The sequence below is a fragment of the Labeo rohita genome, chromosome 2 (genome assembly GCF_022985175.1).
Source record: "Labeo rohita strain BAU-BD-2019 chromosome 2, IGBB_LRoh.1.0, whole genome shotgun sequence".
NCBI lineage: Eukaryota > Metazoa > Chordata > Actinopteri > Cypriniformes > Cyprinidae > Labeo > Labeo rohita.
In genome coordinates this window covers 33,421,290-33,709,647 of record NC_066870.1, presented here as the reverse complement: position 1 = coordinate 33,709,647, position 288,358 = coordinate 33,421,290, and the positions used below count along the sequence as shown (strand labels likewise).

Genomic DNA, 288,358 nt, shown 5'->3' with positions numbered 1-288,358 from the left:
TTTTTTTTTCAACTGGGATGACCTTATTTTCACTCGTGTGGATTGATATTAATGTCTGTTCATTTCTATGATAGAAAAGAAGTTTCTGAACCAAATGTAATGAGAACCTCAATTTTTTTTTTGTTGCACAAAATAATAAAACATAATGTCAATAAAATCATTAATTTTTTTGAAAATTATAGAACTGTATCTCAAATCCATTGATATTATCTATCATTTACAGCAATAAACACAAATTTCAGAATTAGATTATGACACTTCAGCTGGGTTTTCACAGACGGGAATCACATATATTCACTCTACTGTATATTTTGTCTGTTACCTTTACATAGTTTCCTCTATACGATATGTTTTTGTTTTACATTTTAAAATGTAATGATATTTACAATCTTGTCATTTCTCTTCTAAAGGTCCCAGGCCTTTAGTACCAGTGTATCACTTTGTGAACCAAAGCATGACTTGGCAGGATGGTCTGAGCTGCTGCAGAAAGAGATTTACTGAAATGGCCACTGTTATGAACATGAGTGATGTAAGAAGGCTGGTAAGTACAGTGGATCCTGGATACAGTGGTTCAGTATGGATAGGTCTCTCTTTTGTGGGAGCAAAACGCTGGACCTGGTCTATGGGAGACAGCGCAATCTCCCAGGACGGCATGTGGAGTCCAGGAGAACCAAATGGTGATGGCGAGTGTGTGAAGAGTTTTAATGGAAGCTGGTATGATGAGAGCTGCAGCAGCGTTCTTCCATTTGTGTGTTTCAATGGTAAGTCCTTTAAGTTTGATTTAGTTTTTTTTTTTTACTTTAGCTGATCCTTGACTGGGGGCTAGTCCTTATCTTGTGTTTCTGAACAGACAGCACTGGTTTTATAGTTACTGAGACTGCTATGACGTGGAGAGATGCTCAGAGTTACTGCAGACAACACCACACCGATTTGGCGAGTATCAGCAGCCCAGAGCAGCTGAATCTGATTCCTAATGAATCATCACTCTGGATTGGTCTGTTTCTGGACTCTTTTGGATGGTCTAATCAATGGAACCACTTCTTTAGATACTGGGCAGCAGATCAACCATCCATGATTTCAGGATCTGGTAACTGTGTTGGCATGTCAACAACCGATTCTGGGAAATGGGCTCAACACAGCTGTGATGTTCGGCAGCCTTTTATCTGCTATGGAGGTGAGTTTCCCCCATTCGTACAAGATATTTGTGCAGTAGGTCACTCTCGGAACAGACTGCGAAATCTTTATTTGCTTCTGTGTATGTGTGTGTTGAGGGTGACTTTAACTCTGCATTTCTGTAGATGACAAGTTATATACAAAACAGATTGTCAGAGTGAAATTGTCCTGTGATGAAAAATGCACATTGAATAATCCTGCACTACAGACGACCATTCTGAATGAGGTTTGTATCTGCCAGAGTTCAGTTTCATTGTCAAATTCTAAATGAATAACTGTGCCATGACAAACATTCATAACACCATATAGCTTTGTCTGATTTCTCTCATTTCATATTGCTGCTGTTATTAGGTTTTATTTGATTCTTTCTTGCTGATCCTCCAGATAAGTAAAAAGCTAAAGAGAATGGGGCTGGGAAATGACAGAAAATTAAGTTGGAGAAGGGAGGAAGGTGGAGAGGTGTTTCATCAGGAGAGAAAACCTAGAGCAACTTCAACTTTTAGTGCATGCAAAAAGCAGTACTCTTTGGACTATTAGTTAAAGTAGATTGTTTTAATGAACTGTTAGTTCAGTAGTAGTTGTAGTAGCATTATTCATTATATGAACAACATCGGTTGTGATAGTATATAATATGTTTATTGGAAATGATTGTCAAATTATTTTTCTTATGATTTTTTCTTTTCTAAACTTACCATTTAATATAATTTTGAAAGTAAATGTTTTCACTAAAATCATCATGATGACAATTCTCATAATGTTCATATTCAGGTGATGCATAGACATGTCAAAATTTGAAATTAGTTTTTGTGTTTTTCTTTTCAAATTGATGACTGATTTAATATAGTAACTTTAATCCTCGATATGTTGAAAATAGCATTTGCTTTGCAAAACTGAAGTGTGGACATTCAACTTTTATGAATTATTTCGCTTTGTAGCAGCCCTTCAAAAAAGTTTACTCTCTCATGAAAATAACTCCTTCTCTGTGTGTTCAGGAGATTCTGAAACAGTAATTTAGATAATAAAGTAGATAAAACTTTATGCATTTAGCCTATTATTTATTACTTTTGGTGTAAACTTGGATATTTACTAATTCTTGAAATGCACAATGCTTATCCTGTTTCATACATCAAAACATGCCATACTGGTTATGTTTGTCTGGAGTGTGGCACTAGCCATGGAAATGTATTTGCTAAAGTAATTGCTAATGAATCACGTGACAAGACTGTTTCAGTGTTTTGTTAAAAAAAAAGAAGCGAACCTGGCGCAGTTTATCATATGACCACCAGACGGCCACAAAATACAGTGCTTTGAAAAGCGCCATCTAATAAGCATAGGCTTATTTTAAAGATGCGTAGATGGCATGAAGACGCCAGGTTAGCTGCATTAAAAACAGATAGGGTGCACACATACAGCTCCTGATTGGGACGAAGTTCGCGGGATTTTGTCCACAAAAATGGTTGGAGCACACATTATTTTAACAAATTATTTTATTATTTTACACAAGGTATTTTAACTCAAGCCATGTTCATTTTCCTTTGTCATCATTTATGCAAGGCATATAGCGCCGAACTCTGGCAGCCAATAGCAGCATAGCTTAACCCTGCGCACATTTTATATTTGGATATATTGAAAAAGTTTCAGTTTAATTAATTCAGTCGATCTTTTTTACTCGTTTTAACATGGATTTCTCTGGAGATGGAACACGAGAACACCAGGGTTGCCAGGTTTTCACAACCAAACCCGCACAATTGGTTACTCAAAATTAGCCCAATCGCGTTTTGAGAGGCTAAATATCACATTATTGGGGTTGCTTCAACCCGCTAACATGAAAAACAACCCGCCTCAACAGTGGTAAAGTAGCCCAATTTCTGCGGAAAAACTGTGGACTTGGCAACACTGGAAATGCCCAAACGGAAGTCCATCATGAGGGTGCTCATGGTTACTCATAAATAATAGTAGTAAATAATAACTAAGGATGGGCTGTTGAATTATTAGAAAATAATGCACACTCAAGGTGGTGATGTGGCTATATATATGTGTGTATATATATATATATATATATATATATCGCTTTTTTAATTAGATTAGATGTACCAATAGTCGGCGTAAAAAAGAAAAGAATACATGTATTAATGAAGCAAACACAGAAGAAGAAGAACAACAACAACAACTAAAAAAAACCCTCTGAAACCCAAGTGGATTTACATAAACTGTACAGCTGTACAGAGAGCCATAAAGTGCCGGCCTTCTCCTACAGTACCTGTTTCAGCCGGCAGGTGGAAGTATTATCAGTCGGACCGGAGTCTTCTGCTTCTGCTGTCAGGTTGGTGTGGCCATTTGTAATCAGTATTTATGATGTGTTCACATAAGGCTCCATTAACATGCTGATTTTAACAGGGCTCTTTTGGAGCTGTTCTGGTTATTCTCGTCAGTACCAATATGTAAATGTATAATTGTTACTGCAGTTACTGCAGAGAGAGAGATTCACTGATCTACAAAATTAGATTCTGTAACATATGCATGTTAGCAAAAGCATGTAATGCAGCAGTGTTCTTTAGGTAACGAAGTAGGCTAGATGTAAATGTTAACAATGTGTTGTTGTGTTTAGGAGAGTCAGATTCTGTGTCACACGTTTCTGTAATTGTTCACTTTCTGTTCCAGGCTGATTTGAAGGAATCTGAAATAAATATGTCTTGTTTTAATGTGTGAGAGCTGGAAGCATCTAATAAACACACAGGAGAGGGGCAGGGGATTTGCTTGAAACAGCTAAAGGTCTGGTCCACTTTTCAGTTTATTCTGCTGTAGCCTAGAACTCAAGAAGAACATGTAAAGTGACTTGTTTTGTTTTACTTGCCATTTAGGGGCAGGGTTACCTGAAATAACCAGAGAGTGTTGTGATGTCATTTTTCTAGATGTATATGACCATGTATATGAGTTACAGAAGCAGTTGTACATTTTTACCCATTAAGCCTCTGGGTAAAAATGTAAAGGATTTACAAAAAAAAACTGAGGTAAGAAATGACAATTTCACATCTACCATAATTTAATGGGTGTTAAATGACAGAATTGGTAGCATCTGAATCAGCATAATTTGCAATCTTAAAAATAAAGGTTATTTAAAAGGTTCTTCATAGCGATGCCATAAAAGAACCATTTGTGGTTCCACAAAGAACCATGCAGTCACAGGTTCTTTAAAGAACCATCTCTTTCTTACCTTTTTATAATCTGAAGAACCTTCTTTCACCACAAAGAACCTTTTGTGAAACAGAAAGGTTCTTCAGATGTTAAAGGTTCTTTATCAAACCATTTAGACAAAAAGGGTTCTTCTATGGCATTGTGAAGCACCTTTATTTTTAAGAGTGTACTATGAGTCAAAGGTTTGGAATAATTATGATTTTTTTAATGTTCTGGAAAAAAGTCTCTTATGCTCACCAAGACTGCATTTATTCAATAAAAAAAGCAATAAAAACAGTAATATTGTGAAATATTATTACAAATGAAAATAACTAATTTCTATTTTAATACATTTTAAAATGCAATTTATTCCTGAGATGCAAAGTTTAATTTTCAGTAGCTTTTACTTGAGTCTTCAGTGTCACATGATCCTTCAGAAATTATTTTTACATGCTGCTCACTTAATTCTTTTTTTAAATAAATTGTTAAAGCTGAAATAGGTGTTGGGGTGGTGATAGGGAAGTAAAATTGATTTCCAGAGTATATTCATACACAATATCTAAAATGTTAATGATTTTTCTTTGTTACAGACATTTGAAACAAACTGTGTTTCAACACTTAATCGTCTCCTTAACTGTTACAGTTGTTAGTATTTTGTGTTTGACTCTAGTGGCAAGATATCTTCAAGATTATCTTTTTTGCCCAAGATGCTTTGTCCAGTGATGAGATAAGACATGCAAAAATGAAAATGAGCTGTTTGAATATGAAAATTACTAACATCTTGTCATCACAAAAATCAGCATGTAGTTTGTGTGTGTGCGTGTTTAGACCTCAAACCGAAAACCATATTACGGTGAAGACCCATCTTATTCTGATGCTCATTCTGAAATTTAAATGATAATAGTGCAATTTGGTTTGATTCTTAGGTTGCAATTTGACAATGAATTACTAAGAAACAAGTAACACACTGAATTAAACATTTAATAGTATACAAGTATATAATATAACAAGAACCAATAATATTCACAGTACATTGGCTCTTTGTTCCTGTAGATTAAACAGTAGATCATGTCACTAACAACACCAAAGTCATGGGTTTAATTTCCCAGGGAATGCATAAACTGGTTAAATGCACTGTATGATGTAGCTTGAATAACACCTAAGCCACTTTGAAAAAAAGTCTCTGCCTTTAATCCTGTGTGTTCTTGTGATTAGATCTCACTAGACCAAGAAACTTCCAGACTGTGTGATGTCTAAGGACGGTACTTTATGTATTTGCTTCCTGCAGACCTATGACAGTGAAAACGTGTTTAATCATCCCTTATTATAGCAGAGAGGATCTGTATCAGCAGTCATGGATGCGAGTCTGTTTGTGCTGCTTCTGCTGTCAGGTTGGTGTGGTCATTTGTAATCTGTATTTATGATGATGTGTTCACAGATGGTTTAACACTTGATGTTAACAGGGCTCTTCTGGAGTTCTGCTCTTTGTCGTCCATACTACTATATAAATGCGAGAATGTCGTGGCCAGAGGCTCAGAGTTACTGCAGATCGAAGTACACTGATCTGGCTACTTTAGACAACATGGGTGATGTGAACAGGCTAATAAGTATAGTGGATGCTGGATACAGTGGATCAGTGTGGATTGGACTGAAGAAGGCAACACAGAAACGCTGGGGTTGGTCTAATGGAGAAAACACAACTTCTGAGTACTATAACTGGGCTTCAGGACAGCCAAATGAGGGTGAATATTGTGTATCAACCTATTCCGGATTATGGCATGATATGCCATGCTACAATTTACGATATTTTACATGTTACACTGGTGAGTTTTTGTAAGATGATAAATGCATATTTGAAGCTGAGAAAGAAGAGCTGCAAAACTGATTTTTTTTTCTTTGCATCTCTCAATAGGAAATAATACATACCTAATAAAATCTGCTAAAACCTGGAGTGATGCTCAGAGCTACTGCAGACAGTATTACACAGATCTGCCCACCATCCACAACTCTGTGGAAAATGACAAGATAACTAAGATTATTCTATCTGGATGGTACATCTGGATTGGTCTGTTCCTGGACTCTTGGGAATGGTCTGATAAATTTATCAACTTCTTCAGACACTGGGCACCAGGTCAACCATCTGAGAGTGGTCAACCATCAGAATCTGGTGACTGTGTTGGCATGTCAAGAACCAATTCTGGCAGATGGGCTCAATACAGATGTGATCTACAGAGTCCTTTTATCTGCCATGGATGTGAGCATCTAACAAATTAGATCGTGTTAGACAGAACGACTCATGTATCCATGTTAAGTTCTGTTTAGTTTGTGCATTACTATATTTAACATTGATTGTGATTACCAGCACAACAATATGCTGATAACTATCAAAAATATAGACTTAAAATTAGAACGCTACCTTTATAATCAGTTCTGAACAACACAATGTCATAAGAAAGCTTAACTATTTTCCAAGTTCATTATTACACAAAAATATACGGAAAGCACGAATACAAAAAGTGAAATAGTTACTAATTGCCATGAGAGTGTGTTGGTCAGTTGACTGTATATTCAGTCTGTTACCTTTACGTATTTTCCTCTATAATTTCATTGGCTTTCATGCATTGCTCGTGAAAACACAATTTGTTTCAGGGCAATTATGATTTTTTGACACATAGACTTTAATCATGATTATATCTCTGTGATATTTATATCTCTAAGTATCTATGATTTTTACAAAATACTTTCATTTTCCTCATAAAGGGCCTAGGGCTTCTGTACCTGTGTACCACTTTGTGAACCAAAGTATGACACGGGCAGATGCTGTGAGATACTGCAGAGCAAGATTCACTGAAATGGCTGCTGTTATAACCATGTATGATGTGAGAAGGCTGGTAAACACAGTGGATTCTGGATACAGTGGTTCAGTATGGATAGGTCTCAATGCAGTGGGAGTGAAACGCTGGATCTGGTCTATAGGAGACAGCGCAATCTCCCAGGACGGTATGTGGGGTCCAGGAGAACCAAATGGTGATGGCGAGTGTGTGAGGAGTTTTAATGGCAGCTGGTATGATGAGAGCTGCAGCAGCGTTCTCCCATTTGTGTGTTTCAATGGTAAGTCCTCTGAGTTTGAGTTTGTTTTTTTAACTTTAGCTATTCCTTGACTGAGGGCTGGTCCCTATCTTGTGTTTCTGAACAGACAGCGCTGGTTTTGTAGTTACTGAGACTGCTATGACGTGGAGAGATGCTCAGAGTTACTGCAGACAACACCACACCGATTTGGCGAGTATCAGCAGCCCAGAGCAGCTGAATCTGATCCGTAATGAATCATCACTCTGGATTGGTCTGTTTCTGGACTCTTTTGGATGGTCTAATCAATGGAACCACTTCTTTAGATACTGGGCAGCGAATCAACCATCCATGATTTCAGGATCTGCTGCCTGTGTTGGCATGTCAACAACCGATTCTGGGAAATGGGCTCAATACAGCTGTGATGTACGGCAGCCTTTTATCTGCTATGGAGGTGAGTTTTCCCCATTTAAACAATTTGTAGGTCACTCTTGAAACAGAGATTACAAACAACTGTGATATGTTCTCATATCATTCTGTGTTGAGGAAATCTTTAACCCAACAGTTCACCCAAAAATAAAAGTTTGCTGTTAATTTACTCAACCTGGTCCTGGTCCTTGTTGACTTAAACACTTGAACGAAGGGGCGAGATTAAGGTTTTTATGGTTTCTCATTGTTTATGCAAAAAGTTGGGCTGATGAAGACTAGTTTATTCACTTTATATGCTTTAGACATGTAAAACATCTACATTTTACATCATTATTGGGTGCTTAGTAATATAAACATACGTATAATTATACGTTGCATCATTGTGTGATCAAATAAACTAGTGAAGTGAAAAGATTCTAACCAGTTTGCAGAAAAGATTTGAATTTCCCCATTTGCCTAAGGCTTTGGATTACAGGTAATTATGTTGTAAATAATGTTCAGTTTCTTGCACAGACCGATCATTTCATGTCATAAGACCTCAATATCTCATTAGGAGCAACAGGTATTAATTTTGTTCCTTGATGTGCGTTTTTTTTATTCTTAAAAATGGACAGCCGCTGACTTTTTTTTTGAATCACCAAGGATCACGGTTTTAAGTAAGCAAAGGGCGAATTTTCATTTTTGGGTAAACTATTTCTCTTATTCTGTACTTCTCTAGATGACAAATTGATTAAAAAGCAGGTCGTCAGAGTGAAATTGTCATGTAATGGAAAATGCGCACTGAATGATCCTGCACTACAGGCGGCCATTCTGAATGGGGTTTGTATCTGCCTCAAACATAATTCAGTTTCATTCCCAAATTGTAAATAAATAACTGTGCCCTCAACCTATAGCCTTGTGTGTTTTCTCTTATTTCACATTGCTGCTATTATTAGGATTTATCTGATTCTTTCTTGCTGCTCTTCCAGATAAGTAAAAAACTGCAGAGCATGGGGCTGGAAAGTGACAAAAAAATTTTCTGGAGAAAGGGGGAAGGTGGAGAGGTGTTTCATCAGGAGAAAAAACCTAGACCGAGTTCAAATAATGCATGTCGTAAGCAGTAATTGTTTATTTACCTCTTTAAAGTAATCTTTAAAACAGACTCAAATAATATAAAAGTAACTTATTAGTAAAAGTAGATTGTTTTAAGGAACTGTAAGTAGTTGTACTAGTATTATACATTATTTAAATATAATTAATGGTGATAGTATGGTGATAGTTGTTGTTTGTCTTTTAAAACTGATGACTGATTTAATATAGTAGGCTAACTGTAATATGCTATGTGTTGAAAATAAAATTTGCTGTGTGAACCTGTAGTTTGGAAATTTATGAATTCATTAATTCATTGGAGATGTTTATTTTTACTTATGGTATATAGGAACACAGCAATTTGTTAGGTGCTATTCATCCTTTGGCCACAAAATACACTGTTTTGAAAGGCGCCGGCTAAAAAGCTCCACCTGTCCTGAGATGCGTTCCATTCTGCCAAGTGGACTTCACAGGGTATTCACAGAAATCTTAAGTGAGATTCCATTCCAAAGGAAGAGAACGTATTCAGTTCGAAGAGCACTGCGAACAGCTTAGCGAATAAAGGGAACATCAGTGAATAATTGCACACAGGAGTAGGCCCAGTAATGCTAATATTATTCACTAAAAATGTAATTTATTTGTTTACATCTGGAAGCCATAGCAATAATTACTTTTTTATTTATAAAAATGTTTATTTTTTAGCTTTATTTATTAAAAAGCGTTTAGCTATGGTCTATTTACTGAAACTTGGAAGCCATAACATATTTTATTTTCATTAAACAACATACAGTATAATACAGTAATTTAAATAATTCATGTCCTTTATTTATTAAAATGCATTCTTTCAACATAACTCTTATGGTCACATTATAGTCATTATAATTCTAGTCTAATTTCAGGTCAAATTTGAAAACCAAAGAAAAAAAAACAGACGTTTTTAGGCAATACACAATATCACATTTTACTAAATAATAAAGCGACACAAATTTGCTGGTAAAGAAGTCGTAAATGAGTCCTACCTGTCGCGACATGCCCTACTCTGCCTTGTCTTTAAAAATAACATTTTCATCAGGGAAAAATGTACATATGGTTCCCAACGAAAATACAGTTTGGTGTAAAACATGTTGAAGAGTACATGAGGTACGTACGTTGTGTATTTGTTTATGTTTTAAATAGGGCTGTCAAGCCATTACGTTTTTTAAAAATCTGATTAATTACATAATGTGCCGATTAATAATCTAATTATTTAGATTAAGAAATGTAGATTTAGAAATTAATTAGAATAATTAATTGACACATAATTTGCGATTAATTACCAATAAATTAAAGGCATTATTAAAAACAATTTAAAGTCATTATTGTGATAAATTAGAAAATCACTGAAAAGTCATTACAAATAAGTAGGTTCAGAAAAATATATTTTGATTCAATATACAAAAATAAAAAATATACAAAAAAAAATAATAATTTTCGAAAAATAAAAAAATGATACTGTCTTGAGCGAGTCATTCAATCTTCAGTGGCTTCCTGAATCATTGTCTCAATCTTCAGTTCAAACACGTGCATTCATTCAGTATTACATTTCTAGCTATTTTTTGGCAAAATTGCACAAAAACAGACAATACTGACAGCTTTGTGTCTAAAAGGTCACACAATATTAACGTAATTGTTATTGAACTGTTGAAGGCTCTAAAATTAATATCACATTTGCAATTGTGCAGATATTAGAGAAAAATATTGCTAAACTATATAATATGATATAAATATTAATTAAATCCATCCAGGGGCAGTTTTTGCCCTCATATCTTGAATTTTAGGTTAATATAACTGCATTAGGCTTCATTATGCATCCTGTTGTCCTGCATCACATTTGTCAACAACTGCATCATTATTTGATGACATACAGATGTGGGCTGGGGTGCGTTGAATTTGAATTTCCCCCATAAATAATCGCACCTTTACCTTATCTTCATTTTAAAGTAAAAAGCTTCTCTGTAATCTGTATTTGTTTATACCAGCCAATGAGGATTCTGAAATAAAACACGTAGAGTTTGTTATAGTAACACGTGCAACTTTCACATGCAACTGACTGACAGATAAATCACGTGGTAATGTTGTGGTTACTTTAGCAAATAGTTTGCTTTGTAAATTCAGTTCAACAGCATTAAGTTAAAGAGGGTAAACTTTATCACACAACTGCAGATTCATTAAGGACACTTTAAGCATTGTTGTTCTGTCCAAGCACGTCCTTAAATGAGCGCTATAGCATTTACTTTAACTGCTCGGGCAATGTTAGTATGACTCATTTCAGTGGCTGCCAAAATCACAATTTAAAACTACAGACATGCATCTTATTATGCGCAGGCTACTACATCTAGTATTGATGTCCATCAGGGGGATCTTAAATATGTTTTAGAGATTTTGGAATCAAGGCATGGTTTTCTTGAGAGGGCCAGACCCAGGGCTTTGTGTGCCTTTTAAAGGGCATGTTACCTGTGTGACCCACACTTCCAATCTCATCTCAAGTGACTTCATTGAGCTTTTGTAGGACACTTCAGTAAAATTTAAAAAGTACTGTTTGTGTGTCAATCAGATTGTGTTTGTTTATAATTGTGACTTAAATGAAGATCAGACCACATTTTACAAGTAGTGCAGTGCAGAAATCTACAATATTCTTGCCGCTGTGTGTTATTTTGAAGAGCAGGAGATGTAAGGAAAAACTAGAGGGACTTGCATACAGTATGAATAGATTTTAGTTGTGAAAATCACTGTGACACAGTTTTAGGAAAGTATTTTCAGCATATTTTAGATTAGTACATAACTTGGTGTCAGAAATCCTTCAAATCTGCTTTTTGACGGTTGAGTCAAATGAGTTATTTGAATGTGAAAAAGACATATCTTGCGACAAAAATCAGCATATGATTTTATTTTGTTACATATTTGTTACATTTAAGCAAAAGCATTTCATGCAGCAGTGTTATTAAGTCAAACATCTGAAAAACAAACATGCCAGGGGCAAGAGATTTGCTAGACTAAATGGCTAATGGTCTGGTCCACATTGCAGTTTATTCTGTTGTAGCCAAGAACTGAGATGAACATGTAAAATGATGTAAAAGATCATTTGTTTTGTTTTACTTGCCCTTTAGGGGCAGGGTTACCTGAAATGACCTGAGAGTGTAGCTACGTCACTTTTCTAGATATATATGACCCTGCTGAGGTGACAGTTGCAGTTATTTAAGGATTTGCAAACAAAAAGGTAAGAAATTACAATTGGAGTAATTATGATGTTTATGTTTTTGAAAGAAATCCCTTATGCTTATCATGCTGCATTTATTCAATCAGTGTTACAGTTGTGAAATAGTATTACAGCTTAAAATAACTGCATTCAATTTTAACATATTTTAAAATGTGATTTATAATTCAGCCGTCGTTACTTCAGTCTTCAGTGTCACATGATCCCTCAAATCATTAATATTCTGCTCAGTTATAATCTCTAACGTGTACTATTGTGAATAAAACTGAAATAGGAGTGGTGGTGTTGATGGGGAGGTAAAATTGATTTCCAGAGTACATTCATGTTTTCTGTCTATGTATTACAGACATTTGAAATTAAGTGTTGCAACATTTCTACCCTAAACTACAATGTTAATAATATTAATAATAATATAATATTATTAATAATAATGGCATGCTCTTGATTTTGCCAAGGAATTGACTGGCATGGAGAATTAAATGGTTGTTAAAATTTAAGTTTTGTATATGTTAGTATTTGGTGTTAAGACTGTAGCTAGTGTCAAGATATCTTCAAGATGATCTTTTTTTACCCTTTTTTTTTTCTTGTTTTGTCTTTTTTTTTTAAGTTGTTTTGTCTGGTAATCAGATGAGACATCCAGACATGAAAATGAGCTATTTAAATATGAAAATTATTTACATCTTATTATTCACATCTTGTCATTGCAAAAGTCAGCATTTGTGTGTGTGTGTGTGTGTGTGTGTGTGTGTGTGTGTGTGTGGAAGGGGTGGAGCGTTGTTACACTTGCCTGAAGCCAAAAGCCAAATTACGGTGCTGTCTGAACCTCCCCATTTCATTCTGAAGCTTATTCTGAAGTTTGAATGATAATGATCATTTCTTGATCTGAAGTATGTGAAGTCACAATAAATTTGCAGTGTACCATGTGTATTAATTTCCTACAGATCTGTAACAGAAAATGTACGTTTGATCATCTCTTATTAGAATCCAGCAAAGAGGATCTGTGTGAGCATCGTGGTCGGGAGTCTGTTTGTGCTGATTCTGCTGTCAGGTTGGTGTGGTCATTTATAATCTGTATTTATGATGGTTTAACATGTTGATTTTAACAGGGCTGTTCTGGAGCAGTTCTGCTCTTTTTCGTCAGTACCACTATATAAATACAGCAATGTCGTGGTCAGAGGCTCAGAGTTACTGCAGAGAGAGATTCACTGATCTGGCTACTGTAGACAGCATGGATGATGTGAACAGGCTGGTGAATTTAGTGGATGCTGGATACAGTGGATCAGTGTGGATTGGACTGAAGAGGGGGACAAAGAAACGCTGGGGTTGGTCTAATGGAGAAAACACAACTTCTCAGTACTATAACTGGGGTCCATTACAGCCAAATGGGAATGAAGATTGTGTAAATTATTATTCAAGGGCTTGGCATGATACGAATTGTGTCGATTTGCTATATTTTGTATGCTACGATGGTGAGTTCTCTGTTTGTGAATAAGTAAGTTAAGTGGGAACAAGCTGAAAACTGATTTTTATTTTTTTAATTTTAAATTTTTTTGCATTTCTTAATAGAACATACTGGATACATCATGGTAGAGAGCTCAAAAAATTGGACTGATGCTCAGAGCTACTGCAGACAGCATTACACAGACCTGCCCACTATTCACAACTCTGAGGAAAACAACCAGATAATTCAAATAATTATGTCCCATGCACGGTACGTCTGGATTGGTCTGTTCCAGGACTCTTGGGAGTGGTCTGATAAATCAAGCCGCTTCTTCAGACACTGGGCAGCAGGTCAGACATCCCAGAGTTCAGGATCTGGTAACTGTGTTGGCATGACAAGAAATAATTCTGGAAAATGGGCTCAATACAGATGTGATCTACGGCAGCCTTTTATCTGCCATGAAGGTGAGTTGAGCTCAAAGAAACAAACGACTCAGATAAAAGGATGGTTGATCACTGTGATATGTTTTCATGTATTTATGTATGTTCTATGTTGATTTCTGTAGACAAGTTGATCAGAAAACAGATTGTGAGACTGAAATTGTCCTGTAATGGTAATTGCACAATGAATGATCCTTCAGTACAGACAGCCATTCTGAATGAGGTTTGTATCTGCCTTAAACACTAGATCAGATTCATTGTCAAATTCTGGTGTAAAACTTTAAAAAAACAGCATTTTATAATACATTTCATGACAGGTAACCAACACAGCTTATATCATTAATATTGTTGATGTTGATGTTATTTAGGGCTACATAACATGTAGCCTGTAAGTGTGATGTTTTTTTCTTGCTGTCTTCCAGATAAGTGAAAAGCTGAAGAACATGAGGGCTGGAAAGTGAGAGCAAAATGAGCTGGATAAAGAGGGAAGGTGAAGAGGTGTTTCATGAAGAGAAGAACTGGATGGCTAATTCTAATAATGCCAGTAATAATGAATGTGCTTCATTAAAGAAATCTTTAAAATAGACCCAAATAACATCCAGTAAATGTCTAAACTATATTATTGGGAGGAAGTACTAGTAGTAGTAGTATACATTATTTGAAAATCTTGAATGATCATATTATAGTTTTAGGTCATTGTATTGCATTGTAAACCAGGACTAAAGGATGGGCTTTAAAATAATTGTCCTATGAAATCGGTGCAGGAGTAGCCCTATTCTATTTACATTTAGACTGGCTATGCAAAAGTTGCTTCTTTTTTTTTAAATAAGTTACTCTTTTATGCAAAATGTGTAGCTTCATGTGTAATCTGAAGTAATTTTCTTGTAGCCTATTGTAATGTTTAAAAAAAAAGTTTTCACACACATCTGAAGAGTATTTTTGAAAAGAAAAGAATTTGCAATACAAATCTGAATGTAAAGGTAAAACTATTTTACATATGATTCTAACCAGTGTTGGGGAAAGTTACTTTTAAAAGTAATGCATTACAATTTTGCATTACTCCCTGAAAAAGTAAATAGTTACATTACTTAGTTACTTTTTACGTAAAGTAATGAGTTACGTTACTTTTGCGTTACTTTAAATCTGGGCTGGGCCTGCTTCTTTGTTTTTGATATAAAACAATTCTAATTTAAAAGCCCTTTTACACCAAAAGTGAAATGAATTCAACTCAGGTTGAAAGAAAAGTACATTTATGCAGGAGATCACTCTTCATCTATTAAAAAATGAAGCACAAATGTTAGTTTATCTAAAGTAATTTTTGCTTATTAGTATGGTTGAATTGCATCATCGCAGGTCGGCAGCAAAGACACTGGTTAATAATGGGATTAAATACATAAAGGATATTTGTTTTATTTAACATATTTAATTATTGCAGGGTTGCGTCATATTTTGAGTTTGTATTTAACTGTTTTTATTCATTTTGAGAAATACTGAATCTGTTTTTTGTGAGTGAGACGAATTAATGCATGTTCACATTTAGTCTAGAATACAGTAACATCATGTTTACTCCTTGTCAATCAATAAATGGGGGAAAAGTAACTGGCTTTACTTATTTGAAAAAGTATTTATGTATTTTTTTAGAAATTCAAAAGTAATGCATTACTTTACTAGTTAATTGAAAAAGTAGTATTATTACGTAACTCGCGTTCCCCTTCAGTCGTTCTCTACGACGTTACGTCATAACTGACGTATTTGGGGTCTCCCTTGGGAGGCCAATCACCTCTGAGTTAACTGGAAAAGGCCAATGAAAATTGGCGAGTGGATTTTGCATGCTAAGCCACTCCCCCGTACATACAGGTATATAAGATGGCGGCGTGCATCCACTCATTCAGATTTCTGCTTCGGAGCTTCACCCGCAAGCTGACTGGAAACTCATCGTTGGAGTCTCTCTACGCTGTGTAGCCGGCTGTATCTCTGTTCGGTAACTTTGCATTTCAGCGAAGAACCCCTCTTGAGTGCACGCTCGTGCCGCGGTCCTTCCCTGGGCAAACCAGCGCTAAAAGAGCAATTTTCCAACGAAGCACGCTCATTGAGAGTGTCTTTTTCAAGACGCATCTCCGATCGTGTGCTTTTAGTACGTTGCATGTTGAGATAGCGTTTGTGGTTGGGTTATGCCCGCTCTTGTGGGCGGACCCATTATTACGCTTGGTCATTGCTTACATTTGTTTTGTAGGCTACCTTTGCGCTCTACCCTTTCCGGTCTCGCGGGTCGCTGACTCCCGAGGCTGCATTGGCTAGAAGCATGGGGGACCTGAGGGTTACAGTCCGGGTTTTTCTGTCGGGTGAGTCCCCGCGGAGGACCGGCTCCTCTTAGCGTATTACCATCGAGTTTCTGAATGCTGCACGTGGTGGAGGTGGCGTGGAGCACGTTGACGCCCTCTGGTGGAGTGTGCGGTTGTGGTGCACTCATGCACGCAATACGCCGCCACCTGGTGGGCTGCCCATGTTCCCTCCTGGCTTGTAAGCACTGCCAGCCTTGGCTGTAAGCGAGGCTCACAGTGCTGCAGGCCATGCCACCTCCGCCCTGCACGCCTTGGCCCTCCTGCATCATATAGGCCATGATTTTGTTGTGCACGAGGAGAGTTCTGACTTGAGGTTGAGGCAGGAACTGCATACGGTGATCGCAAGGTCTCGGTGCACTCCCTCGGTCAGGTGATGTCCATCTTGGTGGCCTAAGAGAAAATAATAATAACATTGGCTGAATCTGGTGGGATGTACAACACTGACAAAGCTCGCTTTCTTGGTGTTTCATCCTTCAGACCAGCCTCTTCGGCGACACTGTTCAGGACCTTGCCCAGCAGTCCTGGGCAGTTCTTATGCAGACAGGAGTGCTCTTGGTAGGGCCGCGTTTTTTTTTCTGCCTTCGCCGAAGGTCCGCCCCGGTGCTCCGCTCTGCTCCCCTTCGGGGGCATTGAGCTGACCACTCCTAGGGGTGGCGGTCTGCCATCTGGGTTGCCTTGTGGAAATAAATGGAAATGGGGCTTCCTGGAAGCAGGCTACTCTTTGTTTGCTTGGAGGTTAGCAGAAGGGGAATGCTGCCTCTAAGCAGAGGTTGGCTCATTGGGTGGTTGATGCCATCACCCTGGCTTACCAGTGTCAGGGTGAGCTGTGCCCCCTGGGAGTTTGAGCCCACTCCACTGGAGTGTCGCCTCCTCCTGGGCATTGGCTGCAGGCTGGGCGACACCAAACACCTTGCGAGACTTTTCAGTCTCCGCGTGGAGCCTGTCTCCTCCCGTGTGTTAAGGTAACATCAGGTAAATTGCGGGAGGACGGCTCGGTGTTGGCTTGCTGCGCCATTCCTTTGGATCCGTGCGCTTTCTCCCAGTTGTTCCTTAGGTGAACTCTGGGTCCTCCTTGCCCCCACAGTTCAGATTAGGACAGAGTTTTCTGACTGTGTCCGGTAGGGGGTTCCTTCACCCCTCCCGGTCGTGGCATCTCCTCGGTCCATGGATTCTTCCATGTTCCCCTACCATTTTTCCAGTCTTCCACGTGACCTCCTGATCATCGTCTCCGCCCCCCCAACGGTTGCTTCAGATACCTGGCATCCCTGGTGGGCCCGTTATCTGGCTTACAGGATGTTTGGAATTGTGGCGTTTTCCAAAGGGGACCCCAAATACGTCAGTTATGATGTAACGTCGTAGAGAACGACTGAAGGGGAACGTCTCGGTTACATCTGTAACCCTCGTTCCCTGAAGGAGGGAACGGAGATGTTACGTCCTCCTGCCACAATTCTGCACTGCGCTGGGGGCTCGAGTTCGGTTCAGCTCCTCAGCTTAAATCTGAATGAGTGGATGCCACCATCTTATATACCCGTATGTACGGGGGAGTGGCTTGGCATGCAAAATCCACTCGCCAATTTTCATTGGCCTTTTCCAGTTAACTCAGAGGTGATTGGCCTCCCAAGGGAGACCCCAAATACGTCAGTTATGACATAACGTCTCCGTTCCCTCCTTCAGGGAACGAGGGTTACAGATGTAACCGAGACGTTACTTGTAATGCGTTACCCCCAACACTGCTTCTAACATTTGAAGTTTATGTTATCAGAAGCTATCTGATAAAACATTCAAACATTCAAATGTATTGTTCACATTTTAAAATCTAAATGTGTTGTCTTTGTGATCTTGTGATTCTGATCCCTATCAGTAAATCCAACAATGTAACTTAAATATAGCCTACTTTCCAGCGCACTAACAATGGTGTCACAAAATGACATGCCTTACTTACATGCTGTTAGTGCTACAGTATGCTCAAGTGTACTTGGTTTTAGACTTGCAGTTTATGGAGAACAAGCCAGCAGCCTTTCAGTTACCAGCTCTACGCTTGGACAGTTCACCCTGTCTGAGGTTTAATTAAGAACATTTGTAATCCACATCCTAAAACGTACAGTTCTGCATGCATTCACCACTCCCCTTCTCTGTCATTTGTTTAATCACCTTTCGGTTTCATTTCCATATTTTATTTGATTCTTTCTTGCTGGTCTTCCAGGTGAAGGTGAAAGTAAAATAAGCTGGAGAAAGAGTGAAGGTGGAGAGGTGCTTCATCAGGAAAGGAACAGTACAGCCAATTTACAGTTTTTCTCAGTCGCTTTGGTGCATTTCTCACAACACTATTTACATTTGCACAACATTTACTTCAACCTCCACAACATTTAGTCATTTGTGCACATCATAGTAGCAGTTTCTCATTCCTTCCAACAAATTGCAAATGCTTTTGGACATGCATCAACTGCTTTCATACAACTCTCTGCTGTTTTATAACATTATCATTTGTCATGTCAGTCAAAATTAACTAAACTTGTGAATGCTGAATAGTCATTCCATATAAAACTAATAGTCCTCATTTCATTGCTTGAGTCATTACATACAAAAATGTTGAACTAGTTGTCAAAATCTGTCAAGCAAATTTTATAAAAAATCTTTTTTTTTTTTTCCTGAAAATGTCTTCTAAATTGAACAATTTCTGCAAATGTGCATGAATGATTTACAGACCTATGTATGTTGTAGGTTCAGTTCCAATATGTACTGCAATATTGTTTACAGTTGTGCACAGCTCTACCCAAAGGGAGTTTATGTTTGTTGTAAATAAGGGTGTATTTATTCGTTTGCACAATGCTTTGAATAAATTAGAACTGCAAAGAGCATATGCAGTAAAAATGTGAAACATACATATTCAGTGTCTTGTACTCAGATACCTCACTAAATACAGTAATGTCTAACTTTACTGTAGTTTTCAAATGGCTGTGCAAATAGTATAGTGCTGTCTTGAGCATTTTCAGGAAGCGTCACCAAGATCTGACTTTTTTGCATTGGAAAAAATTTACAGAGTAAACTGTCATAATGAAAACATGACAAAGCCATTTGACTATCTTGTTCATAAACAATGGTGTCAGGACTTTTCATCTTGATGACACTGACATTTCATTGACATGAATACTTGCTTTTGAGGAATGAGCTATCCATTTTGAGCAAGTGACACGCTTTTGCTGGTTATCAGCTAGGTTTTGCAGTTTGTACTAATTGTTTTGAGAAATGCATTAACTGTTGTGCAAATGTAAATAGTGTTGTGAGAAATGCACCAAAGCGACTGAGAAAAACTGTAAGTTAAAGATGTGATAGATGGTAATCTCTTTAAACATCTTTAAGTGTAGGCTATTAAAGATGTTTCAGAATTGTCTGCGTATTTTAAAAACAGCACATCCTGTAAATAAGCAGAAATGACGTAGGAAACATGGAATTTTAAAGCTTCATGAAGAATCACTTTGCAGATCCAGATATGAAACCAGCTGCTGTATTGAAATGCAGTAGTTTGTTCGGTGCTATTCACACTTTGACCACCAGATGGTAGACTTTCTGCTGTGTACTGTTAAAACGGACACAGGATATTTAGTAAAAACATGAATTATATCGTTTAGACCCTAATCAAAAACACCAACACACCCCTTCATTAGTTAAGAACCCAATGAACTGCAATGGCCATGCCAGATAAGAAAAACATCTACGATGTGAACTGTTAAGTGTTTTTATCGTATTTGCATTGTAAGGAAAGGAATAGAAATTGAACCTCTGAATTCAGTCTGGAAGTATCATTTTTCTATTTACATTTAGACTAGCATATATGCAAAAGCTGTCCTGTGTCTTTAACATAAGGCATGCTTTCATTGAAACTTTCTTTTTGTGTGTTCTGAAACAACATTAAAATAAATGCTTAAAGGGGAAGTCCACATCCAAAACAAAGATTTACATATAATGTCTCACCTCGTTGTCATCCAAGATGTTCATGTCTTTCTTTCTTCAGTCGTAAAGAAATTGTTTTTGAGGAAAACTTTTCAGCATTTTTCTCCATATAATGTACTGATATGGTACCCCGATTTACCGACCCAGTCTTTTGCAAAGTGAACATGCAAAGAAGATCAAACACCCTCAAAGTGGTCATCATCTTTTTCATGTTGTTTGAACATTAATGTGTGTTGGTAGTGTATGTACAAATCTACCCTATAATGATAAAAATCCATGCAGTGGTTTTTAATTAATCTGTAAAAATATTATCCCCTTTTCCAAATAGAGCCATTCTCAGATGCCTGTCGGTGCGCTCAAAATTATTTACAAGATTACTTAACAAAAATCAGCATGCAGGCAAAAGTATTTAAAACATGCAATGATCTCTAGGTAAAAAGGTAAACATTTCAGTCAGGCAGTTAGTTTAAGCATCTCATTCTGAAGCTCAAATATGAAGTTTAAATGTAAGAATGTAATCTAAACAAGAAGGAAATCTTTGAAATCAGCTTATTATATAAAACTTTAAAACACTCAATATCATGAACAATCAAAAAAGTAATCTTTTTCATGCTTGCGTTTTATAGATCTGAGTTTTATTAGTTGAAATAATGCTGTTACTTAAATGTAAATAAAACAATAATTAAAGAAATGCATATACTGTAAGAGCATAAATAAAGGCAGAAATGGTTTTTCCTTTTAAGTGTGCTGACTTACTCCAACTTTTGACTTGTAAAAAAGCAGCAACTACAATTTTGTTTACAAAACATCTGTGAAGGACTTTGTGACCTATTCAAAACCATCTGTTCCACTCCTGAACTCCCTGGTCTCACACAACAATCATTTTAGCATGTTTTAAAGCAGCAAAACAAGTCAGCAAATCAAGGAATTTCAGTTAAACTGGGTTTAAGCTCAGACAGACCACAAACATAAGCTCCGCTTGTTTTGATGTTCCTGATGCTATGCTTTGTTAATAGTAATATAAAAAGTACAACTAAAGGGTAAAGTCACAGAATATAAAAATAGACAGACAGACAGACAGATAGATAGATATAGATAGATAGATAGATAGATAGATAGATAGATAGACAGACAGACAGACATATAGATAGACAGACAGACAGATGTGCTAACATATTTGTGAAGTGTAACCAAATAATCCATTCAGCATATTTGCATTTTCTTATTTCTGCATTGTGTTTCACTTTACACGGATACAGTATATCAGATAGCACCATTACAAACAGTAGCATGTAGTACCAAGAATACTAACAATAATAATTAATGAAAATGTTTGTATTTTAATATCAAAATTACAGAACAAAACTGAATCACGATTAATATTAAGAATTTATGTTGGGGAAAAAAACATTTGCATGCCTGCTCTGCTCAGATTAATCTACAGATTAATGTTAAATATATTCACTCAGGTTGTTATTTGCATTTTCTTTGCTTTAACAAAATAATTGTATCTTAAGATTTAGTTGCAATGCATAGTAAAATAAAATCCATTTATTTAAAAAATTCATGTACATAGAGTGTCTGAAATAGGACCAGGCAATATTTTACAGTCCATACACAATTTGTCCTTACACAAATAGTATAAATGAAGAGTTCAGATGCAAAAGCCTCTAAATGCCATCTGAAATTTTCATCTAAAATGAGCATTTTTATCAGGCTCCTATATTTATGTTTAGTTATTTCACTCTAATTGCATAGAAAATGGCCTATACATTATCATTAGAGTGAAATTACTGAACCTAAACATTGGAGCCTGATAAAAATGCTCATTTTAAATGTAAATTTCAGATGGCACTTAGAGGATTTTGCATCTGAACTCTTCAAATAGTATTAGTATTAAGCTTTATACAGTTTGCTTTGTACAGTTTGCGATGAATGAATGTTTTAAAGTGACATTGCTGTGATTTCTGTTTTTTTCTTCCATATCAGTCAAGTTTACAAGATTTTAAGTACAGTTTATGGTCATTATATTACATACACTTTCTCATTTTAATGGCACTGATAATATTGTGAATAAGTGATTTGAACTAACTTTGGAAATTGGATAATGTTTTGTCAGATTTCGATAATTAAAATTAAAATTTCACTCTTTGAAGTGTTTCTAAATGTCAGACTGGCAACCTTTGTTTGTTTCTAATTATTAAATCACATTAAATCACACCAGTCCAAACTCGGATCATCAGCATGTAAGTGCACATTTTTGTCATATTCATCAGGTCATCCTAGTCTAAATTTAGACAGAAATATACTTCTGAACATATGTAGCCTGATGTGGAAGAAGAAACAAATTTTTTGTTTGGTTGGTTTTTTTTTGCAAGATATCTGCAAGGTCACTGTGTCCTATGCAAACGAACACATGTGATGCTGATGTCAACCAATCACTGCAATATACAACACATATAAACAAAACACATGCACGCTTGCTTCAGATGCCGTTTTACTACAAACACAAGCTTTGAGACGCTGCAGACATGAATGTGACAACTGCACTGCTGTTTTTTCTCTCAGGTAACACATCTTGTGTTATTGTGTAAAGGGTTGCACCAGATGTGCATAATTTTTTTTTACTTAAATTGGAACTTAAAGTCATTAGTAAAGGCTTAGTAACTATTGCAAGTTTGTAACTCGGCTGCATCATTAGTTCTTAAGACAGGACGTAGACCTAGCTAGTAGGTCATAAGCACTCTGTTAATGAATAGTCGCATATGATGTTTATCTTCAATGATCCAATAGCAGAATTCGAATACATGAGTGGAAGTTGTGTTAAAATTCCGTAAATTTCAGTTTATCCTTGATTTTAACTTCTTTTTGCCGCACTCAAAATTGGTTAATCATGAATAAAATTGGTCATTTTGGTGGAAATAGCATTCTGAAAGTGTATTTTAAATGAATAAGGATCAATAAATAAATACTAAAGCAAAATAAAGAAATAACATTTATTTATTATGACATGCACAACGCAATAAACATTGAAGTGCTGTTTAGATCACGTTGAAAAGCCAATGAAGTTATAAAACAACAGAGCATTTAACCTGAAAATGTAACAACTAATTTCTATATATATGTTTTTAATGTAACTTTCTTCCTTCAAATACTTTGATCAGTTCAAGAATAATTTATGTAATTTTATATTATTTATTTAAAAGATTAAAAGAGCATTTCATTTTTCATTTTTATATTGTTCAACTGGTCGAGGTTGATATAAGTAATTAGTAATAAGTAATGCAATACTTTTTTTAGAAAGAGTAATTAGTACAGTAATTTAATTAAACTGTTGAAGATGTAATTAGTAGCTATTACTTTTTTTGAGTAACTGATTCAATATGTATCTAAATGTCTACTTTAATGTATAAATTACCCAACTATGTATCTTAATGTCTAGACTTCTGTAAATATTTAGTTATACATATTTTACGTTTCAGATAAGTTTAATAGTACAATGCAAAAAATTAATTAGTAATGCCTAAATTGTAACTTAGTGCCCCTTCACATCAAAACCAGAGTAAGAAATAACTAGTGCTGGGTAGATTACTTAATTATTTGTAGTTAGTAATGTAATCAAGATTACTCATTTTAGGCAATGTATTCTGACTATGAAGAATAAACTATATGATCATTAACCAACATCAAAGAACACATGAATATGTTGTAAAATTATGGAAATATTAACTTTAAATCTCATGGTGACTTCAAGTAAATATTTCAGGTCAAAGGGGTTTGACTGACAAAAAAGTTTGTGAATCCCTGCATCACAAATTACAAAGAATTTACTGTCATTGTGGGATTAATTTGTAATCAAAAAAGTAACCTGATAATCAGTAATAAGTAATCTGATTATGAGCTTTTTAAAATATAATATACTCTAATTACAAGTAATTAATTTTTGGGATCTGATTACGTAATCCAGATTACATGCAAACTTTGCCAATACTGGAAATAACTTGCAATGGCCCATCTGATGTCTTTTTGACAGTTTATCTACAATGGATTTAAGCATGTTAAAGTGTTTTTATAAGGTGCATAAGTTTATCTGTTAGTCTGTGATTGCGTGTATTCTTTCTTACAGGTCTTTTTGGGGGTTACTCTCTTCTTCCTAAGCAGTACTATTATGTATATGATCTAATGAGCTGGTCACAGGCTCAGAGCTACTGCAAAGAGAAATACACAGATTTGGTTTTTGTCTACAGTGAAGAGGATATAGACAAACTGAAAGCTTCTCGTCCTCTTTTATCTTTTGGTTATGCATGGATAGGGGGGTATGATATGAAGTCTGACAATTCGGACTCACAAAACATTACGGAAAGTGACAATACGACGACTCTGAGCACGAGCACGAGCACGAGCTGTCTGGCATTAGATGTTTTGACCTGGAAACGTGTCAAAAGGGATTGCAAAATGATATTTTCGTTTTACTGCAGCAGAAGTGAGTAACATGAAAAGCCATATTTTACAAATTAAATCTAAACATTTTGTTTTCTTATGCATGTTTACTTGTACCTGTCTGTGGATGTGTCCTTAGGTGAAGGCAAAAGGGTGGTCTTGCGATTGCAGGTGAAGCCTGATGGACAAGTGGACATCAAGGATCCTGTAATTAGGGCGAACATGTTAGCTAAGGTAATATCTTCGAAGTTAATGTCTGCATGCTGTGAAATGCTTCAAGCCAACTATTTTAATCTAATCAATACATAACATGGAAAATATTATAATATAGGCTATTTGTCAAAAGGGACTTTGTTATTCCATGTCCTTTTTTCTTTCAGATCAACAAAGAATTTAACAAACTTGGATTTGGCAATGCTGTCAAAGTACAGTGGCTCACAAGGCGGGAAAGACCTGTCAAAAAAAGTGAAAATAACACTTGCACTTTGGATACTCTGTAGTTTGTATGTTTTTGTTGTTTTTCCTATTTTGAATGAATTTGTAACTGCAACAGTTTCTTATAATGCCGAGTTATTACATACGCTGCAAACTTAATGTAGGCATTTTAGATTTATAAATATATTATAAAGAATTTTTTTTTTGAAAATGTCTCTATATATATACAGTGGGTACAGAAAGTATTCAGACCCCCTTAAATTTTTCACTCTTTGTTATATTGCAGCCATTTGCTAAAATCATTTAAGTTCATTTTTTTTCCTCATTAATGTACACACAGCACCCCATATTGACAGAAAAACACAGAATTGTTGACATTTTTGCAGATTTATTAAAAAACAAAAACTGAAATATCACATGGTCCTAAGTATTCAGACCCTTTGCTGTGACACTCATATATTTAACTCAGGTGCTGTCCATTTCTTCTGATCATCCTTGAGATGGTTCTACACCTTCATTTGAGTCCAGCTGTGTTTGATTATACTAATTGGACTTGATTAAGAAAGCCACACACCTGTCTATATAAGACCTTACAGCTCACAGTGCATGTCAGAGCAAATGAGAATCATGAGGTCAAAGGAACTGCCTGAAGAGCTCAGAGACAGAATTGTGGCAAGGCACAGATCTGGCCAAGGTTACAAAAAAATTTCTGCTGCACTTAAGGTTCCTAAGAGCACAGTGGCCTCCATAATCCTTAAATGGAAGACGTTTGGGACGACCAGAACCCTTCCTAGAGCTGGCTGTCCAGCCAAACTGAGCTATCGGGGGAGAAGAGCCTTGGTGAGAGAGGTAAAGAAGAACCCAAAGATCACTGTGGCTGAGCTCCAGAGATGCAGTCGGGAGATGGGAGAAAGTTGTAGAAAGTCAACCATCGCTGCAGCCCTCCACCAGTCGGGGCTTTATGGCAGAGTGGCCCGACGGAAGCCTCTCCTCAGTGCAAGACACATGAAAGCCTGCATGGAGTTTGCTAAAAAACATCTGAAGGACTCCAAGATGGTGAGAAATAAGATTCTCTGGTCTGATGAGACCAAGATAGAACTTTTTGGCCTTAATTCTAAGCGGTATGTGTGGAGAAAACCAGGCACTGCTCATCACCTGTCCAATACAGTCCCAACAGTGAAGCATGGTGGTGGCAGCATCATGTTGTGGGGGTGTTTTTCAGCTGCAGGGACAGGACGACTGGTTGCAATCAAGGGAAAGATGAATGCGGCCAAGTACAGGGATATCCTGGACGAAAACCTTCTCCAGAGTGCTCAGGACCTCAGACTGGGCTGAAGGTTTACCTTCCAACAAGACAATGACCCTAAGCACACAGCTAAAATAACGAAGGAGTGGCTTCACAACAACTCTTATTTGTGACTGTTCTTGAATGGCCCAGCCAGAGCCCTGACTTAAACCCAATTGAGCATCTCTGGAGAGACCTAAAAATGGCTGTCCACCAACGTTTACCATCCAACCTGACAGAACTGGAGAGGATCTGCAAGGAGGAATGGCAGAGGATCCCCAAATCCAGGTATGAAAAACTTGTTGCATCTTTCCCAAAAAGACTCATGGCTGTATTAAAACAAAAGGGTGCTTCTACTAAATACTGAGCAAAGGGTCTGAATACTTAGGACCATGTGATATTTCAGTTTTTCTTTTTTAATAAATCTGCAAAAATGTCAACAATTCTGTGTTTTTCTGTCAATATGCGGTGCTGTATGTGCATTAATGAGGAAAAAAATGAACTTAAATGATTTTAGCAAATGGCTGCAATATAACAAAGAGTGAAAAATTTAAGGGGGTCTGAATACTTTCCGTACCCACTGTATATTAAATAAACAGTAGTTAAACTTTTCTCTATATTTATCTGTTTAAAATAATAATAATAATAATAATAATAATAAATATTAGTACACAACGTTTTAGCTCTTTAAAGTACTTGATTTTGATTGGCCAAAAACAGCATCGGAAGTAACTAAAATTAATTTTTAAATTTTGCATCCTTTGTCATGTTATGTATGTCCATGTAATGATTTCTTTCTTTTCAAGTTAGCTGTGTGAAAGGGGTGGGTCGTCTTCAATTGGAGTGGCAAATGAGAGGCAGAATTGACCAAAATACTTGTTATTTTTTAATCATAAAATGTGTTGCTATATTTGCCATGCACTATGCGTCATAAAATATATTTTAAAACAAAATTGACGCTCGTCAAAAGTACACAAGTTGTTTTTCTTTTACAGCACATAAATAGGCTATGCAATAATTTATATGATTTATTGGTAGCCTATATTTAAAGTTTATTTCAACTGTTTAATGTATTTCACTAGTGCAAATAAAGAATGACTTGGGATAATGTACCAGTAGTCGGTCGTTATTTCAAAATAAATGATGTAAAATGTAAATTTAGAAAGGATTTACTAAGTCATTATGAGTTAGTTTAGTCATATATGACCCTTGACCACAAAGTAGCAATAGCCAAAAAACGCTGTATGGGTCAAAATTATCTATTTTTCTTTTAGGCCAAAAATCATCAGGATATTATGTGAAGATCATGTTCCATAAAAATATTTTGTAACTTTTTCTACCTTAAATGTATCAAAACTTATGCACTTATGCATTGATAAGAATTTCATTTGGACAACTTTAAAGGCGATTTTCTCAATATTTTGATTTTTTTTCACTTTCAGATTTTCAAATAGTTGTATATCAGCCAAATATTGCCCATACATACATGTAAAGTTTATTTATTTAGCTTTCAGGTGATGTATACATACTGGTTTTGTGGTCCAGGGTCACACATGTTTTCTTAGTTGTAGTTATCGGTCAGTAGAGGGCGCCATCACACAGATTTTGCGCATTCACGGGCATATTTGCTACTCTTTGCATAAGGTTGCAGCTGATCTATAAAGTTTACGGATAAGCACGTGTAAAGTTGTTTTATTATAAAACAACCCAAAAAAGAAAGTAAAACTGATTCATTTAAAAAGTAGGATGTGAGCAGAGCAGGCCAATATTTTTCACCGTTTTTTTTGTAAACATCTTCCAAATCCTATTAAACGTCATTACCACTAGAGAGCAGCACAGCCCGAGAATCGGTTTCATTCAACGTTACAACAAACCTGCACACACATACACACACCTGATATTACGAACCTCATGACATACAATAGGGATGAACATAATAATGGTAATAATATGCTATTAAGGTACATTGAAGACGTTATAAAACAAGTCTTTTGTGCCTTTTAGTGCTTATGCTGGACTCACCCTGCACTGACTTCTTTGCCACACAAAGTTTAGTTTTTTGGCTGGTTAGCATGTCCCCGTTTGCCCCTGCTGTACAGCTGGTTTTCTCCACTGACAAGCATTTCAAAATGTCTCTGTATTCAGACAAGTTAAAATTTCTTATAAGCAATCTTAAAATTGAAAATCATTATTTACCGATACAAGGCTCTTTTTTGAGCATTCAGCATGAAATGGACATGTATTTTTCTCCAACTTCCTGAATCAGCAGAAAATACTTGAGAAATGCACTTATGAAATCTTCAACAGCTGCTGATTGCAGCGTTATTGATTTTACTTTGATGTCATATTGTTTGGATAGATATAGATTTGACCTTCAATAACTCTAGAATCATAGGTTCTTACCTAAATACTAAAATTGAGTGCTAATACAGGATCAAATGCACTGTGTGTTATCTAGGAATCAATTACATCTGGAATTACCAATGCCCATAGTCACTCTGTATTAGTGATCTGTTTTAACAATAATATGCCTCATTCCAAAATACTTTAGGACTAAATGTCAAACTAAGTAATATCAAATGCATGTTTGTAATAGTTTGTCGTGTGTATAACCTGAAAGCTATGCCATGCAATTTTAAAACATATCAGCTGTGGGCCTAATCGAAAATATATGTGTCTGTGACGCACGTAATACGGCATTCTGAGTTAAAAAAACAAACCCTGCCCACCATCTGCGTCAAGTCGCACCGTGTGTGGTTACCAAGCGTGTTCACAAATGTGGGAATCTGAAGTTCCCACCTCCTCCATGACAGTGCAGTAGATTTAATTCTACCATGGTGGCATCTGATTGATGCTTTCACTTAACTTATTTGTTTCTTTGACTTTCAGGCCACACTGGGTCTTTTTTATTCAATTAAACCAGCAAATAAACTGTGTTTTAGGATTTGCAAAAATGTTAAAACAAATTAAGGTCTTGACGTCAATATTAAATGATTATTCTGTACATGCCAACTTGGGTGCATGGTGTTAATAAGGCAAAGGGGGACAGAGCAAATAATATGTATATATATATATATATAATAAAATAAAATAAAATAAATATGTAATTAATTTATTTAACTTTTTTAAAAAAATTGGTATGTTGGTAATATAATTTATAATAAAAAAAAATAATATTTTATTAACCTTTTAAAATGTATTTATTAAAAGCATAGTCACTAGAAGTGACTATTACATACTGATATATGTATAATATTTAAATATGCTTTAATTATACTGCTATATATCAGCATAGATTATATGTTTTGTAATGTTAAATTTATATCAGTGAATATCAGGTTGTTTTTTGTACCTTCAACAATCTGAATAAAGCACTTGAGTTTCGACTTACATGAAAACTACAAAACGTGTCATGATTCAGTGGGCAAAATAAAGGCTGCCAGTGCCGTGGGTGTGTGTCTGTAGGAGTGTGGTGGCGCGTGAGCATGTGTGTGTCTGTGCGCAGGGGAGGTGAGAAGATATGCATTTATAAGTGGGTGAAATTGTGATGCATTTCCGCCGGCTCATCAGGTGTGGGAGGCAGGAACACCTCTCTGTGTTTGGACTCTAATGACTTTATATGAGCATGAATTTTCCGAAGGGGAACTCTTTGTTGTGCATCAGTTCAGATCCATGATGCACCCGAATGAGATCATTCATCGCAGAAAAGCACTGCATTTATTCTGGATAGTTAGTCATGGACTGTTTTTACTCACGTTTTAACGGAAGTGGCGACAGATCTTTTCCTCCATGTTGTGACGTACAGCCAAGTGGAAATGTTTATTTAAAAAGATAAAAATGTAGGATGGGAACTTATTGGTTTTTTAATTGGATTTTGAGATGTGGGCAAAAGTGGAGGCAGATGAGCGTGAGCTTGCAAGGGCGGGTTTAAAGGAATAGTTCACATAAAAACACCCTCAGGCCATCCAAGAGTTTCTTGATGGGAACAGACTGGAAAAGTGTACAGTTGAGGTCAACAGTTTGCATCCCACTTTCAGAATCATTAAAAAGGTTAATTATTTTACCAAAATAAGAAGGATCATACAAAATGTTTTATTTTGTTTATTTAGTACTGACCTGAATAAGATATTTCACATAAGAGATGTTTACATATAGTCCACAAGAGAAAATAAGTGTTGCATTTATAAAAAACTTTGTTTGTTTTTTTTTTAGTAATAGTTGTTCTTAAGTACCTTGTTTGTCCCGAACAGTTAAACTGCCTGCTGTTCTTCAGAGAAATCCTTCAGGTCCCACAAATTCTTTGGCTTTTCCAGCTTTTTTGTGTATTTGAACCCTTTCCAACAATGACTATACGATTTTGAGGTCCAACTTTTCACACTGATGACAACTGAGGGACTCATATGCAACTATTACAGAAGGTTTAAACACTCACTGATGCTCCAGAAGGAAAAACGATGCATTAAGAGCCGGGGTGAAAACTTTTGAACAGAATGGAGATGTGTAAATTTTTTCTTATTTTGCCTAAATATCATATTTTTTCATTTAGTACTGCCCTTCAGAGGCTACAGAAAATACTAAGATGTTTCCAAGAAGACAAAATAAGTTAAATATACCTTGATCTTCAAATTCAAAAAGTTTTCACCCCCCAGCTCTTAATGCATTGTGTTTCCTTATGGAGCATCAGTGAGCGTTTGGACCTTCTGTGATAGTTGCATATTGTCCTCAGTGTAATTTTAACAGTAAAAAACTATTAAAAAATGCTATAGTAAAAACGAGTTATTGGTGAGTTCCTTTACTCTGTATTTTGAAAAGCTGTAATACATCTAGACATTACATGTGATTTTACAGTGAAATACTGTTAAATGTACAATTGTAATTAAATTAATGTTCATAGCAATGTTTTAGTTTTGTGTGTGTTACAATTTTTGTATATATGCACATTGTATATATTAGTATTTACATCAGTTTGTGAAAAAGCTATTTGTGATCATTCAGATTTTTGCTTTTTTTTTTTGCCACCTGGCAAACTGTTTGTTTGTTTTGTTACAGTGATGGTTATAAAGAAATAGTTTTTGTTGTCGACAATAACCACAGCTAGACGTTCCAAGCAGTCTGAAGCAAATGTTTCCCTGCTACTGTAGTTCATAGATTAGAAAGTGGAAAGATTTTCATTTTGTGCTCCTGCTCACCCATCGACAGGGCCCCATTCACTGACTCATAATGGCTGTGTTCCTAAGCAACATCAGCAGGAGTCATTCGGCAAGAAGTCAACACAACATAACTGGGATTCTTCTGAGGTCATAACTTCTTTGCCTAGAGTAACATGTTTTCATTTGGAATAAAACAGTCCCTTGAGCTCTACAAGTGCTTTCAGGCTAGGTGAGTGTAAGCTAGGCTAAGCAGAAGCTCTGTTAAACGAGAAAACAAAAATGCAAGAACCTTTTGTACTGGTGCACCACAGACACAAACAGATCTGCATTAGAGTAAGGATGCAAAAGCACTGCACAACAGCACCTAAAGTTCAGCGGAGCGTGAGCCAATCATGTTTCATTAGCTCGAAAGAAGTTACATGGCAACATCTTAAGCTACTTAAAGATCTAGTTGCCATGACAACAAGAACGCCACAAAGACTTCATCTACCCTAAAGTACCAAAATCCTATTAAAGCTATTTTTCAGCGATGATTCAATAAAGCAGCATTAGGATGCTTTTTTAGCACTAGCCAATAGATTTGGTGCATGCAGCCCTGAGACAAGAATATAGGACTTTGTATAGAAATTCAAGTTATTATTTGGATATATTACATAATAAGGAAGCATCTTGATGATTAAATAGTAAATTCTGGTGGTTGTGTGGTTGTCAGTTTTTATTTTAAACTTTAAGTGTGTCGTCTCCCTGAAGCACTTTACAAACCTCCACACCGTCTGATAAGCCATGAGCAAACCCACGCTTCTATCCTTAAGGATTTACGTCATGGAGAGAGGTGGGCATTTAAAGTTAATTCTTGTTTATGCTTCTCTGCCTAGTGTCCTTCATTAACACTTTCATCAATGGAATCAGTTTTCTATATCTACAGGAGAATGATGTCATATTCTGATCCTCTGACATATTGTTTTAGAAATAGTGTAGCTTAAACCCTGCAAAATGCTTGTGAATGTATTATTTATTTATTTATTTATTTATATTTAACTTCAATAAACTTGAACAATAAACAACTGAACAAACTTTTCTGAAGCGTTGCTAATGACTTTATAATGTGAAACACAATATAAAACTTTTGATTTGTAGCCATTTATTTATTTATTTATTTATTTAACTTCAATAACTTAAATTTGAACAATGAATTTTTATGAAGCATTGTTAATGACTTTATAAAGTGAAACACAATATAAAAGTTTATATTTATTTATTTATTTATTTAACTTCAACAAACTTGAACTTGAACAATGAATTTTTATGAAGCATTGTTAATGACTTTATAAAGTAGAACACAATATAAAACTTTATATTTATTTATTTAACTTCAACAAATTTAAATTTGAACAATGAATTTTTATGAAGCATTGTTAATGACTTTATAAAGTGAAATACAATATAAAAGTTTATATTTATTTATTTATTTAACTTCAACAAGCTTGAACAATTAACTTTTATGAAGCGTTGCTAATGAATTTATAATGTGAAACAAAATATAAAACTTTTGATTTGTAGCAATTTATTTATTTATTTATTTATTTAACTTCAATAACTTAAATTTGAACAATGAATTTTTATGAAGCATTGTTAATGATTTTATAAAGTGAAACACAATATAAACCGTTTTATTTATTTATTTATTTAACTTCAATAAACTTGAACAATGAACTTTTATGAAGCATTGTTAATGACTTTATAAAGTAAAACACAATATGAAACTTTATTTATTTATTTAACTTCAACAAACTTGAACTTGAACAATTAACTTTTATGAAGCATTGTTAATGACTTTATAAAATGAAACACAATATAAAACTTTATATTTATTTATTTAACTTCAATAAACTTGAAACTGAACAATGTACATTTATGAAGCATTGTTAATGATTTTATAAAGTGAAACATGATTTATTAATTTATTTATTTATTTATTCATTTATTTATATTTAACTTCAATAAACTGAAGCGATGTAAATGACTTTATAAAGCAAAAACAGAATATAAGACATTTGATTTAGCCATTTATTTATTTATTTAACTTCAATAAACTTGAACTTGAACATTTTTTTTAAAGCATTGGTAATGACTTCATAATGTGAAACACAATATAAAATGTTTGATTCATAGCCATTTTTATTTATTTATTTATTTATTTACATGTAACCTCAATAAACTTGACCCTGAACAATGAACTTTTATGAAGCATTGTTAATGTGAAACATAATATAAAACTATAATATATATGGCTAAAAAGTAAACATTTTATATTGTTTTTCACATTATAAAGTCACTGATAGTCACACTGATAATCCTTCCACAAAAATAAATAAATAAATAAGATGACTTTATTATTTTGCTTGTTTGTTTGTTTAAAACCTTTTTACAATTTTGACTTTTAGTCATTTAGACATTTGTTTGCAATTGCAATTGACTTTTGATACATATATGATGTGGTATATGTGCTTTTTATATCTAATTCTTAATTAAGTAATTTTTAAGTCATAGCTAATTAAATAATTAACTGAAGATGATTTTTATTCCTGGGTTATTCTGTCGCACTCTGCTGGTTAAAAAAAAAAAAAAAACACTGGCAGAATAAAAACGTCTTTTGTTAAGTAACCCAATACATAAAATGCTGGACATATGCAAACAAAATACTTTTCCCCTTACAATACAGTTGGCTCATGTATGGCAGGTACTGCTGTCTGCTTAACTCATTCTAAATTCCACACTACAGGGAAAAGAGAGGGGAGGGGTGAAAGTTTGAGGGAAGAGGCTGTGGTCTGAGACAGCACGCTTTCACCGGGCATCACGCCAAAACCTTTTCCGTCCGGCTCATGTCTGCTGCTGGTTTATATATATGTGGTAGTTGATGTAATGCTCAGGACCGGATCCAAAAGACAACTCCCTCTTTTCATTTCCAGACAGATGTAGCAGACAGTGGAAAAATCCGGTGAAGACGGCAAGCAATATTAGAAGCTTACTACAGGAAACTTTGAAATGTGATTAATGTGCAATGAAACGTTTTAACAGCTTTTTAAAGTGTTCTCAGACAGTGCCGGAGAATAAATAAAAATCTAAGATGTGATTTCAGTTTCCCCATTGAAATTACATCCTTGGAACAAAGTGTTCTTTTAAATAAGAGATTAGCTTCTGTATTTTAAGGCTTAAGAAATTGAAAGCTCTGTAGCACATGAAATTGGTATATTGTTAGCTTTAATGAACCTCACCGTTACTTCCATCCATCTATTTACAGTAGACAAACAAAGCATGTCTTATCTGATTTCTGATCTGCATGTGAGTATAAAATGTTCCAGCATTATGTATATAGTGCTATTAATTAATGAGGAAGAGATGAGATTTTAGAGTTTGTGTCTTGAGAATAGAACTCAATATGGCAGTTTACACTTTGATGAAATTAGACCAAACAGATGGCATTTTACAAATATAGCAAGCAGTTGGTTATGAAAAAGAGAAAAGTTATTGAGTTTGAGTTTGAGTGCAAAGTAGGACATCAAAGCAGAATAAATCACATGTAATGGACAATTTAATATAGGTTATAAAATTTTATTAGGAAAACCAAAGAATTCACAGACAGTTTAAAGGAGCTGCAGAATATTTTACACCCAGAATGTGTTTGAATAATTATAAGCATTTGAATAAATCAGGCGTTAAAAATACTGGACTATAAAACATCCATTGAAATGCCATTCTCTCGTGTATGCGCATAAGTTAGCGAAAGCTAGGTTTATAAAGTTTTATGTATGCGTATTTTTCTTACACAAATGCATCGATTTGCTTCAGAAAGTCTTTATTAACCCCCTGGAGCCGTGTGGACTACTTTTTATGATGGATGGATGCACTTTATTGGACTTTAAAATCTCAACACCCATTCACTACTATTATAAAGCTTGAAAGAGCCAGGACATTTTTAAATATAACTCTGATTGTATTCGTCTAAAAGAAAGAAAGTCATATACACCTAGGATGGTTTGAGAGTGAGTAAATCATGGGGAAATTTTCGTTTTAAGTGAACTATCCCTTTAAAACTGCATATTACCTAAAATGTAAATATGTGACCCTGGACCACAAAACCAGTCATAAGTGTAAATTTCTCAAAATTGAGACTTTTACATAATCTGAAAGCTGAATAAATAAGCTTTCCGTTGATGTATGGTTTGTTAGGACAATATTTAGCTGAGATACAACTATTTGAAAATCTAGAATCTGAGGGTGCAAAAAAATCTAAAATACTGAGAAAATCGCCTTTAAAGTTGTCTAAATGAAGTTCATAGCAATGCATATTACTAATCAAAAATTAAGTTTTGATATATTTACAGTGGAAAATTTACAAAATATTGTCATGGAACATGATCTTTACTTAATATCCAAATGATTTCTGGCATAAAAGAAAAAATGATAAATTTGACCCATCCAATGTATTTTTGGCTATTGCTACAAATATACCCATCCAAGACTGGTTTTGTGGTCCAGGGTCATATATTAGTACCTAAATGTGACCCTGGACCACAAAACCAGTCATGTGAGTCATTTTTTTTAAATTGAGATTTATATGTCTCAGCTGAATAAATAAGCTTTCCATTGATGTATGGTTTAATAAGGCAATATTTGGCTGAGATACAACTATTTGAAAATTTTGAATCTGAAGGTGCAAAAAAAAAATCAAAATATTGAGAATCGCCTTTAAAGTTGTCCAAATGAAGTTCTTAGCAATGCATATTACTAAGCAAAAATTAAGTTTTACGTTTAAGTTTAAATATTTATGTTAGGAAATGTACAAAATATCTTCATAGAACATGATCTTTATGTAATATCCTAATGATTTTTAGCATAAAAGAAAAATTGATCATTTTTCCAATTGCTACAAATATACCCATTCTACTTAAAACTCATTTTGTGGTCCAGGGTTACAAATGTTACCATCCCAGTGACCGCTTTTTTTCTGAGAGTGACAGAAATATTTCATTTGACTTCATTGTCCTTAGCCTGTTCAAACGAAGAATGATAGCTATAAATAATAATGATAACAGATAATGTTCTGTTTTTTAAAACGTGCATGTGCAGTTTTGTCATCTGCTGCTTTAATAAGTCAGGTGGATTTTGATTGTATTTCAATGCTTTTATCACTCATCAGTCGGAAAAAATTGTTCTGAAAGTGATTTAAATGATATTGTTCCTGTGACGTTATTATTGTAGTTGTACATTCTATTCTCATCTTCACTGCTATTGTTATAGTTCTAGCTTTTGGTCTGAATGCAACTGAAATGCCATATAAAATGCCAAATAAAAGTACCCCTTAATAAAACAATAAGTGCACTTTTTGCTGCAAATCAGTCGAATGCGTCATTCAATAGCCTTGTTATGGGATTGTTTTGCCCTTCGGTTATGTTTTACGTGCGTCACTTTCACATCATCTCACAAAATCCAAAAGAACCAATGACAAACACACTCAAACAGAGCATAAACAGCCTTTATCTGATGAGTATATGATAAAAGTGGAACTATTAGAGTGGGTCCCACTCAATTCACTGAGTCATGGCTTTTTCAATCATAAAGTGCTTCCGGCGGGACAACAAGCACCCACATGTCTCTAAATCAACTGTTGTACAGAGTCAGTTTGTTGGTTTCCATCCTTATTCAGCCTGTTTCTGTCATTTCATACTCACTATCAGGCCACATTGTAGACTTACACGCTTCATTTTTCAATATTTTAATTACACGGAGAACACAATGTTCTCTTAGTGCTAACTGGATCAAATTTTTTCAAATATTAATGCAGTGGTCTTTGGGCTTTCAAGATTCATTAGTGCTCAGAAACTGCTGGCAGTATGTAGACATCACACTAATGATCAGCTGTTAATAATTCACATGAATTTGCCTGTATAAATAAATACCTGCCTTGTACATAGCAGAGAGCAACTGACGATTTATAATGCCTGTGTTTTTGCTTAACAGTCTCAAAAATGAGTGACAGACAGGAAGAAAGTGTTTTTGTATCTGTGAGAGTTCTTCGAATTAGTCTGGTATGATTTGACATCCAGTCTTGTGGATCCACATTGGAGGAGATACACGCCATCTGGGCCATCTGGTGTTATTGATATGCTTCTAAAGAGCTCTGTGTGAGAAGGAAATCATAGAAAACATCTCATCCATCTTCTTTTATTAAATTTCGATCACCTCAAGGTATCAAAATGCATATTGTGGCCATTGTGCTCGCTGATTTCATTCACCCTTGTGCCACATTCAGTATAATAGCACTCGTGCGATATTGCTTAAATGGTAGCTGGAACTAATATAACAAGCTATGCAAACACAAATGATTGGAAATCATTATCACAATTAGCACAATTCGCTAGAGAATAAAATGTGTTTACCCATCACGCAAATGCCTGTTTTAGCAGGTCGAACTAGAACATTGCCTGTGTGCTTTCTTGAAATAAAAATAAACGCATTCAAAAAAAAAAAGGAGAAAGCACAATTATACTATTGGCAAAAGGTAGGGTGATGCATCTCCTAACAGATGGAGATGGAGAGAGTCTTTCCCACTCACACTGGTTTATTATTTTGTGCTTTCTGAAACACATACAGCCTACAGGGTATCATATAACCTACTGTACAAGGATAAAACCTTGTAATGAAAATGTGAACCCGAACCACAAAACCAGTCATAAGAAGCATGGATTTGAAGCAATTGCCAAAAATACACTGTACGGGTCAACATTATCGATCATAAAGATCATGTTCAATTAAGATATCTTGCAAATTTCCTACTGTAAGTGTATCAAAACGTATTTTTATTAGTAATATGCACTGCTAAAAACTTAATTTGGACAACTTTAAAGGTGATTTTCTCAATATTTTGATTTGCACCTTCAGATTCCAGATTTTCAGATTATATCTTAGCCAGATATTGTCCTATCCTAACAATAAAGCTTATTCATTCAGCTTTCAGCTGATGTATAAATCTCAATTTCAAAAAATTGACCCTTACCACTGGTTTTGTGGTCCAGGGTCACAAATGGATTTGTTGCAAAGAAGGGGCAAAGTGACTGCACTGACACTGCAGCTCCACACTATGCAGTTTGATAACTAAAGGCAAAAATGTTTTATGAAATACACGAGATGTTGTGCAATAGCACCTGTATGAGATGTTATGTATTAGGTAATGTGAGATGTTACGTTATGAAATGGCAAATGTGCCTGAATTAAACAGGAAAGTGTTACACTTTGTTATAAATACATGTATACATGCATTACTCTAACATAGTGCTGCTTACTGGAAAATATCCTTAATGTTTCTATAATACCTGCTGGATGGTTTCGAGCAATCACGCACGTCTATATAAGCTATTCTAATAGCATCACATGCCGTGTTTCGCGCATACAGGGCGAGACCACATTGACTGTACACACACTTGTATAACCGTTTGTATAACAGTTCAGCGTACTCGGCTTCCCCGGACCAACCACACTCTTTTCCCTCGTCAGCGTCCCATTCACCAGCTTTCTCTTACTACTGATTTGCCCATACGCAGCGCACGCCGTCACTGGCCATGGGTGTCCACGTGAGACGTATGACATACTTATGTAAAGAGACTGGCGGTCCCTTCAGCCAATCACAGCGCGCTTCTGGTATTTCCGCATTTTCCTCACGCGAATAAGCGGGGATTGACCAATGGGAGCGCTCAGTGGGAGGTGTTTGAATTCAGGTCATGCTGCGAGCTCCGGAGATCCAGGGCAGCGGTGTGAGAGAGCTCTCGGAGCTGAAGTGTGTCAAAGTGACGCTGCGGCTTGACTGGAATTTTAGGAATATATTTTATTTAGCCGGAATTTTAGCAGGACAGGACGGGGACCTGCTTTGAGACGTCCATCCTGTACGAAAAGGAAGGTTGTTTAAGTTGTCAGGTAGGATACATTTATGTTTTAAAGAGCTGGCGGTTGATCTGTTGTATAACACTTTCCATTGACTGCAATGTGACCAGTGTTTCATAAACAAGTCGTGTACACAAAGTGATGTTAATATAGATGCACGGTCACATATGTCAAATACATCATACGCTCAAAAATATGTCAAAGATAAGTGTTTTAAATGTTTTTAACTTTCACGTTGCATAACTGTGTCAGCGATTAGGTCATCTCCGGTCAGTGCTCCAGAGTAAAGCCCTATATATCACTATCTTTTTGTTCTCCGTGTTTTTCTTAACTGAAAAAAAAAAATATATATATATATAACTTTTAAAATTTAAATGCACCCTATTTGCTAAGACAGCTGTCGTTATATATTTTGCTAGAAGTATGAGGCAAGAACTCAGTTATGTGCCAGCCTACTAGCCTCATTGTCATGGCAAGCCATTTTAACATTTATTCCTTAAAACTAGTATGTTTTCCCCTTTACTAGTACTTATTTTTACATGTCTAGTAATAAATGCAATACTTATAACTTTTTAAAATTTACTCATATTTATTCATTCATTATGAATGAATAGTTTGAATTCAGTTAGTAACTTATTTAAAAATGTTCTTAATAGCAGCAGGGTTAAATTCTGGCAATTAACAAATAAATATTATTCACTTTGTTATAGTATAACTGGAATGTATGCTAGTAGGCATTCACGTAACTAAGAAATATTTGTATGCTAATGTAAGAAATAGATAATAGTTTCTAGTGAATAAGTATCAGTACAAATAAGTAGGAAAATGTAAGTGTTACTCTACTTACTAGTACTTAAAAAAACAACTTGTAGTGATATAAAAGTAGATACTGATAATAAAAGACTAAATGTTTAAATGGCTTGCCACACATGTCCCTCGCAAAAATGAATGAATCTCAACCTCATCTACAGTATGGGTCTGGATGCGGTCATTATACGTCATTGCAGGCTGTATATATAATTGTCACGAGTAAAGTCATGTATGTTAGATAATGTCTTGCTGGAACACATGCCTCTGATGCACAGTTTTAGATTTAGAGACAATGAAGCACTTATTGCATATGGTTTTTTACTAATCACATAAAATTAAAATCAATATCACTGCTAGTATGTGGTCATTTTAACTAAGGAATACAGGAAACCTATATTGATTTCTTTAGGAAATGTTAGGCTGAATGATCACAGTCACCATTCACTTTCATTGAATTTTCTTATTACACAATGAAAGTGAATGGTGACTGAAACTATCCTTCTGCTTCACATCTCCTTCTGTGTTCCACAAAAGCAAATACGACTTTGGTACAACATGAAAATCAGTAAATGCTGACTGAATTGTTATTTCTGGCTGTGCTTGGCTGTTAAATTGATTTTAAAAGAGTAAATATAGCCTGAAGTTGGCAGTTGTCCAGTTATGTTGCGGCGTATGCCGGGTAGCCAGGCTTGAAGTCAGATGTGCAGAGGTGGGGAGGCTATTAAAACTGACCTACTCCTACAAGAGGTGCTCCAAATACCTTAATCCGCCTCTAATGTATCAAGCACGTAAACTTGCATGTGCATTGAAATAAATAAACTGTTTAGTTGAGTCACAATGTATTTTAATAGCACTTTTCACAATATATTTCGAAAGAGCTTAACAGAAAATCATGATGTTCATGTTCATATCATCTCAATATGCTCATGTTTGTCACGTTAAGCAGATTAAAATGTAAAATTTCTAAACTGAAAGAAGAGCTGAACATATATATAGTATATATAGGCCTATGCAATTAAACTAGTGTCAGCAACTTTATGTAAAGAGCTGGGCAATAATATTGGTACATTTTGTGATTAAATAAAAAGTTAGCCAGCTGAGGTGTCTCTTTTTCAGCATATTTGTTTCCCTTGTCTTTTTCTGGAAGCTGATTCATACTTTGTTTGCAGTCATTTCCCAAAATTTCTGTTTTCATTCAACATCTGCTTTGATTTCCCAGATGCTGCATTTTTTAAATTGGAAGTAGATTATCAATTTTCTTGCTGTTCTGCCTTGTGTTTAATCTATTTTCTTGCCCATGACAGTGAATGTTGCACAGCTTGATCCAAATGAGAAACTAGAGATGTGTAATTGCTAGATCTATTTTTGTACATAGACATGCTGGAATAATGGGTAGCATGCAGCACTGACGTAATCAGGAACTGACCATCATTTGCTCCTAACAGTAGTTGGGCATACAAGTAATCTCAGCTGCTAATACTAGATAAGATAGAGATTCCACTTTAGCATTTACTATTAAGGGTAAATGTGTAGATAGCAGCTGTCATTGATTCTATAAAATGCCGGCTTTATCTATGTAAGTGTGAGTGGAAACAATGGCTTTCTTCAAACAAAGCTGTTTCAGATACATGCTGTAGTGCCAAATGTCTCATTGTTGAACTTTGTACTCAGGCTGTAATAGAGATAGTGTGGGTGAGCAGTTTTTGGTGAGGTGTCTGATATCAATACTCACTCAACAAGATAGGCTAAAAGCGTTGGCCGTTGAAATGGGATTGGCTGCAGCGGCAGAGGCAGTAGGAGGGAAGGAAGTGGTGACGCACAAAGACTGTCCTCGGGTGCATTTTTATGTATTTACGGACTGTTGCTGGCTGAATGCCACACGCATAGTTCGTCAAGCCAAAGCAAGATATTATCTTTCCAAGTTTAAACTTCAGTCTGTTGAGTGGTAGACGAGAAACAGGGCAGTGATGGAATGTGGATCATGGATGTGATCATGTTCAAAGCTATATATATACTTTTAAAGCTATATATATACTTATTGCAAGTTTTTTTTTTTCTTTTTTCTACATTGATTTTTTTTTTTCTTTAAATGAATTAATTTTTTGTGTGTTAAGTTATAAGTTATAAAACAGCCTGCAATGTGGTTTGTGTTTTATATCATTAGTTTTTCTTTTTTTGTTGTTTATCTTTACTGGGTTAACATAATTTTGTTTTCATTTAAGTCGTTTTGGAGTGCATTGAAAGATCAGTTGTACTTTGCAGTAAGTGATTTGCTGCAGATATTTTATAGTGTTATTTTTTTTAATTGTGAACATGCACATGTAAAGAATGCTGTCATATTTGAAGCCTAATACAAGTAATTGTGTTCTGTATGGAGCAGGAATGTCGCTTATGGTTGCAGTGCAACTTTAGGTTATTTAAACAGTTGTAAATCTCTAAGTGGTTCCATGTGGTGAATATAATTGCAGTGAAAGTAAGTGCAGTTTCATTTGTGGCAAACTGTCAACTTTTACAAGTGTTTGGCATGCAAACGTAGTTTTACTGCATTACATAATTGTCTAGTGCAGAGAGAATCTCATATATAGTCATGGACCTCATAAAGTGCACTGTCATATATCATTCTCTGTATGCCTTTGATTTCATGAGTGTGTAACTTTCCAAAATGGGTCAGACCCACACAAAGGAAGTGAAATCTCTACGTATGAGATTTGAGATAACGCAGTTGTGATTTTCCCTTGAGGGATTTTCCAGCTGCTAACCTGTTCCTGCCACTTTCACCTTCTCTGGTGTTCATCCGTGCACCTAATGTAGGTGGACGAGTAGGAGTGTAAATACGTAATTGATTGATAAAGTGCTTTTTTCTGAGGCGGAGAGGGAGAAAGGTCTGGTTAAAACCAGTTGTGGCTGGATATGCTTGTTGCGTTCTGTTAGATACCAGGATAAATGTTTGCCATTTGTTCTCTTTGCACGCACATCTTGATTTGGAGATACCAGAAGCTTCACCGTATTCAGTCTGAATTGTCTTTTTAAAGCGTGCTTCTTATAGAAGCTTGAGAGGTCTCAAATGCTCCTCTCTGCATTGCGATTATGCATAAAGAAAACATGCCGAATTTAGGTTTAGCAGAAGGATGAGACACTTACACAATCTAATCTGGAGGTCTCCACACCTGCCCTTGTGTAACCCCAATCACACGTGTGTTCTTGGAAAGATTTGGTTAGCTGGCTGTCTGCTCCCTGCATTGTTACCAAACAGCTGTTTATGAGGACACTTTGGAACATGACTACCACAAAGACGTTAGTATTATATAAGGCTAGATGACACTCAAGCAACTACATCATTGCATCAATTAGTGAGTCACATTGTAACTTGTTGAATGTTAATAAGGCTGCGAGCAGGTAGTTTTTCAATGACAAGTATGCTTGTTTTCTGCTTTCGAAAGTAAACTTTAGAACGACAATGGAACATTCATGGAAGTTTCCATTGACTGAAATAGGTCAAAATCATGTAGTTAATAACAGAAATTTCTCAACACTAAAGTTTTTTTCTGCTGGCCTATTCAGGCCATCTCTACACACACACCTATACTCTCATTCATTCATTCATTCATTCATTCAAATTCTCAAAAAATGACAAATAGTAATTTGTACATATTTGTTAATAGTTACAACAAAAGTTTCTTTTTTCATTGTTTGACGCATGTAACTTTGCATCGGACCAGTATCGGAATTGGCCAAAAATGGCTTTAAATGTAAATATCGGCATCGACCCGATACGAAAAATTATGCTGATATGTGACCCTGGACCAAAATCAGTCTTAAATCACTGGGGTACATTTGTAGCAATAGCCAAAAAACATTGTATGGGTCAAAATTATTGATTTTTCTTTTATGAATCATTAGGAAATTAAGTAAAGATCATGTTCCATGATGATATTTTGTAATATTCCTACTGTAAATATATCAAAACTAAATTTTTGATTAGTAACATGCATTTTTATGAACTTAATTTGGACCACTTTAAAGGCAATTTTCTCAATATTTTTATTTATTTTTTATTTATTTTTTTTTGCACCCTCAGATTCCATATATTGAAATAGTTGTATCTCTGCCAAATATTGTTCTATACTAACAAACCATACATCAGTGGAAAGACTATTTATTCAACTTTCAGATCATGAATCGAAAAATTGAACCTTATGACTGGTTTTGTGGTCCAGGGTCACATACGTCTTGCTGATAAAAGGAATAACTTACATTTGCTCAGGGTGTGCTAGCGATTAGATCATGTCAGCAGTGTGGCTCGCTCTTAAAGCAAATTTTGCCTGAATGATGATTAGAGGTCAGAATCTATAGATTATACATTAATAAAAAAAATCACAAACACTTGAAAATTAAACATTTTAATATATATGATTATTCATTAATGTGTAGTATTTAAACATTATGAGCTCTAAAAGATTTTCAGAATTTTTACAACTGTTTTGCTTTAGACCATCTACAAATGTTAAATCTTAAAATAAAATGTTAAGGTTACCACTGCATCTTTCTGAAAAAAAAAATGCAGCGACTGAGAAACAAAAGGAAATACAACGGTAACGGCATCGGCTATCGGCCAAAATTAGTTGAAACATATCTGCATGTCGGATAAAATCCAATATCGTGCATCCCTAATAATTAAGGTTGATGCAACACAGAAGTGTAGAATTTTCACAATTCTTGAATCAGATTTTGATACCACAGTAAAAACTATTAAACTGACTAAAATTTGTCTGTTCAAGCACGAGAAGATGAGAAGAAAACTAAATTTGGTATTTGTTATCTGGTTGACAAATTGAGTGGTTTTTTTTGTTGTTGTTGTTTTTTGGTAAAAAAATTATTTTAAATCACCTAAATGTGCAAATGATGAACATTCAGTCTGGACCAGTGAATTTTACATCAACTGTCCTGAGTACTGAATATGGGTTCGTTTTCACTCTTCAACCTGTTTTTAAACAAATGGAAAGCTCTGCTGATACTCAAACTAACAGTATATGAAACTAGGCTGTATATTGTGGTTCTGTAAGTTCATGAATCTGTAAAGGTTATCAGATGTTCTCAACATGGTCTAAACACACAAATGTGTGTCAGCAGATTGCATAGTACAGCTACAGCCTAGGACCAGTTTTCCTGTCACATGCTACTCTCAAATAGTGTATTTCTAAGCCATGACCTGATGGCACAGGATTCGCGCCATGACATCATGGAACACAGACATCAATCTCTGTGTCTAATCTTTTTCAGGACTGGTGCACTCAATGTCTAATATCAATGGTACGGGGGGTTGAGTCAAAACATTTTCCAACTACAACTGACATCACCATTTAGGGTTCTTTGTGTGTTCATTTGTTTTTGCCTCCTGGTATTGTTCATGAAAAATCACATTGGTGTGCAGTTGTTTACAGTACCTTATACTTTACCTTATAACTTTAAACCCTGACCTTAAACTTACATTGTAATTAGGGGGCAGACGCTTACATTGAATTACATGTTATATACTTTTGCTTTTGATGCCAAATGCAATTACTGAAGTGCATCCGAGAAATGTTCTGGTCTTCTTGTCTGAGAAGTATGTGCACCACAGAAAAATATAAATTAGTTCTAAATGTTTTAAAATGTAAGCATTTGAGGAATGTGAACTATTTGCATTCAATGCTCTATGTAAACTATGTAAGTCCTTATATAAATCATGTTGTAGTCCATGTGCCATTGCTGCACAATCAGTTACATAAATGTTTCTAACTTGATACTGAGTTATAAAACTGCCTGCAAGGTGGTTATGTGGTTCATGTTTTATTATATCATTAGGTTTAGGGTTTTTTTACTTAGCTAACATTACAATATTGGTTATTAAAAGTTTGCGTTTTAAGTCGTTTTGGAATGCAATGAAAGATACTGATGATCAGGTGTCTTTGCAATAAACTATTTTGCTGCAGGCCTATATAATTAGATTTATTCAACTTATGAAAAGCTTGTTCTTGTTCCATTTATCTTTCTTGACTTCTGTTTTTTTATATGCTGTAGTCAAACACAGCCGAATTCGGCGAGTCTACTATGGAGTAGCAGTAGTTGGTCTTTCAGTGACCTGAAAATAAAATGCTGAATTGGCAGGGAGATTGTGAGTATAGACTTGTTAAACAGTGCTGGCAGTGGACTTGGACCTGATATTTTTGGCAGGCAAAGTTTGCTTAAGAGGCCCAGGAGGTACATAAATTTGCCTTGTAAAGTGAGGATTTTGAATACGGTTGGCTTTATTGCTTTGAGTTGCATTGTATAATGTCTTTGTGCTTTTTAACAATGCAACAGTACAGAATGGTATAGTTGTGATGTGTATATATAATTGACATTGCAAAAAGTTTTTTTTTTTTATTATTATTAACAGCATGTTTTTATACTTAAATGCTAATAAGAAGATAGCAAGGACCTTGTAAAGTTAGTCTCATCATGTAATAGTTACACGCATTATTATAAGGCAAAGTAGTCTGGCTGTAAAATGTTACATTTGCTTTGATGTGCTTCCAAATTGTGTTGCAAATGATATGTTCCGTTTAGTTTTTACCAGCCACCGCAGATCATGTGTTAGCCAATGTGCTGTTCTCAGCAGTACCTATGATTGTATTAGAAAGAGATATCAATATAGGTCTGTCAGCTGTAATGATATTAAAATGCAGTGTTCTTCTTCATGCCCCCCAGGCAACGTATATCACAGGAAGACGCCTTTAGGGGTTAAATAAAGTTCACATTAATGGCTAATAATGTGTCATTTGAAGGTCACATCTCTAGATCACCTGATTTATATGACTTTAAAGAAGTCATTTATACTAGGTTAAAAGGTTATAGTTAAAGATTCACTCTAAAATTCTGAAAGCCACGTTTTCACGTGCCGGGGTTTACATAAGCTTATTTGACTTGCGTCAAATATGCAGCTTAATAGCTGATACAGTCTCTTTATTTAATTTTCTGTTTGGTTTAACAGTGTCATACTGCCTGACCAGTGAGTTACTGTATAACTGGAAATCCAAAGGTTAGCCACGGCGCCGTGTCATCGCCCTGTAGGTTACTGGGTTACAGTAGGCACTCAGCCAGACATATTAACATCTCACAGTGCTAATAAATCAAACAGGTGTGAGTTGGGTAGGGCACCAAGTCATAAACCATTGACGTACATACCAGGTAGGGTTGGCATAATGGTAGTATAGTGTGGATTATATAAAGGCAATAGTTTTCCTGAATTTCAATACGGTGGGCAGGACTGCTTTATTTACACGTGAGAATGACAAAGAAACGTGTCTCCAACAAGTCAAGGACAAGAAAAGTTGTAATTAGGGGGCAGACGCTTATGTCACTTGTCTCTTTAGAGTCAAGATATTTAACTGTATTATTCCAAAATGTGCATTGCTATTGATTTTATAAAAAAATATTTTAGTTTCTCATTAAAGCTGCGTTTATTTGGTCAAAAATGCAGTAAAAACTGTAATTTTGTGAAATATTATTACAATTAAAAATAATGAAGTTCTATCTTAATATACTTTAAAATGGATTTATTCCTGAGATTCAAAGCTGAAATTTCAGCATCATTACTCAAGTCTTTAGGGTCACATGATTTTTCAGAAATCATTCTAATATGCTGATTTAATATCAGTGGTGGAAAAGTTGTGATGCTTAATATTTTTGTACCAACCCAAACCTTTAAATGGTAGTGTATATTGTTACGTGTGTATGTTTTAAATAAATGCAGTTCTTTATTCAAATTTTAAATTGTTAAAACATTTTTTTGCTTATTTATTTATTTTACTTTTTTTCTGTATTTTTTAATTAAATAAATGCAGTCTTGGTGAGCAGAAGAGACTTCTTTAAAAAAAAAAAAAAAAAAAAAAAAGAAAAGAAAAAAGAAACGTATTATGATTTTATTTTATTAAATGTTTTATTTTGGGGCTTTTTCCCAAAAATGTTTTTAGATACGCAAGTTTTAAGAACTGTATGAATTGTATTGCATAAATCGCAAAATATAAAAGTGGAATTGGCAAATAAAAACATGTTGCTATGCCTTTTTAGAAATAAATTGATATTTTTTTCTGAGCCGTTTTCCAGTGAGTTTTAATCAACTTGTCACAGGGTCATTTTTAGCAAATGAATGATGCAAATTCATTTTTAGTGAAATAATTTGATGCAAGTTCACACCAGTGTTCTAGTAGTACTGTATGTATGTAATAACACAATGTACAAGCCATGCATAGTAAATCTAGTCAGGTCTTGGTCACACTGGTAATCCACTAACGTGCTCTACTCTACTGTCAATCCTCCAATCCTGTAAAAGAGTGGTAAGTCACGAATCAGGAACCTGAAGGTGTCCTTCCTTAATCTCAGTTCCTTACTAGGACCAGGAAACTTGGCCCTGGTTAGACGACTATTTATTTCTTTAGAGCCTAGGGATAAGAGTTTATTTTTTCCCCCTGCCATTTTAATGGCAACATGAAGGGATGAAAACCAGTCAGGACCTGTTGTTGGTCCAGACAGCTGTCTAGCATCTTTCATGTGCACTTGCTGGGATTAATCCTTTGAAGGAGGCAATGTTTACAGGCCGAAATGCCACATCTGTTTAGCTAAAGGACACTGTACAGACACGACCGAGGTGATGGCAGGGACGCCCACCTTTGAAGACTCAGTTTAGGCTCTACAGGACCAGACAGAGGCTTGACCTGTCTATAGATTTTAACACAGTAGTGGATCAGACAGGGTTGTGCGTGCATCACTTTGATGTGAGTTTGACTTTTTCAACTTTTAGAAGAAGAGCGTGTAACTGAAAGTATGATTTTATCTCCTGTGGAGTGATTGCATTCAGATTAGCTCTGTCCTATCTCGCCCTGGTTTCTGCACTGGAAACAAGACTTTGATTTTTGCATTGTAAATGACTCATTTTCTGTCTCTGTTTATTCCCGTAGAAATCCGAGTGTCGTCCTCATTCCTGCTGTACGCCCCACCATGAAGATGGGGTGATCTGCTGGCTCCTTGCTTTACATCTTCAAATCCGGTTCTATGTCTGAGGACTCGGAATCCAAACCGTACCTGTTCTCCTCCCTGGAGGGGCAGGTCGAAGGAGCCGGATGCAGTTCGATGTCAACGCTGCATCGCATGGGCAGTTACGCGGAGGGGGCCGAACTCGGCCTGGCGTCTGAAGGTAGCGACAGTAGCCAAGACCCACCTGCCTCGCCCCACAACAACCGGAAGTTGGCACGTTCTCTCCATGAGGATGTGGAGATGAAGAGTAGCGGGTCCAGCGGGAGTGGAACGGAGTCCCATGGCAATGAGTCCCACGGTAATGACTCCCATGGAAATGAGTCTCATGGCAATGAGTCTTCCGGGAGCTCCAATAGCCGAAGCAAGGACTCGGCACTGTTAGAGTCATCGGGGAGTAACAAAAGGTAATTTAGTTCTATTCTGTTTGAGACATGCCATGGCCCCAATTCATGTAGATGCTTTAGTTTATCACTTACACTTAACAAACTTCTTTTGGTAAATGTAATGTCATCATATTATTTAGTAAGTACTCAGGTGTCCAAATTGTTTTGGGACCCCTGGGTGCATCTCAATCTGCTCCCTAATTTAGTAGTTAGGGTCTAAATTCTCAACCACAAAATCCTTCCAGTGGAACTTTTGCTTCCTAAAAAAAAATCCCACAATACACTGCAAAAACCACTATGCTCACTATGCTCCCTTACCGGAAATTACGTCACATTTCTGAATAGTGAAACATAAAATGCATGAGCCAACTTGATTAATATAATTATATGTGATAGAAGATTTGAAAAGACAAACCATATTTTTGAACCTGAACCTGAACATTTTACAATGTTGTACGTTGACATTGTACATAGTCATGTTGTTGGAAATTGAGTAATGACTGTCCCAACGTGTAGTGAGCCAGGGTACTGGGGGTACCAGTGCCAGGATTTATATAAACAATATACTGATTCATGAGCTTGGGCGCTAGAGAGCAGATTGAGACCAGTTTGTCTGGTTTTAAGATGTAATATTTGCAAATCCGATTACAAATGGTTGTTAAATACAGGTGTAAATGGGTCTAAAACTTTTGAGCTTGCCCACTTTTGACCACTTCCAGAGATTTGCCAGATTTGACCAGGTTGCTATCATAGTGTAGACGCTCTATGAATGCATTTGAACCGCCTGCTCTCTGACAAAGTCAATGCACCGATCCGAATAGACACAAATTCGCACCGGGCAAAGAAAAAGACATAAATTGGGTGATGCAGTTGCTGCCAATGTATGATATATGCCTCATTCGTGTCTTACACACAAATAGAAAAATTTCAACTTGAGCAGATTCACATGACGCGCTGTTGCGTAAGCCAGTCAGCGAAGACCTTACTGACACGTCTGTTTGTTTCAGAAAATGGAAGAGAGCATTACGCAATGTTTTTATTCACGCAAGTGACACGAAAAACATCCCGCGAGCAATCTAGAGCAATAACGCGATGTAAATATTTGAGTTGATTACGTACAAAATCAATGCAAAGATGCAAATGGTGATGCAAATTGGGTGATGCATTTGGCACAAATGTGCAGTATATGCCTCAATCATGTCTTCCTCGCAAGTTGAAAAATTTCATCTTGAGAGAAAAAATTTGCATGATGCGTTGTTGCGCAAGCCAATCAGCAAAGAGCTGACATATCAGAAAATGCAGGAGAGCATTATGCAATGTTTTTATGCACATAAATGACTCTCAAAACATCCCGCAAGTTATCTAGAGCAAATATTTCAGTAGATTACAATAGGAATATTTGAGTAGATTACATACAAAGTCAGTTTGAAGATGCAGATTCATGCATGGCTATGCGAATGACACAATTTGGGTGATGGCTTTTTTTTTTCTTTTTAACCTGATGGTGGACAGTTAAAATATCTTTAACTTCACACATCCTGCAGAATGACATGTCTAACTGCATCAGCATTATGTTCATTATGTTTTATTGCTTTAATTTGTATGCAGTTAATTGACAGACTACATGCAACTTTTAACAATATTTAACATCGTTAAAGATTTATTTACTGTAGGTGACAAGCTTAATTTGGAATGCACAGTTTCTAGATTAATCACCTTGGAGACTATATTATTGACTTAGTCATCTAGCTGCTCTTTGCCAAAAGGTTGCATGCAGGCACAATGAAGCCCTCTGGAAGAGTTTTGGTTTGGCAACAGACAGTAAACCATAACATTTGTATACCCTTTCATCACGTTTTTGTCTCCTGAGAAACTCTGACGTCATTTCTAGTCTCTGTTCTCACCTACTTTTTTTCTGAGGTTATTGTAAGGTCTCTGCAACAAAGACATGGAGTGACATTTGATGAGTTGTTTGTGTGTATTCGAATTCTTCAGTTGCAAGACCAAAACCGGATCTGCAGATTTTCTTTATATTATATAAAATCTGCACTGATTTTCAGGAATGCATGATAGATGTGTTAAATGCAGCGGAAAGTACAGCAGCCGCATTGGCATGTGTATGACTGTCAAAACTAATATTTAAAAGAGTTTAGTTTGCATTGAGCAACTATTTGGCTGCTAATGTTATGCTGTGTAACACAAAATTGTCTTCCTCAATTTGAAAAATTGAATCCTCATTTGCGCCCCATTTAATCAATATTGTGCAATCTCTAAAATTATAGTAAATAAAAACTTCTTTTGCCATAATTGATCTAACATGACCTCCATGTGATAGTGTCATCTATGTGCACTTTCAGCTTCATACTGTGGACAATAATTTACAGTTTATTGAAGTAATGGTGTGAAGAAACGCTGAAAGAGAGTAAATGTGGAGAATCAGTTTATTGACACTGTAACACTTTAGTTTAGCAACCAATTCTCACTATTAACTAGTTGTGCACTGTGACCATGCTTATGGTGCAGAAATTGTAAATTTAAATGCAAAGCATAATATATGCTTAAGAAGTTGAAAGTTTGAGTGTGATTCTGTCAACTGTTGTGCCACATGTTGTAGGCAAAGTGCGTTGATTGCTGACTCATACAAAACCTGTCGGCAGCAATTGCCACTTTCCTCTGTATCCATCTCCAGTCCTCCATTAACAGGATGCTTCCCTTTTAAAGACTTTCAAGAGATGTAAAAATAGAAGCGTGATGATTGTGGTTGCCATAGCAGACATTCCAGATAGTGGAAATGGCACTACAAACACTTGATGCTACCATGGTGAAAAGTAGTTCAGATAGCTCATTAACGCGTACACATGCGTTATGTTTATTTTTCAGGATTCATTTGGTCATTTAAATATTTGTGCTCAAACAGACATGAAATAAAGTCAACAAGAGTTATATCTGCTTCATTGAAGTATGGCATATATTTTTCATGTCCATATCTAGCTCATTTTATTTTATTTTTTAATTTATTTGTAGTTTTCTTTTATTTAACTTGTATTTATTTAATTTTATTTTTAGGATATATTTCTTATTTTATTTTATTTTATTTTATTTTATTTTATTTTATTTTATTTTATTTTATTTTATTTTTTTTATTTTTTTTTTTTTTTTTTTTTTTTATTTTACAAAAGCCTGACATTGACTACAGAAAATATTGTGAGGTTGACAGCATTACATTAAATCCATGAACTAATATTTAAAACTTCTGTACTTAAGCTGTGTTTAAACATGTAGATAAGAGACTGTGGTTGGTGAATTTTCCAGTATTTCACATGACATTACTGCATCAGTCTTTAATTTCTTTTTGGCTAAAAGTGTAACTATGACTGAAGACTGAACTATTAGTTATTTCCTCTTCATGAGCCAAAATGACAGAATTTTGTTTTCTTTAAGGCCATGTAATACGTCAGAATGTTGTAAGGTCTCTCAGGACAGAGTGAAGAATCATTACTACGATACCCAAATATGAAGGCTGTTTTAAAGTGCTTATTCTGTTCAAGAAATGAATCAGACATAATGAATAAACAAACAAATGAACAAATAAATGAATAGGGGTGTGAGTATTAAAATAATACTTTTAATATCACAATATAAATTTTGATTAAAAGTATTAGCACCCTGCTAAAACCAGCCATGTGATCTGGTAGGATACTTAAAGTAATAATAATAATCATTGTTATTATTATCATTTATAAATTGACCTAGAAATCTGAAAACTTTTATAGACTGATTTATAACTCTGGCACTACTAGAGTTGCCATTTAAGCTGCCGTTCAAATCATCGAACATCATCTTTCAAAAAAAAAATTTCCTTTCACGTTTTGGCATATTATTAGCATGGTTTTCCAAACATCTAGTATAGTGGTATCCATTCTCGAAAAGAAATTGAGTAGAAAGTCTGGTCAGCCTTACTGCCCAGTTTAGTCATTAAGCCAGTGTAAGTATTTCTCAGACATAGACGTCACAGTTTCCATTGACAACGTACAGTTTGTTCTTGTATACACGACGGGTGCGGTCCAATAAAAGCCCTGGAAAGTTTCTGCACTTCGTCATGCTTTCTTTCTCTTCTACAGCTTTTTTTCCTTAGCTAGCAGTCAGCCTTTGACTGTATAAAAAAGAAGAAAGTAATGATTGTACTTGAATTTAAGTAGTTAAACACTAAACAAAGTGCATGACCATAGCGATTCCCAGTCACACTCTCAAATTCTTCCCCTTGAGTTGGATCAGAACCAATCTAGGTGTGATCATTTGCGTCATTAGATGTGTTTTCTATGCCAGGGTTTTTCCTGGCTTAAAATAAGACAGTGGTGATACCACCTGATCACGTGCATGCATAGTACCCACCCTTCAACTGGCTAAAACAAACACTTTTAGGGTTTGGGTAGGTGTGGACGTTAATAAAACACAATCTAATAAGTAGCAAATTTTGTGTTGCATGACCACGATTGGCTAGCATCTGCTCTAGTATTTGCATAAGGCGATCTGATTGGCTGACGCCTGCATTGACACTTGAAAAGTTGAACAATTTTCAGTTTCTGCGACGAACAATGCCAGTGACGTTACACAACAGATCCACAGTTCAGTTCTGCAACGCAAGACATCACCTATTCAAAGTAAATAAGACGCCCTTTTAAATGCACTGTAATGGACACTATTCAGTGACGCTTGCATGTGACTGCCTGTCTGAGTTTTGTCCACAGCCAGAGGTGGCACAAAATTTGACGGAGGCGGCTGCCTGATTATTCTCTGTGCAGGCAAAACCCTGCATTTATTTGCTCAGTGATTCATGCATTTCTTGTGGCAACCAGTGTTTTGAGTCTGTGTATACAGTGGGTGGGTGAGGCGAAATGAAAGACTTGGATCTGTTTTTGTTTGCTTTCTCTTACTGTGTATGTCTTTGTCTTTCACACACACAGTCATGTCTCAAAAACCGACTGATCTCACTGTCTAACTATCTGTGTTTTTCTGTGTATCCATCTAACTGTTTGTCTGTCCATCTCTGTCTTTCTGTCTGTCTGTCCATCTATCTAAATATCTGTCCATCTGTCCATCTATCTGTTTGTCTGTACATCTGTCTGTCTGTCTGTCCATCCATCTGTACTGAAAATGTTAAACAGACATAATTTGCTTACAGAATTTCAACATGCTCATTAAATCTAAGCATTAAATGCCATTTGAACAAAGCAGTATTAGCATGTGTGCACCAGTCCACAACCCAAGCAAATGCTCCACTCTTCTCCACAATGTTAGACCAGTATAATTTATATGGCTCTAATAACTCCCACATGATTGAACATTAAACACTATTTAACACTATCAAGTCTCTCCCTTCCAGTGTTGCCAAGTCTGCGGTTTTCCCACGGAAATGGGCTACTTTACCACTGTTGCAGCGGGTTGTTTTTGATGTCCGCAGGTTGATTACTAATAATGTCATATTTAGCTCCTGAAATACGAATTTACCAGGGGGGCTAGATTGGGCTAGTTTTGGGCTACTTTTGAGGAGTGGGTTTTTGGGAGAGAAATTGAGTGGGTTTTGTTGTGAAAACTTGGAGCTTAAATAATATGATTGAGTAATTGAACAATGTAATTTTTCATTTGATTAGTGTAAATTATGATTGAGTAATTGAACAATGTAATTTTTCATTTGATTAGTGTACCTTCCGTCCATCCATCTGTCCATTTATATATCCATCTGTCCATCCACCCATCCATCCATCCATCCGTCCGTCCATTTATATATCCATCCACCCATCTGTCCATTTATATATCCATCCATCCATCAGTCAGTTTATATATCCATTCATCTGTCCATCCATCCTTAAGTCCATTTATATATCCGTCCATCCATCCGTCCATCCATTCATCCATCCGTCTGTATGTCTCTCCGTCCATTTATACATCCATCCTTAAGTCCATTTATATGTCTATCCATCCGTCCGTCCATCCATTCATCTATCAGTCCATTTATATATCCATCTGTCCATCCACCCATCCATCCATCCGTCCATTTATATTCCCTTCCATCTGTCCATTTATATATCCATCCATCCATCAGTCAGTTTATATATCCATCCATCTGTCCATCCATCCTTGAGTCCATTTATATTTCTGTCCATCCATCCGTCCATCATCTACCATCTATATGTCTGTCCGTCCAGTTATACATCCGTCCTTAAGTCCATTTATATGTCTATCCATCCGTCCATCCATTAGTCTATCCGTCCATCCATCCTTAAGTCCATTTATATATCCGTCCGTCCATGCATTTATATATACATCCATCCATCTGTCGGACCATCCTTAAGTCCATTTATATATCTGTCCGTTCATCCATCCGTCAGTCTATTTATATATTCATCTGTGCATCCATCAGTCCATTTATATATCTGTCCATCTGCCATTTGTCCATTTATATATCCGTTTATCAGTCCGTCCACCAGTCCGTAGGACCATTTATACATCCATCCATCTGACCCTCTGTAAGTCTTCACTTCAGTGGGTATGTTAAGTTTTAATAGGTTTGAATGAAGTTCATCAAGTATTATTTAAAATAATGAATGTTAATTTTATCCAGCATCATCTTTAAGAACCATGAACAAAACCATGTAAGATTAAAGAAAAGACCCAGAATAAAATGAATAATTATTAGTTTGCTAAGTATTGAAGTGTAAAAAATAAAACAGAAAATTTTGAGAGAACTTTTAAAATAAGAGAAAAAAAATTCTATGAAGTAATGATATAATACACAAGTACAGGCATGTATTGGCATTATGTTGGTCGTTATGTCCACCATTGTCATCAGCCCTTGGAAAAACCCATAATGATCAACTGATAGTCTTACGTTCCTGTGCTAAAGCCTTGAGACGTCTACCTTTCTACAAAGTCAACGTGTAATGAAGCCACACTTCCCTGCATGTGTAGTTGTATAAATAATCTTCCAAATTCTCAGATCTCATTAGCCTCCTGATAGCCAACTGTATCAATAGCATCAAGACACGTTGCCCTGCTAGACTAACACAGATGTGCTTTATATAATTAGCTCACCTACAGCTAAGAAGTGCAACATTTAAAGCCTGTTTCTATTCAAAGCTACTTAGTGGGCTATTTATAATCACTCGTGGTGTATTTATGTCCCTCAGCATGTCACCTGCAGCTGGACACTGGGCTTGTTATAGTATCAGCGCGCTAAGTTGAGTAGTTTAATCCACCTTGGCCTGCCTCAGTTATCTACTGTACTAGAAGCCTGCAATGCAAGCCATTCTTAGCTGTGCTAATGGTGGCCTGGCTTGCAATGGCACATGGCATCGTGTTTTTGAGGGAAAGTAAGGATGGTGGACAGGTGAAGTTTATGTAACTGAGATGGAGGGCAACGTCCAAGTGACCTATTTTCTATCCGATTGTCCACCGTTGATTGAAAATGTCCTGTGAGAATGAGGTTTTGAGCTGAAGCTACTGTATGATTTTCCTGTGGCTTTATTCCTTTGCAACAGCCTGTCCTGACTGGCTTCAGCTGGCTTGTTGAATGAATCATTTCTCGATAATGACGTCATGTTCGTTGCGTGGATACCCTGTGTTTCCAATTCAAACCTGATGTCAAACAATTTGAGATGAATGCAGATTCATTCTATTAGCAATTTTTTGTTGGTTCGAACCGCTTTATTCACTTTATACTTCATTTGATCATAATAGTAAAGCAATAAATGGCAGATATTCCTGATAAAATGACATCTGCAGAGAGATGTCAGTAGTATATGACTTGTTTAATGATGACTTAATGCGTGTTCACTCTTTTTACAGCTCCAACTCTCATAGTCCTTCGCCACCCAGCAGCACAAACGCTTTCAGCCTTCTGAGTGCCAGTTCAGAGCAGGACAACCCATCTACCAGCGGCTGCAGGTTAAACATAAACACATATGACCCTTCCACCTGTGTCATTTTATTTTATTTTCTTATATTTATTATTTTTTTATTATTTTATTACTGGATTATATATATATATATATATTATTATTATTATTATTATTTTTTTTATTTTTTTTTATTACTGGATTATTATTATTATTTAATGTTTTTTTTATTTGATTGTTGTTGTTTTTTTTTTTTTTTTTATTAAATTTTAATTTAATTTTTATATTACTTTTGTATTACGTTATTATAATATAAATATTTTGTAGTACATTATTACATTATTTTATTTTATTTTTTTTTTATAATTGTTCTATTATTTTTATTTTAGTTTAGTGTTTATTGCTGACATATTTGTGCATCTGTTTTTTGGGGACCTGCAGTAGCGAAGAGTCCGCCAAGGCGAAGACGCAGAAAGAGTTGATTAAAACTTTGAAAGAGCTGAAGCTTCATTTGCCGCCGGAAAAGCGCAACAAGGGCAGCAAGTCGACGACCCTCAACACTCTGAAATATGCCCTACGTTGCGTCAGACAGGTGGAAGGTGAGCCATACATTATGATATTTAGCATATCGTTACATAAGCCATCTTTAACACTTGCCTGACCACAGGGACATAGTCCTACTGTCTGGTAAATTATCAGTATATTTTATGAGTTTTATTTTACTTGCATACAATGCAAATAAAGTCTAGGGCCATAAAACAGCAACAAGACCAAACAAATCCATTGGCAACGTGGAAGTAATGCAAGCAATATTTCAGCAAATCAGCTAGGTGAACATCATGTCACATTATGTCATAGATTTTACAACGCTTCTCTCAGTTAATAATAATCAATTATTGTAAAGGAGAATAAATATATGTATATATAGTATATATAAGATTTTTAATGTTTTTAAACAAGTCTCTTCTGTGCACCAAGCCTGTATTTATTTGATCCAAAGTACAGCAAAAACAGTAAATTTTTAAAATATTTTTACTATTACTTTTCTATCTGAATATATTTTAAAATGTAATTTATTCCTGTGGTTTAAAAGCTGAATTGTTAGCATCATTACTCAAGTCACATAATCCTTCAGAAATCATTCTAACATCTGTTTTGCTGCTCAAAAACGATTTATTTTTATGATGTTGAAAACAGTAGATTTTTTTTGGTTTCTTTTGATGAATAGAAAGTTCAGAAGAATAGCATTAATCTGAAATAGAAATCTTTTGTAACATTATAAATGTCGTTATCATCAGTTTTGATCAATTTAAAGCATCCTTACTAAATAAAAGTACTCATTTTTCATAATTTCATTCCCAAAAACAAGCTTTTAAATGGTATAGTGTGCAGTGTTACAAAAACTTTTTATTTCAGATAAATGCTGATCTTTGGATTTTTCTATTCATCAAAGAATCATGTTAAAAGGTACTCAACTGTTTTAAATATTGAAAAAAATGTTTCTTGAACAGCAAGTCAGCATATTAGAATGATTTCTGAAGGATCATGTGACACTCATGTGACTGGAGTAATGATGCTGAAAATTAAGCTTTGATCACAGGAATAAATTGCATTTTAAAATATATTCAAATAGAAAGCAGTTATTTTAATTAGTTAAAACATTTCACAATGTTTCTGCTTTTGCTGTATTTTGGATCAAATAAATGCAGGCCTGGTGAGCAAAAGAGACATTGAAAATCTTATTTTTCAAAAACTTTTGACTTGTAGGATAATTAATCTGTACTACATTACACCAGAGTTGCTATTTGAATTTAGCTTAATGGATTTGTTTTTATTTCAGCAAATGAAGAGTACTACCAGCTGCTTATGATTAATGACAGTCAGCCATCAGGGCTTGATGTTTCATCATATACTATTGAGGAGATAGACAGCATCACCTCTGAATACACCCTCAAAAACACAGTAAGTATATGTGTGTTTGTTTATTAAGTTATCCATTTTATTTATTTGTTTTCTGTTTTTTAGTTATGTGTTGCTGAGATCAGATATGGTGTTTATATAGAGTGATTTTAAAGAAACAGTAATCATTGAATCTTTGTTTTACAGGATATCTTTGCAGTGGCGGTGTCACTCATCACCGGCAAAATCGTCTATATTTCAGACCAGGCAGCTTCCATCTTGAATTGCAAACGGGACGTGTTCAAGAATGCTAAGTTTGTGGAGTTTCTTACACCACAGGACGTTAGCGTGTTTTATAGCTTCACCACACCATACAGGCTGCCGTCCTGGAGCATGTGCACTGGCGCAGGTACGACATACACACATTCAGTCATCAGATCTATAGATAAGTTAAAACCGAGACGTACAGGAAACGATCTGAACACAGACGTCACAGAGACTCAGACCACACCGAAGGTCTTAATCTGTCCAAATTTTCCATGCTGTGAATACATTTACATCACATTGAGCAGTCCTCAGACATGCCAAGCCAGTTTCCAGAATTTACTTAAGCTTTTGAAGGATAAGTTGTCTCAGACTGTTTGTTAAAACATTGTTTTTTAATGCTGACTTTCAGTCAAAGGTGAAATAAACATTCAAATGAGACAAGCAACAGACAAAACACAGACACCAGAAATCAGGTTTCAGCCTAAGTTGAAAGCTGATTAAGTCACCTCTGAAACACAAGATGCTGTTGAATTAAACCTGAACTCATCACTCTTGTTTTTCCTCCTTGAAGAGTCATCGCCGTCAGACTGCATGCAGGAGAAATCCTTCTTCTGTCGTATTAGGTGAGTGTGTGTGTGTTGGAGGGTTGCAAGTATTCAGTACACCATCTGTTCAACATGATTTAATTCATAGTTTTCCCTTTTTGAATCAGTCTAAGCAAATTAATTCTGGTGAACGTTTGTTCCTGTAAATAGGAAGATTTAGTTACTAATACATTTGACATTACGATGGAAAACATGCATTCAGTAAACAACTACTAAGCACTTGGCTGATAGAACAGGATTTCTGGAACTTTCCAACTCTTTCTTCTTCTCTGCGATCAGGTGTGACATGGGGTTTCAGTATCGAATTGACTGGAGTTTCAGATTTGACTGTTTAACAATAATATGCATCTCTGTGTTGATGGGGGCAGCAGAAAATAAGCAATATTTTACATCTTTGTTTCATTAGTGTACTATCATTGGTGTGGAAATCTGCTTAGTGTCCCAATACACTGGATAATAACTTATCAAAGAGAACGTCAACTGACATTGCTAATGGAGGAAAGGTCATTTAGCAGACAGGTGTCATTCATTCAGAGGTGAATTCCCAACATCAGCAATTTGGAGCTGTTAGCCAAGCCTCCACATGCAGCGCACGTCCTGAGCAACATCCAGTTCATGGACCAAAACGTGTGCCAACTTTATTGAGATCAGGTCGTATCAACCAGTAATTTAATTTACAGTAACAGACGGTGGAAAGTTCAGGAAAGAATGATATGCAGTTTATGACTGACTTGAATATAGTCCACCATTGATTGGGCTTTTTGTTTCACAAGTCATGCATTTGGCAAAACGGACAAAATTCAGCATGGTACATTTCAACTGACTGGATTTGGCAACTGTTAAAAAAGCCACTGAAAAGTTCAATAAACTTCAGAATAGCATCATGCAAATCTCTGGTTAAAAATTAAAGGCCCTAAACAGACACTTAAAATGGAAGGCATTACCACTCAAATCAGCAGTGAACAAAGTTCAAAGAGTCAAAGCTACTTCACAGTCTAGTAAATGTTGGAAACCTCTTTAAGTTACTCTAGACATTGGATTGATACTCATATTCATAAAGATTTTCAGTTGACTCTTTGCAAAGACCCGCCCGCCTCCCTTAGTTACTGTTGCTACGTCTGACAATATTATGCTTTCAGAGTGAAAAACGCATTGCGGAGCAAAGAGGAAACTGACAACGTGCTGACAGGCAAGACAGAGCAGGTTACTTTTGGTATGAAACAAAGTGTCAGCTTTCAAAATTGTAACATTTTTGAAGAAATTCAAACAATACATACCATTTTGTGGCTGTTTAATGTCATGACAGATCACTGTAGCACCACAAGAAAACATGAACTGATCATTTTTTTGTCTTTACTAGTTATAATACGAAATAAACATGAATGAACATCAGAAAACTCAACCGTGACAAAAGGCTTTAATACACATTGTTATTCAAATACAAATCCACAGACATTAATCTAGCCTCCTGTCTGGTTGGTCTGTTGGACAAAAAGGCAGATTCACCGTTTTGATTGGTCAGAACATCTGTCAATCAAACTCTTGGCAAAGAGTCAAATTTTGTGCATTTTTTTTCTTGCTTTCCCCACTCAAGAGTTAAATATTACCCATGCTTGCAGTCTCAGAAAAGGGTGCAAAACTGTTACTGAGCCTGCACCCTTTTGAAAATTTTAATATGCATACTAGAACTGTGCAAAAAATCTGATTATCATACACATCTTGTCAATAATGCCAGTTCTGTGATTAGTCGTATATCTCTATCACATGCTGTCAGATGGAGTGGCATTTACCACACAGAGTCGTAGAGCAGCCCCAGCTATAGCTTTGTACTTTTGATGAAAAAGCCAACTTTTGTGTGCATGCCAGTTCCTGAACAGTTTGCAAATTATTAAACTAGAGTCAAACTAGTCAAAAGTTTAGACACTGTTAGGTAACTGAATTTATGCTTCTTAAAAGACCATCTCATCAAAATGTTTATACTTAAGTGCTTGAAATTAGTATTGTAGATAAAAAAAAAATGCGCCTGTGTGGCTTTTTTTATAAATCATGTTATTCTTGAGTGGATAGGGATGAAAAATCTCACTTGGTTGCAGGCTGCTTACATTGGACAGAGCCAGTGTTTATTGCCAGATACTTTTGTTGAATGTGTGTGTAAATCTGTCCTGTCCTCTCCTCCAGCGGTGGTAAAGAGTGCGAGGGAGATCTTCAGTACTATCCCTTCAGGATGACTCCTTATTTGATGAAGGTTCAGGATACGGAGCACTCTGAAGATCAGTTCTGCTGCCTCCTGCTGGCCGAGAGAGTGCACTCCGGCTACGAAGGTCAGTTTTCTTTACAGTCTTCTGTGTGTAGACTGTATCTTTTCCATGTATTTTTAAATGAGGCTGCTTTTATACACTACCATTTAAAATTAGCTCACCAAGGCTGCTGCATTTGATCAAAAATACAGTAAAAGCAATAATATATGACAATTTGCTGCTTAAGAAACATTTCTTATTATCAGGGCTGAAATTATCAGCTACTTAATATTTTTATGGAAATTGTGATGCAGAACAAAATTTATCTGAAATAAAAAATCTTTTGTAGTAATATAAATGTCTTTACTGTTACTGTTACTTTTGATCATTTTTATGCATCCTTGCAAAAAGTTTTAAACAGTTGTGTATAATCAAATAAATACAGTTTTATCCAAATAGCTGCCTATGTTTTGTTTCTAACTTGTCATATAGTTAAATACTTTTCAAAAGGGTGCAGCATTTTAGCTACTTGCAATTATTTAGCTTTGAGTTTGACATGTTACAGTTTTAAAGTAGCTTCTTGAGCACTTGTACATACAGAAAAGTACTTTTCTATGTAAAATACTGTGTCAAAAACTTTATTATGTTCATTCCTCAGCTCCAAGGATCCCCACTGACAAACGAGTTTTCACCACAACGCACACACCCAGCTGTGTGTTTCAGGATGTGGATGAGAGGTGAGAGTCCTAATGCTTCATTGTTGACGAACATGATGATTAGCGTGTAACTTAAGAACTTGGTGTTTTACGCAACAGCTGTACCTCCACACCTGCCTTTTTCCGTTTCTCAAAATCATGCATATTTAAGCCAGTGACAGTTGTTGTCAGACTGATCAGAATTGTTATGTGATTGTTTTTCTGTAGGGCCGTTCCATTACTAGGATACCTGCCACAGGATTTGATTGGCACACCTGTCCTGCTGCACCTGCATCCCAGCGATCGACCAATCATGCTCGGCATCCACAGGAAAAGTGAGTCAAGCTGTTCTTGATTGCAAAACTTAGTATTTTATAGCAAAGAGACAGTCTATTTAGTTCATTAAAGATGATGTTTAACATTTTTATGGGAAGGAGCTTAAAGAGACCTATACGCCAATTGCTTTAGGACAAATTGAGATGGGTATATTTTCTAAATATTAAAATGGTTTTTAAATATCCTATTGGTGAATAAAATCTTTTTTATTGTCCCATCAGTCTTGCAGTATGCTGGCCAGCCGTTTGACCACTCGATCCGCTTCTGTGCTCGTAATGGAGAGTACATTACCATAGACACCAGCTGGTCCAGTTTCGTCAATCCCTGGAGCCGCAAAGTTTCCTTCGTCATCGGCAGACACAAAGTTCGCATGTGAGTGCATAAGATTAATAAGGAAATGTGCCTGAGGAAAAAAGTAATTGCTCATTTTCATCATTTTTTGACAGCAAGATTTTTTCTCTTCTGCTTACCCAGCAAAAGAAATATATTTGCTGTTTAAAATAAATGCTTTCTATTTGAATATATTTTAAAATGTAATTTATTCCCGTGATCAAACTAAAATTTTCAGCATCATTACTCCAGTCATCAGTGTCGCATGATCCTTAAGAATTTGCTGTTCAAGAAACATTTTTTTTTATTATTATTATCAATATTTCAATCAGTTGATTACATTTTTTCAGGATTCTTTGATGAATAGAAAGATCCAAAGATCAGCACTTATCTGAAATAAAAAGCTTTTGTAACCTTACACACTATACCATTTAAAATCTTATCTAGTCTGTATACATTTTTTTTGTTGGTGTTGGGAAAGAAATCATAGAAATGAATACTTTCATTTAGCAAGGAAGCTTTAAATTGATCAAAAGTGATGATAAAGACATTTATAATGTTGCAAAAGTTTTCTATTTCAGATAAATTCTGTTCTTCTAAACTTTCTATTCATCAAAGAAACCTGAAAACATTCTGCTCAGCTGTTTTTGAGATGATGATAATAATAATAATGAATGTTTTTTGAGCAGCAAATCAGCATATTAGAATGATTTCTGAAGGATCATGTGACTGGAGTAATCATGCTAAAAATTCAGCTTTGAAATCAAAGGAATAAATTACATTTTAAAATATATTCTAATAGAAAACAGTTACTTTAGATAGTAAAACTATTTCAAAATGTTACTGTTTTTGCTGGACTTTGGATCAAATAAATGCAGGCCTGGTGAGCAGAAGAGACTTCTTTAAAAACATTAAAAATCTGATTAAAAAAAAAAAAAAATCAAATAGAAAACACTTATTTTAAATTATAGTAATACTGTTTGTACTATATTATTGATCAAATAAATGTAGGCTTGGTGATCATAAGAGACATCTTTGGATGGTGGTATAACTGTAATTTTGTCCATTCTACCAGGGGTCCAGTCAATGAAGATGTGTTTGCAGCTCCGGCGGCAGCTGAGGGCAAATCTATAGACTCAGACATCCAGGAAATCACTGAGCAAATTCACAGACTCCTGCTACAGGTGCGGAAACTAAATCACAATGGGAAGAACCAGATTATTGGAACTGGATTTACACAAAAAGGGCTTAACATTCATATCAGAGATTCATGAAAGATAGACAGGCTGTCATTTAGTTTATGTTACCCATTTTTTTCTGAGTGACCATTTACAAAGTTGGCAAGTTTATGATGCCTAGTGTTTTAAAATCTCTTGGTGTTGTGAACTCCATCCTTTAGGATAAGAAATATGAAAGTCATTGGTGAAAACATGTTTTTGTGTGTTGCAGCCGGTGCACAACAACGGTTCAAGTGGCTATGGGAGTCTAGGCAGTAATGATCACCTGCTGAGTGTGGCGTCATCTAGTGAAAGTAACGGTAATGGAACACGCCAGCGACAAGAGGAAGAGGATGGCAGGAGAGCCAAACCGGTGAGTCACATGATGATTTCTAGATCAGTGGTTCTCAGCCTTTTGTAAGTCAGATGCTTCACGGTCACATTTTTTATTCATGCATTGAGGCTCCGAGGGATTTATTTGTCTTGGTATGTGTGTGTGTTTTCTCAGAGGAGCTTTCAGGAGATCTGCAAAGGTGTTCACATGCAGAAAAACCAGGAGCAGCAGTCCAAGAAGAGCCCTACTAGTATGTAGCAATATCCTCCACCATCTGTGCAACCTCATCTGTCATCAAAGTCTGTGTTTTTGTGTGTGACTCAGGCTCCATGATATGGAGAGAGATTATATTAACATATTATGAATGTGATTTGAACTGTGATATTAGAACAGTTAATATTTGTGGTTGTCACTAATAGGATAAGGAACAAAAACACCTCAAATCTGATTAAAAAAACATTTGTTTCCTCTGCTGTAAAAGAATAAGAATTTTCAGTTAACCCAAAAATGAGTAAACAACATCCAACATTAATTTGCAAATGCAGAATTTTAGTAATAATATAATATAAAACGTGACCGTGGACCACAAAACCAGTCGTAAGTTGTACGGCTATATTTGTAGCAATAACCAGTAATGCATTTTAAGGGCAATTTTCTCAATATTGATTTTATTTTTATTTTTTATTTTTTTTCACCCTCAGATTCCAGATTTTTCAATAGTTGTATCTCAGCCAAATATTGTCCTGTCCTAACAAACTATACATCAATGAAAAGCTTACTTATTCATATGATGTATAAATCTCAATTTTAAAAAATTGACCCTTATGACTGGTTTTGTGGTCCAGGGTCACATATAATATAATATAATATAATATAATATAATATAATATAATATAATATAATAAACATGATATAACATAACATAACATAACATAACATAATGTAATATAATAATTCATATCATTTAAACACACTACTGTGGGGTCATTATATTTTTGGTTTGGTTTTGTTTTGTTTAAAAAAAAAAAAAAGAATACATTTATGTTTATTAAATTAATTTTATAAAATAAATATTTATTTTATTGTATATATTTTTTGTTATTTTATTAAGGATGAAATATAATATAATAAAATTATAATATAATATAATATAATAAAATTATAATAAACATGATATAATAATATAATATAATCATTTATATCATTTAAACACTACTGTGGGGTCATTATGTTTTGTTTTGTTTAAAAAAAAAAGAATACATTTATATTTATTTTATTAATTTATTTTTTTTAAATAAATATTTATTCATATATATATATATATATATATATATATATATATATATATATATATATATATTTGTTATTTTATTAAGGATGAATTAAACTGATGAAAAGAGACCGTAATCATTTATACAAAAATTTATTGTAAAAAAATTATAATCTCACAAAAGATTTATTTCAAATAAATGCTGTTCTTTAGAACTTTCTGTTTATCAAAAAATCCTGAAAAGAAATTGTTTCCACAAAAATATTACACAGCACAACATTTTCAGTTTTCAACACTAATAATGAATAAATAATAAGATTTTTTTTTTCCTTGAACACCAGATCAGCATATAAAATAATTTCTGATTGTTCTTTGTTTTCCATGTTACAATCCCAATTTATTGTTGTATTTATTATTTTGTATTTTGTACAAATGTGCATCCCTTCTAAAAGCTCTTTTTCTCTCTGCAGAGTTTCAGCAGAAAAGTCCAGTGGTTCGACCCAAAGATTCTGCGCATCCCGTAAACTGGAAAGAGTCTCCTGAGGAGCAACATGCTGCTGTGCAAGAGGAGCTGGCCTTCAAAGACCAAACCGTCTACTCTTATCAGCAAATTAGTTGCCTGGACAGCGTAATCAGGTACAAAGACGCAAAGTCACGTCACAGCGAAAACTGATGGTGCATGGACCGAGACTGTCTCGACTCACTTAGCCAAATGTAATGCACTTATTGATCCTGTGATGCAAAGAGAATATGGGAAACTGAATTAAGCATGCTATGAAGAAGAATGAACTTGTTTTCGTGAGTCGGCAGAGGACATTAGGTTTGCAGGATGTGGAATCTCATTAGCACTCTTTCACAGCAGAATAATTGTTCTACGTGTTTAGCCTAAAGACTAAAATGATTAAAAAAAATTACATCCTGCTCAATTTTAATGCATTTCACTTGTTTTATATACAGTAGTTAAAAATTCCCTTATGAAATATTTACTGCAAACATACTGAGATTTTCACTGAATGAGTTCAAAGAGATTAAAGACGAAGTAATGGGATCTCAACACGTGTTTTGTACAAATGATTATAAGGACATAATGGGACAAAACAATGTAATAAAGACGAAACAAAGCAGATCAAAGGGCTTTTATGTTACAGTTAGCCTGGTTTGTAAACCTCGTTTCCATTAATGATGTCTTCCTCTTTCCATCAGGTATCTGGAGAGCTGTAACGTGCCCATTACAGTGAAGAGAAAGTGCCAATCCTCCTCAAACACAACATCCTCAAACTCAGATGAAGACAAGCAGAGAGCTGTTGAGAGCTCCATGCAAGTTTCTGAAGGTACTAAAAAAAAATCCACTTTCCAAGATTATTTTTTATAATTGAGCAGGTTCCCAAATTTAAAAATCCAGAGATACATTTTAACAATAACTTATAAAATTTTTAAAACTTTAAAAAACATCTATCATAAAGAATATTTCACCAAAAAATGGAAAAGAAATATATACATTTTCAAATATTATTTAAATTTTTATTTTATTATTATTTAATAAATATTTTATATTGATTATTATAAAAAATATTGTATACTATATATTATGTATATATTTTATCTTTTTATATAAAAATGTTAATATCTGACTGTCACACATTCTTAAACACTTTTGTTGTATAATTTTCACAATAATATATAAAACATTTAAAACTTTTAAAACAAATCTATCATAAAGAATATTTCACGCAAAAATGGAAAAAAATTACATTTTTATTTTGAAAATATTAATTTATTTGATTTTTATTTTATTACTATTTAATCAGATTTAAATAGAAATAGAAATATTGTATTCTATATATTATATAATTATATAGTATGTATATATTTTCTGTCTTTTTGTAAAAATGTGCTTTTTAATTTTGTAGTAATATCTGAATTTTATACTGCTATAATGTTATTCTATGACCATATAAACATATAAAACCTTTACAACTTTTTTTATTGTAAAGAATATTTCACCCAAAAACGGAATATATATATATATATATATATATATATATATAAATTTTCCAAATTTAAATTTGATTGCTATTTTATTATTTAATTTTTTTTTTTTTCAATATTTTATATATTTTATATATATATATATATATATATATATATATATAAATATAAATATTTTTCTCTTTTTTATAAAAATGTTTTTTAATGCTTTTTTAAATGCTTTTTAATTTTGCAGTAACATCTGAATTTCATACTGCTGTAATGTTATTCCATGACCATTAGAAATTCTTGAACACGCTTTTGCTGCATAATTTTTCCAATAACATATAAAACCTACAACTTTTAAAACAAATCTATTATAAAGAATATTTTACCCAAAAATGGAAAAATTTTTTTTTTTTTTTATTTTCAAATATAAAGTTGATGTTTGTTTTATTATTATTGAATCAATTTTTAATTTTCAATATTGTATTCTATATATTATATTCTATATATATTTTTCTCTTTTTTTATAAAAATGTTTGCTTTTTAATAGTGCAGTAATATCTGAGTTTTATACTGCTGTAATGTTATTCCATGACCATTAAAAATTCTTAAACACGCTTTTTTTGCATAATTTTCAACACTTTGAATGTATCATCCATGACAATTTCAATCAAGCTTCATTTGGTTATCCAGCTAGATAAAATCACTCTGGTGATATATTTAAATGAGCAGAATTTGCAGTTTTGCTATGTTCACACAAGTCCAAATGCTCAGTTTTGCAAAGCATTAAAACACATTTACATGAAAAACAGACATAAAATGAATATATAATGTGGTATTTGCTTATCAGGCCATCTTGAGTGTTAATCCCTGTAAATGCGTCAGTTCTCAAGCCTTCTGTTTATTCTGTGTTTTCTCTGTGTTCAGAGGCAGGCCGCCTAAAGGACCAACCAGGTCTCTCATCATTAGATGTCTCTAAGAAGCCTCCAGGCTCTGGTGTAGTGAGTCCATCTCTGACTCCACTTCCGCTGCCCAGTAAACCTGAAAGTGTGGTGTCCATCACCAGCCAGTGCAGCTACAGCAGCACCATTGTACACGTAGGAGACAAAAAAGGTAAGAAGATTTATTTTGTGTATCTGTATGCCTGTCTGTCTGGCTTGTCTGTCTGTCTTTCTCTACTGCCTATCTGTTCTTAAAAATAATGTATCTGTCTCAAAACCTAGTGAGCTGTTTTAATGTCTGCTGCCTACATATGAAATTACAAAAATATATATATAGCACAATTAGACAAAACTGCATTTAATTTAATTGAGTTTTATTTGCAAGATATAAAAGTATCTGTACTTTAAATAAATAAATTAAATTAATTATTAAATAATTATTAAATTATTCATTTGTAATAAAAAATATTATTTTTTTCTAATATTTTTGTTGTAATAAAATATGTAATTAATAATGATGATGAGAATATATAATAAATATTAAATAATAGTCATATAAATTATTGTTAATAATAAAATTGTATAATTAATAAACAACACATTTAAAATTATAATAAAATAAATTTTCATAAAAGCATTTTCATGTTATGGATATTACAAATCTATACTATTTTGTTTACATCAAGTTATATTTATTTTAATATTTGCTAAAAAATTCTAAACATAAATATATATAGCACAATTAGACAAAACGTAATTTAATTGCATTTCTTTGCAAAAATGAAAGTACTGTACTTAAAATAATATTTTATCATAAAAATATTAATTGTTTCTAATAATGTTTTTTATAAATAATGATGATGATAATGTATAATGAATTTAAAGTAATAGTAATCATAAATGATTGTAACTTTATTGTTTCAAATTATTTTTTGACAATAAAATTGTATAATTGATAAACAACAAATTTAAAATGATAATATAAATTACAATTATACGTAAATTTGCAAATACTGATAAGCATTTTCATGTTATGAATATTACAAATCTATACTATTTTGTTTACATCAATAAAAAACAGACCCACCATAAATAATATTTCACCCAGAAATAAAAATAAAACATTTAAACATTTAATTTTTATATTCTATTATATTATATTCTATATGTATTTCTAGATTAATTTTTTTATAAAAACTTTTGACATTTAATTTTTTGTATTCCATATATTATATTATATTATAATCTATATTCTATATAATTTTTTAATTAATAAGCAACTGATTTAAAATGATAGTATAAATTAAAATGATATATAATAAATTTGCATATACTGATTAACATTTTTATGTTATGAATGTTACAAATCTATACTATTTTGTTTACATCAAAAAAAAAAAAAAAAGCATGAACAATTTATAGTTATTTTAATATTTGCTATAAAATAGCATTTAACAGTATTCATTGTTAAATTATTAGTGTCTTCAAAGATTAACACTGAGTGTTAGATGACTGCAATTATCTTAATGGTAATCTAATTGGAGAATTGAGCATCCAAAATTCAATATGCGGTTAGAGATGATAAAAAGCTATCTTTGCAGCTCACAAGGTTTTGGATAGTTTATCTGTATTAGAGCTGTATGTGTGCTTTCTGTTCCTTGGTAAAACACCTTTTTTGTTTTAGTCGTATCCTCAACAAGACACATCTCTCCAAAGCAAGAGTTCTCTTCCAAACTTCAAAGTTAGTAAAATCTTCCCATGACATAGGGACAAAAAATTTGATTGCCAAGCCTTTTGATTGAGTTGATGAGTAAAATAAAGGTGCAAATCACACTGGCAGGGCTTCAATGTATGCACTGTACTTGCATTTTCCCATGGTTCCCATCCCAACATGCATGAGATAAACGTGAGAAGTCCTGGATGCAGCCCGATAACAAGTGCTGGTCATGCCACCTGTGTTTTGTTAAATATCTCGTGTTGTTCTTTGCAGAGATCATTGAAGACGTCCCCAGCGCTGAAGGCACTGAAGGTCAGGGTCTCGCTGTTCCTCCGGCCGCGGTTTCGCCGCACAATCAGGAGCGAGAGGCTTACAAGAAACTGGGTCTCACCAAGCAGGTTCTGGCGGCACATACCCAGAAGGAAGAGCAGGCTTTCCTCAGTCGATTCAGAGAGCTGCGAGGTGTGCACGCTTTCAAAGCCGACTGCTCCCTCTATCTGGAGAGACAGAAAGGACAAGCTGCATCTGAGGGTAAGGAGGGATTTGAGTCCAAACCTCTATTTTAAAAACTGCATAGCACTGTGTTTTTTTCCAGTGTTTTCAGTGTCTCTGAGAGGCTCGATTTACAGTAAATGCTGTTCCACACAAATTTATCTCGGCGTACTGTATGTGCCGAGTTTATAATGTGTTGTTGGGAGAACAGCATGTGCCTACAATCATCCCAAATGCAATTAAAATAGCTCATAAATTGATAATATAAATACAAAAAAATAAAGGCAAACAATAGATATTAGTATTGCAAATTTACAGCTATTCTGTAAATTAATTTTTCTTTAATACTTTTAGTATTAAAGAAAAATTTTTACAAAAGTATATTACAAAAGTAAAATAATTTACATATAAATTATTTTTGTTTGATATTTTATTTAATAATAATAATAATAATGATATTCTTTTCATGACCATACTACTACTACTACTACTAATAATAATAATAATAATAATAATAATAAACAAAAGCAACAACACTCTTTTTAGAGGTCAATATTACAAAAATAAAATAAATGTGTAAATAAAAATATTAAACAAAATAAATTATTTTACTTTTATAATATTTCCTGTGACAAAAATATAATTCTTAATATAAAAAATAAAATATAAAAAATATAAAATGTATAAAATATAAATAATAATAATTAGTAGTAGTAGTAGTAGTAGAATTATTATTAAAAATATGAAACAAAATTGCACCTTTACTTTTGTAATATTTCCTGTAAAAATAGATTTCTTAGTATAAAAAATAATTATTTTGTTTATAAAAATAAACAAAGCAAGAAATTATTTTCATTTTATTTTCATTTATTTTACTTCTTTAATATTTACTGTAAAAATATAATCATCATAATAATAATAATTTCTTACTATTATTATTGACATGGTTATTATTAGTAGTAGTAGTAGTAGTATATTTTTTACAGCAAATATTACAAAAGTAAAATATATGTGCAAATAATTTCTTATTTTAATATTTTTTATTATTTAATAGTAGCACTTCTACTAATAATTGTAATATATGAATATTTTATAATAATCAGTGAATATTATTATTATTATTTTAAAAAATCAAACAAAACAAGAAATTATTTGTGTTTTGTATATAAATTTTATATTTTCATTATTTATTTTACTTTTGTAATATTTCCTGTAAAAATATAATAATAATAATTTATTATTACTGTCACGGTTATCATTAGTAGTAGTAGTAGTAGTAGTAGTGGTATTATTATTATTATTATTAAACAAAACAAGAAATTATTTGCATTTTATTTTATTTGTATTGTTTATTTTACTTTTATAATATTTTCTGTGTCATTTTTGTAATGAATATTATTATTCTAATATTAGTTAATATTATGTTACTTGTATTATATTTATTATTTTACAGTGATATTATTATAAAATAACATAAAATAGCCTAACTTTTTTTATTATTATTATTGTAAATATCCAACACAATTGCATCAAAGTAGTCCTTGCATGATTTAAGTTGATAATTGTTTCTTTTCTTTCTCTGCAGCTGCTCCGGCTGCTCGTTCTTGTAAGCAGGGTGGCACCGGTGCCCATGAGGCCACTGGAACCCGCCGGACGCAACAAGAAGACCAAGTCCAAGCGGATCAAGCCTAACGAGTCATCTGACAGCACTCCTTCAGGTCGTAGACCTCCACCTAGACCTCAGCTGCAGGGCCTCAACCAGACCTCCTGGTCTCCCTCGGACACTTCCCAATCCACCTTCCCCATCGCCTATCCGGCTGTGATGCCCGCATACCCGCTGCAGATGTACCCGGGAGCCGGCGGCATGCAGCCCACGGTAGATGCTCCGCTGTCAGGCTTCGGGGAGAATCAGTGCACCCAGGATCCACGCATCCCCATGCAGCCCATCCAGACGCCATATTCGGCTCCTCTGGTAACGCCCATGGTGGCACTGGTACTGCCTAACTACATGTTCCCGCAGATGGGCGGCGCTCCACGGCAGCCGTTCTACCCTAAGATGGGAAGCTTCCCAGCACAGCCTACCTTTCAACCTCAACCTAGTTTTGCCGCACAGGCACCATTCCCTCCCCAGTCCACATTCACTATACAGACTCAGTTCACTCCCCAGAACCCCTTTACCTCACAGACTCCATTCCCACCACAGCCGTTTCCGTTCGCGTGTCCCGAGGATCCCCCAAAACCGGCCGAGCCTGAGCTGAGGGAGGAGCCTTCACGAAGCCCCACCCCTCACTCCGTAGGTGGAGGCGGGCCGCCGTCCCCGCCTTTGTTCCAGTCGCGCTGCAGCTCGCCTTTGCAGCTCAACCTGCTGCAGTTAGAGGAGACTCAACGCTCTGCTGAGAGACAGGAGAGCACGGCGCCATCTGTTGTACCACAAACGAACTGTAACAGTAGTGTGGAGAAGGCAGGATGTGCAACCGTGCAAGCTAAAACTGACAAGAGTGTGCCACAGGTTGGGAATCTTTCATTCTTTCTTGATTTACAAGTGTCATATTACAATCAATCATATTACAGTGCATTTTTGACCATTGCGCCCTTTTTAAATACTTCTCACTTCTCATTTTTTTCATTTTGTCTAAAAGTATTTAAACAACACACACAAAATAGAAAAATTCAAATGCAAAACTTTGTATTGACCAACAGGTGGCAGTATTCCCCTTTTTAATCAAGACGGTCCGAATGTAAGAGTTGCATCTTGGTGCAGTCGCATTAGACTTTCAGCATGCCAAATTGTAGCATGATTATTATTGCAAAAGTAATATCTGTATTTGAAAATGTATAGTAAATAATAATAATAATAATAATAATAATAAATACATCTAAAAATGTTATACCAAACATCCAGCTGTTTTTTTTTTTTTTTTGCAAAAGTAATATCTGAATTTAAAAAATATATATATGTTAATAATAATAATAATAATTAATGCAAAAATGTTATACCAAACATGCAGCTGATATTTATTGCAAAAGTAATATCAGTTTTTGTTTTAAGAATTATAATAAATAATAATAATAAATTTGAAAATGTTATACCAAACATGCAGCTGATTTTTATTGCAAAAGTAATATCTGTATTTTTTTTAATAATTAGTAATAATAATAATAATAATAATAATAATAAATGTGAAAATGTTATGCCAAATATGCAGCTGATTTTTATTGCAAAAGTAATGCATTCATTTTTAAAGGATTATTTAATTATTTAGGATCCCCTGACAAGAAATTGTCACACTTGCTTCTGTATTTGTTGTTGTTGTTGTTGTTGTTGTTGTTGTTGTTGTTGTTGTTATTATTATTATTATTATTATTATTATTATTATTATTAAATCTGAAAATAATAGTAATAACATATTCTAGAAATTAAATAAAATATTAGTAGTAGTAGTAATAATGGTAATAATAAAAGTAATAATAATAATTATTATTATTATTATTATTATTATTATTATTATTATTATTATAAATTATAATACCATCTTCTTCACTTTTCCAATGCTACAAACAGTGCTGCTTAGAATTCAGCATTCTTCACGTTAGGTTTTTAAGCATGTAATATTATTTAGGATTCCCTGACATTATGTGATGTTATGTATTTTATAAATAAATCAATAATATATTAAAAATATTACCTTCACTTTCTTATAATGCTACACCTTAAAAGTTTATATTCTTTATGTTGAACCAGGATGTCGTTCTTGGATGTTTTGAAATTTCTAGAGATAGAAATGAACACTTAAACAACTGTGCAGTTGTTTAGAATACTGAAAAGTTGCCATGGGGCTTACATGTGAATTTAAAGCATTTAGCAGATTCAGAGTGATTTAGATGCTTTTTTTTAACATTGTGGTTTGGTATTGGAAATCAGTATTCGTTACTTATATAATAATATAACAAAATAAATGAATGTTTTTTTATGTTCTATATTTTTGTTATTTTTAGGAGGAAGTGTCACCTGTCGACGGTCAGCACAGCGATGCGTTCTCATCATCTAGTGACCTGCTGGACATTCTCCCGGAGGATTCGCGCTCCGGCACCGGCTCTGCTACCTCCGGCTCCATGGGCTCCGGGTCTAACGGTTGTGGAACCTCTGCGAGCGGCGGGTCTGCCAGCAGAACTGGTGAGTTTAAATCAAATTAATGAAAAGTGATTCGAAATGAAGAAAATTTTACTGTATTTTTGATCAAATAAATGCAGCTTTGAGCATAGAAGACTTCTGTAAAAATACAGTATTATATTTTGACATCCTTAAGCACATCAGAGCAGTTCAGAAAGAGGAAGAACCTCATATTCTAAACCCACAATAAACAACATCTACCAGAAATGTTTTTCACACTTCCTTAAATGATGTTGTATTCTGTTATGCTTTCCATTATAAAACTGTGCTGATCAAATGGCCCGCTTCATCATACTTTCTGCTCTTGTTTTAAACTTCCTCAGGAAGCAGCAACAACAGCAGTAACTACTTCGGCAGTGTGGATTCCTCCCAGAAATCCCATAAGGCCAAGGGGCAAGGCTCTGGTTCGGGCTCTGGGGCGCTGGCGCTGGATGGGAGTGAGACCCTGATCAAGTATGTACTGCAGGACCCACTGTGGCTGCTCATGGCTAACGTGGACGAAGATGTTATGATGTCTTACCAGTTACCATCTCGGTGAGTGGGCAGAGAGAACAGAAATAGACCGCCCCCCCCACTCTACCACTAGTAATGCCCGCTTACCAGTAACCAAACAGGCCCCGCCCCCTTCCTTCCTTTCATCTTTAGAGCGTTAGTCATGTCAGTTGTAAACCACAATCTATACTCTGTTTAACTACTTCTTCTTCAATATTTGTGAAGATTTCTCAGTTAGGCTCATGAATGTGCATGCAACATTTCAAAAGGACCCAAAACACAAAATTTGTACAGTTTTTAAACACACCAGGAGGTTAATGAAATGCCCATTAGGGGGCGCTATATACATGTGTTTGTGTAAACTGCTCTAATGTGTGTGTGTGTATGTTTGCATTTTCTTCAGTTTTGCCCTTCGAAATTATTGACAAACCAGTTAAACCACATTCAGTTTCAGGGGAAAATTGGTTAATAGGTTTTAAAGAGGTCATGAACTCCCTTTTTTTAAATTATTTTCTACTGTTCTTATAATGCTATCAAGCTTTTTATATATTAAAATTTTTAAAAACTTTGAATTTAAAAGTAATAGGCAATTTTCTGTTTTCTGTTTCCTGTTTCTGACAGCATGCATTCCTCATAGATGGACGCTGCTGTGATTAAGGTCAAAACACATAAATACTCAGTACATAAACAATCTGTAATAACAGATAAAGCAATAGTGACCACGTAATAAAAACACTACTCGTTACTCACACTTGTGTGTTGCGACATTACTAATATAGTCAGTACAGTGTTTTCTGTTAGTTTTAATCTTTTTGAAAATCCCACGTCGAATTGTTCCTTGTTTGTAAGCGAATTTGCGGTAAAATGAAGTGAACAAATAACCAAGTTCTTTCTGACACAATCTGGAACTTCTTTCAAAATAAAGTTCATCCACTCTTTCCTAATGTTGGGATCAGAAGGAAGGCAGGAAGACTGCAGGAAGACTGTTTTTCCACAACTTGGCACTGCACAGCCATCTTTATTATTTGGTTTCTGCATACACCTACATTTGCCTCTCTCGTTATTTACACTACATGCGCAAATCGGTGGGCGTGGCTAAGTAGGCAGTGATGTCAAATCGGAGGGCATGGCTAAACAGGCAGTGATGTAGTAGCAGGCGTTGATCTTCTTCTGCAAAGGCGGTGTTTAGACACACTATTGCATCATAGAGTGGCACATTCCACAAGCTGTCATTTTGACAGACTGACTTCAATATAAGCTGTTTTTATAGTGCAATAACCTCTTATATGTCAAAAGATCAAGGTAATTTTGGTTTCTCGGTTCATGACTCCTTTAATCTTGTATTTTGACCAGATTTGCACCATGTAAATAACCATGGATGCTGGCTTGACGTTACATTACAAATATCTTTTCCCTTTTGCAGTGACATCCAGAAGGTTCTGAGGGAAGATAGGGAGAAGTTGCGGCAGATGCAGAAAAGTCAGCCGCGATTTACGGAAGACCAGAAGAGAGAGCTGGCAGAGGTGCATCCCTGGATGAGAAGAGGTGGGCTGCCCAAAGCCATCGACGTCAAGGTCTGTATACACTGATATTTTATCTGATGTGTATCGATGTCAGTTTTTAATGAAATAAACGTAAAAAACTGTGGCCCTATTTTGATGCATAAAAACATTACCATTTAAATATTTGTGGTCTGTAAGATTTGTTTTTTTTGACAGTCTCTTATGCTTATCAAGGCCACATAGAGGCCATGTAATTTTATTGTATATATATATATATATATATATATATATATAAAAGCCCCATCTCAAATAAATGTTGTTTTAAGAGTTTTGTTTTATAGAGAAAAAAAAAAGAATATATATATATATGTATATGTAAATCAAAACAATAAGTGTAATACTGCTTTAAATTATTGTTGTTTTTCAAAAAAAAAAAAAAAAAAGGGAAAAAATTTCTGATTTAATTCAATTGCATTTTTGTTTTTGTTTTTCTGAGCAAAATCATACATTTTTCCCAAATTTACAGAAGACACCCACTAAAATGTCATTCAGTGTAACAATCTTGGCAGGCATATTTACAACAAAAATCAATTTATGACACATTAAAATATGATTTTCACCCCAATACAAATTAGTTGTAATTCTAAATTTTTAAAATTTGTCACTATCCTAGGTTTTTTTACTCTTTAAACGCATTAAAATGTAATATGCTCCCGTATTCTTTTATATACTTTAATATGTACAAGTCAGAATAAGCATATTGTTTGACTTTTTACATAAATATTGTGTTACACTGAATGACAGTGTTATTTCGACCAAATTTTGACAACTTAATTTAACATTTAATGTGCTTTCTATCGACATAAAATCACTTTTGTAAATTTCTTTTGATGTGGACATTTTAACGTCTTTGACCCATATACATATAAACATATATACACAGTACACACATATTATGTAAACACAAACTTTTACTTTGGATGCGAGTAATCATGATTAATCAGTTTGACTGCACTAATATCTATCTATATATATAGTCTTTGGTCAAAAAGTGTGGTCAAAACTTTGACCACATTTCACTATCTAGTATATTCCAAATGTATAAAATCGAGCCTTACGTTTTTAATTGTATAATAGGGTTTTTTTTTTAGCTTGCAAACTCCATGTAGACTGATAACATTGTTTATCTGCAGGCATGTGTTGGCTGTGAAGAGAGCAGTGAAACCCTGACAGAGGAGGATCCACCAGATCTGCACATGGGAGAAACAGAAAGCAGTGATGTCACAGCGCCTCTGGCCAATAGCAGCAAAGACTCTACACACTCAGAAACACATGGCTGTCCGGGTCCTATCACCTAAACTGAACCCCTCTGTCCACCTGGAACACTACAGACCATGTCTGACCAGACAAAGCGGACATTTAAGCATCGAACAAATGCTTCTGCCGTGGCCTCAGACTTTCATGAAGACTCGTTCTGTTGCTCGTTTGTGTGAATGTGTTGGAGTGAATGTGTACAGATGTGTAAATACAAGAATGAGTGGGAGAATGAATTATTTCCAGACAGTCTAAACTGTCTCTAAAGCCAGACTCTGTGCTGTTCAATGACCATTACTGTTAGATTTCAACGTTATGGAATAATAATTCCTTTTCAGTGTTTCCCTGACAGTTTTTCTCTTAACGTGGGTATACACATACTAATTTATTTCTTCTTTAGAATTTTTTAAAGAAACTATTTTATATGTATTTTTTTCTTCTAAATAGGCGTATAGGCTCTTGAAACAGTTCTTCTGGTGTTTAATAGGTGTCTTGTTGGATATGTGTCTGATATCCTTTTAAATTCACAATTTAACACTGAGGACTTGTAGTTTATGAGCTAAAGTATTATTTATTAAACTAGGACAGATGGGGCGTGCTCTGCAGAATTGGCACAAACCACGATAACTTGGTCACGTCATTTTGCTTTAGCACTTGCAGCTTATTTGATCAGACAGTGAATGTGTTGACAGCTTAATGCAATTCTTTACTTGCATTAGTAGCATTAGGTGAATTTATGTGAAAAGTATTTCAAGCTAAACCGTTTAGGTGCTGTTGTCTTGTTCAGACTGGCTGTCTGATGGTCTGTTGCAATGTAGAACCTCAGTGTTAAATTTTTCCTCTTTTATAAGCCCTAGATTGAATCTACACAGACAGAAGTCTCGATATCGCCCACTGTCTCTACCTAAACCTGTGAAAACCTGCTGTACGACCACAATTACCATAAATCCACAGCACAAAGCACCTTATTAGGGGCATGTGGGCAGAATGAGATGTCAGTATCAGGTTCAAAAGTATGTGTTTTTAAAATAGCTAAAACACTAATGTGGAGGTCAACTTGACGTTAAGTTTTTAATGTTGAGAAAACGTTTAGCCAACGTTGTGAAAAAAATGTGCTTGCATTCTGTCACTTTCAAACTCGTCAATATACAATGTTTCTTCATGCTGAAGTGAATTTAAATTAAAGTCTATTTTTTAGAAATTTCTCCTGTTTGTGTATTTCTTATTATATTTCAGACAAAACTGATGTGAGGTTATATAAAGTGAACCACTTTTTGGTAAATCATTCAGATCACCATTAAAATGCCTATGCATTTTAAAATAAATGTGCATTTCTTCTTTCACTTTTGTTGCATTTAATGCAAAAAATAAATGTGTTAGAATCAAACAGAGATTACTTGCAGTGTACCACTACATTTTCCAACATGTTTGCATGTATTTTGATCATGATTTATATGAAATTGGAATTAAAACTGGAATAAAAAGCCCTGATCATGTAGCTTTTTACACCAGCTATGTACAAATAGTCACATGAAATAATCTTGTATTTTATTTAAAGTCGACTGTCAAACCCCTCTGTCTGTAAAGTCTATAAAGCATATTTTGTTGGAACATACTGCTTTTTAAATAAAGTGTATATAAAATTCTATACAATTAAATTTAGATAAACTGCTTTTTACTAGGCAACACAGAAAGTTCTCCAATGAATGTTTTTATTTTATTATATATATATATATATATATATATGTGTGTGTGTGTACTTTAAAATTTTTAGATCTTGCCATGAAAATAGCCGTAGTTGTATAGCCTTAAAATAAAGTTGACCGTATATATACAATGCTGTTCAAAAGTTTAGGATCAGTAAGATTTTTAATGTTTTTTTAGAGAATATGCTCATCAAGGCTGCATTTACTTGATCAAAAATACAGGGAAAAAACAGTAATATTATGAAATATTATTACAGTTTAAAATAATGATTTTCTATTTTAATATGTAAAATAGGAATTTTAAAATATAATTTATTCCTGTGATGCAAAGCTAAATTTTCACTAGTCTTGTGTCACATTATCCTTTAGATTTATATATATATATATATATATATACATACATATATATATGTATATATATATATATATATATGTATATATATATGTGTGTGTGTGTGTGTGTGTGTGTGTGTGTGTGTATATATATATATTGGAATCTTATTCTTTTCTCAGGATTCTTTGATGAATAAAAAGTTAAAGAGAACACCATTTAATCAAAACAGAAATCTTTCTAACAATATAAGTCTTTGCTATCAATTTTATTCACATCCTTGGTGAATAAAAGTATTATTATTATTATTATTATTATTTATTTATGTTTTTTGTTTTGTTTTGTTTTGTTTTTCAAAAAAAAAAGAGAGAGAATTAAGATGTACTGACCACAAATGTTTAACTGGTATTTTTTTTATTATTAAAAAGATTTCTATTTTAAAATAAATCATGTTCTTTTAACTTTTTATTTATTAAGAATACAGAAAAGTATCCAACTAATAAGCAGCACCGCTGTTTTCAACACTGACAATAAATCAGCACAACAGAATGATTTCTGAAGGATCCTGTGACACTAAAGACTGAAGACTGTGAAGATGCTGAAAATTCAGCTTGCATCACTGGAATAAATTACTTTTTAAAATGTATTCACATACATTGAAATAATATTTTACAATATTACATTTTTTTCTGGATTTTTTAACAAATAAATTGATTTTTTATTAAAAAATGTAAATCGGAGAACTTTTATTTCTGTCTATAAAATATCCATTTTTAGTATTTTGTTGTGCTGATAATTAGACGTCCTTTCAGTCCGACCCAGTCCTGCACAAACGGACCGTTGGAACAGCGGGGCCCTTTCTGCGCCATATGTTCAAAGTCAGACGACCGTTACAGCAGTTTTTTATTATTATACAGGGCACATCCGACGCACAACTTCCCTTCATGTGATGTGATTCTACTCACCGCGCGGCCAGACAGGGGTTTGTACCTCTACACACATGAAAGGCGCGCTAGTTCCTCTCTTTCACACCTGCACCAATTTGAGGACAAGGTGTGAATGGTTTCTTCAGGCCTCCTACCAGGACAACAACCTTTAGACGCCGAAAATCCGGCCCCGATCCGATGAAAGCAGTGGTAATACAACCTGTCAACAGTCTGCGAACAGTATATGTGGATTTAAAAGAGTTAATACGTATTTACATCAAACGCGCTCTGGTTGTGGAAAACCAATTATTTATATAAACTAAGACATTGAACCGTAAAACTTCTGGTTATCTGTTTAGACTTCCCAGACTAGTAGGATATTCTTTAATCAGAAATCATTCAGTGGCTTTTTGACGGTTAGTTGCGATAACCGTCAACTGTTTTAAGACATTTAAAAATGAACCTCCAAATGGTTTTGTGCAACGGCTCTGGTTTTGTGGTAAGGTTGTGATATGCTAATTTCCGAAGTGCAATACCAATGTTACTGACGTTGCTTTTTGGTCGACGTCTGATTTGAACAGAAACCGGCGAAGGAACCTCAGGTTAACGTGACCTAAAACCGAAGGAAAGCGACTTTGCAAGTGTCTGTTTAACAAACTCTGAGTAACTTTTGTTAGTCTTTATCGTGCGCTATTTATATACAAGTAATCTTACCTTTTGGTGGTTACTCCGTTTTACTCAACCGAGATATACTTTGCGATGTAGATGCATGTTTTTGTATATTTTATGAAAAGTTATTTAGGCTTCGTTTGACCACGTCAGCCCACCCCCTCGAAAAGTCATTTAAATTAACAATTTTTAATGGACATTTCTATAGTAAGTATCTTTTTTTTCAGGCTGAAAAGTCGTTACAGAAGGCTATCGATCTGTCAAACGTAATGGAAATCACAGGCGAAGTTGACGGATTTACATGCCCATTAATGTTATTTCCAGGTTTTATGGTCTGGCCCGTACAAAATACTATTAGTTAGCTAATTATATATAATTTTACGTTTTGGTGGTTACTCCAACGTAGGAGTAGGCTAGGCCTATATACGTTTTTGTAAGTTTTAAGGAAAGTTATTTAGACTTCATTTGACGACCTCAGCCCCCTGGAAAAGACATTGAAATTAACTTAATTTTTCATGGACATTTCTATAGTTCTCAGGCTGAAAAGTCGTACCGATATTAATCGGTCAAGCGTACGAGAATTCATGAGAGAAGTTGACGGACTTATTAATATTGACTGCAGGTATTATAGTCTGTCCCGTACAAAAATACTTGTAGTTTTTGCCAAAATGTCATCACTAAATAAATCTACAGATATGTATTTTTGCTTTACCTATTTTTGATGACAGACTTGACCAGTAACACGTAGTCTACAGCAGACATGATCTTCAGCACCACACGACGCCTATTGTGTCAGTCGTATTGTCTGCGTTGGTGGTTAACCGTCTTATTAGGCGTTACGTTTTACACGTCTGAGAGGCCAAAACACCCAAAGCGGACATTCACACTTTCAGAAATAATAGAGGTGTGATAAAGCATGTTGCATACTCCGGTTATTTCATCAAAGCAATTGCAGCTGCCTAAAAACGGCATAACATCTGCTCTTTGTAAATTCTACGAAATCGCGTTAGCGTAAAGCTTAAAAGGTAACAAAACATGAAACTCCTTATAGTGATGAAGTCAAAATGTTTTATTAAAATCACATATAAAACACATTAAATGTCCATTTCGTCTGACATTAACATTTTTTTCAAAATTACTTCATCGTAATCATAACATACATCTTTTTTTAAATGCCACAGATCTATATCTACAGCCACGACATTGAAATATTTACATCCTAGCCTACAATAATTAGAGATGGGAAAACACTCCCTAGAAATATTATTTATCCTTACAGTGTTGTTTTAACTTAGCTTATACAAAAACAATTAAATAAAAATACGAACTTTTGTGTGAAACTGGATTGAAATGCACACTGTTGCACCAAGAAGAGCTTCTGAGGGGTATCCACAGGTCGATGACAAATGACAAGAAAACGTTTGCAGCTGCCCTATTCCTATGTAGAACTGTCCATGGTCTTATCATAAAGGTGCTCCTGGACTATTGCATGTTTTAATAGCTCTAAACTAAGAATATACTGTTCGTAAATCAACTGGGATCTCCAGAAGCATCTACCAAGGTCTCCACATGGACTTGGAGAGATACATGGTTGGCACGCTTGGTGCTTGTTCCCTGGCGTCCGCCGAGATTCGGCTGTGCTCCGTATCCGTGTCATCCAGGTCAGAGCAAAGGTCGTCACTGGAGGTTGTGGAGGGGGCCGGGGACAAGGCTGAGGAGCCGCTACTGGCCACGCTCCTGCCTCCGGGCGACAACGCGGCGTACGTCGCCTCGCCAGGCCAAGTGCCACAATTGCTAGAGTCTGACATGAGATCTGACAGGATGTCCTGAAAGCGATCCTCGTCGTTCAGAGGCATGCACTCCAGGAGGTGGTTCAGCAGGTCGGCGGCGATGGTCGCGTCGATTCCCGGACAGCTTGACACGAAGGTGTGCACCTCATGCATGCACTGGATGTAGCCCGCGGCGAACCGCTCGTTAGCTTCGCGGTTCACACTGTCAGCTTCTGCGGAGGAGAAAAGCGGGGTGACGTCACGACCTAAATACAGTCGACTCGGGGTGTGTGTTTTTTTTTTTAATGCAGGCCTGTGTGAAACTTGTTAACAGCTCTTCTTACCCTTCGCTTTGTTTTGCAGGATACTTTCCACGCGTTTCACGGTCATTTCCAACACCTCAGCATTCTCCATTTTTATCTGCGCCTAAAAAATGAAATAAATACCGACGTTAAGACTCTCTTTTGCGCTGTATGTTAGTGCTGGATACAGAGGCTTTGAGAAGATCTAAATAAACTTACATCCGGGTCAGCTAGCAGTAGCCTCAGCTCCTGTAAACTTTCATTGATGCGGGCGCGTCTCTTTTTCTCCACCAGCGGTTTCCTCGTCTGAAGAGGGAGAGAGAAATGCGTTTAACTCGTGGAAAACGTCGATAAACTTTTGCTTGTGTGATTAAAAAGACGTGCTGCGTACCTTTCTGTCTTTTATGCCGTAATAGTCCTCCTCGTGTCTGTTGCTGCGGGACGCAGGGGCCATATTGCTGCAGTTTAGAGACCGCTGAGAGGACGTCTGAATGGGGGGCAGATGGTCGGCGGGTTCAGTTCGAGACAAAAGTCTGTGCTAACAAGCACTACATATACTGTGCAAAGTGGGCGATTGAAGGGGGACATTTATGAGGGCTGATTTACATGTGAATGGACCGACTGGTAACCAATCAACAGCCTTGCCTTTGTCTGGGCACTGTAAACCAACCCGCCCTGTGAACCTGTAGATGGACCAGACACAGTTTAGTGAATAAAATTCAGCTATACTGAGTACCTACACTACTATCTTTCCTACCAGTCAAAACTTTTTGAACAGTAAGATTTGTAATGTTTTTTTAAAGAGGTCTCTTCTGCTCACCAAGCCTGTATTTATTTGATCCACAATACAGCAAAAGCAGAAATATTGTAAAATATTTTTCCTGTTTAAAATAACTGCGCTCTGTTTGAATATATTTTAAAATTTAATTTATTCCTGTGATCAAAGATACAATTTGGCATCATTACTCCAGTCTTCAATGTCACATGATCTTTCAGAAATCATTCTAATATGCCGTTCAAGAAACATTTATTATTATCAATATTTAAACAGCTGAGTACGTTTTTTTCCGGATTCTTTAATGAATAGAAAAATCCAATGATCAGCATTTATCTGAAATAATAAGCTTTTGTAACATTATATTTTTAGAAATCTATAACATTTCTAGAATTAATAGAAATTAATACTTTCATTCAGCAGGGGTGCTATAAATTGATCAAAAGTGATGATGAGGACGTTTATAAGGTTACAAAAGATTTCTATCTCAGACAATTGCTTGAAACATGAAAAGAAAACCTGAAAAATATGTACTCGGCTGTTTTCAACATAATAATAATAATTTTTTTCTGAGCAGCAAATCATAATATTAGAATGATTTCTGGAGGAATGATGATTTCTGGAGTAATGATGCTAAAAATTCACAGGAATAAATTACATTTTAAAATATATTCAAACAGAAAACAGCTATTTAGTTAATAGATATTATAGTTATTCAGCTCAATTTTCTTCAAATTAATTTCACTGCAGGTTTTTGCTTGAAACCAACTGATTAATACTTAAAAATAGAGAGTTCAAAACTAAGAAGACAACAAGGAAACTTCATTCATATCAGTGGTATTTATTATTAATAAAGCAAATTAAAGTAATTTGTACAAGCAAGTTATTCTCTCAAGAAACTTCATCTGTCACCTATTTTGAGACTGACAGATGTTAGCGATATAAACTCCAATTGATTGTCTGAACCCACGATTTTACCAAGAGGATAAAAATCAGATCGTCTAAATAAATGGAAAAGACATAATCTGAATAGCTAGAAGCTATGCATTGCATAATAGTATAATGTTTCCCCCCCAATATGACAATCACAGAACGTTTTTCTCTTGAACGGAACTTAAGTGCGCCCTCTACTGGAATTCAGTTCACACGCACGGCTTCTTTTCCATTAGTCCGGGGTTGATCCAATTTCTGCGGCGCGTCCTACTTTACCAGTGTGCGGATGTGGGACATCATCAGTGATTTATTATGTGGCCATCTATGAAGGTACATGTGAATGTAATGCTCAACGTGAAAAGGAACGCATATTTGAAATTTAACATCCATGCACTGAAAAACAAATTGCACATTTAAGTCAAAAATCATATTTACATTCATAATATGTACAAAGGCTGTTACGTCAGATAATGATTCGCACTGTTTCAGTTTATAAAAGAAAGTAAATGAGTTACATTTGCATTATTACATTTATTAAATATATTTTATATTACATTTGATATATTGGTTGCCATGTAGCCTATACAGTTTTGTCTATTTTATTTATTAAGTAAAAAAGTAAAGTCTCAGTAGAATCCCTTTAAATGTTACTAAATCACTCTTTTAAATCAATAATCCCACAGTGATATGATAAAACACGAAATTCAAAATGATTTTGTTTCATAACCTGAAAATACTTGATTATAGTTCATTTGCACAGTTTGTAGATTACAATTTATAAATTGTAACCTGCATCAGAGCCATAAAAAGCATTAATCAGTCTCAAGTTATTTATTGACTTCCGGCAGTCTGATGCAAATCAGAACGCGTAGTAGAGCACCGTAAACGGCTAAAATAGAACCGGAATGCACGTCCATTTGTGGGAAAAAATTCCACAATAAAAGCCCAAGATGGAAGCAGGCGGACATGAACGGCTGATTTAGAAAAATCCCATGGGATAATTTTCTTTTTTATTCCAAGCATTACTTTAATTTAAAAATGATTTCAAATCTGTGTATGTAACACAATTTTATTTTTCTCTTAATGTAAAATCACATTCATGGCGAGAGAATCTTTCAAGGTTGCTAATTTCATAAATGAACCTGGCACATTAAGATTCCTCACTATCACTATTATGCTAATTATTATTAGATTAGATTTATATCTTAACTATGCACCAGTAATGTCATTAAATATTAGTACATCAATGCGTAATAATGCAAAACATAATAATTTGAATCTAAATTGCAACAAATAATATCACATTGAATAGGTACATTTATTATGGAGGGTGTTTTTACTTTTGCATTTTAAGCAAAATAGGCATTGTGTAGGTTATACTAAAATTCAGTATTTTTAAAATGTACAAAATGTGATCTCATTAAAAATCGTCTGGAAATGGGCGTAGAATGAAAATCTTAGAAGAATGGATGGATATAGATGGTGGGATGCTTAATGTGTGTTTTAAAATATCAAAATGATTTTCCCCTATATGTTTATTATTTAGGGTTGCATTTAGAGTACAATTAAAACAACATTTTCCGTTTTGTCCACTGGAACATAAGTCGGATCCGAACGGGTTAACAGACAAGGCCTTTTTTATTGAGAAAATTGTAAGTGATACTAATTTTAGAAAATAGACGCCGATTGGTGGACTCTTAATTTGAAGTGTACCGGAAGCGAGGGAATCCTCTTTAAGTTCGCCCTCTGTCAAGCGCTTCATTCACAGCACAGAACAGTCCTTGGTGGTACAATCACTGCTGGACGTCCTGACCGCAGAACACTAGGAAGAAGCGTCAAAATGGTGAAGATATCTTTTCAGCAAGTAACTGTACAGAAGCCGGAAAAGGAGAACGATGAAGACAAAGAGGAAATTCACATGCCCTACTCTCACGTGAGTTAAAACTTCCTATTTAAAAACCCATTATTGTCCATTGTTTTATTATCTGCTGTGAAACCATCCTTTGTTTTGTCATGTTCCCCCAGGCAAAAAGTGATTGAAGATGCAAAAAAGCAAAAATATATTTTTTATTTGAATTTATATTTATGCTTTTTTATATTTAGATCTTATGCTTAAGAAATGTTTTTGTTGTTGCATTTTAATAACTAAACTTTAATAGTGCCATTATATCTCTAACTGTAAAATGTGTGTATACAGTGTAATATATACAATTATTTTTTGTTTAATAATAATAATATTAATAATAATATTTTATATTTAATATTCCTTCATATTCCATTAAATGCTGTTATACACTTTTGCAGGCATGTGCATGTTTGAAGTAAAAAAAAAAAGTGTAAAAATGAATTGCACTTAATAGATGTGAAAAAATATGAAAAATGACGCTGACAGCAAGTTCACAGTTTTCTTACTTGCATCAGTGCATCAGTTTCTTTGTTTTATTATTACAGACTGATAAGTATCAGATGCCTAAAGTCTCAACTAAACAACTCAGACTTTTATGAATATATTAATATTAAAGTATTCACTTTAGCAGACTTACACCTGCAGTTCTGCATTGGTTTACAGCTGATAGATGTGAGCCAGTATTAAGATGCACAGCAGGATGTCATTACATCATCCCTCAGCGTGTAGCCACCACTGCAGATTAGTGCCGAACAAATCGCCTTGAGCTGCATTGGTGTGTGTGTGTATGTGTGTCCTTTGCATGGACGCTTGCTATTTGTCCCCATGATGGTAGTTATTCAACTGCAGAACCTTTTATCACCACTTGAGCTGTAACAGCGCAGATGACTGCATCCTTTTGTTTTGATGTGCCTGGAACACGCCGTACTCGCTCCAAGCTGAACAGGCACACGCTTGATCCTGCCAGCTGGGGTGAAATAGGATCTTTGCATTGACAAAATGGATGCCTGACATCCGTTTTTTTTTTTTGTCTTGTAATCAGCTCTGAGAAATATGATGCTGACTGCAGATTTAATCATTTTCTCATTTCCGAGAAAGCATCAGTTTAGAGTCACTGGAAGCTGTTAATGTGTGTCAGATGTTTAGGATTTTAACTTAAAAAATGAAATAAAGTCCAGTTATTAGAATTCAGCTGGTACGTTATAAAGTAGGACATTTGTGGGCGACACAGAACGTTCCCTTACTGCGTCACATTTTTAATTCGACCTCATGTGCCTGCATTCATTTTCTCTACTAGAGTGAAAATGACGTGGATTCATCTAATCTGATACTAGTGCTGTTATTTTCAGCCTGGTACCCACACACTGTCTCCTACCCGCTGCTACTGTGTGTCTTCCCTACGTAGATAGGAACTCCTGTACAAATAAGGAGCGTGGAAGTACAGTACGTGCCTAAAAATATCACTCTGCCAGGCGGAGATAGTAGCTCTGTCAGCAAGTCTGTTTGATTCACGATGATCCAGAGCCTGCGTGGGCCGAGCCGAGCTGGTGTCCTCGGCACCAGCGTCTCTGAGAGACTGGAGGCGGATGGATTGCTCACGCCACCTGACGTCTTGAGACGCTGCCGTGACTAATTTCTTGGTGCAGTTGGGAGCTGAAAGTAATGCACTGCAAAAATGATTCTCTTGCTTAATATTTTAGGAATTTCTATCAAATGTCTAATCAAAAGAAGGGCTTAAGATTTTAAGTCTTGTTTTCTGAAAAAAAATATATTAAAATGAAATGAGTTTATGCTAAAAAAAAGAAATGAGTAGGTCTGTCTTGTTTTTCCATTTCTAATAGCTAGAAATTCTACAGTTAAGCTGTACTCAAAATCAAAATGTACTGAGCTTATGCTCAAAAGATTTTAAGGTTGTAGATCTGGTTTTCTGAAGAAAAAAAGAAAGAAAGAAATAATTTAGTGGGGTAAAAATAATTTAGTGGGGTTCTTAAATCAAGCTGTGCTTAAAATTAAATTAAAATATACTGAGCTTATGCTTAAAAGATTTGAAGTTTTTAAATCTTGTTTCCTGAAAAAAATGATTAAAATGATTAAAGTGAGTTTATGTTAAAAAAAATGTCAATGGGGTTTCAAACTGAAATTTATTAGTATTTTTATTAGTTTCTCATTATAGAAAACTAAAAAATGATTAAATCAAGACATTGACTCAAGGAAAAAGTCTTGTCAAATGTGTCAAAATTCATTCTTAACACACTGACAGATATGTTTTTCTTGTTTTAAGAAAAATAATTTCATTATTTTCTCAAAGAAATATATCTTGACTTATGAATTTTTAGATATTTGGACTGGAAAACACGACAAAAATACTGAATGAGAGAGTCATTGAATGAACAACTTGATGTCTAAGTGTTATTAATGCTCAATTTTGATGTTTAAGGGAAAATGAAAATTCATGTCATTCCAAGCATGTATGCAAGTCTTTTCTTCTGTGGAGCACAAAAGAAGATATTTTGAAGAACGTTGGGTCCCATGATATTTTTTTCAGTGGGACCCGAAATGATTTGGTTGCCAAAATATCTGTCATACAGGTTTGGATTGCAAATGAGGGCAAGTAAATGATAACAGAGCTTTCATTTTTGGATGGACCCTCACTTTAAATGTTCACTAAACATGCAGCATTTTCCATCCAAAATGTTTTAAATTCATAAAACTAAGTGGCGTTGTTTTGTGTTTCCCAGCAGGATGAGTTGGTGCTTCCAGTAAGATCCAAGAAGTCTCCCTTTAGTGGCCTTTGGTGCGTGGTCCTCGGCTTGGTGATCTTCCTGTCAGGCGTGATCATGGCGTCTGTATGCCTGTACCGATACTACTTCAGCCCCCAGGTGAGACGCTAGACGTCATTGGATCTGTCCATCATCTTTTATGCACGAACAAACCTATTAAAGTTCATTGCCATAGCGATCGCCATAGCAACACCTAGCTGGATCTTTCACTCCGTCTTCCGTTCACTAGTTCAAGTGCCCTCTATTGAAATGCTCTGCTTTCTTTCTCCAGATCCCAGAGGACAGTTTGTTCCACTGTCGGGTGATTTACGAGGACCCCCTGTTCGCCCCGCTACTCGGGCGGCAGGAGCTAGAAGAGAACGTCGGCATCTACCTGGAAGACAACTACGAGCAAATCAGCGTCCCTGTGCCTGATTTTGGAAGCAGTGACCCGGCTGATATCATTCACGACTTTCACAGGGTGAGGATTTTTGTTAGAAGCACTCGAAGTGAAGTTCTGCCCATTTAGCTCTGGTACAGTTTCTTCTAGTTCCCTGGCTGTACAAAAGATGGTGTTAGTCATCACGGCTCCCCCAGATGGACTGTGAACCATCTCTAAGGAAACCTTTTGTCTGCTGAAATCATTGTTTAATATGCAGCGCAATGTGCCAGGCACAGGAGTACATGCAAATGTTTCTGTGAAAGACAAGTTCTCCAAAAGCTATAAATCCATGAAAATGCCAGAATGGTAAAAAACAGAACATTTTGTTCTTCCAGCTCCATTCAAGTTACCAAAAGTGCATTGGAAACAGCAATATTGTGAAATGTTATTACAATTTAAAACACTTGTTTTCTATTTGAATATATTTTAAAATATAACATATTCTTGTGATGCAAAGCTGAATTTTATATGACTACTCTTCAGTCTTCAGTGTCACATTATCTTTCAGAAATCATTTTAATATGCTGATTTGCACTCAAGAAACATTTGTTAGTATTATCAATGTTAAAACTGTTGTTTCTTAATATTTCTATGCAAACCCTGATATCATTTTTCATAGATGCATAGATCTTTTAAATTTTGCTAGTCACTTTTGATTAGTTTAATGCATCCTTGCTGAGGAAAAAGTATTCATTTTAATATATTGATATATTGAACTTCAACTTAAATCTCTCAAATCATTTTTTGATTTGATTCTCGAGTCGTTATTAACGGAGGCGTTGTCCTTTCTCGTTATCACAGGGACTCACAGCATACTACGACATTGCGTTGGATAAGTGCTACGTTATTGAGCTCAACACGACAATCGTCATGCCGCCCAGGAACCTGTGGGAGCTGCTTGTCAATGTCAAGGTAACAGATTGCATAAAGTTTTATGTAACACATGAACAAAAGGTCTCAGTTCATGAGTCACATGTTTGATGTGCCGCCTTTGTGAAATGAGAAACATGAAGTATTTAATGAATGAAGGTAGAACTGTACCTTCAGAAATCAATTGTTAATAAAAGAAAAAATAACCACCCATGGTCAAAAAAAAAAGTTTTAGGGTAATGATAAAGTCATGGAAACTTATTTAAAATGTAATAGTATATTATTTATTTTTAGTTTATTATTTAGTATGTAAAATACATTTTTAATAAAAAAATATATATTTTTCTTCTTAGTATTTTTAATTTATTAAATAAAGTAATAAATGAAAATAATAATGCATGCAGACCCTACAAGGAATTTGTCACTTCCCTAGCTGAGGCAACATGCAGATTTCGAATCTGTTTGATTCGTCATAGTCGGTGTGTCAGTGTTGATGGAATGAAGCCCGTAGCCCCGTGTGACCGTTTGTATGCATTTGTGTTTTGGCAGCGGGGGACGTATTTGCCCCAGACCTACATCATTCAGGAAGAGATGGTGGTGACGGGCCGCGTTAGGAACATGCGTCAGCTGGGACCCTTCATCCACCGGCTCTGTTACGGAAAAGAAACCTACAGACTGAGACGCCGTAGCAGCCAAAGACGTGAGTTTCATGACTTCTTGATTTTTTTTTTTTTTGGATTTTATTATTGGTGTTTGCCAAGTCAAACATCACTGTGATTATTTGATGAGTTAGCATTTATTGTGACACTGAAGACTGAAATAATGATACTGAAAATTCAGCTTTGCATCAAAGGAATAAAAATACAAATTTTTAAATGTAACCTTAACTGTAGATAATATGTAATAGTCTGTTTTTTTTTTTTTTATTTTGTTCATCATCGTTCACACAATATTTGTTACTGGAACCTGCACACGCACACAGATGTAGCTGTGGTTTTCTGCCAGCTCATTCAGTTCCTGTTTTTTGTTGTTGTCTTTTTTTATTTCCCCCCAATTTTGATCCACCCAGTTATCTTGCGAAAATCATACGCTTTAACTGATAGCACTGCAACGTCTTCCTCTTCCCCTTTTTTTTTTTTTTTTTTTTTTTTTTTTTTTTTTTTTTTGTGAGTCATAGTGCTGTAGTCTAATGTTAAATATTGCATTCCATTCGATCTGGGCATCTGCTGCGTACTTTCAGTCTGGTGCGTGTACCACGCTGACACCGATCTTCATCCTGATTAATACGTGTGCGCGTGGTGTGTAAGCGTGACTCACGATTGCAGAGTACACAGAACGTCTGCAGTTAGGAAACCACACAGAGGGGGATGTGATGCACGTCAGGCACTGAGGCATTGTGGGAGTTGTCGTTTGGATCAGAGGGCATCTCTCTCTGGTGTGATGCAGAGGCTGAGGTGTGGGTAGGGATGCAGTGTAGGAGCTGTAGTTTGGCTCCTTAAGGACTTCCTCTCACTCATCCTTGCGCAGATGGCGTCTGGGTAGCCACAGGAAATAGAACTTGACTGCGACATTTGTGCCACACCACGAGTGTGACCGTCGAGTTTAACTTCTCAAAAAGATGAATTGAGCCTTAACATTTTCAGTTTAAAACAAAACAGTTTGTCAATTAGAAATAAAAAGAGAAGTGTAGGCGTTGAGTGGGTTGCTAGTTATGTAGTCAGGTAACATTACCTAGTTAACTAGAAGAAAGTAACTAAAACTCTAATTCTTTTTCAAAGTCCGATTTCCATGAAAAAGTTTTCTTGATTGAGTGGATCTCTGTGAGAATTATGGGTAGTCTAGTAATTCTTTGGGAATAGTTAGTATTGGAATGGTAGATGGACACTAAGTCATTAAGTCTATAGAAAATGTTCACTACCCTAGAAAAAAAAAGTAAATGTACTAAAATGTGTTTAAAATACATTTATTTCATGCTAAGTATACTACCAATACATTTACATATTATGCACTTAATAAAAATGCAATTGTACTTTTAGTATACCAAACTGGTATATTTAAAGTCTGCTAAATTGGAACAGTTAATTTTGTACTTAATGCACTTCAATTGTGTGGAAATAGTGTTGTCCAAGTCCAATCAAAGATATGCTTAAGTATATCTGATTTGTGCTAAAGTGGAACTATTGCAAGTATATTTTAGGTACACTTTAAATATTAAGCATTTAAAGACTGATATTATTTAAAGATTATACAGTCTTCATCAGTAGTGACATTAAAACATATTTTAGGCTTAAAAATAAGAAATGTGCATTGTGCACAAGTAGTACTCCAAATAAAGTTTAATTATAATTTTTATATCAGTCTCGAGCGATATGTTAACGGACTTGAACTATACTTAGTATAAAATAAATGCATTTTAAATGTATTACTTTTTTACTAGGGTACCATTCATAGGTTTGAGTTTTGTTTTGTTTTATTTTATTTTGTTTTGTTTATTATTTTATTTTATTTTATTTTAATTTTAATCAACACTTATTTAACAAGTATACATTAAATTGATATAAAATAACAGTGAAGACAATGTTACAAATGATTTGTTCAAATAAATGCTGTTTTTTTTAGAACACTATTCATCAAATAATTTTTTATCAAATGTATCAGCTTCCATAGATGTACTGAGCAGCTGTTTTCAACATTGATAATGATAAACATGTTTCTAAATCAGCATATTAGAATGATTTCTGAAGGATCATGTGACATTGAAGACTGGAGTAATGATGCTGAAAATTCAGCTTTGCGTCATACGAATAAATTACATTTTAAAATGTATTCAAATAGTAAGCAGTTATTTTAAATCATAATAATATTTCACAATATTACTGATTTTAATGTATTTTTTTATAAATAAATGCAGACTTGGTCTGCGTAACAGACTTCTAATGCATCTTACTGACCACAAACTTTTGAATGGTAGTATAAAATCCTTCCTGAACCAGGCAGTGCAAAAATACGCAACTATGATGTTTAACACAGTGCTATGTCAAAATGAGCATCGTTGTTTAACCCGACTCGAATCTTTTTCTTCCTCAGGCGTTGATAAGAGGGAGACCAGAAACTGCCACAGCATCCGGCACTTCGAGAACACGTTTGTTGTGGAGACGAAGATTTGTGACCGACTCCTGCTGTAGTTTCCCTTCCTTCTACTCAACACTACTGAGCAAAACCCAAAACCGACCCTTCCCCATCTGTCCAGCTTAACAGCACTTTATCAGCATGATAAACCTGTACATTATGTTAGATAATGCCATATTTGTGTGTTTGATTCAATTTTTCCAAGGATTTCATCCAAGTATGTAGGTTTTTTTTTTTTTTTTTTTTTTTTTTTTTTTTTTTTTTTTTTTTTTTGTCTATTTTGTCTTTGTCTTGACATTTTCATATTCTAAAGCACATTGTCTAGTTTGTGGTTTTATTTCACTCTCAGGTTATTTATGTATTTTATTTTTTCATTGGGGAAGTTTCCTCAAATATAACTGTGAGACTAGTCTCAGATGTCTGGCATGCACTGACAAGTAATTTGCATTTCTGAGGGTTTTTTTGTTTCCCTGTAAAGCCGCGGTTCGTGTAGACTGATGGTTTTTGTGGTTTGATTTGTTAAAAAATGTTGTTCATTTCTTTCCGTGTTAGCTATGAAATCCAGTATTTGAAAATTGTCTTCAATGCCAAAAGATGTATACCTCATATTTTAGAAATGTATGACTTTAAGCCTGTTATTTAAGTCATGGCGTGAGTTTTTGAACGTGATATAAGCAATATAAGTTTTCTTATCTTGGATTTCCTAACTTGACATCTGTTTGTTTGTAGTAATGTTGGTTATCTGAGCAGTTTATCATGTTCAAATACTCTGTGTTGCTCTTTCATACATGTGAATAAAGTTTGTAGAAAAATGTGAAAAACTAGCCAGCGGATGTTGGTTTGAAATGTTTCGTTATCTCTAAATACAGTGTGTATGCATTGATAAGAACGGGCTGTTCTTTAATTAAAATGAAGCTGAATTTTCTGCACATATGTGCAGAAATCTTTTCTCTGCTGTTCCTATTCTTTTTTTAAATGGTGGAATCATTTCATATCGCTTGCACTTTTTCTAATTGTACCATTTATATGTATTTGTTCCTCTTCCACATACTGGTGTAGCAACAATTGGTTTTATCTGGAATAAATGAGGCGTTTGATTTGATGCACTCTATTCTGCTGCTTTGTAAATAATAATCGCTTGTAAAATCTGTCAATAAACTGCTGAAACCCTACTCCCGCTCTGTTGATCAGTACAGAGAAGTAAGTGCACACGCAAGACCTTTCGGCACACTTGGCCCACAAACCGCAACATGTAAAAGATCCCTCGTGTGAATCAACAGAGGAGGAGGGTGTGGATATTGAACACTGTTGACTTGAAACTTTCACTTCCTTCTGCCAGCCTGTGAGCGTTGTGCAACTGTGTGAACGTTTTTTGACTTTTTCACACCCCCATTTCACGGTAAATTAATCAGCGTAACGGAGATCTTATCCGAGAAGATAAAAGTGATAGATTAAACTTATAGAAGTATGTTTGGTTTATTTCAGCTAACATAATGCATGACACAAAAATAAAAGTGTGTACATATTACTATGCAAATATTAAGTGCATTCTTAGGGAAATAAAAATCCAGTTTAGATTTATGACACAGGAACAGAAATAAGACAAACTATACAAGTTTTCAACTGTAATGCTGGTAGAAATAAAGCTAATGCAACAACAGCAACCAGAGGGTCCAACATTCCTTCAGTTGCAACTGCCCTTGGTTTTTAGCAAATATAAACAGCTTAGATAATGGTTTGCAACAATGCAAGTTTTGCAGAACAAAATCAAGTATCACATTGGAAGGTCATGAGTAACTTCGGCTCAACTTTAAGTGTCTTCTTCCCTTTTCGCCCACTTTTGGACGCCCGAGCCTGAACGGAGTTGCAAATCTTACACGCGATGCACACAAGCAGAGATGTGCAACGTTCTTGTGCGTGAGTCAGCTTTTGGTTTAAGACTTGGTTTTTTTTTTTACATAACCATTTCCTCTCAGACAAAGAGCTTGTTTACCTCAAAGACATAAGCGATTATGATGGATGGTGCCTTACTGTCCGTTCCAACTCATGCTCTGGACCAGGCCGAGTCTGACGGTTCTAGATGAAGAATCACATCTTGTTCTGCCTTGAATAGTCTTTGTGCTGAAATAGTAGATCAAGGGGTCCAGACAGCTGTTTGTGCTGGCCATGCACATGGTAACAGTGTGTAGGTCAAAGTAAGAGTCAAGAGTTCTATTTCCATGCAAGATATCAAGTTTCTTCAAGCCAAAGAGAATAAAAGCAATGTGAAATGGGATAAAACAAATGGCATAGATGAGCAAGTTCGACAGAAAGAGCTTGACGATCTTGCTTTTGCTCAGCTCAGTGTTGCACGAGGAAGTCGCCATGCTGTAGCCTTTCAACTGGCGCACGACTGCCACCGTACAGCCCAGAATGATGCAGAAAGGTACTAAAATACCAAAGAAAGTGAGACAGCAAAGGATTATAAATCCGTTCTTCCAATTTTCATCTGAGTATTTCTCAAAACAACGCGTCACGTTACATTTTGTGTCTCTATTTTCGGGATGGTTTAAGGCTGTTGGCACTGCTACTCCAGCAATGATCAGCCACACAATCGCACAGAACACCCAGGCCATTGGTACTGTCCGTAATTGTCGAGATCTCAGCGGATACACCACAGCCAGCATCCGGTCCACGCTGATGAGCGTGATGAACAAGGAGCTGGAGTAGATGTTGACAGCAAAAAGGGTCCCTGGAATCATGCATAGAGTGTTCCCCAGCTTCCATTCACCTTTGGCGAAGTAGATGATCCGAAAGGGCAGGGAAAGCGTAAAAAATAGGTCCGATAAGGCCAGGTTGGCCATGTAGATCACCGGAACGGATTTCTTCAAGCCATTCCGACAAACCAATATCCAAAGAGACAAAGAGTTCAAAGGAAGACCGAAGAGCAGCACGATGCTGTAGGTGGAAGTGAAAAGTGGATATCTGAAATGAGATATGCTGCAGTTTTCTGTGTTGTTGTGTGGCATTTTTCCAAAGATAAAGGCAAGTTTAAGAGAAGTGCTCTGTCGAAATGTGAAATGCCTCTGTAACGTTTTTTTCCAGTGAGGTACCTTTTTTTTAGTTCCACTTGTTAGTGACAGGAAACAGTGGGAGGTGTTAGTATGTGAATTGCATTTACATGCAGATATTTAAGAGGAGCAAAATTTGCTTGTGGTGGGTTGAAGATGTTTTGACGGGAGGACCAATTTGGTCTTGTCAGATGCAAACTTTAAAGTTTGTGCTTGTTTACTAAAACTTTTTATCTAAAAAAAGAGAAAAATGATAATACTGTACTCTGTAACATTCAAGGGTAAGAGTACATTGTTTAACGCTCCTCCAGTTAAAGCTTTGTGCCTTTTTTCTAAACGTGTTGAAACAAAAAAACTCAACTGATCATGTTCATGTCATCTTTAGATAATTCAAAAAACAAGCGGAAATTACGTCTTCTTATTAAACTTGCACATTCAAGAGAAAAACAAAAAAGATTACAATTCCAAGTAAACTATCTCAGTGTGTGAACATCACTGATAGTGTTGCAGATAACACCATAGTATAATCACACCCTTGTCACTCAAAGCAACAAAAACAAGTACTGTACAAGAATCTGTTGTCTGCTTTAAATCAACACAAATGCGAACCCTGGTCCTGGAGATCGACCTTCTCGCAGAGTTCAGCTCCAACCCTGAATACACCTGAACCAACTAATTAGGATCTGAAGGAGCACTTGATAATTACGGACAGGTGTTTTTGATTAGAGTTGGAACAAAACTCTGCAGGAAGGTCAATCTCCAGAAAAAGGGTTGGGCACCCTTGATCTAAACTATAAAGTATTTCTGCTAAAAATATAAATGTAAATATTTCATTCAAAACTGCAGTGCTGGTCTCTGTTTACCTGTAAAACCCCATGCAACATACAATAAATGTTTCGGAAAATTATTAATAGGCTGCAACCTCACGATCGTTCATCTACAGAGAGATAAACATCTAGCTGGCTTGTCTCGCTTTCAGATAGTGTCTGACGTAAAAGGTCAGTTCAGCAGCACTAGCACACAAATGCTTTTCGAAAGTCTTGTGGGTGGAGGGGTTGGGGAGCTCAACGCAAACAGGATGAACGTGTTGCACATTTTGTTTACAAATACCATTTAGTTGTTTTCGGCATCAGCATTTAAAGTTTAACTTTAAATTAATGTAGCTGCATGCAGGCTATGTAATGTGGCTACATGTATGTAATTAATATTTAGAACATTTATTCCAACGGTATTTTTTTAGTTTTTGTTTTTTACTTGCATGTTTTATTACTTTTAAAAAAGAATAAATTCCAATAAATTAGTCAAATATTGTTTGTCGTGTTTACTACCCACACGTGCAAGAAAGATTTGATGTCGTGGCGCCATCTTGAGGTCGATGTTGCGGATTGTCGAGCCTCACTTCGACATGCGCGCTGAATCGTTTGGCGCGGTTTTACGTCAGTTGAAAATATGAGGAGATTCTTTAAAAGGCAGAGAACAAAAATAGCGCGAGGTGAAGGGAATATTTTCCTACAGTCCATTCAAACAAACTGCAAATGTGTCGTATCGTTTGGCAGCGGAAAATGTTTTAAGTTCTGCATGTAAGTTACGACGTGCAGCATGAGAACGACTCTATACTACAGGTAAAGATACTTTCAAATAACGGAGTATCCAGACATTAGTAGTATACGAAAACACTACAAAAATAATCATGGCATTCAATTTTGATACATCACGTTATATAAGTGAAACACGATGATAATCTCTGAAGTACATACCTTGTAAATATCATCATGCATAGATATGATAATCATTGACAACCGTGGTATCACTGTCTCGTAAATCACTCTGCTTTTATTTATTTATTTATTTTATTTATTTATTTATTTTTGTGAAAGGCAGTTATGAACAATTCAGCTATTGCTGTCTCATAGCTTTGTCTCTGACAGTATGTAGAGATCTTTAAAAAATCTCTATAACAACACATATTCATATATATATATATATATATATATATATGTATGTATGTTATATATTTTATAATATTTTCCTCTCTTTTTTATGTAATGTGTAAGTGTAACAAGCAAATTATATATATATATATATATATATATATATATATATGCATGTGTATATATAGACCATTTCGCTAGATGTAAACAACACTGGTCCAGAAGCACTTCCTGTTTTTTTGTTTTTTATTTTTTATTTTATTTCACATATACAAATACATCTTAAAGGTGCTAATGTAACATTTTCATCCAGTCAAATGTTATGTTGGTTGTATTTTTTTGTGATGTTTGTGTAAAGTTAAAAAAAAAAAAGAAACAGGAAGTGTATCGGGACCAGTATGTTTACATCTGACGAAATGGTCTATATATATATACACTACCGTTCAAAAGTTTGGGGTCAGTAAGACTTGTAATAGTCTTTAAAGAAGTCTCTTATGCTCATCAAGGCTGCATTTATTTGATTAAAAATATAGAAAAAAAAACAGTAATATTGCAAAATGTTTTTACAATATAAAATAATGTTTTTCATTTTAACATACTTTAAAATAGAATTTATTCCTGTGATGAAAAGCTGAATTTTTATCAGCTGTTACTCCAGTCTTAAGTGTCACATGATCCTTCAGAAATCATTCTAATATGCGGATTTATTATTAGAATGATCAATGTTGGATAATATCAACAGTTGTGCTGCCAAATATTTTTTGGAACCTGTGATTTTTTTTTTTTTTTTTCAGGATTCTTTCATGAATAACAAGTTTAAAAAGTACAGTGTTTATTCAAAATATAAATATTTTATAACAATGTAAATTATTTATTATTAACTTTTAATAAACTTTTAATTATTAACTTAATACATCCTTGGTGAATAAAAGTATTAACAATAAAAATGTACTGACCCCAAACTTTTGAATGGTAGTGTATATATTTATAATTTGCTTGTTACACTTACACATTACATAAAAAAGAGAGGAAAATATTATAAAATATTTGTATTTTATTAATATATTTATTTTATATTATATTTTTATAATTTAATAAACTTTTAATTATTAACTTAATACATCCTTGGTGAATAAAAGTATTAACAATAAAAATGTACTGACCCCAAACCTTTGAATGGTAGTGTATATATTTATAATTTGCTTGTTACACTTACACATTACATAAAAAAGAGAGGAAAATATTATAAAATATTTGTATTTTATTAATATATTTATTTTATATTATATTTTTATACTAATTATACATTTCATAGTGTTTTATTGATTTTTACATTTATTCCAGAATAATAACTAAAGGCAGTAACAATATAACAATATTTTGCAACAATTTAAACAATATTTTTGTTAACATTAGTTAACATGAACTAAGAAAAAAATATTGTTTAAATTGTTACTTTTACAGTACTAACGCATTATTAAAATCATTATTAAAAATTATTAAAATCAAAAGTTGTGCTTGGTAACACTGCGAACTAACAAACTAACAATGAACAACTGTATTTTCAGCTAACTTTAACAATGATTAATAAATACCGTAATAATTGTTTTTTATTTGTGAACTGATGTTTTAGCTGTTCTTTATAATAATCAACTTATTTCTGAGTCATCATCATAAAAGCTCTATAAACACTATATATATACTATAGATTTTATATATAGATTTTATATATATATATAAAATCTTTCATTTGATCAAGGTGAACGCTCACTAAAAATGACAGTCGTCACGTTATCAGGCCATTTAATGTTTTCAGGCAGTGATATCTAAGTGGGTAGGTTGTTTACTTACTTTAGAATTAGTCAATGATGCCATTATTTCCTTCATTTAGGCAGAGAGCTTGCATGAAAACAAGAGACAGGATTTATCGCACAAACCAGTCACATCCGGTCATAACCGATCATATCCAGTTGGGGTCTGTTAAAAGTCTATGAGCTGAAGAGAGGCAAGTCTATGGAGATAAAATAATGCCATAAAGATTTGCATGTGAAGAGTACGTGTTGTGCAAGTGTACATAAGACTGTAAGCGTAAATTAAATTTGCATGCACAAGAGAAGCTTTGTAAAAGTGTAAATCGCGTTTCAAGTGTAAGAAAAAAAGATTTGCAGCATTTTACTGTTGCTCGTAAGTGTAATTCATGTATTGTGAAACTGCAGCTTCATGCTTTTGCAAAATAAATACGATCTGCATTCTTCTGACCTCCATTTCTCCGCGCTTACACTTTTGGCACGTTCTTTTCGCTAAAATACGGTCAAAAGCACTGCAAGCCTGTGAACAGTGATTTGCACACGAAAACAACAGTTTAAAGATCTGCAAAATAGATTGACTGCGTAGGACCAATCTGTATGGGTAGAAAACAAAATGTTGCAAATGTCTAAATGACTTGTGTATGTAGGGCACAAAGTTGCCGAAATAATCTGATATGTACAGCTCCATCTTTCTTTTATCAGCGCTTACACTTTTGGCACGATTCTCTCACTCACTGAGTTTTGCAAGCGTGAGGGGGAGGGCGGGGCCACCACCTTTTTGTAGCCAATCAGATGAGACTCTCGCGGACTCCATTTACTCTTATCTGATTGGTTCAATAAACACATCACACGCCAAAACATTTATCTTCATTTAGTTCTCGCTGCTGCTCGCTTCCGGTGGAATGGCACTTTTAATGTACATATACATTAAAATAAATAAATAAATAACAACTTAATTAAAACATGATACTTCATAAGTTGTGTATCATTAGGCTAGACTCTCGTGTTCATCCTGAATTGTTAGCTGGTGTTAACATTACTGGATTGGTTTGGCTTTACATTAAAATGCATATAATATAGCCTAATATATAGCTGATGTTAAACATTACAAAATGATATGTGACAATGCTCAACAATAGTATCAGTGTGCTATACTTTTTATAAAACCTTTTTACTATAACAATAAAGCTACATAAATCTGAATTTGACGATTTTCCTCAATTGTATACTTGGAAATTTTTGAAGATTTTGGAAAAAAAAAATTGTAAAATCCCTTTAAATTATAACATGTTAAAGTGAGAAAAAAAAAATTATATTCACTATGTTGAACCAAATTTTAGTTAAAAAATTTGAGTCGTCCCTGATCAGTAGACAGGTGAAATTATGCATGTTATTATAAATTACAAATTATGCTGCTAGTGCAGATACTACGCCATGTTTAACACTAGCACCGCCAGGGGTCGCTGTACACCTAAAAACCTCCAGCGGGTAAATTTTACCCAAGCACGACTACTGTTTTTATACACCTAAAGAACATTTTATTTCAGTGTATTATGCCACTGTTTTCATAAAGAAACATCTAAATATGAGATCACAGTCAGATGAGCCGTCAGATGCTGACTCAGACTAATGGCATTTAGTGCTTCTATGCTCTTCAGCATCCTTAAATCGCCTTCTTTTATTAATTTTGACCTTATTTTTGAATCTCGACTGCTAATTCAGTGAGTAAAAGGCACTGCCTAGCAATGTAGTTACAATTAAAACATAAGTAGCAAGATAATGACAGCACGAAAATATAGGCATAATATAAATGCCACGTTTTTTGATCTTTTTCATCTAAACCATTTTTAAAGGATTGTAAATTACACCATTTTAGTAAAAGTCAATGATTGGGAGACTTGAATGTTTTATTCAAAGTCTGTTATGTTATGTAGGCTACATTTAAAAAACAGCCACGGGTATAAAATATACCCCATGGCAGTTTTAGTATTAAGTATCATCAAAATGACAATATTACAGTAAACTATCATATATTGCCTGTTGAGGAGGAAAAGGACACAGCTCGAAATTCAGTATGAACGCATAGCCTGGTACACAACTTATATCGTGTTTGTAGTTTATTTTATTTTTAATGTATGTCTACATTAAAAGTACCATTCCACCGGCAGCGAGAACTAAATGAAGATAAATGATTTGGCGTGTGATGTGTTTATTGAACCAATCAGATAAGAGTAAATGGAGTCCGCGAGAGTGGTGGTGGACCCGCCCTCCCCCTCACGCTTGCAAAACTCAGTGAGAGAATCGTGCCAAAAGTGTAAGTGCAGATAAAAGAAAGACTGAGCTGTATATTGTGACGATATGAAATGAGGGAGGAAGCAAATGCAGGTGAAAATGGTGGTTTATTGTGGGAACAGAATGAAAACACAAAATGAAGAAATCTCTCGGCTGGGTGAGGCAGGGGCTAGATGGCAGATGGTGAAGTGGCGTGAGTCCCGTGGTGGTTGAAGTCCAGGTGGTGCAGACACGAAGACACGATGAAATCCAACACGAAGATAATCCCAACCAACGACTGACACACACGAAGACAAATCCAACACCGCGACATCCAGATGAACTATCGGACGAGGGGAGAGAGAATGAGGTGAGTATTTATGGGCTGAGGTAATGGGAAACACCTGTGCCGGACTGATTGGCAGCTCAGCTGAGCGAGCACACGATCACATGACAAACCAACAGATCACGAGACGTGAGAACACGGCAGATCTGTGAACCGTGACAGTACCCCCTCCCCTAGGAACGTCCCATGACGTTCCCAGAGCCCCTTACCTGTTGATTGTAATCATCAATAAGAGAGTGATCCAGGATGTCCCTGGCAGGTACCCAACTTCTCTCCTCCGGACCGTAACCTTCCCAGTCCACCAAGTACTGGTATCCGCGTCCCCTCCGCCTAGAGTCCAGAATGCGATTGACCGAATAGGTGGTTTCCCCGTCTACGAGTCGCGGCGGTGGGGGAACCGGGACTGGCGGATTAATACGTGCGAAAAACACGGGTTTAATCTTGGAAACATGGAAGACGGGATGGATCCTCCTGTATACTGGAGGAAGTTTGAGGCGGACTGCCACCGGACTAATGATCTTGGTGACAGGAAATGGGCCAATGAATTTAGGAGCAAGTTTATTCGACACGGATCGGAGCGGAATGTTCTTGGTAGAAAGCCACACTTTAGAGCCGACGACGTATACGGGAGGCCTCGACCGGTGGCGATCAGCTTTGGCCTTGGTGCGTGCTCCCACTTGGAGTAGAGTCTCGCGGGCTCTAGTCCAAGTGCGATGACACCTCTGAACAAAAGCGTGGGCAGAGGGGACCGCGACTTCGGATTCCAGACTAGGAAAAATTGGTGGCTGGTACCCTAAACTACATTCAAATGGTGATAGGCCCGTAGATGATACTGGTAATGAATTGTGGGCATACTCCACCATTGAGAGTTGTTGGCTCCAGGAGGAAGGATTTCTGGTGACCATACATCGCAACGTTCTCTCCAAATCTTGGTTGGCTCTCTCAGTTTGACCATTGGTCTGAGGGTGGAATCCTGAAGAGAGACTAACAGTTGCCCCCAATAATTTACAAAATTCTTGCCAAAATTTGGACACAAATTGGGGACCCCTGTCGGAGACCACGTCCGTCGGGAGGCCATGTAACCGAAAAACGTGGTCAACGACAGTCACCGCCGTCTCCTTGGCTGAGGGTAATTTGGGCAAGGGAATAAAGTGGGCCGCCTTCGAGAATCGGTCCACCACGGTCAAAACTACCGTGTTGCCCTGGGAGGGCGGGAGGGCGGTGACAAAATCTAGCGCGATGTGGGACCAGGGTCTCGAAGGGACCGGCAGCGGTTGAAGGAGCCCATCAGGGGGTCTGTTAGAAGTCTTACCAATGGCACAAATTGAGCAAGCCAAGACAAAACTGCGAACGTCACGAGCCATGAGCGGCCACCAAAATCGTTGCTTAACCACATATAAGGTTCGATTAACTCCTGGGTGACAAGCCACATTAGAACAATGTCCCCACTGAATAACCTCGGACCGTAATTCCTCTGGCACAAATAAGCGGTTCGGTGGACAAGCGACCGGAGGCGTTACCCCTTCTAAGGCTGTTTTAACCCTCGTTTCGACCTCCCATGTGAGAGTTGAAACGATAAGCGTTTCTGGAAAAATGCTCTCGGGAGTGGACGGGCGATCGGAATGGTCAAAAATTCGCGATAAAGAATCGGGTTTGACATTTTTGGAACCCGGACGGTACGAAAGTGTAAAGTTAAAACATCCGAAAAACAATGCCCACCGAGCCTGCCTAGAGTTCAATCTTTTAGCAGTTCTGATGTATTCGAGGTTTTTATGATCGGTCCATACAATGAAAGGTACCCCCGACCCCTCTAACCAGTGACGCCATTCTTCCAATGCCAACTTGACTGCCAACAACTCTCGATTACCAATATCATAATTTGACTCTGCAGGTGACAGACGATGAGAGTAAAACGCGCAGGGATGCATCTTGTCGTCCGTGGCCGAACGTTGGGACAGGACTGCTCCTACCCCCACCTCTGACGCATCAACCTCTACCACGAACTGACGTGATGGATCAGGGGTCACTAGAATGGGGGCCGAAACAAAGCGGCTCTTTAGTTTGGCAAACGCAGCTTCTGCTGCGTCTGACCACCTGAACGTAGTTCTGGGGGAGGTCAAGGCGGTCAGAGGTGAGGCTAGTTGGCTGAAATTGCGAACAAAGCACCGATAGAAATTGGCAAACCCCAGAAACCTTTGTAGGGCCTTACGGGAATCTGGAGTTGGCCAATCCACCACAGCCTTAACTTTCTCTGGATCCACACGAACTCCCTCAGCCGACAAGATGTACCCTAAAAAAGGAACAGACTGTGCATGAAAAACGCATTTCTCCGCCTTGACAAAAAGCCCATTCTCTAGCAGCCTCTGGAGCACTCGTCGAACGTGCTGCACATGTTCCTGGAGAGATGAGGAAAAAATCAATACGTCATCCAGGTAGACATATATGAACTGATCGACCATGTCTCGCAGCACGTCATTGACGAGTGCCTGAAAGACCCCTGGGGAGTTGGACAAGCCGAAGGGCATGACCAAGTATTCAAAGTGCCCCCTGGGGGTATTAAAGGCGGTCTTCCATTCATCTCCCCTCCTGATGCGGACCAAATGATATGCATTTCTTAAGTCCAATTTAGTGAAGACTGACGCTCCCTGCAACCTCTCGAAAGCTGAAGATATCAACGGCAAAGGATAGGTATTCTTTACCGTGATATTATTCAGCCCTCGGTAATCAATGCAAGGTCACAGAGATCCGTCCTTCTTCCCCACAAAAAAGAACCCCGCCCCCGCTGGAGAAGAGGAGGGTCGAATGAACCCGGCTGCTAGAGAATCAGAAATGTATTTCTCCATAGCCTCTCTCTCAGGAATGGAGAGCGAATATAATTTGCCCTTAGGCGGAGACGTACCTGGCAATAACTCTATCGCACAGTCATAGGCACTTCCTTCAGGTCGAGATACTCTACGGGCATGTTACACAGATCCACCGCCTTCTCCTGAAACATAGAAGTAGAAACAGAGGGACAAGCAGACACAAGACAAGACTCATGACATTTAATGCTCCACTCAGACACAGACTTTAGCTGCCAATCAATCCGGGGATTGTGCTTGACTAGCCACGGGTGTCCCAAAACAACGGGTGCATGAGGGGAGTCCAAGATGTAAAAGGGGATACTCTCACTGTGGTTGCCAGATACAGTGAGAGTGATGGGGTCTGTGGTGAGAGTGATCTTGGGTAGAATCTGGCCATTGAGTGCGGAGACGGCAATGGTATTGGTGAGGGGAGAGAGGGGAACATGATTACGGAGTGCAAAACTGTAGTCCATAAAATTACCTTCAGCCCCAGAGTCCAGAAGTGCAGTGCAGTGATGATCATAATTCTGCCATCTTAACCTGACCGGGAGGAGCGTGGAGGTCGAGCTGGATGAGGTCTTCTTAGCGGAGATCCCACCCGACAGTAGCCTCAAATTTACTGTCGGGCTGGCCCTTTTACCGGGCAGTTAAATGCAAAATGACCTCCCGAACCACAGTACAGGCAAAGACCTTGGGATCTCCGCCCCTCCTTCTCCTCCCGAGAAAGCCGAGCTCGACCCACCTGCATGGGCTTGTGTTCGTCGTACTGGCTGATCACGTCGCGGCCGCTGGCTCGAGGTGGAACTCCCTCCCCAGGGGGAAGCCGAGCGGATAATCCCCGCCGCTCGGCTCGGGAGAGACGAGAGTCTACCCGCAAAGCAAGGTCTATGAGTCCGTTGAGGTCGGCGGGTAGATCCAGGGCGTAGATCTCCTTTTGGACGCGATCAGCCAACCCATGCAGGAACCTATCCCACTGCGCCTCCTCGTTCCATTGGCACTCTGCCGCCAGGGTGCGAAACTCGATGGAATAGTCTGAGACGGATCTCTCCCCCTGTCGGAGATCCATCAATGTCCGCGCGGCCTCCCTTCCTGAAGCCGCGCGGTCAAACACCCTCTTCATCTCGGCGGAGAGAGCCGCGAACGAGGCACAACAGGGATCTTGATTTTCCCACACCGCCGTACCCCAAAGTGCCGCCCTCCCTGTCAATAGGGTGAGCACGAACGCCACCTTGCTCTCCTCACTAAGGAACGTGCGCGGTTGGAGAGCGAAATGCATAGAGCATTTAGTGAGGAAAGCTCGGCAGAAGTTCGGCTCACCACTATAGACCTCCGGCGGGGGAAGGCGGGGCTCCGGTTGAAGAGCCGCGGCAGATGATCCGACCGCAGCGAGAGGGGCGGGCGGCGTGGGTGGTGTGGCTGGCGCAGCGGGAGGTTGCAGCTGTTGCATACGCTGGGTCAACTCGGACACCTGCCCCACAAGTGCACGGATCGCGGAACCAACATCGCTCGTGCACTTCTCCTGTTTCTCCAGCCGAGAGATGCAGTCCTGAACATAATCCTCCAGAGTGGGTTGTGGGGTGCCTGCTGCTTCCATGAGTGGTCCGATAGTTCTGTGACGATATGAAATGAGGGAGGAAGCAAATGCAGGTGAAAATGGTGGTTTATTGTGGGAACAGAATGAAAACACAAAATGAAGAAATCTCTCGGCTGGGTGAGGCAGGGGCTAGATGGCAGATGGTGAAGTGGCGTGAGTCCCGTGGTGGTTGAGGTCCAGGTGGTGCAGACACGAAGACACGACGAAATCCAACACGAAGATAATCCCAACCAACGACTGACACACACGAAGACAAATCCAACACCGCAACATCCAGATGAACTATCGGACGAGGGGAGAGAGAATGAGGTGAGTATTTATGGGCTGAGGTAATGGGAAACACCTGTGCCAGACTGATTGGCAGCTCAGCTGAGCGAGCACACGATCACATGACAAACCAACAGATCACGAGACGTGAGAACACGGCAGATCTGTGAACCGTGACATATATATCGGATTATTTCGGCAACTTTGTGCCCTACATACACAACAAGTCATTTACACATTTGCAACAGTTTGTTTTTTACACATACAGATTGGTCCTACACAGTCAATCTGTTTTGCAGATCTTTAAACTGTTGTTTTCGTGTGCAAATCACTGTTCACAGGCTTGCAGTGCTTTTGACCCTATTTTAGCCAAAAAGAACGTGCCAAAAGTGTAAGTGCGGAGAAATGGAAGTCGGAAGAATGCAGATCGTATTTATTTTGTAAAAGCATGAAGCTGCAGTTTCACAACACATGAATTACACTTACGAGTAACATTAAAATGCTGCAAATCTTTTTTCTTATGCTTGAAACGCGATTTACGCTTTTACAAAGCTTCTCTTGTGCATGCCAATTTAATTTACGCTTACAGTCTTATGTACACTTGCACAACACGTACTCTTCACATGCAAATCTTTATGGCATTATTTTATCTCCATACAAGTCTCCGCTGTAACTTTACCTGTGGGTGTCGCAGTTGGACAGTGTTACATTATAAAAACGTGTGACTTTTATACTTTTATCGTCATATTTAGTAATATTTGCATTGTTTTATTTTGTGTAATATTGATTATTTTCTCAACCAATTTTTTGAGGAGACACTGCCTCCCTTGACTCCTTGGCGGAAAAATATATATATACACCAATCAGGCATAACATTATGACCATCTTCTTTATATTGTGTCGGTCCCCTTTTTGCTGCCAAAACAGCCTTGACCCATCGAGGCTTGGACTCCACTAGACCCCTGAAGATGTGCTGTGGTATTTGGCACCAAAATGTTAGCAGCAGATCCTTTACAAGTCCTGTAAATTGCAAGGTGGGGCCTCCATGGATCCGACTTGTTTGTTCAGCACTTTCCACAGGTGCTCCATTGTTGTGCTCCTCCAACCATTCCTGAAACATTGTTGCTTTGTGGCAGGGTGCATTATCCTGCTGAAAGAGGCCACAGCCACCAGGGAATACCGTTTCCACAAAAGGGTGTAGATGGTCTGCAACAATGCTTAGGTAGGTGGTACGTGTTAAAGTAACATGCACATGGATGGCAGGACGCAAGGTTCCCCAGCAGAACATTGACCAAAGCATCACACTGCCTCCGCCAGCTTGCCTTCTTCCCATAGTGCATCCTGGTGCCGTGTGTTCCCAAGGTAAGCGACGTACACGCACCCAGCCATCCACGTGATGTAAAAGAAAACATGGTCCAGTTCTGATGCTCACATGCCCACTGTTTCAGCAGTGGACAGGGGTCAGCATGGGCACCGTGACTGCTCTGCAGCCATCACAATTTGGTTCTTGTCAAACTTGCTAAAATCCTTACATTTGCCCGTTTTTCCTGCTTCTAACACATCAACTTTGAGGACAAAATGGTCACCTCCTGTCTAATATATCCCATCCAACAGGTGCTGTGATCTGTGATCCATTTGCAGATATTTTTTAATTTACATTTTTAAATGTTCTTTTTCTTTATTTATTTATACATACATGCATATATACATTTACCCTTGTATTACTCTGTCCCATTTTGTTTGTTCTTGAACACGATGATATTTTGGCGCCATCTGCTGGTTGTAGAAGGAAGATAAGGTTAATTTTACACCACACAGGAACTAGCATCGCCTACAAACATATGGCAAAGCATTATGATGATAATTAAAGGATGATACAGAATTGCCATACAATGTAACACGATGATTCACATAAACCTACAACAACTGTCCAAACATGTTCCTTTCAAGCTTCTCATTATAGTTTAGTCCCCACACGGAAAACAAGTCTAAGCAGAAAAATAGGTTAAAGTGCATCAAGAGCCATGTGGTCAAGGATGTAGTTGATTTAGAATGAGCAACAGTTTGTCAAAAAAGACAAAGGAAACATGATAAAGAGGATGCAAATACACACTTCATTAGAAAGAAAGTAGTTCAGTTTGATTCATATGGCTTAACCATAATCACTATTAATTTACCAGGGGTAGAAGTAATTTTGGCAGCTGGTAAGACTAAATAACAACATATGCCACAGCATGTCACCACAAGCAGGTGTTTTTGTGATTCGTGATCACCAGTCTTTTCCTGTTGCTTTAACACTGGTGGGGTTTTTATTTTCTATTTCACTCTAAGCATGTTTTATCCTGATATGCTTGATAGAGTTTGACAATCCCAAAAAACACTGTCCTGTGTTCGTAACTGTTAATCATGTGCTTCTGTTTAACTAAAGAGCACGCTGAGGATGGCACACTTCATACATCATGTAAACAGACAGCTGAATTCCAGATATGAGAAGACGCTTGCTATCTGACTAGGTGAAACTAGTGGCACATGGCTCTGTTCCCACACATTCTTACCCACAACTTGTGGAAATTGGTGTTATAGCCATTGCCTAAGTAAACCTGTTCACTATATACAAACTTTTATTGATATACAGTACAAAAACAGGTGAGACGAGTCTACACAAATATTTTAATATACAGATTTATGAGGCAAAATCCAGAACAAAAGAGGTAATTGTGTAGCATGTAATGCCGTACCCAATGTTGCATCAGAAACATTTATGAGTCATTGTGAAGGTTTCAAGATGGTTTGTCGAGCGACCATCGCGTGTGAGCATGAGCGCCTCAGGTTTTTCGTGTTGACAGTGCTTGCATGAGATAAAGACAAATACAGAATCTTTGGGGCAAAATCATAAATGTGACAGACAATTTAATTTTTAATGAAAATAAGGTTAAATAAAGCTCTGCAGTGATTACATATTTTTGTAAGCCAACTCGGAAGTTTACATCACCTTGGTTTCCTCAACGCGGTTTTTCCATTGACTTCCGGGTTATTGAAGAAAATAAGCTCTGTGACCAACAAAAGTTTATTGTTCTTCACAAATGAACAGCATCTATGAATTATACAAAGCATAAATGCAGTCACTGGAAGTAAAATGCTAAACATAGGCTATAAATGAACCACACCACAGTCACATGACTTCAACTTCACCATCACGAAAACCTCCGACAACCTTTTTATTCTTCATTTAAAAACTTCTTTTGACTAGTGGGTAGTTTTTTTGTTTGACATGATGGCATTTAATGTCCCCTACCAACTCAGTTCCCACTTAGCTAACCACCTTTTTCAAGACAAGTTAATGCTTTAAAACGTCATAGTGTATTACTGATGTGATGTCACAGAATAAAGGATGAAAATGTCTTGAGCTTGTGTTAACCAGCAACCTTATTTTACCCCTTTGACCAAAAACCTATTCATAAATAACCATTGACTACAGAAGGATCAAACCGAAAGCGCTCAAGTGTGAAATCTCATTTCCGGGTTTTGGCCTACAAAAATGGATCATCCCTGCAGCACTCATTTCAGAGACCACACAGAACATGTCCCAGTGTCTAAAATGGGTGTCTTGAGAAACTACATGTTTCTCTTATAGCCCTATACTCAGAAACAGCAAAAATGGGTCAGAGGGGCAGCTCACCCATTTTTAGCCAATCAGAGATGCTCTCATATGCTAACTTTTTGTGTAGGTGTCTGCTGTCGTGGCTTTAGAGGATAGGGTGTCCAGGATGTGGCTTAAGGACTGATAGTTATCTCATTTAGAGGCTAAGGTCTTGTGGACGTTAGACTTACGTTTCACAAATGAAATGGAACTGGGTGATCCTGATCTTAAACTCCAATCTAGACGAATTTTGGGACTGTGCAGTTCTGAAGATCAGGGTAAAGTTTCTGTTCAATACCAGTTTTCTTCTCATATTTGGCACACTTTGTAAAATTAAATTGATAACCTGTTATCATTTACTCACCCTCATGTAGTTCCAAACCTGTATAGTTTCGTTCTTTCTTCAGAAAAACAAGCAGTGTTAGATATGTGTTAAATATGCATTTCTCTCTAAAAAGTAACTGATTACATTACAGTTACTTTTTATGTAAAGTAATGCGTTGCATTACTTTTGCATTACATTTTTAAATCTGAGCTGAGCTTGCTTGTTTGTTTTAAATATAACAATGACTAAATGTGAATGTAAATATAAAAAGTTGTATTTTTGGCTAAAGTAAAAAGCCCTTTCACACCATGAGTGAAATAAGCCTCGGGCTGTAGGGAATGTAAATTATCCTCTGTACAGTAGCAAGTGTTACAGTGTTACAAATACAAATGTTACATTTATCCAAAGTCATTTTGCTTATTAGTATGGTTGAATTGAAAGGCCAGTGAAGACATTGGTTAATAAAACTGGATTAAATGCATTAAGGATATTTGTGTTATTCAGCAATTTTATTGCAGGTTTGCATTTCACTGTTTTTATCTATTTTGAGCAATACTGAATCCGTTTCTGCAAGTGAGATGAGTAAATGCAAGCTTGTATTTAGTCTAGAAATGCAGTAACAATCATGTTTACACAGCATGCAACATCTCTTCACTACGTCCGATTTCTCTCAACTTGAGAACAGTACGGCTGTCAATCAGTAAATGGCAAAACAAAGTAAGCGTTAATTATTTGAAAAATTAACTCAGATATATTCTTGTAAATTAAAAAGTAATGCGTTACTTTACTAGTTACTTGGAAAAAGTGATCTGATTACGTGACTTGTGTTACCTGTAATGTGTTATCCCCAACACTGAAATCAGAAGACTGCTGGGAACCGAACAACATTGGAGCTCACAGACATTCTTTGCGTGGCTAAAATAAAAACTATACTCATTTCACAAAATATCTTCTTTTATGTTGAAAAAGAAACAAGAAACAAACTAGTTTTGAAATGACATTAGGGTGACTAAATGATGAAAGTGAAATATGCCTTAAACAGCGATGGGAGAAGTAATGCTTTGTCCATTTGTGTCCATTAAAACATGCATTAACCTCAAGAACCTTTGAAATCAATCCAAAATGTTTTTAAGTCTTTTAAGGTGCAGTCACATTTATTGTTGTTTGGTTTATTTTAATGGGCAATTTCCCTAGGAATCCACACGATCTGGAACTTCGTGTAAGGGTGAAAGATTTCCCCATCACGTTCACATTTTTTTAGATGTATTTTTGCCTTTATTTTTAATAGGGCAGCATGGAGGAGACAGGAAGCAAAGTGGGAGATAGAGGGGGATGGGATCGGGAAAGATCCTCAACCTGGGATTCGAACTTGGGATGCCCGTAGCACAACAACGCTATATGTCAGCGCTCTGCCCACAAAGCTATCAGTTCCGACACAACTGGTTCAAGTTGGCATGTCATTTTGCTGAGTTGACCAACAGAAAGTTGTTTGGTTTGAACGTGAGCAATGCCTTACATGTCGCTACTCTTTTTCTGACCGCCAGATTTCACTAGTGTGACCACACCTTAGTTTGCTTTCACTAGAAAGCTGTCAGCACACATTCTGAAAGCCTGAATTCTACTTCTCAGACATCTGAGCTGCTGGTGGTTCTCGCTCTGGTGATGGACATTCTAAACGTGTCCTTGGTGGATCTGACTTCCTTCGCAATGAAATAGTAACATAGCGCGTCCAAGCAGCAGGTCACGTTTGCAATGTTTATGGACACCTGTATAAAAAGGGCGATGTTTTTTTGCTGTTTGCAGTCTGAAATATAGCCATTGCGGACAAGATATTGCAAGAATATGGCCAGGTGACAGGGAGTGAAGGGCACTAGGAAGGCCACTAGGCTGCTGTAGATGATTCTCACACCAGCTTGCCTCTTGTGGTTGCTGTTATTTGAGGCTTTGAGAGTACGGACGCTCTGAACGGAACAAGCCACCAGTACCGCAGCGGGCAACAGGAAACCAAAAAGCTCCAGGCACACAATTATTGCAGTGCTCCAACCCTTCTTAGAGAAGCCATGGAAACAAGTGAAATTCTCTCTTTTCTCTTCCCGAAAGGTGTAGATAGGTGAAGTTGATGCCATTACGAACACCCAGATGCAAATGCACACAATTAAGGCGTTTTTTTTAGAACGCACCTGCTTGGCTCGAAATGGGTGGTTTATAGCAATGTACCGGTCTATGGCTATGCACACAATTGTGTAGATGCTACCGTACATTGCAACAAAGTAAAGACTTTCCAAGAAGGAGCAAAAGAGCTTCTTGTCTTCTGCCCACTTGTGGTGTGCTGCGTGCATTTTGAAAGGTAACTGCAGCAGCAACAGCAGGTCCATCAGAGCCAGGTTGGTCATGTAGATAGAGGACTCAGTCCATTTTCTGAGCAAGCGGCAAAAAACCACCAATGCTGCAATGTTTAATGTCAAGCCAAACACCAAGACTGGCACGTAAATCACCAAGTCTAGCTTCTGCGTCAAGGTGTCCACATCTTCAGTTGTGCAATTTGTCATATTGAAACTGGCAGGAGAGAAGTGCGAAATACATTACATATGTCTTCATGAAATTTCAAACTTTCACAATTGAAATGTTTATCACATGCACACTCATCAATGTTGTGCTTTCTTTTTTCACTTGATGATGCAACAGTTTATGTATTTATTTTAGATTTCAAAAAACTTTAAAATCTTATGTGAAATGCAAAATGCTAAGTCTGTTTTCTACATGCAATAAAACTGCCTTTTCACACAAAGAATTGCATGTTTTCTTTCTGAAATTAAAAACCAGAAAATACACAAATAAATCAATTGTAAGGGAATTGTTTTTGGCAAAAAGGCAAAAGGAAGTTGCATGTAGAAAGCACCGGATGACTTGAAGCTCGTTTTTCATTATAATGATCTTTCACTTCAGACACATCAAACGTATTCTTGTTTTCATTTTGAAAGTTTCCACTATGGTATGATAAACCTTCATTTTGTTTGTAAAATTCTTCCAGATCTTCTAGATCTGCTAAACAAATAAGGCATACAAAATTTAGTAAATAAAAACTCGCATATAGAAGTCAAATATTAGCAAAATTAATAAATATAACTCACTGCAATCAATTGCATCAAGCACCACAGATTATTAAAATTATCTGAGCTTTATCGTTACAGTCTAAAATTCATAATTTGTGCAATTTTGCACTGTAATTATTGTTATAATATAATACAAATATTAAAATATATGTAATAAAAATGTATGTAAAGAAAACTAATGTGAGTGTTACTTTTTTTAAATACAGTAATTTAAAATAAAAACATGAGAAAATTACAGTTTTGTAGTTTCAATTGCTCTGCATATAATATTTGCATCTCTTTACAGTTCATTAGAAGATTTTCTTACCTTTGCCGATGATTTTCAAGAATTATTGCTCCTCAACTGAAACCGACGGTAGTTTTCCGTAGTATAGTACACTCATGAAGTAAATCTTTGTTAAGAAACAAAATATGACCGTTTAAAAAAATGGAGAGGAAACGGTGACTGTGTAACAATGAAATTACCAAATACCCCCAATTTTGGACACATTCACATATTCACACAAACACATACGTGCACACACGTACACAAAACAACCTGCATTTGTTTCACACCACCCGAACAAATGTGCATAGCTGTAAAGGTCATACCTCTGCTGCCAAAGATTAGCAATATATTCTTAAACCAATAAACCACAAGAGCAAAATCCGTTGGATGTGACTTAAGCAGGACAAACTGGCGGATGTCTTTTGTTTTTTTCTTCCTGCATTATCTATGAAATACAGACGATATTTAAGCCTCCGTGTTATGCTAAACGTTGAACCTCTTCGGCATTTCATCTACTTCTACATCTTAGTCCGAGACGCATGTCAATAAACCACAGTCTTTCCCGTTTCAGACATGTGGGCTGCATCTCTCACGAAACTTTGTCTGGTGTTCAAAAATCACCATTAGTCTCATGAATGAAATGATGACTGGTTTTGTCCCACCTGTGCACTACAAAGCATAACTATGGTATTTACATACTAGTGATATTGCTAATTACGTATCATGCAGGTATGATATTTTTCCACACAACATGTCAATGAACCTGCAAGCAATTTTCTACCGCCAAAACGTACTGGAAGAGAAAACAAATTTACTGAAACTATGCCTAAAATGACTTCAATAAAAGAGGTTGTTATGACATGAAGCACACACACACACACAAATAATTGTGTTAAATGAAACAGAGTGTCTGTGCTTACCAGGTTGACAGCTGTGTCATAGACGATACTTTCCCTTAAATGCTATCAAGAAAACTGTAGTTAGTAGCACTTCTCTTTTCAGAGGTTTTGCCTGTGACCACATCCTTGCTAACAGAAACATGCCTTTGGTACTTTTCTGATATCTTCCTGTTAGCCTGTAAGTAGGCTACTTCTTTTTCTCTTAGTCAGTATAATCACAGCTCAAACATGAATATATTTGTCAAATAAGTTTTGGGAAGTTAACACACCCTGTGGTGTGACATACTATACTTCATCCTAATCTATTTTAAACAGCATTTTACTAGTTAATTTGCAAGTGTAATGTATGCGGCTATTGTAACTGCAAGGTTATTTGTGCTTTTGAAATGCATATCACACTAACGGGAGCATTTTTAAAATGAAGACGTGAATAAAATGGTGAAATAAATACAAAATTGGTGGCCAGTACAGACCGAAGTTGTACAAAGATGTTTATTTTTAATTTAGCAATTAAAAATCGAAAAAAGTTTTAAAACAAGATATATGTACATAAGAATTAAAACAGCATTAAATATGAAGACAAGATTAATATAATTAAATCTTTTATAAAGTGTTGCTTCTCAAGTATGTTTATCTAATTTTTAGAATATTTAGGTATTTTTTTCATTTTAATTTATTTCATTTTTCATTTTTTTTTTAAAACAATTTAAAATAGGCTAATTTTCTCAGGGACCTAAAAAATTAATTAGAATTTAAAAAAATACAAATTTAGTTATTTGTAAATATCAAATGGATCACAACTTCCTGATTATCATTTCTTTTCTTTTTTTAAATTGATTTATGTTCACTGTTAGAAAATGTTAATAAAAATTAATTAATAATAAATAATGTTGTATTAAAATAAGTTCACTAAAAGACCAAAAATAAAAAATAAATAAATAAATAAAATGGTAAAAAAAATTCTAATGCTGAAAAGTATAAATGAATTTATCTGAATTATCTGGCAACATTGTATGTCATATGTACACTTGAATGTGAGCCAAAGAGGATCACGTTACAGTTCAGAGGAAACAGAGATTATTTCCTTTTTGTTTTGACTGTTTCAGGGGCAGCACGTAACCCACACGGTATAAATATTTTAAAGTGCAGTATCTCAGTCATTTCTCATAATTACATTGTTGCATGACACGGCATTTGTCTGCTCACGTGCTTGCGATTGGATGTAGATGATAGCGATGTGATGGTGATATCTCCATTCGTCTGCTCTGGAAGAAGAGGAAAAAAAAAGATGTTTACTGATTAAATAATCAGTCATGATTTAATATTAAAATGTTTTTGGGTTTTGCAGACAAAAATAAATCATGTTAAATGCACAGAATATTATAAACAAAATATTTGTAATATAAAAAAAACAAATGTAATTGTTTTGTTAATTTTATTAGATAATTAATAATTACATCTATCAAAAAATGACTTCTTTTGTAAATTGTATTTCAGCAGGGTATTTATTACTGATTTAGAGTAAAACTCACAACTCAGCAGTGTAGAAAAAGAAATACTGTATACGAGAATTAGAGAATTTCACTTTAAATCAGCAGCTTTATTGTACTGTATATATGTGTATCTGATAACCTAGCAACAGGCCTACTTTTGGGGAACAAACTGAAAAAAAGCCAGCAGACGTTTATTTAAATTCCACAAAAACCTCTAATTTCCTCAAAACCCTTAGTAATGTGACAGATAATCACATTTTGTTTACTTTACCTTAGTTAGCTTCAAAAATACATTTATTTACTCATTTAGCATTAGGGTTAGGATTTAGGTTTTATTCTTTTATGTTAGTAGACTTTTTATAAAAACAAAACTAAACATAGGAACATATCTAAACAGGTAGGCAATTAACAGGAATATATAATAAAAAACGAGCAAATAACAAATTCTATCACATACACAAACACACACCATAGATTATTAAAACTGTCATAATATTTAGCTTTATCATTAACCTATTTTTTCTATTTATTGAAATAACTGACATAAATTATGTAAATATTATTGTGAAGACTAATGTTCATTTATTTTAAAAATGGTAATTTAAAAGAAAATATATATATATAAAAAACAGCAATTGTAATGTTTGTGTAGTTGATTTTAATTGTTATACGTATTAAGTAAAAGTACCATCTGCAGTGTGTGAATGTTGTATGCATTTGTGTGCGCGCTTGAGAACTGCTGTTGTCAGCACGCTCGCTCTCATCCGGGCAATTTTCAGCATACGTGTTGTCATGTGACCCAGCTTCAGCCATCTTGTGGATACGAAACGAGAGACGCCACTCGCACACAAACTCAGCGCTGTCAGTAAAAGCAGAGGTAAGACAGCGGGCCCGGCGTACATGGTTTTGCTCTAAAATAAAACTTAACTATTCCTACGCGAACTCTCAGTAACATAGACCCGCCCCAACTTAGCGGACCGACGCTATTCTAGCCCGCATGGTTGTTAGGCCTGGAAGCACCGGGCTCGATTAGACCGGCCTACCGCTGCTGATGCTATCAGCGCTCCCTAGGAAGCTGTAATGGAACGCGGTGTGGCTGGGGATAGTGAGAACAGGCCGCGTGGATTAAAACTCGTGTCAACTCACTCACACCATTAATTCGATGTGATTCTGAGCTCCTTTCGGCATTAATTCCGACAGTATTTGACAGTTCGTACATTTCGCGGCGGTGCGTGGGTTGATTTAAAGTTGGTAGGAGTTGGAAGTAAAAAAAAATTACATGTCCAGCGATAGCCAGTCTAGGATATTTCACCTTATTAAAGCGCCTCTTTAAACGGTTACATGACATAGACACCTGTCAATTCAGTAGTTCGCATTACATCTAAACGGATTTATTGGCGTTTTCTTGATCTAGCTTGTGGACTGCAGTGCTTACAGGGTGTATGAAGGCATGGACCGATAGGGAGGTGATCATTGAGACCTTAAACTGTCATTTAACGGTCTTTCCTTTTGAGGTCTGCGGAAACATAAACATGTTAAGTCTTGAGACAGATCTAGTACACATAATTACCTAAATTAAACTTCTTGACTGGTCAAGCCACGTCTGATATTGACATTTTATCTACAAGTGTCTTTTACGACCTTCTGTTGGCTTCTAAAAGACTAAAATGCCTTGTTCCAAACATATCACAGCGGTGAAAATCGATTATTTTATGCTTATTAAATCTGTGAAATTTCAAAGCAGTCTGTACAATGCTAATGCATTTTAACTGTGCATAAACCCTGCAATATGTTGACCATCTGTTTTCAACCTAAACTAGTTTTATTGACTTCTGTTTTGTGTTCAACTCCTGCTTTTTTTCCTTCCTGACTGGTGTTAAACACTTGAACTATGCATGCTTGTTTGTAAACTCATAATTGCATGATTTGTTGGGTTTCTGTCAGATAAACTAACCAGAGTACTTTTTATGTGTATGTAAAATATGTTTGGTTAGTTTTTGCTGATGGGAGCATGTTTAATCTGGATCGGATTGCTTCATTTGGCTGCACACGTGGTTTAAATCCCAGCAGCAGCAAGTCACTCCTGTTTGTTTTGCATAGACATTATGTCATCTATGTAATGTGGCTGTGTAGAGAATGAAGAATAACAATAATAATAATAATAATAACAAGCCACAAATAAAATGTAAAGATCTCTTCCTTTCCCTTGAGATTAAATGGATCTTGTTTGACAGGTCTGACAAGATGCCTCTGCATTATGTACATGTGATAAGTTCGAAAAAATTAGTTGCATTACATAGTGGGCAAGGGAAGCCGTGGGTTGCACAGATGTCTGAGAATGCCCTTCCTAATTGGGAGAGTTCCTAAAATAGCTCTTGCCACAGTAACGGGGGAACACTAAGGTGCCGAACGGATGGGGGTCACCTCTAGAATATGCTGGAAAAAACGCATTACAGCCAAAGTCACTGCTGTGAAGACGTATTAAAACTTGTTGGTTTACTTGTTGCACGTTGTGCATATATATAATTATACTTATCTGAGGCTTTAAAACTGAATAAATCGTGCACATGCTTTGCGAAGGTGTTAATTTGAGAGTATATGGTTGCTCTGATAGCTTAATTTATGTTTGAGCAAGTGGTATCACTCCATGGGAATTGATCTGTCTGTGTGTTTTCATAAGCGTTAGCAAGTATTTGCATTGGGTGTCTGAATTTGCAGTCGCAAATCAAAGGGGATGTCCCCAAAAGTCGAAAGATATTTACAGGTTATTTTCAGACAACTTGAGATGATCCAGTGCAGAGTTCAGCATGGATGTCTTGTGTATTTTTTTTTTTTTTTTTTTTTTTTTTTTTTTTTTTAAATGTGTGTAGGTGTAGTTTTCACATCATGAGATCGTCTCCCATTCGACACACAAAGATAATTTTTTTTTGCTAGTTGCAAATAGGTCTGAAGCTATATAGATTTTCGGTAAATCGCATGCATTTAATAAGTCAGTTTGTCATTGTAATTGACACTTATACTTTTTAAACATGCACAAGTAGTTAAATGCACAGTCCTTTCGATATTGTTGATATGCATCTTTGCACACATGTAAACCATAAATGACATTTTCGCTCTTTACTTATTCTTTGAATGTTCGGTTCTTTTTACTTAAGTCATGTTTTTGTGCTGAGCTATTAATTGAGACCCTTTTTTCCCCTCCAGACATTCAAGGAAAATGGCAGAAACCCAGACACTTAACTTCGGACCAGAATGGTGAGTGTTGGAAGCGTCAGGGTCTGATGTAGCCATGTAAATAGTTTTTTAATGACGTGTCATAAATGTTCAGTTGTAATATGTACACAAACGTAGTCAGGATTGCTTGCGAGAGCCTGTCTTATCTGTTATTGGAAGTTTAGTGGTTATGCAAAGTGAAACTTAAGCTCTGTGGACGTCATCTGTGACATGCTGTCAATTACACGGAAAATCCGTTTAGCTCAGAACAACATGTATGGGTGGATTTGCCACTGATTTTTTTTAATTTGATAAGTTACGCATTTGTTGGTTTCACACTAAAACTGAAGTATTAGATCTTAATGTCTGGAGAAAAAAATTGAGGTTGAAAATTATGATACCAGAATTGTTATTTAACATATGAAGAGTTCAGATGCAAAAGCCTCTAAATCCATTCTTTAAAATGAGCATTTCTTTCTGACTACTTTGTATAGGTTTCTATGTAAGTACTGGTAATTCTGATTGGGCTTAGGCTGGATTTTAGCGAGTTTGAAGTAAAAGTATTTGATGGATGTATACTATGTGTCAGGAGCATTCACTCAGTATCATTATCTCATTTTTGACTAAGATGGCTTTTAGCTGGTTTTGCATCTGAACTCTTCGTATCAAGATGTTATGTGAATCTAGTAGGTTTTTGTCAAGTTTTGTTGATCTGATCACAGAACGTATCAACACATCTTCATTGATTTAAGTTTGTGTAGATGCTTTAACAAAAGTACAAGTTCATATTTCTTTTTTTTTTTTAAACCCTCCTGGTCAGTTTATGTCATTAAATAATTTTTAATTTAATAAGTTAATGCCTTATGCCGGGTACATGCTAGAATGATCGCACCGATTTTGCATTAATAAGTTACTAACAATATTACATGCTCATTTCTTGTTTATTTTATGTTTATACAGATTTGACAGTAAAGCATAAAAAGTTGGAAAGCATAAAAAATGTACAACAGTAACGTGTAAAATCTACATTTTGTATAGAAAATGTATATATTCTCCTCTTACTAAATGTACCATTATTCTTCTGTAGTATTATACTTTGTGACATTTCTTACTTCATATACAAAAACGTTTAAGTAGTGATGTAGTAGTGATTTTATAATTTCAAAATATAAAGCGCAAATTAGAAAATAATGTCTAATAAGCCATAAGTGCTCCTCTGCTGCCATCTTATGGTTATAATGGTGATTTTATGTATTTTTTTTAATTTTACATACACGTTTGTTTACCACAAAGTATACTTTGGTCATCCCATTAAAAATAACATTCAGTTAAATAATTTAAAAGCTTTAAAGCGCTGGAAATAGTTGTGTGAAATGCTTTAAAGTCATTAAAAAGTGAATTTCTCTCTCAAAAGGTTGTACAAATCGTGAAATGAATAATGTAATAACTTTTGACTATTTCTGACACAACATTTAGCATTACTGCTTCTGGTATTCTGCCGTACGTTAACGTATGTCAGTGCTGCTATAACACCGAATTCTGGGCAAAATTTGAATGATTCTCATTGGATCTCGCAGCAGTCTTATTCATTCTGTGCCAAATTTAAGTGCTTCTCATTGGACCTCGCAGCATTGTGCGTTAACAGTGTAGTCAAATCAACTTTGGTTCCTGAGTAAAGCTATTCTGAGCTCGAACAGGTTTGTTAGCATTGTGGTCCAAGCTGATAAACACAGCTCAAACGAGTAGTGCGGATTTGTTATGCTTTTGTTTCGTTTCGCCATTTGATGTTTCTCATGTGCAACTGAAATAGCAGCGCTTATGAGTTGACTGCTCACAAAATGTAATCACACAGCCAGAAAAAAGGCGTCTTTGTTGTTTCTACATTCATTTGGAAAATTGTGAAACAAATTTTTTTTATAATTATAAATTTCAAGGTTATGTGCGTTTTAATTGCAATTAAGTACAGAAAATAAATCTTAAATAAATTGTTCTTGATGTTAAAGGTATGCATAAAGTTTTTGTGGTTACTGACATGTCAAATGATATAATGACGTAGCGTGTTTTCTCTCGGCTGTGTCCCAGGCTCCGTGCCCTGTCTGGTGGAGTGGGTAGCAGCAGTGTGGCCTCCCCTCCACTCTCACCCGCATTGCCAAAGTATAAACTCGCAGACTATCGCTACGGGAGAGAAGAGATGCTAGCACTTTATGTAAAGGATAACATGGTAAGGACGCCGGTCAGCTTTTGCTGACTTGGTCTCATTTATCTTAAAGCATCTTGTGCAGTTTGCATATTCAGGTTTAAAAGTTTCCAAACTTTTTTTCCCCATTTAGATTCCGGTAGATCTTCATGATAAGGAATTTCTACCTATTTTACAAGAGGAGCCCCTGCCACCATTGGCATTAGTCCCATTTACAGAGGAGGAACAGGTGAGGATTTGACCTGTTTACTCACACAAAGACTTGCACATGAATAAGAAAGGTGCTTTCTCCAGCTTCTCTCTTATCTCTGTGAAACTGAAGTTTGGTTAAACTTCAATGAAAAGCTCTGCCTACATATTCAAGTAGTGGCATTTGGTTCTTTTTTGCATATGTCATTTTCTCATTTTGGCACATGCTGTGGTCGAAACGGATAAGGAATGTTCGCCCACTCGCCATCTTGCTCTCACGCAACCCGTTGCTGAGCTTGCAGCTGTGTATGTATTGACCCTTACGTTGCTGTGCATGTGTCTGTCTCCACAGAGAAATTTCTCCATGTCTGTAAACAGTGCAGCAGTACTCCGTCTGACAGGAAGGGGTGGAGGGACGGTGGCAGGGGCACCTAGAGGACGAAGTTCTTCACGGGGGCGAGGTAAGCTGTGCTGCAACCACAGGCTTTCCTTTTTTCCTGCTTGAAGAAGTGCAGTAACTTAATATAATTCTAGCAGCGGAAATACTGCACTTTCTGTTGAACCAGAGCAGAGTGCAGACTTCTCTCACCTTGTGTAACTTTTTTTTCTTGCTGTGTAGTTGTCATACCGAATGTCTCATGCAAAATTAAGGTGAGCAAAGGTTAGACTAGTGCATGTGCTCATGAGCCCCTTTTCTTGTTTGTTTGACAGGGAGGGGCAGAGGAGATGGAGGGTTTTACCAAAGAAGTTTTGATGATGTGGAAGGAGGTTTTGGCCGTGGAGGGAGAGAGATGCATCGCTCCCAGAGTTGGGAGGAGAGGTATTCAAAATTAACTGCTCCTGCAGCACAAACTGTCTGTAGGCAATTGTGAATCTACAGCATGTGGTATGTTGGTAGGTTGCATGCAGACGAAAGGTCGTGCTATACTCATGGCCAAGTTATTTTTTAGTACTATACTAAATAAAGTTTAGATATCTTTGCAGTGGTATGCTGTCAGCGAATGTCTCAATGCAACCTGTCCTCTCAGTAACAAAATGAACACCCAACAAAATGACAGAGATGAGGAGGCAGTAAAGAAAGCATCCCATCATAGAGATGTTTGTCACATTTATTTATATTGCACTAATTTGCTTTAAAGCAGCTTTACCGCATAAAACATTGTCATTGCCACTATCAATTAGAATTACTCCAATTTCTGCTATAAAGCAGCTCTCCAGTATTCATGTTTAACTTGTGTAAGATCTCAATGACTAAACAGAATAAAAATGAATTGGAGAAGTTTCCCATGTCCCTATTACATAATCGCCTCAGACTAATGGTAGTTTGAAGGTGTTTGCAAAGTTTGTTTTGACAGACTGTATCGACTTCTCGAAATGAACTCCAAACTAGCTTTTGAGATGACCTTACACTAATTTGTTCTTGGATTTTATTTGAACTTTATTGGGGCCTTAAATAGCTCAGTTTTTTATGTTTTAATTTTTCTGGATTGTTGTTTTTTTTTGTTTGTTTTTTTTTTCCATTTTAATTTTTCTGGACACATTTTAATGGTTCAATTAAATTGTATTAATCAAAAAGCATATCTAATTAATTAAAATCATGAAACCTATGCAATTTTCCATCAGTTTATTAAAAGCTTAACAAAAAATTACATGTTTAGAACTTAATTAAATGTTTTATTTTTTTCACCTTATGTTTTATTGTTATTATTTTTAGCATGTTTGAATGCATAAAAACAACTTTTATTTGTTCTTATAATAGCCTTATGAATTGGTTTTCCCCCTCAGAAGTCTCTGTAATTAAATTTTTCTGGTTATCAAATGAAGTCATAAAACATTGATTTAATTTATCTTTTAATGAATTTAACACATTTTATTTTTTGGCAAATAAATGGTATTTAGTATTAAAATTTAAACATTTAAGAAAAGTTGTGTGATTATTTCTTTAAAAAAAAAAACATTTTTTTTTCAACAGTAGTAGTAGTATTTGCATGTACATTCTACTAACAATAGTAATATAGCAGGGCTCCAGAGAAAAAAATCTAGTAAGGAGCCATTGGCTCCTATAAGAAAAAAAACGTAGGCACCAAATTATTTTTTTTTAGGTGCAACGGAATAAAAATGTTTTTATTTAATTTATTTTATTTATTTATTTATTCATTCAGTCATTCATTCATTTATTCATTTTAACATTTCAGTCATACTGTCATGTTTATGTCTAACCTTTTCTTGACTTTATTAGCATTTTAATCCATCTTGTAGATTACCTGGGAAGGTTCACTTAAAGTGGAAACTAAATGTCTTTTCCAACTTGAAATATACATTCTTCATTAGTAACAAGCATTGTGGAAATCATAGGGCCCTGGCGAAAGGAACAGGTTTAAATAGCCCCTATACCGATCTAAAATAAACAGTGATAAGGGACAAACGAACTGTATTGGTTGTCTGTGTTTTGTATATTTGGTTGAGGTTAACCTGATAACACCTTCTTCTCTGTCCTGCCCAGGGGAGACAGAAGGTTTGAAAAGCCAGGTCGAAAAGATCCAGGTTAGTGTGCAAGATTTTTAAGATATAAGTGGGATCGGATGTGTTACAATTTTTGATGTCACCTTGAATTTAGAAAGAGTCATATATAGCTGCCTGTGATTGAGACATTGCATGAAAAAAGATGATGAGCACTTTCTACATGCATTTAGAAATGCATAATTTCTTTGCACTGATGGTTTGTGGGTTTAAAACTGACAGCTGATTCCACTCTCCTCATCAAAGTATGGCATGATGTAATGCGCCACATTTTATGTCGGCATTGAACCAACTGAATTTCTTTGTCTACAGATGGAGCACCAGCCCATTTTCCTCTCAATCACAGTACGTGCTTCTCTTTGTTCACAGACCTATAAAATGTACATTGCTGTTTAAAAGTTAAAGTAATACTTTTATTTAGCAAGTATGTGTTAAATTAGTCCAAATATTTCCATTTTAATAAATGCTGTTCTAATCATAAAAAGGTGTATCACTGCTTACATGAATATATTAAACAGCTCAACTGTTTTCAACATTGATAATGATGCAGATTGTTTCTTGAGCAACAAATCAACATATTAGAATGATTTTGAAGGATCATGTGACACTGGACAGGAGGAATAATTGCTGCTGAAAACTTAGCTTTGCACCACAGGAATAAATTACATTTTAAAATAGAATAATTTCAGTGAAATTTCAGAATATTACTGTTTTAGTGTATGTCTGATCAAATTAATGCAGCCTTAGTGAGCATAAGAGACTAAATGTCTGAAACAGTGTGTAATACAGTAGTCAACATTTGAAGTGGATCAAAAAAGTTGATCAAAGTTGTCCTACGACAAGAATGGGTATTGTTTTGGTTTTAAGACAACTTTGAAAGGTTTTGATCCACTTCAAATGTTGAATACTATAGATGCATGGCATTCTTCCTAGGATTTGAGTCAATCGTGAATGCTTCAAACACTCAACGTACTACTTGATTAATTTTTAATGGACTTTTTTCTTCTTAAAAGTACGGGCAAACTATGAGGATGCTGGTGCAGGGAACGCTCGAAAGCACGAGTTCATTCGCTCAGAGAGTGACAACTGGCGCATGTCTCGAGATGAGCAGAATGGAGGAGAAGAAGATGATGGGGGCTGGAGGCTTGCAGGTTCTCGTCGGGATGAACGATGGTGTCCTCCAAGTCCAGGTGCATTGCACACCCATTTAGTTCCTCTGTTTTGTATACCTGATTTGAGAATGTTGTGATACAAACAAATTCCTCATTTGCAGACGGCCCACGATCGGCAGGGTGGCGGGAACACCCGGATCAACGTCGGCGCTTCCCTTTCGACCCGAGGGGTGAAGATGGCGGTTACCGTAGACCTCGATCAGGCAGCGGGAGCGTAGAAGAAGAGAGAGACAGTTTGCCAGAATGGTGTCTGGAAGATGCGGAGGAGGAGACAGGGACATTTGACTCCTCTGGGGCCTTCCTCTCACTTAAGGTGAGGGCGTTGGAAGTGAGTTCTTGACCTTTGATCTTTTATTCTATATTATTGAGTAAATAAGGATATCTGTCTAAATTAAAGTGGTTTTCATGAGTGAATTTATCTAATTGCTTAATTAGAAAGCTCCTAAGGAGCCGATCCTGGAAGAGGCGGAGCTGGACTTCCGGCCACTGGAGGAGAATGAAGAATGCACAGAAAAGGATGACAGTGAATCAGAACAAACCAAAGATACTGACGCAGAAAGTAGACGTGAGAGTGACCGCAGTGAAGGTGAGAAGGCAATCTCATCGGGGGAATTCCAGAAAACGTTTTTGAAAGAAGTATCTAATCCTACCGTGCATGCATTTGGTCAGGGTTCGAAAGTGAATTGAATACTTTGAAAATTTGAATAGAATTTAAAAAAAAAAGTTACAATAGATTTAAGTTTTTATGTTCACTTTTAATTAATTTATTCAGCTCTTGTTGAATGAAAGTAGTTAATTCTTTTTTTATTTTTTTATTTTAATAATTCTTGCGGACCTTACATTTTTGAACAGTACTATAATTTATTCCCCATTTTTAAGTCTTCAGTATTATGTAGCGTCATTTAACATTTCATCAACCCTTTAACAATTGACAGTAATTGTCAGCATTTTTAGTCAAATGTGTTTCTTTTGTTCTGGGGTTTTTTTTGGTTTACAGAAGGCAGTAAATCAGAAGAGCCATCGCCAGTTGCTGTACCATTTCCAGCAGTGGTAACGCCTCCCAAGGCTGCGACCCCGGCTCCCCTTCCATCTGTGCACCCAGAACAGCCTGTAGAAAGTGAGAGACTGTTGGAGAGAACGACAGTACCAGAACTCAGCAAAGCATCACTACACACAACCCTACCAAACAGCATTGTGGAGGCCATTTCTATACCACATGTCACAAACACACTCCCAGGTAATAATCGCATTAATTCATATTTACTTATGCAACAGCTTCCTTATAAGAATACTTTTAGAAATAAAGATCTGTAGCTTTCATTTGAGGAATACGTAGTTAAACCTGCTTCTCTTTCTAGATCTTCCGGTCCCGACACCTTCAGTGCTCCCCGTTCAGTCGGTGCCCCCTCAACCCCAGCCAGTCAAGCCTTTGGAGATGCCAGTGGCTGTTGCTCCTGTTCTTCCCCACTCCACAGGCATTGTGGGCCCTATCAGCCGGCCCTCTGCCCTGCCCTCTGACATGGATGAGGATGAGGGACTCAAGCACTTTGAGCAGGTGTGAATGGCTGTTTACTGTATTGCAGTGCTTGCATCTGAATATTAAGCTGATGCCTAAATTTCAAGTTAAAAAATTACAAATACACAGCAGAACTTTCAGTCTATGAAGACTGAATGTTTGAATAAACTTCACATCCTGTTTTTCCAAATTGAAACAGGAAGCTGAGAAAATGGTGGCATACCTGCAGGACGGCGGTGTGGACGATGAACGTTTGGCAACTAAGATTGGTCACAAACCCGCAGCTCTTCCCATTACCCATGAGGCTGCATTCAAGTGGTTTTACAAAGATCCACAGGGAGAGATCCAAGGTGGGGAAATCAGGATCCAAACTAATTTTAGCACTGCGTTATGAAAGCAGTAAACATGCTTAGATTAAGTACACTACCATTAAAGGTTTTGTTTTTTGTTTTTTTTCCTCTTAATGTTTTGAAAATAAGTCATTCATGCTCTCTACTGCCTTAAGTTGATCCGAAAATACAGTTAAACAGTAATATTGTAAAATATTACAATTCTTAAAATAACTTTTCTTCTTAATATACTGTTAATTAGTATTAATATATATATTAATGTAATTTAATCCTGTGATGACAAAGATGCACCAGTGCAACTGAGCCGATCAGCATATTTGTGTTTGCACTGAGGGGAGCTTCAGAGGTTTCTTTGAAAACGAATGGTTTCATAAACAAAGTGTAGAGAGAGAGTGTAAATAAGAGATTGATTGTGCAGTATATTATCATTATAATCAACAAAGCTCACCTTTGTTGATTATAATGGAACTTTGTGAGCTTGCAGTGAACTAAGATGAGTGACTGCTTTTAATAATTTTTAAGGGACTTTGATTTAATGATTTAATGGATATTGATTGATTTCAAAGAGCATATGGATTTTGCCCCTCACCTGCGATGAAGCCTCTCTAACCCTCAAAGAATTTAAAATGTTACTGTGCTGCTCTGAATACCCGCATTCAGTGACCCCAGCCTGTCTGTCTCATCACAGGACCATTTAATAACCAGGAGATGTCTGAGTGGTTCCAGGCAGGCTATTTCCCCATGAACTTGCAGGTGAAGCGAGGCTGTGACGAGATGTTCCAGCCCCTGGGAGAGATGATTAAGTTGTGGGGGCGAGTGCCCTTTACACCCGGCCCTACACTACCTCCCATACTGGTAATAAGACTCTTGTGTGTCTCTGTGAAATGCTAGACCCAAGACTTCTTCCCTAGTTTTTCAGCAAGTTTTGATTTGTTTTTTTTGTTTGTTTTTATATAGGGAGATGCAGATCAAGAGAGGATGAAGAGACAACAGGAGATTAATGCTCTAAATATGTATCAGCTACAGCAGCTGCAATATCAGTACTTACTCAGGTATGATGACAGACGGGAAGTGTTTAATTTTTCCAGTGCTAACAGAATTGCCAGAAAGCGCCAGAAACCGCAAAAAATTATCTCATCAAAAACCCATTTTATTCCTCTTTCTTCCATTGTGCTGCCCTAAACTTGCACCAGTTGTTGAACCAATGTTTTTTTTTCAGCCCAGTTTGGCTGCGATTATATTTAGCTTTTGATTACGTGTAGTGTGACAATTTCTAATAACACAGAAATTCACAAATTAAATAGACACTACAGTTGTAAGATTTCAGAAGTCTCTCATGCTCACCAAGGCAGCATTTATTTGCTCAAAAATGCAGTAAAAGCAGTAATAATGTGAAATTTTGTTACATTAATGCTAAACGCATACATGAAGAGTTTATTTGGAAAAAGAGAGAAGTCCATTTTCAACAATTATCAAAAATCAAAAGTTTTTTTTTTTTCATTGTGCATTCCAATTAATCTCAATCAAACTGCAGCTGGGTTATTTTTATATGAAGTAAAAAACAAAAAACAATTTTTTTGTTTGTTTGTTTGTTTTTGCAAATAAACTCATCATATAATGTAACATTTTAAACACTTTTAATTTTAATATGCTCCTGCTTAATATTTTTGTGGAAACCCTAATAAATTTTCATGTTTCTTTTTTTTTTTGATTAATAGAACTTCTGCCGTTTTACAGAATTGGTTCAAAGTCAGAGTAGGCTAGTTTTTAAACAAATGTCTTTTTCCACAAATTTCGAGTGTAGGCAAATTGTATAATATCCAAGGTACACATTTCTAGTAATTGTGCAGTTAATTCTCATTGTATTTATTTTTTTATTTTTTTAAGTTTTGGAATATTTGTCTTCTCTCCAAATGTATCACTGCTGAAACACCTATTAAGATTTTGTCAACATTTTTATTCTTGTAAATATATTTTGGTCTATTTTATTAAAATGTTTTCAGAGGTGAATCAGTAACAATTGCAGTTTTAACAACATTTGAAGTGTAATTTATGAGATTTGTATTTTGAATCCACTTTTTCTTTGTAACAGGCAAAAAGTCGATCATACTGATTTCAAAGTCAAGGATACATTAGTTTAAATATACATTAAACCAAACACTTTCATAACATCTCGTGATAATTCAGTATACTTCGTTTTTGACAAAACATCCCATGTTTTGGGCGTGACAGCACATTTTCGGTAATGAAAGTAATGCTTTGGTAGCGACCACATCACATTACAGAATTTTAACGTGCATACTAAAGCATACTAAAATACAAAACAAATGCACAACTGTACTAAAATTTTGTTTATTTCCCCCAAATAAAGAATTATGTGTTCCTTTTGTCACTACCGAAACAATGATGACATTTTTCTTGACTGTTATGGTAGTGATACTTTTATGGGATAACACCTACAAAAACATAGGTGTCACTCTGAAACTTCACCACATTTTCCTCAAAATGATCGGGCCTATCTACTCACCATGTAGCTATGAGAGAGAGTGACACACAAATATTTTGTGATCATAAATGTAGGGTTGTAGTTGAAATCAGTCTCAGACAATATACTAAAACATACACTGGTATAACTGGTATTTGGTAGTGACATGAAAATGTGAGACAGATTTTTTTTTTTTTTTAATGTGAGGTTTCAAAATTTACATAGGAAATATACTTTATTTATATACTTTTTTTTTTTTTTTTTTCAAAAAATCAAAAAGATGTTTTTTAAAACAACAGTGGAGTAAAATGCAAAATTATTTCAATATCATGTTCATATGTCATTATTTAGGGGTTAGGGTTTGGGACTTCCAATTGCAAGTGCACGAAAGGATTTTATATATATTAAGACTTAATGATATTATATTGTAGGTTTCAATAGATAATAAAAGGATCTTAGTAAACATTTAATATTTGAATACTTAAATGCTTTTTAAATGTGTTTTTGGTTGTGGGACAGCAGTTTGCACCAATTCTGTGGAATGGCCCTTATATGAAATACAATTGTTTTTGTAACATTGTAAAAGTCTTTGTCACTTTTGATCATTTAATGCATCCTTGCTGAATGTGTGTTCAATTGTTAAGAAGTGCAAATGATGCTTTCTCGTTTCATCAGGCAACAGTATGCTCTGGCTCAGCAGAAAGTTTTAAGCTCTGCACCTCCTCCACAACAGCAGCAGCTCAATCTCCTCCTCCATCAGGCGCTCAAGATCAGGTGCGATTAAATCACTTTTGTTTTCGGTCTTCCTGTCTCAGTCACACATCAGAGCAAGCAGAGGAATGTATTAAATTAATACACCAAAGCGTAGGTGGTGTGTTATGTTGCATTGGTATTGCGGTTAAACGTCTGTGACACAATCTCATGGTTTGATTTGTGTACCCCTGCAGAACGCCAGAGCCGCAACAGAGCCTCTTACCTCCTGTCACACGCTCTATGTCGGTTCCAGATTCGGGATCTGTTTGGGAAATGCAGAACCCTTCCACTCAGGCATCCTGTTCTCCAAACATGCAGCCCGCCACTCCCAGCAGTACGTCTGAACATTTAGAAGTGGAAATGTACTTTTTCTATAGTTGACCCAAAATTGAAAATCAAGTTGTTCCGAACTTGTATGAATTTCTTTCTTCTGTTGAGCACAAAAGCAGACATTTCTTTTGGCAGTAGCCACTGACAGTATAGAAAAATACTATGGAAGTCAATGGGTGCCATCAGATACAAGTTTGGAACAAACAACTAAATCATGATGGAATTTTCATATTTGTGTGAACTGTCCCTTTAAGAAACAAATGAATGCTTAGTTTATGCCTTCATCTGCCTATCAGTTCAAACTTTTAGATGTTTTTGATTTCATTGATGGTAGATGTTCACTTCATACTGTGGAAAAGGTTTATGTTGTCTAGAAATCTAAATTAGACCATCAGCATTTGAGTCAGAGTGCCCCAGTAGGTTTAAATGGAAAGAAGTGCTGTGGTCTTTTTGCAGTACTTTTATTATATGTCTGGTGTGCTTGTTTTCCTACTCTCACTTACAGTAACACACCACTTGTTTAGTTTTGGATGTGAGTCATGCTCGTCTCGTGGTAGAACCCTGTTACAAGTGATTTGACTCAGCTGAATAGATGCCGCTTAAGCAGAACAGAAACGTGGCGTTTGTCAGGTGTTTTTGCTTTTAACTGGTTAGTGTTTTTGCTGTTGTTGTTTTTTTTTGTTTTTTTTTTTCTCTTTACGTTTTGTAATGTTCCTGGCTGGCTCCTTGACCACATGGCGTGAGCACATTACTGATAAATATCAAAGTCTCTAGCCTAGGTTACTGAGTTAAATGCGATACATGTCAAGATTGAATTTATTGTGTTCTATTTAGTTCCATGAGGTGGTTAAGACAAAACAATACTGAAGAAAATTCTGGCGCAACTTGTTTAATTGTGCTTTATCATAACACACAATGCTCTTTTGTCAGTAAATCGTCAGCAGCTGTGGATGCTTTGGGATGACTCATGTTCTTAGACTAGATTTGTGATAACATCATGACTGCTTGATGGACGTCTACATACGTCATCGGAGATTTATCTTTTTGTAACTTTTAAAGTCGTTCAAAATGTTGTAATATGCATATTGCGGATTTTGCTATATATATAATTTTGTTAGATCCAGCAGCCCTAATGAAGTGGCATCCAAAAGTTTTGAGTATTAGAATTGGTGCAAGATGCATACAATTCATGCTTGTGTTTTAATGCAATGACTTTAAAGGCATACTCATCAAATGATTCAGTTGTAAAATTGTAAAAGTATAAGCTTGCTGTGATTGTCTATTTATTTATTTATTTATTTTTTATTTATTTATTATTTTTTTTAAAGCTTGGGAAGGGAGTAGTGTATGGGATCTGCCACTAGACTCCATGCCTCAAGCGTCTTCCATTGAACAAATGCAGCTGGAGAAAGCCAAAGCTTTGAAGGTAAGAAAGATTTGATAAACAAGTGTGTGAATTTAAGGCTGTTTTATGACTTGAAATAAACATTTAACTGAAATAAAACGTAGACACCAACATTTTCATTTAGTTTAATTTAATATATCAAAATATCTAAAACTAAAGTAAGAACTAGTGATGTAACTATCAAAATTGCACTGTATAAAGTCCACGGTACAATATTTATTGCAGTATTTAAAAAAAGACAAATAAACACTCAGTACATTTTAAAGTTAAATTCTTCTATCTAATGCACTTTGAGGGCTCAAAATTAAGAGCTCCAACCCATATTCTTAATTAAGGGAAAAAAGTCAGTGAATTTTCTGGTACCTAAACTTTAAAGGGGACTCAACCTTCTTTTAGTTGTGATCTACTGTCTTAGTCTAAATTACATTCATACTGGTGTTTTAGGAAGCTAAACAAATTAGAATATAATAATAATAAAAATAATAACGGCAGTCATTATAATAGCAATTCATATGTATATTATTTTGGCTTTACACTACAGTAGGGAAATTAAAATACTTCTTTCCTAGTTTCTAAACTTTAAAGAGATATTTTGAATTTAGACTGCAGTAATATTACCTATTTAAACTGCTAACTGTCAGCAATTCATACTGCACTTTTAAGATTTTATTTTGAAGGTAAACTCCAGCTTCAGTGAAAACAGGCTTGCAAAAATGCGTCTCCGTATCTAGTGAAATACTGTAATCATCTGCCCATTAAAATGTTGGGAATTATACAAATGTGAAAAAGCGCAAATGGTAGCTCGCAGCACATGCAATAAACGAGTACACTGTATTCACTGTGAACTGAGCCTTTCTGAGGTGCGGAAAACACTGGATCAGGAGCTGATCGCCTGATAGAAGTGCATGCTTCGCTTTGAAATGCACAGCAAAAACTTGATGAAGGGGTTGTGCTTTCGAATTTTAATTTGTTTGACAGATACTGTGCCAAAGCGTAATGGCCCAAAACACAACTTTAAAAATCTTTTATGTTAGAATAAAAAGATTAAATACACTTGAAAAATGTACACTTTTTGCCTGGAAGACGAATCGCAATACCACAATACTGATAATACTGTTGCATTCCTAGTAAGAACTATTAAAAAAAAAAAAAACACTTTCTGAATATTCTACATATAAAAACTGTAATAGCATGAATTATACTAAAATAATACTAATGCAAATCTCATTTTATAAATGTGTGTTTTTAGGGGCCAAGCACCGGAGGTGCGGTGGCACCTATTGTATCCGTTGGCGTTATTATTATTCTCCTTCTTCCTCTTCCGCCGCAAGTCTATGGCAGCCCATAGAACCGCTTGCGGGAAAGTTGTATAATTTTGCACACTGATAGAGGACTGTCCCAACATTAACCATAGCAAGTTTGGAGTCTCTAACTCAAACTCTCTAGCGCCACCACTTGTCCAAACTTTCAAAAGATTTATGCTAATAACGTTTGAACCGTAAGCCACACAACAAAAATTCTTTTTTCCTCTGATTCCTTGGCTTATGCCGAGTCGAATGGACACCAAAATTCAAAAATCGTAAGGTTTAGTTTTTTCGCTATTCTCAATTGTTCGTAAAACCTACTTTTTGGAACTCGTCCTAGGCCGTTGCACCGATTGTCACAAAAATTGATCCAGATCATCTTCAGACCACGATGGCAAAAAGTTATGGAATTCAAGTCGATTCGTCCAGCTGTTCACGAATAACACGCAAAAGAATTCTACGAAAAGCTAGCAAAAATCAATGTGAGGCTATATCTCCGTAATAGTTTGTCATATTGACACCAAACTTGGTGTGTGTTATAACAAGCATGACCTGAGCCTACCTGCAGTGTTTCGGTGCAGTGCCCCCCTAGTGGTCAGGAGATACGAAAAATGGCTATTTTTCTTTATAACGTCTGAATGATTTGTCCAAAAATCACAAAACTGGTCTCTTTAGATTCGGTGTGTCACACCGAGTCGAACCATATCCAATTTTCCCATGTCAGCCATTTTGGGTGTCGGCCATTTTGAATTTTGCTTTAAAATGCTGTATCTTGAGAACGGATTAGCGTATCGTTTCGACATTAATTACAAAAATGTTCGGCACCATGCCCTGAATGTACATAAAAATTTTGGGGTCAGCGCCACCTTGTGGTCAAAAGTTATAACGAAATTTCAAAAAATGCTAATAACTTTTGCGTACATTAGCCTATTGAAATGAAACTGATTTTGATTGATTCCTTCGGTCATGCTGAGAACACCGATACCAATTTTGCCAATTTTGGCTGAACTTCCTGTCCGCCATTTTGATTCATGTTGAAAACCTACTTTTTCGAACTCTTCCTAGACCGTTAGTCCAATTTTCACCAAATTTGACTCAGATCATCTTCAGACCATGCTGACAAAAAGTTATGGATTTTGTGTCGATACACAAAACCGTTTTCGTTTAGCGCATCAACGAATTTACTGGAAAGATGCCAAATTGCATCCGAGTCTATCTCTGCAAAGCTTTGACATATTGACACCAAATTTTATATGTGCTATTGTCACCACACTCTGACCAAGCCACATCAGTTTGGTAACAGTGCCACCTATGGGTCAGAAGTAATACGCCATTCACTAAACATTAATAATAAAATTTACAAAAATGCGAATAACTTCTGTTTACATTCGCTTATTGGAATGAAACTGATGCCAATAGATTCCTTGGGTCAAGTCGAGAACATTGATACCCATTATGCTGAAATTGGCCAAACTTCCTGTCCGCCATTTTGATTAATGTACAAAACCTACTTTTTCGAACTCCTCCCAGACTGTTAGTCCGATCTTCACCAAATTTGACTCAGATCATCTTCAGACTATGCTGGCAAAAAGTTATGAATTTCGTGTCGATATACGAAACCGTTTTCGTTTAGCGCATCAACAAATTTGCTGGAAAGATGCCAAACTACATCTGAGGCTGTATCTCTGCAAAGCTTTGACATAATGATGGCAAACTTTGTGTGTGTCATTGTCATTTCACACAGAACATGTCACATCAATTTGAAAACAGCACCACCTGTTGGTCAAAAGTGATAAGCCATTAAATTTTATTACGATTGGTTGTATTTATGATTTTTCAGCCATTTCAACTGATATCATCCTAAAATGACTATAGTTACTCATTGTTACAGTCGGTCTGTTGCTCCTTGCATGCTTAGCTCCTCATTCTGCCTCTGTTGTGCTTGGCCCCGCAATTGCTGCTTGCAGCTATATTTGTTTTTGTTTTTTTTTCTCTTCTGCTCTACAGCTTGAGATGGAGAGACGAGAGGCAGAACTTCGGTCCAAAAGGGAAGAGGAGGAGAGGAAGCGGTTGGAAGAGGCACTGCGTGCTAGACAAGAGGAGGAGCGAAAACGTTTAGAGGAAGAGGAGCTGGCACGGCGCAAGCAGGTCAGAAGAGAAGATATGCAATGCACATTGAGGCTCAAATACAATGCTTTACATTAGAAAAAAATATGGTACTGAGAGTTTTTACTTTTAGCGTAGGTTTGTTGCACAAGTACTCACTACACTTTTTGTTGCAGAAACTGTTCTTAATGTACTTGCATGGAGTAATTAGCTCATTAGTATTTTATTTACACACTTAAATTAGTCACATTACTAGTCTGAATTTAAGTGGGTGGTTCTTAGCTTAGTGGAATTAATGCAGTATTTGTGTCTCTTTAGGAGGAGGCTCTCCAGAGGCAGCGGGAGCAGGAGGAGGCGCAGCGGCGGAAAAAAGAGGAGGAGGAAAGGTTAGCACAGGAGGAGGCACTCCGCCGGCTAGAAGAAAGGAGGAGAGAGGAGGAGGAGAGGAGACAAAGGGAAGAATTCCTCCGCAAACAGGTAAGACTTACCTGCACAAAAAAGGATTTAAAGTCTCATTGTTTGAGCCATGTTCAAAGACAAGACTTAATGTGTAACTTCAAGCAACTACAGAACACCCTTAAACCATGGTAAAATCACTAATGCATGACCTATGTGGTGACATTTATGGTTTAGTACTCTTATTGATCTTTTTTTAAATATTTTCCAGCAGGAAGAGGAGCGGAGGAAACAAGAAGAACTGGAAGCTCAGAGGCGGCGTGAGGAAGAAAAGAGGCTAGAAGAGGAGGCAGCAGCTGCGGCAGCCGCATTGGTGAGGCAACAGCAAGAGGAGCAGAAGAGGAGAGAGCAGGAGGCCCAGAGGCAGCAGGAGTTACAGAGGCAGCGGCAGCAACAGCAGGAGGCGCTCCGTCGACTGCAGCAGCAGCAGCAACAACAGCAGCTTGCGCAGATGAAGGTGAAAAATCCTGCAGATAATTAGAAATATCTATTATAAATCTTGTCAATAAATACAAAAAAAACCTTTTTTTTTTTTTTTTTTTAAAGTGCAATAGTGTAATTGCGATTGTAATCTAATTATTTTAATTTAAAGTTTAAGTGAAAGGGATAGTTTACCCAAAAATGTAAATTCTGTTATTGATTACTCACCCTCATGTCGTTCCAAACCCGTAAGACTTTCGTTCATCTTCGGAACACAAAAAATTTGATGAAATCCAAGACCTTTTTGACCCCACATAGACAGCATCGCAACTGCCATGCGTCATGGTACTCTAATGAACACGTGGCAAAGTCTGACAGAGAGGAGAAGAAATTGTTGAATAAAGTTGTTGTTTTTGTTTTCTTTGCGCACAAAAATATTCTTGTAGCTTCATAACGTTACATCGAACCACACAGTCAAATGGACTATTTTAATGATGTCCTTACTACCTTTCTGGGCCTTACTATCTATGCAGGGTCAGAAAACTTTATTTCGTTTTATTTCTTTTTATTTTCATTCAACACAATTTTCTTTTTTGGGTGAACTATCCCTTTAAATACAATATGATTTTGTGTAATTGGCATTAAAAGTATAGTATTTAGGGCTGCCGAGTCGAGTAACCACAGGAAGATCCACAGGAAGTGGTGAAGTCACGCAGTCCGTTACAGAAAGATCGTTAAGGGCTGGTCTGTGTGGTAATATAGTACGTCGGCTCACCTATTATTCATGGACCTCAAATATGGCTTTTCATCTGATGCATGTCGTAGCAACTTTACATGGCCACTCAATCTAATGTTAACCTAGAAAAAATGTGTTCTATTGAAGTGTCTGTGCGGAGTGTGGAAGCTGAATAGTAACCCACTCACTGCAAGACAGATGGAGGCACTGGTGCAGTCACTTGCTCTTATATAAAATACTCCGTCATTTTTGGTCATACAGATAAAAGTAATACATCTTTTGAATCTGCAAAGACTGTTTATTTGTGTGCACTCACAATAACCACAAACCATTGCGCTTTTGTAAAATAATGAAAGCAGGATAAAGTAATGAAACGGGATGCGCTTTCTGCCATCCTTTAAGCCGTAAACAAAGAAGACACTAGTTTATCAATAGATTAAAAAGTGCAGGCTCCTTGCTTTTTTTTTCCCCTGACACATTTATAATTATTATATCTGCCGGTGTGCTTCAGCAAGCTTTTTTTTTTTTTTTTTGCATGCGCTTGAGCGTTTAGTAGGCTATGTGGGAAATTAAAGCCTCGTTATTATGATTTATATGGTTTATTAATAAACGTGCGACTTATAGTCGACTAATGCTTAAAATGAACGACTACTAGTCGACCAGAAAAATCTTTAGTTGAGGGCAGCCCTAATAATAACACAAATAAGTAGTTGAAGTTATCATTGTTATATTGTGTAGTCTTTATGAATAGAGAGAACAGGTTTTTCTTCTCATTTTTTGTGCTTAGCTGGTCACAAGCCTGATAAAACTATAACATTGTTGATGCATAGTCTAATACATCTTTTTGTTTGTTGAATGTTCATTCAATTATGTTGTTTTTCATGTGTATGTTCACAGCTTCCTTCATCCTCTAAGTGGGGTCAGCAGTCAACCACAGCAAACACCCTCTCACAGTCTCAAAATGCCCTGTCGCTTGCTGAAATCCAGAAACTGGAGGAGGAGAGAGAACGACAGACACGAGAAGAGGTATCCCTCTTCCCCAACCACACTTTCTCCTGTAAATTACAACAGGTTCCCATGCGACCAAGCAGGAGCCAAAAACCATTTCATAGAGATATGAGAATTCACATTTTTTTCTAATGTTTATTCTTCGCCCCAGCAGCAAAGAAGACAGCAGCAAGAGCTCCAGAGGGTCCAGCAGCAGCAACCTCAGGTGAAGCTCCCAGGCTGGGGCAACATGGCCAAGCAGCCGGCAGCCACCAAGTCTCTGCTGGAGATCCAGAGGGAGGAAGCGCAGCAGATGAAACAGCGGAAAGAGCAGCAGCAGCAGCAGCAGCAACAACAACAACAACAACAACAACAACAACAACAACAACAGCAGCAGCAACAACAGCAGCAACAGCCGCAACAGCAGCAACACTCAACTGTTACCCAGCAAAACCGCACGCAGAACCGAGTGGTGAGTTACCAACATCCTTTGAAGCGGCCTATAGTTATAATACCCTCAGAAGTGCGTTCAGGGTTCCCACGGATCCTTAAGTCTTAAATGGTATAACAAAAGTCTTAATTATGTTAGGAGGTGTTAAATTTCTGGGCTACCCTGTCATAGGAAGGAAAGACTACATGTATGCATATGTTGAAAAACAGTCTTGGGTCCTGTTCTGAGTGTGTTAGTCAGACTTCAATAGATTGCATGATCTCTCTGTCTCTATCTAGGCCGTCAATACGTCAGTGTGGGGTTCTGTTAATAATGTTGGCTCAAACTGGATGATGGACAGCAGCGTCTGGGGTGATGCTCAGAACTCTAATATTGGCTTCTGGGATGAAGCAGTAAAGGAGGCCGCCCCACCTCAGGCTACACGCAAGAGCCACAATCAGAAAAACAAGGGCAACGCTAACCTCAGGTGAACCTTTACACATAGTACTGTCTGTATTGCTCTAAAACAGTTCAATAAAATGTCAGACTTAGGTGCAGAACAGCTTTTTGTGCCTTTTCTATACTGTATTTTGTAAAATCTGTTTTGTGCAGTAATAGCAGCAGTGGTAAAGCCAGTAAAAAGGTGGAAGAGGAAGAGAAGCTACTGAAACTGTTCCAGGGAGCCAATAAGAACCAGGACGGCTTTATGCAGTGGTGTGAACAGACTCTGCACACTCTCAACACGGCCAATAACCTTGACGGTGAGTCTCTGACATGCACTCATTTCTCACCCTCGGCTATCTTGCTTATTGGCATCTGTGGATCATTTAATACGCGAACGATTGCCCAGATAGTTCTTCCCACAAGCCACTTCCCTCTCTGTGTCATTGCTTTTTTTCTTGAGTATTTTAATGTGATTGAACAGAATGTGGCTTCTATGTTAAAAGTCTTATTTCATTAAAAAAAACATCTAGTTGCAGTCTTTTGATGCAATAGTGTTACTACACAAAAAAAAACATAGACATTTCATTCTTGCACAACCTCTTGAAAAAAGTAGATTTAAAGTAGATAGAAAATAGATTTCTATAAATTCAGTCTTTCCCTCATCCCACAGTCCCCACCTTTGCGTCGTTCCTGAAGGAAGTGGACTCGCCGTACGAGGTGCACGACTATGTGAGAGCCTACCTGGGCGACACTCCACAGGCCAAGGACTTCGCCAAGCAGTTCCTGGAGCGCCGTGCCAAACAGAACGCTAACCAGCAAAAACCTCAACAGGGCCAGCAGCAAAAACAGCAGGTGTGTTTGTGTGCCTGTGCTCTAGCATGCGTGTGCATGCATATTAGTGTTTGCGCTGAACTCTCTGTGTTTGTTTGTCAGGACTCCGTGTGGGGAATGAGTCAAGTGTCACAGTCAGTTCTGCACCAACAACAACAGCAGCAGCAGCGGTTTGAGACGGTCACCTCAGGCAAGAAGAAGAAGAAACAGAAGATGGTACGGGCTGATCCGAGCCTTCTAGGTAAGTGTTTGAGAAAGTAATTCACAAATGTTTCATTTTAAAACTTGATAAGATCTGTAGAGAAATTACTCAATAGTTAAAATTTTTATTAAGTAATGTTCTGGAGAAACTTATTGAGAAAGTTACTGAGCCACAGATAAGTTAATCATGATGACTGTCAAAATTTGTTTTGACTAAAATTGTGAGTAAATTAATAAAAACAACAGATCAGTAACACATGCATTGAGCTTTATCAAAAATAATGCTCAATGCATGTGTTACTGATCTGTTGTTTTTATTAATTTACTCACAATTTTAGTCAAAACAAATTTTGACAGTCATCATGTCAAAACGTTTATTAAAAGTCAATTTAATAAATTTGTTATTAAAATTAATTATTGCTTCCAATAAAGAAAAAAAAAATACAACTGTGTTTGTTTATATATATATATATATATATATATATATATAAACAAACACAGTTGTTGTTTTTTTTTTTTCTTTATTGGAGGCAATAATTAATTTTAATAACAAATTTTTGGAGTTTGTGTTTAATAAAATTTAAAAAAAGAAAAGAAATTGCCTGGGACTATTTTAGCTCTTTTCCACTAGCATTTTAGCGTTTTTGTTTTTTGTTTTGTTTTTTTTGTTATGAATATATGAACATGCAGTACATCACAATAAAGATCATACCCTCTACTTTCAAACAACAAAAAAAAAGTTTTATTTTAGCTTCATGGAATTTTTTTTTTTTCTACCAACACTTGAATGTAGGTAGTTTTCATTTACAAAAAAAAAAAAAAAGGCAACATTTTGAGCAAAAAGCATAAAAAAATCGCATGATCAAATGCTACATGTGGATCATGTTCAGTAATATTATCAAAGTAAAGATGCTGCAGAAGGCTTCCATCAGTGCTTTCAAAGCTTTTACAGTCCTTTACCACTTACTGGATTGACCTTTCATTCTGTAACATTAGGAGGTTTACATTTATATGCGGTTGGTGTTGATCGCATTCTTTGCATCTTTGTTTTTGATCAGCACATTCTACTCATTCAGGAGATGTGCAGTAGCGCCCCCTAGTGTATAATACTGAAAACACGGAAAAACTGAAAATTTGGTTTAGCGGGGAAAAAGTTAACAAAATAGAAAAAATATTCAAAATACTCTGTAAAATCTGATCTTGATTTTCTTCCTGTAATGTTTTTTCTGTTTCCATATGTCTCTGCAGGTTTTTCTGTCAATGCCTCATCTGAGAGACTCAACATGGGCGAGATTGAGACCGTGGAAGACTTTTGAGGCCTGCTGATCAAACTCCCCCTACTGACTGTTTCCCTTCTGAACAGCTGCCCATATATTCCCTTCAAACCTCTTTTGTTTTTGTTTTTTTCCTTCTTTTTTTTTTTCATCCTCAATTCTTTGATTTGGAGTAGATTCGGGGCAGCAGATTTTTCTTCCTCCCTAATCCTGAGGAAACCACAGTTGCAATAACAGCGCTGCCCCACGGCCACGAAAAGAACCAAAAACACAACGCCCTGAGAAAAGGAAGAAGGAGGCTTGCGTCTGCAGGAGAGGAGTCAGTCGATTTCACAGTGTCCCTCCACCGAGATGGAGCGTCTGCTCACGATCATGCTCATCTCCCCAGCTGATGTTTCTTTGTGTGAATAAAAGGAGTGCAGAGGAAAAAATTATGTATTATCCCCATTACAACTTCCTTTTTTAATTTATTCGTTCCTCCCCTCATACTTTTAGTGTTTTTCCGTTTTCTTCCCTTCTCTCCTCTCCCGCTTTTGCTGCCCCTATGTTGGCGGACGTCGATAACAACGTAGGACTCAAGGAAATGTAATCAACAGTGTCCTGTTTTAAGGGCATGTTTGAAAGTTCCAGACAGTTATCCATTTCTTTGTAAAATATTAGGCTGTTTAAAGAATAAACTTTCAATTCTGCATCTGTATTATAATATATGGAAATGATGAACCAGTGGAGTCATACTTTTTTTTTGTTTTGTTTTTTTATTATTGCAGTACGACGAATAAATCAAACAGTCTCATGTGTGGGCTGTTCTGCACGCTTTTGCTCGTAATGCACAAAGAAAGGTTGTGCAAATGTTTATGCACAACGCAGATTCCCACGGTTATGGAAAACCTGGAAATTTCAGGAAGTTTACAATTGTGATTTGGAAATGCCTATAATATACATGTTTCTAGTTACGCTCGACTCTAAAGTATTTCATTGGCTCGTTGAACTCGTGTGCATTCAAGTAATTTTTAGCTGCACTGTCTGTAAGTCTAAAGGTATAGTTCACCCAAAAATAAAAATTCTGTTATTAGTTACTCATTCTCATGTCGTTCCAAACCTCTAAGACCTTCTTTCATCTTTGAGACACAAATTAAGTTATTTTTGAAGAAATCCAAGAGCTTTCTGACCCTGCATAAACAGCAAAGCAACTAACACATTCAAGGCTCAGAAAGGTAGTGAGGATATCGATTAAATGGTCCATGTAACAGTGGTTCAACCATAATGTTATGAAGCTACGAGAATACTTTTTGTGGACGTGTGGCAGAGACTGACACGGAAAGAAAGAAATTGTTCAATCAAGTCGTTATTTTTGTTTTCTTTGCACGCAAAAGGTATTCTCATAGCTTCGTAACATTACGTTTGAACCACTGATGTCACATGGACTATTTTAACTTAAACGTTACTACCTTTCTGGGCCTTGAATGTGTCCATTGTATTGCTGTTTAAGCAGGGTCAGGAAGCTCTTGGGTTCCATCGAAATTATTATCAAGCTCTTACGGGTTTGGAACGACATGAGGTTGAGTAATTAATGACAGAATTTTCATTTTGGGTGAACTATCCGTTTAAAAAGGTTTAGGTTCTTGTTTATTTCCTAAAATAATCCTATTTTCTCCAGTTTATTTTTGAAATGCATAATGGTTGAGTCTCAAGTCAAAATTAGACCTAATCCATTGAGCGTTTTCCTAATTACCACAGAATTTTTTTTAAGTGCATCAGTATTTAAAAACAAGTGCAATCCTTTACACAAAATCACTTATACAAGTGATTAAAAAGAATAAAAGTGCATTGCACCAGAATAAACATTAAAATGCAAATTTTATTTTGAAGTTGAAAGAAGATGCAAAATGTTAATATTATACTATATTGTATCTCAGCCAAATATTGCCCTATCAAACCATACATTTGTACTATTTATGACTGGTTTTGTGGTCCAGGGTCATTCATATATATATATATATATATGCGTGTGTGTGTATGTGTATATAAGGTTCCCAGTTTTCTATTTAATGTCTGAATAATCCAGAGTGCTGTGTGCAGAAAATGGCCTTGTCAAGGCCAAAGAGACCCTTCAAAAATTGCTCTGTGTAGTTTGCAGCAGTTTGTTCCTGTCTGGTGTTTATGGAGGGGGCTCAGCATCTAAAACTAATATTGATATGTACAATATACTCAGTTCATGTCTCCATAACTTCAGAGTTTAAAGGCAGGGTATAAAATTTCTTAAAGGAAAAAATTCTTTAAAAAGCAAAAAATGTATGAGACTGCATCTACAATATAGCAATAGCTGTACTGCTATATTTTAGGAAAAAAGAATATATATATGTTCGTTTTTCATTAAAACATTAAGAAAATTCACAGGATGAAGTAAACATTTGATGAGGTGGTGATTTGGTAAAAAATGTTTCTTTTAATCATATGATGACATGCTATTTTTAGAAAAAAGTGTGAAGATCTACACCAGACATAAACGTATAATGTATATATGCTTACAAATTCGCCACCAATTTAGCAAAATGTAAATGCCATGAGATTGTGTATTTTAGCTAGAACACTGCCTTGACATCCAGGACTGGCACTATCCACTTTTTAATAACTGGTTATAATAAATATAGTAATTCCCAGGGTGCTATGTTTACATATTCAAAAACTGGTCTATTTTTGCGTTTTTTGGGCCGGTATTCCACAGTTTGTTTGTTTTTTTAACTGTCCTTCAGTGTCATTATGAACCATGCTCAAACATGATGCTTCACATACTTTAATTACATTATTTGTAACAAAATCAAATTGTCATTTGCATGACCCACCTGTATAATCTGAAATCCACCAGCAAAGCAGCCTGAGCCGTTGATGGACATGAAGGCATCGTACTTCAGGAGTGGAAAGACTCACTTCTCTGGGTGTGAAGAGGGTGGGCAGTTACCAGAAGAGTTGACAAAAGTCTGCAGTGTCCATACAAAGTCCTCCCACCTAAACCCAGCTACCCCTGCCTCTCATGCTTAGTCTCTCACTTGCTCTGTGTTCTTTCATTAACGTACCAGTCTAGGAACGGCGAGCAGAAGAGTCCGGCCAGGAACCATGGGTGTCAGCAGCAGTTACAGCGGTTTATCTCGGCTCGTCTTCATTGGCGCTCTAGCCATCTGCATGGCTTTTGTGCAGTCAGGTAACATCACCTCCTTGCCATTAATCAGTGATGGATTTTCATAGATGTGTTGAGTTCTTAGATTCAGTAGGTTCTGATTTGTTGGAGGCTACAGGGGAAGAATTGAATTTCTGTCAGTTATAATGAGAACTTTGTTGCTTGTCCTAATGCATGAGATTGATGAGTTGAAGAATGTCCAGAAAAACCTTGTTTGGAAATGCACACGTGTCATTTTCGCCTTGTTGACCATCATGGTTTTGCAAGGCCCCTTTTAGTGCCATGAATAGCCACTGCTGAGCATGAAAGGTTGACATTCAAAGCTGAATAGCAAAAACAAGCATTTCTGTTCATTGCTTTTGGGCAACAAAATCAAAATATGCAAAATAAATAAAATCGAATTAATTCAGTCAATATAAACAAAAAAACGGTAGCCACTTTTGTTGCTCATTTTAAAATAAAACAAAAGACATTTGAAATGTATTATTGAACTCATCCCAGAACCAAGTATCTTCATGGTGGCGTAAGTGCGAGACTGAAGCGTCATGCTGACTTCAGTGACTCAAATGTTCTCTTTTTCACAACCAGGTGTTGAAACCTGAATTTAGTCTTCGGTTCAGTGCATACAAGGACTTCATGGAAAACAAGACATGTATACAGTTGCACAAAGAGCACAAAGTTCATCCGTACAACAAAAAGCGATTTTTTATAAATCGAATTATGAAACATTTTGCCATAATCTCTTTTAAATAAAACGGTTACAAAAGTTATGTTGAAATGCACAAACCTGCTCATAAGGTTGAAGAAAATGATGATTTAAGACAATCTCAGTCTTTCCAGCCAGACTACATGATGTAAGCGGTGATGGCACAGTTGCTTGATTTTTCTAATGTGAACGCATTTGCGTTGATGTCATGGCATCATAAATGGTTCCAAAAGTAACATAAAAGGTTCTTTATTGGCATCAGTGGTTCCGTGAAGAATGTTTAACATCCATGGAACCTTTTCATTCCACAAAAGCTTCTTTATAGTGATAAAAAGTTATATATATATAAATATATATACTTTTTTTTTTTTTTTACTGAAAAGTGAACCAAAGAACCCAGAAGAGTTCTTCTATATTGTTGCTGATTTGAAACCCTTTTTAAGGTTATGTGTTGAAGAACTACTTTTTTACTTTTGAGATATTACCAGATGTAATTGTAATTGCTAGAATAGTCACGGATCAGCGATCTCAATGTAAAACTGATCATGCAGACCAAACCATAAGATGTAGAGACTTGAAACTTGGAGGGATGGTAGTAGTCACACCGCCTACAATGTGACAAAGGCTCACCCCAATCGGCCTGATGGGGGCGCTACAGTGAACTTAAGTACAAAATCGCTCATAACTCCTAAACCGTCAGTCGCAGGCTGAAGTGTCATATGTTGTTGGAATCCTTGGATCAGACTGGACAAAACATGCTTCAGTTCAAAATTTTTGGGTATTTCGCATTTTTTGAACAACCTACTTTTGCGTACTAGTCCTAGGTTTTTCACCCGATCGGAACCAAACCAGTGCGGAAAGATTCTCTGGAGAGGGAATATCAATAATTTATCAACAAAAGTTTTTTTTGTTGATAAAACAGTGAGTTTTCAGCTCACTGTTGCAAAGAGGTGCCAAAACTTTTGAAAAGGGCAGGGCCACTTTACTTAAATGCCTGTAACTTCTGAACTGAATTAGATATCTCTGCCAAACTCAGAACACTTATGTAAGACCTCATTCTGAGGTCACAGGAAGAAAATCGCAGAGCTTGGCTACTTGGTGGCACTATAGGAGGGAAAAAAATGTCTATAACTGTGCAACCATTTGTCGTATCAACATGAAAGGCTGTGAGTGCGGTCTTGGTCCAAAGTTCCACACGTGTCTACAAGGACATTTGCACATCTCAAAAAACATGGCCGCGATTGGCCGATGAAGTTTGAGCACCTATTAGACAAGGTTAACAGAGGCCGATTGGAACGAAACTCAGTGGGTCTGTTCGACTCACGGCCCCAAAGGTCTGAGAGAAATTTGAAAGAATTCGGCCACTGAGGGTAAACAATTGTACATCGCATATCATACGATAGAACTTTATTCTGGACAACTTTGCCTCTAGAACCACTGTGGTCAAATAGTTTGTTAAATGATTGCGAAGATGTAAAAAGCCTACTTTTGCGAACTAGTCCTAGGTTTTTCGCTCAGTCTGGAAAAAAACACTGCAATACAATTCTCTGGACTCTTTAGGTCAGTAATTATCAAAAAAAAACAAAAAACAAAAAAAAAAACAGTTGAAATTTACCCTTTGGGAAGCTATAACGGGGTCATTTAGAAAAGGTGTCTGTCTAAATTTACCCAAAATCCTATAAAGCCTAAAGGAAAACTCAAAACTTCACGAAACCTGCTGAGCATATACGACAGGTGATTCTAAACAAGCATGCAAAGTTTTAAGGTGATCAGACCACAGCTGGTGCTACAAGAGTCATAAATGTTACAAAACATAATATGTTTTTGGTAAATAATCTGAATTTGCCAAATATGTTTTTTTAAATCATTCATTTGGTGGTTACAGGCTTGCTAAATAATGTCTTTTTTCATATGTGGTTTTACACCCCGATAAATGCTGCTTGCAGCTATTTTTTTATTTTTGTACTTCGATTTATTTTCTCATCCAGTATTCTGAGGAGGCACTGCCTCCGTTGCCTCCTCAGAGGTAATGCCCTTGATATATATTGATATTTAGCAGCTCTAAAATAGTGTCATTCAGGTCAAGTTAGTTCAGTGTTGGTTTAGTTGGTTTACATCAAGTATGAAATGAGTTCGGTGGTAAGCAACTCTACAGAAGTGTCATTATCTACCTTAATTTAGTTTGAGGTTTTATCGATAATGTTATTAAATATTTCATGTCATAAAATGCACCTAATGCACTTCTGTTATTTTTCTGAGTGTGAAGATTCCCGCCCTGACTGACCAGCGGGCGTAAGGTGAGATGAGGACGCGGGCACAGTGTCGGAGGATTGTGTCATTCGCATGCACCTGTCTGCATGTTGTCATCTCACAGTCGTGTGTTAAAATACAAGAAACGAGACAACCTTCTTGGCCTTGTCCTCTTGCCAAATGTTTAAGCAGTACTTAATAAATATTTAAGCAGGCCAAGGAGTGACAAACACAAAAAAGGCGTATTTTTTCAAATCAACAGGTTACGCACGCTGACGCCGAGGTGCGTGCTTTTCCACAGACTGGCTTCATAAACAAGCTTGTTTGACTTGCAGTACACTGGCTGTGTTTAGGCCGTCGGTTCCTCTGCCTCAAGCCGTCCTCTCTGACCACACAAGCGCCCTTTTGTACCCTCAAGTGAAGGGCTCATTGATGTATCGCTGGCCTTGCGCCCCGGTGTGCCGTACCTACAGCCTGCTTCAAGTCAGGAAAGTGTGTGTCTTGCTGAGCAAACAAACTATTATCAAAAATACTCATATGTTGGCTGTCCTCGACTTGGGGACTCCAAATATTAACCTTTTATTTTAAGATTTGGGGTGGAATATGAGGATTTTAGTGTTTGGTTGCATGGAAAGGTGGTATAAGTGGCTGCTGCATGTAAATACTAGTTTCAGTGAACAAATGAGCACTCAGTGTCAGTTTAGTTTTAGTTCAGACTATGTATCCCAGTGTTTGTTGGTGTTCACTCCGTCTTTGTCCTTTCATTTTGGGGTCAGAACCTTCGTCCATAAGGTGACCTCTGGGCACTTTTGGGCAAGCTGTAACATAGGAAATAAGCTTTGGGCTTGGTGAGTATGGTGTAGGTGAGAAATGTCGCATGGCTGTTTCATGCCTGCGGGAGATGTGGAATGTCAGTGAGAGATGCGAGGAGAAGAAGAGGGGAGGAACGCGCAGGACGGGATACCTGTAGTGGGAAGCGAGTGCTAATCCTCCATAAAGACTCTCATTGAGTCTTATAGAATGTGACTAACATTTGCCACTTTCTAGATCTGTGCATTCGCCGTGCTTAAGGTTCAGGGGGAAAACATTAAACTTTTGGAGCTCACTTTAGCAAATATCAAGATTTGTGTACTTTCTTGATACTAAAAGTGTTTGTGCAGCACCTTATAAGATTCAGCAAAACAACCCTTTTTATGTATTTATTTATTTGTTGGTTTGCTTAGACTTTTTTTTTTTTTTCCTATGACTGTGAATGGATCTATCTATCTATCTATCTTTGAATTTATTTATTTAGTATTCTAACTTGTAACATTATTTAGTTATTATATCATATTCAGTTATTTTTATTTATTTATTTTGTATTCTTGTAGTTATTTGTTATTTAAATATATCATCCTTGGAAATTTTATTTATTTATTTACATATTTCTTCCTTGTAGTTAATATTTAGTTATTTAAATGTATTATCCCAGGTTATTTATTTACTTATTTATTATTTTTACTTGCAGCTATTTACGTTATTTGAATATATTAGAATATTTTTATTTATTTATTTTGTTTTCTTACTTATAGCTATTATTTAGTTATTTAAATATGTCATCCTACATAATTTTATTTATGTACATATTTAGTATTCTTACTTGTAGCCATTAGTTCTTTACATCCCAGGTTATTATTAAGTAAATAACTAAATATTTAATCTTCCTTTGGTTTGTTTTATTTATTTGTTTACTATTCCTAGCTGTGGTCATTCGTTATTTAAGTATATCATCCTGTGTACTTTTTTTGCATTTGTTTGTTTGTTTGTTTGTTTGTTTGTCTGTCTTTTATTTATTCTAACTTGTAAATATATTTATTTTTTAGTATTCTTGTAGCTGTTATTTACTTATATTACTTACATATATTTGCCTACTTTATTTTTTTTGCTTATTTAGTTTTCTCATTTGTAGCTATTTAGTTATTTACATATATCATCCCACGTTATTTATTTAAATATTTATTATTTATTTTATTTTATTTTATTTTTTATTTTTTTATTTTTTAAAGTTATTTAAACATATAATCTTCATTTGGTTTGTTATATTTATGTACTATTGTTATTTGTGGCCATTAGTTAAACATATATTATCCTAGGTACTTTATTTATTTATTTACTATGCTAACTTGTAAATATTATTTAGTTATTTAAATATATCATATTAGATTATTTGTATTTATTTATTTAGTATTCTTACTTGTAGGCTATTATTTAGTTATTTAAATATATCATCCTAAGTAATTTAATTTATTTTTAAGTATTATTAATTGTAGCTGCTATTTTTGTTATTTATATCATCCTTGGATGTTTTAATTTATGTATTTACTTATTTAGTATTCTTACTTGTAGCTATTATTTAGTTATTTACATAGGTAATCCCAAGTTATTTTATTTACTTATTTTTTTTACTTGCAGCTATTATTTATTTATTTATTATTTAGTATTCTAATTTGTAAATATTATTTAGTTATTTAAATATATCATATTACATTAGATTTATTTATTTGTTTAGTATTCTCACTTGTAGCTGTTATTTAGTTAATTACACATATTATCCTAGGTTATTTCTATTGATTTATTTGCTTATTTAGTATTCTTACTTGTAGCTATTATTACTTTTTTATTTATTTATTGCTTGATATTATTTAATTTTTTACAATAATCAAATGTTTATAAAGTTTTATATATATATATATATATATATATATATATACATATATTTTATATGTCTTTTATTTTATAAGGATATTTTTATTTGCCTTTGGAATGATTTGCATTTGTAAAAAATAGCATAAATATTGTTTTAATTCCCTTTGACTGACCAAACATATTTTTCCTCTTCCATCAGAAACAGTTGCTGATTCCTCCCCTACACTGCAGAATGATAACCAGGACACGCTATCCGGCGCTGGAGGCTTAGATGTGACAACAAAAGTCCCTTTCCATGACCCGACAGAAAACGCCTTCACCTTTGATTATGAGGAAGGTACACACACGATAACCCTGGATGAGGAAGAAGGTAAAGTTACCACCGAATTACCACTGAAATGTGCATGAAGATATCTTTTACATTTCATATTTATGTCCCTTTACCAGGCGCTTTTATTTGAGGTCTTGCATAAAAACAACTTGGTTTCATTTAAAGTTAATTTTATGGTGTGTTTAACAGCTGCATTACGTCTGTTTTCAGTTGTGCTGGGGCCAGGAGCCATCACAGCTATCGTCATCGCTGTGTTTCTGGGAGCCTCTGTTCTTCTCGCCCTCATTGTGATCACGCTCAGAAAGTTCACAGCTTCTTAGAAAGGGACATTCATGTGTTTTCATTTCCTCCCTTTCTCAATCCCGTCTCTTCTTTTTTCTCTGAACTGTATTTACAAGTGTCTCAGTGGTGGCAGGTCCTTCATGAAATGGATGTTTGCAGCTGCTCTTTACTGAGACCAGTTTTGTGATTTCTTTCCCTAAGCTTCAACACAGAGAAAACCAGACTAATGCTGACCAAAAGGGTAACTGCAGCAATCAGGAGAAATTAATGCATTTGTTTAATGACCATATAATCAATGTCGATATCCTCTTGTAATAAGATTTAGACTGAAAGATTAAACAAAGGTAGAAATATTATATTAGAGTCACATTTTAAGATATAGTTTAATACCATTCATGTGCAACTAGTTTTTTGTTTCATACTGTATTCTAATGTATACCAAGTGTCATTGTAGCTGATTTGTGTAAAATGATCATGTCCTTTAGAGTTTAAGATAAATTGTATGTGTGAGTGTGTATGTATTGAGAGAGTCTTTAAGAGTGAGTGTTTTAATTGCCACCTTGTGACTGGTCACTGAACAGATAAAAAAGACCATGTTTAATCAACTTTCAAGAGTGGTTTCTTTCACTAGTTTTAATTTATATATATATATATATATATATATGCTTCACTATCAGTTATTTTGCATGTTGTTGTCTTTATGATCAGTTGAAGATGAAAGTTGAAATGTAGGCCTACCTCAACACCACAAAAGCCTTTAACCAGTACAAGATTATTAATGTAAAATCCATGTGACTGTTTAGGTTAAAAGTAATCTAAAAGTAATCAAAAAGTAGTCTGACTATATAACCTAAAATTTGTAATGGGTTATGTTACCAACTTTTTACTACATTTTTGTCATGTAGTTTGGGATCAGTAATGGACTACAATTTGTAATCTGCCCAACAAATGACATGTTAAAGGAGAAGTCCACTTCCAAAACAAAGATTCACATATAATGTACTCACTTCCTTGTCATCCAAGATGTTCATGTCTTTCTTTCGTCAGTCGTAAAGAAATTGTTTTTGAGGAAAACGTTTGCATTTTTCTCCATTTAATGGACTGATATGGTGCCCCGAAATACGGTTGTAAACGATCCCAGCCAAGCAAAAAGGGTCTTATCTAGCGAAACGATCGGTTATTTTTATTAAAAAATACAGTTTAAATACTTTTTAATCTCAAACGCTCTTCTTGCACTTCTCTCCCTGAACTCTGTGTATTCTGACTCAAGACAGTTAGGGTATGTCGAAAAACTCCAATAGTATTTTCTCCTTCAACTTCAAAAATCATTTCAAAATCATCCTATATCGCTGCAGAAGTACCGACCCAGTCTTTGCAACGTGAACATGCAAAGAAGATCAAACACCCTTAACAAAAAGGGTAAAACAGCGATATAGGGCGATTTCGAAGTTGAGGGAGAACATAAGATGGGAGTTTTTCGACATACCCTAACCGTCCCTTCTTCCTCGGCTGGGATCGTTTACAACCGCATTTAAACTGCCGCATTTAAAAATCGGGGCACCATAGCAGTTCATTATATGAAGAAAAACGCTTAAATGTTTTCCTCAAAAAACATAATTTCTTTACGACTGAAGAACGAAAGACATGAACATCTCGGATGACAAGGGGTGAGTACATTATTTGGAAATTGTTATTCTGGAAGTGAACTTCTTTTTTAAAGTTAGCACTTTAATATAGGCATATTATTTGTTATAATTGCAATGTAATACTTATTGTATTGGGTATATTAGATATTATTAATATGTTAGATATTTTTAACTTTACGTTTTGTGACTTAAGAGTCTGTTTGTGCTCGTTTTCGGTCCATCAATATGTTTTTACAATTTTATTTACGTTTCAACTCAAGTTTATTTTTAGTTTGTACTGGCTTGGTAAAACAGTGTCCTACAACTAGTTATGAAAAGGGAACTAACTAACTTCCTTACTTGTCTATTTTAACAGATAATTAATAATTTGTGGAAAGATCGAACCAGCAATGACATATTGTAATTTGTATTTAACAGTTAAAAGTGAGCGTTTTGACAATTTAACGAGAGCGGTAAGGGTTGATAAATAATTTAAGTTGCTAATGAAATGGGGAAAAAAAGAACTTTGGATGTCAAAAACATACTTAGGCTGAACTGACTACCAGCGAAGCATTTCTGAATTGGCAGTAGTGAGTGTAGTGAAGGACTTAGCGTGTTATTAGAACGTTTCAGCACGTCGGCTCGTTGGTCTAGGGGTATGATTCTCGCTTAGGGTGCGAGAGGTCCCGGGTTCAAATCCCGGACGAGCCCAACTTTTGTTTTTTACTCTAAGATATGTACAGTACTGAGGTCTGGACTCTTCCTCCGACTTGTCTAGGAAAAAATACATGTATACATACATATGTGGGAACGAGATTGAATAAAGCTGACGCTTGTTTAGCGTTCAAATCAGGGATAGACGTCAGCAACCTTTCTAACATGTACTCACAGCGCCTCTTTGTGGTAAAGAAATGCAAAGTCCATCCAATATTGTTAGTAGCTGACAAATAACAAGTACTTCCTGAAAGGGTATTGACAAATAATGAAGATTTTAAGGAGGAAAAAAGCCTTATAGATTTATAGAATGTGTTTTCCAGGTGTTACAAGTAGTGACGAATATCTTGTTCTACTGTAGTACGAATCTGCCAAAAAAACTGTTAGGAAGCAACAACAACAAGAAAACGCTTGACCCCGACGTGATTTGAACACGCAACCTTCTGATCTGGAGTCAGACGCGCTACCGTTGCGCCACGAGGTCAGTCACGCAAGTGTGCTCTAAACTGGCTTATGTCTGTTCACAGTCGGTGGCACGCCTATATATTTTTTTTTTGACGGATGTGCGGTTTAGGATGTAAATGAGTGACATAAAAACGATGTGGGAATTATTTACTTAACTGAATAACATACTAACTCGACGACTAAATGTCATCAGTAAGAAGTTGTAAGGAAGTACAATCGCTGTGCGAGCATGGCCGGTTAGCTCAGTTGGTTAGAGCGTGGTGCTAATAACGCCAAGGTCGCGGGTTCGATCCCCGTACGGGCCAGGTACATTTTTAACAATTTATTTACTTGCCACAGATAATTTTTCGCCGTACAGTACATTATTTGAATATATAACGATGCACAATTAAAAGTGGTGATTATAGGCCATTACTAAAGAGTAAAACAAATGGCAAAATAAGCAAACATTTAAATGTAAAATGCATATATATATATATCTTCTAAATGTCTTGTGCACTGCTCTAATCTAACAATAAAATGTAACATTCACAGTGTTCTAAATATATACACTGCTTCTTATTTGAAACCTATGTGTCAATGATTATTCATGATGTGAGATTTTTTCTCATGTGTAAATGATTCTAAAACAACTGGAAGGCTTGAATAAGTCATGGCTCAGTGCAGAGCTCTACAACCCTAAATGGTCATACTGCGAAGAAGACCAGAGGCCAGTTTCTGCATCACATTCCAGCAAGCTAATGGTCTCAAATGGTAATTTCTGAATACACAGTTGTGTAGACCTTTATTTTGAAAATATCTCTTATTTTGAATCATTCTGAGGAGTAAGTGAGAGTTCATTCATTCAAGCACATGCAACCTAAAAATAATGATTTTTTTGATCTTTCAGCCTGTGCAAAGTGTGAATGGTAAGTAGGCTATTTGTTGGGTAAATTAAAATGCTAAACTTGTACATTACAGTCAAACGGTTAGCAACTAGTGTGCAATATGTTTTTTTTAAGGGGTCAGAGTGTCTATTTTTATTTATAAGAACTTAAGTAGGTGTGTTTTCTTTTCATACTTACTGCACTTAATGACTAAAAAGGGAGGGTTTGCACTTACATCATGGTTTGGTCAGTTAAATGGATGCGCAGCCATATTGGCAATACTCGGATGTAAACAACAGCATGGATTGCACGGTTAACGTATTACTAAATACGTTGTTCTGCTAATTTATGCTGTCTAAACCACAAAAAAGAGTGTTAATAGGTTAATAGGTGGTAAAGATACGTACAAGCAACATTAATTAAGATATTAGCCTAATATTTCACCTACCTGACAAGAACAAACACAAATGTTGTAAAGATTCTTGCTCTGGACATCCTGGTTCAGTTTGGCCAACCACAAATGCCTTTTGTTCCTCAGACAGTCTTTTGCACTCTCTTCCTTGATTTGTTATAACTTTTGGCAGTCTACAGTACTCCAAATATTTTTTCCCAGTCCGACCGATTAGTACAGCCCAAAACATGACAATAATTGACCATTTTCAGCAACAATAATCAGCAAAATATGCAAGTTTTGTTCAGTTCAGTGGCATTGTTTACATTCAGTGCTGCCAGTATGGCCGATTGATGACGCGTTGTGAAAACAAAGCCAAAACCTGGATATTTAAGGCAGTTTGAAATTGTGGTAAGGGCATGTCTTGGAAAAAAAAGAGCATGTATTGTCACAGCACATACTTTGGCCTCTTGTTACGGGTTTTCCGATCAGTGTGTCACAGGCTGACCTACAGCAACTGTCAGGCATGTCATTCTGCACTCGCTCTTGCTCTCTTTATCTTAGTGCGTTGTGTGCTGGTCAGTAGTGCTCTGTGTTGTAGACAGACGTCCCCCCCTTAGGCAGACTGAGAAGCAGAGTAAGGCCTGATAAGGATAAAAACAGAGCACACATCCACACACACACACTCACGCCCCTAATGTTCTCTCCCTAGCGCTATTCTCTTTTTTTTTCAAAGCTTTAAAGATGTTTTATGGCAGGGTTGATTTATGGACTGGGAAAGAGGCCTCAAAAGGAGCATCAGGTCGTGAGTCTTGAAATTGTCAAAGGAAGCTGAACACTAGGACTCCTGCTGCATACAGTGAGAGCTGACCACTAAAGCCACCAGTTTCTATTTTTAGTCATATATCATTAGTCTTGCTTCCACTGTTTATTTATCTTTTTATTCAAACCACTCATCTCTTCAAGAAGGATATGGATATGGAGAAAGGCCCCCAAATGTGTCAACGGTTTTCAGAATATTCGGCTAAATCTAATACTCATTACATGTATTAGATAAAACATAATGTGCATTATTTATTAATAATAATAATACTGTTAAAGCTACTCAGAAATGCTGATTATAGGTTTTAACGATATAGCAAAACATATAGGTCATTCCGTGTCAAATCAACCAGAGGTCCCCATCTCAAATATTTGATTTTGCTAATATTTTTTCTGAAGAAAGATACACATGTATAGTGATGAAAGCCAAAATATTTAATGTTGTGGATGAAAATTTACAGAGTAATCCACTATTTTGTGCAGGGGGGTCAAAATGGCAATTTTCACCTGAGATTCAGAGCCAAATTACAGGGGGTTAAAATGACTTCAAAATGACATTAAAGATGGCAACATCATAATGTTACTTTTACACAGAGATTGTCTGTTGACTTTAGCAATCTTTGTTGCATTATGGTCAATGGTGACCATTTGAAAATGGGGAAACAGCACTTTTAAAATTTTTTCTCCAAAGTTTGCATGCCTGTAACTCAGGAAGCATTAAAGATATCTTAATGGCCTTTAGATATTGTGTCTTTTCTCTTTTTTTAAGGCCTTATAAGGTTCGGTCCCAGATATATTGGAATTGTAATATGGCTCCGGGAGTAAATCGTTAAAATGTTCACATTTTCAGTGCACAGAAACCAAATGTGGGTTTGCAAAAATACGATACGTCTTTTATTTTGAAAAGGAATGTCTGAAGAACAAATAATGTTGTAACTAGAGATGTATCTCGTTTCCTTTTGTCAAAACAACTGCATTGAACATGAGACCTGAGCACCATACATATTTTTCCAAAGCTTGTGTGTCTATAACTCAAGAAGTATTGAAGATATTGCAATATCATGTTATATTCTAGTTCTTAATAAACTTTTCTTTTGGAATCTTAATTTTCAAGGCCCAATAGCGTTCAGTGTCAGAGATATGGGAATCTCAATGAGGCTCCATGTTTAGATTGTTGAATGTTAGCCATTTTCAGTGGTTGAAAACCAAATGTTCGTCACTGTGTATACAGCCGATACTTATTTTATTTAAAGAACTATTTTTGAAGAAGAAATAATGTTGAAATTAGAATTGTATCTTGTTTCCCTCTATCAAAACAATTGCATAGAACATACCTGTCTGAGTGCTTAAGTGTACTGAAATGGTCAAGTTGTGGTACATTACTTTGCTCTCTGTAGTCTATTCATAAGATTCTGTATTTGAAATCAGTTTCAGGTATATTTGGAAGAAGAGATTTTGTTCATTTTAACAGCTTCTGAAGCTACCAAGGTACAAACATGAAAAGTCCTGTTTCCCTATTTTTGAATGGTCACCATTGGCACATCATGCAATACCAATCTCTGCCTCTACCTTCCCTCTATAGAAATAGTGGATTTCTCAGTAAATATTCATCCATGACATTTAATATTTTGGATTTCATCACTATACATGTCTATCTTTCTTCAAAAAAAAAAAAAAAAAAAAAAAAAAAAAGAACAAAATCAAAAATCTTGACCTCTGGTTGAGCTGGTGCAGAATGACTCAAAAATAAGCCAACATACATTTTAATCAGAAAATGCAGAAAATATATATTTAACATTTTTGTTTAGGGCAATGTCTAACTGTTAAGTTACATGCTTCCCACTTTGAGTGAGTAATTAAAGTTGAGTAATTAAAAATGTTACTTAACCAAAGCTTTCCTGTTAAACCCAGTGGTGCAATGCAGTTGTTGGACATTCTTCTTTAAAGACTTACTGGACAATGTCATCACTTGACCTGTTTTTAAAATCATCATCATTGAAACATAGAAACGTGTGGAATTCTCTAACGTGAATTGTTCACTGCAAAATGAATTTCTGTCATCAATTTGATGGTAACCAAACAGCTGATAGAAGCCACTGCTCCATAGTATTTTTCCATATGAGACCCTGGACCACAAAACCAGTCATAAGTAGCACTGGTATATTTGTAGCAATAGCCAAAATTACATTGTATGGGTCAAAATTACAGATTTTTCTTTTATGCCAAATATCATTAGGATATTAAGTAAAGATCATGTTCCATGAAGATATTTTGGAAATTTCCTACCATCTCAATATTTTGATTTTTTTGCATCCTCAGATTCCAGATTTTCAAGCTTATTTATTCAGTATATTATTTATTTATGATGTATAACTCAATTAAAAAAAATTTGTGGTCCAGGGTCACATATGGCTAGCATCAATTAACTGTTTCATTAACTGTACATTCTTCAAGATAGAAGAATCTCTGCACATTGCATAATCATGTTGGAAAAGTCACGCTTGGTTAGTTCTTCATCTGTGTATTTTGGTTATAAAAGTATGGTAGGGTGAAAAACTCCATCTTATTTTCCCTCCAACACTGTAAAGAACAATTTGTTGAGTCAACTTAAAATAATTTGTAACCTGGCTGCCTTAAAATTTTAAGTTCAGTCAACTCAAAAAAAGTTTATTCAACTTGAAATGTTGAATTATACTAAGTGACAACTTAGATATTTGAGTTGAATCAACTTAAAATTTGTGTTACTTACCCATCTGTTAAGTTTAGCAAACACAAATATCTAAGTTGTTACTTAGTACAACTTAATATTTCAAGTTGACTAAACTTATTTTAGTTGACTGAACTTAAAATTTTAAGGCAGTGGGGTAACAAATTATTTTAAGCTGACTCAACAAATTGTGTGTTTTTTTGTTTTGTTTTGTTTTTTACAGTGAACTTCAAAATAACCCAACATTGTTGTTTTACCTTTTTTTGTAAAGGGTGTTTGACTTTCTTTGCATGTTTGGTTGGTAAACACTGGGTCGGTACATCCACCTACATCACGTTCATGATTGCGTAATGCATGAATTTGAGCTAGTGCAGGATGAGCATCTTTGAAGCTGCATTGAAACTGCAATATGGACCTTCAACCCACTGGCTCCCATTGAAGTCCACTATATGGAGAAAAATATGGTAAGTAAATTATCAGGAAATTTTCATTCTGGAACTTAAAGATAAAGAAACCTTTCAGTTGTTTTAAAAAAAATGTATTTAGCAATGTGTGCATTAGTTCTTTGGGGCTTTTTTGTATCTTTGAGTAATGTGTCACTGTCAGCATGATGTGTTTGCCCTTTGCTTGCTGAAAGTCTTCACAAACCTGTTTGTCTCTATGGCAAAGCAATGTGCTCTCTCTCTCTCTCTCTCTCGCTCTCTCTCTCACACACACACACACACACATTTGTTTTTGTGAATTGTGGGGACTTTCCATAGACTTCTATAGTTTTTATACTGACTAAACGATATTGTCTATCCCCTAACCCAACCCTAACCCTAAACCTACCCCTTACAGAAAACATGTTTGCATCGTTACATTTTCAGATAAACACCATTTACTATTTTTAATCATTTTTTAACATTGTGGGGACCGCACAATGTCAAAAATTTCAGGTTTTACTATCCTTGTGGGGACATTTGGTCCCCACAATGTAGCAAAAACAAGTACACACATACACACACACACACACACACACACACAAAATATTCTCTGAGGGAAAATGTCAAGGTCATACAGATTCTGTGTGTAAGTGGCTTCAGGAAGAATTCCTGCACAAAGTTGCAAGAGGTTCACCTTTTGTTGACTAGATTAAGGATGCTATAGATAGTAGATTCTATTACTAGGTCACGCATATTTCATCAGTTTTATCACCATGAACAAATTTCACACTAATTTCATGATTGAAACTACTTCCTCATGATAGTAACTTGATCTGTTTTTCTATGTGCACCAGGAACTATGAAAGAATATCGTGTTGCATTTACAATGGGCTGGATCTGTAGTATGTAAATTGTATTATAATAACTCTAAACTTGATGAAAGAAAATTAGGACTTCCTTGTCACTTCTTTAATCCCAGCATCGGACGGCAATTGGTCTAAATTCGTCCAGATGAGACGTGATGCGAAGCACTATTGCATGACGCTGCTGTCAATCCAAAATGGGGCGGTAGATGTAAGCCTACCGGGCACTGCGAGAAGCCGAAGCGCACGTCCGACACCGGAGGAGAAGTTGATCGGCGGAGCCTTTTATCCTCTCCAGTTTGCTTTGGATTGCTCTTACCTCAACCGGGAATTAAAAGCATTGCTCAGTTTGCAAAGACGTCTGTGGAATAATGCCGGACAGCAAAAAATTCATCGAGAACCTATCTGGAGCAGGAAAGTCTATTGGCGTCCTGACAAGTGGTGGAGATGCTCAAGGTAGCCTATGTTTATTTTCTTTAACAAACCGATTAGGATGTCACGAGTGGTGTTTGCATTGACTTGTTAATTACAGCTACTGATTTAATCATTAGACTGCACATCTAGGCAAAACAGAGCCAATGCAACAGATGTTAAAAGAGAAAGGCGAGGCAGTTCCGGGATTTTAAACTAATGCTCAAATTACTTGACCACTTTTATTGCGATTCCGCAATATGTTAATTGTTCAGTTTTGAAACACGTTTTAGAGTTAAACCACATAATTCAAGCAGTTTATAGATGATGTCATTAAAATAATTAAAGTTGCATCGCGTCTTTTGATGAGCGTCATGACAACGCGTAAACCGGGTGCGCTAGAACGACTTTCAACGCAACTGGAATTAAATATTCATGCAATTGCATGACGCAGCATTTACGGCATTTCATATAGGCTTTTTATTTACTATTGTATTTGCATTGCCACTCAGTGAAGCAATGGAAAAATGGCGAATTAAAATTCATTCAGATCAAAATCTGTTGCATGTTTCCCTCACCTGGTTTTCTGTGCATATTTGCGCGCAAATTTGTGTCACTATGAATATATCATGGTGAAGAATGTGAATGTGAAGAATGTCTACGTGATGGCAGGCAAGTATTAGAGCGAGACTCCCATGATGCCGTGATCACGTGGAAAAAACCGACGGCATCCCAAGCGTGTGCGCGGGTTAAAAGCCGCGAGATAATCGTTTCCGTTCAATGCCTGAATGCTCTTTTTTAGAAGTGCTTCTCTTGCCAGTCGTTCATTCTTTTGCGCGCGTTTCAGTCATACTGAACTCAAGAACATAAAGAGGCGTAATGCTCTGTGATGCAATGTCTGACTTCCTTCCTACATCTCAGTCAAAACAGACAAGTGTATTTTACTAAGCTGTTTTTTTTTTTACTCGTGCGCGTTTTCCAGACCGACCTAGAAACTATAGTTTTACATGCAATATATAATAATATGGGGATTCATTGAGAAATTAATGTTGGGCAATTAAAGTACATATGTATTATGCAGCTACTCCTGGAGTTTCGACCCTTTTACCTTTTTAAGTTTGGTTCTGGCTCTGATGGCACTATGTTTCCTAGCAACGGTTTCCAGGCAGCAGCCTTCCCATCACTATAGGTTAGGCTGGACATAACCTCAGGGGAGCAGATGCTTGATTTAACTTGTCAGGTCACAGCACTGTAGGGAGCATACTGAGTAGAGCCTGCACTGTTTTCCAGCCAATAGATGATCTTTACGCTGTTTGATGCATTAAAATTTGGGAGTGACCAGTCTTTCTCTCTCTTTCTGTATTCATGTAGGTATGAATGCTGCTGTGAGGGCAGTGGTCAGAATGGGAATCTATGTGGGAGCAAAAGTTTATTTCATCCATGAGGTGATTCTTCTCTTTCTTCATTCCTAGAGCTAAAATAACAATACATTTATTTATAGGAGCCTTTTGTGACACTCAAGGACACCCTACAAGCACAGTAAAGCAACAAAAAATATTTTAATGTTAAAAATTACCCTACCAGTCAAAAGTTTTTGAACAGTAAGATTTTTAATGTTTTTTTAAGAAGTCTCTTCTGCTCACCCAGTCTGCATTTATTTGATTAAAAGTACAGCAAAAAAACAGTAACATTTTAAAATATTTTTCCAATTTAAATATCTGTTTGCTATTTGAATATATTTTAAAACATAATTTATTCTTGTGATCAAAGCTAAATTTTGAGCTTCCTTACTCTAGTCTTCAGTGTCACATGATCCTTCAGAAATCATTCTAATATGCTAATTTGCTGTTCAAGAAACATTTTTTTATTATTATTAATATTTAAAACAGTTGAGTACATTTTTTTCAGGATTCTTTGATGAATAGAAAGATCCAAAGATCAGCATTTATCTAAAATAACAACGCTTTTGTAACATTATACACTATACCATTCACTATACCATTTAGCAAGGATGCTTTAAATTGATCAAAAGTGATGATAAAGATGTTTATAATGTTACAAATAAAATATCTCATTTCCGATAAATGCTGTTCTACTGAACTTTCTATTCATCAAAGAAACCTGAAAAAATTCTACTCAGCTGTTTTCAACATAATAATAATAATAATAATAAATGTTTTTTTGAGCAGCAAATCATAATATTAGAGTGAGTTCTAAAGGATTATGCGACTGGAGTAATAATGCTAAAAATTCAGTTCGAAATCACAAGAATAAATTGCATTTTGAAATACACTACCGTTCAAAAGTTTGGGGTCAGTACATTTTTATTGTTTCTTTTTTTTTTTTTTTTTTTTAAGAAATTAATACTTCTATTCACCAAGAATGTGTTAAGTTAATAATTAAAAGTTTATTAAAAGTTAATAATAAATAATTTACATTGTTATAAAATATTTATATTTTGAATAAACACTGTACTTTTTAAACTTGTTATTCATGAAAGAATCCTGAAAAAAAATCACAGGTTCCAAAAAATATTTGGCAGCACAGCTGTTGATATTATCCAACATTGATCATTCTAATAATAAATCCGCATATTAGAATGATTTCTGAAGGATCATGTGACACTTAAGACTGGAGTAACAGCTGATAAAAATTCAGCTTTTCATCACAGGAATAAATTCTATTTTAAAGTATGTTAAAATAAAAAACATTATTTTATATTGTAAAAACATTTTGCAATATTACAGTTTTTTTTCTATATTTTTAATCAAATAAATGCAGCCTTGATGACCATAAGAGACTTCTTTAAAGACTATTACAAGTCTTACTGACCCCAAACTTTTGAACGGTAGTGTAAATTAAAATAGAAAGCAGTTATTTTAAATAGTGAAAATATTTCAAAAATTGGACAGTTTTCGCTGTACTTTGGATCAAATGAATGCAGGCTTGGTGAGCAGAAGAGACTTCTTTAAAAAACATTAAAAAAAACGTTTGACTGCTAGTGTATACAGGAGATTGACATCAGGCAAGCAGTATTGGTTCTTAAACAGCTTGTGACAGATAAAAAGGTGTCTCTTCAGTGGTTGCCTTAAAAGGAAAAAGGAAAATTAATTTAGCTTTTTTATGATGTTACAATAAGTGGTTCTTTCTCAGGGCTACCAGGGCATGGTGGATGGAGGTGACAACATCAAAGAGGCATCATGGGAAAGTGTTTCCAGTATGTTACAAGTGGTAAGCAGATTGCTATATTGAAGTCTCTTAAGCTTAAATAACACACAAAAATGAGCAAATACATTGCAGGGTTATTGCATATAGCTGCTTGATTCTGGATCAAGATTCTCAGTAGAGGTCATGATTCTCCTATGGTTCAGAAGGAAATAATATTACAAAAATTTAGAACAACAAGGTATTTTACTAGGTTTTGACAAAAAGTTAATTGCTTCAGACTAATATAAAATATAAAAATATTTCATGCGTTCATTAATTCGAGTGAATGATTCAATGACCCACTCATAAAGACTTCTTTTGTTAGGGAATAAATCTGTTTTTCAGATTACAAATGACAAAACATTAGAATGAAAAACATCAATTGTTATATCTGAACTATTATACAATAATACTAAAAAAATACTACTGTGTGTTACAGGGTGGCACTGTGATTGGCAGCGCCCGCTGTAAGGATTTTCGCACCCACGAGGGCCGTTTGCGTGCTGCTCTGAACCTGGTGCAGCGAGGCATCACTAACCTCTGTGTGATTGGTGGAGATGGCAGTTTGACCGGGGCTAATCTCTTCAGGGAGGAGTGGAGCGGACTATTGGATGAGCTTGTCCAATCAGGTAGCAGAGTGGGAGGAGCTTATACATGGGCTGAAGAATTGTAATTCATAACTGTACTGAAAAGCATAATACTTTTCTGTATTTCTTACAGGTGAAATCAGTGAAGAGGCTGCCCAAACTCATTCTGCGCTGCATATTGTTGGGATGGTGGGCTCCATAGACAATGATTTCTGCGGGACAGATATGACCATTGGCACTGACTCAGCACTGCACAGGATCATAGAGGTGGTGGACGCCATAATGACCACGGCACAAAGGTACTGCTTCAAAAGGAAAAATATTAGACAAAGTATATTACTAGAGGTAATGACAAAACGTTAATTGCTTTAGACTAATTAAAAATATTTATTAATTCAAGCAAATTAATAAAAAAAAATATTGAGTGAATAATTCAATGACTCATTCATAAAAACTACATTTGTTAGGGAATAAATCTGTTTTTCAGATTACAAATGACAAAAAATATTTAATATTTTGAAAACACTAAAAATATAAAAATAATTATACTAAATATGGCAATTATACAGAAAAATCATAGTTATTAGATATTAGAGTGATTCAAAATCATAATTATTCCAAACTTTTGACTAGTAGTGTAAATGCATTTTGAATATCACATATATTGAACATTGTTTTGAATGCTTAAAGCATGTCGTTTTTTCCTATATTTTAGCCATCAGAGGACCTTTGTGCTGGAGGTCATGGGAAGACACTGCGGGTAAGACCCTTGACTAGATGAACATGCATTATACATAAAAATCAGCATTAAACCATGTGTGTTTATGTGTGTAGGTATCTAGCATTAGTCAGTGCTCTTGCGTGCGGAGCTGACTGGGTGCTGATTCCAGAAATGCCTCCCAAAGATGGCTGGGAGGAACAGATGTGTCATAAACTATCAGAGGTAACTCACTTACACACATAAACATGCACACAAAAGCCTACAGCTGTGCTCAAACAAACACAAATACAGAGATTATTAACCTAATTACATTATTCAGATAAGTGACAGTACTCCAACTGTTTTTAAAACCAGTAACAAACTAATATTTACAGCAGTTGCAACCATTACATCAGTGTTTTTATCTTTGCATTATATTGTGCATGGAGCCTTGTAACCGAGGAAGCTGAAGAATGATTAGCATTTAATGGTTTTATTCAAAGCGACTTACAAATGAGGAACTTAACACACAATTTGAAGGGGATTTCAAGTATAAGCTAGATTCACACACAAGCTAAAGCTGAAATGTAGAAAAAAAAGAGAACTACTTGAGTTCAGAAGTTTTCATACAGCTTGCAGAATCTGAAAAATACTAATTATTTTTACCAAAATAAGAGGGATCATAAAAAATGCATGTTATTTTTTAGTACTGACCTGAATGAGATATTTATCATAAAAGACTTTTACATATAGTCCACAAGGTTAAATAATAGTTGAATTTATAAAAATGACCCCGTTCAAAAGTTCTTAATACTGTGTTGTTACCTGAATGATCCACAGCTGTGTTTTTTGTTTAGTAATAGTTAATGAATTACCTGTTTATCCTGAACAGTTAAACTGCCCGCTGTTCTTCAGAAAAATTCTTCAGGTCCCACAAATTCTTTGGTGTATTTGAACCCTTTCCAACAATGACTGTATGATTTTGAGATCCATCTTTTCACACTGAGGACAACTGAGGGACTCAACTATTACAGCAGGTTCAAACGCTCACTAATGCATAGTGTTACCTAAACGCTCACAGGAAACGCAAATGTATTAAGAGGAGGGGGGTGAAAACTTTTGAATTTGAAGATTAGGGTAAATTTAACTTATTTTGTCTTCTGGGAAACATGTAAGAATCTTCTGTAGTTTCTGAAGGGCAGTACTAAATGAAATGAGGTAAAATAAGAAAAATGTATGCATATTCATTCTGTTCAAAAGTTTACACCCCCAGCTCTTAATGCATTGTTTGAATCTTCTGTAGTAGTTGCGTATGAGTCCCTCAGTTGTCCTCAAAAAACATGTGTGAAAACATGGATCTCAAAATCATATAGTCATTGTTGGAATGGTTTCAAATACACAAAAATACTAAAAAACCAAAGAATTTGTGGGACCTGAAGGAATTTTCTGAGGAAAAAAATAAGTAGGTAGTTATTTTAGTAAGGCAGTACATTCGGATGATTCATTTTAATGAACTGATTCAAAAAGTATAATTCACTGAATCCACCGAATCCATTTTTGTAGCAAAAGAAATATTTAAATAAATTACCTAAATGAATTAAATAATAAATAAATGATAAATTGTTTAGATTTATTTGTTAGATTTTATTGGATTTTTAGTTTAATTTATAACTTAAGTTTGATGCTCTCACTAACTGATTTCTTTATTGTTTCTGCGGCAGAAAAATACTTCTCTTTTTAACTGAATCATGTTATCTGGCATTTAGAAAACTGAATAGCTGACAGCATCATTGCAGTTAGCTAGCTTGTAGTGTAGTAAACCTTTTTTGACAGTACTACTTAATCAATACTACAATAGTGGCTTGGCTAGCATCAGTCTCCCCAAGCTGCCGTGCACATACATATGAACACAGTCACGTGACACACTCATGCATACATGCAAATGCACACACACAGCTTGTTTCAGTCCTCCAGTGTTTGTCCCGCAGAGCCGTTTGCGAGGTTCTCGTCTTAATATAATCATAGTGGCCGAGGGAGCCACAGACAGGCATGGAAACCCCATCAGCTCTAATGCAGTGAAGGACGTGAGTATCCTCTCCCTGCTCTCACCAGTATGTATGTGTGTATGAATGTGTGTGCGTGCATGCTTTTTTCCCCTTGTAGAATCGTGCTGATAAGAAACGGCTTAATATCATCATAGTTGCTGAAGGTGCAATAGACCAAAACAACAAGTCCATAACCACAGAACTTATAAAGGACGTGAGTAATGCACAACTACAGCCTATACAGCACATTTATGCGCTTAGAAAAGACTGTTTTTCTTCTCTTACACTTAAATAAAAAGCGTGTGTTTTGGATTTGAGTTTTGGTAGACATTGTCTTTTTGTGCGTATGTGTTTGCTTTTCCATATTATACTTCCCTTCATTTACTGGACTGATTGTAACATTTGTAATCTGTGTTTTATTTACTTTAAGTCACTTTAGGTTTACTTTAAGATGCCTTTAAGTTACGCACAGTTTCTCTTACAGCAATCATGTCTGTGGTTATGTTTGCTGAGCTTGCTTTTAATAACCCCTAGAAATGTTGCTTTGTTTATGCATCTTTGGAGTCCAGTTCAGTCCAACATTAATAATAAATCCATCTACATTACCATTCAAAAAAGTTTTTTTTTTTTTTTAAATTTACATTTTTATTCTGCAAGCATGCTTTAAATTGATCAAAAGTGACAGTAAAGACATTTGCATTGTTACAGAAAAAGTATATTTCTAATAAATGCTCTGCTTTTGAGCTTTCTATTCATCAAACAATCCTAAAAAATTTTTTTAACAATATTAAGTAGCAAAAACTGTTTTCAACACTGATAACAATAAGAATGTTTCACTAAGCAGCAAATTGTCATTTTAGAATAATTTCTGAAGGATCATATGACACTGAAGACTAGAGTAATGATGCTGAAAATTCAGCATTGCATCACAAGAATAAATTATATTTTCAAATATATTAAAGGGGTCATCGGATGCCCATTTTCCACAAGTTGATATGATTCTTTAGGGTCTTAATCAAAGGTCTATAATATTCTTTGGTTAAAAATTCTCAGTGATTGTGTAAAACAACACCCTTTTTACCTTGTCAAAATCAGCTCTGCAAAATTCATCCTGTTCTGGTCAAGGATGCTTTAAATGTTAATGAGCTCTGCTCGCCCCGCCCCTCTCTTCTCTCTGTGGAGTGACGAGCCTGTTTACTTTAGTCACATTTTGCTGTGTTTAGCCGCTAAACTTGCTAACTAGCACATTATTAGGAAAGGCGATCGCAAAGGTTCATAAAAAACCCTTATACTCACTTCTGCTGTAAGTGAAGCTGGATCACGAATGATTTGCGCCAACATAGGCGGATATATGTCGATCGGGAGGCGCATTCCCTTCACAAACAAGCGTAATCCACTGCATCTTCAGCGGCTCAGATTTCGGGAGTAAATGACGACCACTATGTTCATTATTACATCCAGCAACACAACACCTCAGTCGCTCAGTTCTTGTCTAACCTACATCCCTGCTCCGGCATCAAAACATGGAGGTTGGACTGTTACAACTGATCTTCGGTAAGACGCTCATGTCAATCAACTAACATGGGAGCGGCCTCTGTGGGCATGACGGCACACCGACAGGCATCTGAGAATGGCTGATTTGAAAAAAGGAATATTATTTTTACAGATTAATTAAAACCCACTGCATGGATTTTTATCATTATAGGGTAGATTTGTACATACACTGCCAACACACATTAATGTTCAAACAGCATGAAAAAGTGAACTTAGCATCCGATGACCCCTTTAAGACCCTAAAGAATCATATCAACTTGGGGAACTGGGCATCCGATGACCCCTTTTAAAAACATTTTTTTTTAAAAGTACCAACACCGAACTTTTGAACAGTAGTGTATATCTGCCATTAAACTTGCTGGTTCTGTTTGGGAAACATCTGTATTTGATTTGTAGTGATTGTGTGTTGACTCTTTACTGCAGCTGGTGGTGCGCTGTTTGGGGTTTGACACGCGGGTCACCATTTTGGGTCACGTCCAGAGAGGAGGAACACCCTCTGCCTTTGATCGGATTTTGGTATGGTCCTATCTGCACAAATCCTAACTGTATTTGATTGGCTTGGACAAAATCACTTTGACATGGTGTATTCAGTCTCGTTAGATCTCGGTGTCTTCCCTTTTCCTCCGTAGGCGAGTCGTATGGGAGTGGAAGCCGTGTTGGCCCTGTTAGAAGCGTCTCCTGGTACTCCAGCATGTGTGGTGTCTCTGTGTGGGAACCAGGCGGTCAGGGTGCCTCTGATGGAGTGCGTTCAGATGGTGAGAAAGTAACTAATGACAGTCTTTTGGGTTTTAAAGTTTATAGTGAACTTAATAACTCTGGGAGCCTGGCTTTAGTGGTTAGTTCACATGAGTTCCTGTTTCCGGTCATCTTTCCACATCTGTATTAGTTTAGAGGTTAGAACGCCATAGATAGATAAATAAATAAATAAAAAAGAAAAAAAAAAACTTGAGTACATTTGAGAGAATTGTTCTAAAGCAGTGTTTTTCCATATGCAAATATATGTACATATGTGACCCTGGACCACAAAACCAGTCTTAAGTAGCACAGAAATGTTTTTAGCAATAGCCAAAAATACATTGTATGGGGCAAAATTATCGATTTTTCTTTTATGACAAAAATCATTAGGATATTAAGCAAAGATCATGTTCAGTGAAGATATTTTGTAAATTTTCTACCGTGAATATATCAAAACTTAATTTTTGATTAGTAATATGCCTTGCTAAGAACTTCATTTGGACAACTTTAAAAGTGATTTTCTCAGATTTCAAAATTTCAAATATTGTCCTGTCCTAACAAACCATACACCAATGGAAAGCTTAATTATTTACTTTTTAGATTATGTATAAATCTCAGTTAAAAAAAAATTAACCTTATGACTGGTTTTGTGGTCCAGGGTCACATATGTTAAATGTCCATATATGAAATATATTGTCATATTGTCACGTATATGGAACATATCAGAAAGTGAAACAATTTCATATATGTTGCCCATACAAGTATGTACACTACCAGTCAAAAGTTTTGAAAAGTAAGATTTTTGATCTTATTTAAAGAAGACTTTTCTGCTCACTGCATTTAATTGATCCAAAGTAAAACTAATAAAACAGTAACATATTGAAATAACTTCTATATTTCAATATGTTTTAAAACGTAATTTATTCCTGTGATCAAAGCTAAATTTTCTGCATCATTACTCCAGTCTTCAGTGTTTAAATTAGATTTTTTTCAGGTTTCTTTGATGAATAGAAGGATTCAAAGATCAGCATTTATCTGAAATACAAAGCTTTTGTAACATTTTACACTATACCATTCAAAAACTCGGACTCAAGAAATTATAGAATTTAATACTTTTATTTAGCAAGGCAGCTTTAAATTGATCAAAAGTGATGATAAAGACATTTATAATGTTACAAATGATTTCCATTTCAGATCAATGCTGTTCTTCTGAACTTTCAATTCATCAGAGAAACCTGAAAAAACTCTTCTCAACTGTTTACTTTTCTTTTTTTTTTTTTGGACATTTTATGTCTTTCTTTGGATGGGACAGTGTAGTCCGACAGGAAACAAAGTGGGAGAGAGAAAAGGGGCATGGGATCGGGAAAGGTCCACGAGCCGGGATTTGAACTCGGGTCAGCCGCAGAGCAATGACGCTACATGTCGACGCACTAACCGCAACAAACTACTCAACTGTTTTCAACATAATAATAATAATAATAAATGTTTTTGAGCAGCAAATCAGAATATTAGAATGATTTCTGAAGGATCATGTGACTGGAGCAATAAGGCTAAAAATTCAGCTTTGAAATCACAGAAATAAATTACATTTTCAAATATATTCAAATACAAAACAGTTATTTTAAACAGTAAAATTTTTTTCAAAATTTTACTGTTTTTGCTGGATCAAATAAATGCAGGCTTGGTGAGCAGAAGAGATTTCTTTAAAAAACATCTTACTGTTTAAAAACTTTTGGTAGTGTATGTTTATATATGTCATTTTTGAACATGTATGTTATGCAGATGTATATTATTATACTAAAACCCATCAATACATGTTTATATTAAGTAAATATAAAAGATATGCATGTATTAAATGTTGTCATATTTAGTTGCTACATGCAATACAGTATCAAAATCATCATATAGATATTAACATATGTTCATATACAGAATTTACTAAGGGGTTTTAGTTTTTATATATGTTGCACACTTAAATCTTCAGTATCTCTGATTATATATATAGAGCAATATATGTCCTTTTTTGCATTTCAGTATGGGTTACTTTATTGCTATATAGATGATCTGGTCCATGTTTTTTTAAATTAACAGGCAATTCTAAAACTTTAGTTAGACCTGCCAGTTTAATTAAATCAAAAGTGTGTTTGATAGGCAGTTTGATGCTCAGTTTTATTTTTGGGGGGTTTTCAGCCTGTTTGTTTGTTATATTGCAGACACAGGAGGTCCAGAAGGCCATGGATGAAAAGCGATTTGAAGAAGCTGTAAAGCTGCGTGGCAGGTAAACCATAAAAATCATAATTTTACAGAGCAGATGTCAAAAGTAAAACTGTTTATCTTACTTTTTGTGCTTTTAACATCACAGAAAATGTCTGAATGACTTTTAAATTAAAACTTTTTTGTTTTTCTTTGAAAATTTTAGAAGTTTCGAAAACAACCTGAACACTTACAAACTCCTGTCTCATCGTAAAATTGATTCTGAACTTCCACATGTAAGTGATAATGACTTATTATTATTATTATTATTATTAATAATATTGTGCATAACATATCTGCTCTGATTCAGCCTATTTCTGTGACACTGACAGCTCAATATGTTTATTTATTTTCTTTTGCGGGGATGAGGATGGAACACAGGAAGGCCGTGTATGTACATGAAATATATAAATAGAATAGAATAGAATAGAAGACAAAAGAATTGAATATTGAATGCATTTTCACCAGATTGGGGTTCCTGAAGTTCCTTTTCCTATTTATTTTCTTAAGCATTTGATTGATTAGTTCCAAATATAAAATATAACATATTTCCCTCCCCTACATTCAGTTGTTTTACCAAAGGATAGATTTTGTGAGTTTTTGAATGAAAGATCAAAAGGATAAACAATGTAGATTTATTTTCACAACGTTCTTTGCTCGTATTTACCATTGTGAGTATAAGGAGACTGAATCATCTTTGCACATAGTCATGGTGTTTTAAAAGTAATTTACTCACAAACACAAATGCAGCTTAATCCAGGATTTTGTTCTATGTTTTTTTTGTGTAGCAGATTAGACTTTAAATCGTTCTGCTCTATAAACATTTGCACACATCTACTTTGAGGTCATGTGACTCATTTTGAGAATCAGGCCTGACTTCATGAATGGGAGGGTTCAGTGAGAGGATTGAGTGTTTAGTTGTGTTTATGTTGTGCGATAATGCTCTTTTCTCTTCTCTAGAGCTCATTTAATGTGGCCGTGTTGAATGTTGGCGCTCCTGCAGCTGGCATGAACGCAGCCGTGCGCTCGGCCGTCAGGGTCGGGATCACCGAAGGCCACACTATGTTTGCTGTTAATGACGGATTTGAGGGCTTCTATAAAGGACAGGTAATACATCATAAACTATCAAACAATTATTTTTAATTGGTGTCATTAAATTATGAGCGTTTTTATGTCAAAAATGTGTCATAATTTATTTTTGCCACTTTCCAAATAGTTATGTAGATGTTTAATAGTTTTGCTCTTCTCCCAGACACATACTTTACATTTTAAAACAGGAAAATCTGTTATAAAAACATTATGAAATTTTATAGAATCTAAACAAAGAGTGAAATAATTCTAAAGTATTTAAAAAAGTGTTCTGTGGAAGTTATTTATATGTAGTTTTTATGCATATTACATTGTTGTGGCATTATTTCCATCACAACCACTAATAAACAATGTTTTTTTTTGTTTTTTTTTAATTAATGTAAAATTATATATATATATATATATATATATATATATATAATGTATTATAATCACTATAATTTATTGTGCAACATTTCCAATCAAGTTTTATTTTAATTTTGTCAAAACATTTTTCTAAGAATCTGGTGGCAACCAGGTCTGCACAAAGACTGCATATAGACGTGTGTATGTAAATCAGTCCCTTCCCAAATGAGATAAAGAGTCATGATTACAGTAAGCCCATTATTACATCCCACAATCCCCTGCTGCATTGTGCTCAGTGCCATAATTAACCTAGTGTAGCATTACAGATCGACTCCATACTACTTTCATTTCAGAGGAAATGCTGCTAATATAATGCATTCAAATGCATGTTTAAGGCCTTTACTTGTACTTATATATTAGTGTCTCCAGCAGTTTCATAAAGTTTCTCTGTTGATTTCTGTAACAGAAACACAGATGAAGAGATACGGGAGTTAAAACTCAAATCAAATATCCATCCCATATGTGCTCCTTTGATTTTTCTTGTTTTCTCTCAGATAAAAGAAATCAAATGGGGTGATGTTGGAGGCTGGACAGGCCAGGGCGGATCGCTGCTTGGAACAAAAAGGCAAGATTATGTTTCTAAAGGCCTGTTGTCAGAAACTGATATGCTTTTATGCTAATGGTATTTTCTGGTATCATGAAATATCATTTACAGAACTCTCCCAGCAAAACATGTTGACAAAATTGCAGAGCAGATGAGGATTCACAACATCAATGCTTTACTGGTTATTGGAGGATTTGAGGTATGTAATGTGATATTTACAGTGTGTACCTACAAATATGCTTTATAGTAATACATTTTTGTACATATTTTGCTTTATATGAATCAGTAAAATAAGATTGTGATGCTATGAGATTGAAAAAAAAAAAAAGTATTTTTCATTAGGATGGCATTTTTTTTAGTCTCATTTTGTGTTTTATCACTGTTTTATCATATTTATTATATAAAACGGTTATTTACAGGTGAAAACAACAATTAACAGTGTTTTTTATTCCCAGATATGCATTGGTTTGTAAGAAAATAACACTTTATTTAATAATTACGGGACACAACATCTCATTGTTTTGGATTGTCTTGTTATTTTACCAGTAAATATCTTAGAGTAAAAAAATAGGTAAAAATCTTTACAACATACAGTACTATTCAAACGTTCAGGGTCAGTAAGATTTTTTTTTTTTAAGAAGAATTTAATACTTTTGTTTGACTAGAACACATTAAATTGATCAAAAGTGACAGCAAATGCAGTAATAATGTTACAAAGATAAAAAAAAAGTCTTTCTTTTGAACTTTCTATTAACCAAAGAGTTCTGAAAATAATGTATCATGATTTCCAAAGAAATAAAAAGCAGCACAACTGTTTTCAACATTGATAATAATAATAAGAAGAAATGTCTCTTGAGAAGCAAATCAGCATATTAGAATGATTTTTGAAGGATCATGTGACACTGAAGACATTTAAGAAATTCAGCTTTGCATCATAGGAATAAATCACATTTTAAAATATATTACAACAGAAAACAGTTATTTTAAATTGTAATAATATTTCACAATATTACACATTTTTTACTGTATTTTGATCAAATATGAGAAATTTTTACTGACCCTAAACGTTTGAACTCTATTGTAAAAGCCTTTACACACACCATGTAAAAAGTGGGCATGGCTCTCTGCCCCCTCCCCCTTCTTAATATTACCCATAATTCTGGCCAGTGACCCATAAGTCCTTGCTCTGACCGCAGGCATATTTGGGGCTGTTGGAGCTCCAAGCAGCTCGTTCCAAACACGCAGAGCTTTGTGTTCCCATGGTGATGGTCCCGGCCACTGTGTCCAACAATATCCCCGGCTCAGACCTGAGTATTGGGGCAGACACGGCCCTCAACGCCATCACAGACGTAAGACGGCACACACTCGTGTCAGAGAGTGTGTGTGTGTAGGGTGGTGGGCATGTGTATCTGTTTGTCAAGAGCACTGTTCTGTCAGTGAGATATGCTGAAAGGTCAGGTGATGTTGGCCAACCTCCCTGTCAGGAAACACACAGGTCAGACTAAAATACTTGAAGGTTAAACCCATTCTGGGCTGCAGCGTAAAAGTCAACCTTAGGTAAATATGGTTTTTAGATACATTGCAAAGCACTGAAAGTGTAGTAGAGCATGTTTAGTGGAATGAGGTAGATTTCTATTTGCTAGGGTGAGGTAGCGCTGCATTTTTTTTTTTAGGTTGAGACAGAGCTGTTTAACAAGTAAACAGCTAAGCTTGTGCTTGGTGAGATGATCCAATATTAAGTATGTTTGCATGTACAGTTATAATGCAGTCTTTGTAATCAGTCTAAGCATACACACTCTCAAAATGAAAGGTTCTTTATTGGCATCTAAACTCCATGCAGCCTTTCCTTTTTTTAAACTGATTTTAAAAGCTAAGACTTTCTTTTATATTAAAAGTGCAAAAAAGCCCAAAGCTTATTGCTATTGGGGGCTGGTGCACTACAAGTAACAAATGCAATCAAAGGCATAAAGTATTATTTTCAAGCATACTGTCCCCGCGAGTATGACACATGGTATGAATTCTGCTAATAATCCTGCATATATTTGTAGTATTAAAAGAGCTATGGCGCCCCCCAAAGGAATGTCGACTGGGTGTGTGAGTTTATGTTAAGATAAAAAGTTGTTTCTGTTCAGTCCATTAATAAATGTCATAGCCTCATCCCAGTAAGATGATACGGCCACTCAGACGCAACAATATTTAAATAAATTTGGGTGGCCTGGCCGGGCCATTTGCATGCAGAATATAGGCTATACCAGAGGTTGCGTTAACCGAAAATTGTTAGTCATTGACAGATTTTTTTTTTATTAGTGATAGAAGAATCTGAAGGCCGTCCATCACTTTGACAGAAATTGTCAATTGTCATTGTAAATTGTAGCTGTAATTCCCTGTCCAGTTGGTGGCGAGTGTGCTCCAGTGTAGCAGCAGAGCAGGGGATCCAGAACAACAACGAAACTGTCACGAAAGTTTTCCTATGCGTTTGATTATGCACAGGCGAGTACACAGAAGCTACAATGATTTATCACGCCACGTTACAGAGCGCCAAAATCGTAATCATTGCTTGAATTTCCTAATAAAATGGACACAATTTGAAATCTGAGACTTTTCATATCAAAAGTAACACAAAGCCTATTGCTATTTATTAGAAGGAAGGCGCACTATGTACTGAAACAGCATAGACCAAAAGATCAATTGGGATTTAAGTGTCGATATTGGTTCATCAAAATGAGAGTCTATTAAAATCGAGAAATTGTTTTTTTTCTTTTTGTTTTTGTTTACCCAGCATATTTTGTTTTTAAACACTGCGCTGTCGTCCTGTAGGTTCATGATTAAGAATGAAAATGTAAACGAAAATGTAAACAAAAATACAGGCAATTAAATGTGTTATTATAATTAAAATATGTAAATTAAAATGACGGGTAATAATAGATTATGACAGAATTTTTACGACTCTGTCCGTCAGAATGAGTTTGAAAGTTTAGCGCAACCTCTGGGCTATACTCTCCAAATATTATAACTTTAATTTCTACTTTTTAAATTCTTGAAACATTTTTACTTTATTCTTGAAATATTTTGACTTTATTCTCAACATTTCAACTTTATTCTCAAAATGTTACAACTTTAATCTTGTAATTTTAGATTTTTTCATTTTTTGACATCGCACTAAAACGCCATCGTATAAGTGCAAAAATACAAATGTTATTTTAATTATTTAAGTAATAAAAATTGATAGCAATAATATCTATTTTTTTCATGTTTTTCATACTTTTTCCTTATTCCTTTAATTCCCATTAATGTCTTTAATGTTAAATAAGATCAATGCTTATTTGATTTGGTCCACCCCAATCTTCAAGACATGGTTATGGTCAGTCCTGGAATAGTTATCTTTCAGATCATGCACACAACACTGGGGCCACTTGTAGTCCAGTTAACATGCATATACAGAATACTGTAAAATATTTTTACTCTGTACATGACATTTTAAACAAATCACTTTTGAACATCTGAAATATAACTTTTAAAGTGCACGTAAACATACTTGTAGTAGGTTGACTCGCATCTCTATAAGTAGAGTTTTGCATTGTAGTATGAAGTAGAGCTGCATTAGGATGAGAGGTGTGTGCGTGTGATGGTGAGGTTGGCCATTACTGCAGCCTGACTTGTTCAGTGTGTCTGGAAACGAACGCATGTGGTCACACAGCACAACCTGTCGCCCGGTCTCACACCTGACACTATAACTGTGTGTTTGCAGCATTTGTGTGTGTTTATATTGCAGGCCTGGTCCAACACAAGGTGTTTAACATAGCACAGTCATCCTGAGATACAAACATATAACTGTATTTTATGTTTTGTTATAATGCATGATGCAAAAAACATAATTAAATTTATAATATTGTTAATTTATTATTAACCTTTTACCTTTGAGCTCAGTTCTGCTATGTCCAAAATTATATTTATAATAATCATTATTTTTTATAATTAATACACACTTCTAAACAAATGTTAATTTGTTAATGTTAAAACAAATGTTAATTAAAGAGCATTGGGAATTGAGTTCAAAAGTATTTGACAGTAATTAACATCACTAACAACTAAAACCATTTGGTGGCTGACAATCAAGATACCATTATATCCTATGTAGGATGTTGTGGAATAACCTTTAATTTGGTGGGTTTCAGCAGTAATAAATAATTACATGCTTTAGTTGTTAATCACTGATGCTCAATAACATTTTAATGTCTGCGGACAGCATTTGTGGCACACTGATGATTTCTTGCATTCATTTTTCAGTTATGCAACATATTCTGTCTGTAGATGTTAAGTTATTAATAACAAATCAAATGTAAGCTCAACTAACTGCATGATGTTTTGGGCCAGGTCTGATGTTTTGTTTGTTTCTATCTGCATCTGTGTGTGTTTTAATGTGCTGTTTAGCGTCCGGTTGTGCCTGTGTCTTCAGTCGTTACACTTTTCGGTCGGTTGGTTTTGGTCATTATGAGGCTTTCTGCTATCTAAATAACCTGCCTCAGTCACAATTTAGCCAATGCCATGCCCACGTCATGAGTTGGAGCTCCTTCTGGTGGTCAACTATGATCTAGTCGTCTTGAGCAGACAGGAAACACTTAGAAAGGACAGCATATTCCATCCTATTTAGTGTACAGTAGTAAGAGCGTAAGTGAGCGGTCGTCCTAATGCATGTGCACTGCTGCAGGCCTTTGAGAGTTTGCTGCAGCTGGTCGATGCCCGCAGCAGGTATGAGGAGTTCTGCGTGCCCATGTGCATGCTGCCCGCCACCATCAGTAATAATGTGTCCGGCACTGACCTCAGCATTGGCGCTGACACTTCACTCAATGCCATAGTGGAGGTAAGACGCACAACCCTCGCCTAGGAATGATAAGATGTTATGATGGCGATCAGCACAGCGGAAATTGAAAGAGAGAATTTGTCGGACTGTATCTTTAAAGGTGCAGTCATTTTTGGTTAAAGGAAAAGTTCAACCAAAACAAAAACTTACCTTCAGGCTGTCCAAGATGTAGGTCAGTTTTGAAAAAATTAAGCATTACATCATTTGCTCACCAATTGATCCTGAATGGGTGCCATCAGAATGAGTGTCCAAACTGCTGATAAAACATCACAGTAATCCACAAGTAATCCACACCACTCCGCTCCACCATTTAATGTCGTGCAAAGTAAAAAGCTGCATGTTTGTAATAAATAAATGCTTTCTCCAGTGAAAAACTCATCTCGTCTGAATCAGGAGAGAAATATACCCGGGTTGCCGCGGGTCCTTAAAAAGTCTTAAATTTAGTTTATCAAATTTAAGGTCATAAAAAGTCTTAAATTGTATAAGAAAGTCTTAATTATGATTAAGAGGTCTTAAATTTTAGGCACGGGAAGACCAGAATTGCGATACAGCTTAGTGTCATGATTAAACTTCAAAAGGCTATGATTTCGTTACATAAACATGAGCGCTGCGCGTTCAAAGTCCGGTGCTGAGCTGCTTTGTGTACTGCCGTTACCGGAGAAACGCATGTCTGCAGTTCTGAATGCGCCATCTGCTGGCAGAGATTGAATGTGCATTTTTAATAAGTCTGTTGTTTTGAGTAGAGTATTCTTACAATACAGGAGGCTGTAGTTTCAGGACCGCATTTCTAGGACCCTGTAATTTTTTTTTTAAATTATTTATTTATTTTATTTTATTTATTTGTCGTATGTATGCATTAACAGCTCATACTATTTATAGCAGTTGCTATTCAATATCTGTATATTATTTTTAAGAAAATACTAAATGCAGTTGTTTAATTATATACACTTAATTATTGTCCTAACCAGCTCCTAATCCTAAACTTACCCCTGGGTAACCCTCTTGAAATATTTAGTCTAATTTATTTCAGTATATTCTAGATTTCTGTTCATTAGCTGCTGCGCTTCATGTCTGACGTGTGACCCGCTTAACAAAGTGAAGTAAACGGTAAAACAATTGCCATACAAATTAGTGTGTTTATTAGTATTTCAATGAATTTAAAATAATTTAAATACAAATACTAATTTACAACATCGAGCAGCACAATGAACTGTTTTTTACAGTTAAATGGGCTAAATGGAGATTTCTGACACCCCTTTGAACACTCAAGTTTATGTGAGCTTTTACATTAAAAATAAGATGGCAAGATAAAAAAAAATTAGTAGTTTCAATGGATCTAGTCTTTGCGTCTGTTTGATATTTCTTTGTTGGAATATAATTGCTAGATGGCACTGTCCCAAAAAATAGGGTCCTATAAATGTGGTCCTAGAACTGCAGCCTCTGGTATTGCAGGAACATAGTATTGGGGTTGTTTTTGTTCAGACCAAAACGAAAAGGGACCCATGTTTTTACCCTGTAAACATGCAGAGCTGTAAATGTGAACTGGTGGATCATTAAGAAGATAATTCATCACAAAAATCTAAACACTAACATGTATTTGTATGTTTTTTTTTAATTAATATAATAATTTATTAATGATAATTGTTTCAATTAATATAAGTAAAGTTTTGACTCTTCTTGATACTTTAAAGAAATGTGAAGTGTATCACTTTATACAACTTTTTGTTTTTGTGAAAAATCTGAACTGTAAATCAGTTTTCACAGTAGTTTAGTCATTTTACAGTTTAATATTTAACCATAGACATTGCCTTACCCTCCTCATATGGTATTAATTTTATTTGTGCAGGTCTTAAAAAAGGTCTTAAAAAGTCTTAAATTTGAGCTTAAAAATCCTGCAGCAACCCTGATATACACAGATCAAGCACCATTTACATGTGAAAATCTGCTGCTGTATGCTTCACAAGATTTAATTTCACATTTAATTAATAGACTGGCATGGTGTGGATTACTTGTGGATTATTGTGATGTTTTAGTCAGTTGTTTGGATTCTCTTACGGCACCCATTCACTGCAGAGGATCCATTTGTGAGCAAGTGATGTAATGCTACATTTCTCTAAATCTGTTCTTCGGATGAAGCAACAGCTCCACATCTTGGAAGCCCTGAGGGTTTAGTACATTTTCAGAAAATTCACTTTTGGTTGAACTTTTCCTTTGAGACAGACAATATTCTTTAAGTTTATACTGACACCTACTGGTGTGGGTTGACAAAAATCACAGAAAAAACATATTTGCTTATCAGTACCATAACTTCCCTATAATTTATTTATTTATTTATTTAAGGAAGTGCACATGATAGTGGGTTTACCATGACACAGTGAGTAATGTTTGGCTGGTCATGTGATCTGCTTTTAGGTATAATAAAATGCTAAATGTCACTTTAAATGAATTTGTCAAGTGTAATTTTTTTTAAAGAATATATAAATATATTTTTTTACAAGTGGAAACGACTATTTACTGTCTTTACATTTTTACAGTCATACCTAGGAGTTATGAGAAATGCATACAGAATGTTTTCCAGGTTTCTTTTATTTTTTTCTGTTCTTTAGATGCAAGCTTTAGATGCAAGTTACATTATCTGAGGGTATATAACATACCAAACCATGTTTGTCCACCACAGGAAAAGATTTCTATGCTGATCTGAAACGTCTGTATATTTTTCTAAGTTGCATGGCAAATATTTATTATCCCAAAAAAGGAACTGCACCTAAACACTTATTTATGAGCTGAAACCACATGCATGATCTCTGTTGTTGTGAAATATATAGTGCCTTGTGCTTGCATGTGATGGCTTGCTCACAGGTCCAAAATAAACACTTTGCCAAATGTGAGTAAAAAGTGCAACATATACATGGTGTTCTGCTGTAGTCGCATGTATATTCAAAAACTTAACTGTACTTACAAAAACAAAAACTTACACTGTATATATAGATAGATATATCTATAAATCATTGAATAAAGTATTACTTGTAGGCCATTACGAAATATTATTGTGAAAGAAGTTTTCAGAAAATATTTAAAAACTTTTTATTTACCCACCATTGGCCAGTTAATTTTGGACCATGCTTTATTCTTGTGTTATAATTGTGTAATGTCCTGTATGTCTGAGCGTTTATGGTTCTGTGTCAGAACTGCACTGGCCTGTTCATGAGTGTGGTGATAATAGATATGTTTCAGTCTTTAACTATTCAAATGTCTCTGTCAGACGTGTGATCGTATAAAGCAGTCAGCGAGCGGAACAAAGCGGCGCGTGTTCATCATTGAGACAATGGGTGGTTACTGTGGTTATCTGGCAACAGTGGGCGGGCTGGCGGCCGGAGCGGATGCAGCCTACATCTATGAAGAGCCGTTTGACATCCGAGACCTACAGGTGAGAAACATTGTCCTAGGTTTGTACATTGTATATATAGTTTACAATGTACACCTGCAATGTTATTGCGACTTTTCACCTCATAATTCAAACTTTTTTCTAAGTCAGAATTGCGAGATATAGTCACTATTTTGACTGTTTTTTCTCAGAATTGCATGGTATAAACTCACAATTGCTTGAACAGAAGTCAGAACTGTGAGATAAAAAACTTGCGATTCTAACTTTTTTCTCGCAATTGTGAGTATATATTTTGCAATTCTGAATTTTTTTTCTCAGAACAGTGAGATAAAAACTTGTGAGTCCAATTTTGAAAAAAGACAGATATATTCTCAGAATTTCGAGTTTTTATCGCAATTGCAATTGCGAGATGTAAACTCTCAAATGCATGTTAAAAAGTCAGAATTGCGAGATATGAACTCGGTTCTGATTTTTTTTTTCTCCACATTGACTGTTTATATCTTGCAATTCTGATTTTTTCTCAAAATTGCAACTTTATTTCTCAGAATTGAGTTTATATCACGTGGTAATTTCTTAGAATTGCCAGTTTATATCTCACAATTCTGAGAAAATAATTCTGAGTCAAAATTGTGAGTTTTATAACATGCAATTCTGAGAAGCAGTGTCTAAATTGCTAGTTGTAAACTTGCAATTGCAAGAAAAAAGTCTGAATTGTGAGAAAAAGGCAATTACCTTTTTATTTTTTATTCAGTGGTGTAAACAGGCTTCTACAGTAACTATGTGGAATGGACAAGGTTATTGAATATAGCTCTGTCCTACTGAATATAGCTCTGCATTTATATATAGATTCATCCTGTGACCTAGATTTGCAAGAAACACATCACTAACAAAAATAAAAAGTACCAAAACTACAACTTTTTTTAAAGATACGTTCCATTCTGTGAAGAAAGAACCTTGGAGTGTCATAAATATATGGAAATCATTCAGTACTGTGGCATAAATATCAATCATAACTATCACTTTTCTTCTTTTTTCTCCTTATTCTGCTGATGAACAGAATGGTGACTGAAATGATGTGAAATAATGTTTTTATTTGCATTAAATATTTGCATCTCACACACAGGTTGTTTGAAATATCATAAAATAGACATTCATGCTTTAGGCTGCATTTATTTGTTCAAAAATGTAATAAAAACATAAATATTGTGAAATATTTTTACCATTTAAAATAACTGTTTTCTATTTGAATATATTTTAAAATGTAATTTATTTCTGTGATGCAATGCTGATTTTTCCAATTAACCAATGGTAAAAAACAGTTTTGCTGTTTCATATTTTTGTGGAAACAATGTTGCATCTTTTAGGATTCTTTGATCAATAGAAAGTTCAAAATGACATTGTTTATTTGAAATAAAAATCTTTTATAACATCTTCAGTCACTTTTCATCAGTTTAATTCTTCTTTCGAAAAAAAATAAAGAAAGAAAGAAATTGTACATAGTTAAGCTAGTATTCCATTATGAACATAGAATAGCAAAAGCTGAAACAATTATTCATAATGGATGAGGGTCAAAGGTCAAGTCTGCCTCCTCCTGTCAGACACAGGCATTACAGTGTACCCTTCTTCACGTCCTCTGTCTGCTCCGTCCCACACGCAGGCAGGAATATTTAGCAGTGTGTACTATTTAAGGAAAGAGAGAGAGAACGTCATCGTCATGCTGAGTTTTTATGAGTGCTCTATTTTTCAGTCCAATGTCGAACATTTAACTGAGAAGATGAAGACCAGCATCCAGAGAGGTTTAGTGCTCAGGTATGATTTAGATATTTTACGTACAGCATTAATACACTGGATTCATTCATGTAGTTCTATATGTGTAGAAGCAGTGAAGCGTGATTGTATGTGTGTTTTACAGGAATGAGAACAGCAGTGAGAACTACACCACTGACTTCATCTACCAGCTGTACAGTGAAGAGGGCAAAGGAGTCTTTGACTGCAGGAAGAACGTCCTGGGACACATGCAGCAGGTACAAACACACACATAAGCAAACACACAAATGCAATTGTGAACATGATCCGAATGTTGTTTATTTGCCGTGTTGTGATGTTTTGTAGGGTGGTGCTCCTTCCCCGTTTGACAGGAACTTTGGCACCAAGATCGCGGCTAAAGCCATGCAGTGGATCTCCAAGAAGCTCAAAGAGTTTTACAGAGAAGGTAAAGTCTGAGATTCTGTGAAGTCAAAACTGAGCAATAGAAAATGTACATATTTAACACTGCTTTAGGAAATTACATGCTGATAAATCAGGGCACATTTTTGCACCGGATGCATTTATGTAATCCTGTAATTATATAGAATTATGTTGATTAACTAAGAGGATTATGTCATTTTAATCAGCAGAATTACATAATTTTAGTAAATCAGTGTTTGTCATACTTATGGGTTACACAGATTGGATGTAAATTTTAATAAAATATTTAATATAAAGCACTAAAGTATAATAATAAATATTCTATTTATTACTTTAATATTTTATTAATAATTGATTTTAGTGTATATATATATATATAGTTTATATATATTTACACTAACTGTCAAAAGTTTTTGAACATTAAGATTTTTAATGTTTTTGTAGACGTCTCTTCTGCTCACCAAGCCTACATTTATTTGATCCAAAGCACAGCAAAAACAGTAAAAATGTCAAATATTTTTACTATTTAAAATAACTGGTAATGTTATATTTTAGATACTTTAGAAATAAATATGATTTGCTGTTCAAGAAACATTTATTATTATTATTATTATTATTATTATCATCATCATTAATATTTAAAACAGCTGAGTAAATTTTTTTCAGTATTCTTTGATGAATAGAAGGATCAGCATTTATCTGAAATAGGTGGGGGGGGGGGGATTATCAAATTAATACTTTTATTTAGCAGTGATACTTTAAATTGATCAGAAGTGATTATAAAGACATTTATGTTACAAAAGATTTCTGTTTCAGATAAATGCTGTTCTTCTGAACTTTCTATTCATCGAAGAAACCTAAAAAAAAATTATACACAGCTGTTTTTACCATAATTATTATAAGAGACTTCTTTAAAAATATTAATAAGCTTACTGTTCAAAAACGTGACTGGTAGTGTTTATATAAAATACAATTAATAATAGTCACTTAATAAATGAAATAAATTAATATTGTAATAATTTTATAACAAATATATACATTATATATAAAAAATAAAAAAATACATATTAATATATGTGTCATATTTGTGTTATTATATTCTGCTCTTTGTATTTTGCTTTCCTCGGTTGGCTCAGATGAAGGTACGTTATTTGTATCTCAAAATTATATTGTTTCAGTTCACTTAAAATGCAGTGTTATTATGCTTACTCCTTTGGTCATATTGTACTACTCATAGACTTTGTTCAAAACCATAGTTTTGTGTGTTTTGTAGGACGTGTGTTTGCAAACACAGAGGATTCTGCATGTTTATTGGGGATGCGGCGCAGGGCTCTGGTCTTCCAGCCCGTCGTACAGCTGAAAGATGAGACGGATTTTGTGTAAGAACACGTGTGCTAACAAACGTTTTACATAACTGATTCTATTATCATAATGATGTCATAATGTTTCCAAGGCTACTCTAAAAGGATGCTATTTTTTAACCTTTTACTTTTTCCTCAGAAGTTGTATCTTGTAGCTTTTTTTTTTAAACCAAGGAATTTTTTTTTCATTTATAGATTCCCTTTTAAAATGCAAAAAAAAAAAAAATTAAATGACAGACTTTAACTTTGATCTGATATTGTTGATTTTTATGTTCCAGTCATAGGATCCCGAAGGAACAGTGGTGGCTCCGACTGCGTCCGCTCATGAAGATTCTCGCCAAGTACAAAACCAGCTACGACGTGTCCGATTTGGGCCAGCTTGAACACATCGTCCGTCTGAGAGCTAAAGACATCTCTGCCATTTAAAACCAGCCGCTGCCGCATGTAAAACTAAGTTGTCTTGCAAAATATATTTATTGAAGGTGAAGACCTGTGATTCCATAGTCTTGACCTAAACACAATATCATATCCAATATTTGTAAAGCAGTTCTCATTAAACTGTAACCATAGACATACAGCCACAAGATCCTTCGATATAGTAGCTCAATGTGTTGTGACTGACAATCCGTATGCTCAAGTGATTAGCTAGTCATCCCTTTTAAATGGGGCCAAGTGGTATATTTTGTGAATATGCAAGATTTCCATATTTATATTTATTCTAATAGAGCTTATTTTCATTGATTATGGAGCTGTATGAATGCTCCACTGGCTTATAGTGATGTAATTTCACAACTGCACCTTGTTTTAGATTAATTGGAGTCTGAAGGAGTCTTCCAAGCTGCTATTGTGTTGTTTGTCAGTGCAGGCACTTTGTACCAAAGCAGCTGTTGTGTTAGTGTGTATTTGTTATCATGTACGTGTGTGTGTGTGTATAAGCTACTAATGCTGCATAAACTCCCTTTAGAATGTAATCGGTGTGGTTTGTCATAAATTAATGTATTAATTCTTGTGCATCAATCATTTTTAATCATCTTTTATCATTTTAAAAAGTTACTCTGAGGTCATTAGAGGACAAAAATGACATTGATAAAAAAAAAAAAAATAGTAAAAAAAGTTTCATTTTGAAGCCTTGCCAACAGAAAACTATTAAAGACTGCATAATTTTATAGTTAATTGGAACTGGGGGACAAAAATACAGTTTTAATGGCTTTCAATGGGGACATTTTTGTCCTCAAGGTCTTTTGGAAAGGTCCTCAAGGAAATTAAATATATGCTGTTGGCATTATACAGAATGATAGATAAAAAAAAAAAAAAAAAAAAACAAGGGATTTAAAATGTTTTTATTTTTTTAATAGAAAAAAAATCATTCTAGGTAAACCTGGTCACATTTATCAATTCTATACATCTCATAAATAATTTCTAATTTATAAATCTCACTCAAATTACAACACTGCACCATCATATAAGCGGTTTTTGACCTTGTTATAAAATGATGGAGTCCATGATCAACAATGTGCCGTGTAAACAAAGGTAGTTTTAGTGAACTAATAAGTGATACTTCAGTTTAGGTTCTTAAAGCACTTCTGTTCCTCAAGATGACTCCTGTAAAGAAGAAAACACATTCTTCTATCGGAACAAGACTGATTTGTGCGTGATCAAGGAGTGTGTGCGTGTCTTTCACAATCCTTATAAGTAGAGAGGCGTGGAAAAAACGTCTATTTGACCACCCAGGATGGGTCTTTTCTGATGCTTTCATTTTCCGGGCCTAAAATCGCCACTCCGCATGTTTGCTGACCGACACCCAGATACCTGGAATAATAATAAAAAAAAAAAAAATTAAAAATAAAAAAACAAATACAGCACTTAAGCATAAATATTTTTATTAATTAATTTTGCATTTTTATGAATTTTATCAGATAATTATACACCACCAATCAGAAGTTTTTGAACTAATATTTTTATTATTTTTCAAAGAAGTGTCTTTGCTCACCAAGGCTGCATTTATTTGATCCAAAGACAGCAAAAACAGTAAAACTTATTTTTACTATTTAAAGTAACTTTTGAGCAGCGAATCAGAATATTAGAATGATTTCTGAAGGATCATGTGACTAGAGTAAGTGAATAAAATATATTCACATAGAAAACAGTTATGTTAAATAGTAAAAATAATTCAAAATTGTACTGTTTTTGCTGTCTTTGGATCAAATAAATGCAGCCTTGGTGAGCAGGAGGCGTCTTTAAAAACATTAAAAAAAAAAAAAAATTGACTGGAAGTGTATATACATTTAAATGTTTTGTTACCTGCCAGCGACGTCAGTTAGGTTTTTATCAGTCACAGCGAACAGTCTCTCTCTGTATCTTTGTTTTATCTCGTCTGTAATGCCGTTTAAAAAACGTCCCAAACCTACAGCACATTAACAAAGTCCTTGTGAACTACAGAACAAATATCCAAAAACACAAACTCAACAGCAACCACAAAAACATTCACACATCCAAACACCTTGATATTTAAATACAAAATATCCCAACAATCATTATACGAAAAATCCATAGGTACAAACATCTAAACATATGAAGCAAATAAAAACCTAATAATTAAATAAACTATAAAAATGTTAAATTAAATTTTTTTTTTAATCTTTTACATTCTACGAATATGCTGTTAAATATTTACAATAATTTTATCTAACAACCTTTTTTTTTTTTTTACATGAACTATACACAGATGGGCTGAAATGTCACTCAGTGTCCAAAGATACAGTCCACATTACTGACCCTTATCTGATGGGGCGATGGGTGCATCAACGGCAGAGAAAACCGAAAGCTTAGCCTCATCTATGTCCTGCTGGGTAAATTTTCCTGCTCGCACCCACTCTACTCCGCCACGGAAAGCCGACAAGGTCTGCGTGGAGTTTGGATCTCTGAGAGATTGACATGACAAAAACACAATAAAAAATTACCAATCAATGATAAAGCAAATACACTAATGGATACATTGTATCAGATCCAATTAAATGTGTCATATGTACCTATAGGAATAAAACGAGAACAGGCCACCTCCTCCCATTCTAGCGCCACCTCCATAAGCTCCACCCTTTTCTCTGATCTCTCCATGCAGGAACTTAGCAGTCATCATCCTTGCTAATATACATAGACTGAGAAAGAACAACAGATGACAAACTGTGAATAAACAAAGATTAATCAAAATAAACCATAATTGTGATACCACAATTTCATTGAATAAATGTGTGTAAACTTGTAATGAGAAGCATTTACAAAAAGGCTGCTGTCAACAACAGAACATCTTTAAGAACTTCCTGTTTTTTTTTTACCAAAATAAAAGCTTAATGGTTTAACGTTTAATAAAAAAGAAAGAAATTCATACTAAACATTAGTATTGTCATTTTACAGTTGAACCATAAAATAAATGGTAATTATTTATTTATGATTATATTATTTTTCTTTTTTTTTTATTTTATAGTGAAATATAACAGTAATGTCTTATTTTAATATTTGTATTATATAATATATATAAAATATTTATATTTTAATATACGTAATAACAATAATTATCATTATTTTTTTAAATAATATAAAATATTATTGTTAGTCAAATTTATATAAAAAACAACAAAGTAGACCAATAAAAAATTATTTTAATTTAATTCAAATATGTTTGTAATGACATACATTTACATATATATTAATAATAAAATATAGAAATATATATATTATTTTAATTTAATTAGATTTTCTACCCCAAACTCTGAATATGAAAATCTGAAACTGAAAATGAGAAAAAAAAAATTCATACTAAATATTTGTATTATAATTTTACAGTTGAACGTATAATATTTATTACTGTAACTGTTTATTTATTTAAGATTATATAATTTTTTTTATATTCTGTTTCATTAAGTGAAACATAACAGTATATATATATATATATATATATATATATATAAACATTTTAAATTGATTTTCTTCCTCAAACTGTAAGCAAGCATAATGAAAAACTATTTGCAAGAGTGACAGTTGTTATACCTGGCGTAATCAGCATGTGTGAACGGGACGGCCCGCACGCACTCGCTGACAAAGTTCACATTAAAGGGAAGCTGGAAATACGTCTTCATCTGACAGGGTTTAAAATTAGGCTCCTGGCAGGATGAAGAGGGAGATCGGTGAGAACTCTGCAGATCAATCAAACCTGAATGCTGCTGTAATGTTGTTCAAAAGCACTTACTGAGATAAGTTTACGACTCGCGGATGATTCAGCTTGAGGATCTAATGCTCTCTATGAAAGGAAAAAACAAAAAATTGAATTTGTGTAGCTTAATTCATTGTGAAAAGTTGTGTGCTCTAAAAAGAAAAGTGTGGCGTCTCACCTCCACAACGATTGGTCTGACAGGTTTGCGGTCCTTTCGGTTGGCTGCTATATTACCTATAAACCTCTCCACCTCTCCAGCCGCATCTGACATTTTCTGCGGTGTGGCGTTCACTGCACACCTGAAACAAAGACATCATAATCACATTCATAAAACTTCATTCTGTAAACTTCATTCATACATTTACAGTCAGTAAGTTTTTAAAAATAGAATTTCATTCATTAAATTAAAACATCTGTCCCTGTATTTTTACTGTTCAGTTTTCTACATTCTAGATTTTCTGTTTCTATACTGTCCCCAGAAATTGATAAAAATCACAATAATACAAAGGCTCAAGTAGCTTATGTCTTTTGTCATTTACTGTTGTTTTCTTTCATCTACCCTTTATGCCATATTACTAGGGTTATTATGGTTGACTAAAACTAAAACAAAACAAACAAAAAAAAACAAAACACTTATTTTAAATAAAATAAAAACTGAAATAAAATTAAATACACTTTTTTGAGATAGCACTTTTAGTTTAACTGGATGTTTAACCAAAATTAAAATGAAAACAAAAATCTTATAATAAAAATAGATTCTAAATATTTTACAGAAAGTAAAACTAAAACATCACTGATCAGCATCAGAACTCAGAAGAAATTCAGGAGACCAAAAAAAAAAAAAAAAAAAAGTCAATTATTTAACCACATAAAAATACATCACTAAAATAATTAATAAATGGTATATATTATATATATATATATATATAATATACATATATATATATATATATAAATATAATAATATATATAAATATAATATACAAAATACTACAAATTACAAAAAAAAAACAATTACAAAAAAAAAAAAAAAAAACTAAACTAAAAACTAAACTAAAACCTTAACCAAAATGAAAATGAAACCAAAATCTAAAAATAAAAATAGATTAAAAATATTAATAGAAACTAAAACTAAAATAGCACTAATCACCACCAGAATATAATCATTGCAAAAAACAAAAAAAGGCAATTATTTAAGTTATTTAACAGCTAAAAATACATCAATAAAAAATATATATAAATACATATAGTTTGATATTGGATCAATGTTATATATCAGTTTAATATTAATGAAATTTCTAATATTTCCCAGTGGAAGCATTTCTATTCTGTGCATTAATGTAATCTACTTGTACATAATATATACAAATACACATGGGTAAGTCTCTCATGTGTAAGACCAATTCTACATCCAGTCTATACAGATTAGTTATTTATACTTTCAAAATAAAACCAACGATTAGTTTTTTTATTTATTTGTTTACATTTGGTTGATGTTTACCTCATGTTCTCAGGATTCAACAGGTGTCTCTTTATCCGGGGAAGTTTCCTCAAAACTGATGTCAGATCAGTCATCTCAGCTATTCTTTTCATAAACTTAACCTGTAATAAAAAAAAAATAAATAATTAAGTTACAACAATTTACTCTACTCAAAGTTGTCAAAGATTGGAGATCAACATGGGGAACACGTCTCAGCGTTCACCTGGTCCATCCCGCTGAATGTCTCTTGCAGGTCTGCTGTGGGTGTGAGGGTTCGAGCAGCACGTGTCATCGCATACATGTGACCGGAATACGAGATGCCATTGGACAACTCCTGAGCAGACATCATGACCAGCACACGCAGACGCTGCTCATCATCAAAATGAGGGCTGGAAATATACATGGCGGTTTCCGCATCAGTTTAAAATCATTTAGAGATTAAAACATTTAATTTTCTGTCTCTTAAAAAAAAAAAAAAAAAAAAAAAAAATGTTTAACAAACCTGTTAAAAATGTCACTCCACAGCTGAAACATGTCAGGTAGATTCCTCTCCAGGCAGGAAGATGACAGGATAATACCCTAAGAAATACAAACCAAGACAAAAGCATTGATTGACATAGTAGCAAAAAAGCTCAGAACTGGTAATTTGGCAAATCACCCCCACTTTAAAAATGGATAAGCATCATATTTATGTAAATCCACATGATGGATGACAAAGATACCTGCTCATACAGATCAAGGTCATCAGTGTCTGGTATGATCTGTGGAGATACAGACATGCCTCCCGTCTTCAGTTCGATACGCTGGGCCTGCTGACGATAATCCATCTCTCCACAGCCCAACCTGAGATTACATCATCATTATAATTCTGTCTTCACTTTATTATTTACTTACACCACTGTTTAAAAGTTTGGGGTCAGCATGTTGTTTTTTTTTTTTTTTTAAGAAATTAAATGCTTTTATGTAACAAGGATGAATCACACTGCTCAAAAGTATCAAAAAAATTCAAATAACTGCTGTTCTTTTGAACATTCTATTAATCAAAGAATTCCAAAAAAAGTAGCAGTTTCCACAAAAACATGAAGCAGCACAACTGTTTTAAAGGAGAAGTCCACTTCTACAACAACAATTTACAAATAATTTACTCACCCCCTTGTCATCCAAGATGTTCATGTCTTTCTGTCTTCAGTCTTAAAGAAATTATGGTCTTTGAGGAAAACATTTCAGAATTTTTTTTTCATATAATGGACTTGATTGTTGCCCCGATTTTGAACTTCCAAAATGTAGTTTAAATGCAGTTTCAAAAGGCTCTAAACGATCCCAGCTGAGGAAGAATGGTCTTATCTAGCGAAACGATCAGACATTTTTTTTCGAAAAATAAAAATTTGTATACTTTTTAAGCACAAAAGCTTGATTTATATGTTCGACGTGATTCAATAGTACGTAATGTCGTGAACACACATCTCAGAGCCTGTGCTACACAAGCTTTTGTGCTTAAGAAGTATACCAATTTTTATTTTTCGAAAAAAATGACAGATAGTTTCGCTTGATAACACCCTACTTCTGACTTCTTGGCTGGGATCGTTTAGAGCCTTTTGAAGCTGCATTTAAACTACATTTTGGAAGTTCAAAATCGGGGGCACAATTGAAGTCCATTATATGGAGAAAAATGAAATGTTTTCCTCAAAAACCATAATTTCTTTACGACTGAAGACAGAAAGACATGAACATCTTGGGTGACAAGGGGGTGAGTAAATTATTTGTTGTTCTGGAAGTGGACTTCTCCTTTAAACACTGATAAATATTTCTTGAGCAGCAAATCAGCATATTAGAATGATTTCTGAAGGATCATGCGACATTGAGGACTTGAGTAATGATGCTGAAAATGTACAAAGGGTTTCATACTTAGTGATGACGCTGCAGAACAGAGGAACGTAGATCTTCAGGTCTTCAGGGAGGGAGTTGAGGTTGCACATGGCTCTGAAATACACCATGCCATTGGTGGGCTGCTCACAGTACTGTACAGGTACACCACCTAGAAAGAAACAGTAAAGGTAGTCAGTAAATGGCTTTTGCATCTACAATTTTTACTTTGAATGTGCTTGTTACTGTATGTGTATGCATATGTGTTTCACCTGCGGTTCCCAACTGTACAGGTGTGTAGGGAATGATCGGCTCGATGTCAGACACTTTTAATGCAGGTAGACAGGAAGCGTCTTGAGTCGTGTTCTGAACAGCCAACAGCTGCAAACCTGAAGCAACAACAACAGCATTAAAGCATCTACACAACAGAACAAGACTGATTATTCTTGCCCTTCCTCTTGATCACACCTTTATCAAAAATGTCTTTGTGGTCTGCATCTTTGAGGTTCTGTATCTTCCGCTGAAGTTTCTGTTCCTCAGCTTCAGCCTGTTTCTCTAAGAATCTCTCATCTGGACTCATGGTAAGGGTCAGCCGATGGGTGTTATCCTGAAACATTAAACGTTTAATTCTGCAAACATGTATTCAAAAACGGAAAAACAAACATCCTGTTATAAACGCTGTTTTTCTAAAGCACTCCAATTATAACCTTAATTTAGTTTTGTTTTTAGTTTCAGTATTCCGTTTTGGCATTTCCCATTTAGTTTTAATTTTTTGTATGTCTTTTCAGTGTTTTCTAGTTTTAGGGCTTCATTACCTTAAAGTAGTGCTGGACTTTGTCCTGGAGGTAGCGAGGGTTCTCCTTCAAACACTGCCTGAATCTGGACACATTCTCACTGATTTTTAACAACTGCACTGGATCACCATCATGATTCCAACAGGATGCAATATACTAAAAGACAGACAGTCAGAGTTAATGTTATTATTATCATTTTGCAAATTATATTTTTAGTAAGTGTGAGCAAGTTTTTGAAGGTTACCCACAAATATCTAGTACCAACTTCAACTTCCAACTTCACTATCAAAAAAAAATAAAAAAAAATAAAATAAAAATAAAAAAAGGAACCCGTATCCAAAGTTGTTAATTTTGTATTATATTATATTTATTGTAGTATTTTTTTTATTTTAATAGTTCTAAAAAAATTCATTTCTTTTTAATCGTTTTAGTTAACAATAAATAACACTGTTAAGAACAACATTAGCTATCACAGACATAGCAGCATAGAAGTTAGACCCTGAACAAAACAAAATAAACATTAGTACACATTTGTGTGTATGTGTCAGGGTTACAGTTAAATAATTACAATAAAAATGTTATATTTATGAAAAGTTTTATTTCTCAAATTCTGTTCAAATTCCGTTTTTAATTTTTCTGGATTCTGTTTTTTATTTCCTGTTTTAATATCAATAATCAAAAAGCAACTGAAGTCTAATACATTACTTAACAGTAATGTATTAAACATTTAACAAAAATTAAATTTTTTTAGACCACATGACATATTTTCTTTTCTCACATTCACTTGTATTTTAACCAAGTTCTGCATTTTCCATTAATTTTCTGGATTCCATTTAATTTTATTAATCAAAAGCATCCCTAATTAATTTAGTTATTTAATTTTTTTTTTTTTTAATTATTATTATTCTTCTTTTTTTTCTTCCCCAGAAATACAGTGTTGTGTATTTACATTTTTTTGGTAAATACATCCTAGTAAACCTTTTTTTGATAAATATTCCTTAAATGTTTTAATAATTTTATTATTTTATTATTAAAAACTATCATTATATAGAGTAATATATCTGTCAGAGTTTCTTAAAATTAAACCGACCTTTTATTTTGACAGGTTACTGTGAAGACCTTTAGGTTCTGTTTGTATTTATTATGACAATAATTTTTCTCAAAAGAAATGCTGAAGTGCTCCTGAAGTGACTGAAGAGATCATGTTTATGTGTATGTGTTTACGTACTCGTATTGAGACACGCAGAACATGCATGATTCATATTTAAACATAATTTTCGCAGCTTAATATTCACAGACACTTGTCCATATTGTATAAAAACTACACAGACATTTAAGAAAGACAAAATAATAATAATAATAATAATAATAATAATAATTATAATAATAATAAAATAATTATAATAATAATAATATAATAATAAATAAATAAATATATAAATATATAAATATAGTTAACCATTTAATAAAAACTCTCAGTGACACTAAAATAACACTAGTGTGTGTGTGTGTGTGTGTGTGTGTGTGTGTGTGTGTGTGTGTGCGTGCACGTTTACTCACTGAAGCAAGAGCTAGACCAAAGCTGGTGGACTGATGTTTCATCTGAATTTCGATTTTATGCAGCAGGGCTTCAATCTGCTCCTCTTCAAAACCAGTTCTGAAAAAGCAGTTCATTTACATTTATTCATTTAGCAGGTGCTTTATTAAACTGATTGGCCCTCACAGTCAGTCTAGACATCTGTATACTGGAAAAGCTTCATTTAAATTCATACTCCTTATTGAACTAAAGCAATCAAAACACTCCCGTCAACACTCACACAATAATCTCATCGATGGTTTGAGCAATGATGCGTTTGACCGTCTCAGTGTCGTCCTCTGCCATGCCCTGAAGACCGATGGTGAAAGACGCTTGTCTGGTGCTGCCGTCAAACCTGCGTCAATCACACATTTATAAAACCCCACTCTCAATAATCAGAGAGATGAAATGATTTTATACTCTTGTCAAACAACATACCCCACTGAAGAGGAAAAGTCAGAACCGATTTCGGGCTCGATCAGGGCTTTGTAGAAGGGAGAGTTTGGACCAGAGATCATGAGAGAGGAAAGGAGGCTCAAAGTGAACGCCTCAAATGTGTCCGTAATGCTAAAACACACAAAGACAATCTTAGACAGATAAACCACAAATGAAAAAAAAAAAACCAGCATAAATATTTTTCCACTCACTCTCCCAGCAGATAACTCATGCAGAGCGTGTTTTGTTTCATGGGATCAGGAGCGAGTGCGTCAGGCCTGCAAGTAACATGATCCACTCTCTGTACAAAAACAAAAGACAAACCTCATGAAGCAGTTTTACAGTGTGTTTTGAGTGATTGTGTTGCATTCTCTGTAGTGATGGGGGCTTTCGAAAACACTGCTTCATCAAGCTTTAAAACATTCACAAATTTCTTGTTTCGAATCAGTGGTTCAGAGGTTGTTTAGGAAACATTTCCAAATCTTTTCTTTAGTTCAAAGCTTGTTTTAAACTTGCCAAGTCACATGATGTCATAGTGATTCAGAACTTCCTTGTGAAACATTTCCAATTGTTTGGATTTACATTTTGACCAGTAAGTACCGCCAGACTGCAGAAACAGTGAATCATTTTGTAAAGAAATCGACTGAATCATTGTTTCAAAGCCTAATTTTTCCCATCACTAATTCTCTGTTTATTATACAGGTAATTCTCATGTGTGTATTGTTTAAACATACAGGTTTGTTCCAGTGTGTCTGAGGTGGAACTGCAGTGTTTGGTTCTGTCCTCTCAAATTTAGACAGAGCCTCTTCTTCTATCTGTTGCAGGTGCTGCTCCAAAGGTAAGTCCCCGTATGTGAAGAACCTGCCAAAAACACACACAACAGGCAATAAGCATAATTTGCTTATAGCACACATTTATTTATCAAGTGTGAGAGTTTTATGTGTTTACCGTGCATTGCTGGGGTGGTAGTGTGTGGCGTGGAAGTGTCTGAGCTGTTCCCAGGTCAGGTCAGGAATGGCTAGCGGTTCGCCTCCGGACACAACAGAGTATGTGTGATCCGGCAGGAGTTTATTCTGCAAGTGCTGAGCGTACAGACGCTCATTGTCTGACTACACAAACAACACATACAAGAAGAGACTGTTAGTCATAAAACTCAAATCAATAAAAATACAGCAGCATTGTAACTCCTAATTTCATAAGGAAAAAAGTACACACAATGAAATATACAGTATACGGAAGTGTGCATCATCTGTTATATTATGTAGACAATTTATTTTCACTCAATTGCGTAATGGCCAGTATATGCATATTTAAAATTTGTTAAAAAAAAGTGTTTTGTTATAATAATTGATAAATAAAAAAAATACAAATTTCTTTTTCTACAATAAATAAATGCAAAAACAAAGATAGGCTATATATATATATATATATATATATATATATATATATACAGTATATAAATATATACACATTTAAAGTTTTTTTTATTAGGATTTTTTTTAACTTTTGTTTATTTTTACTGATATTGGTCAGTATTTTATTTTATTTTATTTGAAAGATTTATTAAAAAATACAGTAAAAACTATAATATTGTGAAAATTTGTTACCAATTAAAATTGCTTTCTATTTTAATATATTCTAAAATATTATCATTTTCAATGTCAAGAACAGATGTGCTGCTAAATATTTTGTGGAAACCATGACATGTTTTTTCAGAATCCCTTGATGAACAGAAAGTGTAAAAAACATTTATTTGAAACTGAAATCACTAAATGTCTTTGGCTATTCATTAATTTAATCCATCCTTTCTGTGCAAAAAATATATAATCTCCTTAAAAAAAAAAAAAAAAAAAAAAAAAAAGTGAACAAGTGTATTACACTTACACCATTAAAAAGTATTTGAACAGTAAGATTTTTTTTTTTTTTTTTTTTTTAAAAACTCTTCTGCTCACAAAGCCTGCATTTATGTGATCCAAAGTACAGCAAAAACAGCAAAATTCTGAAATATTTTAACTATCTAAAATAATTGTTTTCTATCTGAATGCATTTTAAAATGTAATTTATTTCTGTGATCAAATCTACATTTTCTGCATCATTACTCCAATGTTTAGTGTCAAATGATCCTTCAGAAATCATTCTAATATGATGATTTGCTGTTCAAGAAACATTTTATTATAATTATTATAACTATTATCAATATTTAAAACAGTACATTTTTCAGGATTCTTTGATGAATCAAAAGATCCAAAGATCAGCATTTATCTGAAATAAAATGCTTTTGTAACATTATACACTATACCATTCAGCTGTTTTCAACATAGTAACTATAATAAATGTTTTTTTGAGCAGCAAATCAGAATATTAAAATGATTTCTGCACACGCCCCTCACAAGAATCATGTGACTGGAGTAATGTAGCTAAAATTCAGTTTTGAAATCACAGGAATAAATTACATTTTCAAATATATTCAAATAGAAAACAGTTATTTTAAATAGCAAAAATTTCAAATTTTACTGTTTTTGCTGTACTTTGGATCAAATAAATGCAGGCTTGACAGAAGATTAAAAAAAACATGAAAAACATTAAAAATCTTACAGTTTAAAAACTTTTGACTGTTACTGTCTATATCACACATCACCAACATATATTTTTAAAATCAGAAAAGCATAGAGGAGTCCTTACAAACACTCCTTTCATCTCATTGAACACCACACCCTTGAACACCAGACGACTCGAGGAGTCTGTGGGGTTCTCATGCTCCAGCCTCCAACCCTCCTGCCTGAAAAAAACAAAAACAAAAAACAAACATGAAATCCTCTTCAAAACCAATTCATGTGCCATGAAAAATATACACTATTTGAGTCACAGCCTTTACCAGAAGTCCAGTTCTCTGAGACATGGGAAGAAAACAGCATCTAGATAAACTGAGAGAAGGTTCTGGAAGTCTTTGGCATTCTGGGTGGAGAACGGGTACATCGTGTAATCGCTCGCTGGTGGGAGAGACTGCCATAATCAGAAACACAAATCACACACACAAATGCTCACTTAAACACAAACACGTTTCAGGAGGTACCTGTGAAGGCGTTCATGAAGGTGGAAAGAGAGCGGTTGAGCATCTTAAAGAAGGGGTCTCGACAGGGGAAGCGCTGAGAGCCACACAGAACCGTGTGCTCCAGAATGTGAGGAACACCGGTGCTGTCCATCGGCGTGGTACGAAACTGCACACTACATCATCGGAGAATGCAACGGGTCCAAATTAAAATTTTCCAAAGTCTCAAAGCATATAAACGTCCAGACACACACATACACCGTACCTGAAGAGGTTGTTGGAATCGTCTCGGGCTGCGTGCAGATACTGAGCTCCTGTGGCATCGTGGGAGAGTTTGACGGCCGTCAGGAACAAATCTGGCACTGCTGTTACCTAGACAAACATAGACAAATTTCCAGATGTTTCCAGGTGCAAAATGTGTATTTTCATGACTTGTTTAGGTTTTCCTTACCTCCTTAACAGTGAATCCGTGGATCTTCTGTCCTACTGAGTACTGCAGCGCTCTCTCTACAGCAGAGCTGCCTCTCGACCTCCATGAGCCCTGGAAACTACAAACCCCTCATTCATCAGACTCACAGATCACAATAATCAGCATCAGCATGACTGAGCTTTTCTCAGAGGATTACATAATACATTTCAAAACACATCAAAGCTATAAACATGATGACAATTAATAACAATGACCTGAATGATAAACTAGTCGGAACTGAAGCGCTAACAACAGCCTTAAAAGCATCACGAGTACATTTGACACCGAAGGACTGAAGTTTTATTCAACTGAACTGTCAAGTGTATGACTCACCTCAAATTTTTGAGTTTCGTAATCAATACCTTGCTGTGACGAAACATTTTAGATGCTTAAATCTACTGTCTCTGATAACTACTATGATTTCCGTACCGATTTAAAACTTAAAACACATTATATGTGTGTTGCTAGCGTCATGTTTCCGTTGTTATTACAACTCTGCCCTTCCATGTCCCATGCTGAACACAGCGCATGCGCACTAGACCGGACCTCAACCGCCAACAACGATGCTTTTCATTGGCTGCAAGGTAAGAAGAGCGTAGTTGATTGATTCATACCGATCCACCGGTTGTGCATAATAAAAGTGTGTCCAATAAATAAATAAAAAAATGTAAATTTGATCATATAAAAATCGTTTTGAAAAATATACAGTCTTTTAAAACAAAAGACAAAAGAATGCAGGATTCAAGGTTTTTAAATATTTGACTACTTTACCGAACACTTCTTATAATGACCGCCAGGTGTCAGTAGAAACAGAGGTCACTTTATAAACACAAAGGTCAAGTACTTAGAATTGGAAGGAGCGCCTAAATAGCTCCCCCTCGCTGGAGGTAACGGGTGGAGATAGACACCTAACCACACCCTAACCCTACCCCTTACCCTATCCTAAACCTAACTCCACCCATTAGCTCACACAGAGGTGGAGCTGGACATCCAGAGAGGGGGAGCTGGAGGCCATTCGGCTCTGCAGTGAGCAGTACTTGAAATAAACAGCCGCTATAGGAAAATTACTAGAAGAATAACACCGTGCTGTAAACGGTAAAACTGTTTGCACTACAAACCAGTGTGGTCATAATAAGATAATACATTAAAATAGTACGTAAAACACACCATTTGCAATATAGCAGCAAAACAAGCTGTTTTGTACAGCTAAAAATAGCTGGATGCGGACGAGACTGGAAGCCTGACCCATAAAATGTACAAATGGCTGTGCCCATTTTTACAGGATGAAAAAAAAAAGGTGGATACTTGTTGGGCATATAGGGAGTTAAATTATTATTATTATTTATTCTCAAATTTCATAGTAACTGCAATCGTTACCACTGTAAAATCATATATTTTAACATTTTTATTGGATATTAGAAGACAAAGTCCATTTAACATGTCTCATGTTTTTATGTTCCTTTATTATTGCAGATCTGTGATGCATTTAGTGTTTCTGCTAATTAATGAAAAATATTTTTATTTTATGACAATTTATTGTAACACATACGTGACCCTGGAACACAAAACCAGTCATAAGAGTCTCATAAGAGAGATTTATGCATCACCTGAAAGCTGAATAAATAAGCTTTCCATTGATGTATGGTTTGTTAGGACAATATTATACAACTATTTGAAAGTCTGGAATCTGAGGTTGCAAAAATCTAAATATTGAGAAAATCGCCTTTAAAGTTGTCCAAATGAAATTCTTAGCAATGCATATTACTAATCAAAAATTAAGATTTGATATATTTATGGTAGGAAATTTACAAGATATCTTGATGAAACATGATTTTTGGCATAAAAGAAAAATCGTTAACTTTGTCCCATACAATGTATTGTTGGCTATTGCTACAAATATACCCATGCTACTTATGCTTTTCTGGTCCAAGGTCACATATTCACTATTAACTAAGAGTTAATAGTGATTAGAGTTTCCTAATCTTAAGTATTACCCAACTTATACATTACGTATGGACAGTGCATGTGTTATGTTTTCATATTATATTCGTGATGAACTTAGCATTTTCTGCAAATTATTAAATGTTTATTTTACAGCTTACTGTATTACTTTTAGCATCTTTGTTTCAAGTGGGGTTGTTTAACCTTTCCTTACAGTGATTTTGTGAGGGTGGATCCGCAGAACATGTCGTGCATCTGTCTATTTCAAGTTCGTGCAGAGGTAAAACACTCCCATGAACGTGATGTACTGAACTTTTGTTGTAACACTGAAAAAGAGCATCATATTATTGTCCACAAAATGTTCCAGAAGAGTGTTTACTGTTTACACACAGTCATTTTTCTGATACAGAATCCCAATTTAACCTTTAATGCCTAAAGTTTAGAAAAAAAAGTAAAAAATTACAATCTATTATGTAATGTTTTGCACGCTGTATAATAAAGAAACCACAAAAACGAATTTTATAAAAAGCATTCATTATCATTGTGGTATAAAATGTTTTTACAAAGATAATAACAATCTTACAATATATTGTAGCTTACATAGAGACAATTTTAACAATGGAAACAAGCAAAGAGTACCATTTTGTAGTAATAAAAAATGTAAAACAAAACATTTACATCAGTCTATTCAGACAAAAAGATCTGAACGGTTACGAATGATCATGGTCTACAGGAAAAATTCAAAATAAATGTCTTTTCTAATTTCTAACAAATGTCTGTGATATTAAGTTCACAACCTTAAAAAAATCTTTATACGCACATAAAGTGATAATATTGGAGTGCATTTTAAAATTCCCCTTAAGATACTGCAAATTCCAGTTAGACATTAACAGCTTTCATATGATCAATCCCTGAGCAAACATCCTCATCTCTGTAACATCTGCAGGGCTTTAAACATCTGGACAACATATGCAAGAGCCTCATGCGAGAGCCATCGCAGACATGATGTCAATCTGTGCTCGGAAAAACCAGTGAAATATCCTTGTGCATTTTTCAAAATCACAAAACTATAACTTACTACACAGTAGCAAATCCAGCTCCCTTTCTTTAGGTAACAATAATTCAATAACACAATTCGGTCATTCCAGTCCCTCTGACACAAAATATACAGTATTCAATGATTATTCAATTTTCCAGTTTCATTCTAAGTGCTTCTAAGTCAACCCTTAGAACAATTTTTAAGGCACTAATGCTAATTTTAGAGGTTAAAAAGTTTTTTAAATGCACAATAATATGAGCATGACTAATGTACCTGTAACTGCTGGATAAAGCAGGTTATTTTTACCTTATTTACTCCTATATTAGTGCATTAAAAGTACATATTAGCACGTTATAAAAGGGTGCAGTCTCAATGACAGTTTTTTTTTTTATTTGAGAGTGTAATAAACAGCAATAAACACTTTTATCTCAAATATGTATTGTTAAAGAACACATAGCTGCACTGGATATAAACACAATAGCTGCGCCGTAAAGCAGAGAGTTTTCACTGTGTTAATGCAAAGTGTTAACAAAATATTATTTTTGATTTTGACATATTCACTGCAATTTGCAAAGCCTGCAAATGTGTTAGCTTGCATTCAGTACCAGACTTTCTGCATTTTCAATGAATTTATAGCTATGCTGTCCACCTTTTTCTTCAACGCAGAAGTAAGCCTATGGGCGAGACTTTCGGTTCATTAGCCGCTATAGGGAAATAACGAGAAGAATAACAACGCAGTAAAACAGTAAAACTGTTTGCACTACAAACCAGTGTGCTTGTAATTAAGATAAAATATTAAAATAATATGGTAGGATACACTTATTTGCACTATCAAACAGCAAAACAAGCTGTTTTGGACAGCTAAAAATAGCTGGATGCGGATGAGACCAGTCAGACCCATAAAATTTGCAAATTCGCTCTTACGGGTAGAAAAAGGTGGATAACTTGGGACTAACAAGTCAAATGTCACCAGCATGGGAACAAATGCTATTACCCATGTTCTGATGAAATCCATATCTTTAGCAAGAGGGTGCAAAATCTGCAACACTGACACTCAGCGAATACATAGAAAACCAGCTGTGGCAGGTCTTTGGGATTCTGTGTAGCTCTTTGGGATTTGCGTTCAGATGTGTCGCTTCATGTGCAAGGCGAGATGATCAGAACGAGAGAAACACCTGTCGCAGTGGCTGCATTTGAAGGGTTTGGCTCCGGTGTGTTTTCTGAAGTGCCGGGTCAGTTCATCACTTCGAGCGAAGCGCCACTCACAGCCGTCCCACGAACACCTGTATGGCTTCTCACCTGCATAACACATACCCACATAACATCACATTCAAACATTTAAGGTTTTTTAACTTGGGTCTGTGAGTTGATAAAAAGATGACAGTTAAAAAAATTAAAACAAAATTACTTGAAAAATAAAACAAAGTAAAACTAGGGGTCAACTGACACCAGTACTGACTATTACAGATCAAGTAGACCAATAACTGACATTTTGAACCAATATACACTGCCATTCAAAAGTTTGGGATCAAGATTTTTTATGTTTAATGCAGTAGTGCTTTCTATTATTTTGGAAACTGTGATACTTTTTTCAGAATTCTTTAATTAATACAAAGTTAAAAAGAACAGCATTTTTTTAAAATAGAAATCTTTTGTAGCAATATAAACTACCATTCAATGTTTGTGGCCAGTAAAAGCATATTTCTACCAATTAAAAAAAATAAATATATACTTTTATTCACTAAGGATGTGTTAAATTGATAAAAAGTGATAGCAAAGACTTAGAAAATATGCTGTTCTTTTTAACTTTTTACTCAAAGAATCCTGAAAAAAAAGTCACAGGTGCCAAAAAAATATATTAAGCAGCAAAACTGTTTCCAAAACTGATAATAAAAGTAATAAATCAGCATAATAGAATGATTTCTAAAGGATCACGTGACACTGAAGGCCAGAGTAATGATGCTGAAAATTCAACTTTGTATCACAGGAATAAATCATATTTTAAAATATATTAAAATATTACATTTAATATATTAAATCAAGAATAAAAAGAGCTCTGACAAAAACTTTCTTTAAATGCTTTCCATTTTAAAAGCATCGGTTTTGAAAATGACCAATTACAGATGCCTAATATTGGTAAAAGATAATCGGTCACCCCCTATGAAAAACACTAACTAAAAGAAAATTACATTTGTTTACCTGCATATCATTAAATGATATCAAAGTTTTACACAATCTTAACCAGATGCGAAATAAACAAGCATTGTAACTACTGAAAGCATTCTTTGTTTATTGCTTTATTGTTTCTTTGTTCTTCTTCATTACGATTTCCTTGTTTTGAAGCTATATTTAGTATATAACATGGAATTGTTTTAATTTATTGTCAATGTTTAATTGCTCTGGGTAGCTCACCCACATTGAAATCTCACTGGACCAAAGAATTGATTCTCATGTATATTAATTATCAAAATATGAATGAGGAGAGATTACTTGTAGAAGCTGGAACATTGGATATTACGTGACAAGAAATTTATTTTGCGTTCAGTTTGCCTCATGGTGCAGCAGGGACCATGGGATCTTCATGTAAAATACTACAGTGCCATATTTTTGGGGTGGTTAATTTGATTTTCGAATGTAGAAGACATCCAAATGCTAACATGAAAGCATAGTGAGAAAAAGAGACAAACTTGGGTCAACCGGTACATAATTGTCACGTGCAACATGTCAGAACACGTTCACGCCCGCAAGCCCACGTCTCTATGTTGTTCTTTGCTGTGATCTGGGTTCCTTTATGATCTCTATTAGCTCTTAGTACAGTCAGTACAGTTCGCAAACATTCTTTAGATTGCATGCAAAGATGAACAGTGTGGGAACAGGGTTAACGCACACAGGGTAAGTAAACTATATTCCTAGAGTGTATGACAGCCAACATGAAGAATGAGCATTTCAAGAATGTAGGGAGTCACCAAACCACATTTACACACACTCTTCAAACATTCGCCTCCAGAGGAGGCTAAATATTCAAACAACAAGTGTTATGCAACAGCAGTGCTACGTGGTAATGAATGCATACTGTGCATGCATGGAAACATTTGCATTTATATTAGGTATTATACTTATATATATATATATTTTTTAAAGTTCTGCTCTGCAAGGCTGCATATATTTAATCAAAAATACAGAAAAAAACTCTAATATTGTAAAATATTATTGCAATTTAAATTAGTGATTTTCTATTGTAATATACTTTAAAACAATTTTTTTTTCTGTGATGCAATGCTGAATTTTCATCAGGCATTACTCCAGTCTTACATGTCACATGATCCTTCAGAAATCATACTAATATGCTAATTTATTATCAATGTTGGAAACAGTTTAATATTTTTATTTTATTTTTATTTATGCTTATTTTTTGGTAACTTGTGATACTTTTTTCAGGATTCTTTGATGAATAAAATGTTAAAAAGAAAAGCATTTAATTAAAACATAAATCTTTTGTAACAATATGCAATACTGTTCAAAATTTGGGGTCAGTGTTTTTTTTTCTTTCTTTCTTTGAAGGAAATTAATACTTTCATTCAGCAAGGATGTTTTAAAATGATAAGTTATAATAATAACTTTTATTGTTAGAAAAGATTGCTGTTCTTTTGAATTTTTATTCATCAAAGAATCCTGAAAAAAGTATCACAGGTTCCAAAAATATTAAGCAGCACAACTGTTTCCAACACTGATAATAAATTAGCATAGAATGATTTCTGAATGATCATGTGACACTGAAGACTGGAGGAATACCTGATGAAAATTCAGCTTTGCATCACAGAAATAAATTATATTTTAAAGTACAATAAATTAGAAAACTGTTATTTTAAATTGTAATAATATTTCATAAGATTAGTTTTTTTCTGTATTTTTTAATCAAATAAATGTAACTTTGATGGATATAAGAGAGGCTTTTATCTAAAGCAAATTAAATTGCATTTAAAGTATATCAGTTCATGCTGTTACGATTTTTGTGAAGGCTTTAGGAGTGGTTTTAAAAAACATGCTTTGTAAAGCAGATTTATCTTAGTGACTTTCAACATGATCCAAAAGGGGGAAGTTTTGTTTCCCAAAGCTAAGAACACTGTTGTGGCAACAGTAAACCAAAATACAGGTAAGACTATAGACACACAAAAACTGCTTACCGGTGTGTGTGCGTTGATGTGCTTTGAGGTGAGAACTCTTGGTGTACACCTTCCTGCAGCCGTTGAAGTAACAGCGATGAGCTCTCCTTCGTCCTTCGGGTGACATCTCACCTTTGACCTCATCCCTTCTCACCCCTTCTGCATCTTCTTTAACCTCCATGAGAGGAAGTGAGGATGAGGAGGGTGGCGTCGGGGGCGTGTGTGCGATTACATGCTGCTGTGGGTGTGTAAGCACATCAGCAGATGAAATGATCTTCTTACAGATGCCGAATGGCGAATGGGAAGCCGTAGCGGCCCCGTCCTGCTTGGGGATGGAAGCTTCCGGTGGCAACGAGTTCGGTTCAGTCCCGCAGCAACGCAGAAACTGGTTCCAGAGATTATCAGACTCGCATACTGATCTTAGATCAGCTGCAGAGACATAGGGCTCATTCTGCAGATAGCGCTCAAGCTCAAGACAAGTCTGTAAGAGACAATCAAAAGCAATCAGTGACAAACATGCATTGTATGCAAATATTTTCTTACACTCAAGTCAAAAGTTTGCTCACCAAGCCTGCATGTATTTGATCCAAAGTACAGCAAAAACAGTAAAATTTTAAAATATATTTGCTATTGAAAATAACTGTTTTCTATTTGAATATATTTTAAAATGTAATTTATTCCTGTGATTTCAAAGCTGAATTTTCAGCACCATTACTTGTCACATGATCCTTCAGAAATCATTCTAATATTCTGATTTGCTGCTCAAAAAAAAAAAAAAAACATTTATTATTACTATTATTATTATTATGTTGAAGACAGCTGAGTAGAATTTTTTTAGGTTTCTTTTATGAATAAAAAGTTAAGAAGAACAGCATTTAGCTAAAATAGAAATCTTTTGTAACATTATAAATGCCTTTATCATCACTTATTAATTCCTAAAATTCTTTCCCTAAATAAATAAATAAATAAATAAATATATATATAAATATATATATATATATATATATATATATATATATATATATATATATATATATATATATATACTGACTCCAAGCTTCTGAATGGTATGTCACAAAAGCTTTTTAATTTCAGATAAACGCTGATCTTTAGATCTTTCTATTCATACAAAATCCTGAAAAAAGTAATCAACTGCTTTAAGCATTATTATTAATAATGATAATAATGTTTTTTTGAACAGCAAATCAGCATATTAGAATGATTTCCTAAAAATCATGTGACACTGAAGACTGGAGTAATGATCCTGAAAATGTAGCTTTGATCAAAGGAATAAATTACATTTCAAAACATATTTAAATAGAAAACAGTCTATTAAAATAATAAAAATATTTTTGCTGTTTTTGGATTTTGGACTTCTTTATGAAAACATTCAGAAATCTTACTGTTTAAAAACTTTTGACTGGTAGTGGATAAATTTAGACCTATTTAAAAATATGTGAGAATATATAAGAGACCTTTCTTCACTTCTCTCACGTCGGTCATTTCAATGTTCAAATTTGTTGTTTGTCATCCGCTTTTAATAGTTCTCTTTTTCTTCTATTTTATCTTACTAAACTTAAGACTAACGTTACAAAACTTAGGTTTGGGAAACGTTTGCTTTTCTTACTCATATGTTTGATCACAGTATTTGATGAATAAAACAGGTGGTTTATATTAACGTTACCTGTTGCCAGTACTCCTCCAGAGACGGTAAGGCGGACAGGTATCCCGTGTCAAGGACACTCTGTAGCTCCTGGAAAATACTACACATGGGAATAACATCCATATTCCTCCCACGTACAGATCTGTCAAACCCAGCTGGAAATCCTGGAAAAAGCGCTTTCCCGCCGTGTCTTCATGCGCGGATGTAAGGCAACAGTTGTTTGTCTTTAGCGGACTCTCGGCTGCACAGAAGCGCTGCAAACTTTTCAAAACAAGCGAAGCACGTTGAGCGACGTCACCAGCGGACGAATCAGAGGCGAGCGGCTACTGCCCCGCCCAGCGCTTTAACTCCACCCAATGGGTGCGTCCGTCTGCCGATCTGGTTGAGCATTGGGCATCGGCGTGTTTGTGTGTGTGATGATTGGTGGGTTGTAGTTGGCGCTATTTCTGGGGAGGTATATAAACAAACCCCTTCATTGCAAATGAGGAAGTTGCGGTATTAGCACGCATTTTTACGAGCGTAGATAGCTGTACTCTTTGGCAACTATTATATATATATATATACACACACTACCAGTAAAAAGTTTTTTAACAGTAAGATTTGTAATTTTTTTTTAGTAAGTCTTTTTTGCTCACCAAGCCTGCCTTTTTTTATCCAAAGTACAATTTTGAAATACTTTTACTATTTAAAATAACTTTTTCTATTTGAATAAAAAATCTAAAAAAATTCTACTCGGCTGTTTTCAACATAATAATAATAATTGTTTTTGAGCAGCACATCAGAATATTAGAATGATTTCTGTAAGATCATGTGACTGGAGTAATCATGCTAAAAATTCAGCTTTGAAATCACTAGAATAAATTACATTTTAAAATTTATTCAAACAGAAAACAGTTATTTTAAGTTGTAAACCTTTTTTTACTGTTTTTGCTGTACTTTGGATCAAATAAATGCACGCTTGGAGAGCAGAAGAGACTTCTTTAAAAACACATTAAAAATCTTTTTTACTGGTAGTGTATATCAGGAAGAGCTCAGAGAAATTGTCACATTTAAACAGCTTAAGTATGGCTTTGTAAGCATGCAACATAAAATAATGTAATAAAATAACAACCATAACCATAATAAACATAACAATAATTAAATAAAAAGAAATTATTATAAAAGCATGATTAAAATCTCCATAAGACCTGGAAGCAATGATCTCTTAGTAAGAGGAATTTTAATTTCTTGACCTAATTAATTAGTTGACCTAGTCTCAGGATAATTACTTACGGATTATTTTACCCTCAAGTGAACTGGATCACTGAGACACTATTTCAATGACTCTTGATGTGTCCTGCGAACCAGATAAGTCTGATTCATAAACAAATCGCTGAGACTAGGTCAACTAATTAAAAATCTGACATGCAGTATGTACTTTATAGGCTATATATACATATATGTAATGCAATACTGGGGATTCTTCTGACCTGACACTTTATATAATCAAACTATGTTAAACTAAGTGTAATTTTTTGTTACTCATCATCAGAGCAACAGTGGGGGAAACTAAACAATAATTAGTAACAAGTGAACAAACGCAAGGAGGACATTTGCCAATTTGTGATGTCTGTGTATGTGCTTTCCACACCCACAAAGCCTTAGATTAGAAACAGTGAGGTAAGGATTACTGAAAGTAAATACCTGGAAGCATGTACACAAGCATACTCTGCTATCAAAAAACTCATATATATATTTTTAAAACTCATAAAGCACTGTGGCATGTCAGTCTGTGTTTACAATCTAAGCTTTTCCCTTAATCAAAACTGTGTGAATGGATAATGCACATATGCACAGACAGACACACACACATGCACCGACATGCACATACAAAGAGAGAGAGGAGTGTGCACAGTGACGGTGACTCATATTTTCTGTGATTACACTCACACTGTTTGTATTCAGGCTAGCACACATGCTCTATTTCATTCTGTCAAAGATAGTATTTCGCAGCATACTCCAAATCACAGAGATTGTTTTCAAGGTAATTCATGGTAATGACTACATAGTAAAAGGAAGGCATTCGCAAATGCATGACTAAAAACAAATAAACAAAATAAAATGCAAAAACATACATGACACACTGACAAAAATAATTACAATTTAAACTCAATAACCAGTAAGCCTAAAATGGCAAAACACAATCAGACAAATTAACACAAACTGCACTATACAAACCCACAAACAAATTTTGAGTTCCGCAGTTGTTTTGCCACATTGTAATTTGAAAAAGTAGAAAGATGTGGGAAGTAGCGTAGAAAATGTGTGACAAATGAGCTGTATGATGCAAAATATTCACAACATCCATAAACAATCCATTTCACTGAATCAATTCAAAAACAAGATTCATTTGTGGCATCACTTAAGTCTAAATGCGCTGTTTATTGTATATTACAATGTTTTAGAAAAATATATGGAGGTCATTATTCCTGTTTGTTATTATACATAATGGGTACATAACATAAAAATGGGTACATACATAAAAATCCTCAAGGTTAAAAACGTGTCTTGGTTATTTTAACTAGATTTTTATTATACTTATTGCATTAAACATTTTAAATCTATTTGGCAATGCTTAGTTGGCTGAAATTCTGATTGGTCCTGAAGTAATTTCAGAGCAAACAAATAAATATTAAACATGGGGCTCAACAGTACAGTAAAACACACATAGATACGTTGATCAATCAACATTTAAATGCTTGTAGGCTGAATCAAACACAACATGACATCAGGAAAATGTAGTTTTATCTCATAGTGAGCATGGCAAAACTAATTGCTAATGTGATGAAATTGAAAAATAAATAAATAAATAAAATAAGTACAAGACACCACAGGTTTGAATGCTCGGCCAGGGTGAGTGACTGAATATGAGAGCGTATAGTTTGGTTACACATAGTTATGGAAAGCTGGCAAGACACTGACATTGCATTATGAATTTTGCAGCATTATTGTATCTTGCTGTGTGGGCCTGGATATGTGTTTTTCTCTTTGGGGTTCTGCAGATTTGTGATTTGTTTCTTTGTGGTTGTATGAATGTCTGTGAAAAGAATTTCAAAAATACCATGAATGTGTATATGTGTGTGCGTCTGCTTTGTTTCAGCTTGCTAACGTTTTTACGTAATACTGTTTCTGCAAGTATATATATACACCCACACCTGGGAGTGTGTTAAGTAGTAAAACAAGTAAAGGACAATGAATCAAAATGAGAAAAAAGATAGTGAATCAAAATGGGTTGAAAAATGACTGCATTATACTGATCTTCACAGGTTCATGTACTTATTTGCCTGTGTGTCATTCATGGATGGATGTGGGGCAGAAAATAATAATTAATATTCAATATACAGTTGAGGTCAAAAGTTTGCATACACCTTGCAGAATCTGCAAAATGTTAATTATTTTACCAAAATAAGAGGAATCATACAAAATGCATGTTATTTTTTAATTAGTACTGACCTGAAGAAGATATTTCACATAAAATACATTTACATATAGTCCACAAGAGAAAATTGTAGTTGAATGTATAAAAATGACCCCGTTCAAAAGTTTACATACGCTTGATCCTTAATACTGTGTTGTTACCTGAATGATCCACAGCAGTTTTAAGCTGCTTCAGGTCCTACAAATTCAGTTTTTTTTTGTTTTTGTTTTGTTTTAGCATTCTTGTGTATTTGAACCCTTTCCAACAATGTCTGTGTGATTTTGAGATCCAACTTTTTACACTGAGGGACTCATGTGCAACTATTACAGAAGGTTCAAACACTCACTGATGCTTCAGAAAGAAAAACAATGCATTAAGAACAGGGGTTGAAAACTTTTGGAATTTGAAGATCAGGGTAAATTTAACTTATTTTGTCTTCTGGGAAACATGTAAGTATCTTCTGTGGTTTCTGAAGGGAAGTACTAAATGAAAAAAAAAAGATATTTAGGCAAAATAGGAAAAATGTGCACATCTTCATTCTGTTCAAAAGTTTACACCCCTGGCTATTAATGCATTGTTTTCCCTTCTGGAGCATCAGTGAGCATTTGAACCTTCTGTAATAGTTGCATATGAGTCCCTCAGTTGTCCTCAGTGTGAAAAGATGAATCTCAAAATCATACAGTCACTGCTGGAAAGGGTTCAAATACACAGAAATGCTAAAAAATCAAAGAATTTGTGAGACCTAAAGGATTTTTTTTTGAAGAACAGCGGACAGTTTAACTGTTCAGGACAAACAAGGGACTCATGAACAACTACCACTGAAAAAAAAAAACAGCTGTGGATCATTAAGGTAACAGCATAGTATTAAGAATCAAGCACATGTAACCTTTTGAATGGGGTCATTTTTATAAATTCGACTATTATTTTCTCTTGTGGACTATATGTAAACATCTTTTATGTGAAATATCCTATTTAGGTCAGTACTAAATAAAAAAATAACATGCATTTTGTCTCATCCCTCTTATTTTGGTAAAGCAATTAACATTTTGCAGATTCTGCAAGGTGTACAATATGTAAACATTTGACCTCACCTGTAAATCACAAATGAATCTACTGAGTGAAATTCTTAAAAAAAATAAAAATCTAAATACGTATTTGCCCAGGATCTCTTAAATAAGTCTACCATGAGTCCTCATTGAGTTTTCAATGAGTCTAACAGAAGTGTGACATTCCAGTCGGGTTTATACAACCACCAGCACAATTTTCAGATTAGCGTTAGAGCATTTGTTGAGTGTTTGGACACATCCGTGAATCCAACAAGTCAATTACACACACGCATACAGTCCCACGCTTGATCAGACTTGTTTAAATGGGGCGTTTTGTACTTTTCTTAGAAGCACATTTCTTTTTTGTATTGGAGGTAATTAGGCTGTTCCTAGAAGTAGATTTACACAGGCATACTGTACATACCTAAAGCTTGAGCCATTCTCTTGTTCCGTTATTATTCTAGACTTCAGAACATCCACTATAATAACAAACATGATTCCAGTCTGGGCTCGCCGTCACACAACACACAGAACCAGTTATGTTGCCTTGAGAGAAATACCTCCTTTTGTGATCTGAGGCACCACATCTACAGAAAAAAGAAGACTGTGTGGATGTTTGAGAGGTAGAGATGGGTGTAATATGCCTGGGGACAGTTTACAAAATGCTCATTTTAGATTCTCTCATGTCATTCTGAACATACATCATAGGTGTCTTCAACAATCTAAATTGACCCATAAATGAAGGGTAAACTGTTCTTTACTACCCTGTAGCCTTCAGTTCCACCAGTGACTATGTTTCAAAGATTTTGCTCACTAGTTTCAATATTTTTTTGGCATGATAATCTGATTTTTGTTTTGTTTTGGTAAGCCTTTTTCTGCAAGCATTTGAAAAAACGAGCCCGTCAGATTTCGCTCTCCCTGTTATGTAAAAAGGGGATCTTATTATAATATTACCGCCACTTAATCTTCAAGTTTCCACCCATGTCGCAGTCATTTTATTTTCACAAGCAACAGCGGCGTACCAGATCTATCGCTGTGGCAAATATTTGAGCAAAGCATGCTAACTGTTCTGTCGTTGGCTGCACAGATGAGCACAGAACACTATTTAGAGTCCCAGCCTCAGAGGAGACGAGAGCAGTGGATTTATTGATTTATTTATATTACACTGCAGACACACAGATGTAATATACTGTAAACATGCAATCCCAGCTGTTTACCATTGCTGTTTTTGTAACTTGTGTGTGTTTTTAACACAAACTTGTGTGTATTTGATAGTTTAAGCGCAATAAGACATGAAAGAGAAGTACTCGCATGCAAAAAACAGACGCTTTCTGTACACGTGTTTCTGATGTGTGCACTCAGAAAACTGTATATCAAAAGTTTAAGCTAATATGATTTAAAACACGATTTCAGTGCGACAGACATGATAATCAAAACCAAACAGATGTTTTTTTTTTTTGTTTTTTTTTAGCAGAGTATCTGATGTAGGAGCAGTAAATGCACAGCACTATTCTGGAAAAGGGGCACGGAGCAGCAGCTCATTTGCATTTAAAGAGACGTGCACGAAAACTTTTCTGCTTCCACCATAGGCATTTTCATAATGATATAATAAATGATCTGTGGGATATTTTGAGCTGAAACTTCACAGACACATCTGAAACTTATAGTACATCTTGTAAAATGGGGGGGGTGGAAGAACAAAATTATAGTAAGTCTGTAACAAGACAATTTGTACAATTTGTAATAGAAGTTGGCAGCGCTGCAATGCATAAACTACATTGTCTGCTTATTTTTATATGAGATCTTTCATGATGATATGCTTTGATGTTGTCATCTGATTGCCATTATAAAAGAGACTTGTTTTATATTCTCAGGAAAGCCAAAGCATTACCAAGAATCCCATCGACCCACATGCTGCTGGCATGACAATGTTCTCTGTTAACGTCCTGAAATTCCTAGAATACACTGCCATCTAAGTGCAACACTTTGTACAATTAACCTGTGCCGACTCGCCCGCGGCAATGGGATACACTAGTGCTGATAGGTGCACTGAATACTACACTACAGCAGTTAAAACAAAACTCACTGTCCCACACCTTCAGAGTCTGAAAAAGCGCTGGGATGGATTATGAAGGTGTATCTACCTATATGCATGAGGAAACTACTCTTCTAAAATGAACTGTAAAATAATTATTGGTCCTGTAGTCACTGCTATTCAGAAACATTAGGTTGGGACTGGGACATTATCATGTCAATATGTCTGCCCTCAAGCCATATTTCAGCAGTGTGTTTGTTGAGTAAGCAGAAAGCTCAGTACAAGGACAGTACGTTCTAGTTCAGACACATTACACTGTAATTGTCGTAATGGAAGCAAGATGAGCTATAAAGCAGCCCTGTGCCTGTGTGTGTGTTTGAGAGGGAGAGAGAGGCAATGACGCGAGGGTGTATCCTCACTATAATTCATACAACACACACTCTTGGTGTTCTGTCTGACAAAGATATATGTAATATTTATATTTGTAAATCTGCTACTGACAGCATGAAGTTCCACCCTGTAAAGTATGTACTCTCTCTCTCTCTCTCTTACACACACACACACACACACACACACACAGAGGTAAACGTACTTTCTATCTCCTTACCCTAATCCTACCCCTAAACCTGCATTCTGGATTTTTTATAAGCTGTTTTGCCCATGGGGACCAAAAAATATCCCTACAAGGTTAAAATTTACTGCTATTACTGTCCTTGTTTGATTCTCATAATGTAGGGAATATCAGGTGCTCTCTCTCTCTCTCTCTCTCTCTCTCTTACACACACACACACACACACACACAAGCTCTATAACAAAACTGTGTATATAATACCACTTTTAACAATATTAAATAAATGAATAAATAAATACTTAAAAATTGTGATTAGTAGTAGTAGTAGTAATAGTAGTAGTAGTATCCTTTGAACCCAGCTCTTTTTCTTACTGGTGTCTTTCTACCAGGAATCTATAGTGTTTGGGACTTTTTATTGTTCATATATTTGTTATTTAATTTATAATTTATTAGTTATGGGTTATTATGGTTAACTAAAACTAAAACCACACATAAATAAATAAATGAATACATAAATAAATGTACTTTCAATAAAAATAAACAAACTACTAAAATAACACAATATATACTAAATATATAAATATATATATTACTAAATATTATATACTAAATATTTAATTTACTAAAACTAATAAATATAACTTATAAATATAACTTATATAATTTATTATTTGTTAGTACTGCTGGTTGGGTTATCAAAGTTAACTAAAACCACACACACACACACACACACACACACACACAAACAAACAAACAAACAAACAAGTAAATAAATAAATGTTACTGTAGTAAAATAAATGTAACTGAAATTAAAATAAACAACGTACTGAAATAACAAAAAATAAATATACTAAAACTAAATGACAAATTGACAAAACCACAATAATACTACTAAAACTTTAAAATTAAAAACAGAAAATATAAAAATAAAATTATTCCAAAATATTAACAAAAACTATAATAGTATATCATTGATACTAAAAACTACTGTTGATTATTGTTATATCAGTCCTAGACATTTATGGGGCTCTTGTGTTTGGGCATCATTTTCCTCCCATGAATTGCATGCATTTCATTTTGTTAAAAATCAATGTAATTTTCAGAGGTCTATTTCAGTGGAGAAAGAGAACTTGCGCCCTCTAGTGGGTCTTTTTTTCAAAGCTTCAACTTGAAGCATGACCCTTTAGTCAAATCGCTGCAGCCAGGAGACGGATGCTTTCACACCTGTAGATCGATTGCTTTGTTCCGAAACAGGGATTGCATTTATTACAATGTTGCATTTTATTCTTGGTGCGGTTCGCTTTCACACGGCAAAGTTTCTAAACAGACCAAATGTGCTAATACAAGTTCCACGGTTTATTTTCTGGTATTCAGCTGTCATCCGTCAGGATGCAACAACAACAGTTTTGCGGGCTTATTGTTCCATTTTATGTAGCTATCGTTACATTAATTTATAATTTTTAGCAGGAGTCCAGGATTCGTCGGGAAAACATTTTTAAAATACACCTACTACAAAGAGAGCAATAAGACGGCATTATAAAATGAAAATGCACGCTTTGATTTTGAATGGCGAAGACGTGCCCATGACATTCACAGGTTCGCTCCAGAGATTGTTTTCAATCGAGCCGAGACCACCTCGTTCCGGCGATCTCAGAACGATTGTTTTGCCGCGTATCCGAGCGCGATTGCCGTGTTTACATATGCCCAAACGAACCGAACTAAGGTTCCGAAACAAAGTGCCAGGTATTAAAGCACCCTTAAAGTGGGTCATAGGAACCCATCCACACTTTTATCGCACACTTTTATTTCCTTGGTTGCATTCCCACAATGCATTTTCACTTAATACACTCTACACCCAACATTTTTATAACAGATGCCTCTAGTAATTATGTGTCTGATTTTTAATTTACAATCTATTTTGGGTTCATTTTAAGCCAACCATACCATACAGTAATTTTTAAACACTAGCTGAGTTGTTGGGCTTGTCCATATTTCACCCAGCATTTTTTAGTGTATAAAAAGGTATTACATGTATTATATGATCTCTGTGTGAAAGTTAAAGGTAATTTTAGCAAATACTAAAATTTGCAATTAACACACCTGAAACACCTAAAGAATTTAAGACTGATCTGAAATGAAATGCTAAAATAACCAACCTCTCATTTCCTCCACAACGCTGCAGTCTCATTGGCTGATCAGTGACAGATGTGTCAATTCACAGCACTGCCACACCTCAGCACTGTATAAAAGTGCCTTACACTAGTAGCTTACACACACATTCTCGCACACACACCAGCTGTACCTGAGAACTGGATGAGCCAAGACACAACAAACTACTGAAGTATCAAGTGGAAACAGGTATGTTGTTAACAGAGTTTAACAAAAGTCGTTTTTCAGATGGCTGTAGTTTTTTCAGTAACTGTAGGCAAGTTGACAGAATGAGGCATGAATGCTTCAACTTTTACAATTAAACATCTGTTTCCAACTACAGAATATTCAGCATATAATATATATTTTTTTTCATAACAAGCATCAATGTCTCCTTTAGGATACAGAAGGCAGAAGCTGAGCAAAACCTGAGGAAAGAAACAGTCATCAGTAAACGGTAAACTTTAACTACTGCCTCTTTTATGATAAATACTATAGCATTTAGTGGTTGGATTATACTTTAATGGACGAATGTTTCTCTCTCTAATGGCATACAGCTTTCTTCAAAACACTGCAAATGGGAAATAAAAACTCTGGTAACAGTGGGAATCATCAAAGTGCTAGACCAGTGGTTTATGATTATGAAAAAACTATATTAAGAGAAGAACTTAATAAAGCGCAACGTGAAATTGAATATGAGAGAAATATACGGAAATCGAGAGAAGAAGAGAAGAGGAGAATCGACATTGCGAACAGGGCTAAAGAGGAAGAAGAAAGGAAAAGAATTTGCAAAGAGAAGCAAAATGCATAAACAAACAAGACAGTCTGTGAATCCGTATTTATGGTTTATTAAAGGAAGTTATTTTTAATTTCTATTCATCCTACAAAAGATACATGTACATCACCTAAAACACTGTGAAGATTTTACTTTTCTTCTTCCATATGTCTGCTGTAAAGCACTTTCTAAACTTTTGGTTTTAAAATATGCTATATAAATAAAGTTCTACACGTCTTAATTACCAAAGAAGAGTGTGCATCTTTTTACTTACCTTGTGAATTTTGCTTGACAGGCATAAGAAATTAGCATTGTATTTGCTTTGCCATTGACCTAGGAACTGATCCTGATGTACACTGAAGTATCATAAAAAACAATAGTTGTGTTTTATTATTTGGCAAATACAATTTAATTTAAGGCTATTCAAAGGCTTGATGACAAATCAATTCATTTCAGTTTTCTTTAACTTCTTAGTATACTGGAAAGCACTGGAAGTATAGTGTGCACTGCTAAGCACTTGATAACACTTTAGCACTGAAAATGATTGTTGTGTTATTAAGTAAGTCCTGTAAAATATATATAATAACTTTCAATTCAAATAAACACATTAATAAACACACACACTTCATTGTTGGGGCCATAGCTTTAAACTGAAAAATGAAGATAAAGGGTGTTTATAGTGTATGAAGAAGCCATAAATGTGACAAATAAATGTGAACAATTAAAAATTATCAGGTCTCTCCTTTACTGACATCCTGACATTAAGGACGTCTTTGATGTGAATGAATCTAATTAACAGAATAAATGTTACATTCATGTCTGTATAGCCGCTGTATGTGAGGTGAGGTAAAACATGCCAATTGAGCGAGAAACGACACAGAAGCACATCCCCCTCTCACAAACACTGCTGAAAGTTTGTAGTTAAATTGTGCTTTTGGATATTTCCATAGCATAGAAAGTCAAGCAATTCACCTACTTTCTAATATTAATTGGCAGTGAGGAGAAAGACAGAGAACGAGAGGGCGCTTCTGTTGCATGTGCTTGATTACGGTTCACTAACTCAGCAGATGTGATATTATTTTTTTAATTAAAGCTAAAATGTACAGGCAAGTGAAAATTTTAAAGGAGAACTCCACTTCTGCTCTACACAGACGATGAACTTGGACTTGAGTCGTAGTAGTGATGGGAAGTTCGGATCATTTTACCGACTCGGACCTTTGAGTCTCGTTCAGCAAAATGAACAAATCTTTTTTTGAGTCATTTCGTTCATTTTGTTCATTTTAACAAAATATAATTAAAATGTTACGTGTTACTTCCCTAACACATCTACTGCTTACACAAACGTTGATCACACTACAAACAAGACAAAACTATAATGCTATAAGAAACAGAAAAGATTCATTAATTGTTTACCTGGGTCTTTAGTCTATGATTAGCTCACCTCACCTCTTATCTGACAAGTTTTTGGGTTTGAGTCGTTCGTTCATCACGTGACCGTCCCATAAGATGAATGAATGAACGAATCGTTCAAGAACGACCCATCACTAATTCGTAGCATCGTGGACGCACATCTCAGAGCCTGTGCAACACGAGTTTTGTGCTTAAAAAGCATACAAATTTTTATTTTCTGAAAAAAAACGATCAATCGTTTTGCTAGAAAATATCCTTCTTCCTCGGCTGGGATCATTTAGAGCCCTTTGAAGCTGCATTTAAACTGCATTTTGGAAGTTCAAAATCAGGGCACCAATGAAGTCCATTATATGGAGAAAAATACTGAAATGCTTTCCTCAAAAAACATAATTTCTTTACAACTGAAAACAGAAAGACATGAACATCTTAGATGACAAGGAAGTGGATTGTTGTTGTTCTGGAAGTGGAGTTCTCCTTTGATGCTAGTCCAAGAGCTCCTGTAATTCAGGAATATAAAAGGAGACCAGACCATCAGAAGAGAGATGATCACTACATGGGAGGTCGGTGATTGCAACAGTAAAAGCTGAGGGGTTGATATTTATATTTTTGTTTAGATTTCGGAATGTCATGGAACGTTGTTGTTTGGATCTAGAGAGTGTAACGTTAACATTAAAATTAAGCAATGTATATCTGATATGGGTATTGCATGTTCCTGTACATTGTAGAGGTGTAACACCTGAACAGCAAACGAGGTCCAGTGTGTGGCCTTTAAAATAGGTTGGAAAGTCCACATATTGTTGGAGACCAAAATTGTCCAGGCAGGAAATAAAGTCCTTTGTGAATGAGTTACCAGCACTGTCCACATGAATACTGAAGTCACCCAATAGAATAATATTAGGTACTAAGGTACACAGTGAGGTTACAAATGCAAAAAAGCTTGAACTATAGGCGTTGGACCGCTGATAGATAAAGCAACTTATTCAAAGGAAGTGTATGTTAAACACAGTCAATGGAGATGCTTTGTAAGTCCATTTGTGAAATATCGCTAAGCCTCCACCACGTCTGAAAACTCTAAAAAGTCATTCTCTTGCTGCCAGGTCTCAACCAAACAGAAGAAATCAAACTTACGATCATCCACAATATCACTGATGAGGAGACCCTTGTTAGAGAGTGAACGTACATTAAAAAAGTTCAACTTTGAGCTCATTTCCACCCAGTGAAGAGCTAGCCGATCTGGCTAAGCTGGCTAACATGCTCTGGTCAACAGTATTTAAAATTTTAAAATTCATATTAAGTTTTCTCTAGTCCATATTGAAAAAATAAATAAATGAATAAATGTGGTACATACAAAAAAATTTAAATATTGGTGTGATACTTGTTCGGGTACTGGAACCATCCCTGAGCAAATGAATGTCTGAAATGTCTAAAATATGGCCAATGGGCACAGAGAAAGAGTATCTGAATGCAGTTTGGGAATGCAAAGAATCAGTAACATGATGTTCAAGAAACAAAGAAACAAAAGTCATGCAAATGCTATGCAGAAACATAAGAGCAATTAAGTGTCATTTACATGGCCCTCTTATAATGGAGCCAAAAGGATATACACTCTCATTAAGACAACTTCTAATGAAGTTGTTTAACCAACAAACTACACGGAGTTAAACAACTTAATACTTTGTACTTAATACTTTTAAGTTGATTACTAAGAAAAATTATGTTAAATGTATCTTTTTTACCTTATGTAAACGTATCTATGAACTGAACCTTCTGCTCAGCAACGCTGCATTTAGGTCCTATTTGATCAAAAATACAGCAAAAACAGTAAACCTACAATTTGAAAGAAAACGCTTTCTATTTGAATATATTTTAAAACGTATTTTTTCTTGTCATGCTAATCTTCATTAAAGGAGAACTCCACTTCCAGAACAACAATTTACAAATGATTTACTCACCCCCTTGTCATCTAAGATGTTCATGTCTTTAATCTCTTCAATCGTAAAGAAATTATGGTTTTTAAGGAAACATTTCAGAATTTTTCGCCATATAATGGACTTCATTGGTGCCCCAATTTTGAACTTCCAAAATGCAGTTTAAATGCGGCTTCAAAGGGCTCTAAATGATCCCAGCGAGGAAGAAGGGTCTTATCTAGCGAAACGATCGGCCATTTTTTTTGAAAAATAAAAATTTGTATATGTTTTAAGCACAAAAGCTTGTGTAGTACAGGCTCTGGGATGCGCATCCACGATGCTGCGAATTAGTGATGGGTCGTTCTTGAACAATTAGTTCAATTCGAACAAATCTTTAATGTGACTCGGGAAGAACGAGTCGTCTCAGGGAGTTATTCGTTCAGTCGCACATGCGCAACATCCTATTAGGTTCTGTACTGGAATTAGTTCACCTGTTTTGAGTCTTCGGGTTTTTTGAGTCATTCGTTCTTCTTATGGGGCTGTCACATGACGCTGATTTTGCTAAAATTAACGAAATTAACAAAATGAACGAACTGACTCGAAAAAAGAATTGTTCATTTTGCTGAATGAGAAAGGTCAGAGTCGGTAAAATGATCTTCCCATCACTGCTACGAATCACATCTAAGTTCATCGTCTGTGTACTCCGGCTCAAAAAGATAGAGTGTGGCGAAAAACTCTATTTTTTTTAAACATCTTATTTTCGCCTACAACTTCAGTATCGTCCGACATCGTTGTACCTTTTTGTTTGTAAACAGCGTTTGACTTACTTACACTTTCTTAGTCTTTGCACGTTCGCTTTGCACTGGGTCTGTAGTTCCGCCTACGTTCTGCAAGACCTTTCGACGTGAATCAATAGCACGTACCGTCGTGAACGCGCATCCCAGAGCCTGTGCTACATGAGTTTTTGTGCTTAAAAAGTATACAAATTTTTATTTTCGCTAGATAAGACCCTTCTTTCTCGGCTGGGATCAATAGAGCACTTTCAAGCTGCATTTAAACTACAATTTGGAAGTTCAAAATCGGGGCACCATGAAGTCCATTACATATAGAAAAATCCTGAAATGATTTCCTCAAAAACAATAATTTCCTCACGACTGAAGACAGAAAGACATGAACATCTTGGATGACAAGAAGGGGAGTAAACTATTTGTGAATTGTTGTTCTGGAAGTGGAGTTCTCCTTTAAGCCAGTTTTCAGTGTCACATGATCCTTCAGAAATTATGCTGATTGCTGCTCAAGGAACATTTGAAGAGTTCAGATGCAAAACCAGCTAAATCCATCTGACGTATTTCTTTAAAATAAGAATTTCTTTCTGGCTACTTTGTATAGGTTTCTTTGTAAGTACTGGCACTTCTGATTGGGCTGAGGCTGGAATTTAACGAGTTTGAAGTAAAAGTATTTGATGGATGTATACTATGTGTCAGGAGCATTCACTCAGTATCATTATCTCATTTTTGACCGAGATGGCTTTTAGCTGGTTTTGCATCTGAACTCTTAATTTCTTCTTATTATTATAGCTGTTATATATAGCTGAAAATTATGCTCCTTAATAATTGTGTGAGTTGTTTCCATTTTAAATTGAACAGAAAGATTGAAATATAAATATGAAATGAAAAATAGAAATGTCTTACTGCCATTTAAAATTTTTATTGCACATTTTGCATTTTATATCAACATCGTAAGGCACACCACACTGACATTAAAAAAAATAGCTTTTGAAAGATTTAAAAATGAATGGACCCATGACTATAACAAAGCTAGTAATCAGGACAGCACTAGTAACTATTTTGACGATAAGGAGCATATATTTCTTGTCTTTCTACTTTTTGTTTTGTTCGAAATATTTGAAAGCAAACTTTGAAATATTCTTACAAAATCGAAGAAAGAAAAAGGAGGGTTTACATTTCTTCAATTTACATGTGTAAATGTGATGTATGCCCACTAAAATTACCATGTTCAATCACAAAACTGGGAATTCAGTCATTCCTAAAAACAAGCTATTTTCTGAAACTATAAAGATAAATATATATATTTTTTTTATCTAATTGAAAACATCCATTCAAAACTTGGAGTTAAAATCACAGCAGTAAAAAGGGTGTTTAAAAGTTTCAGGAAAGGAAGAACAAACTGAAATCTCTACTGTATAAATTCCCCCATATGTATTCTAAACAGGATTCAAAATTTTTTTAACTCTTTGGGGTAAAGGATCTGAGGATCCTCAAATGCAAACTGTGTGTGTTTTGCTTCAATAGAGAGCAACCATACATTTGTGTTGTGTTTTTTTTTTTTTTTTTAATATAGCCTTCATTAATTTTTCATTCTTTTTTCATTTATAACCATTTATCATTTGTGACCCTGGACCACAAAACCAGTCTCATGTAGCAAAGGTATATTTCTACCAATATCCATATTTGTAGCATTGTATGGGTCAAAATGATCGATGTTTCTTTTAAGCCAAAAATCATTGGAATATTAAGTAAAGATCATGTTCCATAAAGATGTTTTGTAAATTTCCAGCTGTATAAATATATCAAAACTTAATTTTTGATTAATAATATGCATTGCTAAAAACTTCATTTGGACAAGTTTTAAAGGCCATTTTCAATATTTAGATTTTGTTTGCACCCTCAGATTCCAGATTTTCAAATAGTTGTATCTCAACCAAATTTTTTCCTATCCTAACAAACCATACATCAGTGGAAAACTTATTTATTCAGGTTTCAGATGATGTATAAATCTCAGTTCAAACCCTTGACTGGTTTTGTGGTCACATTTAATAATTTTATTAATCGAAAAGTTTGAGAATCACTGCACTAAACAAACACAAAAATAACACTTAATTTCAACATTTACTCTCCTTATCCAGTCTTAAGCAAAGCAGGCTGGGAATTAGAAATCCACTACCTCATTTCCACTGGAACCTCATTGAGTTACTGCAACTTAATTTTTAAAGAAATCCAGTTGACAGACAAATTTGCATTTAAATTACACACAATATTAAGTCAATGTAATGACCAACATTATTATGTCAACAGAGCTCAACAAAATAATGTTTGCAACTTACAAGGTTTATTTAAACTATAAAATTCGAATTTGTAATTTTTACTTGAAACCATGCATTTATTTAGGCACAGAACAGGAGTATCTGAATGCAGTTTGGGACTTGATGAGTAACATGACACTGAAGAAACAAGGAAATGAAACTCATTCAAATCCTATGCAGGAACCTAAGGGCAATTAAGCCTCATTTACATGACCCTCATATTCTGAAGCCAAAAGGATATAAAATGAATGCCTAAAATTTTGCAAAAGGATCTGAATGCAGTTTGGGAATGTAAAGAAATATAAGAACAATTAAAACTTATTTACATGGCCCTCTTATACTTGAATCAAAAGGATATAAAAAGAATGCCTAAAATGCCTAAGAAACAAGGAAGCAAAACTCACACAAATGATGCAATGGCGGAAAAAAAAAACATTATATGTTTTTTATATGTATAGCCTATACATGTCTCTCATTTACTGAAGCCAAATGAATGTAAAAAATGTCTAAAATGTCTGACCAAAGAAATGCTCCTGATCTGAATATAGTATGGGAATGCAAAGAATCAGTGAAATAAAAGTAAAAAAAAAAAAAAAAGGAAACAATAGTCACAAATGTTGTCCTGGAGCATAAAAGCAATTAAGCATCCTTTAATGATGCAAAAGGATATGAAAAAAAAGACTAAAAGACATAAAATTTGGTCCTCAGGCACTGATCAAGAGGATCTGAATGCAGTTTGGGAATGTAAAGAATCACTAACATTCAGGAAACAAGGAAGCAAAAGTCATGCAAATGCTATGCAGAAATTTAAGAACAATTAAAACTTATTTACATGGCCCTCTTATGCTTGAAGCCAAAAGGATATAAAAAGAATGCATAAAATGCCTAAGAAACAAGGAAGCAAAACTCACACAAATGATGCAATGGCGGAAAAAAAAACATTATATGTTTTTTTTTATATGTATAGCCTCCTATACATGTCTCTCATTTACTGAAGCCAAATGAATGTAAAAAATGTCTAAAATGTCTACAATTTGGTCCACAAACACAGAGCAAGAGCATCTTAATCAGGGGCATCGCTCGGGGTACGAGTTCTACTGTTGAGACCCAGTAAAATATTACTGACAAATCACTTGTGTGACAATGGACATTATTATATGCTGACCTGAGAAACATTTACCCTGATAATATTTTAGCATTGAATTGCGTGATATAAACTCACAATTGCGAGTTATAAAGTCAGAAATGCAAGCATAATGAGAAATAAAGTCACAATTTTGAGAAATAAAGTTAGAATTGTGAAATATAAATTCACAATTCAGACTTTTTTCTCTGAATTGAAAGTTTATATCTTGGAATTGTGACTTATTTGTGAGTTATTAAGTCAGAACTGTGAGATATAAACTCACAATTCTGAGAACATATTAGTCTTTTTCCCCCTCACAACTGGACGTCATAACTCACAATTGTGAGTTTATAAAAAAAAAAAAGTCAGAATTGCGAGATACAAACTCGCATTTGCAAGAAAAAAGTTGCAATTCTGAATTTATATCTCGCAATTCTGAGAAGAAAAGTCTGAATTGCAAGTTTGTATTGTGCAATTCTCCGAAAAAAAAGGCAGAATTGTGAGATCAGTTTTATTCAGTGGTGGAAACAGGCTTGTGTAACATACAAACCACACCTGGGACTAATTAAAATTGAAATCATTTGTGATTCAGTTTGATCAATTTGGACGGTTCACTTACACACTGAATCGTAACAATATAGTTTATATGACAACTACAAATTTAAAGAAGATTTATTCTCTTTTTTTTATTATTCTTTGATGGTCTGACCAAAGAAATGCTCCTGATCTGAATATAGTATGGGAATGCAAAGAATCAGTGAAATAAAAGTAAAAAAAAAAAAAAAGGAAACAATAGTCACAAATGTTGTCCTGGAGCATAAAAGCAATTAAGCATCCTTTAATGATGCAAAAGGATATGAAAAAAAAAAGACTAAAAGACATAAAATTTGGTCCTCAGGCACTGATCAAGAGGATCTGAATGCAGTTTGGGAATGTAAAGAATCACTAACATTCAGGAAACAAGGAAGCAAAAGTCATGCAAATGCTATGCAGAAATTTAAGAACAATTAAAACTTATTTACATGACCCTCTTATGCTTGAAGCCAAAAGGATATAAAAAGAATGCATAAAATGCCTAAGAAACAAGGAAGCAAAACTCACACAAATGATGCAATGGCGGAAAAAAAAACATTATATGTTTTTTTTTATATGTATAGCCTCCTATACATGTCTCTCATTTACTGAAGCCAAATGAATGTAAAAAATGTCTAAAATGTCTACAATTTGGTCCACAAACACAGAGCAAGAGCATCTTAATCAGGGGCATCGCTCGACCCTTTCTACCGGGGTACGAGTTCTACTGTGGAGACCCAGTAAATTATTATTGACAAATCACTTGTGTGACAATGGACATTATTATATGCTGACCTGAGAAACATTTACCCTGATAATATTTTAGCATTGAATTGCGTGATATAAACTCACAATTGCGAGTTATAAAGTCAGAAATGCAAGCATAATGAGATATAAACTCACAATTCTGAGAACATATTAGTCTTTTTCCCCCTCACAACTGGACGTCATAACTCACAATTGTGAGTTTATAAAAAAAAAAAAGTCAGAATTGCGAGATACAAACTCGCATTTGCAAGAAAAAAGTTGCAATTCTGAATTTATATCTCGCAATTCTGAGAAGAAAAGTCTGAATTGCAAGTTTGTATTGTGCAATTCTCCGAAAAAAAAGGCAGAATTGTGAGATCAGTTTTATTCAGTGGCGGAAACAGGCTTGTGTAACATACAAACCACACCTGGGACTAATTAAAATTGAAATCATTTGTGATTTAGTTTGATCAATTTGGACGGTTCACTCACACACTGAATCAATATAGTTTATATGACAACTATGAAATTTAAAGAAGATTTATTCTCTTTTTTTTATTATTCTTTGATGGTCTGACCAAAGAAATGCTCCTGATCTGAATATAGTATGGGAATGCAAAGAATCAGTGAAATAAAAAAAAAAAAAAAAAAAAAAAAAAAAACAATAGTCACAAATGTTGTCCTGGAGCATAAAAGCAATTAAGCATCCTTTAATGATGCAAAAGGATATGAAAAAAAAGACTAAAAGACATAAAATTTGGTCCTCAGGCACTGATCAAGAGGATCTGAATGCAGTTTGGGAATGTAAAGAATCACTAACATTCAGGAAACAAGGAAGCAAAAGTCATGCAAATGCTATGCAGAAATTTAAGAACAATTAAAACTTATTTACATGACCCTCTTATGCTTGAAGCCAAAAGGATATAAAAAGAATGCATAAAATGCCTAAGAAACAAGGAAGCAAAACTCACACAAATGATACAATGGCGGCAAAAAAAAAAACATTATATGTTTTTTTTATATGTATAGCCTCCTATACATGTCTCTCATTTACTGAAGCCAAATGAATGTAAAAAATGTTTAAAATGTCTACAATTTGGTCCACAAACACAGAGCAAGAGCATCTTAATCAGGGGCATCGCTCGACCCTTTCTACCGGGGTACGAGTTCTACTGTTGAGACCCAGTAAAATATTACTGACAAATCACTTGTGTGACAATGGACATTATTATATGCTGACCTGAGAAACATTTACCCTGATAATATTTTAGCATTGAATTGCGTGATATAAACTCACAATTGCGAGTTATAAAGTCAGAAATGCAAGCATAATGAGAAATAAAGTCACAATTTTGAGAAATAAAGTTAGAATTGTGAAATATAAATTCACAATTCAGACTTTTTTCTCTGAATTGAAAGTTTATATCTTGGAATTGTGACTTATTTGTGAGTTATTAAGTCAGAACTGTGAGATATAAACTCACAATTCTGAGAACATATTAGTCTTTTTCCCCCTCGCAACTGGACGTCATAACTCACAATTGTGAGTTTATAAAAAAAAAAGTCAGAATTGCGAGATACAAACTCGCATTTGCAAGAAAAAAGTTGCAATTCTGAATTTATATCTCGCAATTCTGAGAAGAAAAGTCTGAATTGCAAGTTTGTATCGTGCAATTCTCCGAAAAAAAAAAGGCAGAATTGTGAGATCAGTTTTATTCAGTGGTGGAAACAGGCTTGTGTAACATACAAACCACACCTGGGACTACTTAAAATTGAAATCATTTGTGATTTAGTTTGATCAATTTGGACAGTTCACTTACACACTGAATCGTAACAATATAGTTTATATGACAACTACAAATTTAAAGAAGATTTATTTATCCTCTTTTTTTATTATTCTTTGATGGTCTGACCAAAGAAATGCTCCTGATCTGAATACAGTATGGGAATGCAAAGAATTCAAATCCTATGCAGGAACCTAAGGGCAATTAAGCCTCATTTACATGACCCTCATATTCTGAAGCCAAAAGGATATAAAATGAATGCCTAAAATTTTGCAAAAGGATCTGAATGCAGTTTGGGAATGTAAAGAAATATAAGAACAATTAAAACTTATTTACATGGCCCTCTTATACTTGAATCAAAAGGATATAAAAAGAATGCCTAAAATGCCTAAGAAACAAGGAAGCAAAACTCACACAAATGATGCAATGGCGGAAAAAAAAACATTATATGTTTTTTATATGTATAGCCTATACATGTCTCTCATTTACTGAAGCCAAATGAATGTAAAAAATGTCTAAAATGTCTGACCAAAGAAATGCTCCTGATCTGAATATAGTATGGGAATGCAAAGAATCAGTGAAATAAAAGTAAAAAATATAAGGAAACAATAGTCACAAATGTTGTACTGGAGCATAAAAGCAATTAAGCAAAAGATGCAAAAGGATATGAAAAAAAAGACTATAAGACATAAAATTTGGTCCTTAGGCACCGATCAAGAGGATCTCAATACAGTTTGGGAATGTAAAGAATCACATTCAACATTCAGGAAACAAGGAAGCAAAAGTCATGCAAATGCTATGCAGAAATTTAAGAACAATTAAAACTCATTTACATAGCTCCTATACACGGAAGCTAAAGGGACATAAAATGAATGCCTAAAATTTGCAAGAGGATCTGAATGCAGTTTGGGAATGTAAAGAATCACTAACATTCAAGAAACAAGGAAGCAAAACACACAAACGATGCAATGGCAAAAAATAAATAAATAATAATTACAAAAACAGTTAATGTAAAATATGTCTAAAATGTCTAAAATTTAGTCCACAAGCACAGAGCAAGAGCATCTTAATGAGTAGCATCGCTACACTTTCTACATTATTATATGTTGACCTGAGAAACATTTACCCTGATAATACTTTAGCAATCATACTACATGTTTTATAACCACTCTCAGTCTCATGTCCACCAAGTCCGCATGAAATATACAATAAAATTGTAATCAATTTTATGTAATTTATTCCTGTGACACAAAGCTGAATTTTCAGCAGCCATTACTTAGTTGCTCAGCAAGGACACATTAAATCGATTAAAAGTGACAATAAAGACATTTATAATGTCACAAAAGATTTTTATTTTAAATAAATGCTGTTCTTTTGAATATTCTCTTCATCAATGAATACTGGGGGGGCAACTGGTCAATTATCCCAAACTTTTGACTGGCAGTGTACATTTACTCATTTAATAAAGACGGTCATATCTGAATGTGTTAAACTGTGTTTTTAATATAACACGTTTTTTGCTATGTTTAATATAACACATGTAATTTGGCTATGATAGATATGTATTTTATCTTATTTAACCATAATGATTGTGGCTATTGCATTTTGTGCATTTTATACCTGTGAATATCCACATACTGCCTGTTTCTGCCACTGAATAAAAACAAACAAACAAAAGGTAAGTGCAACTTTTTATCTCACAATTCTGACTTTTTTTCTCAGAATTGTGAGATATAAGCTTGCAACTGCGAAAAAAAAAAGGTCAGAATTACAAGATACAAAACTGCATTTGCAAGAAAAAAAACTGACTTTATTTTTCGCAATTGTGAGTTTACATCAGACAAAAAGTCGCAATAACATATTTTTTATTCAGTGGCAGAAATGGGCTTCCGTAACATACAAACCACACCTGGGACTAATTAAACGTAAAATTATTTGTGATTCAGTTTGATCAATTCAGACAGTTCACACACTGAATCATCTGCAGTGGTTTCTCACACAAAAAAGTAACAATACACTTTATAAGTCAACTAAGAAAATGAAAGGGGTTTTATTTATTTATTTACTTATATATTGATGGTCTGACGAAAGGCTAGAACTGCTCCTGATCTGAATACAGTATGAGGAATGCAAAGAATCAGTGAAATGAAAGTCAAGAAACAAGGAAACGAAAGTCACAAATGCTTAAATGTGTTAATGATGCAACAGGATATGAAAAAAAAGACTAAAATGCATCAAATTTGGTCCCCAGGCACCGATCAAGAATCTAAACACTGAACTGAATACAGTTTGGGAGTGCAAAGAATCACTAACATGACATTCAAGGAAACAAAACTCACATAGTGTTACAATGAAACATGGGCTCAAGAATGCCTAAATGCAACTTCATGAAAGCCTATAATACAAAAATCCAGAAGTAATGACAAAACAGTTGATTAGGTGACTTTACCTGCATAGTTCTTCCATGAAGGGTATTGTGTGAAGGGGATGTTGCTCAAAATTACATTAATATCAGTGAAACCATCACAATATCACAAGTCCTTCATGACATATATATCTGAGAAATAACCAGATCTTCTTTTGTGCTGTAAACACTAAAGGACACATGACCACAGTGTACCTTTTAAGTACAGTGAATGTGGTATTAGTACTCTACCTTACTGATAAATAAAGCACAGAAATAATTGTTAGAAGTACAATGCATATAACCACAAATTTTGCAGTAATGGTACAATTATTTTTACACTGCAAGGCAAACAGTACAGGCCGACACCTCCATCATTCTGTAGTATGAAGATTTAAAAGAATTAAAAGAAAAAAAAAATGACCAGATCAAATACCGCTCCACTTGAAAGTGACTGGCTAAATGTTTTTTTTTTTCCCAGTTGTTTTGTGAAATCATATCGCTGCAACTGTTTCTGTTTGTACATATTAATCTCTTTGTACATGCAAAGACTTAAAAATTCATTTAAATTTATTTTATTGGCATGTTTATTATCACCCACAAGCAACACGTCAGAAAACACACAGTTTTATGTCTACACAAAACTATTTAAGAGCACTTGCCCAATCAGACTGTTGCAAGGTGTGGCCTTACATAACTATAAAACCCCAGCAGTCAGTTCACAATGATCAGGGTCTGGAACTCAGGCTGAGAAGGACAAATCGTTCTTGAGGCTTACAGTCTACTGGATAAAAAAGGTATGCACTATTAAATGATGTTATCTCTGAAAAGCTACTGGAGCATAAGACACTGTCATAATAATTGCTCAATAACTGGTTCAAGGACTGCATTCCTTTATGGAATCATTGTTATTTTTTTGTTGCTTGTTTTGCAGGTGTTTACACAAGTGACAACAATTCCATTACAGTAAGTGGGTGTTTTTTTTCTATGGAAAACTAGCAACTTTTTCTTAAATGAAGGTCAGTTTTGGAAACTTTTCACCATGCCCAAAAATTATATTGCTACTATTAAAATGCAATTTATGTATAGATGTTATTGTCTTACACTTGTTAAAAACTAAGTTAATCCAAACAAAGATAATTTTAAAATTATTGCAATCCATTATTTAAAAATGACAGCCCAATACAGTAAAATGTAGTGTCAAACGTGCATGACTTTCTTCTATCTGCAGAAAAACACAAAATATCATTATAAATAACAAAATTAAATAGCAAAAAAAACAAAAACAAAAAAACAAACAATATATATATATATATATATATATATATATATATATATATATATATATACGCTAGCAGTCAAACGTTTTTTAATGTTTTTTAAAGAAGTCTCTTCTGCTCACCAGGCCAGCATTTATTTGATCCAAAGAACAGCAAAAACAGTACAATTTTGAAATATTTAACTATTTAATATCTGTTTGAATATATTTTAAAATGTAATTTATTCCTATGATTTTAAAGTTTAATTTTAGCATCATTAATCCAGTCACATGATCCTTCAGAAATCATTCTAATATTCTGATTTGCTGCTCAAAAAACGTTTGTGATTATTACTATGTTGAAAACAGCTAAGTATAATTTTTTTCAGGTTTCTTTGATGAATAGAAGGTTCAGAAGTACACCATTTATCTGAGATAGAAATCTTTTGTAACATTATAAATGTCTTTATCCTCACTTTTGATCAATGTAACGCCTCCTTGCTAAATAAAAGTATTAATTTCTTACGCATCTCACCCCACAGCTACGTTGTTACTTTCAAACCATCACTTTAGAGCTAGTAATGGAAGCCTGAGCATTAATGCAGTTCTTTTACTAACTTCGCTCAATGTGAATCGCTCTGGGCGTGACCAACTACAGAAGCTGCTATGACGTCTGTCTTTGACTGCTTTAAAAATCATTCATTATTTGTTCCTATGTCTACAATCAAGTTTTCTGTTGTTTCCGCTAAACTGTCCAATGGACGGAATGTCATTGGATTCCGAGAATTCAGTGGATGCATAACTTAATTAGATTTATTTACTTATTTATCTAATTATCATGCTTTTTTTTCATTCTTCCAGTCACATTTCAAAATGAATGATCAAGCGGTTGTGCATGTTAAATAGGCTTATCATTTCCCCCTTTTTAAATCTGCTCACTAAAACCTTATTTTGTCAACTTTTAGAAAGATGTCAGACTCTGAGACCATTCAAATGGCTTGTCTTGGCCGGCCTTTTCAACTAGGGATGCTTTATGACTGCCGAAGAGATCTCCTCATTCCAGGTAAAAAAAAAAACATTTCTGAGCTCACTTCGGTTAGCTTACATTGTACGTATATCTTAATCAGAAGATGACAACATTTTGACATGTATTTGACAAGTAAATCTACACACTGCCAAATTTATATTCTCATTTTATTCTCATTTATATTAGTTTTGCAATATATATAAATGAGAATAAAATGAGAATACAACTTTGGCAGTGTGGAGTTTTACTTGTCAAATACATGTCAAAATGTCTTTCTCTTACCTCAATTACATACATAAACTCAATTACTAAAAAGTTGGGACAAAATGCAAGTAAAAGCAAACACACACATACACTTTCTTTTCTTTTTTTTTTTAAGGAATAACTCTCTGGGATGCTAAGATGCTGCAAAATAATATTGATGTACGGCATCAGCCAAACACTGACTTCAAAGTCATTGCCTCAGATTCAAGTGAAGACAAAGTCAGTGCTCTTAATGTCTCTGCAGCTCTTGAAGCCAGCTTTATGAGTGGATTAGTCAGTGTGAAAGGATCAGGAGACTATTTAAATGACAAGAAGTCATCAAAACATCAGTCTCGAGTTACTTTACAGTATCAGGCAATATCACATTTTGAGCAGTTAACTATGGAGCATCTTGGAGCAGGGAACATAAAGCACTCCAATGTATTTCAGGAGGGTTCGGCCACACATGTTGTTACGGCTCTACTGTATGGAGCTCAGGCGTTCTTTATTTTTGATCGTGAAGTTTTGTCCAATGAAAATCATCAAGAGATACAAGGTCACCTCCATGCAATAATCAAAAAGATTCCTACAATATCAATAGAGGGTCAGGCAGATTTGAAAATGAATGACATGGAACAAGAGAAAATTGACAAGTTCAGCTGCACTTTTCATGGAGATTTTGCTCTGGAAAACAATCCAGTCTCCTATGCTGATGCCATCAAGGTGTACTCAGAGCTACCAAAAATGTTGGGAAAAAATGGAGAGAATGCCGTGCCCATGACCGCATGGCTTTATCCTCTGAAAAAACTTGATTCGGCAGCCGCTCAGTTAGTCAGGGAGATCAGTGTTAGCCTGATACGACGAGTCCAACGAATCATGGATGAACTGCATCACAGTGACATTCAATGTCAAGATATGATGAGGGACAGTATTGCCATTCAATTCCCGGAAATCACAGCTAAGATCAGTAAATGTAAAGAGCTCTGTTCAGATTATAAAATCATTTTTCAGAAACATCTCTGCATGCTTCTTCCATCCATAAGGGGTGGAGGAAAAGAAGAACAGGAGCTTATTGATGCCCTGAAAGACCAACAAAGATCCCCATTTAAGGGTGCTCTGGTAACCAAGTATCTAAATGACCGAGAGCACGAGATGAATGTGGTGAGATCGTACCTCGACATCATGAAAGATGTTCCTGTTCTTTCATCCAGTAATGAATTGGACGAAGTTATCTTGAAAGCATCCCATGGCTATGTAATAGCTTTTGTACTCACCTCCTTAGATGAAAATGAGCCATACCTTTCAGACTTGGAAAATTATCTGGTAAAACAATCACTTAACAATGGAGAGCAAATAAGTTATGATCAAAACTCTTCAAAGAAGACAGAGAAATGGTTTGCATCAAGAGATGTAACTACAAAGACCAGGGAAACCATACAGGCCTTCCTAGATTTTAAAGAAGCCAATAAAGAAAGAAAGAACATTGAATTCTGCATTGCATCAATCCCAGATGAACGCAGCACCGCCTCTTCAATTCACGTTTATGAAAGGGTGAGACTCATCAGCTCAGAGTACGAGCTTCCCTCAAAACCACCAATGCCGGTTTTCTTGAGTGCTGAACATGACTGCATACATCTGCAAATCAAACCTTCTGACCGCGGTGTTAAGTTTGTGAACTCGTACTGTATTTCATATCAGTCTGCTCAGAGCTCTGAATGGACAGAGGTTTTTACTGATGGGGTTTCTGATCAGGTCACCATAAAGCAGTTAAAACCACATAAAGAGTATTGTTTTACCTGCAAGGCTGTGTGTCGTCCAGGAGTAAGTCTGACAAGCGACACAACATCATTCTTCAGGACTCGTCCATGTGCTCCTCCTGGAGCACCTACAGTAAAACAAGTAGAATCTGAGACTGCAACTGTAGTCTGGGATGTTCCTGCATCTGTGGGTGAGGATGTTCTGATCACTGGTTATGTGTTGGAGTTCAGAGAATGTTCAAAGGATCAGGAAAATGAAAATCCTTGGAAGTCTGTGAAATCTACAAACAGGGAGTGCACTCTTGAGGGACTGAAACAAGACACAATTTACACAGTCAGAGTTTTTGCAAACTGTGGTAATGATGGAGTGAGCCTCCCCAGTTCTGAAACTGTGGTTTCTGCAAGTTTGAAGAGTAAACAGTCAGCTGTTAGAAGTGACTTGTTTTTAAATCAATCTTCACAGGTATCCATGGGGAATCCTTCAATTTATACACTGAAGCTATACCAAAAAACTAAAGAGAATGAAGATTTTAATCAGTATGTCTTTGGAAGAAAAGTGGAGGATGTGAAAAACAAAGTCGTTCTTCTCTTGGGATCAACAGGTGCAGGAAAAACCACGCTCATCAATGCGATGGTCAATTACGTACTGGGTGTAAAGTGGCAGGATGCATATCGCTTCAAACTAATCAATGAAGTGACTAATCGCACACAGGCTGAGAGTCAGACTTCTATCGTCTCATCTTATGAGCTCTACAGTCAGCCTGGCTTTCAAATTCCCTATTCGCTCACAATCATAGATACACCTGGATTTAGTGATACAAGAGGACTTGCACATGATAAACTGGTTGCAGAGCAGGTCAAAAGCTTTCTTTGTAGCCCGCTGGGAATCAATCACATTGATGCTGTCTGCTTCGTTGTCCAAGCCTCTCTTGTCCGCCTGACTGCCAGCCAGAGTTACGTCTTTGACTCAATCCTTTCCATTTTTGGCAAAGACGTCGCAGAGAACATTATCATTTTGACAACATTTTCAGATAGTAAAGAGGCTAAAGCTCTGGAAGCCATCAAAGCAGCAGATCTGCCCTGTCAAAAGAATGAAGAGGGACAACCCATCCATTTCAAGTTCAACAACTCAGTTGTGTATTCAGAGAAAAAAGTAGAAAAGCCTACAACCTCTGACAACAATTCAGATGATGAAGATGAACTGACCAGACTTGTCTGGCGCAAAACCTTTAAACAGATGAATGCTTTTTTCAACACACTGGGGGCCACTGAAAGTAAAGATCTGACACAGACTAGAAATGTGTTGGAGGAACGAGAGCGCCTTCAGAAAGTCATGGAAAGTCTGACCCCTCAAATAACTGCTGGTCTCTCAAAAATGACTGAGATTAAAAAAGTCAAGCAACTGCTGGAAAACGAGAATGATAGAATGAATCAAAATGGGAATTTTGAGCAAGAGGTAGAGGTGATGAAACCAATCAGAACCCGTGCAAACTGTTTTAGCATGAATTGCAACACCTGCTTCTTCACATGTCACTTCAACTGCTTCCTCCCGGCAGAAGATTCTATGCATACTTGTGCTGTGATGGAGAATGACCACTGCATTATCTGCCCTGGAAACTGCCATTACTCTGCTCATTCAAGAGAAAATGTCATGTGGACGTATGAAACAAAAATAGAGACAAAAACCATTAAAGAGCTCAAAGACAACTTCATGGCAGCTAAAGGAAAGTTCATGGACACAAAGCAAATAGTTGATGGAGTTGAAGCTGAACTCCGTGGGATTGAAGTCAGTCTAAAGAAACTGATCAAACTCTCCTCTAATTGCTTGAAACAACTGGATGAAATTGCACTGAAACCGGTATCTCTCTCCACAGATGACTATTTTGACATTTTGATCAAAACAGAGCAGGAGGAAAAAAGACATGGCTTTGAGGACCGCATTGCTGGACTTCAGAAAATGAAAAAAGGTAATCTTGTTCTAAAAAAGATTGAACAAGGAGAGGATCTGCTTGCAGAGTGAATGAAAATGATAAAAGCTTTACTGTCACAGAAGAATGCTGTTTAGAAGATGTGGAGATTGATCATTCTTTCTCCATGCTGCATTGGACACCACATCAAGAATGAACGACGGCTCTATATTTTAAGACTGTTTCAGAACATTTGATGCTAAACATTAATTTGAACTAAATCAAATATCTTAATCTTAAATATAATGCTTTGCAGAATAATAAACAATTTTTCAGAATGATTGTATACAATTAATATTCAAGTTGTTTAGGAGGCAAAATGATTAGCCATAGCATTACTTAACCGATATTATATGCTTTTTTAGTTTAGAATCACTTTGTTGACCTGTTTGAAAAAGTTCTACAAGCATGCATGAGCAAGGGCTTGTAGGATGAAACATGGATGCTTCTCTCTTTTCTTTGTAATGTAAGCAAAAACGGACACACTATATACATTGGATACAAGATGATTACCTCAGTAAGATGAGCACCTCAGTTCCTGTTATACTGTACCGTCTGAGTTCTGCAAAATAAAATAAGTACATAAAATTATATGGCTGATTAGTAATTTTAGTATTTCTATTATACAATATTTGTTTTCTTAAACTGGCTCAAACGTTGTCCTGACCAAAAGAGATTTATGATAAAAAAGAGATCTTTTTTCCCCTGCAATACAATGTATTACCCAAGCACACTGGCAGAAACTATTACAAACTGTAGCTAGAATGCAGATCAGTATGTATTAATTTTAAAACAATTGTGTCTAAGTTTCTATTCTATTTGAGTCAGACCCTTCAAGCCACATCAGTGTCTGACCTCACTGATGTTCTTGTATCTGAATGGGAATACATCCCTTCATCTAAAAGGTGTAAATAAAGAAAAAAAAAGACATATACACACACACACACACACACACACACACATATATAAGAGGTCGCGCTAGACTTTAACATTTTCTGTCGTAAATATTCAGTCATAATCTATTATTACCCATCATTTTAATTTTCATATTTTAATTATAATAACACCACCTTTAATTGCTTTTATTTTTGTTCACATTTTCGGTTTTAATCATAAACCTTCAGTGCAATGTTTAAAAACAACAAAATACGCTAGGGCTGGGTAAAACAAAACAAAAAAATCGCTTTAGAAAAAAAAAATGATTTTTTTTTCTTTTGAATGAGATTCTCATTTTAATGAACCAATATGGATTCTTAAATCACAATCGATCTCTTGGTGTATGCTGTTTCCAGATGATGAATGAACAGTGTATAGTGCGTCTTCCTTCCAAAATAGCAATAGGCTAGGCTTTGTCTTACTTTTCATGTGAAAGAAAGTCCCAGATTTCAAATTCTGTTAATTTCCTTATGAAATTCATGCAATAAATATCATTTTTACGCTCTTTAATGTGGCATGATAGATTGCTGTAGTTTCTGTGTACTCGCCTGTGCGTAATCAAACACGTAGGAAAACATTCGTGATAGTTTCATTTTTGTTCTGTATCCCATGCTCTGCTGCCAGACTGGCACTCGCCACTAACTGGACAGGGGTGGGAATTACAGCTATAATTTACAATACATCACCCTCTGTGTTATCTGTCAAAAATGACGGACGTTCTGCAGATTTTTCCATCACTGATAAAAAAAAAATTCCATTAATGACTGAGAATTTTCGGTTAACGCGACCTCTGATATATATATATATATATATATATATATATTCACATTACAAAAAAAAATAATAATAGATTGTACAAATTTTGTACATTATAAAGTTATATGTATAAATATAGTGCATTTTTGGGAGTTAAGAGCACCAATTAATTTTTATTCATGTCCAAACTGAACAGACTTAAGAGTCTTTGTATTTACTTGTAGGCTACCTGGAATTTAAAGTGGACTTAAACCTCATTTTAGTTGTGATAGTGTTTCTGTCTACAGTACATCCACAGTGTTGTTTTATCCAAACTTAGCCAAATTAAAATATAATAATAAATAATCATTATATTAAATAAATATTATTATATTAAAAAATATTATTACTATTAGTAGCTGTGTCCACAGTAATTTATTACTTGTGTAAAACAACTGTACTGTAAAATAAATTTAGGAGAAAATTTAATATTTTATATCAAGTGTATTATTTTATTTTAAAATAGGAAACTCATCATACTTCTGTCTTCATTTATTTACATGCAAAAGTCTGGTGTAACATTGGAATCACCTGCCCAAAAAATATGCAAATTTGAAAATAATGCATAAACGGTACCTGTTACCTTATCAAATGTAGGCTACAATAAACTCACAGCACATGCGGAGATGAAGTTTGTTTGACAGATGGTTTGCCAAACAATGGCACAGAACACAACATCAAAAACATTTTATTTCATTATGAGAAGTCGGTTCATTATGAAACTGTGGCGGGTCACCAGAGTGTAGGTAACTAATGGGAAATGCAGATGTACTTTTTTGAACTTACAGGCAAAATATTTAGGGGTTTAACACAATTATGAAAAATCAACTTTTTAAAGGAGTCCACAAAACCAGTCATAATTTGTACCATAGCCCATTGTATGGGTCAAAATGATCAATTTTTCTTTTGTGCTAAAAATCATTAAGATATTTAGTAAATATCATGTTCAATGAACATATTTTGTAAATTTCCTATCATAAATATATCAAAACGTAATTTTTAATTAGTAATATGCATTGCTAAGAACTTCATCTGGACAACTTTAAAAGCAGTTTTCTCAGTATTTTGATTATTTTGTACCCTCAGATTCCAGCTTTTCAAATAGTTGTATCTCAGCCAAATATTGTCCTATCCTAACAAACATGAATGGAAAGCTTATTTATTCTGCTTTCAGATGATGTATAAAACTAACATAAAATTGACCCTTATGACTGGTTTTGTCATCCAGGGTCACAAACAGGAATCAAAGTGTTCTGACAGGATATTCTACAATAAGAACATACTGCAAGTTTTATAACTCAAAACTAACTCCTAAAATTCCCCTTGACACAGTCTTTAACATGTGCTATCATCATATGAAATCAAGGGGATCAATCTACAGTCGTGGCCAAAAGTTTTGAGAATGACACAAATATTAGTTTTCACAAAGTTTGCTGCTAAACTGCTTTTAGATCTTTGTTTCAGTTGTTTCTGTGATGTACTGAAATATAATTACAAGCACTTCATACGTTTCAAAGGCTTTTATCGACAATTACATGACATTTATGCAAAGAGTCAGTATTTGCAGTGTTGGCCCTTCTTTTTCAGGACCTCTGCAATTCGACTGGGCATGCTCTCAATCAACTTCTGGGCCAAATCCTGACTGATAGCAACCCATTCTTTCATAATCACTTCTTGGAGTTTGTCAGAATTAGTGGGTTTTTGTTTGTCCACCCGCCTCTTGAGGATTGACCACAAGTTCTCAATGGGATTAAGATCTGGGGAGTTTCCAGGCCATGGACCCAAAATTTCAACGTTTTGGTCCCCGAGCCACTTAGTTATCACTTTTGCCTTATGGCACGGTGCTCCATCGTGCTGGAAAATGCATTGTTCTTCACCAAACTGTTGTTGGATTGTTGGAAGAAGTTGCTGTTGGAGGGTGTTTTGGTACCATTCTTTATTCATGGCTGTGTTTTTGGGCAAAATTGTGAGTGAGCCCACTCCCTTGGATGAGAAGCAACCCCACACATGAATGGTCTCAGGATGCTTTACTGTTGGCATGACACAGGACTGATGGTAGCGCTCACCTTTTCTTCTCCGGACAAGCCTTTTTCCAGATGCCCCAAACAATCGGAAAGAGGCTTCATCGGAGAATATGACTTTGCCCCAGTCCTCAGCAGTCCATTCGCCATACTTTTTGCAGAAGATCAATCTGTCCCTGATGTTTTTTTTGGAGAGAAGTGGCTTCTTTGCTGCCCTTCTTGACACTAGGCCATCTTCCAAAAGTCTTCGCCTCACTGTGCGTGCAGATGCGCTCACACCTGCCTGCTGTCATTCCTGAGCAAGCTCTGCACTGGTGGCACTCCGATCCCGCAGCTGAACCCTCTTTAGGAGACGATCCTGGCGCTTGCTGGACTTTCTTGGACACCCTGAAGCCTTCTTAACAAGAATTGAACCTCTTTCCTTGAAGTTCTTGATGATCCTATAAATTGTTGATTTAGGTGCAATCTTAGTAGCCACAATATCCTTGCCTGTGAAGCCACTTTTATGCAACGCAATGATGGCTGCACGCGTTTCTTTGCAGGTCACCATGGTTAACAATGGAAGAACAATGATTTCAAGCATCACCCTCCTTTTAACATGTCATGTCTGCCATTCTAACCCAATCAGCCTGACATAATGATCTCCAGCCTTGTGCTCGTCAACATTCTCACCTGAGTTAACAAGACGATTACTGAAATGATCTCAGCAGGTCTTTTAATGACAGCAATGAAATGCAGTGGAAAGTTTTTTTCGGGATTAAGTTAATTTTCATGGCAAAGAAGGACTATGCAATTCATCTGATCAGTCTTCATAACATTCTGGAGTATATGCAAATTGCTATTATAAGTTCTCATTCATTTAGCTCTCAGACGGAGAATTATAATCAGTCTTTATTGTTAGGTATTTATGGGGCCTGTGTTCAGACATCATTTTTGATGATATTGATGAATTGCAATGAGTTTTCAAAAGTCTATTTCAGTGGCTAAAGGTGACTGGCGCCCTCCAGTGAACCTTTTATTCAATGCATGACCCTTTAGTAGCCAACTATAAAGTCGGTGGAGCTTATGCCACTTAGGTGAAGAACTTCAAGTTAGTATTACATTATTATCAAATATAACCTATCTACACTTTTACCACCTGAAAAACTTCCTTGCTTTCCTTGGTTGCATTGCCTCAATGTATTTTCACTTATTTTAAAAAAGCAATAAACTTTGTCTCTGCAACAACATTTAGTGAAAGTTAAAGGCAATTTTTTAGCAAACACTAAAACTTAACAGACCTAAAATAAAGAACATAAGACTGATCTAAAAGGAAATGCTAAAATACCCAACCTCTCATGTCCTCCACAACACTGCACTCTCATTGGCCGATCAGTGACAGATGTGTCCAATCACAGCATTGTCACACCTCAGCACTGTATAAAAGTGCCTTACTCTAGTAGTTTTCACACACACACCAGCTGTACCCCAGAACTGGATGAGCCAAGACAAAAAAAAATACTGAAGTATTAAGAAACAGGTATGTTATTTAACTGTTTTACTGATGGCTGTAGTTTTTTCAGTAGCTCTATTGCAAGTCCCACAGACCACATTTTTGATAACTGTAATAATGACAGTCAGAAGGCATGATTGCTTCAACTTTTACAACTTAACATCTGTTTATAACTACAGAATATTCAGCATATGACCATTTTTTTCATAACACAAGCATCTAAGTCTCCTTTAGGATACAGAAGGCAGAAACTGAGCAAAACCTGAGGAAAGAAACAGTCATCAGCAAACGGTAAAGTTTACACTTAGCCTACTTTATGAAAAATACAATGGCATTTAGTGGTTGAATTATTTTATGATTACAGATTTAAGTGCACAAATCTTTTAACCAGTTCTTACAGTACAAAACAGTCCAATGTGCTATTTTACAGACTTTATATATTCTAAGAAGAAGAAAAAAACCTTTTAAATTAGAGGTGTTAAAAATGTCAGTTAATCTGACAATAAAAATTCATGTGTTTATAAGAAAAAAAAAAAACCTTTATAGTTATAATTTTCAAAGTGCTGCAGAGGCAACCTCAGATTACATGCTTAATTTCACAACAGATGTGGAGCAGTAAAACAAATGGCATATTGAATGCAGTTTTCTTTCTTTAGAACAATTTTTTAAGAATAAAAAAAAGATAAAGCCTGCAAATTTTAAATGAAAACACTATTTGTACTGTCATTTTCATTTAATGGGAATTTTAATGGGAACACCCCTTACATGTAGCATATAACAGGATGTTTGTGTTTGAATGAATATGTTTGAATGTACCGGTACTTTGTAAATTTCTAATACTTTAGTGAACAAATGTTTCTCTTTCTCTCAACAGCTTTTCAAAACACTGAAAATGGGAAATGATAACTCTGCTGAAACCTTTTGTGTAAGAAAGAGCTTCAAATGAACAAAGGTTCTTTATAGAACCATTTAGACAAAAAGTTTCTTCTATGGCATCATGAAGCACCTTTATTTTTAAGAGTGTACTTTGCAAATTTCTAATACTTTAGTGAACAAATGTTTCTCTGTCTCTCAACAGCTTTCCATCTTCAAAACACTGAAAATGGAGAAAGAACTTAGAAAGAATGCAACATGAGCTGAGAAAATGACAGAAGGAGAATGGAGGAAGAACTTAGAAGAGTGCAGTATGATGCAGAATTACAGAAAGCAAAAAATGAGCAAAGAATCCAAGAAGAAAGATATGCCCTCCAGGAACAACGCCAAAGAATTGAACATGAAAGAAATATACAGATGATGAAAGAAGAAGAGAAGAAGAGAATCTACAAAGAGAACAGATTTAAAGAGGAAGAAGAAAGGAAAAGAATTCACCTAGAGAAGCAAAATGAACAAAAAGAAAACAAGACAGTTGGTTAAACTGTTTCTGTGGTTTAATTTCTATTCATCATACAGAAATATAGATGCACATCACCTAAAAGATTGTGAAGATTTTATTTTTCTCTTCCATATGTCCACTGTAAAACACTTTGTAAACTTTTTGTTTTAAAAGATGCTATCAAAATAAAGTTCTACATTTTATTTTCACCATCAAAGAAGAGTATGCATATTTTTACTTACCTTATGAATTTTGTTTGACAGGCATGAGAAATTATCAACAGATTTGTTTTACCACTGACCTAGGAAATGATCCTGACATACACTTAAAATCATGAAAGGACAACAGTTTATTTTTTTGGCAAATAGAATTACTTGCTGCTGATCAATGGCCGGATGACAATAAAATCCATTTCAGTTTTTCTTTTCTTTTTATACTGAAAAGCACTTGAAGTATAGTGTGCACTGCTAAGCACTTGTTAGAAATAGTATCTAGCATTGAAAATGATTGTGGTTTGTGTATACAAATATATATCTAATTATATATTTATAATTATTATATATATATATATAACAAATAAATAAATACATACATAGACAGGTTTGCAAAAGCATACAGCATAGCCGTTTCTGCAAAACATACAGAGTTTGTCAATGTATGAAGAAATTATACATTTAACAAAATTTTTCAACTCTTTTACAGGTCTCTCCTTTACTGAAGCCAAAAGGATATACAATATATGTCTAAAATGTCTACAATTTGGTCCACAGTGCCCCAGTAAAATATTACTGCTAAATTTCTTGTCTGACAGTGGAGATTACAATGACTTTTAATAATATTTCAGCAATCATACAAGTGTTTTCTGTCTGCTGTTTAGAATCAGATCTAGTAATGCCAGATTTACAAATTAAACACTATTGATCTAATGTGTAGTGGTGCAATGGATCACAAAACTTATCAGTTTCTGAGTAATAGATCGGCTCATTTTTTTAGATCAGAAAGAAGACAAATAAGATGAATAAAAAGTCACTTAATAAAAAGTTCAAAAGAAAGTCCATTCAAAATAGAAATCTTTACCATCACTTTTTTAAATACATTTAACATATCTAACATATCAAGTAATAATAAATATAATAATATTTCCACAGTATTACTGTTTTAGTGTATTTTTGATCAAATAAATGCGCCCTTGATGAACATAAGAACCCTCTTAAAAAAAAAAATAAATTTAAAACCGTATGTTTTAAAAATTGATTTATTTCTGAGATGCAAAGCTGAAGAGCACATTAAATTGATTAAAAGTGACAGTAAATTTATAATGTTACAAAAGACTTCTATTTCAAATAAATGTAGTTCTTTTGAACTTTTAGTCATCAAAGAATCCTGAAAAAATCTATCATGGTTTCCACAAAAATATTAAACAGCACAACTGTTAGTAACACTTTACTTTACAGTGTCGGTTACACGTTACACGTACTTATTATAGCAGTAATAACAATAAATTAAGCATAATTACATACAACTATGCCTAAACCAAACCCTCATCCTAACCCTAACCATAAGTACATGTAGTTAATAAATACTACTCAGTACTTAATTACACTGTAACAAGAACACCGTAAAATAAAGTGTAACCTAACCATTCAATTATTCCAATCTTCTGACTGGCAATGTAAATTTATTAATAAATGTAATAATAATAATGTAATAATAATCATTTAATAATAATAATAATAAAAACACTTCACCCTTTAATACTTGCACTCTTTATTCTATTTCTAAGTACTTGTTTTCTTTTTATTTAAAAAAAGACAACCCTCTAACAGTTGCATTTCCTATTTGTTGTCTATGCTATCTAATTGTTTTCTTCTTTATTTATCTTAAAAATGACCCTCTAGCACTATTGTTCTCTATTCTTTCTCTATTTTTTCAACTTTTCTTTTTATGTAAAAAGAAATGTCCTTCCTAGCATTCTCTATTCTATTTACTTGTTTTCTTTTTATTTATTATATATATAAAAAAAAAACTTACTCCATGTACTGCGTTAGGCTAACTGAGACTTGTCACAGCACTTGTATATTATTTTTGTATATTTTGTTGGTTTTGTCCTCATTTGTAAGACTTTGGATGAAAGTGTCTACTAAATGACTAAATGTAATATCATTTTTTATTATTCATATATTTTATTATGTATATATTTCAGACTAGAAATACCCCTGAACTGAATGCAGACTGTGAATGCAAAGAATCAGTGAAAGCACATTCCAGAAACAAGGAAGCAAAAGTGCACAGACACAGAGCAAGAGGATCTAAATACAAAGATCCGCTGACAAGACTTTTAGCAAAAAGGAAGCAAAACTTGGATATTGTTACAGTGACACACATGCCCAAAAATGAAACTTTAGAGAGGTCACCAACTGCGCTTTTCTATGAGAATAGAAAACTTTTCTTAGAGAATAATGTTCTCTAAGGTTCACTTATAATGTATAATAAAAAAAAAAAAAAATTTAGAAGTAACAGGCTATTTTCTATCTTGTTTCAGTATCATCTTCTATCTTGACCAGTATCAAACTAGTCTGGAACAGACAATCCAACAGTGCTAAAAACCCCCATTTACTCACACTTATTTGTTGCGACTGTTGGATCCAGTATGGTCTGATCAGCACTGCATCATCTTTTACTTTCAGTCTTTCTGAAAAGCTTGCATCATACTGTCTCATTTCAAAATAAATCTGTATTAAAGTAAAGCAAGCAAACAAGACATGATCTGAAGCTCTTTCCTAATTTTACCCCATGTTTACACCAGATGCAAGGGGCTATAGATACTACTAGTACATCATAAAATGACACATTCCAAAATTAGCCATTTTCTGAGCTTAACCTGCAGAAACAGATGTGTCAAAAAAAAAAACAACAACTCAGATTGTTGTGTTGACAGCATTCTAACACATAATTGAAAAAAAAAATGTGTTTATGGAAAAAACAATACATAAGATTTATTTGATATGGTAGCACATAAAATGCTCTGAAATGAACAAAACAATTAACAAATATACAGTGTACCTCTTGTACCTCTGATTCAAGAATTTATCTTCCAAAATCTGGCAATACATTTTGGTAGTTCATGTTTAATCTCCTATCCTGAAAAGTCTGATTTGCAGAGATGGACTAAAATGAACTCCCAAAACTTACTGCCAGATTTTGGAAGATAAATTCTTGAATTCTTGAAATTCTCAAGAGAATGTGATGCTTGTCCTTCAAGAGTCACTCTCAACTTATCTGTCTATAAAGCCTATAAAAAAATAAACTGTCTTTATGTATTTCACAACACGTCAGCTTGTTATTCTTATTAAGTCAGGGGCATTTTTTTAGGATTTTTTACCAAGCAAAGTCTCTGAGAACCTGACACACTGTACTTCTGAAGACTCCAGGTAGGTTGCAGTTCTGGAAAATGGTGGCGCTGGAGACTAAATGGTTCCTGATGGTGTCACACCTAATTCTTCACCTTAATTCCTAATTCTTTTGCAGTTAACATGCATCTTTTCTTCTCCACCTGTTTTTCTGACCATGCAGACTCAACAAGCATTTCGCTGTCCAATGGTCAAGCCTTAACTTTGCAAATTCTTGTAATGCATTAGTATTCATTCTTCTCATAGGCATTTAATAATTTGGACTTTTCAGTCTGGGTTAAATATCTTTTTTGGGTCATTTTATCTGTAAAAAAAACATGCCTACTAATTATGCACACCTGAATATAAGGAGTTTTTCACTTCCAGCCTTCACGGACAGTTATATATCACTTACAAATGATTAAATACAAAATTAATAGTAGTTATTAAGATTGTTGTGGTTTGGAATTGGCAAAATGTGCTTGGGAAAAAAATATGACCAGATTATCAACATGCCTAATAATTATGCACACAGTGTATTAAACTTAAGACATTAGCGTCTGTTTTTTGACAGCCAATTATGTCATGCCTCTTGTCTTTTTAAAATGCAGCTGCTCCTGCTCTTTTCACTCTGGCCTGATTTGATGGGAATAACAATGCTGTTGGACTCTGTAGCCATCTGTGAGCTACAGCAGATAGTAATCTTTAAAATGCATAGTGCTGCAAAAATTTAATTTAAATTTATTGCTAATTAGTTGGGAAAATGGTGACAGTAGCAGTACGCAAGACAGAACACATTTGAAAAAAAGAGAAGAGATGTGAAAATAGAAGAACACGACTACACCAGTTGTCCACTGCACCACATCATTTTATAAACACCTAAAAGAGTACTGACAGTGACCCAGCCACAGACAATCTGGGAGTTCGAGCACATGCATCAGACTATATTTCATTGCAAGTAATGACAGAGTACCCATTTCTGTAGACGAGGGCCTTGCATGTGTTGTGGACAAGCTATTCAAGCTCTACTCTGGGAGCAACTTGTCCTGTCCACCACAGAATTTTGTCGCTTTCTATCTGAGACTGAGACATCTAATATTGAAACACACTCTGTTCCTCTATTGAAACATCTAATATTGCAACACACTCTGTCCCGAAATTACTACTTCCAACTCTGCTGCCTTCTTTTGGCCCAAATATATTCCTTGTCAAACACAACTAGCGGATGTAACAAAAAGTATTACTTGTACTCAATTAGAATTTTACAATATTTACAAGAGTGACTGACAATGAGAACAATTTCAAAATGTTTTATTATTTGTCTGATCTAAAATGTTTTCTTTAAATGTATCCAAAATAATTTTTTAAGATTCATTTTATTATCAGAAATGTTATTCACTAGTCTCATCTTGTTTCAGTTAACCGTAAGTATAACTGATGTTGGTAACAAGTTTTAATGAATACTGATGTTAATAGTGCATTACAACTGCATTTGGGTTATGAAGCAAGAATACAGGTTTTCTATGTATTTTTAAAATTGACTGTCTTTGACAGATTTAGAATGGTTTTGTTGTCTGATTTAAAAGGAATTATCTTTAAATGACCTGACTTTGAAATTAAGTTTATTAAGATTTTCCACTCTGCTTCAGTTAACCATAAATGCACTTGATGTTGGTAACAGTATTTAATGTATACTGTATTGTAGTGCCCCTGCCACGTAGTAATGGTGAGTTGTATTTCATTTGCTGGCATTGTAAAATAAAGGCATGAAATAGGTAGCAGCATGAATTTAGACAAATTTAACCCATCATATTGAAGTACCTGGGCGTCACCCATAAAATTCCCAGTGACAGGAATGGGCAGTTAACTATATGTGTGTGTGTGTGTGTGTGTAGGCAGCTAACAGGTAGCAAAAAGTCCTTTTGTAGATTCCAATTACAGCTAATGGCAAATAACATGCACAATTAGCAAAAAAAAAAAAAAAGTTAAAGTTAAAGTTAACTCAAATAAGCAGTAAACAAATGAATCCTAACCTACTAGCAGATATTTTTTCTAAACAACAAACACGCAAAACACGCACTCTTGGTGCGTCAACTGAAAATTGCTTTCACTTCTTTTGATATCATGCTGGACTGTGTACCTTGTCAGTTTTGTGCGCTTGCTTGGTCCTTTGTTGTGTTAAAGGAGTAGTTCACTTCCAGAACAAAAATTTACGGATAATGTACTCACGGATGGAACGGTTCACGGTAAAAAAAAAAAAAAAGGAACCGTACAGTTCTCGACATGGTTCGGCACGCACTATGGTTCAACTTAAATCTGACAATGCATCTGTAATATGGTTTGTTATAAATAACATCATGTAAAACAAACAGGGTTTGGCTAATGTATGTTTCTGTTGATGGATGCACATTCTGGCCTCCCAGTACATTACAACAACAGCAATGAAAAAAAAAGTGGACAAACCATTAATTCTTGTTCAATTCAAATGCTGTATGCTGAAAAATGAGCAGTCATTTATTCCGTCATCGTGCTGATAGCCTGCATGCACTGGTGAGACCTGAACAGCACACGCTGATATATGTGGTTAAACTAAACTCATTTAAGCCTTGCCAGCTTAAACATTTAAATGGCAGAGGATGCTTGCACGTACACACAATGAGAAGATTTGTGTGTGCACTCATTCGAAGCGCGCAAAACCGCCCCTCAGAATGCGCACAAATATTAAGCTCTCTCTGAAGCAGGGCCGCCTGCTAAGTGGGGACATTCGCAGGCCATGCCTCCCCAAACAAGTTACTTCCCACACTTTCCATCCTTTCCCCTCCTTGCTGAACGTGATCAATTTCGAAAGCGAAAGTAAAACCAATCAAAACAGCGCGCACAAGAAAGCGATTGCATTTAAACGATCCCACCCAGATCATAGATTGCACAAGAAAATCCTGATTGAATCTTGATTGAATAGCTTTTGTAACTTTAATAAAGATTAATCTTGAATTTATACAGTAAAAATAGCAAGGCTATTTTACATTTGATTACTTTATTCAATTTCTGTACCTAAAAACTAATGTTAGGCCTACCTAAAAAAAAAATAAAAACTGAAAATCGCTATTTATTTTATTTGTATCTTTACACTATTGTATTTATTTGTGCTGTTGCTTGTAGTTAGATAGATTATTCTTATTTTCTGTATTTTTATTTGACATCATAGTTTTTCCCTAAACATAGCACATACTGAACCGTACCAAAACCGTGACTCTAAAACCGTGATACATACCGAATCGTGAGTAAGTTGAATCGTTCCACCCTAAGTACACACCCCCATTGTCATCCAAGATGTTCATGCCTTTCTTTTTTCAGTCGCAAAGAAATTATGTTTTTTTTTTTTTAGGAAAAATTAAGAAGTTATCTCCATATAGTGGACTTCAGTAGTGCCCACGAGTTTGAAAGTCGAAAATGCAGTTTAAAGTTTAGCCCTTTGAAGCTGCATTGAAACTGCATTTTAGACGTTCAAACTTGCGGCCACCATTGAAGTCCACTAGATAGGAAATAACTCTTGAAATGTTTTCCTCAAAAAAACATAATTTCTTTACGACTGAAGAAAGAAAGGCATGAACATCTTGGATAACAACAGGGTGAGTACATTATCTGTACATTTTTGTTCTGGAAGTGAACTACTCCTTTAAATAGTAAAGTATGTTCAAGAGCCAGTGAAAAGACTTGAACGGTGTAAAATAAATACTCTTTGAGAAAAGCAGTCAATTAGCAGAAGTTGAAAGAAGCTTGTTTCACATCTATTTCAGTTTTTCTGAATGACCTTTCCCATGAACTTTCAAATCCCTATTTTTACTAACACTCGCAAACCACACATCACACGCTGGAGGCACAGCAATCCTGACATCCTGTGCATTTTGTCAATTTCTGCTAATACACTATTTTCTTCCCCTATTGGTCTCTGGAATTGTGGTCTGTGGTATACAAAGCATTTCATTACATCTATTACAAGTCATTCAAGGGTCAACCTCATGGCCTTGACGGAGACCTGGGTCAAACCAGAGGACACTGCTACACTTGCAGTACTCTCCAATAATTTCTCTTTTTATGAGCCAGAAAGAATGCATGTCCCTGTTCATCAATTTGCACTGGCTACCAATAGCTGCTTGCATAAACTGATGTTTACCTACATGTAAAGAATCAGTAAAACTGCATTCAACCAACAAGAAAGCAAAAGTAAAGGCACAGAGCAAGAGGATCTAAATACATATAACAAAAAAAAAAAAAAAAAAATCACTGACATGACTTTAAGAAAAAAGGAAGCAAAACTTGGATACTGTTACTGAAACTGAAACTTGAAATGCAATTTTTTGAAACATTTTTATAATACAAAAAAAGGTCCAGCAGCAATGTAACAGGAAACCAGCATTCAGGCATATAAAAAAAAAAAAGATTTACACAGAAGCTGTTGCTTGGTTGACTTTACCTGCATATTAATTTATTAAGTTCTTGAAAGGCAATGTGGGAAGGGGACATTGCTCAAAAGCACTTCAATATTAGTCTATCACAACATCACAAGTCCTTTAAGACATATATCTGAAAAATATGTTTTATGACCAAGTAGCTGTTGTTTTGACCTATTAAAGAAAAAAAAAATCTTAATCTTGTTTTGTGATGTAAATGCTAAAGGACGAATGACCAGCACGTACCTTTTAAGTAAAGAAAAAAGTGGTGCTCCAAACTTACTGATAAACAAAATGAAGTAGAGAAATGGTTGTTATAAGTTCAACTGATGAAAGCAAAAATACTGCGATAAACAGTAAAATAATTTTTACAATGCAGGTTTTTATACATTTATTTTTAAGGCAAACAAATTCAAATACAGACCTACGACTCTATTAATCTGCAGATTTAAAAGTTAATAACGATTAAAGCTAACTGAAAGTTTGACCAGATTAGATTTTGCTTTTTTTTTTTTAACTTAAATTATATAGCTGTGACTGAAATACAGTTTGTTTCTGTTACATAAAGCAAATCACTGTACATGTAAAGACCTAGAAACCTTTATATATTTAATTTTTTATTAGTTTGTTTATTAGTTGCCACAAGCAACTCGTCACAGTACATACATGTCTTTCAGACCATGTCTACACAATTTTATTTTCTATTTAAGAGACTTGTCACTTGCCCAATCACACTGTTTTAAGGTGTGGCCTTAACTCTATAAAACCCCAGCACTCAGTTCACAATGATCAGGGTCTGAAACTCACACTGAAAAGGACAAATCATTCTGCAACAATATACTGGATGAAAAAAGGTATGTTGTATTAAATGATGTTATCTCTGAAATGCTGTACTGGGACATAAGTACAAAAGGGTCTCTTTTACATATAAGATGCTCTAGTAATTGCCCAATAATTGCTCTATAGACAGCATAGTTTTATTTGATATATGTGACCCTGGACCACAAAACCAGTCATAAGGGTACATTTTTCTAAATTGAGATTTATACATAATCTAAAAGCTGAATAAATAAGCTTTCAATTGATGTTGTTAGCATAGGACAATATTTGGCCGAGATACAACTATTTGAATATCTGGAATCTGAGGGCGCAAAAAGTATCTAAATACTAAGAAAATCGACTTTAAAGTTGTCCAAATAAAGTTTATAATAATGCATATTACTAATCAAAAACTAAGTTTTATATATATTTACAGTAGGAATTTTGCACAATATATTCATGGCACAGGATCTTTGCTTAATTTCCTAATGATTTTTGGCATAAAAGAAAAATCAATCATTTTGACCCATACAGTGTATTTTTGGCTATTGCTACAACTATACCCCAGCGACTTAAGGCTGGTTTTGTGGTCCAGGGTCACATATTGTTATTTTGCAGGTGTTTATACAGGTGACAAAAACAGAACCTGTATTTTTTTCTTCTGAAATTTAGCAGCTTTTTTTTTTTTTTTTTGTTAAATGAAGGTTAATCTTGACAACTTCTCACCATGCTGTCAACAATTATATGTACTACTGTTAAAATGCCCTTTATGTGAAGCTTTTACTGTCTCACACTTTTCCTGAACATTCATTATTAAATATTTAAAATCTGAATCAGAATCAGAAGTAGCTTTATTCTCCAGGTGTGCACAAACACACAGGTATTTGCTGTGTTTTTTTTAAGGTAAAACTAAGATAATCCAAAGAAAGAAAATGTAAAAATGATTTTATATATCTTTTACTCACCCTTACAAAGTGCCAAACCTGCCTGACTTTCTTCCATGTTTTCCAACACAGAAAGAGTCTGTGTTTTTTTTTTTTTTTTTTTAAATCAAAACCCCAAACAACCAATCAAATATAAAATATTTCAGATATTAAATATTGCTAATGAATTCTGATATATCCTGACTATATCAGGTTCTGTTTTATCACCTCTTTCATTCTTTTGGTCATCAAATCCACAAAAAAAACCTTCTTCTAAGTACTTTAAAAAAAAAAAAAAAAAAATACAATGATCTAAATTTATGCTTGTTTTGTCAACTTTTAGAAAGATGTCTGACTCTGAGACCATTGAACTGGCTTGTCTTGGCCGCCCTTTTCAATTAGGAATGCTTTACGACTGCCGGAGAGATCGCCTCATTCCAGGTAAAAACATTTTCAAGATTTCAATTATCTTAAATGAAGTCAGCTAAAATGGGCCAAATAAGGTTGTAGTGTCATATCTCTTTTTTTTTTTACAGTCAATCACAATAACTGATCTTGATTGTTTGCTTCAACACTTGTTGATATGCAACAATAATTTTGAATGGTCTGAGTTTTTAATGTGGGCAGGGCAGAGCGTTACATGATATAGTAAATTTTATTAATCACTATTCATTCTACTAAAACAATTATAAGTAATCTTACCAACAAAGCAAAGGTTTATGAAGAATGTTTTGACATGCTCTTTCAAATAAAAAAGTTTAATTTAAAAAAGAAATTTCAATTTTTGTGAAAAAGGTCATTTTAGGTAGAAATGGCTGGTTAAGCTAAAATGGTCAACAATTTTTAGCTAAAATGGGCTGCATAAGGACAAGCAAATAAGACAAGAAGATGTATCCAAGAAAATGAACAGAAGTGAAAGGAAAGGGAAAGAAAGCAAGATGTCACTAAAATGGGCTGCATACATGCACACACTTTTACACAGAAATTGAGGGTGAAAATATGTTTATAGGCCAAGATATGTATTCATACAAAAATCTTAACAGTCTTTAAAAAAATGCCGACAGTTGCAGACAGTATGGGAGGAGGACAAGCAAAGAAAGACAAGAGAAAGAAGAGAGAAGGGAAAGGGAAAGAAAGGTGCAGTGTTAAGACCTACAGTAGCTAGGAAATCTTAAAGTGTTTTTTTGTTTAGTTTTGTTTTTGTCAAAGATGTCAAAAAATGTTCTAATAAATGTTCTAATAAACAAAATGTCTGATGAATATTTGACAAGCATACACACATGCACACAAAAGAGCCAATGCATTTCTTATTTGATGGTATTATAAGTCTTATATTATAATACATTTAGGCCTATAGTGTTGTTGCTATGGCACACTAAAGACAATAGTGGCAATTTACTGTTAAAAATAAAATGATTTCAGCCAAAATTACCTGTGTTGTTTGCTTTTCATATTGGCCCATTTTACCTGAACATTGTGCCGTGGCTCAAGAGGGTACCTGCTGATACCTGCTAATACTCTTGTAAACTTGTATAATTTTAAAACAATTATACTTTTTCACATTTAAAAAGCATTTATATTTTAAAAGACCCATGCCAATCTATAAAAATATCATCAGATCTCATGCATAGCTTATCTGATGGTATTATAAGTCATTTACCTGACTTCACCCTATATGTATAACTAAACACGACATGCTTTGCGCCAATGTTACTGTTTTTTCTGCCATGACTAAATGAACAAAAACTACTCATAGTCAAATTTAGGGATTTTTATATACTTCATTTATTATGTTAATATTATGGCAATATATTGTTATTATTACTTTAAATATTAACATGATCACGTTATATTATTCTCTGGTAAACAGAGATAAATTATACATATTAGAGTGATATCAGAGCTCCTCCAACCGTTTCACCATTTGTATCATGTATCACTCCGCTTGCTGTATTTCTCACAGTGAGTGTCATGGAATGTTTTTGTGACACTAAATTCTTAGGTGAGAATGTATTTATTTGAACTGCAAATATGCGGTTTGTTAAAAAAATAACGTCTATTTGAAAAATTGCCTCAACGTTTTCGGAGACACAAGCTCATAAACCAATCGAAAGCGTCTCACCACAGTCAGATCTTCTGGAATGTACTGGTGGCTTTGATGTTTTTGTAGTGGTTAAACATGATGTGAAATTCATTTTTGGGTAAATCTAATGGACAGTCTTTGGTTTATGTAACTTCAATGCTGTATATCAGAGCGCTGTGTTTGTACTTGACTGAATTTCCTAGCAACTTTTATGATGTCTGTTGTTGTTGTTTATTAAATATTATTATTCAATAAATAATATTTTATATAAATAATAGTGGTATTTAGTATTAGGAAACAGTGTGCATGTGTGTGTTCATTATGGTTATTTTAGTTACATTGTTCTGCCATTAGATGATGGATAGAGGATAGATAGAGTCAGCAGTAAAGACTTTTAAATTGAAAAATGCAGTTTTGACCAAGGAAGTTATTTTTTCTTTCAAAAAGCTTGTATACAGCCAACAAATTCACAGAGCAGCAGTGCTGTCAAGAATCACCCTTAAAGGGTTACTCCACCCCAAAATGAAAATTTTGCCATTAATCACTTACCCCCATGTCCAAACCCATAAAAGCTTCATTCGTCTACGGAACACAATTTAAGATGTTTTGGATGAAAACCAAGAGGCTTTGGGCAATGAAGTATATCTTTATTAACAACCCGCATATTTGAAGTCTAAACAAATACATTCTTGCCTAAAAAACTCAAAACAGTATTATTTTTAAAATTAAAGTGGATTTGAGCATCCAAAATGTCACTCACTGTGAGAAATACTGTAAGTGGAGTGATACAAACGGTGAAAAGGTTGAAGTTCTGTTATCACTCTAATATCACAATGTCTATGTTTTTATTTATTATTATTTATTTTTTATTTGTTCAAGGAATAACCCTTTGGGATGCTGAGATGCTGCAGAAGAATATTAATGTACGGCCACAGCCAAACACTGACTTCAAAATCATTGCCTCAGATTCAAGCGAAGACAAAGTCAGTGCTCTTAATGTCTCTGCATCTCTTGAAGCCAGCTTTATGAGTGGATTAGTCAGTGTGAAAGGGTCAGCAGACTTTTTAAATGACAAGAAGTCATCGAAACATCAGTCTCGAGTCACCTTACATTATCATACAACCTCACGCTTTGAGCAGTTAACTATGGAGCACCTTGGCGCAGGGAATGTAAAGCACTCTAATGTATTTCAGGAGGGCTCAGCCACACATGTTGTTACGGCTCTACTGTATGGAGCTCAAGCATTCTTCATTTTTGATCGTGAGGTTTCATCCAATGAAAACCATCAAAAGATACAAGGTGACCTCCAAGCATCAATCAAAAAGATTCCTACAATATCAATAGAGGGTCAGGCATCTTTGAAAATGAATGACATGGAACAAGAGAAAATGACAAGTTCAGCTGCACTTTTCATGGAGATTTTGCTCTGGAAAACAATCCGGTCTCCTATACTGATGCCATCAAGGTGTACTCAGAGCTACCAAAACTGTTGGGAGAACATGGAGAGAATGCCGTGCCCATGACTGCATGGCTTTACCCTCTGAAAAAACTAGATTCAGCAGCCGCTCAGTTAGTCAGGGAGATCAGTGTTAGCCTGATACGACGAGTCCAACGAATCATGGATGAACTGCATAATTGTGACATTCAATGTCAAGATCTGATGAGGAACAGTATTGCCATTCAATTCCCTGAAATCACAGCTAAGATCAGAAAATGTAAAAACCTCTGTTCAGATTATAAAATTGTTTTTCAGAAACATCTCTGCAAGGTTCTTCCATCCATAAGGGGTGGAGGAAAAGAAGAACAGGAGCTTGTTGATACCCTGAATGACAAAGAAAGATCCCCATTTAACGGTGCTCTGGTAACCAAGTATCTAAATGACCGAGAGCGAGAGATGAATGTTGTGAGATCGTACCTCGACATCATGAAAGATGTTCCTGTTCTTTCATCCAGCAACGAGTTGGACAAAGTTGTCTTGAAAGCATCCAATAACTATGTGATAGCTTTTGCACTCACTTCCTTAAATGAAAAGGAACCGTACCTTTCAGACTTGGAGAATTACCTGAAGGCTCAATCCTGTAACAATGGAGAGCAAATAAGTTATGATCAAAACTCCTCAAAGAAGACAGAGAAATGGTTTTCATCAGAAGATGCAACTACATTGACTAGGGAAACCATACAGGCCTTCCTAGATTTTAAAGAAGCCAATAAAGGAAGAACGAACATTGAATTCTGCATTGCATCAATCCCAGATGAACGCAGCACCGCCTCTTCAATTCACGTTTATGAAAGAGGGAGACTCATCAGCTCAGAGTATGAACTTCCCTCAAAACCACCAATGCCGGTTTTCTTGAGTGCTGAACATGACTGCATACATCTGCAAATCAAACCTCCTGACCACGGTGTTAAGTTTGTGAACTCGTACTGTATTTCATATCAGTCTGCTCAGAGCTCTGAATGGACAGAGGTGTTTACTGATGGGGTTCCTGATCAGGTCACTGTCAAGCAGTTAAAACCACATAAAGAATATTGTTTTACCTGCAAGGCTGTGTGTCGTCCAGGAGTAAGTCTGACAAGTGACACAACATCATTCTTCAGGACTCGTCCATGTGCTCCTCCTGGAGCACCTACAATAAAACAAGTGGAATCTGAGACTGCAACTGTAGTCTGGGATGTTCCTACATCTGTGGGTGAGGATGTTCTGATCACTGGTTATGTGTTGGAGTTCAGAGAATGTGCAAAGGATCAAGAAAATGAAAAGTCTTGGAAGTCTGTGAAATCTACAAACAGGGAGTGCACTCTTGAGGGACTGAAACAAGACAAAGATTACACAGTCAGAGTTTATGCAAACTGTGGAAATGATGGAGTGAGTCTCCCCAGTCCTGAAACTGTGTTTTCAGCCAGTTTTAAGGGTAAAGAATCAAATAAAGATGGGAGTGGGTTGTTCTTGACTCAGTCTTCACGAATAAAAAGGGGCAATCCATCAGTTTATTCACTGGTACTACACCAAAAAACGGCAGAGAATGTAAGTTTTAATCAGTATGTTTTCGGAAGAAAAGTGGAGGATGTGAAAAACAAAGTCATTCTTCTTTTGGGATCAACAGGTGCAGGAAAAACCACGCTCATCAACGTGATGGCCAATTACGTACTGGGCATAAAGTGGCAGGATGCATATCGCTTTAAACTAATCAATGAAGTGACCAATCGCACACAGGCTGAGAGTCAGACATCTATCGTCTCATCTTTTGAGCTGTACAATCAGCCTGGCTTTGAAATTCCCTACTCCCTCACAATTGTAGACACACCAGGATTTGGTGACACAAGAGGAATCGCACATGATAAACTGATTACAGAGCAGATCAAAAGCTTCCTTTGTAGCCCTTTGGGAATCGATCACATTGATGCCATCTGCTTCGTCGTCCAAGCCTCTCTTGCCCGCCTGAGTGCCAACCAGAAATACATCTTTGACTCAGTCTTGTCAATTTTTGGCAAAGACATCGCAGAGAACATCCTAGTTCTGGTGACATTTGCAGATGGTAAAGACATCCCAGTTTTAGAAGCCATTAAAGCAGCAGATCTGCCCTGTCAAAAGAATAAAAAGGGACAGCCCACCCATTTCAAGTTCAACAACTCAGCTGTGTATGCAGACAAAAAAATAGTACAGCCTACAACCTCTGACAATGATTCAGATGATGATAATGAGGATGATGGAGGAGATAAACTGACAGAGCTTGTCTGGGAAAAAACCTTTAAACAGATGAAGGCTTTTTTCAAAACACTGGGGACCATTGAAAGTAAAGATCTCACACTGACTATAAAGGTCTTGGAGGAACGAGAGCGCCTTGAGAAAGCCATGGCAAGTCTGACCCCCCAAATAACTGCAGGTCTCTCTAAACTGACTGAGATAAAAAAATTCAAGCAATGTTTGGAAAGTGAGAGTGACAGCATGGCACAAAATGAGAATTTCGAACAAGAGGTAGAGGTGATGAAAGCAAACAGAACCCCTGTAAACTGTTTTACCATGAATTGCAACACTTGCTTCTTCACATGCCACTCCAACTGCTTCCTCCCTGCAGAAGATGCTGTGCAAACTTGTGCTGTGATGGAGAATGACCACTGCATTATCTGCCCTGAAAACTGCCATTACTCTGCTCATTCAAGGGAAAATTTCATGTGGACGTATGAAACAAAAAAAGAGACAAAAACCATTAAAGAGCTAAAAGACAACTTCATGGCTGCTAAAGGAAAGTTCATGGACACAAAGCAAATGCTTGATGCACTTGAAAATGAATTCAATGTAATTGAGGACAAACTAATGAAGCTGATCAAATTGTCCTCTGATTGCTTAAGAAGACTAGATGAAATTGCACTGAAGCCAAAATCTCTCTCCACAGCGGAATACCTCGAAATCCTGATCAAAACCGAGAAAGAGGAAAAAAGTCCTGGCTTTGAGGACCGCATTGCTGGACTTGAGAAGATGAAACAAGAAACTCTCATCCTGGAAAAGATTGCTAAAGGAGAAAGTTTGCTTGAAAAAGAGCGCAAAATCATGGTGGAGAGAGAGAAGCGAATGAAGACTCTTGCCATGAAAGTTGTGAAGATAAAGAACGCTTTTAGTGCCTTATAGCCACAGAGCAATCAAAAGGATTAAAACAATGAAAGCTGATTATTATAAGAGAATTAGGAAATAAATTTATTTGCTTAACATGGTGTTGCTTAATGAACATTAATGCTTAATTTACATGTGGATCAAACCTCATCAAGAATAGAGAACATCAAGAATGTTGAATTTAAGAGTAATTTTAAGCTGTTTTTTGTCTCTTTAATGATGCAAAGTTTTTTTTTTATTTTACTTTTTTTACTTTAGTTACTTTAGATAAAAACATAATGTATATGTAAAAGTCTTTACATGTGTCTTTGTGTTTAGTCTTTCAAAATCATGCAAACATCCAAATACTGTAAAATATTATGAAATTCTATAAAAACACAATGTATGGTTTCATGATTTTCCTTTAAGTTTTCAAGAAATTATTTTGAAACATTTTGAAATTATTTTTTCCTTATGGTAGATCTTATACTGTATCGCTTGTCAGTATGTAAAATTTTCACAATTCCCTGACAATTTACTACCGTTTAAAACTTATAAGCAACTGTATTATAATTAATATGCTACATATGCCTTTTAAAAGTATCATAATGACTTTTGTTATTAGTAACAATGTTGTTTTAAAAGAAATGTTCTCAACTCTGTGAATTGTAGCACTAAGACTGCCCCAGATAAAACATTTTTGGCTATGCAAAGTCATTTGTGTTTATTAAAAATGCTAATATAAGCTGTTGAGTGTTGGGTATAACTAGTTACTAATTAAGTAATTAGTTACTGTAATTTAATTACTTTTCCTTGAAAAAGTAAAGTAAGGGATTACTCTTATTTTTTCTGTAATTTAATTACAGTTACTTCTTATGTAATTGAACTTAATACTGTGGATAGACTGTAGAACACTGTAGTGAGTAAATGATGAGAGAATTTTCATTTCTGGGTGAACTTTCCCTTTCAGGAGCAGGCTTAGCATTTAACATGCTAATGTGTTCCATTGCACACTAACGGTTTGTTAGCTAGATAACTAGCTAGCTAATAATACTATGTTATAATTCAGTGAATTGACAAAAATACATAGATGAATAAATGAAACCCTGTCAGATAACCATTTAAAATCATTTTTTGTTGACTTCAAAATAATGTAATTCAATGTCGTTATGTGAAAAAATGTGACCCTGGACCACAGTCATAAGGGTAAATCTTTTGAAATTGAGATTTATACATCTCAGCTCAATAAATAAGCTTTCCATCAATGTATGCTTTGTTATAATAGGACAATATTTGGCTGAGATTGTAAATATTGAGAAAATCGCCTTTAAAGTTGTCCAAATAAAGTTCTTAGCAATGCATATCACTAATCAAAAATTAAGTTCTGATACATTTACTGAAATTTACAAAATATTTTCATGGAACACGACCTTTACTTAATATCCTAATGATTTTGACTCATACAATGTATTATTGGCTACTGCTACAAGTATACCCATGCTACTTATGTGTGACTGGTTTTGAGGTCCAGGGTCACAAATTAATGCAAGCAAAAAAGGGAACAAACTATATACATCACATATAAGATATTCTGAAATGAATGTAAATATTCTAATATGATTATTATGAGAATAATATACTATGCAATACAATTGAAATGTATACAGAGTATCTCTGATGCATTTTAACCTCAAATGCTCATCTTGTCTAGCTCTGCATGAACTCTGTGCATTCTTGTTCAATACAGTTAGGGTATGCTGAAAAACTCCAATCTCACTTTCTCCTCCAACTTAAAAATAGCTGTTTTACCTTGCTTACATTGCTGTTTTACCTTTTTTTGTAAAGGATGTTTGACCCTCCTTGCATGTTCACGTAAACACTAGGTTGGTACTTCTGCAGCAATGTAGGACAATTTAGAAGTGTTTTTTCAGCATTCAAAATCAACATATGCTTATGGCCACAAACACACTGTAAAGTTTCAGGACTGACAATCTTATACAGGGCCGTGTTAACCGTTGGGCTAGGCGTGGCTGAAGCCCTGGGGCCAGAGCAAGCAGGGGGCCCATGAATGACTGTGGAGTAGATTGACAGGCCATGGTAGCGCCAATCGGCAAAGCCTCACCACGCCCCCCACATATTAGCGCTATTGGGAGCTTTTCCATAAATTCCATATTACCATTACAGATTAAAACGTCACGTTTAAATTTGGGTTACAAATTGCAGTAAGTCATAGCCCTGGGGCCCAGTGAGGTACAGAATCCCCCCAAAATGAAAATTCTCTCATCATTTACTCAACTTCATGTTATACCTGATGTATATGACTTTCTTTTTCAGATAAACACAAACAAAATTTTTAGGAAAATAATCCATGTCTATGAGTCTGTATATTGTGAACTAATGGCACCCATTCACTTTCATCATGTGTATTACACAAAACTTCAAACATCTTTCTTTGTGTTTATGTCAAGAAAGAAAGTCATATACATCAGGGGTGGCATGAGGGTGAGTAAATGATGAGAGATTTTTAATTTCTGGGAGAACTTTCCCTTTCAGGAGCAGTCTTAGCATTTAACATGTTCCACTGCTCACTAACAGTTTGTTAGCTAGATAACTAGCTAGCTAATGCTATGTAATAATTCAGTGAACTGACAAAAAATATATATATGGATGAAACCCTGTCAAATAACTATTTAAAATCACTTGTTGACTTCAAACTAATGTAATTCAATGATGTTATGAACAAATTAACGCATGCAAAAATAGACACACTATATACATTACATACATAAGATGTTCTGAAACTAATGTAAATATTCTAATCTGAGAATAATATACTGTGCAATAAAATTTAAATGTATACAGAGTATCTTTGATCCATAAGAAAAAGTTCAAATAAAAAGGGTTAACTTTCTCACTGTTTCAGTAAGAAAAAATACAGGGAAGTATTATTCCCTCAACTAATTTCAGTAAATAATCTTTTTTTTTTTTTTTTTTTAATCTAAATGATAAAATGAACTGATCATGCTCAGTAGAACAGTTACGACCCAGGACCACAAAAGCAGTCATAAGGGTCATTTTTTTTAAAACTGAGATTTATACATAATCTAAAAGATGAATGAATATAATATAATTTTAGACTATAATTTTTATAAAGAATAATTTTCTTTTTCTTTTTTTTTTTTGGTGTATGGTCTGTTAGGATAGGACAATATTGGTCGAGATACAACTATTTGAAAAATGCATATTACTAATAAAAAATTAAGTTTTTATATATTTACGCTAGGAAATTTACATAATATTTTAATGGAACATGATCTTTACTTAATATCCTAATGTTTTTTTGATCATTTTGACCCATACTAATAATATTGTTTTTTTAAACAACATGTGGATACTATATAAAATACTATATCATATAAATAAGATTTTTCTTAAACTAGCCATAATATTGTCCTCACCATCAGGAATTTAATCAATCTTTTTTCCTCACAATACAATGTATTTCCTCAAGCACACTGGCAGATGGCGACAAACCATTATCGGACAGCTAGAAATGCAAACCAGCACCTGTTTACATAATGGGCAAACTGCATTTTGGGTCTTTGAAGAGCACAAGAGAAACTGGTCATTACTAATGAAACTGAGCATCTGAAGTACTGTAAGCGAGGGGTAATTTTTTTTTTTAATTTTATTTAACTAGGAAGGTCCCATAAAGCATCTCTTCTACCAGGGAATCCTGGTCAAGCTGGACAGCAGAAGACAAAAATTTCAAAGAAGTACACAAAAAAACACAAATCAGCTATTTAAACATTTACACAGTTCCAAAAAAAAACTAACTTTAAAATATTTTTAAACAAAGCCTATTATACCTTTAAGCTCATTCCATACATACAGAGAACAATTAGATAAAGCAGATCTACTTATCTCTGTATGAAAAATTTACTTCTTAAGTAAAGGTTTGTCTGTTCATCTAGTATTATATATACACTAGTACAATATGTCAACAGTCGCAATATATATTGTGGTCATTTGTTCAATGACATGCAATGGTCAAATTTTGGTATTTATGATCACATTATCATGCATGATGCATCCTCACAATCTGTTTTAAACCTGAAATTTAAACCCTTTTAAATAATCCTTACATATTTTCATCTCTGTTTGTTTTTACTAAAAGATATGCAAAGAATCAAGGAGTTGAAATAAACAAGTTTAGTTTAAATGGTCATATAAAGATGCAAAAAAGCGACATTTGTCCTTAAACATTAGTTTGATACTAGTCTTAACAGCTATAAGCATGCACTGTTATTTAATGTTAATTTAAGTGACAACTGCAATATTTTAGTTGACTTAACTGAAAATGTTAAGTCAGCAGGGTAACAAATTATTTTAAGTTGAAACAACTTTTTTTTACAGTGTAGAATAATGGAATTACTCGTCACTGATGGAAATATGCTTTCCTAGCTGAGTATGACTATCTGCAGTAATTTGAAATAAGATACAGACAACTTTTGAATAAAATAAAATAATAATAAAACATTATTTGCAAGAAAAGATGTACACGGTAAAAACCAAAAAAAAAAAGAGTCAACTTAAAATATTTTGTTAACCTGCTGCCTTAAAATTTTAAGTTCAGTGAACTCAAATAAGTTTAGTCAACTTGAAATGTTAAGTTGTACTAAATAATAACTATAACAAAGATATTTGAGTTGGCTTAAAATATTTGGTTTGTTAAACTTAAAAGCTGGGTAAGTTACACAGCTGCCTTAAAATTTTAAGTTGAATCAACTAAATTATCCAAGTTGTCACTTAGAACAACTGAACATTTCCAAGTTGACTAAACTTTTTTTGAGTTGACTGAACTAAAAAATTAAGGCAGCTGGGTAATAAATTATTTTAAGTTGACTCAACAAAGAGTTTTTTTACAGTGTACTTTTAAGTCAGAATCAACCCCAACTTTGCTTCAAAATGCATCGCAAGAACTCATGACCCAACAGATCACGTTTTAGAGGACCCTTTAAACTATTATATTAGATGACTTTAATATTGAAAGGTTGGTTACGTGCCATTATAACATTAATGCAAAACTACTTAATTGCAGAGACAAATTTTCCTGAAGCAACCTGGAGTAAAGTGTCTTGCTCAAGTGCACTATATAAGGTAAGGAAGTACGACTGTGTTCTCATCAGCCGTCTGATTCTAGACCTGCTAAAGATGCTCAGATAGAAACAAAAATCATACTCAAGGTCACAATCTTGACAGGATGGTCCCAGTCCAGACCATTTTTAAGCCACCACCCCATTCAAGATTTGACTTTGTGATGGGGTTTTGACAGAGATTTTCCCATTAAACTCCTGTGTTCCTAGTACATACTAAGTCTCTGATGGTGCTTAATTAGTTTTAATCTCCTGCTGAAGTGCTGCACCACGTGCAGCCAGCCACTCAATCACTTCAGCTTAATAAACACGACCACCAAAACACAGGAAACATCCAATATAAACTCACTCATTACCATGCCAACAGGGAAGCCAGGCAGGAAATGTCTCATGAAGCTCATTCTCATCTGGCTTATGGATGTAAGCATATGATAAAGCTAACACGTAGGTCAAATTCTGTCAAATGGTTATTAATCATTACAACAGTAAGGACATCATGAAATATGAAACAGTATGAACAGAGATTTTCAGAAACGTACGTGACAGGACGGCAGCAGCTCAACACGTTTTGAGAGGAGAAGAACAATTCCACAGGATATCTCAGAGATGGAATTCAAAATAAAAGAAAACAAACGGATATAAAACTCATTGAATTGAAAAAACCAATGGAGAGAGAGAGACTAAATGGTCTATTTTGATGTGTATATTTGTTTGGGAATTATTTATTTTGGTTTGGTCAGGTCACATGTTGTCTGTCTTCCTGTTGGCTGTTTCCTGAGGTGAGTCAAAACGTATTTCTAGTCCAAACAGAAAATGCACAGAGAACAGAGAGATGCCTTGTGCAGTCATGTTTGTCTCATCCTCTCTCTTTCTAGTGTTTTTATGTGCCTGCCTGAATGCATTTATCCAATCTCCATCTGATCCACTGCTGAAATTCATCAGCTATTCAATATCACCTAACAGAAGAACAGAAGAAAGAAAGAAATCTATTTGAAGACATTTATACTTTTTTTGGATAATAAGGTTAAATACTTTATATGTGGCTGTATTTATCATGGTGTCTGACATTTTCTGCCAACAGGCTTCAATTCTTGGATGGTAAATTGCATTGGGAATCTCAGAGCATTTTGATTCCAGCAGGAGGAGGATGATATGCAGTCAGCTGGAGAACAGCTCCTCGGGTGGCAATTTTTAAAAAGACTATCACAGCACAGATATGTTGTGGAGATTTGAATGTCAAGAATGTCATCTTACAGGTTTGGTGGAGAATTTAGATTTTGCATTTATGTTTCCTATCAGCAACTTACAGACTGATGCAGTTTCTTTCTGTAGACTGGAAACATTTACTATACATTTTGAAACAACGTTATAAATGTTTGCAGTGTTTACAAAAGTCTTCAACCAGTAAAAATAATACCTACAGGAAATAAGAAATAACATTTTAATATATTTAAACATGCTATGCTATATATGGGCCATGCTACAGGATTGGTTCAAAGTCAGGGATGGAAACACCTTAAAAATATTTATTTTTCCAAAAAATGTGTATGTATGCAAATTGTATAATATCCAAGGTACACATTTCTAGTAATCGTGCAGTTAATTCTCATATTGTATTTTCAAAATGTTTAGGAATACTTGTCCTCTTTCTAAATTTGTCATTACCGGAACACAGTAATAATTATTTAATTAAAAGGGTTATATTGGCCTATTAGGAATTTGCTCACATCTTCATTGTAAATATTTATTTTTGCTATTTTCTGAAAAATTTTCAGAGGTTAATCAATAACAATTACATTTTTAACAATATTTCAGTATTTTTTTGACAAAACATCCCATGCTTTAGTAGCAACCACACCACATTACAGAATTTTTACCCACATACTAAAACACTACTAAAATATACTAAAATACAAAAAAATTGCATAACTTTACTAAAATTTTGTTCATTTGCCCCAAATAAAGGATTATGTGTTCCTTTTTGTCACTATTGAAACAATGATGACAAGTTTCGGTCGTGACTGTTTCGGTAGAAACAATTTCATAGGATAACACCCAAAAAAAATAAAGATGTCCCTACCAAAACACCACCCAATGTTTCGGTAGTGATTGTTTTGGTAGTGACAATTTTAGGTACTTTTGAACCCAGCTCAAAAATAACTAATCAGCACATGGTTAGCTAGCACAGTTCTGAACAGTGAAACGCAAAACTAAATGTTATGGAATAACTCCCCCCCCCCATAAAAGTGTGCTTAATTGCAAAAAACGGTGTTCTGTATGACATTCCTTAAAGTTACACACAGATTTTTAAGACTTTTGAACACATTCACCTCAAATTGATGGGGCCTATGTACTCACACCTTGTAGCTATGAGAGAGGGGGACACAGAAAAATTTCCTGATCATAAATGTAGGGGTGTAGTTAAAATCAGTCTCAGCCAATAGACTTAAACATACACTGTTTCGGTAGCGACATGAAAAATGTGGGACATTTTTTTACATAAGGTTTCATAATTTACAAAGAAAATATAAAATAAATCAAAAGGATACGTTTAAAAACAACAATGGAAAAAATACAAAGATTATTTCAATACCATTTTCATAAGTTGAAATTTAGGGTTTAGGGTTTGGGACAGCCACCTCCAAATTGAAAGTATCCAATAAATGAGGATTTTATATTAATTAAGCTTAGTGATATTTTAAATATTGTTGTGGGTTTCAGTAGATAATAGAAGGATCTTAGTACTTGTATGATTTTAAATCTGTTTTTTGGTTGTGGGACAGCAGTTTACACCAATTCTGTAGAATGACCCATACATAAAAAAATGTGAAATGACCTTGAAGAGTGAAAGAGTGAAGTACAGGCTGTGACATACATAAAGATGACATTACATTGAGAAAGAGAGAGAGACAGGCAACATCGAGGAGCCAAAGAAAAGAACCGACCAGACATACAAAGAACATGCATGAAATACGTAGCAAAGCAAACTTAAGGCTTTCAGCGTGTGTGTTTATATGCCTCTGTGAACTCCAGCTAACACATGTTTGGGAAGAACAGATTCAGAGGCGAGTGAGAAATGACAGGGGAGCTATTCAGATTTTACAGCATGTTGTGAAAACATACCAAATTAAAAAAAAAAAACAAGCTGTTAGCACACATGCAAACACATCCAGTTTCTAGTCTAACTAGAATATGGCACTATAGCAATGCCCAGGTCATGGGTTCAGTACACACACACACTACTGTTCAAAAATGTGGAAAGTAATTTGTGGAAAGTAAGATTTTGAAATGTATTAGAAATAAGTCTCTGATGCATTTGAATATATTTTCAACTGTAATTAATTCCTGTGTTGGCTAAGTCATTTTTTTATCATCATTACTCATTATCATCAGTCTTCAGTGTCACATGAGCTATCAGAAATCATACTAATATGATTTGCTGCTCAAGAAACATTTCTTATTACAGTATTATCATCATCATCAACTGAAATACATTTTTGCTGCTTAATTTTTTCAAAAAAATTAATTAAAAATTCTTTAATAAAGTTCAAAAGAACAGCAGTCATATCTTTACCAAGAAAATGATTGATGCCCATTATATACACACATACAACGTACTGTACAAAAGTCTTATGTCTTCCTGACACACTGCAGGTGAGAAAGATTGCTGTGGTAACTGGTATATAATTCTGCGTGCTCATTTAAATTGCTTCAGTTTATTTAGACAAAATAGTATAGATTTGATTATTGGCCAATCAACCATTACAGTAAATTGATAGTTTTATCAGTATTGGCCAGACTTTTAATATTGGTGTATCCCTGTAGTGCATGAAATGATAAAATACATACCTACACAAGTTGCTTTGGCAAATGCATAAATGTAAAATGTACTGTAAATCTAAGTGGATAGCATTAGTCTAAAAAAACCCTACTCAAAAATTCCTGCAAATGCAGTCCTCTTCATTGTGCTGTAGTTATGTGTGTTTGTGTTAGACAAGTGCTAGATAAAGCTTGTCTGTCTCTTTAGTTAACATTAGTCCTAATTACCACCACAATACAGCTTTACAAATACACAAACATCTGCTGACAATTAGTGTGAGGTGGTTGTCAAACAGTGATTATCAGCCTCATTAAGGGGGAGGCGAATCTCATTATCTGTGTTTAGAGTCCTGACGACATAGATTAGTGCTGGGCAGTTTGAATCAACCCTCTCGCCCCTCGAACACACATACAAACACAGACCACACAGAGGGGTAATGAGTCCTGAATACACAACTCACCTGACCAATACGCCACAGTACACTTCCTGAAAGCTTCATTCAATCAAATGCTTAAACAAATCTCAATACCCCACCAATGACATGATAGGCTAATTTCATTATTTTAACGTCTTTAAATGCTATTTCACTTCTTATTTGGGTAGCTGACACTGAGCCCCTGGAGCTTTTTTGATTAGCATCAAGATTTCAGTTTTAATATCCAAGGACTTGTAACTTATCACCACTAGTGTAATTTCACTAGTTCAGTTTCTTATCCTCTAAACTGCAATTTAAACATTTTACCATCTAACTTTCACCTAATCGTTGACTCAACAATTTTGGATTGGACTGTTTACATTATACACATTAGCAGAACTGTATACACTAGGCCTATCCCACTACATTATTTTACACATTTAGACCTCCAAAATCTTATTTACGTTACGTTACCTCAGATTACTCAAAATAAAGTACCACTGTAAACAGTCATGTATCAAATAATACTATGGTACTATCATATATACCATGGTAACAAGAATGATTACCGTATCAATGATTACGTGTATGTATGTAACCAACAGCAACAACATAATGCTAATGCAATGCTTGTTTTGGTACTTTAAGTGGTTTGTTTGTTTATAGTGGTGTTTTGTCAGTCTTTTGATCGTTAAGTGTCTTTACCTTCAGTAAACAGTCGTTCAGACGCCGCACGGGCTGGTTTTCATCCTAATAAGACTTTCTTCATCCCTAACAAACGACAGAAGGGTTTGTTTCACTTGTCCTGTAACGTTACGTAAATATCCACTTCGTCTAACACTCTCGTCTTGTTTTCTAAAGTGTCCAGTTTCTGTTTAACAAGTTGAGAAACCTCAGCGAATGATTTAACGTGTGAGCTGTCCAAGTGATTCAGACTGAATCACGAATCGATTCATTAACCGTTAACCCTGGATTCCGAGTTTATGAGAAGAATCGACTCGAAAGAGTCGAATTGACTCGTTCCCGAATTGGACATCTGATCACAAACAATCGGCAGAAAATACAGTATATACGACATGACGTAAGCTCAAATATTAGGATTTTTTTTTTTTTTTTTTTACTTCCCAGCAGATTTCTGCTAGCGTTTGTCCCCAGTAAATAAACGTGTAGCGACACGTTTGGTTTGGCTGGTTGGTAACATTACATTGTTTTTGTGAATGAATAAAAAAAAAAAAAAAAAAAATATATATATATATATATATATATATAGCCTATTTATGTATTTATTTATTTTTGCTTTTTTAAAGATAATTTTCATAGTTTTGGAAAATATTGCTGTTAACAATTATATTACTTAAAAAGGGTTTTTTTGGCACAGGTGTGCATGAGTAAATGAAGTGTGTATGTGTGTAGGAGGGTGAATGAGTATTTTGACTGACCTTTTGATGTTTAGTTTTTCTAAAAACGATATAAATTACCCTGTACAACTTAAACTGAGGACACACACGCAAACCTGCTGTGGACAAAATGTTCCACTCTTCATGGTAATTCCCAATGTCCTGTTTTTCTCATTATACGCCTTCACCAAATAATGAGTATGTGTTGCCAGTGGTTAAAAGCATGTCCTCAGATTAACAAACTGACTGAGATGATTACATATATTAGCACCATTATGTGACGAATTAGACACACACATCAGCCTAAATACAGAAAATAGACGTATATTTAAAACAAGCATATGTTTTTCAAAGATATATGCTAAACCTATAGCACTAAAGTAAAACAGACACAGTCTCAGTGTGTGTGTGTCTGGGCAGAATGCCAGTGAGAAGTTATTACTAGGGGCCAAAAATAAGCCAATGCTTGTTAAACCTTCAAACGACTGTTAGTTTTCAATCAATAAAGCCCAAGACAGAGAATTTACTTTAAATGTTGGTTTGCCAACATTTGCAATTGACAGATGCTTTTATCCAAAGCAGTTAGGGAACTATCTCAACTGTATGTCCAATTTATATACAGACATCAATCAAAAGAAGCCAAAAGATCAATCACTCAATCCGAATGAATTCTCATGAGTCCACATCAAGAACAATCAATAGCCATTCACAGGTCAAGGCTGAGTAGGTTGATGTTCTACATTTGCTAAAATGCAAATTGCACTGGATATTGTATCCTACAATGCAATACACGTTACATTTCCATAAAGAATGTACCCAAATATTTAACACTGACAAATCTGTTTAAAAAAATGTATTGATCAAACAATAAGGGATGAGACTTAGATAGATAGAAAGATAGAGATAGATAGATAGATAGATAGATAGATAGATAGATAGATAGATAGAGATTCTTTCACACAATTTCTTACTGTCTTGCAGTGTACGGGCTCCAATATGTAAGAGTTAATAATAAAGGAAGATGTTTATTCCTCTAATTAAGCAGACACATTCACCGATTATCATTCATTGCCATTTAACAGGCTTTAGAAAGGCAGCGAGAGATGGAGAGAAGGCTATTGTGGAGACATAAATGTGTCTGTTTGAATATGCTGCCTAATTATGTCCTTTGAGACCAGGACAAGAGGAGAGGGGAAGGAGAGAATGAAGAGGGGGAAACGCAGGATGAGGAAGAGGGAAAGAGAGAATAGAGGGGGAGGAGAGACGTGAGTGCCTCGAGGAGTCTGAGAGACAGAGGTCTTAAGCCACAGATGAATGAAGGAGAAGACAACCTAAACAGACATAAGAATGATGGAGAGAGAGAGTTGGGGGAGGGCCAAACAGACAAAAAGAAAAAGAAAAGCCGTTGAGAGGAAGTGAAGAACACTAGATACACAAAAGGAGAACAAGAGCAATACTTTCAGACAGCACTTCTATTATAAAGTGGAGGACTGCACACAAGAGACTTAATGACAAAGACACACAATGTCTCATTCAAAGATTGCCTGTGAATGCAATGTTTATAACATGTTTACTTTTTTTTAACATTTATTAATTTAGCACATGCTTTTAACACATTTCAAGATAAGAACATTTACCTTTTTCCCACTATAAACCTAGCATGCAATTTTTAACATTGCAGTCCTTTGTGTGATGAATTCCTGGAAATTCATCACAAATTTACTTACCTTTATATGATTTTGTAAGAGAAAATTTACATTAGTCTTTAAATACAGTTGCAATCAAAATTATTCAACGCCCACTGATCTGCATGACATTTTGCTGCAGAAAACAAAATTTTCAGTACACTAGAGAAAGTTTATTAATACACATTTGAGTTCTGAGAACGTAAGTTGATGAATAAGATGAATAAAAATATCAAATTGGCTCTAAATGTTCATGTTCAAAATTATTCAACCCTCAAAAGTCAAATTTAATGCAGGATCTTTTATTCTTTAAAACCACCAATAAACTCTGCTTGAAAGTGCTTAGAAGCTTCTGTGACCTCTCTACTGCAATCTCGGACCATTTCTCACCTGAAAAAGCTTTCAGATCAATGATAATCTTTGGTTTTCACTTTGCCACTGCTTCATTTAAATTCAAACAAATATTTTCAATGAGAATTAAATCTGGAGACTGAACAAGAACACTCAAGAACATTCTACGACTGATCAAACATAATAAAAACATTGGGATAAATGTCCTGCAGGAAAGTCCATTGATCATTAGCTTCAGTCTTTGCACCAAAGGCATCACAATTCTTGCTAAAATTGCCTGACACTTCAAAGAATCCATGATGTCCTTTATACAGTCATGATTTCCACTTCCTGCAACATAAAACACCCCCATAACAGGACTGGTCCACCTCAATGTTTGACTATGGAGACGGTGTTCTTCTGCTCATACATTTTTCCTTTTTTTCAACAGCTAATAGAATAGGGGTTTAATAATTATGACATGGCTGTGTTATTTAAAAACCCGGAACTCAAAAAATGTACATTATATATTAACATTATCACTTTTAATATGCCAGTAATATGTTATAAATGCAATTTTAATAAATTGATATAAAGAGATCTTCAAAAAAAGCCTGTATTTGTAAAGTACTGCATTCTCTGGGGGGGCTGAATAATTTTGATTGGAATTGTATGTTTGGAAAAGTGTGCTATTGTATACACTGAAAAAAATGATGAAAAACACGAAAGACTCAAATAATCCTCCAATAATCTTTCTTTACCAGTGTATTTTTTTCTGTAATACTGGGTACATCTTACGTGTTTCCTGCATAAAAATGTCTGGACGACCAACTACATTGGCTAAAATGTGTAGTATACATCCAGAACACACTGTGCGGTATACTGTATCTGATGATGCAATGAGCTCAACTGGCTCATCAATTTCCAATGTGATAAATGAACCAGAATATCAACTGTTAGTGATGTGCAAAGAAGCCAAAACAGTAAAATCACAGTTGATATTGTGATAAACGTTGGGTTATATTAAAAAAAATTGCGTTATATTAAAAGGGTAGTTTACCAAAAATGGAAAATTCTTTCTTCTGTTGAACACAAAACAAGCCATATAAATGTCTCAGTGCACTTTGTACACAATGCAAGTCAATAGGCTCCAATGTTTTTTGACTCCAATGTTCTTCATACTCTTTGTGCATGTGTTAAGCAAAAGAAAGGAAGTCATACAGGTATGAAACCACTTAATTGTTAGTAAATAATGCAAATAGTTTCACTTTTGGGTGAACTATCCTATTAAGACATTAGAAAATTGGATTTAAAATTCAAAAACAATGTGACATATCTGTATCATAGTATACTGTGTACTTAACATACAACCCACACCTTTTTTAAATAGAAGTATTCAGTAAGTGTTTCATTCCAAACACAGCCTCTCATTTTCTTTCTCCTGGCAATAAAGGCTACAACTGCATAGCTTCTAGCCTGATCAGATTTCACTCCTCAGACATTCATGACACGAGTGGCCTGTGTCATGCTTTCGTGGACCGAGGATCAAATGGGCCCCTGGTTCACCGGGTTCAGCAGTCTGGATGCACAGCCCCTGTTCTGCAGGTGCAAAATAAGGGTCCAAAATGAGACACATGCACACACAAAACAGCACAAACACTGTGTGCGAAGTGGGACTTTATTGATCTTTTTAACATTTCCATTATTGACTCACCCTCATGCTGTTCTAAAATGGTAAAACCTGCAAAAGTGGTCCATTAAGTTAAGCACATAGTCTACAAGTGACCTCTCTCTCTCATTTTAGATAGAGATGTCAGCGTATTGCATTTTCTGTTTGGAAAACCCATAACAGCGTGCATGTGTGTCTCAGACTAGACTGCCAGGTGCCGTCTGGGTGGGCTTGTTGCCATGGTGAGGAATCTGGTGAATGCATCTGAGAAAGGTAGAAAGGGGAAAAGGACAGAGATGATGTAGGAAGACTCTGACAGGAGCAAACATAACAGCAGATCACTGCTGCTTAATGTGGAATTGAGCCAAAGTTTGTGTGCATGTGAAATTTATGGTCATTTTGTGGTCTAAAATAGATGTGCTGTGTAGGTGTCATTTTGCCCTGTTTTTCTAGAGTTCCTGGGGTCAACTTTGTTGTTTTTTTAAATCATTTTAAGTAAATATTGCATATTCAGTGTTGCACATAATGTCTCTAAACAATATTTTATTTTGTGTAGAAATGTGTTTTGTGACACATTTCTTTGACTATCTTACTACACTCCTAACAATGACATTTCCTTGAAGAACCATTAATATCCCTGGAATCTTTCAGTTGCACAAAAGGTTCTTTACAGTGGAAATACTTCTTTAGAATACTAAAATGTTCTTAATAACGGTTCTTTTAAGAACTGTTGTAAAAGGTTATTAGAAACCCAAAATGGTTCATGTTTGAAGCTTCTGCTATGCAAATGCACACATGTAAAGATTGTCACACTTTGTTGAGCTAATCAAAGGCTGTGTGTTTGCAAGGCACATACTTCCCACCCAGACAAACACATTCACAGTGTGACAGACAATAAGTCAATGAGATTGCTAATGACTTGTCATACACATCACATGAATGAATGAATGAATACATCTTCTTAAAATGTCATTAAACTTAAGTGTCATTAAGATTTCTGCATTAAGTACAAACTTGCAGGTTTTCCTAAATGCTTCCTGTGTGTGTGTGTCTGTAAGCCAGGTGGAAACTTGAGCTGATTTGTGTTTCTGATAAAGAGATTTGTCACACAGACACATTCTGGAGGCAAAAGGAGAGAAAATGAATGCAGTGCATTTTGCAGTGTTGTGGAACTGGAGGCCAGTGTTTATCCAGACTCAATCATTACCTGGTGAAAGCGAAAGAGGAGAAAAAGTTGGTGATTTGTGAGCCTATCTAGGCTCTGCTAGGCTGCAAGACTTTGATATACACACTCTTTCTTTCTCTGTCTTTCACTGCATGGAGCTGCATCTGAATCAGAATCAAACACTCATGAACATTGTATACATAGATTAAAACTGAACAGTGTCTGACTTAAAAAGCTGCTCACTTTTCTTATAAAAAGGAAATATGTGACTTGGCACAGAGCACCAATAAAACCAGTGAAGTTACAGTTGGGAAGACTGGCACTAAGTATTACCACAAAAAATCCCTGGCTACATTTGACAGGTAGATCATCAACATATGTTACATGTTGTTTTCTTCATATTTTACCAATCATTACGTTTAAAAAATGTTTTACTGTTTACATACAGCATAAAAACCATGATATGATGTGCACTGGTAGGTTCCCACGACAATGTACACTACCAGTCAAAAGTAAAGAAGTCTCTTCTGCTCACCAAGCCTGCATTTTTTAAATTCAAAGTACAGCAAAAACTTTGAAATATTTTTACTATATAAAATAACTGTTTTCTATCTGAATATATTTCAAAATGTAATTTACTCCTGTGATTTCAAAGCTGAATTCTAGCACCATTACTCCAGTCACATGATCAGAAATCATTCTAATATTATTATTATGTTGAAAACAACTGAGTAGAATTTTTTCAGGTTTCTTTGATGAAAAGAAAGTTCAGAAGAACAGCACTGATCTAAAATCTTTTTTAACATTATGAATGTCTTTATCACCACTTTTGATCAATTTAAAGTACTTTTCCCTCCAAGCTTTTAAATGGTATAGTGTATAATGTTACAAAAGGTTTTATTTCAAGTAAATGCTGATCTTTAGATCTTTCTATTTATCAAAAAATCTACTCAACTGTTTTAAATATTGATAATAATAATTATACAGTAAATCAGCATATTAGAATGATATCTGAAGGATCATGTGACACTGAAGACGAGTAATTATGCTGAAAATTCAGCATTAATCACAGGAATAAATTACATTTTAAAATACATTCAAATAGAAAGGAGTTATTTTAAATAGTAAAAATATTTCTATATAAAAATATTATCCATATATCTTAAATTAACTGTATTCTGTATTAAATAACCGTATACTGTATTATTATTATTATTATTATTTTGTAGCCAAATCTTTAAGGTTTGTGGCTATAGAAAACGCTTTCAGAAAACTTTCAGAACTTAACCTACACTAATATTTACTCGAGAAAAAGTGTTCAACTAGCATCAGCCTCCCCTACTTCTCTCTATAAATAATTCAATTTGTTTTGGACTTGTACCAACTAATTAGCAGACATAAATAAACGTGTGTTTGTATGCATTGTAACCGCAGTCTGTTGCGCACAGGAAACCCAGTGCATCCGCGTATACACCACCCAGCTTGTCCCGGCTTGTACGGTAATTGCCTCCCGCCGTGCACACCCCACTGAGGCGCTAAACGGAACATCAGCAACTCAATTAGAGCGAACAAGAAGCTCGCAGCGCCCAACAACCCTCACTCCCACCCGCGCTCTCTGTCAACAAGAGCACATTCAACTTAACGCGCTGGAGGAGTCACGCGTGTCAGAGTTGCGTTTACTGGCTCAAAAGTGTTTGGACACTTAGTCACACATTAAATGAATAATTTAGATTGCAACTGACATTGCAAGTTTTCTGAAACAAATATTTTTGATGCATGTAGTCTGTTCAACTCAAGTTCACACAGATCACATCGAGAAACTACTTTGGTGTAAACTGTTCAACGTGTTCAGATGTTATTTTATGTTTAGATTTAATCTCATCTATCCCCATTTTATCCCATTTTTTCCCACATGTAAAATATTTATTATAAATTTTCAGTGAATGATGAGTGATGACGTGATTTTATTTACATCTACTTAATCGTCAACTGAAAGCTTCTTATGCTTCTTATGTTTAACGGAATGTTGCATTTTATTAATTCCAAAAGTCAGGTTATTGTTTTAAAATTTTAAAACGCATAAAACTTTTTCTAAAACATTAAACTTAAAAAGGGGAAAAGTGTGGGGTTGGTATTTTGTTTGGAAACTCAAAGACAATAAATCACTTTAAAAGTTGCATAAGTGTCCAAACAGATTTTGGGGGCACTGTATAAATGTCAAATAAAACCTCCCAGGAATCTGGGCATTATTGCACTGGCACGAAAACTGCATTTTATTACTTAGCATACCAGTTTTGTCTCTTTTGTAGAGCTCTTGCTTTTAAATCGAATTAATGTAGACTAAACGTGAGTTCAACTATGCAATAGTGACATTTTCCAAAGGATACACATTCTGGAGAGATTAGGAGCAACCTAAACATGCCATGAGACTTGTTTACAACCACAAACTCAGTGTTTGGACATAGGGTGGGATGTAAACAGAGGTAAAATAATTTAAGACATACAAACCGTTAGTAGTTCAAACATTTACTCAAAACTCTCCGGGGATGCTTGATTAAATTATGTGAGGCCCCGCCCCTGGAGTTCCACGATTGGGCGCCGAGATAAGGGGGCGTGTCACGATCACCCTTTGTATAAATGGACACACGCACCACTATTTGACAGCCAAAACAAACTAGACGCTGTGGTGAATTGCACTTGTTGTCAGCTTATTCATTTTTTTTCATTATAATTAAGCATCATAATTAAGAAACCAAAGGACATCGCTCACATGCTAGCGCATCCTTCGTGTAGAAGACCGGGAGTGGGTGCGCACAACTGACCGAGGATGGACTCGCCTATGCAGGGGTCCCACTGGCTTCCACTTGCACTCTGCGCTCTGCTATTGTGGAGCTCTGTGTGTGCTCGTGAGCCGTTCTGTCAGGAGATTTCTGTGCCATTGTGTAGAGGCATCGGTTACAACTACACCTACATGCCCAACCAATTCAACCACGACACCCAGGATGAAGCCGGGCTAGAGGTGCACCAGTTCTGGCCCCTCGTGGAGATCCAGTGTTCCCTGGACCTGCGCTTCTTTCTTTGCAGCCTGTACACGCCCATTTGCCTTGAGGACTACAAGAAGCCTTTGCCACCGTGCAGGAGCGTCTGCGAACGGGCGAAAGCGGGATGCGCGCCTCTGATGAGGCAATACGGTTTCCCGTGGCCGGACCGAATGAGATGCGACCTTCTACCCGTGCAGGGAGATCCAAATACTCTGTGTATGGATTACAACAGGACTGATGCCACAGCCTCTCCGGCGGCTCCAAAACCAACCAGCCGTCCGGGGAAGCCATACAACCGGAAAAATAAAAGCAGTCCTGGATCATCTTCGTGTGAACCGGAGTGTCACTGTCGTGCGCCTATGGTGACCGTAAGCAGTGACCGCCATCCATTGTATAACCGGGTAAAGACTGGACAGATCCCAAACTGCGCAATGCCATGCCACAACCCATATATTTCTCAGGAGGAAAGGACATTTGCCACATTCTGGATCGGAGTATGGTCGGTTTTGTGCTTCTTGTCCACCTTTGCCACGGTTGCAACTTTCCTCATTGACATGGAGAGATTTAAATACCCCGAGCGCCCGATTATTTTCCTGTCCGCCTGCTATATGTTTGTGTCCATCGGGTACATCATCAGACTCATCGCGGGACACGAAAGAGTTGCGTGCAATCAGGATCATGGGGTGGACCATATCCACTACGAAACTACGGGTCCCGCGCTTTGCACGCTAGTGTTTCTACTCATCTATTTTTTTGGGATGGCGAGCGCCATCTGGTGGGTGATCCTGACGTTTACGTGGTTCCTCGCAGCTGGGATGAAGTGGGGAAATGAAGCGATCGCACGATACTCGCAGTATTTTCACCTGGCCGCATGGCTCATTCCGAGCGTCAAATCGATCGCCGCACTCGCGTTGAGTTCGGTGGACGGCGACTCGGTTGCGGGAATCTGCTACGTGGGCAACCAAAACTTGGATAACCTACGTGGATTCGTGGTCGCGCCACTGGTTATTTATCTTTTTATCGGGATGATATTTTTATTCGCGGGCTTCGTGTCTATGTTTCGGATTCGGAACGTTATTAAACAAGGAGGAACGAAAACGGACAAGCTCGAGAGATTGATGATTCGCATCGGGGTATTTACAGCCCTGCATACGGTGGTTGCAATGGTGATCGTGGCTTGTTACGTTTACGAACAGCACAATCGCGAAGCGTGGGAAATCGCGCATGCGTGTAACTGCTCATCGAATAAACCGGATTACGCAGTGTTTATGCTCAAGTATTTCATGTGCCTTTTGGTGGGGATCACGTCAGGCGCGTGGACGTGGTCCGGTAAAACCTTGGACTCTTGGCGAGCCCTGTGCGCCCGCCGCTGCTGCATCTCGGGTAGCAAAGGCACGAACGGTTCCGTTTATAGTGACACGAGCACGGGACTAACGTGGAGGTCCGGTACCGCAAGTTCTGTATTGTGTGCTCCCAAACAAATGCCACTGTCCCGAGTGTAATAAGCAGGACTTTTTAAAAAGATGCTGATCAGCTGCTTTCCTGACAAATGAGAGATGCATATTACTAGCTTTAGGAGAGATCGGGGCTAGTTGTCACATCGAGAAGTCAGTATACTGTGAGAAATATTCACTGGAGTAAAAAGTGTGACGACTAATCTCGATCTCTTCCACTAAACACAGCTCAAGCCTTTTTATCAGGTTATGAATGTGCCTTTAAAAGTGTCCATACGGGTTTTTATATTTTCTTATGTATTTATATTAAGATGGTATTGTTGAAACGACATAGAATGTTTAACATTTATACAAGATTGTGTGTATTTATCATTTACTGTGACAGAAGACTATTTTAACAATAAAACACTACGTTAAATACCAAATTTACCAATGACCAAAGCTTTTTTTATTAAGAAAAATGTGTATTTTATATTTACAGAGCACTCTCTCATACTCACAAACACACCTGCACCTGTGTGAAAGTGTCTCTAGACTACAACAACAGCTAAAAGTAAAGTACACTCTTAAAAATAAAGGTGCTTAACGATGCCATAGAAGAACCTTTTTTGTCTAAATAGTTCCATAAAGAACCTTAAACATCTAAAGAACCTTTCAAATGGTTCTTTGTGGCGAAAGAAGGTTCTTCAGATTATAAAAAGGTAAGAAAGATCTGGTTCTTTAAAGAATCTTTGACTGAATGAAGAACCTTTTAAAGGACCTTTATTTTTAAGAGTGTAACAATGCCATTTATTGGTCACAATAAATAACGGGTGGTAAATATTTGGCTTTGCTCGGAATAATAGCAAATTTGTTTGACAGCTTAAAAAGATTAATATTTCTTAGTACATGTACAGGGCATATATACAGTTACAATATTATTTATTAACTAAAAATCTAAAAACATTTGATGTTTATGTGATCTGTGACCCTTGGACCACAAAACCAGTTGTAAGTACATTTGTAGCAATAGCCAACAATACATTGCATGGGTGAAAATTATCGATTTTTCTTTCATGCCAAAAAGCATTAGGATATTAAGTAAAATATTTTTGTAAATTTCCTACCATATATATGAAAACTTAATTTCTGATTAGTAATATGCATTGCTAAGTCCTTTATTTTAAAGTTGATTTTCTCAATATTTAGTTTTTATTTATTTTTTTTTTTTTTGCACCCTCAGATTCTAGATTTCCAAATAGTTGTATCTCGGCCAAATATTGTCCTATCTTAACAAACCAAGCATCACTGGAAAGCTTAATTGTTCAGCTTTTCAATGACCATTATGACTGGTTTTGTCTTGAGTCATATTTATTAAACATGCAAAGTTCATGTTCTGATATAATTTGTCTGTAAGGATTGTAAGGGGGAAAAGAATCTTAAAATCATAATGCACAGCAGCAGGCTCCAAATATAATACAGAGTTGATATGGCACAATGAAAAATTAAAAATTGCATTTGTCAACAGTGTTCAACCTCTGGGCTAAAGTGCAGAAAGTAGTATGTAGTAAAAAATAAAACAAAACTTATTTTTAGTACACCTCCATTGAAAACAATACTAGCTTGTTTAAAACTTGTATTAAAACAATACAAATGCCATCACCTTTGTTAACCAGGTTAGGTGAGGTATCAGACTGGACCAGGCATCCCACATGATGCTTAAACGTGTAATATGACACTATTATTCATAAAATCTATGGAGATGACAGTTTCACTGTTGATCCCAAATATATCCTAAACCCTGGATAGAGCGGTTGAGTGAATGTGGTCTGGACTCTGTGGATGAGGGTCATCGTGTCAGAGATGCTGTAGAAGGACAAAATTCCTGCACTGTGATCCACATACACTCCTGTTCTACAGGAGCTGGAGACCACAGGGAGTTCAGTCTTCATGCTATTGTGACAGAATGAGTATCGTGATTTAGAGCAAAACAATCTCCATGACTGATCATTTAACCCAAATCCACACTCAAAACCACTTCCCTTCCTTCTGATGCTCTTATATGACACTGATATATATACCCCGGACGTCCCACTCCACTCCACCTCCCAGTAACAGCGTCCACACACACTCTCTCTACACAACACCTGAAAGAAATCATGAAATCGGTCCGGATGAACAGGATATCGCTGGTCAGCACCAATAAAAGTAGCCACTTTGTTGCCTTCAGACAGACGGAGATATTTATGTGCAGTGTTTGGATCCAGGGTGAGCTGGCGGGTATCTGGGGGGGAAAATATTAAACATAAATATTTAAATGAAAAACTGTTGTGGATGTTAATTGTCACAAGAAAGTTAATTGCAAGACTTACATTGCAAGAACTCAGCTCTGGTCCTAAATTCAGCGGTGGGAATAATCTCGATGTATGTCACTAATGAAACCAACAGACATACACAGTGTTAAAAATCTACACAAATTCCAGTTTTGTTTTCTCAGTTTCTTTTAGTAAGTATTATATGAAGCGTTACTACATCTCAAGTGGTCCAGTAGAGGTTGCTTGACCATTTTTAATTTTGACTACCACTATGTAATTGATATTGCAAAACCTCCAATTATTAATTAAAATAATTTATTTCTAAAAATATTTTTGGTTATACAGGGATGTAAGTCTCTAGAGCATGTTATATATATATAATAATGATTTTTTTTTATTATTATTATTTTTTTATTATTATATATATATAAATTATTTTTTATTAGTAGTATATATATATATAGTAGTCAACATTTGAAGAGGTTCAAAACCTTTTATCAAAGTTGTCCAAAACAACCAAAACAATACCCATTCTTATCTTTGAACATTGATCCACTTCAAATGTTGACTACTGTGTGTGTGTGTGTGTGTATATATATATATATATATATAAAGTGGATATTTTGCAGTCTAGTTACATAGTCGTAAATGTCCAAAAAAATAAGGAACATCAACCAACTTTACCATTTTTGACCAACTGAGATGGAATGACCCTGACGCCTGACATGTTTTTTAAATTTAATTAATCTCCAGTACTTTACCTTTACCAAATATACTTTCAATTGCTTCCTTACAGAGATCCTCAAGCATAGAGATAGACTTTCGCACATCATCATAAGAAAAAGAACTGATGATGTTTTCTCTAGATGCAGGAAGATCAGATAGAGACTGGAAACTCTAAAATACATAAATAAAAAAAAAAAAAAAAAAAAAAAAAAAAAAAAAAAAAAAAAAGATCAAAATCAATAGTTTTCCAGTGGTCAGGCACATTTGGAATTTTTAAATATTTTCAGACTCAAAAACAACCTTGGCACCAACTGGTGCCAAGACGAGGTAAAATCCTGTTGACCAGCAAAAATCTCCTTTTAATACAAATAACATCCTAAGGTTCCTTTTATTCAAATTTTAGTTACCTGCAGGAAATGTATGTGATCGTCTGTGTGTAAAAACTGCTTCAGTTCAGCATCTCTCCTCTTCAGATCATCAATCTTCTGCTTTAGTTGTTCCAAGAGTCCTTCAGCTCGATTCACCTCAGTTTTTTCCTGATCTCTGATCATCTTTATCACCTCAGAGTGACTTCTCTCAATGGAGCGGATCAGTTCAGTAAAGATCCTCTCACTGTCCTTCACTGCTGCCTGTGCGGAGCGCTGTTACGACACACATCACACAAATCATTTAGTTTAGTCTGTTAGCCACAGTGATTTTTAGTGGGACTGCTATTCTATCCAGCATTTATTTTTCACCTCTGTTAATAGCTAACCTTATGAGTCTCCACAGCCTCTTTCAGCTTCTGAAGCTCATTGTTTTTCTCCTGGATTCTCTGCTGAATCTTTCTTTGTATGTCCCTCAACTGTTTCTGTAACAGTAACAGATAACATGTAGCTCTAGCATCATAAACCAAGATTTTAAAAACATTTGCTTTCAATACCTGTTTCTCCCCTAGTGAAAAAAAAGTATACTTTATTGTATTTGTAATATATTTCCTGTTTCAAAAGTACATTGCAAATATACTAACCAAAAGTTGTACTAACTTTAAATATATTATAAGTGTATTACCACCATGCTTTTACCTATTTTCACAATACAACTTTTAACACACTTTAAAATAATTGTAATTTAGTATATTTTCTAAAAAATATATTTTCTAAAAATATACTTGAAATGTAGTTTTGTTTGTTTTTAAAAGTGTATTTATTTGCACTTTATGTAAATATATTTTAGTATTATTTTTAACTGTGCTGAAATGTAACAATGCATTGAAAGTATACTTTTAAAGTACATTATTAAAGAACTTGTTAGCTTTAAGTTACATTTTGGAGTAATTTTTAAGTGTACTTCATGCTTACAACAGAAAGTAATAAAACATGATAAATGCATTTAAAGCCCATTTAAAACATTATTAAATGAAGTGTATGCATACATACAAAATGCTACTCTTGTAATTGTGATTTAAGTATTTTAATAAATTGATACAATGTCACAGAGGGGTCC

The 288,358-nt window shown here is 35.2% G+C and overlaps 16 protein-coding genes, 2 long non-coding RNA genes and 3 other non-coding genes across 30 annotated transcripts in view; 14 read left to right on the top strand and 7 right to left on the bottom strand.

The window, feature by feature from the left end:
• The window catches only part of LOC127181965 (lymphocyte antigen 75-like), a 3,074-nt gene extending 1,364 nt beyond the window's left edge, over positions 1–1,710 (top strand). Inside the window, exons 3-6 of the mRNA XM_051137021.1 lie at positions 418–761; positions 851–1,174; positions 1,299–1,399; positions 1,558–1,710. Coding sequence (XP_050992978.1) covers positions 418–761; positions 851–1,174; positions 1,299–1,399; positions 1,558–1,710 — 922 coding nt within the window. The remainder of the gene's footprint in view (positions 1–417; positions 762–850; positions 1,175–1,298; positions 1,400–1,557) is intronic.
• A 2,426-nt stretch (positions 1,711–4,136) lies between these two features.
• Positions 4,137–8,945, top strand: LOC127181956 (macrophage mannose receptor 1-like). Its single transcript, XM_051137009.1, has 8 exons — positions 4,137–4,184; positions 5,636–5,738; positions 5,811–6,170; positions 6,260–6,601; positions 7,108–7,458; positions 7,544–7,867; positions 8,561–8,661; positions 8,811–8,945. Exons 2-8 carry the CDS (start codon positions 5,702–5,704, stop codon positions 8,943–8,945), a joined length of 1,650 nt encoding a protein of 549 aa, XP_050992966.1. The 5' UTR covers positions 4,137–4,184; positions 5,636–5,701.
• Positions 8,946–22,840: 13,895 nt separating this feature from the next.
• Positions 22,841–25,370, top strand: LOC127174259 (uncharacterized). The gene is made up of 4 exons (XM_051124614.1): positions 22,841–22,905; positions 24,464–24,820; positions 24,917–25,011; positions 25,158–25,370. The coding sequence occupies exons 1-4, from the start codon at positions 22,869–22,871 to the stop codon at positions 25,275–25,277; spliced, it is 609 nt and encodes a 202-aa protein (XP_050980571.1). The 5' UTR covers positions 22,841–22,868; the 3' UTR covers positions 25,278–25,370.
• Positions 25,371–39,432: 14,062 nt separating this feature from the next.
• per2 (period circadian clock 2) lies at positions 39,433–80,725 on the top strand. Its single transcript, XM_051126626.1, is given in 24 exon segments — positions 39,433–39,618; positions 49,374–49,853; positions 57,678–57,776; positions 58,169–58,326; positions 59,568–59,689; positions 59,834–60,035; positions 60,465–60,516; positions 62,677–62,819; positions 63,394–63,472; positions 63,659–63,765; positions 63,988–64,138; positions 65,172–65,280; positions 65,546–65,686; positions 65,822–65,897; positions 67,388–67,553; positions 68,121–68,248; positions 69,819–70,004; positions 71,823–72,080; positions 73,627–73,690; positions 73,692–74,550; positions 76,038–76,215; positions 76,536–76,746; positions 78,128–78,278; positions 79,400–80,725. Coding segments are annotated over 23 exon segments (4,191 nt in total). The 5' UTR covers positions 39,433–39,618; positions 49,374–49,467; the 3' UTR covers positions 79,565–80,725.
• Positions 80,726–84,206: 3,481 nt separating this feature from the next.
• hes6 (hes family bHLH transcription factor 6) lies at positions 84,207–85,843 on the bottom strand. Its single transcript, XM_051130048.1, has 4 exons — positions 85,615–85,843; positions 85,443–85,529; positions 85,266–85,347; positions 84,207–85,154 (listed from the first exon to the last, which is right to left on the bottom strand). Exons 1-4 carry the CDS (start codon positions 85,675–85,677, stop codon positions 84,706–84,708), a joined length of 681 nt encoding a protein of 226 aa, XP_050986005.1. The 5' UTR covers positions 85,678–85,843; the 3' UTR covers positions 84,207–84,705.
• Positions 85,844–88,676: 2,833 nt separating this feature from the next.
• On the top strand, positions 88,677–97,209 carry itm2cb (integral membrane protein 2Cb). Of its 2 annotated transcripts, none has more exons than XM_051130037.1 (6): positions 88,677–88,864; positions 91,579–91,716; positions 91,889–92,077; positions 92,840–92,950; positions 93,458–93,608; positions 95,996–97,209. In XM_051130037.1, the coding sequence occupies exons 1-6, from the start codon at positions 88,772–88,774 to the stop codon at positions 96,091–96,093; spliced, it is 780 nt and encodes a 259-aa protein (XP_050985994.1). In that variant the 5' UTR covers positions 88,677–88,771; the 3' UTR covers positions 96,094–97,209. The 2 variants fall into 2 exon arrangements, with proteins under 2 accessions (XP_050985994.1, XP_050985987.1); XM_051130030.1 differs by having other exon boundaries at positions 91,576–91,716.
• Positions 97,001–99,149, bottom strand: lpar5a (lysophosphatidic acid receptor 5a). Its single transcript, XM_051130017.1, has 2 exons — positions 98,559–99,149; positions 97,001–98,465 (listed from the first exon to the last, which is right to left on the bottom strand). Exons 1-2 carry the CDS (start codon positions 99,043–99,045, stop codon positions 98,065–98,067), a joined length of 888 nt encoding a protein of 295 aa, XP_050985974.1. The 5' UTR covers positions 99,046–99,149; the 3' UTR covers positions 97,001–98,064.
• A 13,571-nt stretch (positions 99,150–112,720) lies between these two features.
• Positions 112,721–118,509, bottom strand: LOC127174391 (G-protein coupled receptor 55). 2 transcript variants are annotated; one of them, XM_051124817.1, is made up of 3 exons: positions 118,414–118,509; positions 117,533–117,617; positions 112,721–116,668 (listed from the first exon to the last, which is right to left on the bottom strand). In XM_051124817.1, the coding sequence occupies exon 3, from the start codon at positions 116,659–116,661 to the stop codon at positions 115,738–115,740; it is 924 nt and encodes a 307-aa protein (XP_050980774.1). In that variant the 5' UTR covers positions 116,662–116,668; positions 117,533–117,617; positions 118,414–118,509; the 3' UTR covers positions 112,721–115,737. The 2 variants fall into 2 exon arrangements, with proteins under 2 accessions (XP_050980774.1, XP_050980782.1); XM_051124825.1 differs by lacking the exon at positions 118,414–118,509 and adding an exon at positions 117,817–118,005.
• Positions 118,510–120,658: 2,149 nt separating this feature from the next.
• On the top strand, positions 120,659–145,353 carry gigyf2 (GRB10 interacting GYF protein 2). Of its 6 annotated transcripts, none has more exons than XM_051128751.1 (29): positions 120,659–120,762; positions 123,090–123,140; positions 125,181–125,319; positions 125,429–125,524; positions 125,837–125,945; positions 126,196–126,304; positions 127,988–128,028; positions 128,317–128,349; positions 129,018–129,194; positions 129,278–129,489; positions 129,612–129,762; positions 130,174–130,413; positions 130,535–130,731; positions 130,892–131,042; positions 131,731–131,897; positions 132,000–132,094; positions 134,203–134,301; positions 134,475–134,614; positions 135,939–136,036; positions 139,327–139,467; positions 139,744–139,902; positions 140,096–140,338; positions 141,935–142,063; positions 142,200–142,496; positions 142,754–142,941; positions 143,067–143,215; positions 143,569–143,750; positions 143,832–143,970; positions 145,179–145,353. In XM_051128751.1, exons 2-29 carry the CDS (start codon positions 123,103–123,105, stop codon positions 145,244–145,246), a joined length of 3,987 nt encoding a protein of 1,328 aa, XP_050984708.1. In that variant the 5' UTR covers positions 120,659–120,762; positions 123,090–123,102; the 3' UTR covers positions 145,247–145,353. The 6 variants fall into 6 exon arrangements, with proteins under 6 accessions (XP_050984708.1, XP_050984700.1, XP_050984691.1 ...); XM_051128743.1 differs by having other exon boundaries at positions 140,093–140,338; positions 142,197–142,496; XM_051128734.1 differs by having other exon boundaries at positions 129,278–129,504.
• Positions 145,354–146,036: 683 nt separating this feature from the next.
• Positions 146,037–155,218, top strand: snorc (secondary ossification center associated regulator of chondrocyte maturation). Its single transcript, XM_051128763.1, has 3 exons — positions 146,037–148,403; positions 154,220–154,390; positions 154,562–155,218. The coding sequence occupies exons 1-3, from the start codon at positions 148,319–148,321 to the stop codon at positions 154,669–154,671; spliced, it is 366 nt and encodes a 121-aa protein (XP_050984720.1). The 5' UTR covers positions 146,037–148,318; the 3' UTR covers positions 154,672–155,218.
• A 1,679-nt stretch (positions 155,219–156,897) lies between these two features.
• On the top strand, positions 156,898–156,969 carry trnap-agg (transfer RNA proline (anticodon AGG)). The gene has a single exon. It is a non-coding gene; the product is annotated as a tRNA-Pro (tRNA).
• Positions 156,970–157,384: 415 nt separating this feature from the next.
• Positions 157,385–157,456, bottom strand: trnaw-cca (transfer RNA tryptophan (anticodon CCA)). The gene has a single exon. It is a non-coding gene; the product is annotated as a tRNA-Trp (tRNA).
• Positions 157,457–157,668: 212 nt separating this feature from the next.
• Positions 157,669–157,742, top strand: trnai-aau (transfer RNA isoleucine (anticodon AAU)). The gene has a single exon. It is a non-coding gene; the product is annotated as a tRNA-Ile (tRNA).
• A 5,965-nt stretch (positions 157,743–163,707) lies between these two features.
• Positions 163,708–189,806, top strand: pfkpb (phosphofructokinase, platelet b). Of its 3 annotated transcripts, XM_051133099.1 has the most exons (23): positions 163,708–163,967; positions 165,294–165,367; positions 167,076–167,153; positions 167,569–167,758; positions 167,850–168,015; positions 168,432–168,476; positions 168,551–168,659; positions 170,580–170,675; positions 172,439–172,531; positions 172,645–172,770; positions 174,964–175,028; positions 175,170–175,239; positions 175,964–176,110; positions 176,992–177,062; positions 177,153–177,240; positions 178,238–178,390; positions 181,750–181,902; positions 185,165–185,329; positions 187,035–187,096; positions 187,200–187,311; positions 187,400–187,499; positions 188,748–188,853; positions 189,114–189,806. In XM_051133099.1, exons 1-23 carry the CDS (start codon positions 163,883–163,885, stop codon positions 189,259–189,261), a joined length of 2,502 nt encoding a protein of 833 aa, XP_050989056.1. In that variant the 5' UTR covers positions 163,708–163,882; the 3' UTR covers positions 189,262–189,806. The 3 variants fall into 3 exon arrangements, with proteins under 3 accessions (XP_050989056.1, XP_050989048.1, XP_050989038.1); XM_051133091.1 differs by lacking the exon at positions 178,238–178,390 and having other exon boundaries at positions 163,709–163,967; XM_051133081.1 differs by lacking the exon at positions 181,750–181,902 and having other exon boundaries at positions 163,711–163,967.
• A 353-nt stretch (positions 189,807–190,159) lies between these two features.
• pitrm1 (pitrilysin metallopeptidase 1) lies at positions 190,160–203,254 on the bottom strand. The gene is made up of 27 exons (XM_051095399.1): positions 203,042–203,254; positions 202,691–202,787; positions 202,505–202,611; positions 202,264–202,415; positions 202,066–202,180; positions 201,873–201,969; positions 200,139–200,299; positions 199,925–200,051; positions 199,403–199,491; positions 199,194–199,322; positions 198,997–199,110; positions 198,740–198,836; positions 197,201–197,335; positions 196,854–196,992; positions 196,658–196,774; positions 196,428–196,557; positions 195,245–195,365; positions 195,025–195,101; positions 194,746–194,911; positions 194,544–194,644; positions 193,221–193,341; positions 193,079–193,129; positions 192,880–192,992; positions 191,865–191,990; positions 191,611–191,756; positions 191,137–191,239; positions 190,160–190,644 (listed from the first exon to the last, which is right to left on the bottom strand). Exons 1-27 carry the CDS (start codon positions 203,086–203,088, stop codon positions 190,551–190,553), a joined length of 3,072 nt encoding a protein of 1,023 aa, XP_050951356.1. The 5' UTR covers positions 203,089–203,254; the 3' UTR covers positions 190,160–190,550.
• A 1,890-nt stretch (positions 203,255–205,144) lies between these two features.
• Positions 205,145–211,791, bottom strand: klf6b (Kruppel-like factor 6b). Its single transcript, XM_051095938.1, has 3 exons — positions 211,536–211,791; positions 209,873–210,332; positions 205,145–206,987 (listed from the first exon to the last, which is right to left on the bottom strand). Exons 1-3 carry the CDS (start codon positions 211,635–211,637, stop codon positions 206,812–206,814), a joined length of 738 nt encoding a protein of 245 aa, XP_050951895.1. The 5' UTR covers positions 211,638–211,791; the 3' UTR covers positions 205,145–206,811.
• Positions 211,792–220,902: 9,111 nt separating this feature from the next.
• Positions 220,903–221,752, top strand: LOC127154505 (uncharacterized). Its single transcript, XR_007825488.1, has 3 exons — positions 220,903–220,981; positions 221,172–221,228; positions 221,329–221,752. It is a non-coding gene; the product is annotated as an uncharacterized LOC127154505 (long non-coding RNA).
• A 24,151-nt stretch (positions 221,753–245,903) lies between these two features.
• Positions 245,904–247,013, top strand: LOC127175090 (uncharacterized). Its single transcript, XR_007828941.1, has 3 exons — positions 245,904–246,123; positions 246,331–246,387; positions 246,971–247,013. It is a non-coding gene; the product is annotated as an uncharacterized LOC127175090 (long non-coding RNA).
• Positions 247,014–256,109: 9,096 nt separating this feature from the next.
• On the top strand, positions 256,110–263,771 carry LOC127175043 (uncharacterized). Its single transcript, XM_051125874.1, is given in 4 exon segments — positions 256,110–256,162; positions 257,394–257,491; positions 260,013–260,519; positions 260,522–263,771. Coding segments are annotated over 3 exon segments (3,840 nt in total). The 5' UTR covers positions 256,110–256,162; positions 257,394–257,397; the 3' UTR covers positions 263,761–263,771.
• Positions 263,772–281,696: 17,925 nt separating this feature from the next.
• On the top strand, positions 281,697–284,254 carry fzd8b (frizzled class receptor 8b). The gene has a single exon (XM_051125887.1). It carries the CDS (start codon positions 282,186–282,188, stop codon positions 283,899–283,901), a length of 1,716 nt encoding a protein of 571 aa, XP_050981844.1. The 5' UTR covers positions 281,697–282,185; the 3' UTR covers positions 283,902–284,254.
• An 822-nt stretch (positions 284,255–285,076) lies between these two features.
• LOC127181951 (tripartite motif-containing protein 16-like protein) overlaps positions 285,077–288,358 on the bottom strand; it is a 31,092-nt gene continuing 27,810 nt past the window's right edge. The window contains exons 3-7 of the mRNA XM_051136996.1: positions 287,628–287,806; positions 287,281–287,514; positions 286,909–287,044; positions 286,205–286,264; positions 285,077–286,116 (exon numbers count right to left, since the gene is read on the bottom strand). Of these exons, the coding sequence (XP_050992953.1) occupies positions 285,587–286,116; positions 286,205–286,264; positions 286,909–287,044; positions 287,281–287,514; positions 287,628–287,806 (1,139 nt within the window). The 3' untranslated portion in view covers positions 285,077–285,586. The remainder of the gene's footprint in view (positions 286,117–286,204; positions 286,265–286,908; positions 287,045–287,280; positions 287,515–287,627; positions 287,807–288,358) is intronic.

Bases quoted from the DNA above. Each gene is read 5' to 3' on its own strand.
- itm2cb (XM_051130030.1), top strand. From the start codon at position 88,772: ATGGTGAAGATATCTTTTCAGCAAGTAACTGTACAGAAGCCGGAAAAG. The intron at 92,951-93,457 runs GTAACAGATTGC...GTGTTTTGGCAG, and splicing joins AGCTGCTTGTCAATGTCAAG to CGGGGGACGTATTTGCCCCA. The intron at 93,609-95,995 runs GTGAGTTTCATG...TTTCTTCCTCAG, and splicing joins ACGCCGTAGCAGCCAAAGAC to GCGTTGATAAGAGGGAGACC.
- klf6b (XM_051095938.1), bottom strand. From the start codon at position 211,637: ATGGATGTTATTCCCATGTGTAGTATTTTCCAGGAGCTACAGAGTGTC. The intron at 210,333-211,535 runs GTAACGTTAATA...TGTCTCTTACAG, and splicing joins TGGAGGAGTACTGGCAACAG to ACTTGTCTTGAGCTTGAGCG. The intron at 206,988-209,872 runs GTAAGCAGTTTT...TGTGTTATGCAG, and splicing joins ACATCAACGCACACACACCG to GTGAGAAGCCATACAGGTGT.
- LOC127181956 (XM_051137009.1), top strand. From the start codon at position 5,702: ATGGATGCGAGTCTGTTTGTGCTGCTTCTGCTGTCAG. The intron at 6,171-6,259 runs GTGAGTTTTTGT...ATCTCTCAATAG, and splicing joins ATATTTTACATGTTACACTG to GAAATAATACATACCTAATA. The intron at 7,459-7,543 runs GTAAGTCCTCTG...GTTTCTGAACAG, and splicing joins CCCATTTGTGTGTTTCAATG to ACAGCGCTGGTTTTGTAGTT.
- hes6 (XM_051130048.1), bottom strand. From the start codon at position 85,677: ATGGCCCCTGCGTCCCGCAGCAACAGACACGAGGAGGACTATTACGGC. The intron at 85,348-85,442 runs GTAAGTTTATTT...TTCATTTTTTAG, and splicing joins TACTGCTAGCTGACCCGGAT to GCGCAGATAAAAATGGAGAA. The intron at 85,155-85,265 runs GTAAGAAGAGCT...TCTCCTCCGCAG, and splicing joins CCTGCAAAACAAAGCGAAGG to AAGCTGACAGTGTGAACCGC.
- LOC127174391 (XM_051124817.1), bottom strand. From the start codon at position 116,661: ATGACAAATTGCACAACTGAAGATGTGGACACCTTGACGCAGAAGCTA.
- lpar5a (XM_051130017.1), bottom strand. From the start codon at position 99,045: ATGCCACACAACAACACAGAAAACTGCAGCATATCTCATTTCAGATAT. The intron at 98,466-98,558 runs GTAACGTGACGC...TTGGTATTTTAG, and splicing joins CGAAAATAGAGACACAAAAT to TACCTTTCTGCATCATTCTG.
- pfkpb (XM_051133099.1), top strand. From the start codon at position 163,883: ATGCCGGACAGCAAAAAATTCATCGAGAACCTATCTGGAGCAGGAAAG. The intron at 163,968-165,293 runs GTAGCCTATGTT...GTATTCATGTAG, and splicing joins AAGTGGTGGAGATGCTCAAG to GTATGAATGCTGCTGTGAGG. The intron at 170,676-172,438 runs GTGAGTAATGCA...TCTTTACTGCAG, and splicing joins CCACAGAACTTATAAAGGAC to CTGGTGGTGCGCTGTTTGGG.
- snorc (XM_051128763.1), top strand. From the start codon at position 148,319: ATGGGTGTCAGCAGCAGTTACAGCGGTTTATCTCGGCTCGTCTTCATT. The intron at 148,404-154,219 runs GTAACATCACCT...CTCTTCCATCAG, and splicing joins CATGGCTTTTGTGCAGTCAG to AAACAGTTGCTGATTCCTCC. The intron at 154,391-154,561 runs GTAAAGTTACCA...GTCTGTTTTCAG, and splicing joins AACCCTGGATGAGGAAGAAG to TTGTGCTGGGGCCAGGAGCC.
- pitrm1 (XM_051095399.1), bottom strand. From the start codon at position 203,088: ATGTTTCGTCACAGCAAGGTATTGATTACGAAACTCAAAAATTTGAG. The intron at 202,612-202,690 runs GTAAGGAAAACC...ATGTTTGTCTAG, and splicing joins ACGGATTCACTGTTAAGGAG to GTAACAGCAGTGCCAGATTT. The intron at 196,993-197,200 runs GTAATGAAGCCC...TTAATGTTTCAG, and splicing joins AAGTCCAGCACTACTTTAAG to GATAACACCCATCGGCTGAC.
- LOC127174259 (XM_051124614.1), top strand. From the start codon at position 22,869: ATGAATGTGACAACTGCACTGCTGTTTTTTCTCTCAG. The intron at 22,906-24,463 runs GTAACACATCTT...TCTTTCTTACAG, and splicing joins ACTGCTGTTTTTTCTCTCAG to GTCTTTTTGGGGGTTACTCT. The intron at 24,821-24,916 runs GTGAGTAACATG...ATGTGTCCTTAG, and splicing joins TTCGTTTTACTGCAGCAGAA to GTGAAGGCAAAAGGGTGGTC.
- fzd8b (XM_051125887.1), top strand. From the start codon at position 282,186: ATGGACTCGCCTATGCAGGGGTCCCACTGGCTTCCACTTGCACTCTGC.
- gigyf2 (XM_051128714.1), top strand. From the start codon at position 123,103: ATGGCAGAAACCCAGACACTTAACTTCGGACCAGAATG. The intron at 134,615-135,938 runs GTACGTCTGAAC...TTTTTTTTAAAG, and splicing joins GCAGCCCGCCACTCCCAGCA to CTTGGGAAGGGAGTAGTGTA. The intron at 142,064-142,196 runs GTATCCCTCTTC...TCTTCGCCCCAG, and splicing joins AACGACAGACACGAGAAGAG to CAGCAAAGAAGACAGCAGCA.